At 44.6% G+C, this 288,358-nt stretch overlaps 1 protein-coding gene across 2 annotated transcripts; it reads right to left on the reverse strand.

Moving 5' to 3' along the window:
• Positions 1-15,702: 15,702 nt before the first annotated feature.
• JARID2 (jumonji and AT-rich interaction domain containing 2) lies at positions 15,703-183,317 on the reverse strand. 2 transcript variants are annotated; one of them, XM_066579388.1, is made up of 18 exons: positions 182,767-183,317; positions 110,027-110,162; positions 102,321-102,450; positions 90,502-90,671; positions 80,385-80,561; positions 72,048-72,304; positions 61,937-62,951; positions 55,581-56,077; positions 43,600-43,692; positions 39,115-39,233; positions 38,962-39,032; positions 34,542-34,656; positions 31,821-31,926; positions 29,340-29,522; positions 28,644-28,774; positions 25,040-25,253; positions 23,075-23,182; positions 15,703-16,582 (listed from the first exon to the last, which is right to left on the reverse strand). In XM_066579388.1, the coding sequence occupies exons 1-18, from the start codon at positions 182,848-182,850 to the stop codon at positions 16,406-16,408; spliced, it is 3,783 nt and encodes a 1,260-aa protein (XP_066435485.1). In that variant the 5' UTR covers positions 182,851-183,317; the 3' UTR covers positions 15,703-16,405. The 2 variants fall into 2 exon arrangements, with proteins under 2 accessions (XP_066435485.1, XP_066435486.1); XM_066579389.1 differs by having other exon boundaries at positions 25,070-25,253; positions 182,767-183,315.
• Between the last annotated feature and the right edge of the window lie 105,041 nt (positions 183,318-288,358).

The raw sequence follows: 288,358 nt of genomic DNA on the forward strand, positions 1-288,358 counted from the left end.
TGCCCCGATCGCCGCTCCACTTGTATTACCCAAGAAGCACTGCAGTGTTTTGCAGAAGGCCTAGTCTTAACACCGGTGTGCAGTAAGTGTTGGGGCACCTTCACACGGGCGTATTCGCGCATGTTTTCGCACATGCAAAATTTGCACGTACAAAGGATAGAACCCATTGATTTCAATAGGTCCGTTCCCATGACCTTTTTTTGCTCTATTTTCCGCAGTCAATTAGGGGTGTGCAAATGTGCGTGCGATACGAAATCGGATGCGCTAAATAGCCTTTTAAATCACAGTGGAGGTTGTCCTGCGCCCGTGTGAACAGGCCCTGTGTGCGCACAAAAGTGCAATAAAATGCACAAGCAAGAGTGCGAAAGCGCCTCATTCATAGCACAGATACATTGCGCTGAAGCGTGCGCATACGCCTGTGTAAAGGAGCTCTTAAAGGGGTATGCTTAGGGTAGGAAATTAACAGTCGCGCAGCGGGGTTACGAATTTGAATTAAATAAGTGATCAGATATTAAAGTCCACCAATAGATCTGAAAAAGTTATATTTACAAAAAGAAACAAAAAAAAGTATGAAAGAAATACCGTATATACTCCAGTATTAGCCGACCCGAGTATCAGCCGAGTCAATACGTTTTACCACAAAAAACTGGTAAAACTTATTGACTCAAGTATAAGCCGAGGTATACTTGAGTATATACTAGGTAAAGAAAAAATGCAATACTCACCTCCCAGCCAGCGTCTGTGTCCCTGGCACGATGGTCTCCCTGGCCGTGCGGCAAGCTGCTTGAGAATTCTCCCCGCTATCATCTCCCTGCTCGGCTTTAAATTCCCCCGCCGTCAGCGCTGTGTAAGTAAGCGCTGTGATTGGATCGAGCGCCAGCCAATCACAGCCGGCGCTCGATAAACCAATCACGGCCATTCAGTGATGTCATCCACTGAATGGCTGTAAATGATCGAGCTCTGGCTGTGATTGGCTGGTGCTCAATCTAATCACAGCGCTTACCTACACAGCGCTGATGGCAGGGGAATTCAAAGCTGAGCAGGGAGATGACAGCTGGGAGAAGTCTCAAGCAGCTTGTCGCACTGCCAAGGAGACCATCACGCCGGGGACACAGTCACAGGTGAGTATTGTGGGTTTTATTTTATTTGTATTTTTTTACCTTACTTGAGTATAAGCCGAGGGGGGCTTTTTTAGCATAAGAAAATGTGCTGAAAAACTAGGCTTATACTCGAGTATATATGGTATTTTTCCATCAAGTCAAGTAAAATGGAAAAAAAACCACATGTACTTTATTGGTATCACTGGGTCCATAACAACGGGAATGATAAAATCACATATTTTTCCCGCATAGTAGAGTATTAAAAACAACAAATAAAAAAAAAAAACATTCTAGCATTGCTGTTCATGGTCACCCTGCTAACCAAAAATCTATAAGCGGTCATATAAATGAAGCCTAAAATACTAGACTGGAAATAAGTGTCTTGTTCATCCAGCATCCTAAGAATGGAATATGAAGTGGCTGGGAGAGCTTCTGAAGGGCCACAGTGCCATCAGTGTGATGGCCCATTCATTCTCAGGATCAGTAAGGGTCCCGAGGATTGGACTCCCAGCAACCATAAAATGATATATGGCCATGATCTGCCATCACCTTATAAGATGGATTGAAGATTCTCAACAGAAGCTTATACAGAGCGCCATCCTCCCTCCGCCAGCTTTTCGTCTTCTCATTGTGCCATCTCTTGCTGCCATAAGGCTGACTTCACAACACATTTCAATCTATGTCTGTCTCTTCCATCAACCACACTATTCTCTCCACCAAAAATACTGGAAACCAATGGAAAGCTGGGTAAATGCAGACCTTATTGGTCTTTGACTAGTGAAAGTCAGATTCCAGCCAGGCTTCCTTCTGGATGCTATTTTCAGCGAATCTATGTGTAACCACTAGACGGTTGAATTCGATGGCAAACTTGCAACAAAAGCCCGATGTAACACATGCAGATTTTGTCGCTGATTCATTGCAGAGGTTTCCACGGAATCATGGCAGAATCCGTAAATTTAGCAGCTCATATACAAAAGTCATGTGATTCATGAAATCCTAGAATCTAAAAGGTTAATCAGTGATGGTATGAAAATTTGAAACCCCCTTATATACATAAAATATACACTGAACGATCACTGCATTAGGAACACCCATTGAGTAATGGGTTGGTCCTCCTTTTTTTGAACAATCATGGCTTTCAAACATTGGGAACAGATCCTACAAGATGGCGAACATCCTTCATTCTCAGCTTGACCCATGCCCGCTGCAGCAGCTCCGTCAGTTGTCGCACATTTCCTGGATAAGTGGGAACAGATCTCACAGCCCTTTCCAGCATCCCAAACCTGCTCAATGTTGTTACAGTCCAGTGATTTTGGAGTAATGTGGAGAATTCGTGTTCCTCCACTCCCTTGTGGTCTGAGCTCAATGACATGGAGCATTGTCCTGTTGAAAGATGGCACTGTGGTCGGAGAAAACTTCGTGAAGATATGGGGGCAGATCGTTAGTTAACAGTTCCCCGTAGCGTTCACCATTCAAGGACTGTGGTATGATAACCAACAGTCCTAGGCCATGTCAGGAAAATGCTCTCCAGACCATGGCGCTGTCACTACTGGCCTGTTGAACCCTAATGTCTCACCCATAGAATATAGCTTCATGCTGTTTATGCCAGATGAGGACCTGGCCATCCATCTAGTTCAGCAGGAAATGTGGAAACTTGTCACTCCGGATGACCACCTGCATATGTCCATTGACTGCTTTCCTGGGCTCATGTGAGGCATTGGCAATGAGGTAGGGTCATCAGGCACCCATATCAGTCTTCAGCTATTTAATCCCAGTCTGCCTAATGTACACCACATGGTCATTGTGAAGATTTGCTTAACTTCCCTGCTATTGTACTGCTGGGTCAGTTGCTACACTGTGGCCTGTCATTGCTGAGATACCACAGATATCCCATCCGATGCTCACCTTTAAGATCAACCACATGTGGTGATGCTGTGAGATCTTCTGTCGAATGTCTGTCCATGGTTCAACCAGCCTTGGTACTTTTGGTAACGTGGTTCAGGAAAAGGTGACAAGTGTAAGTTTTTCAGAAATACTGGCACCAGCAATCTGCGGTCAAAGTCACCACGTTTACCCACAGCTGCCAAATGTTACCTTCCACTACTTAGAGAGCAGATAGTGACGCGGCCATCACATGGTACTGTGTTACTGACCATAAGAAGTCACGAGCCAGCTGTTCCCAATGCAGCGATCTTTCAATGTATAAAATCCTCATGATTGTATGCAGAAACTATTGTACAATGACACGTCACTGTATCCATCACCAGTCGGCAATAACATTAAAGCCACCTACTTCATATTGTCCAAAACAACTCTTGATTCATTGAAGGTGTCCTACGATATCTGGCACCAAGACGAGCGAATCCTTTAAAATGTATCTCCAATGATATAGTAAAACAATGTAGGAGTGTGAATAATAGTTTTACTAAGTAACCTTCCCATGTGGTGGACTGCTCGCAGCTGTCCTGTTCTGTCTATAGGCTTCCATAACCACATGGGCGCTCCAGCGACGGAGCGGGATGCTCTATGTCCTGATATACAAATATACATCTAGAAGCAAAGTGTGCTATACAAGTTATGTAGAGAAACCTCATCCTGGTACCATCTCTATCCCAGGTAAGTGACGCCCAGGACCGTCCACATGATGTATAAGAAAATGTGACTCATCAGACCAGACCACCTTCTTCCACTGTTCTATGGTCCAGTTCTGATGCTCAGATGCTTAACCCCTTAGTGGCCAAGCCTGTTTGCACCTTGATGACCAAGCCAAATTTTGGAAATCTAACGTGGCACTTTAACATAGGATAACTCTGTAAATGTTTCGCATATCCAAGTGATTCTGACATTTGGTTTTTTGCCACATGTTGTACTTCATTTAGGTGGTAAAAATAGGCTGATTTTAGAATTTGTGTATATTAAAAGTGCCAAAATTGGGAAAATTTAGAATTTTTTTTTTCACCATTTAACTGCAATATCTCAAATATCTGCAAACATACTGTACTAATTTTTGATGAGCTATATATTTCCATCTGTTTACTTTATTCTGGAAGCACATTTGAAAAATGTTCATGTTTTGTTTGACCATTTAGGAGACGTACAAATTTAACATTGATTATTAACATTTCGAGAAACACTTTGTTTTCCTGCACCAAGCCAAGATTGCAAAGGCTCATGGGTGTCAGAATAATAGATACCCCTACAAATGACCCCATTAAAAAAAATAAACCCTTTAATGTGTTCACTAAGGGGGATCATGAGTATTTTGACCCCACAGTTTCTTTTCCGGAGTTAATGTAATTTAAAGGAGACAAAATAAAATTTCATATTTTGCAAAATTGTCATTTTAAAGAGTTGTTTTTTTTTCCTATAGTGCACATGAAAATGAGGATTTGCACCCCAAAATGGATCCCCCTGTTTGTCCTGTGTTCAGAAACATACCCATTGTGGCCCTAATCGTATGTCTCTATGCACAATGGGGCCCAAACCAAAAGGAGCAGCCGGTGGCTTTCAGAACAGACATTTTGCTTAAAGGTGATTTAGGCCCCATTGCCCACTTGTAGAGGCCTTGAGCAGCCAAAACGACAGAGAACCCCCACAAATGACCCCATTTTGAAAACTAGATCCATTAATGAATTAATCTAGGGGTCTATTGTGTATTTTGACCCCACAGTTTTTGAATGAATCTAAGCAAAGCAGAAGAAAAAAATAATTTTTGTTTTTTTGGCAATTGTGTCATTTTAAAAACAGCACACATGGGAATGAAGACTTTCACCACAAAATAATCCCCCTGTTTGTCCTGTGTTCAGAGACATACCCATTGTGGCCCTAATCTTCTGTCTGTATGCACAATGGGGCCCAAACCGAAAGGAGCATCAAACTTCAAATGTCTTAACTTTTACGTGATCGCCATTATCCATTGGATAATGGCGATCATGGGACGGGGAACCGCTCACCGCGGCCCTCAGTCACTGTTCCAGGCTACTTTTTTAGTAGCCAGGAGCCATATTTTAAATTTTCCGGGTCCTCCCTAGCTTCTGCGCTTGAATCTGCCATTCTGGCGATGGGCGCATGCGCCGAAGCTGGGGAGAGGTCCGCGGATAAGGATCCTATCAGGGAAAATCGCTGTAGGCTTTAGGTAAGTAATTTCAAATCTCATGGATCAGATCTGTGATGAAAAGCAAAATCTTACCTTTTTTTTTTTTAACTTTTACGTGATCGCCTATCCTTTGGACAGCAGCGATCACATGACCAAAGACTGAGTACCGCGGCCCCCCTTGAGATTTCCAGGCTCTCGGCTACTTTTGGTAGCCAGTACCGGGGAGATTTTAAATTACCCCGGCAATCCGCTGCTATTATGCATGTGTCCACCATCTTGGTGACAGGCGCGTGCGCAGAAGCTGGGGTAAGGTCCGCAGATAAATCTGGGGGCCTTGGGTACGTCATTTCATCTCCCCTCATGGATATGATCCATGAGGGGAGAAACTTTTTTTTACATTTATTTGTTTTTTACTTTTACATGATTGCTGTTATCCAATGGATAACAGTGATCATGTAAAAGTAAAAAAAAAAAAAAAAGCACACTGTATACAGTTTCACCTATTGGAAGGCGGCTTGTATAGAGTCTAGCTTTGGCTTGAAGGAATGCTGCCTTCTAATAGTTGGCACTGTGGAGGTATTATTCCATCTCCCTTATTTGCATACTACCCAGAGGAGCGTGAATGGTCTTTTGAGTCTACTCGCTCACAGTCTAAGAGCTCTCCCTAAGAAGAAAAGATAGCATTTCTGACCCCCATCCCAGGTCTCTCACTAGCAAAGCCAGACTCCTACTGGACACTGATGAAGGGCAAATATGCTGAAACTGCTTTCTGTGCATGGAGTCTGGCTTTGCTTTTAATTCCCAGTCATTGTTACAAGGCTTGTATAAAGAGTCTAACTTTGGCTTGAAGGAATGCTGCCTTCCAATAGGTGGCACTGTGGAGGTATTATTCCATCTCCCTTGTTTACAATTGTTGAAACCGCTGAGAATGGTATTAGAAAGGGTGTGTCATAACTCTTACAAAGTGGTTTTATTTTGTCTGGCTTTTACATTGGCTTCTTTCGGGGCACTATGATTGGGGGAATTAATTTCAGGTGGAGAGGTGGTCTTTTGGAGAAGGATGTGACTTCCTTTGAAGATCAGCTTAAAGTGTGGATTTCTTGGTCCGAGATGGACCAGTTTGGTAAAGGGCGGAAGATCGTTATTGGGCGTGTCAGCGGCATTGATGTGCCAGGGTAGTTGTTTTTCTGTTTATAGGAATCTTTTAAGGGCTGCCCGGGGTCTATTATTGTGTCATGAGGACGGTTCTTTTCTGTCCAAAATTCAGTTTACAGCGTTTTTTCGCAAGGCCTTGACAGATCCCATTTTGTTTCTCACTCCTTCCGCGTAGGGGCAGCAACGGAGGCAGCAGATGTCTTAGTCCAGAAGTGGTAAAGTGAATCGGTAGATTGGAATCTCTGTTGTATAGATCTTATCTTCGTCCGCAGTTACTACGGTGTGAAATTTTTAAAAAAAAGAGAGGTGCGTAGAAATTGGCGCTGGTGTTGATATTTTGATATGATTTTGTGGTATGTTCTTTTTTTCTCCTGCAGATATGCATCCAGCTCTAGTATGGATATTGGGCCATTCATATGTCTACTGCGGTGCTGAGAGGGCAAACATCTGCCTGAACGTTAGACAGCTGGGGTTTTCTCAGGCCGTTGCTATGGTCCACTGGGTAGGCTTGCACAGCCTGGTGCTGTGTTTTACCTGTGTTACATTGTTTGGTACATTTAGATAGGGCCTCAGACATTTTAGTACTTCACGTTGAGGAAAATGATTTGGGAAGTTGTGAGTTTACGTATGATACTCGTTATGGTATCCTGCTCCTTTGGTCTTTGTTTCCTGGGCTGCTAATTGGCTTCCTTGGAGTCAGTTCTAAAATTGGTTGGGGGAAGTCCAGGGTGAGGATGGCCCATGTCATCCCCATTACTGGAAGGAGTGTTGTGGGGTCTGGCTTTGACAGGAGGAAATCCCTTAGAGCTGGTGCATGTTTTTAATTATCCTTATAAGGGCTAGTGGTGCCTCTGAGCCTGTGGAGAGCGGCTGGAGGTAAATGAGATATTTTCCTTTAAAGTTGTGGTGCCAAATTTAGTGGTTCCAAGGACCTCCTTTCGCCCCCCCCCCCCCCCCCCCCCCATACAGTCGCTCACACGCTGTTGCATGGGACCTGGTGCTCACAGAGTAGCCAGCAGAGTGGTGGGGCAGCTGGAGGAGATTTCTCTCCTCTCGCTCCCCTTTCCATTGACTTAACATCACGGCCATTTAGTACTGAACGATCAGCGATCTGCTGATCGTTTATGGTGCATAAACAATGGACAATGAGCTGAACGATGATCGTTCAATATTGAACGGCTGCTATTTACACTGAACGGCCGCTATGTTGAGTCAATGGAGAGGGGCAGGGGAGCGAGAGGAGAGAAATCTCCAGCCGCCCCGCTATGAGCACGTTTGCTGAACTTGAGTGGAGAACCTCTTCAAAATTGGGGGCGAGAACCCGGAGCCGGCCCTCAGAAAAAAATTGTTTTGACAGAGCCGGAAGGCAGCCCTCTGAAAAAAATATTTTTACAGAGCCTTTTGGCCCTCTGAAGAATTGGCTGTTCAGTGTGCTGACATGCTGGTTTAGGAGGAGGAGGAAGATCAGAGAAGGATAGACCAAGCTTCTTCTACCCTTTTTTGGAGTGATAGAGGGTGCATGGTTCTCCAGTTCCAGCTTAACGATACTTTGTTAAGATGCTTTCCACCGCTGGAGAAAAGAAGTCTGAGGAAATCCAGGCTTTGTTAATCTTAATAAGTGTAGCGTGTCGGCGCTGTAAGTTGAGAGGCGGGTACGCTTATCTGTGATAATCCCCCAGCAGTACTAAACACCCTCTCTGATAACACGCTAGTGGCAGGGCAGGCAAGCACCTCCAAGGCGTCCAGCTTTGACACGACAATAGTGGTATGGAGCAGAGGGATCTCGGATGACGTTGGTACGGTCAGCTATGTACTCCATCACCATCTTTTTACACTGTTCCCTCCTACTCAGCCTAGACGGGGGAGTGGTGACACAGTCTGGGTGGGGTGCCATAAAACTGGCAAGGGCATTGGAGAGTGTTCCCTTTCTCTTCCCTGCTAGTTAGCTCACTGAACTACATACTCTACTGCTAGCGTTGTCTGATGGGAAGTTTAGTATCAGCTTTTCCACCAGGGCCATGTGGTATTGCATCAATCTCGTACTCCTTTCCTCTACAGGAATGAGAGTAGAAAGGTTCTCCTTCTAACGTGGGTCAAGAAGGGTGAACATACAGTAATCTGTGTTGGCCAGAATGCGTCTAATGCGAGGGTCACGGGAAAGGCAGCTTAACATGAAGTCAGCCATGTGTGCCAGAGTCCCAGTATGCAACACATCGCTGTCCTCACTAGGAGGTGGACTCTCAGTCTCCTACTCAGCCCATACATGCTGAACAGATGGGAAAGAAGTAGTATGGGTACCTGCTGTAGTCTGGGCAGCAGTCTCTTCCCCCTCCTCCTCCTCTACTACGTGCTGAGAAACAGACGTGAGGGTGGTCTGGCTATCAAGCGACATATTGTCATCCCCTATCTCCTGTTCTATCCGCAAAGGATCAGTCTTAATGCTTAGCAGTGACCTCAGCAGGCAAAGCAGCGGGATGGTTACGCTGATAATGGCCGCATCGCCGCTCACCATTTGTGTTGACTCCTCAAAGTTTGCTACCACCTGACAGATGTCAGACATCCATACCCACTGCTCTGTGAAGAAGTGCAGAGGCTGACTACCATTTCGACGGCCGTGTTGCAGCTGGTATTCAACAATGGCTCTATGCTGCTCGTAAACCCTGGCAAACATGGGCAAAGTTGAATTCCAGTGCGTAGGCATGTCGCACAACAGTTGGTGCACTGGCAGCTGGAAGCGATGTTGCAGTGTCCTGAGGGTAGCAGCATCTGTGGTGGACTTTCTGAACTGTGCGCACACGTGCTAAACCCCCAGATTGAACACGTGGGCCAGGCATGGCACATGTGTTAGTCTGCCAAGCTGCAGAGCTGCTACCAGGTTACGCCCATTGTCACATACGACCATGCCTGGTCGGAGGTTCAGCGGCGAAAGCCACAGATCTGTCTGCTCCGTCAAACCCTGTAACAGCTCTTGGAGTTTCAGCACGGCCTGTTGATGCTTCCCCATAGCAGGGCTGCAGCGCCTTGAGCTACCGACTGAAGGCGACGTGCTCACAGATGGTAATTGAGAGGTGGAGGAGGGGGGCATAATAAGCCGGAGAAGTCATGACCGAGCTAGGACCCGCAATCCTCGGTGTGGGTAGCACGTGAGCGGATCCAGGGTCAGACTCGGTCCCAGCCTCCACCGGGTTAACCCAATGTGCCGTCAGGGAGATGTAGTGTCCCTGCCCGCAAGCACTTGTCCACGTGTCGGTGGTTAAGTGGACCTTCCCAGTAACCGCATTGGTGAGGGCACTGTTGATATTCCGTGACACGTGCTGGTGTAGGGCGGGGACGGCACAGCGGGAAAAATAGTGGCGACTGGAGACCAAGTAGTAATGGCCGACTACCATGAGGTTGCGGAAAGCCTCTGTTTCTACCAGCCTATATGGCAGCATCTCCACGCTCAGCAGTTAGGAGATATGCGGGTAGGTGGCTGCATATTTGCGCTTGCGGTCTAATGTTTGTGTTCTGGACAGCTGAACGCTGCGCTGGGACACATTGGTGGAGGCAGTGGAGGACCGTGCAGATGAAGGGGTGGGTGCAGGGTGGGAGATGCTCGTGCCTGCGGCCTAGGAGGGGGATTGCATCTCAGTGCCAGCATGAGATGAGGCAGTGGTGTGACCCACAGGCAGTAAATGGCCTTGGTTCCACCTCGTCGGGTGCTTAGTGATCATATGCCTGCGCATGCTGGTGGTGATCAGGCTGGTAGTGGTGGCTCCCCTGCTGCTCTTGGTGCGGCACAGGTTGCACACCGTTTGTCAGCTCTAATTTTTAAAAAAAACAGACCATCGAACACCTAGCCCTCTGCACGGGAGCTTGCCGTGAGGAGATGCTGTGGGAAACAGTTGGGGGATATCTTGCTCTGGCCCTGCTTCTCCCTCTGGCCACCCCACTGCCTCTTCCAACCTGTTCTGGTGTTGCACTTGCCTTTCCCTCTGAAGCATTGTCTTCAGTAGGCTTACCACCCCAGGTCGGGTCATTCACCTCATTATCCACCAGCTCTTCCTCTGAATCCTCAGTCTGCTTCTCCCTCAGCCTTACTGCCTAAACAACAACCTTACTGACAGACAACTGTGTCTCCTCCTCATCATCATCAACAAATACCTCTTCAGACACTACTTGGACGTCCCCACCCTCATCATCCTGAGACTAAGAAAGGTCCAAATTTTGGGCATCGGTCACGGCAAACTCCTCAGGTGGCTCATGGACCAGTGTTTGCGACTCGGGTAAGGGACCTGAGAACAGTTTCTGTGAGTATCCCTTTTCTGAATCTCTCCTTTTCCTGGAGTGACCAGGCTGGGTGGAAGGAGGATCAGCGTGAGGATTCACAGGTCCAGTCCCTTGGCTAGCGTGAGTGGACTGCGTGCTGAATAAATTACTGGACGCGTTATCCGCTGTCCACGTCATCACCTGATTGTACTGTTGTGGTTCTAATAATGGTGTACCACGTGGACCTGCTAACTGAGATGAATCTAGGGAGCTCGGCCTCTGCCCACACCCTCATTTGGATGCCCACATCCTTGACCCTTACCCCTAGTGTTCATCATGTTCTATAATGCACTGCGTCAAAATGCTACGCAAACTACAAGGTATTTACATACGCTTTAAGCCAAAAATAGACAGTGTAAAATGTGCACAGTCTTGTTATATAGTGTGGATCCAGAGGACACACACTAAGGGCTCATGTCCACGGGCAAAATAAGAATTAAAATTCGCAGCGGATTTTAACTCTTCTCCCGCCCGCGGATCCGCACCCCATAGGGATGCATTGACCACCCGCGGGGTAGATAAATACCCGCAGATGGTCAATAAAAAGGATTTTTAAAAAAATGGAGCATGAAAAAATCTGGACCATGCTCCATTTTCATGCGGGGCTCCCGCGGGCTTCTATTGAAGCCTATGGAAGCCGTCCGGATCCGCGGGAGACAAAAATCGGGATTTACTCACACGCTCCGTTTCTTCTCTGCGCGCGGCGCCATCTTCTCTCCGTCGCGGCCGGATCTTTTTTTCTTCGGGACGGCGCATGCGCGGGGCACGTCACCGACGTCATCATGCGCATCCGCCGAGCCGAAGAAAGAAGATCCGGCCGCGACGCAGAGAAGATGACGCCGCGCGAAGAGAAGAAACGGAGCGGATGGGAGGTGAGTTTATTCTCATTTATTCCTATTTTCAGCGCTCATGTCCACGGGGCAGGAGGGACCCGCTGCAGATTCTCCATGGAGAATCCGGAGCGGGCCTGATTTTCCCCGTGGACATGAGGCCTAAGGGTATTTTACGTACGCTTTAAGCAGAAAAATAGACAGTGTAAAATGTGCAGTCTTGTTATATAGTGCGGATTGAGAGGACACAGACTAAAGCTATTTTACGTACGCTTTAAGCCAAAAATACAGTGTAAAATGAGTACAGCCTTGTTATATATTGTCGATTGCCAGCACGCACACTTGGGCCTATTATGAAAATGCTTTCAGCCAAAAACAAATTAAAAAATGAAAAATGAGGCGTTTTGTTAACACCTATATAGTCTGTGTACACAAGTAGCAGTATACTGTATAGAACCGGTAACAGTATGCAGTATAAAGCCGGGATGCTTGTGTATGCTTTGTGCGCACTACTGGTCCCAGCCAGCTAAACTGATGATGCACAAAAGTGGAGTTGTAGTCCTAAAAAGGACTGTTGGGTTCTTGGGAGATGGATCCCTGCCTAAACGCTCCTTCTAACCTACACAAATGCTCTCCCTTCTTCACAGCAGCTCTGTCCCTCAGCTAATCTAGCCTCCGTGTGAGGCGAGCATCAGGTGACCTGAGTTTTTATGATCCTAGGTCACCTGATCTGGCCAGCCAGTCACTCACTGCTATAGACGTGCACAGGGTTGGCACGTCATGGCAGGAGTTGCAAAGCCTTCCCTGCATGTTCATTGGTTAAAAAAGCCACTAAACATGTGGGGAAGACAGGGTGAAATTTTCTCGAGCACCGCGTGTGCTTGCTCGAGTAACGAGTACTTTCAAGTATCCTAATGCTCGGACGAGCATGCTCGCTCATCTCTAGTTACGATTTTTTTAAAACGGAAACAAAAACCCTTGGTCACTAAGGGGTTTAATAACTTGAAAATGAGGCATGCTATTATTCAGTTTTACCAGTGTAATCAGCAGGTTTTAATTTCACAGAAACATTTCAATGACTTTTGGTTATGAAATTTGTTTTTGATTTGTTGCACAGTGTAATCGGTCACTTTCGCTAGTTTGACAATTCATTTTCTGCAGACATAAAAACCATCGTTGGCTCATTTGCTTATCATTCAGTTTAAACAGCGCTCATTTAGTCCCTCTCTTTCGCTTGTACCGGGACTGAATGATTCTCGTTTGAACAAGCCAACAATGCATTTGCCTGATTAAAGAGCGAACGAGTTAGTGGTGATGTCACTTGCTCGGTCAAATAAGAAGTGGCTCGTCCCAAAGGACCCTTACCTATTTGAAAGCTGGAGATTGCTGAGCAGTGGGGGGTCCCAGTCTTTGGACCCCCAGCAGACACTTATTCCCTATACACTGCATGAGAGATGTGCAAAACTTGGCAAACACCTTCGAGACTTATCACCTCCAGCCCAATGCTGTCACCCCAAGCTCTGCCCTTCACATCCACCACCTCTTCTCTTACACCATAATGAAAATGCAGAAGCAAGGATATTATGAATTAAATACTAAGCTAGCTATAGATCAAAGCTATCGCTGTCCTCTACTACAGCCGAATAAGACAAACAGGTCCTTTTTATTTACCATCACCATGTCCTTGGGTTGCTCAACCATATTAGATCTTGGAACCAGCGTTTCCACCAAGTTTGAAGGAAAAAAAAAAACACACCAACACCAAACCAAAACCAGTTTAATCAAGTTTTGAAAAAAAAAAAAACTCCAAAAGGCAGGGCCAAAATGGCTGAAAACCACAGGATTCACATACATTTCTATAGACTTTATTTTTGCATTGGGACTGAAGGAGGAACAAAAAGGATTCTTCACCATTGGGTTTGTGGTAAGTGGGAATAGGTTACAATAAAATATACATTGGAGTGCCGTAAACTCAGAACAAATAAAATATACATTGAAGTGTCGTAAACGGAGAACACACAGTGTAGAAAACAAAGATCTGCCACTATATTTCATGTATGGATGTAAAATTTTTGTAACTCAACTGAAGAACAATATGGCTGTATTCAGTGGTACAGCAGGTACACAAAGCTGGATTTCACCAATTCCATACTTTGGCTCTTATTTCAATGACTTAAAACAGTTGGATTACAGAGAGGCTATGGAAGTCTTTAGTCCAGTGTATCCGTATTGTATTCAGTCCGAATGCTCAGGACTGTACTACGGATCTGTATTGTATGGATCCATATGTCTATAGCGCCTACACCCTACCTCCGTGTGCCTTTCATTTTCTATGGAAGCACAGAGATTTTATAGTTGCCATCTGAATGCATTATTGCACACTGTATTACAAAGCTATGCGCTTCCAATACTTCGTGGGGAGATAATCAACCATTTAGTGGCACATCGAGTGCAATACGGGTCTGTAAGGGTGGTTTCACAGCTGCATCGGGGGTTCAACTTCCATGCCCCATTCAAAGAGCAGGAAAGGGGGACTACTCTGGCCAAACGTCTCCGCTTTATGACGGAACCAATGGAGTCCGTTTGCTTTCCACTCATCAGCCCGGCTTTTTTTTCCCCGGTATTTCGGGCCGGATCTGCGATGGAACCTCCGACACAGATGTGAAAGCAGCCTAATACAGAAGCATGTAGATTCTGTGTGTACGAGCCCTAAGGTTTTGTGTCCCTATAAATGATTAAGTATTACAGTGAAGCCACAAAGGACCAAAAAGCACCACCTGAAGTCGGATCTTAAAAAATAATCAAAAACGCGTATCAAAAAAATTTGTCTTATTTATTAATAAACCTTGTTGTACAAACCTGAAAAGTAAACAAAACTGGCAATAAACAACATGGAGTCTTTCCGTCACAAGGAAAGAGAGCAGAGCAGTGCTAATAAATTAAATGTCAACCTGTAAGCCGTAGTCATAGAAGTTTACTGTCAAGAGGGAAAAAGCACACAGCAAGGCCATAAAACTGGACAACCACATTTGAAAAAACACTTGACTCGGTTTATGTTATTGTTAAATATTCAAAAACAGTTCAGTCTTCTGCAACAACAACCAACAAATTGTATTAAAGGACACTCTCCCAATAGTCACCACTGGCGAGTTCAGTGCAATATGGCTAGCTACGGTTTGTTTGTTTTTTCCGGATTTCTTTCAATCATGAAACAAAGAACAAATTTTTGTAAAAACAATTTCCCTTTTTTTTATATATATTTTTTTTAGTCCCACACATTAAAACAACCAGAAAAAAAAAATAAAAGAGGGGCAAAAGTTACGCCATTATTTCTTTTTAGTTGTTCAGTGATGTAAGCAGCACTTATATATGTTACAAGAATAAACCCTGTAAGCATCCAGACCATCCGATGAAGAAACTGAAATGTAAGGCTTTTTCTTCATCTTTTTTTTTTTCTCACCGTCCCCTGTCCACCCCAATCCCCAAAAGAAGGCTCAAGTATTTTTTCTTTATCAATTTACAAGCTTATGTACAAAAAAAAGTTGTGATTTCTAATTTGTTATTTTTGCAAACAGAACAAAAAAAAAAAAATAAGACAAATGAGGAAAAATTATATTTCACATTCATGACAGAAGAAAAAAACAAAAACAACAATTCAGACTCTAGTGGCTCTAGAAAGGTGATCGATAAAGCAATTCCGTCTCCGTCACAGGAACACACGACGGAGAGGGGCTGGAACATAAAACAACGTACGTACATATTAATGCTGATTGTGTGATGTGTCGAGATAGAGCAGTGGAATGAAATGGAATGTTAGAAAGATTGCACGTCTATGACATAGAAGCACTTCCGGCTTCAACCATTTATATATATATATTTATATACTTTAAATTCATTTTTTTCCTTTTCTTTTTCAAAGGATGCTATTGAAGTTTTTTTTTTTTTAACATTTTTTTTCCTTTTTTTGATAAAGTAGCCAACAGCACCAAAAATAACAGAATGGATTCCTTATGAAATCAGGCACAGTTTATATATCCCTCCCCCCCACCCCCCCACACCCAACCAACCCCCCTCCAAACGTGACTTCTGCCAGGAAGGCATTGCTTGAGTTCATTTGCTTCTTCTTCTCCTTGAACTGATGCATAGAAATGTGCTGGTAACAGAGAACCATTTCCAAGTCTCAGCGTTTTGCCTCTGGTTTTGTTTTCAGAAAAAAAAAAAAAAAAGTCCATCAGCTGCCAAACTATCCTCCGGTTTAAAAAATTTTTTGTGTGTTTTGTTGTTTTTTTTTATTTTAACCTTTTAAGTTAATTATATTTTAGACCCCAGTTTTAAAAAAATTACAAAAAATTCATCTTGCACGTGACAGAATGAGACATAGCCAAGAAAAAGCAGATATTGTTCAAGTTTCGATTTAGTTTTTTGTTTAGTTTTTTTTTCCTCTGGAAAAAAACTGCTCCCCTGACTGGATAAAAGAAATACGAAGAAGAAAAAAAAACACTTTAAAACTTATTAAAAATGTTTTTAAAAGCCTTTTTCACACACACACTGTTGTCAAGGAAGGCTTTCTGTATAGAATTCAGTCTATGGGGTCGGCAGAAAAAAAAATTTGAAAATTAAAAAACACAGACTGCCCCTCTTAGACTGCCGTAAAACAGTGACTAGACTGCAGTGTTGAAAGTCGTGACTGCAGTGTCTACATACAAAACAAATAAAATCAAACAGTTTAATGCTAAAACAAAGTTACTTCTCTAAAAACCAGAAGAAACAAAAAAAAAAAATCTTCATAGAGCTAGTGCAAAGACAGCCTGCATTCTACAGCAAGTACTCCAAACTATGGTAGAATTACAAAATAAAAATATATATTTATATATATATATATTTATATGATCAGAGAACTGAGAGGGTTGGCATCTTCAGGATGAAGCACTTTTGGACAAACTGATGGATGAAAGTCTGGAGCATGGCACATCGAGTGTGGCTCTCTTCCTTGGTCCCCTTTTTGGTGTACATTTAACCAGACAGTTCTCAATGCTGTTGTTTATACCAGTCCCTTTCCCACAGATCTGATTGACAAGATTTATTATTTGTTCCTGGAAGGAAAACGGAAATCATTAAAAACAGGCAATCGGATACATTACGCAACCAATAGTAACATCTCTGGCATTCCATATCTGCACTCCAGTTTGTAGCACGGTGGCACAAGGTTAATCGTTACACTACAGAATCCAGATCTACCCACAAAGCACTGCAGAATGGTTTTCCCCATGAGTCAATGGTTGTACATTACTTATGATATGCCCTCGTCAACACCCACGAGAACCACCAACCTTTGTGAGAAACAGCACTGCCCTCTACCAAGTGGTATGCCAATGCAGCCCCAGGCACATGAATAGGGTTCCTTTACGAGTACCTACACAGCACTGGGAGTCCCCTTAAGGACCAGGGTGTTTTGGTCCAAAAGGGCCAGACACTTTTTAGGGATTTTACAGCCCTATTTTTTTTTCTTCGGCTACCAAAATTATTTTTGCTGCGCTTTTCTCCCCCGTGACATTAAGGGCTATTTTTTTTAGATCTTTTTTCACTGATTTTCCTTTTAGTTGTATTGGGGATAAAAAGCTACAAAAAAACAAAACAAAATGTTTTAATTTATAGGTTTTTTTTTTGTTTGTTTTTTTAAATTAGTATAGTCAGTCTAAAACAAAGTACAGGAATGGGTTCCTCATTTTGTTTGACATATAATTTGTATACCTTGGGATTACAGGACGCACATGGCGATGGTTTAGGTTGGTGTCAGCAGTGGGTCATTTTCTTTTTTATATATTTTAATTTTATTCTGTATTTTATTTTATAACTATTTTTTTTTTACCTCTGGGGGTCATTCACATTGGCTTTTTGTTTTTTAATTTCACACTTTTCCACTGTAACTGGGGCTTCCATAGGAGCTGCAGTTATAGTAAAAGAAACATCCCCCTAGTCTGACAGTAGTTGCTAACACAGCTGAGCACCCAGTCGTCATTCACTACATAACACTCAATGACTGATAAGTAGAGATGAGCAATTACTCGAGCATTGCCCTTAGCGAGTACCTGCCCACTTGGAAGAAAAGGTTCGGCTGCCGGAGGTGGGGGAGAGCGGGGAGGAACGGAGGGGAGATCGCTCACTCTCCCCCCCCCCCCCCCCGCTCCCCCTGCTCCCTGCCGCAACTCACCTCTCATCCTCCGGCAGCCGAACCTTTTCTTCCGAGCGGGCAGGTACTTGCTAAGGACAAAGCTCGATCGAGCAATTGTCCTTAGCGAGTATGCTTGCTCATCTCTACTGATAAGTAGTCTGCAAGAGAGAAGGCAAAAGCGGTTAAAAACTGCTTCTGCCTTCTCCTCCAGGACCTTGGCTGTGACTAACAGCAGAGGACCTGATCTGCTACATCGCAGGAGCTTTAATCCCGTGCTGTATTTTTACTACAACTGGGATTAAAGCCCAGAACCAAGGGTCTTAAATTTATGATGCTTAGTCCTTAATGGGTCAGTGATCAGACAATTAGGGCATATCCCAGTAAAACACTGCCAATGCCTATAATGGGAAACCCTTTTAAGGCTGATTTCACACGCCGTGTTTTTATAGAAAAAAAACACAATTTTTGTGACAGTTTTGATGCAGTTTTTGAGCCAAAGCCAGAAGTGGATCCAGCAGGAAGGAGTAGTAGAAGTCCTTCCTTTATTTTTTCCATTTCCATTGAACCCATTTTTGGCTTTAGCTCAAAAACTGCATAAATAGCTTTTTTTTTTTCAAAAGAAAAAAAACAAAACACTGAAACCATCCTACAAATAATATACACCTTGAAATACATACATGATTCAATGTCCTATAAGTTTGTTAAATCTGGTCAAACGTTAAAGGGTTGTCCAGGAAATTTAAAAAAAAAAAACTGACGAAAATGCAGTTTACATAGTACTTTAAACCAATCCCGGCACCCCTTTAGACATATGTAACCACTTATTTTGGCTAAGGCACAATCACTGAGGGAAATAAAATGACTGCCGGCAGGTAAATGAACCCGTCCTACTCCTACAGGAAGGTGGGTTGTGTCAGATGAGAGAGCTGAAGAGCAATCTAAGCTCTCCTTCCTGCTATGACTGTCACTAATCATCCCGAGTTAGAAGGCTATCGTTTCTCCTTAGGCAGAGCACCTAGTAGGTGTGAGGACTTATAAGGCCATTCATGGTCCTCTGGGAAACTTATACAAATGTAAAAGATGAAACCATACATACCTCTGCAGCAGCACCTTTTTAAAAAAAAAAAAAAAAAAATTGAAATCAATGGGGAAAAACTGAATTGCTTAATTCCGCTTTTCTGCTCCAAAAACGGGCCAGAGAGATGGAAAGCCCTAACGTAGATGTGAATGAACCCCGAGCGTGGCAGCCCTGTATCTTGGAGGATCATGGACACAGCTGAGGTGTTATCCCGGCTGTGATATTCCTACATTATCCTGCCGGTTTCTCTCTCGGGCTATTACTAGTATATGGGATGATTAGTGGCAGGTAGAGATGAGCCAGTATACTCGCTAAGGTACATTACTCGAGCGAGTAGTGCCTTAGCCGAGTATCTCCCCGCTCGTCTCTAAAGATTCGGCGGCCGGCGCTGATGACAGGTGAGTTGCGGCGGGGAGAGAGATCTCCCCTCCGTTCCTCCCCACAGCTCCCCGCCCCCCGAATCTTTAGAGACGAGTGGGGAGATATTCGGCTAAGGCACTACTCGCTCGAGTAATGTGCCTTAGAGAGTATACTCGCTCATCTCTAGTGGCAGGCCAAGTAAAGGAGAGTTTCCAAAGGTCTTCAGCTCTCCGCCCCGATGCAACGTGTGTTTATTTATGCAATGGTGGACATTTTTATTCGCCAATGATTGTCCCTTAGCTAAAACAAATGGTTTGAAATGACTGAAAGTATTTAAGGATCTATTTCTATAGTATGGTTTCTACTGTGTTATGGTGCTCATACAGCAACATCACTTGCGTCCAGGTAGGTATTTCTTATACTTACCGGCTCCCTGATCCAGCGCTGTCACCCCTGAAAGTCACTGCGGACCATGCAGCTGGGCTGCAGGCTACATGCTGTGTGCGCACACTCCCATTGATTGCTATGGGAGTGCGCATGTACAGCATGCAGCCAGCAGTATGGCTGCGCGGTCCGTGCTGATTTTTGGCAGTGACAGTGATTGATCGAGGAGCTGGGTGAAAAATACTTTCTGCACTCCAGGGAACCAGCCATATGAGCACTATAGCTTAGTTTATTGTGCTTCTATCTGGTGACAGGTTCCCTTCAATTTCCTGGACAACCCCTTTAAGAGCCGGTTTACACAGACCATCCGTCAGATGCAAAAGCGCCCAACAGCTGTCCCAGCAATACTCTGTCCTGTGATTTTACACAGCAGCACCGATTGCTCAGTGAATGGAGGTGGAGTGGGGACGGGGATTGTTCACCCCGCCTGCCTCCATTCACAGTAAACAGGCAGTCGTTGATAGATGACAGACTGCCTGTTGACACGGGTCTGAGTGTCATTTGATTTTTATTTTATTTTGGGAACTTGTATTTTAGGTTTAGTGGTTCTATAAATGTTGGCTTCCATTCTAGATCTCCATCTACATCCTACCTTACTTTGCAGTTAAGTACAAAGGGAATCAAATTACTCACTTTTCACTCCGGGAAGGCAGTAAGTACCTTGTACACATTTCACTAAAAGCCCGAGTCTGGGAGTGGGGGTTAAGGTTTCTTCTTGTGGAGAGCACCACAAGGGTGTAGGGACACTTAGGCCATGCAATGCTTCCTGGGAAAAAGCTATGCAAATGAGCAATGGAATAATGCTCCACAGGGTCACCTATTCGGTTGGATATTGACTAACAGCATAGCTACCATTCTATTAACAGGCCTATGAAGGGATAGAAGCCAAACCAGAATATCCATGTACATAAAGGATTTGTGCCACCTTGTGGTCTACCCCAAAACTACAGGCAAGTATTTTTAGAACAATATCTAGACTTGGCCATACGCATTAGATCAGTCCGGCTAGGTTCACACTCACATTTTTGGGTATGGTAGATTCAATATATTTCTATGGGGCTCTGATGCTTTCAGATGTGCCTGACAGATAATTACCTCCCTCATCCTATAGCCATGTGCATGCAGGAAGACGAGATTCCAGCATTAATGTGTATGGGAGGATTTAATCCCAGATCTATCTAAGCAAAGCTAAACATAATATCAGCACTTATTATTCTTAGAGTATTTTTTTTTTCACGTAACACAAGATTTATTTAAAAGAGTTGTCTTATCAGAGATGACAACTTTCAGAATGTGGGTTTTACCAGGGAAATCTACAGCTAGCCAGGTATTTCCCTGCAGGGAAAATGTATTATTACATGGTGGATATTCACATACTTGTCAGCCCCTTTAACCCTTTCCAATCCACTGTCTGACGTCTTAAGACATTATGATTTAAGGCTGTACAGCTCCGATGTTGGAAGACGTCCGTCGGGGTTCTCTTACTGTATATTGCCAGCCTCTCTGCTGTCGGAGCCTATCCAATGTGTCACCTCATGCAGTACTGGCTTTAGCCAGCAGATAGCGCCATTGTATAACGGCAGAAAAAGAGTAAGCCCCGTAGGAAAACCAGGCTACAAATTGGATTGGAAAGGGTTAATTACAGCAAAAACAGGTTTATGTCCATGTAACAACTGATCTATGTATACACTCATTGACAAAAAGAATAGGAGTTGTTGGAATTAGATGAAACTTTCTCAGTGTGATTGTAACGCTGAAACAAGATGTGATACAGGCGTGCATGGAGGCTCTAGTACCCTGTTGTACCACCTCTAGCTTGGATACAAGATATAATACGGGCGGGCATGGAGGCTCTAGTACCCTGTTGTATCACCTCTAGCTTGGATACAAGATGTGATACAGGCAGGCATGGAGGCTCTAGTACCCTGTTGTACTCCCCCTAGCTTGGATACAAGATATAATACGGGCGGGCATGGAGGCTCTAATACCATGTTGTACCACCTCTAGCTTGGATACAAGATGTGATACAGGCAGGCATGGAGGCTCTAGTACCCTGTTGTACCACCTCTAGCTGGGGTGCAAGATGTGATACAGGTAGGCATGGAGGCTCTAGTACCCACCCTGTTTTAGCGTCTCTAGCTTGGATACAAGATGTCATACGGGCGGGCATGGAGGCTCTAGTACTCTGTTGTATTGCCTCTACCTGGGATGCAAGATGTGATACGGGCGGGCATGCAGGCTCTAGTACCCTGTTGTACCGCCTCTAGCTTGGATACACAATGAGATACAGGTCAGCCATGGAGGCTCTAGAATCCTGTTGGGCTGCCTCTAAGCTTGGATACATGATGAGATATACTCAGCCATGGAGGCATACAGGATCTGTATGTTGTCTTGTAGCACACTTGCCCACAGATGTTTCACCTGGGCCTGTAGATTATGCGCACATGAAGATAGCAAAAACTGTCCGATAAATGCTCAGCCGGCATTAAATCTGCTTACTGGGCGGGCCAAAGAAGTGTGGCAACCTGGCAGAGGCATTCCTGGGAAACTTTAGCTGTGTGCGGCTGAGCATTATCCTGACATATGAAAGTTGGAAGCTGCCATGAATGGAACACATGTGACCGCAGGATTTCCAGCATATTGCTGAGTTGTTACGTGTCCCTCGTACCACTACCAGGGGTGACCAGCTGTCATATGCAATGGCCCCCAAGACCATCACACCAGCAGGGGGCATTGTGCTGCGCCACAGCAAAGTGAGGATTCAACCGCTGACCATGAGGTCTCCAGACTCAAACAGAATCGTTGTCGGCTCCCGAAGAGAACTTGGAATTCGTTGCTAAAGATGATACAGTTTCAGTCCGTAACAGTTGCTCACGACCCCGCTGCAAATAAAGGTGACGGTGCGGTGGTGTTAATGGCAGGAAACGTAATGGGTGCTATGACACCAAATTTCCTTCTGTTAAGCACCTGGAAGTTTTCCGGGCAGAGACGGATCTGTAGTGAATGTCCACCATCCATGGATCTGCCCTGCGCTTGTTAGCGGATTAAATGATCCTCTCTACTGGCAGTCTGTCTGGGCTGCCCAAAGCCTGTTCGCTGTGTCTGTGTAACCTCATGTAACCACCACTCCCAGCACTTCCTAACCATTTGGTCAGAACAGACTACATGGCGGGCAATTCATCGAAATGGCCATCCTGCTTCTCACTCCAATGATGTGCCCCTCTCAAAGCCTGATAACTGGGCACAATGTCTTCAAGTGCGTCACAGAAGGTCTAGTAGTCAACGATCTCTCAACAAAAGGTCCACTACGCAAAAGTAGCTTCTGAGAGGCTTTCTATAGAACAACTAAGAAAGTACTTTTAGAGCCTCTGGTGACACGACGCAATATCTGATCAGACCTCAAGTGTAATCATTTATACATATCAGACAAAAATGAGTTTTGAAGCAATGTGATCTTGATGCATTATTTTTTTTGTCAACGTGTTTACAATAGATAATCCGGTTTACTAGCAATAAAGTGAATCAACTAACCTCATCGTAGCGATACATCAGCTTTAACCCTCGACACGACTTCTGCTTCTCCACGTGACGCAGCGCACACTCCAGGCAGAACACGACATTCTCATTCTCTTGTACCACCTGAAAGAACATAAAGCGGATGATCCTATTAGACGAGAACACCACTCCGCGAGTATAAAGCAGTAAATAGAGCCAGAACTGAAACAACTACATAATCTCATTGAGGTGGAGGTTAAATAGTGATTGTACGCAGTAATTATATTACATACTGGAGGATGCCCGCCAGTGCACATTGCTCTAATGGATGATACAACATGAAGAAGTGGCCTGTGTGGCAGTAACAAACCCAGTAATTTGAGTCCCTTTGTACCAACAGCAGAGTAAGGCAGGCCGTAGATGGACATCCAGAATGGAAATCAATGTTCAAAGGGCCACTAAAACCTAAAATACAAGTTGGTCTAAAATAAGAAAGTGCCTGGTAACAGTTACAAAGTATATGTAAAAGTGTCCATATCATGACACAGTGTGTAACTTTGTCAGATATTTGCAAGTTAGCGCTAAGTAGGGATGAGCGAGTATACTCGCTAAGGCACTACTCGCTCGAGTATTGTGCTTTAGCCGAGTATCTCCCTGCTCGTCACTGAAGATGCGGGGGCCGGCGCGGGGCAGGGAGCTGCGGGGGAGAGCGGGGAGGAACAGAGGGGAGATCTCTCTCTCCCGCCCACTCTCCCCTACTCCTCGCCGCGACTCACCTGTCAGCTGCGGCGGCTCCCGAATCTTCAGGGACGAGCAGGGAGATACTCGGCTAAAGCTCATTACTCGAGCAAGTAGTGCTTTAGCGAGTATACTCGCTCATCCCTAGCGCTAAGCCATTTCAGGCGGTTTAAAGTTCAGCTTAAGGCGGTTTTCTTGGGAGAACTTGAGGATGACCAAGCTTGGGAGAAAACCATCAGGATGACCAAGCTTGGGAAGAGAGGATATAAAAGTGTGACCAGTGACCACAATTAAACGATCTATAGGGAAAACGATCACATAATCCCTTAACACACAAATCCCACTGAAGATGGAGACACCTGATTATATTTCAATGGTATATAAAAAGTCTCTCATCATACCAATGAACAGGAGAATACCCCTCTCTGCTCGCTAACGTCACTACGTGGATTTGTGAAGCGTGAGGACAGCATTGTGATATGCCAACTGCCAGCAGTTACGAATTATTAAAGTGCCACCTTCATGAACGGACAAGTCAATGCTAAAAATGGATATGGTGAGACCAGCCTGTAACGCGTGGGGTATCGCTATAAAGGATTTGGTATGAACCCATACTTCATCAATTCGTCGCTTGTGAATTTGAAAGTCAGCAAGACGAAGGGTGCCGGAAATACTGATAAAAAAGGAAACTTTCAGCTTAGGCAAGAGTCAGTTCTCCAAAAGTCTGGTGAATACAACTGATGGACAAGTCATCCTCTTGGTTTTAACCCTTTGCAATCCAATTTTGGATTCAGGGTTTCCTAGGGGGCTTTCTCTTTCTGCCATTATACAATGGCACCATCTGCTGGCTAGAGCTAGTACTGCGGTATGGGACATGCTGGAGAGGCCCCTGACAACAGAGCGGCCAGCAATATACAGTAAGAATACCCTGACGAACGTCTTCCGACATCGGAGCTGTACAGCCTTTAATCAGAATGTCTTCAGACGTTAGACAGTGGATTGGAAATGGTTAAAGGCATAATTAGGAACTACAATGTATATGGAAACACGTATAACATGTATACTGGAGATCACATGCGACCAAAGAGCACAAGAAGCCCTAATATTTACAACAGCATCGTATACCAAACTGCAGTCCGCCATGTTAATTCTCACCTTGGAAGTAATGTGCCACTGTGAATATAATTATTGCATGTTCTCTATAGAGAAAGGCATTGTACTACACATTTCAGTGATGAATACATAGATAAGAGAAGTACTGACCCCGCCAATACCAAATGTACTCTTGCTCACCATGGAAAGGTAGCACAAATGCTGGCAAATCTGGCATCTTCTCTCGGACGTTTCGAACTGCAGCCACTTGCGAGGTTTTTTCTTCCCATCTAACGATGAGTTGCTGGTGTCATGGCTCCCATAGCGTGCAGAAGAATGAAGGCCGGCCTCAAAGAGTTCCTTTCTCTGCCTCAACTCTGTATCCCTGTGAAACAAAAGACCAAGTCAGAAACTGCACAGCGCATCACTCGACTCTAATTACAGTAAGCTCTTCTACAGCGCTGTAATGAGGGTTAAGTGATAAGAACCTTCTTGACCTTCATAAGGGAATTCAGTGGTCAAATGCAAAATACATGGTATACATTGTGAAAATTGTGGTTCCTTTCACAACACCCCCTTTCCTCCATCATTAAGCAGATATGGGGGTGATCTAGAGGACCCACTCTGCAGGTAAAAGTAGTGCAGCCCGGGTTTCATAGTCATGGCATAAATCGAATCATCACGGTTCCGATTATGCTTTATGAACTTCGTCTCCACGTGGAAATGCTGTTTAGATCAAAACTAGCCATTTTGATGAAACCAGTTCTCCAGAGGGACTTTCCACATATAGTATTCAACTCAAATATATAGTTACGGATAAGGATCATCAACCACCACCGCAGGAGCTACATAGTAGACAAAAGATACAGCATTAAACAATCAGGACACCAAGTCAAGGTTGTGAAGGATGGAAGGATCACTTGAGGATGGCTTTTGTGAGGTCAGTGCTGGAGTATCTACTTGGCCAGTAAAAAACTGTGCTATGTCCTTCCACATCACAGAGCATCTGTAAGACTACTCTTCAGATGTGAAGCCTTGCCAGCTTTTGGTAAAACAAAGTCCCATTCCATAGTAGATGTGAAGCTGTCCAATAACAGAGGGTGAGGATAGTCTCGACAAAGGCTGGGCGAATTGGCATAAAATTAAAAGCTTCATTTTTATTTCAATCTTTCCGCAATTTTTCATTTTAATCTCAATTAAATTCTTGTTTTTTTTGCTAACAAATAAAAGCTAAAATTACAAAGAAACCATTTTTATTTCCATAAGGGAATTGCATCCATAGCAATTTCCTAAAGTGTACCTATTTTCCTTCCCCTCTCATTTACTGCTTTTTGCATCTTCCCCATTTTTTTCTAAGGCTCTACTGCTTGCAATCCACTTTCAGGGATGGGAGTGTGGAGCAAACCTAGCATTCTGCCAGTAGTTCCCTGTCCTGACTTCTTTGCCCTTCCTTCCCATGCTACATTGTCTCTGGTACAATCAGCAGGTAGGCAGTATCTGAATGCCCACCCACACTGCTTTCCTAGGATAATCAGTAGAGTTGAGCGAACGTACTCTGCCGAGCTTGATGCTCGTTCGAGTATTAGCATACTCAATGGTGTTTGTTACTCGAGCAAGCATCAAGCAATGTTCGACCCCGGCCCAGTTTTTGGCTCCACCCCGCTGTGACGAGAGAGAGAGAGGGAGGGAGGGACGAGCAGAGGGAGAGGGAGGGAGGGGGAGAGGGAGGGAGGAGGAGAGGGAGGGGGAGAGAGGGAGAGAGAGAAAGAAGCTCGGGACATGGCATCTCACATACAAAAATGCTCGGGTCTCCCATTGTAGTCAATTTTACGAAAAACTCGACTCGAATAACGTGGACCCGAGCATTTGAGTGCTCGCTCATCTCCAATAATCAGGCATTTAGAGACATTCTGATATAGTGGATTAGTAAATAAACACGCACTGTGACAGCCACTTCAAACATGATCTACAATGGCAAAGCACCATTTTTAATGCAAGCGTATATTACAGTAATGTCACAAGCTAGTAGACGAGCATAAGGTGTCTGTAAAGTTAGTGCCCCTTTAACAAATACCGTTTATCAGAATTGAATGGGACAATATTGATACTTTGTAATAATCAAGGAATTGCTGAGTATGCAATTTCCTTATGTAAAAAAATGGGGTACAAACTTTGGTTATATACACAAAGGATGGGGTTCCACTCTCCCCTGCGACCCAGCACCCCATGTACTATCCTCACTGCCAGTCATCACAGTCTCCATATACAGAAGCTCCATATTCCCACGCCTTATCCACACAACTGTTTTCTCATGTACGGTGCAGTTCTGTACAGAAAAATAATGAGGCGGCAGAAAGTACAGGAATCAAACATAGCACTGATTGGCTGAGCCTCAACCAATCAATGCTAGCCTTGTATACGGCATGAACATAGAGCCTTGCCTTTTTAAAAAAAGCAAATAGTACTTTGTTCAAAAGTGTCTTGAACTCTGCACTGTTATCTTCGTAGCATATATACAGTATATAAATATACACACACACACACACACACTGATACATATATACACACATATGACTATGTGTGTGTGTCAAGTTATACAAAGAGTACAGAAAATCCAATACTGTGGATATGGCTGGGAATATAAGGGTATGTTTACATGTAGCGGAAATGCTGCGGAAATTCCGCAGTGTAGAATTTCGCAGCATTTCCGCATCGAAAACAGAGTCAAAATCCGCACCGTCAGGTGATGCGGAAGTGACCGGTGACGCTGCGTTCACTAGAGGCCGCCGGGTGCCCGATGACGGAAGCGCCGAGAACGTGAAGACTTCGGAGGAACGCTGCATTTTCTGAAATCAGCTGCAGATGCGCATCCGATTTCGAGTCAAAATCCGCACCATTGGTACGGATTTTGACTCTGTCTCTTTTGCGGAAATGCTACAGAATTTTCCGCTGTGGAAAATCTGCAGCATTTCTGCTACGTGTAAACACACCCGAAAGCTGGAAATAAAAAGCTAACATACACTGTTAAATAGAATTAACCAAGTTATCCCAAAATTTAACTCACCTGTGATAGTGTGCGAGTGTTAGCCCAAACCCACCCATCATTTATAGAAGTTAGCACTTCAGGTTAAAAAAAAAAAAATAGGCATCACCAATCCCTCTATATAGTGGGAAGAGAGATACCCAGCAATGGACAAGAGGAGTCCATTGGATCGTAGGCAAGCTGAACTTTAGGCTAGGTTCACCCGGGGCGGATTTGCCGCGGATTTTCAGTGTCGATCTGCTGCACAGAAAATCCATGGCATTCATAGTAGCAGCGAAGTGCATGAGATTTTGAAAATCTCAACCATAAGCTGCGGAAGCAATCCGCACAAAACCCGTGTGGAAATTGACATGCGGTGCAGAATTTCATTCCGCAGCATGTGAATTGTATCGCCGTTTCCGCTTGTGGAATTCACCTCTTCTCAAAGAGGCGGTGAATTGCGCATAAAAATAAGTGGTAAAACTCCATGTCAAAATCCGCACCAAATAGTTTGAGGCGGACTTTGCGCTGCTGATCTGCTGCAGAGTGTCCGCTGAGGACATCCCGCAGCTAATCCGCCCCGTGTGAACCCCAGCCTTACTGCTCACTAAATACAATTCAGAGAACCTCACCCTACAGCTAAGTATGAAGCTGCTGGTGAAGTTCACCTTAAACAAAGTTACTTGAATTGTACAATGTGAAACGAGTTCAAGCTGCAGACCCATCACGCAGTCCATAAGTCTTCTACATTACCTGAGCTCTCCGAGCAGTGAAGAAATGATACTCAGAGTTGGGCTGTTCTCCTTTTTAGCTTCGGCTGTTGCAATCTGATACAATAACTTCTCCATAGAGAACGGTTTTGCTATGTGACGACGTTTCATTTCCTGATGAAATAGAAAGAATTGTAAATTGAAGCAGACGTGCTAGTGCAAGTGATTAGGGCAGTTAGAAGAGCGGGGTTTGATGCGGTTCTATATGGCCGTGACCCATGTAAGGCTTAATTCAGAGAAAAGATGGTAGATATGTTGCTTGTGTATTAACGCTACTGTACCGGGCTAAGGATGGTTTCACAACTGCGTTGAGGTTCCTGCTTCGTTTGGGGAGCAGGAAAAAGGAATCTGCGCGACCAAGTGCCTCAGTCTCAGGGCGGAACCTAACAGCTCTGAACGGACCCCACTGACTATAATGGAGTCAGTTCGCTGTCCGCTCAGGTGCCCGACTTTTGGACGGAAGAAAGAGCGCTGCATGCAATGCTATTTCTGCCGGTATTTTGAGCCAGATCTACGACAGAAGCTGCGGCCGTGTTTGCAAAAATGGGTGCAATAGTATGTGGATGGTAGATGCTAATAACATGACAAGAGAGTAACAGATACACTACTAGAAACTCACAATGCATTAATGATCTTGGATAGAAAGCTGAAAAAAAAAATGGTATGCAATCCCGTATACCTTGGCAGTTTTGAAGCCCATGCTTGTCCACTGGGTGGTAGCAAAGTGCACAGTTTCAGAAACACTGTACCCGCAGCATACTTTCGACACAAAGGATCCTGGGAAGCAGACGACAAACTGTCCGCTCTGCTGTACAGTACGGTGCACCTTGATCCCCTCCTTGCACAGCATCTCTGGGGAGATCTGCAGGAGGAAAAAGACACCAGGGACATAAGACATATTGAAGAGTGTATATTCAGCCTGCAGATGCAAAGTCAGAAAAATATACTGACAGTATTCGCCAACTAGCTGTCAGACGACCTACCTACACGCCAAAGAGCTTCAATACCATACTCTGGAGTCAACTATAGTGCCATTAGTAAATGGTCACACTTCTAGTAGCTTTCCCATACAGACCTACTTGGTAAGAGCCACGAGATGTTTATACCAATCACAGGCATCGGCTGCCGTGGAAGCCAGAAGGTCACATGTGATGAATTGTCATGTTCAACCAGTCACAGGCTTCAATCGTCATGGAAAAATCGCTGCTCAAGCCTGTGATTTGCCTAACGGGCATGTGCACAATGAATGGCACGTGACCGCATGCCGGCTTCTTTCGGGTTCCAAGTGGTGGGAACTGGCACTACCGCTGCAGTAGGCGAGTCAAGTCTAGGCTCTATTCAATTTTTTGAAAATGAATACGTGAGTTGTGAGTGTTTCACATCGGGAAGATCCTTTGTAATAATCCCGTAGATATATGTCGATTGATATTACATACATTTATATAATAAGACGATTCATTTCTAATTTCTCTAATGATATCTTTCAATCCATCTGTCCATCACTGGAATACAGTGCCATATAGAGGCATCCTATAACTGCATACAATGTGTATACATCGGAGCTCTGTTCTACATAGTGTAATATACATATGTGGAACAGCCTCCAACATCAGAGCTCTCTTCTGTATAGTATAATATACATATGTAGAATAGCCTCCGACATCGGAGCTCTCTTCTGTATAGTCTAATATATATATATATATGAAGAACAGCCTCAGACATCGAAGCTCTCTTCTGTATGGTCTAATATATATATGAAGAACAGCCTCCAACATCGGAGCTCTCTTCTGTATAGTGTAATATACATATGTAGAACAGCCTCCAACATCGGAGCTCTCTTCTGTATAGTGTAATATACATATGTAGAACAGCCTCCAACATCGGAGCTCTCTTCTGTATAGTGTAATATACATATGTAGAACAGCCTCCAACATCAGAGCTCTCTTCTATATAGTGTAATATACATATGTAGAACAGCCTCCAACATCAGAGCTCTCTTCTGTATAGTGTAATATACATATGTAGAACAGCCTCCAACATCAGAGCTCTCTTCTGTATAGTGTAATATACATATGTAGAACAGCCTCCAACATCAGAGCTCTCTTCTGTATAGTGTAATATACATATGTAGAACAGCCTCCAACATCAGAGCTCTCTTCTGTATAGTGTAATATACATGTGTAGAACAGCCTCCAACATCGGAGCTCTCTTCTGTATAGTGTAATATACATGTGTAGAACAGCCTCCAACATCGGAGCTCTCTTCTGTATAGTGTAATATACATATGTAGAACAGCCTCCAACATCGGAGCTCTCTTCTATATAGTGTAATATACATATGAAGAACAGCCTCCAACATCGGAGCGCTCTTCTGTATAGTATAATATACATATGTAGAACAGCCCATGACATCGAAGCTCTCTTCTATATAGTGTAATATACATATGTGGAACAGCCTCCAACATTGAAGCTCTCTTCTATATAGTGTAATATACATATGTGGAACAGCCTCCAACATCAGAGCTCTCTTCTGTATAGTGTAATATACATATGTGGAACAGCCTCCAACATCGGAGCTCTCTTCTGTATAGTGTAATATACATATGTAGAACAGCCTCCAACATCAGAGCTCTCTTCTGTATAGTGTAATATACATATGTGGAACAGCCTCCGACATCGAAGCTCTCTTCTATATAGTGTAATATACATATGTGGAACAGCCTCCAACATCGGAGCTCTCTTCTATATAGTGTAATATACATATGTAGAACAGCCTCCAACATCGGAGCTCTCTTCTGTATAGTGTAACATACATATGTGGAACAGCCTCCGACATTAGAGCTGTCTTCTGTATAGTATAATATACATATGTGGAACAGCCTCCGACATCGCAGCTCTCTTCTGTATAGTATAATATACATATGTAGAACAGCCCATGACATCGAAGCTCTCTTTTGTACAGTGTCAGAAACAGGTGTTGGACCTTGCCCAACATAGGAGCTATGTGGGGAAATCTGAATTGTCGGACAAGGTCAAACACTGGATTGGACAGGGTTAAGTCTAAGATAACCCCTTTAATAACCAGCCACTGCCACATTAGAATGCACAGTCTTAGTCAGTCCAGAGCAGCATATGTTGACATGCGCACAGCGTGAACTTACCATGACGTTACTTTCAAGCATTTGAAGACCAGGAGTACCATTGGCTTGAAGTAGAGTGTGTACCACTTTCTCAAGTTTGCTCTCTTCCTCAGCAGGAATGCAATACCTGAATCACAACACAGCGAACAATGTTATAGCAGCGGAGTGGATTCCAACGCTGTAAGAGCCTTTATTTCTGCCTACATTTTGCTACACTCTGGCACATGCGATTTATTTAAGAAACTTCAAAACTACTAAAAAGCACAGAGTTTACAGATCGGGTAGTTTTACCGAATACATTATCTGTATTTTCAGTGTAAGGACTAGAGGATCCCGAACAATAGTAGCATCCTCATTCTCAGAACGGCACCAGAAACCACCTCATTTAGCCTTGATTCACGCACAGCGTTTGACGCGTTCGTGGTGGCGTTTCTATTTTTCAAAAACGCTGAAATTAGATCTTACTTTAAAGTCTATAGCAAAAAATGGTAAAGTTTACATACACAGCACTTTGTTTTTTGGTGTGTGTTTTCCCCCCCAACGCAGCACGTTCTAGGTATGGCATTTTTTCTGGTATTTTTCCCGAAGGCTTCTCTATAAGGACTTCAAAAATGCTAGAAAATGAAAATACAACACCAAACACGATTGTAAAAAACACCACCACTGAAAACGCCTGAAACGCATTACATTTTTTTCAGTGTTTTAAAAAGCATGCATGTGAGAAGGAGCCCTTAAAGGGGTTGTACCAAGATTGCAAGTTATCCTCTATGCATAGGATCTCAAGAACATCCCCCACCGATCTCAAGAACAGGGGTCCTGTGTCACCCCCTCCTCCTCACTGCAGGGTTAATGCATTCACCGCAGTGAGAAGGAGACTGAAGGGAGCGCAGGTTGCACAAGTGCACAAGCGCTCCATTGTGGAGATACCCAAGTGGCATCTGATCGGGCATTTCTGTCAGCCCCATTGAAGTGAATGGAGTGCGGACCACGCATGTTTGTCCAGCACTCTCTTCATGCTTACGTCACTACAGGGGGAGAAGCGATCCTCATGGTGACAAGTAGAATGGGACACGAGAGTCCCGTTCTGGAGATCAGCAGAGGTCTCAGCAGCGAGACCCCCACCAATTACCAAGTTATCACCTACCCCATGGATAAGGGATAACTTACAATCTTTGCGCAACCCCTTAAGAGTATGTGTACAGTGCACGATTGTTGTAGAAGCTACGATGTAGCAAATATGAGTCAGTTGAGGCCGGGCTCACACAACCATGTTAGTATAGTGTGTTCCATGTGGGGGTCTTGTGCATGGAATACGCTGTACCAATCTCCCATAGGCGGCCATGTTGCCGCTCACACAAATTGCGCACATACATGTAGATAAGCGGTGGGCAGCAAGTATGCAATGTTATTGAGTACTTGCTGCGTGCATGCCTCTTGCAGGTGGCACGTCCCGAATAATGGCAATCTGAGCCCGGCCAAAGAAAGTGTGATGCTGCAGTTTGTTTTCAAGCCCTGCATTCCCTATTCACTTCGATTTTATAGAGGAGTGATAAATCGTTCACACGAGTGAAAGACGACAGAATTCTCTCGTTGGCTTGTGCAGCCCGATTATACAGGCAGAGAAATTATTCACAATCGCGTCTGCAGACCGTTCAATCATTCACATTCAACGTTACAGTAAATGTAGAACGATCGCAACGAAGCGCAAACGATTTTTATGCCTGTATAAAATGGACGGACGAGAAGCGAATGAATTCTCATTCGTCGTCCAATTGTTGCCCTGTTTACTCTGAACGATTAGTGTTCAAATTTGCGCGATCCAACGATTTTTTGGAACGCTGGATTGATCAGGAAAAGAATATATTCACTAGTGAGATACACTGATTGTTTCTATTATGGAAAGTAGTAATGTATCAATATTCTGCACTTCCACAGATATCCAGAGGCACTGGATAAATAGTAGCTACTCTCGTGCTACAAGTACACGACGCCTGATCTGATTGGACGTGCCGCTGTACGCATAGGACGGGTGCCAAGGAACATAACCTGTTTCAGAGTAAATAATACAACGGCAGACCGGCTTTCTATATAAACTCTTCCTTGTATTTAGTATAACGTGTGAACATATATACATGGGGGATGGAACGTATGTGGCCATGGCTACAGTGAGAGAATAGCCACTAAAGACAGTGAAATTTAGATTTAGGACTACTGAGCGCCATTTATTAACTAATTTGTAAAAATGAAGGATTCCAATATCTACTGATCAGCAAAGTGTTAATAAATCCGAACACATAGGGACAGAAGAGACTGATATAGTTTTACACAAAAAGTACTACTAAACAGCAAACTAATAGTCCTTTTACATGAGCCGAGTGCCTAGCCAGATGTAGCGAGCGCCGATCTACACGCATGTTGATCGGCGCTTTTATCTTCTTTTACAGACAATCGGCTATATAGGGATGAAAGAACACTGCTACAATTGCTCGCCCCCACTGGCGGTCTGTAGACCTCACCGCTCACACAGAGCGAGCATTTTCATGTCCACTGAAACGGAACGATCAGCCAGTGAGCAAGTGTTTGCTCGTTCGCCGGCTGACTGATGGTCCCGATTCTTGGGCGAATGACCATTTGAAGGAATGTTCGAGCCCAATGTTGGCCTGTGTAAAAGGACCTTAACAGTGAAAGACAACCGTGATGCCGGAGATGCAATGTATGGCACATAAACCTCCCAACACTTACCAAATGCAGTCAGCACCAGTGTGTAAGTAGTCAATATAGGGAAGGTGATTTTGGTCTCGAGACCAGCATGAGGTAGAAAAAACCATGCCAATGTTAAGCCAAGGAATTGTTACTCCTGAAACAGGAAAATAAGGTAATCAGCTGACAGATTCGAGGCATAATGGTTACAATGTACTGCAAGAGATAAGGAAAAGACTATCAAGGTCAGTATGAGTAGACCATAACGCCCTATACCATGGTTTTAGTCCATCGTTCTGCAATATCAGTTTATGCAAACTTAAAAGTGACGAACATTTTTAAGGCCTTGGCATCGTTGCATTACCTAAGGTTTCATAAAACTCCTCACTAACAACCTTTACTCTATCAGAAGGCTCTATTCACATTTTCTGCCATGATTTTTGTTTCTTTTTCCTTCATAGGAACAGAAAAACAAAAACAGCAGCATGACGGATGTCAAAGGTGCCCAACAAGACCACTGACTAGAACTGGTTCCCGTAATAGTAAACCATCATCTTACTGGAAAATGTAACACTGCATGCAGCGCTATTTTTTCTGGCATTTATAACAGAACCGCGATGCCAGTTTCTTCAGAAAAGGGAATCCATGCCGCACTAGAGAGAACAAAAGTCAACGGTACAGCAGGATAGCTTTAACGGTGACGCATTTCTGTGCCGAAACAGCACCTTCTTCTGGCCATTGACAACATCAAATGCATGGAAAGATACCTAATCGTGTCACAAGATGGAGTGTCGTCACCCGGAGCGCTTTAACAGATGTCAAAAGACAGAGGAAGTACTAAGTGAGCTGATCTGTGGGGCAATTCTAGAAAGAAAGTAACTAATAAAATACATTCGGCTACTTTCACATCTGTGACGGGGTTCCGCTTTCCTACTCCGTTCAGGAAGCAAGAAAGGGGAATCCCCTGGGCAAACGGATCAGTCTTATGACAAAACCAATCAGCGCAGAATGGCCCCCATTAACTATAATGGGGTGCGTTCGGTTTCTGCAGCACTTTTGTGCCGGATCTGCGACAACCTTCCGGCCGGAGGTTCCAGCGCAGATGTGATGGCAGCCTTACATTAACAAGATATGTAAAAGCCCAGCAGCTGGAAATTAAAATGAAAACTGTAGCGCAATGTAGAAAAAGAGCGGCATGTAGCTCAAACTAATTAAAATCATCAAAGCTATAACACAATTTCATATATTAAAGAGATGCCAAAAATAGGAAATAAAACACTGGGCTCGGGTGTAAAAGCGTACAATCCAACGAAACCGCATTTTAAAGGGATAAATGGAGATTACTAAAACCCACAAAAAGAGTGAATGGAATAATTCAGTTAATACGGTCATCGTGAGGGTTATCACACGGAGTAATAAACTAGCCCCTAGGCAGTTATACAAAAAACACAACTAGTATGCTGCCATCTTTGTGGGTTCTTTCAATAGTGGCGACACACTAGGAAAAACACATTTTAATCAACTGTGTTTTCAGTAGCCTTCTTTCTAAACTGCAGTTATGTGATCCGTCTTGCTGAGGGCCCTTACAGCCTCCATTATTAGTAGGACCATACAAAAGCAGCGTGACAGTCAACAGGCTCACCTTACATAGTGTCTCATGCCATTTCATGCTAGTCCAAAAGTATGTGCACCTTCACCAATCCTGTGCCGTTAGGCAAAGGGGATATGCAAATCCTATTTGTAAGCATTAGGTATAAAGGAGTTTTACACAGGCATATCCCAGTACAGAAACCATCATCATGCCACCAGGTGTAGAGTTGGTGACATCCCACCACCATACCACCTCCAACTGTGTATGGTGGGATGTCACCTGAGCAACCAATCAGTGTAGGACACTGCAGCGCTTTTAGACCTTCCAAAGTCCATAGCTGGCAATGTTACTTGGGAATCGAGCATCTTTGGGCCAACCCAGAAAGCAGTGTCCATCAATGCACGGCCAACACACTCGTCAATCCCTGCACCATTGTCTAATCTAAGAATCGCTCCACACATCTATCAGAATTTGATTGAAAGCAGCCTAGGAGGGCTACTGCAGTCATTGAGACCAAAGGTGGCCGGACACCGTATTGAAAAATGTGAATAAAATTAAATTTCTTCACCCCTATAGGTTTCCCAATACTTTTGTTAACATAGTGTAATTCTTATGTTACATTATTACTAGCTTGCTGTATCAGGTCTCCCCAACCGTCCTTGTAGATTAGATGTACAAAATATCTACAGCGTCCAGATAGTCCCAATGAATATATTGAAACTGCCCCCTTTTCATTCGGAGATAATCAACTTTTTTTTTTTTTTTTTTTTCATTCATTTGACAGCAGCCCCTTTTTATTTACTGTTTGTTGTTTTTTATGATGGCAGCAGTAACTGTGAATGATTCCACTCATCATATTGTGATATTTAGCCTTTTACAATGCGGTCTCATCAGCTTGTATGCATTACACCAGAGCCCCAGAAGGTTTTGCCTCCCATTTTTCACATCCATTCCTTTTTAATATATGAATTTGTCTTCTAGTTTTGATGATTTTCATTAGTTTGAGCTACATGCCGCTCTTTTACTATACTGCAGTACAGTTTTGATTTTATCTTACAGCTGCTGGGCTTTTATATATCTTAATATAATGTATTGTTTTATTACTTATTGTTCCCTTCCTTCTAGAAACGCTCCACAGTTCAGCGCACTTAGCGCTTCCTCTGTATTTGGACATATAATCTGTTAATCACGTCACATGATGCAGTGACATCACCTGCAGCCATGCTGGCGGCTTTTTAAAGGTCTGTGTATTCAGTATTGTTGATGGCCAGAAAAAGGTGTCATATCAGCAAGGAAATGTGTCGCCATTAACTATATTCTCCTGCGCTGCTGACTTCTGTTCTTTCGTCGCGGCTGAAGTCAGCTTCTTCTCTCCGCATTCTCTGTCTGCACCACGGAAGCTGCTGCTGACCAGTTTGCTTATTAGTGTGTTATGCCCTGGCACGGTCTCTTGGTATTAGTATATCTTGACGCCACCTGAAGTAGAGGTGATGTCGACATCCGGGGGGTTGGGCAGTGCGGTCACGCCCACTTTTTCTGATTGGCTGCACACCATTCTGCCTTTGTTTGGCCTCACAGGTCCTGCTTCTGGTTCCACTCTGACTGTAGCAGGCTTGCCAGCAGTGCTCCAGAAGATGCCCTCTGCTGCCTTGGGGCCGCTGCCACTTTCCCTGGTGGCCCTTGCTAATGCTTACAGCCACTGTCTGCTGAGATTGCTTGTAGGGCCGCCGCTGGTACTGTCCCTGCCGGAACTCCCTCCTCCATTACAGCTCCTGCCGCCGATGTCAGCTCCACTTCCTAGTAGGAGGGGGGCTGCTGTCGGTCTCCCTGCCGTCCCTTCCTCCTGCTTACAGCTGCAGCTGTTGTGCGCGCTGCTGAGACCTCCTGCTCCTGGCCCCAGTGTAACAGTAGGCGCACTAATGTGCGCGCTGTTCAGACCTCGTACCGGTGGCCCCAGTGTAAGATTAGGCGCTCTGCTGATAACAACCTCCTGCTCCTGGCTCCGCTGTAAGGTTAGGCACCGGCGCCCTCCTCAGCGTCTACACTCACAGCGGCACAAAAAGCAGGACCTGTCTGAACGAGAACAACATTAATGCGGTGCAGCCAATCACAATGTAGGGGGCGTGAGCACAATGCCCAACCCCCTGTATCTCGACACCACCTCTACTTCAGGTGGCGTCAAGATACACCAATACCTAGTCTCTCCAAGTACTAACACTCTAATTTGTCATTCATCATATATTTAGTCTTCAGCCTCTCTACACTATGCAGCACTTATTTTTGTTTTAATTAGTTTCCTTAAAAGATTTAGTTGTTCCATCGGTGCGTGGTACAGAAAGTCTGAATGGAGACTTCTAACGGAAGTCTGAACACCGCCCAATGTGGCACGTCTGCTGCTCGCCATCATGCTAATGACAAACATATCGTACTGAGTGGAAAATCAATAGAATATGCATTGGTCTTTAGCAAGAACTTCTAAACAATCTCACAATAACAACCACAAGATCTCCGACTGGAGAAGAAACATTATAAGGTTAGGGTGGTTTCACATTTGCATTGGGGATTCCGCTTTCCTGCTCAGTTCGGGGATCAGGAAAGGGGAATCCCCACGGCTGAGCGGCTCAGTCTCTGGATGGGACCAAACAGCGCCGGACGGACTCCACTGACTATAATGGGGTCTGTCTGCTTTCCACCCAGCTGCCCGGCCGGCTTTTAGATAGAAGAAAAGGTGATGCATGCAGTGCTTTATCTTCTAGAACTTTGAGCCACATCTACGATGGAACGTCCGGACAGATGCATAAGCTATACAGGAAGTCCAATGAAAAGCTAAAAAAAAAAATCTCAATTATTATTAATTTGTCAAGAATTTACCAGGCACAGCACCAAGGTGTCGCAGGATGGATCCTGAATTATTAGGAAGGACTGTGAGATTCCATCCATGCCTATAGAAAAAAAAAGGGGGAAAACATTGACTGTCTGCACAGTTCACGGTGATAAAGGACAGGTACGTGACAATCTACTTACCTTGAGAAGGGCTCCGCTTTACCCACAGGAAATCCACTACCATGAGTCTTTGTGTCAACCTTTCCACAATGCACAGCGACGTGGCAACTCTTCTGCTCCACAATGCGCCAATACTCTTGCTGAAATAAGGAGAGCGGTGCTATTAGTTTAACACAACTTTTAAGGAAAAACACGTTTAGTTTTTAACTCCTTACTGCCACAGACCTTTTTCATTTTTGACTCCCGATTTAAACCCCCCACCCCCAACTTTTATTTTCCTATGGCGCAACAGGTCTGGCAGGCCTGGAGGAGTCTTCACAAGGAAGCCATGGTAGTGAACGGCACCTACAATCATATTTTAGGCTTCTGAATCTTGATAATCTGAGCTACAAGAATACAGGAATATATCCAAGCCTTTATATGGGAACCGCTTGCATCATTTTCCTACCATACACTCAGGGATGACTGATCATTGGCAGGACCCCAGACCAATTTCACCAATCAATGAAAACAAAGCATGTGCTAATACACTTCATGCCTGCTATTTACCATCAATGCACATGTTAAAGGCCATACAGCCAAATCACCTTGAGCCTCAAGAGTCACAAAAAATAGAGATGAGCGAGCGTACTCGGTTCGGGTGTTTTTGCACTCGAGCACCGCTTTTTCCGAGTAACTGACTACTCGGATGAAAAGATTCGGGGGGCGCCGGGGGTTGCAGAGGGGAGTGGGGAGGGGGAAAGAGAGCTCCTCCCTGTTCCCCACTGCTACCCCCCGCTCCACCACGCCGCCCCCCGAATCTTTTCGTTCGAGTAGTCAGTTACTCGGAAAAAGCGGTGCTCAAGTCCAAAAACACCCGAACCGAGTACGCTCGCTCATCTCTATCACAAATAATAAAAGAGCAAATAAAGCAAAAAGCCAAAAGACTGAGAATTCGACACATTTCTCAAACTGCATAAATATCCAGAGAGGGGTGGATAACCTAAGCCAATAAGATCACTCCTGGAGTCTTTTAGGCTGACTTCACATCTGCGGGGAGCAAGAAAGGTGAATCCCCTGGCCGAACGGGCCTGTCTTACAACAGAACAGAACATCGCCGAATGAACGCCATTGACTATAATGGGGTCCATTTGGTTTCCGCTCGGCTGCCTGGTATTTTACCGGAAGAAAAAGCGTTGCCTGCACCACTATTTCTTCCAGCATTTTCTGCCAGATCTGCGACGGAATCGGCACAGAAGTGAAGGCAGCATCAGTGCCTCGAAATCACGAATGTGAAGAGCTAAAAAGCTAGATCCCATGCAAATTTTTTCCTCTGAGCACTTTGAAAAAGCAACTTCGCTTTCAACTAACTTTTGAAATATCATAGAGAAACATAAAAAGTATTGATCAGTGGTGGTCACGCTGCTGAGACCTCCGCTGATTGCCAGGACGAAGGGGTTGCAACTAGAGATGAGCGAGTATCTCCCCGCTCGGCAGAGAAGGTTTGGGTGCCGGCGAGGGTGACAGGTGAGTTGCAGCAGTGAGCAGGAGGGAAAGGGGGGGGGGGGGGGGGAGGGAGAGAGATCTCTCCGCTCTCCTATGCCGCTCCCTGCCTGCTCGAGCAATTGTCCTTAGCGAGTATGCTCGGTCATCACTAGTTGCAACGCCTACCCGAATGCTGTGCCCCTTCACCTGGCTTCGCAGCTATTTTATCTCCTAAAGACAACCCTCATGGAGGTCTGTAGAAAGCGCTATATACCCCACTGATCAATACTTTTGATGGTACTGCTTTATGACATGTCACAAGTTAGTTGAGAATGCAGTTGCCCTTTAACTTGTAAAGTAGACCTACATGTCGCACACCTCACCGGGAGGACAGTTTCATATTATATATATATATATATGCTTCTGGCAAATCACTTCCCCTATTTAAGCAACGTTACTGTCATCAGAAGTCTACTACTCTATTGTCTAAAACTAATTTTTCAGAATTGAATGGGTAAACCAGACGGCGCTGCTATCACTAACACCGAGCACATATGATACAACTTGGAAACCCTAAACGCTCCAGTCTTTATTATTGCTCATTGTGTATATTTTCCAGGAATAGAGCGAAGATCAAGCATTATTCCTATATAATTCTATGGCAATTTCATCAAATCCCAGCTCAATCCTTCCCCAGCTGCGAGGAGCTGCGATGCAATGAATGGCGCCGGGCGCTCCGCACTCTGCAGTTCTGCCTCTGGGATTAGGTTTCCTAATATATATTCCAGTGTAGCTCAAAATCATCACTTGTTATTTATACTCAGACATATTAAACCCTTCAATCTGTCACTAGTGCGCTGGGACACAATGGCAGGAGCGTAATAATATGCAACTTGTTCTGAGCAATGTCCCGCAGTGACCTCCAACATAATCCGGTGGTGTTGGGGCTTCTTCGCATTTCACAATCCCATTCCAGAGAACTAGATTTATTTAGTTTGTAAGACTTTAAACAGACCAACAAGACCATAAATATCATGTACACCGCAGATTATTGCTAGCAGCCGCTCTCCGTTCCCCGAGAAACAGAGTGGTATTATACAGGTCTGACAACATGAATACTCCATATGGGCTGTCAGTAAATACCTCTGGGAAATCAGCAGGACTCCAACATAGCTTCATTTGTGTTTTTGAGAATGTGTGTGTATTATGTATTATATTACACACTTACACATACTGTATATATACACACACATCTCAAAGAAATTCAAGCACCTAGAAGAAGTTGTCGGATGGAGTGAAACTTTCTCTCTGATTTAAGGAAGTACAATATAGGATCATTTATTGTGGAGAACAGACACTAGTGGAGGCATCTAGCGGTCAACAAGCTCTACACAAGCGGAGGAAGAGGTCACTACACACAAGGAGCCTCCGAGAGCCTCTTATAGGACAAGGGGGAACCACTTTTAGGTCCTCAGGTGACAAGACCTTTCATCTAATCACACCACAAGTCTATTCATCCACGAAATGTGGTTCCCTTAGCAGAACATGGTCTGCTTAGGACTTTTAGCAAGTCTGTTCCCTTCTGGGGGAAAGTATGGGATTTTGCTGTGTGGAATCGGCTCCGGAAGGCGCTATAAGATGGGTGCATACAGCGCACCGGGTGGTGGGCTGAAATATTACTCCTCTTTGGAAAAGAAGCTACCATGTAAGGTATATTTGCCCATCCTACATTGAGGTCTTGCTGGGTGGTTGGTAGAAGCAACCTGTACAGTCAAGGTGACAAGTGATTATTTAGAACTAGGTAAGTTTGATCTTCTTGTCTGTATGAGCCTGATTGTAAAGGACTACTCTTCCCTGAGTTTTGGCTGACAACAATGAAGCCCTCCATGACTTGTATCCTGGTGTCATTGTCTCCAACCCCAATGTGCCTGCCGCACCGAGCTAGATGCCCCATTGTCTATATAGTTTTTCCAAAAAGTCCATTCTTAGATATTTTGCGCCATATGATACAGTACGCACCCCTTTGCATCTGTTTATATGTCTGCAAGACAATATTTACTGTATTCCCATAAAGGAGGTTATAGTGCTGTTAGGGGACATGACAGAGTTAGCTGATGTATTTTTTTTAATACTCACCCGCTCCTGCGATCCAGCGATGTCACCCAGTGAAGGTGGCGGGGTGAACGAAAATCTGACTCTTTTCAGATTGCCGTGCTTTCCTATACAAGTCTATGTGAGAGCACGTTCATGATGGCTGAAAAGACTCAGACTTTTGTGTGCCTTGCGAACATCAATGAGCGCCACCGCTGGATTGAAGACGAGTATAAAAAAAAATACATCACTCAGTTTTCGGTCACGTTTCCTAACAGCACCAGGACTTTTATGGTGCTATGGGAACATGACCGGTTCCCTTTAAATTTAGCCTTACAGACATATGCAAAAGCAAAGGGATTCTTATGGTATCATAAGGCACATTATCTTTAAAGATGGAATTGACTGATTTTGGAAAAAATGTTCCTCATATATATTCATTATATATATCTGGTTGCTTTGAGCTGACAGGAGACCAAGGAGGATGTTTTCCTAGTGTAGTGCTACTTAATTCTAGAGACAGGCAATGGTGACAACGGACTCTGACTTAGCTAGGGAGAGGTCAATGATGTGGGTCGGGAGGGGTACTATCTCCTTAAGGAGAGCAAGCCAAGATCCTACTGCACACTGATGAGGGGCAAAATCCCCAAAACGGCTGTCTGTGTATGGATTCTGGCTTGGTTTTTAATTCCTAATCATTGTTCTGAAGACCTGCATAAAGAATGCTGCCATCCCCAATAGGTGGCGCTGCAGAGGTATTGTTCCATATTCCTTATTTGCATATATTTCCCAGAGCAGCATGCATGGCCTTATAAGTCTCCTCACACACCTTCTAGGTGCTCTCCTTATGGACAGATGATACCCCTCCCGATCTGAATATATATATACTCAATAGCTTCTTTATGGTCAGCACCATTATCTTACTAGATACCAAGAATGTTATTTGCTCACCTCAACCTCTGCTACTGTTGGCTCTTTGTTGAAGCACATGTTCATGACGTTCCTCGCTGTCCGGAAGAATGTGGTGAGTGACATGGACCTTCCCTGTGAACAGCAAAAACTGAATGAGAATCACACATGAGGTAGGAAGGAAAAAAACATCTACTGCTGTTTTTTGTGCAAATGTCATAGTTGAATGCAAGAACACTAAAAGTAGAAAATGCAGCAATGCCAGTTTAACAGAAAATACTACAGCGAAGGTCAATGCACTACGTTGTTTTGTATTTCTAAAAATATATATATGGTCGCCATGATTAATAAACTAGTACTCTCTAGTAAAAAAAAACAAAATAACAATTGCAACAAAATTGTGGTACAAGTTTAATATAGGTATTAGTGTATCTTGACGCCACCGGAAGCTAGGGGTTTGACAGGGGTAACGCCCCTCTCACATCCCCAGCTCCCGATAGGGCCAAGGATGGCAGGTCCTGGTAGCAGAGTGTCCCAACATTTCTCTGCAGCTTAACGCTGATGCTAAAAAGTGTGCTTAGTCTTACATTATACACTTTATATGCTGCGGTGTTAGCGGTGTAACATGTCAGCATTAACATGCCATAATGTAAGGCTAAAAAACAAACTTACCTTCGCCCTAAGGTCCCCCGCTGACAGGTGCCGTCCTTACCGCTACTGGTCCACTGCCTGCAGTCTCAGCTCAGTATCGTCCGCTACCCGACTCACTGCTACTGCCCTTAGCGGTTGCGCTCCGCCCCTGGGACTGTGAGATTCTTTGTGGCCGCTCTATCGGTGACAGCTGCGGTGATGAGCGCTTTTTCTCCGTTGCTGAGAAAGGCCCAGCAGGTGGTGGTGGAACGCGACCTGTGTGTGCTCCTCCACTGAGCGGCCGACGCATACCACTGCTTTGGCCGCAGATCGTCTCGCCTCCCTGCAGCCGCAGCTATGTAAAAGTGACATTGGGTGGGGGTTACGTCTTCTGAAGCGCTGACGGTGCCACTGGACCCATCAGTTCTCCACTCTTTTGCCGCAGTATTAGTGCAGTAAGACGGGTAGCGGCTTCTGCCTTGCTGGACAGGCAGTGCGTTGGCACCATGGGCCGCTTGAAGTATTAATTTGTAGTGCCCTTCCAGGACCTATTTGGTAGCCTGATTTGCAGCCAGTCAGGTTCGGGGGCGTCATCCCCCCTGTCAATCTTGACTCCACCAAGAGTTCCTGGTGGCGTCAAGATACACTAATACAGTTTATAAATTTGGAGTATTTTAGACCTCCAATTTTCTTAACGCTTTTCAAAAGTGTGTAAAACACATTACAAATCTGGCGCTCGCCCCGTAGTTAAACTTTTTGGGGGCAATTTGCTTCAGAATTCTACCACCCCTGCCATACTGAATTCACCCTAATGTTTTCAATGTCAACAAGATCCAACCCCAAAAAACAGAACGCAGTGAAAATTATAAAATGACCATGTTACTTAAAAGGACACTAACTTTTCAGACAACTTATGCTCATACTCCTGTGTGTTCCTAAATCAATTTTGTAATATACTTACATTATTTTTTGTTGCATATCAAGGCTGAAGTGCAGCCCTTCTACAATCCACTGCTTGTTATTAGGTATTCAGCTTTTCTAGCAACTAGGACTGAAGATCTATGTAAAGCTCTATAAATGCAGTGACTATGCAAACACACAAGACCTAGTAAAGCAGCTAATAAAGTTAGGTCCAATAAGAATTATGCAGCTTTGCCCACAGCAAATTGGATACATATATAATGCCTACACCATAGAGATAGCTGCAGAGAGCAGGGTAATCAAATTAAAGATCAGGAGAGGCAGAGACTGTGTACACACTGACTGCAGATCTGAGAGCTGTGCAGGGAAGCTGAGCCTGTGAAGACAGCCCATTCCCCAAAGCTAAGAAACGCTTTAGTTGCTAGAGAAGCTCAATTCCTAACAGCAGGCAGTGGATTGCAGAGGGGCTGCATTTCTAACTTTTTTTTAGTGTTAAAAGATGTTTAAATAAAAATATACTACAAGTTTGATGAGACACACAGGCTATTAAATGAGCATAAGTTGTCTGAAAAGTTAGTGTCCCTTTAACAATGATTTACAACTTTTTTTTTATAGATTTATTTAAAAAAATATTTAGGTTTTGTAAATATTCCATTTCAAAAATATACAGGCAGGAAAAAAAAGTTATAGAGATGGTTAGTCTCGAGTTTTCATTGATTTGTGGATCCCAAATAAAATATTAAGTATTACTATTTTTAGTAGACTATCTGCCTTATTTCCTCTATTTTTTCAGTATGGGTTCCGAACAATTAGTATATAAGTGAGGAGTACATGGAATTTTACTATTGCCATAATTCAATGTAAGAAATAAAGAAAAACAGGATATAAAATCGCCACACCTTAAACGAACATAAACTTGGCAAAAGAACACAATAAGAAACAAAGATTCAGAATCAGTGTCTTCACATCGCTACAGTATTCATTAAAAATAAACTACCACAACTCCAAGGGTCATTGCTTCCCTATAAAGTGCTGCAGTTGAGACCCCATCGCCTGCTGGTTTAGCTCTGTCCCCCCTGCACAGGCACACTCCAGGGGGCTGCAACGACCTCCACTTTAGGCCTCATGTCCACGGGGAAAATCAGGCCCGCTACGGATTCTCCATGGAGAATTCGCAGCGGGTCCCTCCTGCCCCGCGGACATGAGGGCTGAAAATAAGAATAAACTTATCCGCAGCGGACCGGGCAGATCTTCTCTTCTTCACAGCCGGATGTGCTCGCCACGCTGGCGGCGTGCCGCGCTCATGCGCCGGGCCGAAGAAAGAAGATCCGGACGCGAAGAAGAGAAGATCTGCCCGGTCCGCTGCGGGTAAGTTTATTCTTATTTTAGGTCTCCCGCGGATTTGGACGGCTTCCATAGGCTTCAATAGAAGCCTTCGGGAGCCGTCCCCGCGGGAGACCCGCACCTAAATGGAGCATGTCCATTTTTTTTCATGCTCCATATTTTTTTAAATTCACTTTTATTGACCATCCGCGGGTATTTATCTACCCGCGGGTGGTCAATGCATCCCTATGGGGTGCGCATCCGCGTGCGGGAGAAGAGTTAAAATTCGTGGACATGAGGCCTTAGTAAATTGGGCCATGCTGCTCTCCCTGCACAGCTAGTGGCACACAACTGAACAAGGTCAACTTGTAGCACTAAACCTGCACGGCAGCTCCCTTATTCTCAGCATCAATCAGGGTCCCAGAAGATGGACCCCCGCTGAACATTTTGCCTGGGAATAACCAAAAGCAACAAAGGATTTTGGTTATTTTATAAGGAACTTGATTTTTGTTTCCTTTTAATTCTGTCCTCGTTATTTTGATAACATATATAACACATTCACGGAGGTCAGAGCGCCAAACCCTTTGAACAGACAGTGCTAAATGGTAGAAGTCCAGCTGGCCGCAGCCACCACTAGAGACAGTTTAGCAGCAGGGATCCAGACTGAAAATATTACCTAGTAGACACGGACCTCCAAGATAAAAACTTTAGGAGACAAAATAATTTATTTGTTGCAACATCAATATATTAATTTTGTTATAATAAAGACTTGCTGCACTATAAATGACATACAGACATGCAGAGGGCACCCCGAGTATAATCTAAATAGATCTCTAACTCTCCCCCAGTAATTATCTACACATCCAGAGTGAGGTACCCCACAGTGCATGCCCTTGTATACAAATTCAGTGTCCTCTCCAAATATAAAAAAAAAAAAAAAAAATCGCATCCAGACCTCGCCCCCACAGTAGAACTATAAAACCCTGAAACCCCTCCCCTGCAGTGTAATAATCACCCAGAGCCCCCCAGTATAATAATCACATCCAGAGCCTTCACCCACAGTACAATCATATCCAGACCTCTCCTCCGCAGTATAATCATCACATCCAGAGCCTTCACCCACAGTATAAAAATATCCACAGAGCTCTAGCCAGCAGTATAATCATCACATCCAGTGTCCCCTCCAAATAAAATCACATCCAGACCTCGCCCCCACAGTATAATAAACACAGAGACCCCTCCCTGTAATATAATAATCACCCAGAGCCCCCCCATTATAATAATCATATCTGGAGCCTTCACCCACAGTACAATCATATCCAGTATAATCATCACATCTAGAGTGTGCCCTCCCAATAAAATCACATCCAGAGCTCGTCCCTACACTAATAACCACCTAAACACCCCTCCCCTGCAGTATAATAGCCACCCAGAGACCCCTCCCCTGCAGTATAATAACCACCCAGAGACCCCTCCCCTGCAGTATAATAGCCACCCAGAGACCCCTCCCCTGCAGTATAATAGCCACCCAGAGCTCCCTCCCCTGCAGTATAATAACCACCCAGAGCTCCCTCCCCTGCAGTATAATAACCACCCAGAGCTCCCTCCCCTGCAGTATAATAACCACCCAGAGCTCCCTCCCCTGCAGTATAATAACCACCCAGAGCTCCCTCCCCTGCAGTATAATAACCACCCAGAGCTCCCTCCCCTGCAGTATAATAACCACCCAGAGCTCCCTCCCCTGCAGTATAATAACCACCCAGAGACCCCTCCCCTGCAGTATAATAGCCACCCAGAGACCCCTCCCCTGCAGTATAATAGCCACCCAGAGCTCCCTCCCCTGCAGTATAATAACCACCCAGAGCTCCCTCCCCTGCAGTATAATAACCACCCAGAGCTCCCTCCCCTGCAGTATAATAACCACCCAGAGCTCCCTCCCCTGCAGTATAATAACCACCCAGAGCTCCCTCCCCTGCAGTATAATAACCACCCAGAGCTCCCTCCCCTGCAGTATAATAACCACCCAGAGCTCCCTCCCCTGCAGTATAATAACCACCCAGAGCTCCCTCCCCTGCAGTATAATAACCACCCAGAGCTCCCTCCCCTGCAGTATAATAACCACCCAGAGCTCCCTCCCCTGCAGTATAATAACCACCCAGAGCTCCCTCCCCTGCAGTATAATAACCACCCAGAGCTCCCTACCCTGCAGGATAATAATCATACCCAGAGGTCTCTCCTCATAATACAATAATCACATCCAGAATGTCCCCCTCCCAATAAAATCACATCCAGAGCCCTCCACCACACCTGGAAACCGCTTCCATGCAGGATAATAATACAATTCAGGGCCCGCCCTCCCCTTGCTAAACCCGCATTTCTTCAATAAATGTAGTGAGGGCAGTGGAAAATTCCAGAAAGTAGTAAACTTTTGTGGTGCAAAGAGCACTTAAGAAAAAACCTGCTCCATTATTTTCATTAGAATTCTGGCATAACGCTCTTATTAGTTCCTCCAGTGACTTTAAAAAAAAATGTAGATATGACACATTTATATTTTCCACACATAAGAACCTTTCCATATCAGACACACATTTGCCAACACATAAATGGCATTTCCCTGCCTACGTAAACAGCTCTGCATCTGCTGCAAATAACAGAAATAGGAAGAGCCTTATAATCCTATCATCACACACTAGATCTACAGAATTATATAAGCTAATAGCAAAATACACTCTAGTCTATTAAAAGGGTCATGTTCCTTTAAATCTCCAGTTACTTCTGTCACCATGGTAACAGCATTCCTGAACAGCCAATAGGATTGTTGAGCTTGATTTTGAAGGGGAAAAGAAGGTTATTGTGAGACAAAAAAAACCTGCAAGGACTTCAACATTTCATGTATGATACAGCAATGGGAGATAAGCTGCGCTGATGTATCATCACACATTCACGGTTGGGGGGGGGGGGGGGGGGAATTGCCCGATGTGGGTACAAAACGCGCTGTCCGTGGTTGGCTGTGTCCTGTCAAAGTTCAATGCAGTTTTAGACTCGCCATATCAGACAGTGCTTGTATCACAAGACACACATTGGATTGACTTCACAGATATAAAGGCACAGGCCTAATGTATTCTGTACTTCAGACAGCAGTGGAGAGTCCACATACAGACACAACCACGTTCCCCAAGAAGATTTGTGCACCCCCAATATATGCATGTTCAGCCAAACGGATGACCAATTGTATTAACAATCAACGGCCATGTGAAGAGCAGAGAACGAGCGCCGATCGGCATGCTTTGTTGATCATGCTTGTTACAGTGGAGAGATTTTCAGCTTGTGTAAATGAGCCTTAAAGGGGTTTGCAAGGAAAATACTACATCAGGATAGATCATCAATAGTTGACTGGCTGGGGGTCCGTCGTTTGGGACCCTGACCGGTCAGCTGAGCTGGTGCATGCTGTCAGCGCCGCAAATACACAGAGGTCAGAGCGGAAGTCTTTGCGACGACCTCTGTGTAGTGGCCGGCACTTGTAACTACAGGCATGGCTTTCAATATTCTGAAGATAGGTCATCAATAGTATTCTCTCTGGAAAACCCCTTTAAGTCTCCGTTTATCAAGATTTTTTTTCAATAGCATCCAGGATGTGAATGCTGATGCCCGGAGAAGGGATGGTGATGCTGTGTATAGACTTCGATGGAGAGACCATCAATGTTTTATTGGTTAAGGGTCCAACCTCCAGACCCCCTGCCAATAGGGCTGTTTTAATACTCTACTGCAGCCACTGCACCGCACGGTCGCCCTTCTGCTTTCACAGTGAAACCCCCCCCCCATCCCGGTCCTTGAACATCGTCCTACAATGCTTACACAGGCCCGTACATAGAAGTGTAACTGTGCCTTGTACATGTCTGATGGAGCGATTTTACCGACCAGCCAATGTGCTGGGGTAAATAATGAACATGGCTCATGCTCCTTTATTGCAGGTCTATGCTAAGGACAGACATAGACACAGGAATGACTATCGCTGGGACGGCCTGTAGGGCGGCTGTAATTCTAAAGAAAAGTGCTTAAAAGGGGTTGTCTGAGGTAAATTAAACAAAAAGAAAAGTTACCAACTAGAGATGAGCGAGCATACTCGCTAAGGACAATTACTCGATCGAGCATTGCCCTTAGCGAGTACCTGCCCACTTGGAAGAAAAGGTTCGGCTGCTGGCGGCGGGCAGGAAGCGGCGGGGGAGAGCAGGGAGGAATGGAGGGGAGATCTCTCTCTCCCTCCCTCTCTTCCCCCCCTGCTCCCTGCTGCAACTCACCTGTCACCCGCGCCGGCAGCCGAACCTTTTCTTCCGAGCGGGCAGGTACTTGCTAAGGGCAATGCTCGATCGAGTAATTGTCCTTAGCGAGTATGCTCACTCATCACTATTACCAACACTAAAACGCAGTAAACAAGCTTCTATTCACCTCTCCCGGGTCCACAAATCTTCCACAGCTACAGTTTTGCGTTACCCTTGATGGGAGGATTACAAGCTGCAGCAGCCTGTTTACCAGACATCACAGTTTTCTTCCTCCATATACAGTGCTGTGGAAAAGTATTTGCCCCTCATTCCATGTCTTATACTTTTGCTAATTTGTCACATTAATGTTTCAGATCATCCAACTAATTTTTATAAGATGAAGACACACGACTAATCATAAGATGCAGCTTTTAAATGATCATTCCATAAAAACTTACTCAAAACCTGTATCACCCATGTGAAAAAGTAATTGCACCCCTAAACCTAATTACTGGTTGTGTCACCCTCAGCAGTAACAACTGCAATCAACATTTCCAATAACTTGTGAGAAAGTCTTTCCAGTTGCTCTTGAAGAATTTCAGCCCATGCTTTTCAGAATTGTTTTAATTCGGTTAAAAGGATTTTTGACTCCGAAACCTTAACCCTTTCCAATCCAGTTTGTATCCCAGTTTTCCTAGGGGGCTTACTCTTTTTCTGCCGTTACACAATGGTGCTATCTGCTGGCTAAAGCCAGTACTGCATGAGGTGACACGTTGGATAGGCTCCGACAGCACAGAGGCTGGCAATATACAGTAAGAGAACCCCGACGGACGTCTTTCAACATCAGAGCTGTACAGCCTTAAATCATAATGTCTTCAGACGTCAGACAGTGGATTGGAAAGGGTTAAAGGGGTTTTCCGAGACTTAAAAAAAAATCATTGGCTCAGAAATGTATAAAATAGAGAATATTCACCTGCTCCAGCAGCTCCCTGTCTAGCGCTGGAGTCTCTGCGTCCACCACTTGGAAGAAGCCGGTAGGCAGTCATGTGCTGTACATTGTGCATGAACCACTCAGCTAATCACAGGCTTCAGTGCTGATTCTTTCATGTCCACTGAAGACTATGATTGGCTGAAGGATGACAAGCACAATGCACAAGTGACAGCCAGCCTGCTTCTTCGTGGTTATGAGACATGGGCACTGGAGCTCCAGGACGGGGCTGGAAGCTACCAATGAAGAAGATTATGGTTTTTTTTTCTTTTATACATTTTGTGGCAGTAAAATTATTTTTAAGTCCTGAAAATTCCCTTTTAATCGTATTTCTTTTGAGCCATTCAGAGGTAGACGTCCTTTTGCGCTTTGGATCACAGTCCTTTCTGCATAATCCAACTGATTAAGGTCACAAACTGCCAGGCAGACATTCTCCTTCAGGATCTTCATGGTTCCATCAATTATGACAAGTCGCCCATGTCCTGTCAAAGCAAAGTAGCCCTAGATCATCACACTGCTTCCTTGTTTGACTGTTAGTATGATGTTCTGATTGTGAAATGCGGTGTTGGCCTGCAGCCAGATGTAATTGAACCCATGTATTCCAAAAAGTTCCACCTTGAACTCATCAGTCTACAAATTGTCCAAAAATCAAGACGAGCCTTTGTGTTCTTTTTGGTCAGCAATGGTTTGCTCCTTGCAACTGTCCCACAGATGCCATTTTTGCCCAGTATCTTCCTTATTGTTGAATAATTGACATTACCGTGTCCATCTGTGTTTTTTGGGACCTCCTGGATGAGTTGTTGATGTGCACTTGCCGACCACTCCTGAAAAGGTTGACCACTTTGCCAAGTTTTCTCCTAATTGTAGAAAATGGGCTGTCACTGTGGATTGCTGAAGTCCAAGAGTCCGTAGCAATGGCTTTGTAACCCTTCCCTGACTGGTAGATTTCAATGGCCTTGCATTGCATCTGTATTTGAATCTCCTAAGTACTGCTTTTTGAGACTTTCTAGCCGCTTCTCATTGCTAGAGAGGTTCAATTTAAGTAATGCTTACTTTTGACAGGTTTGGCAGTAAGGCTGCTATTACATGAGCACAGTTAACACTCATGTAATAGCGGTAATTGTGGGGGCAGCACCTGTGTTTTTTCCCGTTCAGCCCGGTAATTGTTGGGAAACCTACGAGCTCTAGTGGCAGCCATTAGCGCTTGTGTAATAGCAGCCTAACTATGCCTGGGTGCGACTAGCGAAACTGAACCCAATTGTAGTCGAATTTGGTTAACTGGTTGATTTAGCAGCTAAGGGAACAATTTCTTTTTCACATAGGGCCAGGGAGAGCTGAACAGTATTTTTCCTTCAATAAATTATATCGGCCTTTAAAAACAGTATTTTGCGTTTACTTGGGTTTTCTTTGTCTAATATTAAAAGTAGTTTCATGATCTGGGCTCCCCTTTCGTCAATTTTGTGTCTTTATCTGGCACTAATTGCCAAATTGCTCTTTTTCATCAAAGTCAATAAAGGTTATATTTTAATCCTATTCTGTGAAGACATTTTTGAGGTAATTAGTATTTTTTCTGGATTCTGTGATTCCTTAGTTTCATGATATAAAACATTCCAGTGTGACAAATATGCAAAGATAGAAGAAATTGTTAAATACTTTTTCAAAATACCATATCAACGGACCCAAGAGGACAGGAAAAAAAGGGGGGTAACGGATTCTTCAATATGCATGTCCACATAATCGGATTTATGGAACATCTAATAGTATTATTTGTAATCGCCTAAATTAGTTTTCATACGAAATTTTAGGGCCGAGTTACAAATTTGGAGCACTGCATGTCTGAAAATGTAGCCAACATGAAAGCTTTAATCCCTTAATGAGTTGTAGCGGATGTATCCATCATGGGCAGATGCTAGTTCTCGAACTATGACAGATACAGCCATCATAGCCTTCAACGGTCACAGTACGTAAACATTGGGCAACCGCTGTCATAGACGACTATCTCAACAAGCCATCGAAGTAATCCCCATTGGGTGATGGTACATAGTTATATGTACTGGCAAACATGATTGGAACTTTTCTCCTTTATGTGTTGAAATGGTCTCTCCACTTTTTTGTTTGACATCACAAGTATGCTTTAGACTCCTTAACACAGAATCACTAGTGTAAGGCCCAATGTTCACAGGTAAATAGGATTCCGTGCGGTAAATCCCGCACGGAATCCAGCCATGCCCACGGCCAGTGAGCTCTGCGTACCTGTATTATTCCGGCGGCAGCATCCACGCAGACCTCTCCACTTCCAGGTTCGCTGTACTGCGCATGGTCCTCACAGCTCGCCGTTGGACATGCGCAGTACAGTTCTTTTTTCCTTTTCAATCTCCTGCTTTTTCGCGGGATCCGCAGCACATCTGCAGTGTCAGCTGCGGGTGTGCTGTGGATCGGACGGCTTTCGTTCACTTCAAATGAAGCTGTCCATGCGGGAACTGCACAAAAATGGAGCATGTTGCGATTTGTTTTCCGGTCCGCAAAACAAGTCTGCATCCATTTGTGGACGCCCGTGATCCCTATGGGTGGCTTGATTTGCGGATCTCCTGCACAGGTGCCCTGCGCGGATTCCGCAAATCAAATTCACCCGAGGACATTTGACCTAATACTGTTTTATCTACAGATGAAGGTGCTGTGTAAGACATCCATACATCTAAAAAATATATTTTATGAACACACAATAGGTAAATCCCATTAGATGTTGAGATGAGAACTTTGTGGTCCACAGGGCTGCTAAACTAAAAAAAAAAAAAAAAAAAAAAGACACTTTTAATCACTTAATTTGCATTAATTTCTGAAAAAAGTGATAAGAATACTCACTACACTCCTAGCTGTAGGTGTTCAGCGGTCTGCATAGCTCCCATTTGGGCGAGGTCCGACGCGTTTCCAACACTTTATTCAGAAGAGCGCTCTTGACATCTGAGCTCTCTTTTAAATAGTGTTGGAAACGCGTCAGCCGGGTGTTGAACGAGGTCCGACGCTGGATTGGAAAGGGTTGATAAATAACACACAAATCAGATCAGCCTACTTTTACCACCTAAATAAAGTATAATACATACCGAAAAGCAGTGTTGGAATTACTTGGATGTGCAAAACATTACCAGAGCTTTTCTCTGCAAGGACTCATTTCACATGGCAGAATCGGGGCTGAAATTTGTGACCAAATTCACATCAATTTAGCATTCTAAAGAACGTTATGAAAATATGCACAATAGGTCATGTGGCATGGATTTTTCCACATGTGGGTTCTGCGGCACACAGATTTCCCTCATTGACAGGCGCTAAATCCACACACAGAATCGCATCAAAATCAGCAACTGTAATCTGCGAATCAGCCTCCGTGTTAACAGTCAGATCCACATCTGGAAAATCTGATGTGGATCTGACAGTTGACAGCCTGTGTGATTGGGACCTTAAAGTCAGATACCAGATTTTCAAACTCTAGCTTGGCCATTAAGGTCCATACAGGCTTGGCTGTTAAGGGGTTAGAGTTGTTGGCTGACTGAAAACAAAAGAGGAGCAGCAAGTGTTCTAAAACAAAAATATCCCCTCCCAACTTCAATCCCTGCTGATCAAAGGTAGATGCTCTGGCGGTTCCTCTGCCCAATCACTGGCCTCAGTGGCCATACTTCACACTACTGTCATCACTGGCTGACTGTGGACAAAGACCAGCAGGGGACTGTCAAAGCATCGGTGCTGGGTTGAAGAGGTGAATGCTAGGTTGTTGTTTTTTTTCATTATTTTAGAACGTTTGCATCCATCTTTTTTGCATATATTTTCATACAATAACCTTTGTCTAAATCAAAGATTGGTATGATCTGTGGCAGCAAAGCAATGTATAACATTTTCGTTTGACTTACTTTATAAATGCACTTGTGTAGGTCACCAAATAAACTTTTGTCTTGCGGTTCCTCTTCTGTGCACTCTTTTTCCTGAGCAAACAGCCTTCGTCTTCCATTTTTCAGAGGAACGTCCATTTCTTTCAGCTTCCCACGCAAGCCATTTCGGTGCACCACTCCATTAATTAATCCATTTTTGGGCTCATACCTTGGGAGCAAATGTAATCTGTATGCATTCTCAGAATGCCCCTCTAGTGGACCTTTCTTCTTCTCCAAGTTCTCTTTCTCCTGCAGAACTTCTTTCTCCAGTTTCTTGTGCTCCTCGGGCGAAAGGGAGTCGTAGGAGAGAAGGTATTGACAGTAGGCCTCCTGCAGCTTTGCCAGGCGATCCTGCGCAGTTTTAGGGATGCGGAGCATGTCAGCTAATTTGTTCCACTTCTTGAGGTCCGTCACTTGTTGCATACCTCCCATTTCATTGATGAGTTGGAAAAACCTAGCTAAATCCAACTCACAGCCTCCTATGCGAAGGTTGTGGGGGGGGAACAAGAAAAGATAGTTACACACTAAGATTGGTGTCCGTGTTAAATACATTATTAAGTTCTTGCGGGAGGAACAAGACTTCAAAAGGAATGAGCAACACTTAGCACTTTAATTTGCTGGACATCTGGCAGTTATTGAAGCAGTGTATGGAACATATATTTGGACTCTTGCCCGAAGTCCAAGACTTCATATTAGTAGACAAACATGGCTACAGTTGTCAATCTCAATTTCGTCTATTTTCTGGACAACGTATTAAACAATCATGGACAGCTAAGATGGTGTTCACAGTTGTGTTAGAGCATTCGGACTCCATTTTTGGAGAGAAGAAATGGAATTAGACATTTCCGTTTGAATCCATTGGGTTTTCAAGCACAACAGCTTCCCATTTGCTTCCGTTCTGTTATGCTTATTTTATTATTATGATGTCTATAATGGAAACATAAAAGAATGGAAGTAAACTGCAGCTTTCTGGTTTTTGTTTTATTTTTAGACCCATCGAAATCAATGGTGAAAAAAAAAATATATCAAAACAATTAACTCCAAAAATGGAATAAAAAGACAGAAAGCCCTACGGCAGGTGTGAAAACAGCTTAACATCTTTTTATGGAAAAATTAGAAAAACAAAAAAATGAATGATAAAGTATATTTAGAGCTCAATATAATGATACAATTTAATTTCCAGCGTTTACTGTGAGCTGTAGAATGAGAAGTCCAATCATAATGACCGGGCCAAGAACTAGTGCCCACAAAAAAAAAAAATATGGAGGCAGCAATATTTTTTTCATGGACAATGAAAAATGGATAAAAAAAAACCAAACAAACAAAAAAAAAAACAACTGACTGTCAAAGAATTTCTGGACAGTTGACAACTCTAATCATCAGCAGTTCAATATACACCGCCGGATGTCTAACAAGTTATAACACAACTTAACGCTGTATGCATTCTGCTTGATTTTGGCAAAAAAACATTAAATCCATATCCTACACTGACCCTTTTAGAACTATTAGTACTTCTTCCAAAACTAAAACCTTTAATAAAGCACCAAAAGCAATATTGCATTCTGAGTAGATGGAAAGTTAGCCGATGCCAATCAAAGACCATAACTGATCAGGTTCCTCAATCCTATTCTCAGCCTTGACCACTTGCTAAAGAGTGCCTGCAACAATAAGCATCCACTAGAACCAACACTATTTCTATCACTACTGAGTACATCAGGAGCTACAGCAAATACAGGACTGGCTACCAACGTGAGGCAATGCTCTTGGTAATAAGTCAGCAGAAGAAAGTTGGAAACACAAAAAGGGAAAAAACAAAAATTTACATCTTATGTCTACAACGCACATAGAAAAGCAACTGGAGAGAAAAAAAAAGGATTGGCTTACGTTTTCTTCCCAGTGGTTTTGGCTTAAAATATTTCAACTTACCAACTTACCACTTCCGCAAAGGTCTTGACTAACATTAGAAGTGACAGGTACCTTGACCACGGGCCTACTTTCAAAGGTGGTTGCTGGTAATTTCAGCAGAACTTAAGATACGCTACTTAGGACACTCTCTTGAGATTATAACGATCAATGCTTCACTTCAAGAAGATCAGCAAGATAAAGGTTGTAATACAGAACCCCCATTCTGTCTGTGCATCAGCATGGTGGTTATGTATTAATGATTCCATTTACAATCTAAATACTAGAGAGGAGTCCAAAAAGTAGGGGGGGTTCATTGGGGCTTCAGTGGCATGGTCTTCGGTCAGGACAGAGCGCTGTGCAAGGTTCTTGAATGCCTGCTAAGCATATTGCCACAAAGAAACAGAGAGAGATCAGTTTAATAGTCCACAAATGGTACATAGAGTTGTCACAAGTGGGGGCAAAGCCACAGAAAAACCATCTCTGGGCCTAGTCATTTAACGAAAGCATTCGAGCTGCCGAATCTGGACCTAGTGTTGAATTCTTGTATTACATCACATAAATCAGAAACCCAACTTAAAAACTTGTGACAACTCTGAATATATACGTATATCTCTTGGATATATGCATGGTAGTGTCAGCATCGAGAAAGTCAGCGTTACAGAACTTATGGAATTTTGCTATGAAATTCTAAGTGCCGTTTCGGCAAATAGGAAGTCAAATAGCAAATTTGTTTTTCTTCCACTATAGATCTTGAATTGATGGAAACATTCGGAGTAATTAGACTGCTGCCTCTTTAAGTTCTTTCCTGCATATGATGAGCAATGATTGAAGATAGTTCAGCAGAAACTCCAGTTAAGTTATTTAGCAGGAAAGATGGGGGGAAAATCGAGAAACTTAGTGTCTGTGCTGACACCCACGTGCATTTGGGAGAGAAAAGGAGTCCATCGTGGTGCCTTCACTGAAGCACTTAGATAAGGACCTATTTTCTCAACCATCCGTAGGAAAGCAGATCCCATATCACAAGATATTCTGCATACAAAAGGTTTCACTGAACATGCAACTTCCGAGGGCAAAAAGTTGCCAGACTAGGGATACAAAGTCAGGCCATAAAAAAAAAAGGCCGAATTTGCCCATGTAGTCAAGCAACAGGAAATAGGAAACATCAACCGCTTGACTTGACTGTCGGTCAAATGTAAGTGCCTACTAAGGCACCAACATTGATTATGGATTGAAACATTCAATAAAACATTAACATTCAATAAAACGTAAGTTAACGAGGGGGCAGTGTACTAAAATAGAGCAAAAGGCCACAGAAAATACAGCAGCTACATTTTAATTTATGGTTTTATCCACTATTGAATAGGAAGGTGGGGGGGGGGGGGCTGAGGAGTTGAAAGGACAAGAAACCATTCCATGGATCAATAATGCTGGATAGAAAGGATAAACAGGCAAATAATTGAGAGAGGTGCTCCACATATGGTTATATGAATATTTAAAGGTGAACGCGCCAACAGGTAGCACTCTCTATGCATCCATATAATTGGTCTTTAGGGAATTGCCAGCTCAGTCCTTTCCAGGATTCACGCCTTTGTGTTGGCTTCCAATGCATATTTCCAACAAGTATGCAGACCTTGTTCTAGGCGCCGATCCTGTGCATAAAGACCATCGTGGAATGAAATTAGCCAAGTATAAGACCAAGAGTTTGTTTAAAAAGAATAAATAAAAATTACTTTAAAAAAAAAGGTCCATAAAAACATTGTTTCTTGTTCGGGCCAAGCACTTCCTCCTCAAAATGTAAATAAAATGTGCTTTTGGCCGCCTGCAGACGAGCGGGTCGGATCTGGCAGCGAGAATTCTCGCCGCGAGACCCGACCCGAGAGCCTGCAGGGATGAGCGCGTGCTCACCCGCGCCTGGCGGCCCCGGCTCTTTCATGTGTCGGCTGCCGCGCAGCCGATGCATGCGCAGACCGGAGCCGGCGGCCGGGTGAGTGCGTGCCCCGCACAAAAATAGGACATGCCGCGGTTTGTTTGCCGCGCGAGATTTCGCACGGCCAAACTGCGGCCGTCTGCATAGGACTGCGTATTGTAATGCACTCCTATGCAAACTTTCAGTGGCGGAAATCCCGCGGGAAATCCCGCGGCAGGATTTCCGCCCGTGTGCAGGCGGCCTTAAAACAATAAGGCCTCATGTCCACGGGGAAAATCAGATCCGCTGCAGATTCTACATGTAGAATCTGCAGCGGGTCCCTCCTGCCCCGCGGACATGAGCGCTGAAAAGCAGAATTTAAAAGAATTTACCTATCCGGAGCGGACCGGGAAGGTCTGCTGTTCCTCACGGCCGGATCTTCTTTTTCGGCCGGCGGATGAATTCGTCACGCCGGCGGCACGTCGACGTGCCGCGCGCATGTGCCGGGCACATCCGCCGAGCCGAAGCAAGAAAGATCCGGCCGTGAGGAATAGAAGACCTTCCCGGTCCGCTCCGGATGGGTAAATACTTTTAAATTCCTATTTTAGGTCTCCCGCGGATCCGGACGGCTTCCATAGGCTTCAATAGAAGCCCGCGGGAGCCGTCCCCGCGGGAGACCCGCACGAAAATGGAGCATGGTCCAGATTTTTTCATGCTCCATTTTTTTTAAAATCCCTTTTATTGACCATCCGCGGGTATTTATCTACCCACGGGTGGTCAATGCATCCCTATGGGATGCGGATCCGCATGCGGGAGATCCGCTGCGGATCCTAAATCATATTTTGCCCGTGGACATGAGCCCTTAATCCTTGGTTTTAAACCCAAAGTGCAACCAGTGATGTTCTTTATGCACAGGACCTTGAACAAGGCCTGTATAGCTTGTTCATTGGAAGAATACAATGCTGGAAAGAAGTGTGCATACAGGACCCTCTTTTATCAATATCTATAGGGCCTTTGTAGAAAAGGAGCCCAATTGTGGTAAGTACTGTCCCCTTTGCTACCGGGTAGGTAGACCGGAGCAGGACTCCATGGAGAAATTGCATTTGTCAGCAAACAAGGAGGTGAGGAACTGACCCAAGGACTGTGGAAAGGTTGTGGCGGAGAAAACGAACACCATCTCTTATGCTCCTAGTGGCAAAACCAATGATTGGGACAGTTTTGATCTTTCACATAGGGTCCACTCTGCTCTATGGACCTCCTCCATTTGGCATGTTCAAGGGCATATTACGAAATAGACGTTTAAAGTTACTATCAATATAGAGGAGATACAGCATACATATAAATCATCTTAGTACACTGCCCTCTCTTTCAATCAACTTAGTTCGGACATCTGTAAGGAAAAGGAGTAGATACATGGGTGAATGCCTGGACAACGAAAAGAATAGGTCCACGAGTTCCCCCAAGTCGTAAGAGAAATCCACGGGCACACCTCTTTTGTAGTCCAAGCTAGTGCGCCGACACAGGAATACACCGACACATTGAAACATATTTGTAGCTCCTCTGTAATTTTCTCAGCTCTTAAAATTCTAAATGCTTGTTGAAAATGTTTCAACTCGCCAGAGTAAGGAATGTCAAAGAAAAATCAGAAAGCGGTCAATGGCTTTATTTGTAGGTGCGCGTTATGAATGGAGTGAAAGCGAATTAAAACGGGAACATTTTTTATGCAAGCGAGAAAGCACGGCATGCGATTGATGAAGCCTTATGAATAATTTGGGGGTATAGCACAGTTTTACTAATAGATCAGTCATACAATGGGTTAAAAAAAAAAAGGTAATGCAGGCAACTCAGAACAGTGACAAGGTAAAACGTACAGCCAACAGCCCAAAGAGGTGAGCGATAAACTGGGCACCTTCCAAGATGGCCGTTTTTTACTTGTGAGATATGGAATGACACACCGCAAGCACAAAGCATCTTAAGACACACACTAAAAATAATCTTACGACATATGAATTCTGAAACGCTTACAAAAGAAATCCCTGATGGAGCATAAAGTGGAGCGATGAGTAATGAGAGAAGCAACAAGGGCAATGTCTAGATTTTACTGACATTCCTTCAGGACTCAGAATTTATCACATGAAATTTCTTGGGCTTGCTGCTTCATTGAAGAAGTTAATTAAAGATCATGTAGATAACCACGGAAAAAAAAAAAATCAGCACATGATGTGCGCTCATTTCAGAAGCTTAGGTTTCCGAAATAGAACGTATAGACATTTCTTGACTTCTACAGAGGAACTACACCAGAAAGCTAATGTAGAGAGAAGAAACAGAAGTGCAGGAAATTCCCTAAAATTATAGGGGACACCAAAGCCTATAAGGTTCCTATAGAGAACAAAAGAAGGACATTAGCAGAAACAGAAGTTTGGGACACATCCAATCTGCTTCCCCGATGCTTCTGCTTTTGGAGAGAAACCCAGTATGTGAAGCAGCACGGACACAATGTCCCAGGCAGCTTTAGTTATACCCTCACCTATTAGAGGAAGCTCTTCCATGATGATGCCCTGAGATTTGAGGTGCTTTTTAATGCAGGCTAACCGCTGCACATTGGGACCCCAGCGTCGACCCAGCTTGTGGATGTGTTGGTTTTGCGTCACAAAGCGCATTTCTTCATTCAGCTTGCACTCCGGTCTCCAGTCCGCTGGGGGGATCACCGTGCACATCCCATATTTCTCCACTCTGGCTCGGATGGACTCAATATAGATCAATGGGTCATGAAACTCCTTGGCAGAGGGTCGAAGGACAGGAATCTCACACATGTCTACGCACCTGGCCCTCTCCGCAATTTTTTCAGGTTTTATGGAGTCCACAGATTTGTGCAAGGAATCAGTCTGCGAGGTAGAACGATTTTCACAGCCAGCATCTTCCGTCTTACTGCGGGTTTGTGTAGTTAGTGTGCTCTTGGCTGCAGAGGCCCGCTTTGGCCTGTTTCTCTCCAGCACCTTCTCTGGCACATCTTTCTTGACATGTCCATTAAGCACCTGTTTCTCCACAGCAAGCCTCTTGCTTCTAACCTCTGGCAAGCTGGTTGAAACTTTCATTTTTTTTACCAAAGGCTGTGTCTTGTTGGGGTGGTTTGCCTCCTCCAGACGTCTTTTTGAGTTACGCAGTCCCTCCCTTAGCTGCCGCCCCTCTTCCCTAACGCAAGTCTTTTTGTTCAACTTGCCATTCACCTTGACACAGCTAATACCAGTGGCACAGTTGGGCTTGGATGTGGTAAGAGATAGCACCTGTTTACGAGTTTTTGCATTGCTGCTTTCTGTGGTCCCTGAGTTTGTGTGGTGAATAGATGAACTGGTTTTGTTGTGATTCAGTTTGGTTGCCTTATCCAGTTCTTTCTTGGCTTTGGTGTATATGACAGTTCCCTTGGTCACCGTTGCAGTATACTTCACAGTTTTGGACGGTGAAGGTCTTGTTTCTCTCGTCTTTTTGGCACCGACTGCATTAGAACTCGATGATAACCGAGTTATTCCATTCACCTTGGAAACCTGGAAAATTGTGAGAATTGAAATGCCATGAATTACAATATTAAACCAGTAACAAATGAAGTAAAACACGAACCAAGAAAACGTCATACGTTTGTTCATGGATATGGCCTCCCACAGTCTGAGACCTTTGACCCTTCATACTTAGCCAAACTGTAATGCCGTCATTTGTATTTACCATGAATTTCTGGATATACAGATCAGGTAGTAACACGCTTCTCTACAGGAACAGCAAGTGCTACACTGGCAGTTTCTTTCGATTGTGTACACCAGTGTTTCCCAACTCCAGTCTTCATGATCCCCAACAGATCGGGTTTTCAGAATTTCCTTGGTGTTGCACAGGTGATGTAATTATTGTCAGTGCCTCAGACATTGGCAAAGGTGTTCTCTCTATAGGATATCCTGAAAACACGACCTGTTGGGGTCCGTGAGGACTGGAGTTTGGGAGACACTGCTGTACAACTATAGCCCCCTGAACAGTGACTTCTTCGTTTTTAGTTAGACTCTTTCCTATGCAAATTGGAAAAATGGAAGGAGAATGATTGGCCTTCTAAGGCTGCCTGTCCACAGGCGATGATCCTCGGGCGATAAATGGTCGGCGGATCACACTGTGTGAAGCTTTCCATAGGGTTGCTATTAGAGATGAGCGAACGTACTCGGATAAGCACTACTCGTCCGAGTAATGTGCCTTATCCGAGTACCGCTGTACTCGTGCTGAAAGATTCGGGACGCGCTGCGGAGCGGGGAGCTGCAGGGGAGAGCGGGGAGGAACGGAGGGGAGATCTTTCTCTCCTTCTCTCCCGCCCGCTCTGCCCCGCTCCCCGCTGCGACTCACCTGTCAGCAGCGGAGCATCCCGAATCTTTCAGCACGAGTACAGCGGTACTCGGATAAGGCACATTACTCGGACGAGTAGTGCTTATCCGAGTACGTTCGCTCATCTCTAGTTGCTATGGAAAGCACAGTGGCGGCATCCATGAGCAGATAATGATAGCGATTCGATAGCTCGCGGGGTTTAACTTTCGGCATGCTGCGATTGCCACGATTCTTCGCGGTGAGCCTATATATCAGATAGGCCCATCTCGAAGACCTGTCAGGGCCTCCCACTCCTTCCCCGATAGCGATATTCTGCCTCGGCCGTGGACAGGGGGCCTTACTCTTCTCTCACCTTCTCAGGGTTTCCTCACACTTCTAGGTGCTTTCCTTAAGAACAGATACCTTACCTGTGCAAAGACTTTGTCCTAGGCATGGGAATCTTGGCATGGGTTTAGTTTTCCAAGCAGACGTTACAAAGTTTTATATATAATCCGAGCAGGGGAGCTATACTATACAACTTAGTATAATAATATACTACTAGGCATCTGGAACAAGTAGTAAATACACTAATGAACTATTTAATAGTTTATTCAGCACTAGACGGTGAAGTTTTGAGCATGAATTCTGTAATTTGATTACAGTTTTTGCCTAGAAAAATGTGATCTGTAAAGTTCATCTTTAGCCAAAGGCGATTGAAGAGGAGATACAAAATAGTAAAGGCACCCCTATTTTGTTTTAGACCTGGCAGCAAGGAGACATTTCCAACAGTCTGACAACTTATAATTAAGTGTGTCTGTCTCCACTACTAATACATGCCAGACTGTCTCACTATTAGCCGGGAAGCATGCTGACATTTATTACTATGTAACTTTAAAGATCTTAACAAAATTGCTGTAAGTCTGTCGAGCCTACACAAACGGTGGACCAGTCAAGGGTTTGTCTGACGAGCCTACACGCACGGTGGACCAGTCAAGGGTTTGTCTGACTAGCCTACATGCACGGTGGACCAGTCAATTGTCTGACGAGCCTACACGCACGGTGGACCAGTCAAGGGTTTGTCTGACTAGCCTACATGCACGGTGGACCAGTCAAGGGTTTGTCTGACGAGCCTACACGCACGGTGGACCAGTCAAGGGTTTGTCTGACGAGCCTACACGCACGGTGGACCAGTCAAGGGTTTGTCTGACGAGCCTACACGCACGGTGGACCAGTCAAGGGTTTGTCTGACGAGCCTACACGCACGGTGGACCAGTCAAGGGTTTGTCTGACGAGCCTACATGCATGGTGGACCAGTCAAGGGTTTGGACACACCACCTCATGCTTTTTCTACCTTTTTTATTTTCTACATTGTAGATTCATATTGAAGACATAAACTATGAACACACATGGAATTAGATAGTAAACAAAAACACAAGAATATGTTTTATATTTTAGATTCTGTAAACCAACCCCCTATTGCTGTGATGACAGCCTTGTGCACTCTTGGCATTCTCTCAACCAGCTTCATGGGGTCGTCACCTCGAATGGTTTTCAATTGACAGGTATGCCTTGTCAAGAGTTAATTTGTGTGATTTCTTGGCATCTTAGGGTACGTCCACATGTATCGCAAATGCTGCCGAGTTTCCACAGCAGAAAATTCCATGGCAAAATTGGCATAATTTCCACATCAAAAATATTGGTATGGATTTTGTCTCGAAATCAGCTGCAAATCCACAGCGGATATTGGCCTGCTGCTCCTGTCTCCTCGCGATCAGCAGCCCCCATTTGACAGCTGTTACTAAGCGCTGCAGCTGCCAATCCGGTGATGTGGAAGTGGGTGCATCGGCTGACTGGTGGTCGCAAGCCCTTGGTAGCCATTGCTGGGTGAGGGATGTGACGGTTGCTTCGTATGCTGCATTGGGGGGCTGCTGACCATGAGGGGTGAGGGGTGGCAAGCAGAAATCAGATGAGGATCCGTTTTTGATGTAGAAATGCTCTGCAGCATGTCCACCGTGTGTTAACATAGCCTTAACGTGTTTAAGGCCATCAGCTGTGTCGTGCAGAAGACGTAGGGTTGGTACACGGTCCCATAAAGTGTTTAGCCCTTTTCAACTACTGTTATAATCCACATTATGGCAAGAACCACTCAACTAAGTAAAGAAAAACAATAGTCCATCATTTATTTAATACATGAAGGTCAGTCAATCCAGAAAGTTTCAAGAACTTTGAAGGCATCCTCAAGTTTAGGACTCCTGCAGACAGCCGGGGCGGATCCTGCTGTGAGAATTTTCGCAGCAGAATGCGACCCGTGCCCCTGCAGAGACCCAGCGCTCACCTTCTCCCGCTGTCTCGCTCTGCTCTGTGCCGGCTGTCGCACAGCTGCGCATGTGCAGAACAGAGCCGGTGCGTCACCAGTGACGTTTCTGTGTGAGCTTCTGTGAGCGGCATGCCATCACATCTGGTTTGCGCTTAGTGGGCCCATCGTTTATTTTTCAACAGAACAATGACCCTCAAGCACACCTCCGGGCTATGTAAGCTAAGGAGGAGAGTGATGGAGTGCTGTGTTACATGACATGGCCTCCACAACAACCCAACTAAAGCTCAAATGAGATTTGGGGCGAGTTGGACTACATAGTGAAGGAAAAGCAGCTAACAAGTACTCAGCATCTCTGGAAACCATTCCAGGTGACGACCTCACGAAGCTCATTGAGAGAATGCAAGAGTGCGCAAATTTGTCATTAAAGCAAAAGGGGGCTTCAATGATAGAAGAATCTAAAATATAAAAAACATTCTGTTTTAACTTTTTTTTTGTTTACCACTTTATTCCATGTGTGTTCCTTCACAGTTTTCATTTCTTCAATATGAATCTACAATGCAAAGAAAATATTATATCTGTATGCATACATAGTGCGCTTACAAATCTGGTTTCCATGTACAGAGTTTCAGACCAAGTTAAGCAAATGAACCGATCACATGTGCTACTTTCTTCAGTTCTATATGGTCTCAGATAACCTCAGAGGGACATTTTGGCCAAAAAATTAATTAATAAATTCCAACCTTCTCTCTGGGGATAAAAAGAAACCAAAAAAGTCAAAAGTTTCAAACTGAAAAGAAAAAAAATGTAAGAAGCACCTCAACAAATGAATGAGAGCGTGTTAGTAATTAACGAGGATGTTTAAGTGAGACACAAGCTATGTAAGCAGGTAGTGAGGCCATGTAGGAGCTTTATCCTCAATCCTCTCACTTCCTTCCCAGGAAAACACTGAAACTGGTCTTCAACTTTTCCAGCAAGGAAAAGGTTACAGCTGTTGGAAGCAGAGTCCCCGCTGAGATCTGGGTAGACATTTCTGATGTCCATATAATTAAAGATGAATTAACGGGAAGGAGGGTAAATGACACAATGTATATTCATAGAGTTTCTATTCAAATGACCAATAAATATAAATTACTGTATATACTGGAGTATTAGCTGACCCGAGTATAAGCCGAGTCAATAAGTTTTACCACAAAAACTTATTGACTCGAGTGTAAGCCGAGCTAGACTCGACTATATACTAGGTAAAAAAAACCCCGCAATACTCACCTCCCAGCCGGCGTCTGTGTCCCCGACGCGATGGCCCCCTCGGGGGCTGCGGCAAGCTGCTTCAGACCTACCCCGCTCTCATCTCTCTGCTCGGTTTTTAATTCCCCCACCGTCAGCGCTGTGTAAGTAAGCGCTGTGATTGGATCGAGCGCCAACCAATCACAGCCGGCGCTCGATAATCCAATCACAACCATTCAGTGAGGTCATTCACTGAATGGCTGTGAATGATCGAGCACCAGCTGTGATTGGCTGGCGCTCGATCCAATCACAGCGCTTACCTACACAGCGCTGACGGCAGAAGAATTCAAACTGAGCAGGAAGATGACAGCGGGGAGAATTCTCAAGCAGCTTGCCGCACTGCCGGGGAGACAATCGTGCCAGGGACACAGACACAGGCTGGAAGGTGAGTATTTTGGGGCTTTTTTTGTTGTTTTTTTTCTGTTTTTACCTCACTCAAGTATAAGCCGAGGGTGGCTTTTTTAGCATAAAAAATGTGCTAAAAAACTAGGCTTATACTCGAGTATATATGGTATTAATGTGATTAATGCCATAAACAATGTATATAAAGCATCTTAGGGCTCTCTCACACATGCGTTTTTATCGCAGATTACACACATGTAATACGCAGTAAACACACTTTACATTACATACAGCATGTAAAATGCGTGCGCAAAGAAAGACCCAACATGCTAAGATAGGCCGCCTGCAGAAGGCCGGGTCGGATCTCGCAGCAGGATGCAGTCCCATGCCCCTGCAGAGGCTGCGGCTTACCCGCTCCCGGCGTCTTCATTCTCTGCTATGTGCTGGCTGCCGGGCAGCCAGCGCATGCGCAGAGGAGCCGGCCGGTCCCCACTGACAATTCTGCGTGTGTTTTCATGCGGGCAAATCACGGCCGTCTGCCTAGGGTTGTGTTATCTGATGCAATCCTGTGCAGGCGGGCACAAATTCTGCGGGAAATCCCGCCACGGAATTTCCACCCGTGTGCAGGGGGCCATAGCGTAGGGCGATCTTTCGGCACACAGCAATACGTAGATTATTGTGTACTGCTGTGCGCTCCCCGTGCGGGTGATACATGCACAGTAAGCCCTGGTAAACGTGTGAGCGAGACCTTCAGACCATTTTACATAGACTAGTAAGTAAACACTGCGTAGCTTGCCAGGCTGTGTTAGCTTGTATGGCTGCGTTTACAGATCACATTTTTGATTTGGGTTTAAAACCGCATAAAGAAGAGAAAAAAAAAAAAGTGCATGCAGTTTTTTGATGCGCTATTTAGGCCAGATTCACACAAGGGTATGTATATTTGCGTTGTGCTTCTACGCATGCTACTGCAGTTTTTATTGTTATTTTTGTGCGAATCTGCATACGCAAAAAATCTCGCAACCACAGTTCCGAACATTGAAACACCCAATTAGCCCAATTAGTTTTATATGCTCTATTTTCCTGCGCAAATATGCAGGATAATAGAACACGCTGCTTTTTTTTGTGCAACGGAATTGCGCACGTGCATGTGAACAAACCCATTAAAATCTGTGTGAATCTGTCCTTAACCCCTTCAGTAGCAGGTTTATTATTACCATGTCATGCCTCACAGGGCAGGTTTTTAACAAGCAACAATGCAATTTAATCTCACAAGTATTTGAAAGTACTGTACTACTTTGACAGTAGGTATAATGGCAGGAAAATCTCCGGGGTTTACTGCGCTGAGTGAGTATGCAGTAAAAATCCCGGAAGATTTCAGATGACAGCTCAGTGCTCTGCACATTTCAGCACTAGAGCTGTCCACAGAAATCTTTCAGGGTTTAATTGCATGGTCAGTGCAGCAAGGCCCAGAGATTTTCCGGGCGTGCCACTGAAGGTTTTAATAACAGAAAAACTGCAAGAAAAAAATCATGTGTGAATGCAGCCTTTAGTAATATGGTAGACGCCAACAGCGAGTTCAGATGCTCCAGACTTGCACTCCACATCAGCAGTGAATTGCAGTATAGTTGAGTACATATGGATACGGTTTTTAAAACCCCATTCACACGGACAGGAATAATCTGCAAATGGAGCATGCTATGAACCCGGAGCATGCCACTTAGGCCTTGTTCCCATGACTTTAACATTTGGTCACGCATAAGTTCACTACATTACTTTCCCTCATTACCATACCTTACCTTTAATTACTACGGGCAATCCATTAAGAATGAAAGCATGCTCCTTCTTGGCATTGACAATCCAGTAACTAGTTATGCTAACAGCACTGAGACTGACGGGTATTAGGATGTGTGTGCAGTGCAGATCGGGTTGCCAACTGATGCCAACAAGCATACCCTGCATAGCATGTAAGAGCAAGGGTCGTATTAATGAATCAAGAAAAGTAGAGCAACTATTTGATTTAAGGGCAGCCTAGAAAAAAAGCAAGTAATCAACCACAATCATCTTACCGGGCCGCTAACATGCAATTGTAATAATGGCTCACAAGTTTAAAAAAAAAAAAAAAAGAAGGGCAGCACCCAACTTCAAAATCACACATTTTTTTCCACCCAAACACCCTTCTGGTTTCCATCAGACCTTCTTCCAAGCTTTGACGATGAATGTTGCCCCCTTTATTTTTTTTTTACTTCTACATGGGATTGAGGATCAGGTTGTTTCAGGTATATGCCAAAATATAGTATTTTTTTCGCTAAGCTGCTATTATTTTCTCTCTCAGTTGTCATTAGAAGTCACCTTATATGTTATTTTTGGCTAAGTAACTATCACTCAGCCATCTGTACACTCCTAACCTAATGGCATAGCATGTTTTCTATCATCTTATAAGATCTTAAAGGAATTGTCCTGTTACAAACTCAGGTTTTAAAATGAGTAAAAAGGATAAAAAGGACCGCTACTTATCAGTCCTCAGCACCAGTGATCCAGCGCTGTGGCCCCGTCATTCTCCCGGGCTCTATTAGCAGTGCAAGTCACGTGACTGCAGCCTACTAATCAGAAGCTGTAGCATCACTGTCCCAAACTCCTGGCATCATGGCACCCCGCTTGTGAGCACTGATGTCAGGAGAATGGGTATGGACGCTGTGGCCTCTGATTGGCAGTCAGTGGTCACCTGACTACTATTGTCAACGGAGAGCAAGATATTTGCGGGGCTGCAGCCCTGCAGGTCGGCTAAATAGAGTTTTTATTCATTTGGTTCTAATTTTATAAACTGAATATTTAACCAGACAGCCCCTTTAACAAAATTGGTCCCCCTGTTTGAGATTCAGTCATTCACAAACTGACAGTCTAATAGCCAGTGACTTATTCACTGGCTATTAGACTGGCGATTGGGTTTGTTAGCTTTGAGATTTGATTTTGACTAGTTTTAGAAAATGTTGGACAAATCCATTCTGCCTCTGTATTCTATGAATCAGGGATGCTGTGACCTAAGAAGGCCATTAACACGTGTGTTATAAGGCGGCTGCGCTTTAGGATACATCAGAGATTTCAATGACTAGAAAGGTGCATTCATGTTTGGAAGTGGTAAAAACCATGTTAAAAAACCCATGTGCATTTTACCGCATCCAAACTGCCCCCGTGTGAATGTACCCCAGACCTGCAGCCGGGAGGTGGATGAAGAGTGGGAAGACTGAGAGGGTCTGATGTGTGCAGCGAGGGGAGAGTGCAGAATGCTCTGCGGCACGCCACGCAGCTGTAGACAGATTAAGCCAGTAGAACAGACTCTGTGGATAGGTTGATGATCTCTATTTGTCCTACTACGTTGCTTTTTTTAGGAATCTGCCTTTAGAGTGCAGAATTTCCCTAACTGGCAATACTCACAAGAACCCGGGAGCCAGGCTTAGAATATCACTGGTAACAAATACTCCCCAGGATTTCCACATACGTTACCATGGCCTGAGGTGCCACCAAGTCTGGAGCTCTAGACGATTTGTCCTGTATCAGTAGAGTGGAGACTTCTTCCCAGGTACAAAATATATTTTGTCAATTACAAGATACAAGTATAACCCCCTCCTCCCCCCCCCCCCCCCACACAAAAAAAATAAAAATTAAAGGGCCACTCATTTTTTTTTCCATTCATTTATTCATAATGTAGCTACTTCCCAGTATACATAAGTGGGGCTAGTATTATCGTGGTTAGTTATTCCTATCTATTTGAGTCTCCATCCTGGCCTCTGTCTCCTCAGATGGTCATGTGATCTCTGTTCTGACCAGCTCGGATCTACTTGGCGTAATGCTGTCTGGAACTAGTCAGGTTTTTAGTATGTGTGCTGCTATTGCATGGACCTACCACATAAACTGCTTAGAGGGGGACACAGACATTCCTGTCCCAGTTACCAATGATGGTCACACAGGTATAATAGAGAAGTTCACAGCTTATCCTCCTCATTATATACTTATGGCCTGTAGCTTGTTCAGGTGAATATAGAAAGTTATGATAATGAGACTGTCCCCCCAGCAGGCAGAAATAGTATAGCGCCTGGCTAACGCTATGCCGATGCATCGTGGGATAGATTTGAAAGTGAAAGTAAAAGAATCTCACTTTCAACATGATGCCTGATAAGTATCAGTCAGGGGGCTGTACTACATGGAAGTGGCTGTCATACACAGAGGAAACTTCCAGAGTGTGACAGCAATAAATTGAGGTGGGGGCAAGGATGGAAAAATGTGTTTTCGCCAGAGTGACCCTTTAATTCTTTGTAAGATGTAGTAGAGGTTATTATTTCTTTAAGCAGTTGGGCATAAGGTTTACCTGTTTCCTTAAATCCTGAGCCGATCTAAGATGACTGTGGTGGTTGTTAGCAGCGAGCCCTTTGGCATGTGAGCCCGTGATAGAAGCAGGTTGGTGATTAGCAGCGGCAGACTCTCTCCGGATCTCAGCTTTGTGATAGCTTTTCTTCTCTTTCCTCTCTTTCCTCTCTTTCCTCTCTTTCCTTGGTGTGACCCATTTGCTTTTGTGTCTGTGAGAATTTTCTTTGTACTTCGATGATTTGCAAGACCCATTAAAAACTACAAAGTAACAACATTTAAAGATAAACGTTAATATATAACACACAACTGCAGATTTATGTTATTTTGCGCTGGTTCTCTGCATTCCATCACAGCGATTGTAATATACAATATGCATTCATAGGTTATACGTGTCTTAAAGTGATCACATATATCACATTTGACAACTGCTTCAGGATCTGTAGACATGAATCCAAGACCACATTCACACCTGCGACGGAGGCTCCCGCAGAGATCTGCCACCGGATCTCTGATGACATAGCGCAGCATGCCACACTATTGGGGAACATTTTGAGTCATTGGAGGCTATCTACCATTGCTCGAGTCAACTATGTGCCAGATCCGGCACTATAAAGGTTATAGTTTATTTTTAAAATTAGTATAGTTATGCTAAATAAAAGTACAAAAATGGATTTCTTATTTAGATATATAAAATTGTATAGTCTCGGCTTACATGGCTCATATGGCGAAAGTTTAGATTGACGCTGGTGCTGAATGGTTTTCTTTTTTATATCTTTATTTTAATCTGTAATTTTTTAACTTATTTTTGTAACTTTTTTTTCTTGACATCTATGTCCCCCAGGATGTTATATAAGACCTCCAAGAGTCAGTCACATTATATTTTTCTATTTTGTTTTTTTTTTTCCACACTTTTCCCCTGTAACTGGCGCATCCATAGGAGCAGCATCCAGAGGAGCCCCAGTTACAGGGGACAACATCCTGCTGTAGTGTCAGTAGTTACTGTATAGTAGAGTAGAGCTGATCTGGGTCTGCTAGGACCCTCCAGCTCAGCTCCCCAGATCCCCATCCACTCAACTTTGCGCCCCATAATGTAGTTTATGTAGTGATGACAGAGGCCCTTTAAGGAATGATGTTGGCAGCCCTTCTTGCCAGCTGAGTAGTAACAATGCGTGTATGTAGTTTACTAACTATAAAGTGCTGATGCTATTATTCACTGTGTGCTTTTATAGCTAAATTGCAGACTCCTGGCACACAAACAGCACAGATTATCCATCCGGTCCTTGTTAAGTCCTTCTTAAAAGAGACAAACAGATAGCCCTATGTGACAAAAAAGAAACTGCTGCAAAAATTATTTTGGCAGGCCACAAAAATAAAAAGTAAAGTAAAATCTCTAAAAAAGGGTCTTAACCCTGTGGTTTTTAAGGGGTTAAAAAATAAGAGTGACTATTCAAATATTTCTGTGAAATGTAATTAAATTGTACAGTTAGCCCCACTGTTCTGAGCAAAATGTCTTCTTTTCGAAGACCTCCTTGGAGAAAAGAGTAACTTTCAGGGCAGTACGAATAATATAAGGCTACATTCACACTTTGTTTGGATGCTAATTTACGCTTCCCATCCAACGGCTCCACCTGACATGCTGAAAAACGGCACTCCGAAGGAACTCTGGACAGCTCCACGGGCTGTTATTTGAAGCCATATTACTTATTTTTTACTATTTTCATCCTGACTAGATTGATGTGATTATAACGTGTGCGAGCAGAAGGAATAGTTTGCAGAAAAACGGAGCATACCAATAGTTTAAGAGAATAAAACCAACCCAGCTTCTATATGCCACCATACAAATAGGGCAGCGCCTCTATTCCTACAACAACTATCAAGTGGGAGGCTGGGGAGAGCTCAAGCGAGGTCACAGCGAGAGGAGGAATGAAGCCTTCAGCATAGTTTAAACAGGCAGGAGATCAGCTGAACAGCATGCAGCCAAAGCGTGGAATCATTTCAAGACACTAATGAGATTTTATACATACAGGCTGTGCCAAAGTAGATCCGGATAGAAAAAATATGGATATTAAGATAGCGAGCGATGCACATACAGCTGTACAAATACATCTCCATCACTGTCAGAGAACCATCATTAGGTCATCTAATTAGTTCTGGGACAGGAGAAGGAGAAGCCAAACATGCAGAAACCCCAGACATCTCCGCAGCTGGCAGTACGCTGCCCAACACAAGCAGGCGCGCCACACTCAGCCCTGCGCCCCACAATGCCTACTGGGATCACATTCTGGGCAAATGTTTACAATACAAAAGGTATTTTATTCCTTGGGAGATATATAAAAAAATAAAATTAAAAAAACTATAGATATATATATATATATATACACACACACACACACACACACACACACACACACACACACACACACACACACACACACACACACACACACACACACACACACTATATATATACGCATACACACACAAATACATTCTAAATATATATTATATATTTTTTTGGTATATTGAGATGGTTTTACACATTGAGAAGAGTACATCTGAGATCAGCAATATCAGCATAAGCGGACATATGCATGAGGAAGCACTGACTCTCTGGCCAAGGTCTCCATCTGCCAGCCTTGTACATGACATTTAATAACCAACCAACGGAGTAGTAGTCCGAAAGGAACGCGAATAAGTACAAAACAAAGACTGAGGTCATGTTCTGTTATGCATAGAAAAAAAGTGGATGATTGCCCTGAAAGTATACACCCCAACGACTCGTTAGTCATGCCAGCTGCTGACTGTAGCGCGACTATTTGGGTTAGTACATACAGTTAAGGGCAGGATGATGCCATATTATTCTGCACATTTTTTCTATAACTAACAAGAAGTATGCAGCCTAGAGGAAGTCTCCGTGTCTGTATACTTCTATACTATGGTGAGCCAACAGGAAGGCGCTCTAGACACACAGACCGCGTTGAGTGACCACATAATAAACTTTTGAGATTCCCACAAAGTAACCCCCGCCCCTCTCACACAGGTCTCTGCACCCCTTGTTCACGAGGGGAGGGGCCATTATATGGCGCTCTGTGGTTGCCCATAAGTCTAGTGAGTATGGAGAGATCCATTGATGTAGGTCATACAGCATCCTACGAGTGCTTGTTTTACGGCTTGATTTTTTTTCAGCTTCCAAAATAGTTTTTTTTTTATTATTATGATTTCTTTTTTCACTGAATGTTTTATCTGTTTTACAGTTTTATTAGGGAAAAAAAAAAAAGTATTGAAAAAAAAAATGTAGTTTTTAAAATTTGTATATTTATGCTGAAATAAAGTACATAAATGGGTTTCTCATTTTGTTTTGGATATTTTAAATCTATAATTTGTACAGTCTCTGATTACATGGCACATATGGCGACGGTTTAGATTGACGTTGGCGCTGGATGGTTTTCTTTATATTCCTATTTTAGGCTTTATTCACACGGGTGTATATCAGCTGCTGCTTTCACAGCCGGCCAATATACGCTACCATCTGATGCAGTGGATTCCAATGCATCAGATCAGACGGGCGATTTTGCGCCAGTCAGGAAAGATAGTTCAGGAACTATCTTTCCCGGCCGGAATATGGCCGCTGCCATGGACTCTTATGGGAGCCTATGACATCTGCCAGAGAAGGGAGGTGATAGGGAGTTTAGCGGCATGTCCACTAAACTCCCACCCCTTGCCGGCTGTTTGCAATGGGTGGGGATGGGGTGGGAGCCAGTTGCAACCCCCATTGCTGGCAGCCGAAAAAAGGCGGAAAGGGGGCGGGAAATTAGCACATTAACTCCCGCTCTGCCCCCTTCCCTTCCCAAGAGCCGGTGAGGGGGCGAAAAGGGGGTAGGCAATTTAGCAGAGCTAAACTGTTGTCCCCCACCCGACAGCAATCCAGGCTCGGCATATATGCGCCAGGCCATCTACATGGGTGCACAAACGGCAGATTTGTGCGCCCGTTCACGCATTTTTACAGCACCGGGGGCGCACATAAAAACGCCAACGCTTGTGTGAGTAAGCCTTTACTCTGTAATTTTTTTGTAACATCTTTGTCCCCCAGGATCTTATATAAGACCTCCAAGAGCCATTCACATTCTTTTTTTTTTTAAATTTCACACTTTTTCCCTGTAACTGGGGCATTCATCGGAGGCGCATCCATAGGAGCCCCAGTTACAGGGGACGACATCCCGCTGTAGTGTCAGTAGTTACTGTCAGAGCTGATCTGGGTCTGCTAGGACCCTCCAGCTCAGCTCCCCAGACCCCCCCATCCCCTCAACCTTGAGCCCCATAATGTAGTTTATGTAGTGATGACAGAGGCCCTTTAAGGAATGATGTTGGCAGCCCTTCTTGCCAGCTGAGTAGTAACAATGCGTGTATGTAGTTTACTAACTATAAAGTGCTGACGCTATTATTCACTGTGCTTTTATAGCTAAATTACAGACTCCTGGCACACAAACAGCACAGATTATCCATCAGGTCCTTGTTAAGTCCTTCTGCAACTAAGATGCCAAGGACCTTTACACTGGAGCAGATATTTCCATAAATATAGCATTTCATGTCATCACTACTATGGAGTTATTAGGGCCCCCAAGATTGCCCAACATCTACAGCTGAATCTATGCAGTATTTGTAAAAAGATGTTTCTGTGTTGGCGTTCTGTCACTAGAGATGAAACCTGAAGATAGCAGTGATAATTCACAGCTTTCTGTCTATCTTGTCTTGTGGCAATGACAGAACTCCAACAGTTAAACCACAAAGCACTATCAACTAGATGCAGGCGTTTAACACGAAAGCTACCATGACGCATACATACAACACACTCTCATAAGTACTTAAGTGGGGAATCTCTTAAGCCCCATTTACATGCAACGATTATCGCTCAAAATTTGTTCAAACGATGTCTTTTGAGCGATAATCGTTGCACATAAATGCTACCATCGTTTGCTTTTCTGCTGAACGATGATCTTTAGTTCAGCATAAAAACCATGGTTCAGTGGGGCAGTTGATAACAGGTACTGCACGCTGTGATTATCCATGGGAGCGCTGATAACATTGTATTCAGCTGCTGTCCGGCAGCAGAACAGTGAAGGGAGGCTCATTTGCATGCAAATGTAAAATAGTTGATGCAAAATGATCGCTCAAACTGTCATTCAAGCTATCGTTTGAACGAATTTTGAGCAATCATCTTTGCATGCAAATGGGGCTTAAAATGCTGCTTTAGACACAAATTTACAGGTAGGGGGAAACTTTAGGAGGTCAATTATGCTTTAGGACTTCTTCACACAGTGCAATTTAGATGCGGTTTTGTTTTGTTTTTTAAAAACCAGAGTATCAATAAGTTTTTTTCCCCAAGTCTCATGCCTTTGGCAAAGACTTGGGGAGAAAAGTGGAACAAGAAGTCCCCATGCAGTCACAGATATCCTAGAAACACTACTATTAAGGAAAAATAATACCATAATATGCATGTGACGGAGCATGACAACTTTCTTTCTTAAGATTTAGAGAAGCGATTCCCAACCAGGCGCCACTGCTCCCAGACTTTTCGCTGTTAATCTGTCCACTGCAGACATTCTACAGCATATCAGCTCCATGTGGACCCAGCCTTAGGACTTATTCAGTTGTGTATATATCAGAGGGGTTTTCACGCGCGGGCGATATACGCTGTCCCTTTCTTCTGGAGGAGTAGGTGGGACGGGAGCAGTGCACTGAGCTCCCGCCCCCTCTCCACCCCACCCCAAATATTTTTTTTTTAACTTATAGTTTATTTAAACATAAATATACTAATTTTAGGAATCAAGCACAGGAATGAGTTCCTCATTTTGTTTGGGACATCTTGATATATAGTTCGTATAGTTTGGGATTACGGAGGGCATATTTTATATATATATATATATATATATATATATATATATATATATATATATATATATATATATATATATATATATAATGTTTTCGTTTAACTTATTTTTGTAACATACATGTCCCCTATGATGTCATACAAGACCTCTGGGTGGACAGTACACTTTTGCACTATAATCAGGGCATGCATAAGAGCATGACGCAGTGCCATCATTCACTTGCAGAGCTTATCTGGGTCTGCTAGGATCCTGCAGCTCTGCTGCGGCAGGGTACACCCAGCAGACACATGATTGCTGAGTCGCATAGTAGAAGTGACACTTCCGCTTTCTCGCTTCAGTGTATAGCATTTTAAGTCCTATGTAGTGAAAAGAGAAATCTTCTGCCTTCTCCTCCGGGGCTTCAATTGTGACCAACAGCCAAGGACTCAACCTGCTCCTGACTACATTGCAGGAGCTTTACTCCCGGCATCTTTTTTTTTTTTGACCATTGGTTGGGATTAAAGCCCAGGACGAAGCTCCATAAATTTACTATGCTTTGTCCTTAACGGCTTAAATGGACAACAGATCAGAATAAGTCAGTAACATAAAAGGAGTCATTTGGTGCACAACAAATGATGTGCTACATCCCAACTGTGCAAGCGTACAGCATTTTACCATTTCAAAAGAGTTCTTCAATTTATACCTAGCATCCGTCGACATCTTTTTACATGTACTATACAGATAATTATAAATATGATACACGTGTAAAAACATTCAAATGTCCCCCTATTTGTCTGTATCTACACATAAACACACCATCCTCATCAGAGGAGATCGCATAAGTGTCTAACTGGATTTAACGTGGGTTGATCAAAACCATCTGGGGCTAAATGGCCATTCACAGTATATTCGGAAACCCATCTACTGATCACAGAATAAATAGCGTGTCGCTGTTAAAGTACTATATGAATCAATAGCAGGGAGTGGGGGTATTCCAGTACATTTTAGTTAATCTTTTGCAATATGAGGGGCTCCTATAAGTCTTTGGCTTTGTGTTCTTTTTTTTGTTTCTATGGTAACACATGTTACATCACATGAAAGCCTTATGTGTCTAATAGATGTTTTCAAAATTTTGTGTTTGTAGCTTATGGCAACAGCGATCTAGGCACGCGGGAAAACAAAAATGGTGGAAGCTAAGGCGATATTCACCGAAAATGAGAGCAGAGGAGTGATAAAATTCTTGTTTCTGCAAGGAAAGTCACCGAAGGATATTCATGGTGATACGTCGCAGAAATTGGGGGATCAATGCCCTTCATATTCTAGTTAGGAACTGGGTTGCCAAATTTAAAACGGGCCACTTCAGCACCAATGATGCGGAACATTTGAACATGAAGAAGCTTTCTGCAAAGCGGGTCCCCAAATGTTTGACAACAGATCAGAAAAGCATGTGAGGGAAAACTTTCTGGTTCGTTTGTCAGCGTTTCCGGACTGATAGGAACTTTCTGGATTGACCGGTCACTATGGATGAGACCTGGATTTATTTGTATGACCCTGAAACCAAGGAGCAGTCAAAAGAGTGGAGGCACAGTGGTTCTCCTCACCCAAAGAACTTTAGGGTGCAAGAATAAGCCACTAAGGTGATGGCGTCTGTGTTCTGGGATAAGGAGGGCAGGCTGCTAGTGGACTACCTGCAAAATGGTTCCACCATCAATGTAAGGTATTGCATTGAACTTTTGGACCAATTGAAGGCAGCTCTGAAAGCCAAAAGGCGCGGCAAGCTGTCCAAAGGAATCTTGTTCCTGCAGGACAATGCCTCCGCTCACACTGCACAAGCGACCACGGCAAAACTGGTGGAGCTAGGCTTCCAGCTGGTTGACCACCCACCTTATTCACCAGATCTAGCTCCCTCTGACTATCATCTGTTTCCAAACCTGAACAAACACCTCAAGGGTACCAAATGTCAAACCATTTCTGATTCCATGGCTGCTACAGATGACTGGTTTGAGGCACAACCGAAATTCTTCTTTTTGCAAGGCTTACAGAACTTGGAATCCCGATGTAAGAAGTGTGTTGGCATCAGTGGAGAGTATGTGGAATAAATGTAAAGTTTCATCTTCCTATCTCATTTCTTTCTGGGTAAAGCCAAAGACTTATCAGCAGCCCCTTGTACATATGCACCTAGCAGCAGGAAAAGAAAATGCAGATCCATATTATGACTGAAGGCAATGGAGGACCCCACTGTCTAGATTAGTGTCTATTTGGCTCCCATTATGTCCTCTGGCATTGCCATGTACTAAATAGTGCAGCATGCTGCGGCATTTCAGCCAAGATTTTGGGGCCAGTTTGTGAAGCCGCCTCCGACTCAGATGTGATCAGAGTCTAATACTGTAATTGTAAAGTAGTTTCAATTAAGTAATTGAATCTGAAAAACAGAAGGACAAACACCAAGGTGCCACTTATATACTAACCATGTCCATTGGTAATATGCTTCCGCGTTTTGCCCTTCCGAGGTGTAGAGTGGCATGAGGATGAAGTGTTAGTGGTGGTCGATTTTGTCACCTCAAATTCTAGATCATCATCTTCAATATCTTCTTCATCATGAGAGCTTCCAAAGTACGCCATGCTAGTTGGTAATGCAGGAGAACCTAAACATGAGACAAAAGTAACAACTATTTGTATACGTGCCACATGCTGCCTGTTAACATATCATAAGCATTTCTCCAAATGGCTTTTAACCCTTTCCAATCCACTGTCTGATGACTAAAGACATTCTGATTGAAGGCTGTACAGCTCTGATGTTGGAAGACGTCCGGCAGGGTATTCTTACTGTATATTACTGGCCACTCTGTTGTCGGGGGGCCTCTCCAACATGTCACATATCGCAGTACTGGCTCTAGCCAGCAGATGGTGCCATTGTATAATGGCAGAAAGAGAAATCCCCCTAGGAAACCCTGAATCCAAAATTGGATTGCAAAGGGTTAAAACTAACTGGATTATAAGTGTAACACGCTAATACAATTCAGTTGATTTTATAGACTGATGATAGCTGACTCGGTAATAAACCAATATATTCCATCTACATGCCTGGCTTTTGATGCCTCCTTTTAATTATCTGTATGCAAGTAAATAGTTTTATGTGGTGTCAAAATACGACATTACTACATATAGCTAAATACATACAGATACCAAACTACTTTTGAAAAAGCACTTTGCATGAAAACAGCGAATAATAAAAGATTGATAAAAAATGGTTAAAAATACCAATAAACAGACTCCTATAGCACGTACATGCCATCCATGTAACAGCGAGGATAAAGGGACTATTATCACTGTCTTTATGGATAGGTAGGAATTAAAACAACAGACATTCAATTACCCCTGAAATATATCAAGGACAGCAGCTCTTCAGCACAGAAAGCAAATTATGGTTTGAAATTGGGTGCAAACTACTCCTACTGGTGTCTCAACGTTTGTAGATTACTTTCAAACCCTCTGATTCTATTTAACCAGTGTTGGAACAGACTGCATTACAACAACCTCTACTCTAGGATTTGGACAGTTTTGCTCTTAAGGATAGGATCACATTGTTATCATAATGGCAAGAAAAAAGGCAATTAACCAAAGACAACAGATAGACAATTATAACCCTTAGAAATGTAGGTCTGTTTTACAGAGAAGTTGCTAAGAAAAGCCATGGTGACAGTCAATGCAGTTTCCTATACCATCAAAAGGCACTTGAAACTGGAGGAAGCTGACAGGAAGAGGTCTAGCAGACCAAAGGTCACTACAAATTAGGTGACAAGTTTTTGAAAGTCAACAGTTTGCATGATCGGCGCCTCCCAGCACAAACCCTTTAAGCAGCGATTAATGCAGCAAAATATAAACAAGTTTCCATTTCAACTGTGAAGAGAAGACTTCTATCTGCAGGTATGACAGGTAGAGTCTATGTAAGAAAGCCACTGCTAAGACTGCAAAATAAGAAAAAGACTTGGCTGAGCCAAGTAGTACCTCCAGTGGTCTACTCAAGAGTGGAAGATGGTCTTATGGACCGATTAATCCAAATTTGACATCCTTGGTACATCAGGCAGGGTTTTTGTATGCTGTTGAATAGGTGAAAGGATAATTCCCTAGTGTGGGACACCAATTGTCAAAGTGTGATGGTCTGGGCCTCTTTTGATCCAGAATTGGCAACTTGCACAGTGTGATTTGCACACTGGACAAAAAGGGCTACCACAGCATTTTGATACATCATGCAATTCCCTCTGGTGTCCGCCTAGTTGAATAGGAGTTCATATGATCCAAAACATACTTCTCAGTTATGTCAGAACAACTTAAGAAAGAAAGAAGCAGGTAGGCTTCACAGTATGGAATGGCCTGCACAGTCTCCAGAATTAAACCCTATTGAGCTGGTCTGGGATGAACTGGACAGAAGGGGGAAAGCAAGCTACAAGTGCAGCACATTTGTGGGAACTTCTGCAACAATGTTGGAAATTTCTGAATATCTGAATGCAATTGTAGCTGTTATATCTGCTAGAGGTGGCTACTTTGAATAGTCATAAATCTAAATTTAGTTTAGTGAAACAAGGTTAATCCATTATTTTTATTCCTCTTAAACTTATTTGTTCTATGCTTTCATTTTAAAGTACATTTGAGACTTTAAACTGTAAATAATCAATAAAAACTGGAAAAATTAAAGCGTTCTAAAACTTTTGACCGGTAGTGTAGGTTTGCCTGAAAAGTTGCTTGCCTTTAGGACGCATATAGTACAAGCTGTACCAATGTTTATATGGGAAGACCGAAATGGACAGTTATGGCTTACCACCTACCAAAATATGTTGTCTCACACTTCATAGGGTTCCTCACAAAGTCATCATTCATATTAACCTCCATAGAAAAAGCACCCAAGTTATTTACGGTTGTTCGCATTTCTCTGTATTAGTTTTCTGAAGTCTTATCTAGTATGTTTGTAGCAAACACTGATGGTTCTAACATAAGAAAACTACTATACAAGACACTTAATTAAATACCATTAAAAATACACTGACCCACAAAAAAAAATTAAATTAAAAAATGAGTTTGTACTACCATGAAAAAAATATGTATACGAACCCTAGATATATAATATATTATATTAAACAACCTAGAAAGGTAGGGATACAGATGTAAACAACCATCATCCTAATAAAGCTTAACATAATGAACAGATATTATTATAGATAGCTATCAAAAGGATAACAGTGCAGCATAATATCTAGTCCAAGTGAGACTAGAGCCAAACGTATGATACTCATGAACCACCCAAAATACAGGAAGGCTGTATCGTCATCTACCAGACTTCTTTTTACCAGTTGTATAGTCATCTAACAAGTTCCTTTTCATCCATATTAAACATAAACAGTAGATTGATCAGATAAGCACGCGGGCACTTACCCTATGGATGACCCTATAATGCCCCCAACAGCAGGGTGATCGCCCTTAGAAGGGTGCACCCACGATCTTGAAGACTGGTCCCTATTATCACCCTATTAATACCTTGCCCACAAATTAGTATCAAATACATATATGGATCTACTTCAAAGTAACCCTACATGTTACACCAATGGAGAGAATAGGGATTATCAGGGGGTATTCTATAATACACAAATAGCCGCACTACCGCACTCTGATGAAACAGCCCAACCATGTGCACAGCAGCATCTCTAGATGATGGATGGGTGCCAGGACAATAAACCCCCAATTTAACTCAATCAACTCGCCTACCTGTTACTACATAGGCCAATAGAGGTACTACCTGTAGATACGTCCAAGCCATGCTTCAAGCTCAAGCAATATAGAGAGGCATAACAATAACCAAGCCTTCTCTGCTAGATTTGTGGTGTCATTTATGCCGGAATAAAGGTGCACTATTTTTACAACATATTTACAAAATATTTGTGCCATAAGGAAAGAAAAAATTAAGAATTTTATCTGCCTTTTTTTTTTTTTTATTTACAAATGCGGGAGTGGCGTCCGTGTTGGATGCTTTTGGCACACTTATGAGGCTGAAGGTCAGAAAACCAAGTAAAACATGATCTAAATAGCATAGGTAATGGGGTTGCACATTTATAGGGCTCGCTATGTATCTGCCGAATTTATGGTAGTTTTATTGCGCAATTTCTCAGCCTCGGAGGTAAATTTTGAGTGCAGTCAGAAAAGCCATTTCATTTTGGCACATCTGTGTGGTTATTGGCACAGCCAAGCCTTCTTGTTGGTGCATTTTGATGCTTGCATTGCTCTTGTTTTAATAAACTCTTCAAACATTTTAATGGGATAAAATTCTTTATATGGCTGTGAATCCAGACGCTCCAGCAACTCCGTGTGCTCACAGGCACATTTGGAGCAAAGTCAAACAAGTTCCCATTTTGGATTATCTACGTGAATTTTGCAAATAAAGAAGATGGGACAATTCCTCTGCAGTGCCATCTATTGGAAGGCAGCATTCCTGCAAATCAATGTCAGACTCTTTATAGAAATGTATATATATATATATATATATATACATATATATATATATATATATATATATATATATTATACTGTGTGCAATACATTTCCCTTAACATGCTCATTTTTATTTTTGTTAACGGATCATGATGAACAAATCTGCAGCTGCTGCTGATGCATCTGATAAGCCTGTTAATGTGCGTGGTCAGGTAGGCCGTATCGCTGTCTGTATGGGGTTTGTCCATCCCATGATCCACGGCCACGCAGTGACTGATAGAACTGCTGTTCCTCTATCACAGCTACAAGCACTCCTCGTTCCAGACTAGTTTCAGGACATTTAAAGCTCTGATGAAATGACTCCAATCTTGGAGCGGCTGCTGGATTAACTGCAAGCACTGAAAATGACTGCCGGTTGCCAAAAGAGGGTTTCATTATTTTCCCCAGTGTTGGCTGCGTTTCAGCAATGTTTACATTAGTAAGAACCATATGTTATTATCTGGACACTCTTTACAGTGAAGCACGCACTGGCCCTTGTGGCTTGTGAGCCAAAGCTGCTTAATATCGTATTCAGTTTGCTTAGATTAATAAACTTAATATGACATTTGCAAATAGTTGGTGCTATCAAATAATTGTATTGGTGAGCTGACTGAATGAATGCTGTCCCAAAACATAATCCTTGAAATGCTGAATAGAAAGGACAAGAGGAAAAGGGATAAAAAGAGAGGAGAAGGGGAGCGCGGAGAATGGAAAGGGAGAAGAGAGGGGGAGCGCGGAGAATGGAAAGGGAGAAGAGAGGGGGAGCGCGGAGAATGGAAAGGGAGAAGAGAGGGGGAGCGCGGAGAATGGAAAGGGAGAAGAGAGGGGGAGCGCGGAGAATGGAAAGGGAGAAGAGAGGGGGAGCGCGGAGAATGGAAAGGGAGAAGAGAGGGGGAGCGCGGAGAATGGAAAGGGAGAAGAGAGGGGGAGCGCGGAGAATGGAAAGGGAGAAGAGAGGGGGAGCGCGGAGAATGGAAAGGGAGAAGAGAGGGGGAGCGCGGAGAATGGAAAGGGAGAAGAGAGGAGGAGTGCGGAGAATAGAAAGGGAGAAGAGAGGGGGAGCGCGGAGAATGGAAAGGGAGAAGAGAGGGGGAGCGCGGAGAATGGAAAGGGAGAAGAGAGGGGGAGCGCGGAGAATGGACAGGGAGAAGAGAGGGGGAGCGCGGAGAATGGAAAGGGAGAAAAGAGGGGGGGCGCAGAGAATGGAAAGGGAGAAGAGAGGGGGGGGTCGCAGAGAATGGAAAGGGAGAAGAGAGGGGGAGTGTGGAGAATGGAAAGGGAGAAGAGAGGGGGAGTGTGGAGAATGGAAAAGGAGAAGAGAGGGGGAGTGTGGAGAATGGAAAGGGGGAAGAGAGGGGGAGCGCGGAGAATGGAAAGGGGGAAGAGAGGGGGAGCGCAGAGAATGGAAAGGGGGAAGAGAGGGGGAGCGCAGAGAATGGAAAGGGGGAAGAGAGGGGGAGCGCGGAGAATGGAAAGGGGGAAGAGAGGGGGGAGCGCGGAGAATGGAAAGGGGGAAGAGGGGGAGCGCGGAGAATGGAAAGGGGGAAGAGGGGGAGCGCGGAGAATGGAAAGGGGGAAGAGAGGGGGAGCGCGGAGAATGGAAAGGGGGAAGAGAGGGGGAGCGCGGAGAATGGAAAGGGGGAAGAGAGGGGGAGCGCGGAGAATGGAAAGGGAGAAGAGAGGGGGAGCGCGGAGAATGGAAAGGGAGAAGAGAGGGGGAGCGCGGAGAATAGAAAGGGAGAAGAGAGGGGGAGCGCGGAGAATGGAAAGGGAGAAGAGAGGGGGAGCGCGGAGAATGGAAAGGGAGAAGAGAGGGGGAGCGCGGAGAATGGAAAGGGAGAAGAGAGGGGGAGAGCGGAGAATGGAAAGGGAGAAGAGGGGGGGCGCGGAGAATAGAAAGGGAGAAGAGGGGGGGCGCAGAGAATAGAAAGGGAGAAGAGAGGGGGATCACAAAAGAAAGGTAAGGGAGAAGAGAGGGGGATCACGAAGAATGGAAAGGGAGAAGAGAGGGGAAGTGTGGAGAATAAAAAAGGGAGGAGAGAGGGGAGCTCGGAGAATGGAAAGGGAGAAGAGAGGGGGATCACAAAAGAAAGGAAAGGGATCACGGAGAATGGAAAGGGAGAAGAGAGGAAGTGTGGAGAATAAAAAAGGGAGGAGAGAGGGCGAACGTGGAGAATGAAAAGGGAGAAGAGAGGAATGGAAAAGGAGAAAATAGGGGGAGCGCGAGAAATGGAAAAGGGAGAAGAGAGGGAAAGAACGGGGAATGAAAAGAGGAGAAGAGAGAGGAATGGAAAGGGAGGAAAGAGAAGATAGGAATGGAAATGGAGAAAAGAAGAGAGGGGGATGGAAAGGGAATAAAGAGAAGAGAGGAGAAAATGGAAAGGAGAAGGGAATGGATGAATCTGCAAAAATGCATTGTGGCTTGCTGCTTGACCAGCATTTAAAGACTATTATGATATGCAACTTTTTACAAAGTCACAAATTCTCTGAAGTAGCTGGGTGGCGCACAAAGTGACCTCACATCTCTAGACGTATTTAAAGACATGTCAAATGTATCAACATCGTGTGACATTTGATAAATTTCTCACATCTTTACATTGGAGAAGGGAAAAAAAGGCTGCCAGAAAAGTGGTGTCAAAAACTCCCCTTTGTTGTGTTTATATGGTAAGCAGCTCTATACAGCCCTGCAATGAATCAACTAAACCAATTATTTGCTCCATATAGGAGAAAAAGGGGAAACATGATAACGACAACATGTGGGGCTGATGGAATGAGAACACATGTATTGAGGAACTGCTAATTTACAAGAGCGCATGGACATAAAAATGCAATCGTATGTGAAGGTCAGAACAAGAGCCTGCATATTTCCCTGAGTATAAGCTACAACATGCAAACATTCTGCAAAGTGTCACTTGTCATCCAACACTGAGGTCTGTATATTTCACATTTGTCACTCCTTTTAAATCAGAGGAATGGAAAGCTTCCAGACATGTCAGATGTGTCCAGCCGCACTCATACGTTCATGCCTTTCATTTCAGAAAGGTATCAATCATCTTTTCACTACGTATGAAAAGCAGCCTTGTCCGATGAACGGTACAGAACGGCATATAACTGTATAACCCACAAACAGGAATTGTATCACATATTTAAACGGGTTGTCTCGCGAAATCAAGTGGGGTTATACACTTCTGTATGGCCATATTAATGCACTTTGTAATGTACATTGTGCATTAATTATGAGCCATACAGAAGTTATCAGAAATTTTTCACTTACCTGTTCTGTTGCTAGCGTCCTCGTTTCCATGGAGCCGTCTAATTTTCAGCGTCTAATCGCCAGATTAGACGCGCTTGCGCAGTCCGGGTCTTCTTCTTTTCTCAATGGGGCCGCTCGTGCCGGAGACCGGCTCCTGGTAGCTCCGCCGTGTCACGTGCCGATTCCAGCCAATCAGGAGGCTGGAATCAGCAGTGGACCGCACAGAAGCCCTGCGGTCCACCGAGGGAGAAGATCCCGGCGGCCATCTTCAGCAGGTAAGTAAGAAGTCACCGGAGCGCGGGGATTCAGGTAAGCGCTGTGCGGTGTTCTTGTTTAACCCCTGCATCGGGGTTGTCTCGCGCCGAACGGGGGGGCTGTTGAAAAAAAAAAAACCCGTTTCGGCGCGGGACAACCCCTTTAATGCACTTTGTAATATACATCGTGCATTAAATATGAGCCATACAGAAGTTATTCACTTACCTGCTCCGTTGCTAGCGTTCCCGTCGCCATGGTTCCGTCTAATTTCGGTGTCTTCTTGCTTTTTTAGACGCGCTTGCGCAGATCCGTCTTCTCCCTTCGGCTCCGCTCGGCAGCATCGGCGTTTTGGCTCCGCCCCCTTGTACACGTCATCGCGCAGCTCCGCCCCCGTCACGTGCCGATTCCAGCCAATCAGGAGGCTGGAACTGGCACACGTCATGGGGCGGAGCTACGCGATGACGCGTACAAAGGGGAGGAGCCAAAACGCCGATGCTGCCGAGCGGAGCCGAAGGGAGAAGACGGATCTGCGCAAGCGCGTCTAAAAAAGCAAGAAGACACCAAAATTAGACGGAACCATGGCGACGGGGACGCTAGCAACGGAGCAGGTAAGTGAATAACGTCTGCATGGCTCATATTTAATGCACGATGTATATTACAAAGTGCATTAATATGGCCATACAGAAGTGTATAACCCCACTTGATTTCGCGAGACAACCCCTTTAACATTGTATCCCCTCATTCACACTTGCATATTTGTAAACTGTATCTTTTTATGTGGGATAAACCCCAAATACAGAGTCAGTGCTATTTTATGGAATTACTAATTAGTTTTTCTGCACAAATTCCTTATTTTTAAGTACTCAGCATCCATGAGAAGCCTTGGACCCACAGAAGTCCATGGAGCCTAAAAACAACGTCTCTGAATGACACCTATGATGCAAAATCTGTATTTGTATAATCGAGTATGGGAGAAAATACAGATGGAAATACACTGCGCACAATACACGGGGCCGAGGGCAGAGAACATCATCAGTATTCTTTATCGGCATTTAGTAGTGCATTTCAATAGCCAATGTGGAAGGAGCCTCAGACCGTATTCACATGGACGAGTAGGATTTTGGTCAGTGAAAAAGTAACTGGTTTTCCATGGTATTTTCATGCTTTTTGCAAAAACAGGCACATGTAAATGGGCCTTCAGAAGCATTGTGTACGGGAAGTCAATTACTAATAACTCAATATTACAGTAATCCAGCTGTTGATAACTTATGTCAAACAGGTTATTCATGCCTTATCATTATGTGAATACATTAGGACAAAATCTGTAGTGACTCAAGTCAAATATATCACACACAGGTGGAAGTGAAGAGGCTATTCCCCATAGTCCCTAAAAGGACCATCGACAACATAGAGGCCAGAGATAGATCAGATCTGATTTCTAGGAATACCGACAGGAACATTACTATGTCCATCAGATATTGACACGCTCTGGTTGTTCCTTCCACCCAATACTGGCTGTACGGTGGCTCAGTGGTTAGCACGGTTGCCTCGCAGTGCTGGCGTTCTGGGTTCACGACTGAAGAAGGACAACATCTGCATGGAATCTGTATGTTCTCCTTGCGTGGGTTTATTCTGGTTTGCTCCAACAATTCAAACACATACTAATAGATTGTGCACCCCAATGGGGGAAAAAAGACCTTCACCTTCCGTACAACGCTGTGGAATATGTATGCGCTATATAAATGAGTAAAACAAAGAGTATGGAGTATTACAATTACTAAATTGATTAATAACTTCAAAAGGGTTGGTGATCCGGGGATTACTCCGATTGCAAGGTTGGAGTCAGGAAAGAATTTCTTTCCCCTTAAATTAGGAAACCTGGCTTTTACCTCATTTGAAGTTTTTTCTCCTTTTTCTGGATCAACATTGGGGGTAATAGTCTGAACTGGATGGACATATGTCTTTTTTCGGCCTTACATACTATGTTAAATTTCTTGCAAATATATCTGTTCTGCTTAAGAGATAAAGCATTAAAAAGTATTCTTCATGGGGTTTTGCAACGATATCAACAAATCGGGAGTCACATAATTTAATCAGGGGTCTTCCAGTATTATTTTGACTTTCACCATGGATATTGGGAAGGTAATCCGACTGCAGAGAGGGGCAGACTCTGGAATAACTTGAGAGAAGCCTTCTAGATGTGTACGTTGGACACTTAATAACCCAAGCGCTTGAATCCTAATTCCGATCTGATACATTTATACTCAGTCAGTGAATCTATGACATTGTATATCATGTGCAATCATCATGACATACTTCCTATTGGCACACTGGCTGAAATATGTCGGGTTAAGGGATTGGATTGGACCTGTGCGGCTGGAAGGTGTGCCTAGAAAGTGGATTGGCACGGTGTTGATGCTCCGACCAATAACTCTCAATACACCTCAAAACAAAAGTTTTAAAGTTTTTTAACCACTTGCCGACAAGCATAGATGATATATCGTACCTGAAGCACAATAAAAATGACTTCACTCCAAAAACGATGAAGATGATCTTACCTCGAAGACACAAAAATGTGAGGAAATCCTCCGTCTTGGGCTTGCGTTTGGAAAGGTCAGATATTTGAGTTACTGGAGGGGGTAGCAATGGCTCCACAATTTTAATGGGGGTTGTGCTCGGACTGTTTGGCTGGGATTGGGCAAATTTTCTTTGTGCTTGCAGCCTTGGCCTAAAGAACAAGAAAAGAGACATCAGATCAGTATTGGGGGACAATGAACATGCAGTACTAATATACTAGTAGTATGTAGAAATGTAGTAGTGAAAACAGAATATCACTAAGCCGGGGAGCAGCATGGCAGCGAATGGGACGTCATCTATTACTTCTGCCCCGCAGTGATATATTTGAAAGGCCTGAACAGAAAATACAGTTTCTTTCATTTTACTTGGTTTCAGTTTAAAAAAAAATTACAATTTTTCAGCTGGAAGTTTTCCGTATACTTCATTATTAACCCCTTGTGCTCAGCTGGTCAGATAGAGATGGCAGATCCTTCAGCATCACAGAAACATTGGTTATAAACTCTTTGCCCCCTTACACTTCAGTCCACATATGCAATAAGTTTAGGTTAACATGTAGCGGATTAGTTGCAGAATTTGCACCGAAAATCTGCACCTAAAGTTGCATCTGTTTGAGTTTTAACAATAACCCAATAGACCTACTAAAGACAATCTGCATGGAATTGAAGGCATAATGTACAACGATGCAGCAGGGCTCTTCTATTGCTCATCCCCCCCCCCCCCCAGATTTGCTGTTATTCTCACAAATTGCTAGGCACTTGTCACCCTATATTTTGTATGCACGACCGGCTACTGAGAACACGCTGCCGACATGCTTGTTGCACCCATAAGAGCCTTACACTATACAAGGACATGCTGCACACACGGCCGAACCCCACTGTGAAGAACATGGAGTCCCGGGAGACGGAGCAGACAGGCTGGAAGCTTCTCCTGCTGTGATACTAGGAGATCTGCCATCTCAATATACTGAGCGCACATACATAATGGAGAGGACCGCAGCAAATGGCCGGTCTGCAGGCGCACAGCAGGAGAACCAGAGGCTGCAGTTATAGATTACAGGGCTGCGTCCCTCGTACTATCCACATCATCATTTATGGTGATGGCTCTTTAAGGCTGGACTCACGTAACGCAGAGCCGCAGATTTTAAAAGCCTTTTAGTCTCTGTTACTTTATAGGGAGATTTAGGAGACCGGGGGGCCCCGCTAGCTTTTTCTGAAGGTCCACTTCCTTGGGTCTGCCATCGGTGGAGGTCTTGTAGGTAATGATGGATAAAACAAAGCACATAAATTATAAAATTTGTAATACTGCTCCCATCTCCATTAACTCATCCATCATGCAGTCCCATGTAAACACTGCACTCTTCCTACCATTATTATCTCCTACATTACCATGTAAAAATAAATAAATAAAACACTCCCTCAGCCTTCAGCCCCTCAACATACCCCTCAGGCATACAGTCCCATGTAAAACATCTCTCCTCTCTAATATACAGCCCCATGTAAAATATCTGTCTTATGCTTTCTGTCCCATCCAACATACAGTCCCATGTAAAAATCCTTCCCCCTCCCCTCCTCTGCTTTCACCACTACACATATAGATCAGCTCTGTGCCCGGAGAGCAATGAAGCAGAGTTCAACGTCAGGTCCTGTCAATGCGATTATGTTGAAAGGAGTTAGTGGAGGGTTGAAGTGGAAATTGGCAGTGGATCCTTATCCTGGTCTGGACAGCTGGTGGTCCGCCTATAGAATACCCCTGATCTAAAACAAAAATGGGCACAGTTGCCCATAGCAACAAAAACAGTTTTCCTTTTAGAGTTTCATAAAACTAAGGCGGGCTCACACGAGCGTAATTCTAGTCAATGGGGCCCACGCGACGCTGTTCGGTTCCATCATGAGATGGATCTGTCCGGCCGCGGGGATTCTCCCTTTCATGCTCCCCGAATGGAGCAGGAAATCGGAAGCCACGATTGCAGATTTGAATGCCGCCTTTAGGCACTTTAAAATGCAAAGAAAATCTTTCAAAGGACTGAAAGATTTAGCAATGTATTTGCATAAAGTGTTAATGGCCATGAACACGTAATCATCTTCATTTGATTGTAAAAGGGCCTACAGGAGCTGTTTGCAGAGCCCAGCTTGTGTTTAAACCCACTCCCAGCTGTGCAAACAGCTGCTGACACATTCCATTGTTCTCCTCCTGGCTAGTATAAACATGCCTGGGGGAGAACATCCTGCAGTCTTTTGAAAGATAAGCGAAATACATTCAAATGGAATGTATCTGCTGAGTCTTTCAGTGGCTGAACAATGGATTTTAAGTTTAACTAAAATCCATTGTTCAAAGTAAAAGTGCACATGTAACGACTATCGGCCATTCGGATGAATTTTGAGCGATAATAGTTGTGTGTAAAAGGGCATTTTAAATCAAAGCTATATGATGTATTTATCAATGACTAAGGACACGCTTGTTTTGTTAACACTCAGGAATCCCCATTTTGCCTGCACCTTGCCCTATAGATACGTTTATGATGGAAGGTCCCCCTTGTTGAACAAGATGATGATTATTATCCTTAGGTCAACCCAACTAGATTTTATCAGTATGGTCCAACAACAGCCATCGCTGTCGGTCAGCCGCTTCCCCTTCACAGTGTACAAAGATACAGAACCATACAACTATGCCTGGTACTGCAACACAGTCCCATTTAAAGAAGTGTTGCTATGGAGAGCGCTTCCCCCCTGTCCACATGCTGTGATTTGCCGCGATTCTACGCGGTCAGCCTATCTGTCAGATAGGCTGACCAGCGGAGATCCGTCTATCGGCTCCTGCTCCCGGGCGGCAGCTCAGGTTACCGCAACGCCCGCGGACAGGCAGCTCAACTCATAGGTGGTGGCACAGCTCTTATATCCAAAGCCAACCTCCAAGGTAAAAGGTGGACGTATATTAGCCTTTTACTCCCCACTTCTACACGAGCCAACCTAAACAACCAATCACCATGAATCAGGCAACTCAAACCAATCCCCGTGAATCAGGCAACACAAATAACCAATCACCGGGAACGAGTAAGTTTAAACAACCAGTCAGGTTGCGAATGATGTGGATTTGAGGCGTAATATAGATATATGCGAGGTGGATGGGGAGAAACGCCACCATAGTGCTTAGAGCCATGTTAAAGGAGTAGATACATTTAGGGTTCATTCACGAGCGCATGCAGTGTCGGTTCGGGAAATACACTGTTTTCAGACTGAAACTGTGTATACAACTGTGTATTTGGACTTTCTTACAGTTTTCTTTTTTTTTATGTTTGCTTAATGACTGCATTTTTCACGTACGTTACAAAAAAAAACAAAAAAACAAGAGGGTCCCATAGATTTAGTCTGCCTTTATGCATAAATACACAGTGAATATATATGTACCATTCATATTAAATGCATATTTACCTAATCCCCATGGGCAATTTTGGCCCGTAATACAGACAAAAATAGGACACGCTGCGATTTTTTTTGCCCACACGCGTGTAAAACGCATACCTGAATACCCCACTGCAATTAAGTCCCACCGCACACGGCCAGGTTGGATCCCGCAGCAGAATCAGACTCTGTGGCAGCCGGTGACCCCCTGCATACCTGTCCGGATTGGTTCCCTTTAACATCAATATTATGGGGGCAGGAAAACCAAATCCGCTAGCTGAATGGATTGATGGAGCCAAATGGTGCTGAATGGACCACACTGACAATGATGGGGTCTGATCAGTTTCCATCGAGCTGTCAGAAATTTTCACAGATGAAGGAGCGCAGCAAGCCGCACTATTTCATCCAAGATTTTTGCGGAAATCAGCAACAGAGCCTCCGAATAGAACCTCCAACGGTGATGTGAACACAGCCTTGATTGGTCAACAGAATTTGGGTTACCGTTTACAGCAGTCTGTATTCAGTTTACAGGACAGACATACCGATAGGCATCTACAAGCCATCCTGTGGCTGCTTACACGTAAGTAACAGGAGAATTGTGTTGTATATAATACTGCATAAACAAACCAACCTTCCTATTACACCTAAGTAAGAGGGAGGTTGTGTTGTTTAAGTAGTATTATACTGCAAGCTAATTAGAAGTCCACACTTATGTTTAAAAGAAAAATCATATTTTACTAAAAACAAATCGACGCCTGTTTCCCATCTGACAATAAGCTTCAGTGCGTTACATAGCGGCAGCTGTGCTGCAGATCAGTGCTTGTACACTTCAAACACAGTGAAATGAACTTTACAATGAATAGGACTATATATGACGTTGAGGAGTATGAAGACACAGTATCAAATATCTCATATTAAATGGTTTTTACAAAATCGGGCCTGAATCAGTCTTCGCTTCTGAAGACACCATTATGACTTTCTTAAGAGAACAGAGTTATTTTCAGGCCGGCCTGCCACTTTAAAAGCAGTATTTAAAGCGCTAGCTGCTGATACCTGGAGACTTTCATGAATTTTTAGCGACTGACAGATTGCCGGCAAACTCTTTAGACTTCAGCAGTTGTGACCTAACACTGAACAGGCCCTTAAGGCTGTCCCGATGACAAGGTGTTCATACGGCTTGACACTTACAAGAAACAGACCTCCTTTTCTGGGTACTTGGTTTACATAAAGCAATCAAGGAAAAAAGTGAGAGAAGCTCATGAGATCACATGATAATAAATAAGAAAAGTTATTACTATGCTGCTCACAAAAAGAGAAAAAGTATCGCCTTACTAATGGTAAACCGACAACAGACTCTGCCTGTTGTGCTTGGAGGCTGGACGGGCAGCAAGTCCTGAATGTTGGCGAGAGGTCCGATCCGTAAATGGGCACTAAGTGTCTGAGAAACACAGCTTTGTAAGCCAAAACTCATGGGATAGGGCAATATAGCATCCATAATCCTCTGAGATTTACAGATGTTCTAAGGCCCTTTTACATAGGCTGATGATTAGGCACATGTTCACCCCATCATCGCCTGTGTGAATATGTCTGGAATTGGCCAACAAAGAAGCAAAACACTCGTTTGTCTGTTGATTGTACTATAATTCAGGCATAAAACCTCTTACTCCCCAGCAGCACATCTCCCAGTATATAGGAAATATGAATGCCACTGATGCCATCTGTATGGGCTGAACGGTCATAGTAAAGATTGCTCATCCCATACTTGTCATCCTCCGCTGCATGTAAATGGCTAGAACGAGTGGCAATCAACACGCTATAATTGTCAATCGGTGCTCATTAAGTGGGCAGAGAATTGGTTTGTCTAAAAGAACAGAACGGGTGGAAGACTATAAAGTAGTTCCTCAATCCACAAAAAAATGTAAAAAATGTGCACAGCATGCTGTATGTGTGTATGTGTATAATATATAAAATATTGCATATGTATGATCTCCACGCCCACACATATATACATTCCTTGTAAAAAAAAAATCAAAACAAAGCACCTGGTAGGGGTTGTCATTTTGTTGCAAAACGCCCCCCCCTTGGCCTATAAAAGGCTCTCGGAGGCTCCTTGTGTGCAGTGACCTCGTCTTCCGCTTGTGTAGAGCTTGTTGACCGCTAGACGCAGAGAAGAGATTTCACCCCGTTACCAGAGTCTGAGAGGGGCGCATTATTGGGATGTGAGGAGCTGGATGGTCGTATTGATGAATTGTCTCCCACCGGGCTGTTCTGACCAGACTGTTAGGAGGTGTTGGGACCAGTGGAAGCATAAGGGCACACAAGGTGTCCGGGCTCAGGACCCCTTACAGACCACCAGTAGAGAGGAGCGTCTGACCAGACTGTTAGGAGGTGTTGGGACCAGTGGATGCGTGAGGGCACACAAGGCGACCAGGCTCAAGATGCCCTCAGGAGATCCCATCTAACCATCCAACAAGCCCTTGCAGCTCCAACTGCTTCGTTGTCTATCATCCAGATAGGGGGCGCCATCGTTACACCCCCTGCGTCTGTCTGAACCATTTCTAGACACTTGGCTAAAAGACATTTTGTCTCACGTTGTGTGCCCATTAATGTAATAACACTCACAGTCGTCTCCATTCACAGTGGTGTCATGAGTGATGAAACTGGACCGCTACAGAGTGGAACCGGGATGTCTTCAAGGACAAACCCATGTCTGGGCCCCCTATATATTATGAAATCTCAGGCAGTTACCTCAACATCCATCATCACCAATGGAGAGAGCTATATGCATTGTCACCTCTCTGGAGTGCTGATTGTAAGGAAGGTGACCCCCATTCTAATAGGTGGGAGTCCTTCAAGTGGAACTTACTTCTATTTACTATGGCATATACTTAGGATATCCCATTAGGCCGCTTCCACACAGGCAATTTTCTTGCACGGCTGTTGCCATGCAACAAATCGCATGTATGTAGAGCCCATGCTTTCCTGTGGGTTCTGTCACACAAGGGATGTTTTGTAGCCTGCGACATTGTGAGACTACAAAATCGTGGCATGCTCTATACAGCCGCGATTTGCTATGTTTTGTAGTACATGTTTTCCTATGCAGCCGGCTTGTTTATTGCATCACATTGCACAAACTTGCGATTTTTGTGTGATGCAATTTTTTTTAACATGAGAAAGTCCTATTAACTTTCTCGCTACAAAATTGCGTGTGAAAATGGCAGGTAGCAGAGATGTGACGCTACATTCCCCCCCCCCCCCCCCCCAAAAAAAAGCACCACTGATGCTACAAAATTGCGTGTCCATAACTGTGATATAGCAATGATTTTGTAGCAGCGATATCGCTGTCGCCCGTGCGGAAGTGGCCTGCGGAGGGCGGAGCACTGACAGGTCTCCGTGATAAGCCTATAGGCTCACCGCAGAGAATCAGAATGCCGCGATTTGAATCCCGCGAGAGGAGAATCAATACGATTCTCCACTCATGGACGCGGGTTGTACTTTCCATAGTTAAGCCTATGGAGAGCGTGTAATGCGAGGTGCGTGGATCTCGCAATGACAACTCGCTTGTGGACAGGGGGCCTAGATGTCTCAGATTGGACTAGCTTTGCGGCCCTTGGAAATGGTTCAGTATGGCAATGTGGCCCTCAGACCAGGAAACGTTGCGCACATTGTATATATTTTCTACACACGGTGTCTCAAAAACGTATCCACACTTCAACATGAAAAAGATCTACATAAAAGCTTTATTACTAGATTTATACAGATATCAGAAATCATGTTGGACTTCTGCAATCACACCAGTTGCTCAAAGTGGACACCATTAAAATCTGGCCAACTACTGCACGGACAACATTGTTCGGCCCCAGTGATGACTTAAGCAAATATGCGACTACGGATATCTTTAGAGACAAGATAGTATTACAAATAGCTGCCAGAAGTCAATGTGGATTTTACAAAGGGGTGTAGATACCGACTACTCGGGGCAGATCTGCAGTTCAAGCCACCCATAGGGAAGCTTGGGGCGTCCGCGCTTCAATTAACACATGCGGATTCGGTTTGCGGATGCCACGTGCGGAAAAGAAATCGCAGCTGCTCCATTTTACCACGGATTCCACGCAGAGGGGCTCCATTAATCTCTATGGAAGTGAGCAATCCGCAATGTATCCTCAATTGCGGATTTGTAGTCAGATACCTCTACGGCTGCTTGGAGACCAAGCAGGGACCTGGGGAGGAGGGGGAAAGGCAATCACTTTGGGATGGCGACTTTTTTTTCCGCACGGAAACAAATTGCATCCGCGATAGCCGGCAAGCATTTATTAATCATTTCCACACTAACTCGCAGCTATTCCGCTGCGGGAATCCGCACGTGCCGTGGACATGAGGCCTTACACACTGTAATAACCCATTGAAATCATTACGCAGAAAATACGCTCAATGAGATTTGGTACGTTTTTTTTTTTACGCCTGTAAAATACTGCTGATTGGCAGAAAACTGCAAGGCAACAGCATATGTGGGCCCAGAAATACACTGCGAATTTAGACCTAAATACGAATACACCCGTGTGACTGCAGCCTTAGTTAGGCAACAACTGGGCCTCTGTTTGTTGGCCACCACGTGCCGTAAAGTGCATTAGCGGTAGTCAAGCTTTATTGCAGTTAGGCCTGCTGCTATATCTATTAGACATCCAGCCGATAGTAAAATGAAACAAAGTTATGTTATTTCCAGAAGGAACCCTCGGCATATTCGCCTTCCCCTTGTGGAGTGTAGACGGCTATTTTTTTTTCGACAACCTTAACCCTTATTAGCTTTGGCAGAGGCTGTGAGGGCGCAAGCATGGCACTCTTCCCGAGCAGCTAGGGGTCCCCAGACAGACTTCAGGCCAGGAATGAATATTAGCTTTTCACTAGCCATTTAGGTTTGAACCAACTGAAAAAGCTATTTCCGAGCCAGCGTCTGCACGCAGATTTCCACCATGGCATCAATTACACCATTTAAATGGAGACAGCGATGAGAAGTCAGTCAACAATGCTTTTCACACATTCCACGGCACTTAAAGGCCGAATTCTTTGAGCGAGGCGAGCTACACAATTGTCTAATGAAATTATATCTGTCTGGTTCCGGGCCGCTGCAGTAGGTCTATATGCAGAAAGTCATGGCCGTCCGGTAGAAAGGCGGCATTCCGTAATATAGCGTATCCCCTCAAAATCTAGTTTAAGGCCCAAGTCCGCCTTCAAAGACAATCCAATCTCAGGGGCTCTTAAAATTAGAATTTTACGGTTCTGGCTGAGGCCCTGAACATGGGATTTAGACAGAGTCACACGCTATCATTAGTCAAACACAAACCAATTAAATCTCCACTGGAGGAGGTTTCTGTTCCTTTTCGGCATTTGCACCAGACAGAATGGCGTAGTCAACTGTTCTATTCTGTCTGGCACAAGTGCCAGGAAGGAAGGGCTACCTGCTCAACCGGAGTCGATGGTTCAGTTTGAATCCTGCTTTTTGGGACCTGAGCAGAACCCTAGGGCGCAGCATTAAATGCAGTTTGAAGATGCCCTACAACCATACATAACTTGCACCCTCCTCTGGCCCACCTACCCCTCAATAACTTGCTGCTTCAATGGAGTTTCTAAATGCACAGCTCAAGATATTTTACTGACAGTTAGGCTTCTATCACATGAGCGCATATCGGCCGGCCGTTATCACAGCCGGCCAATAGACGCTACGTTGGGGGTGAAAAATCTGGTGAACGGGCGAACAAATCAAACATTTGTGCACCAATTCATATGGCCTAGTGAGGACGGCACAAATGCGGCGAGCTCACCAGGCCATCGCCCATTTCCCCTCCCTCCCCATTGCAGGGTCACCTCTCGTTCCTTCCCACTTGTTCTATGCAGTGTGAGGGGGCGGGGTGGGGGCGGAGCTAAGTGCCAGTCCGCCCCGCGCTCCTCCCATTGATGGCTATGGACAAGGGGCAGAGAGAGGGTGGGTGCTTAGCTCTACCTCCGCCACTTGTCCATAGCCATCAATGAGAGGAAGCGAGGCGGACCGGTGCTTAGCTATGCCCCCATGGCACCTCCTCTCATTGCACAGAACGAGCAGGGAGGAACGAGAGGTGAGCCTGCATGCGGAAGGGGGAGGGGAGGGGGAGCGGGGGTTGCAGAGGGAGGGAGTTTAGCAGCCACACTGCTAAACTTCCTCCCACCTACGGCCGCTGCCATGGGAGCCCATGCAGCAGCCGACGTATTCCAGACCAAAAGATAGTTCCAGGACTATCTTTTAGGCCCGATGTAAAAACACCCGGCACTATATTGGCTGGCTGGGCATTTTTACGTCTCAGGAATATGGCCATGTGATTTGATGTATTGGAATCCAGTGCATCAGATCACAGCGCATATCAGCCGGCCATGTGAAAGAAGCCTTAATTATAGAAAAGGGCTTTACTCAGATGAATTGGGCTTTAACCCCTTAAGGACATGGCCTATTTTGGTCTTAAGGATGTGACGATTTTTGGGGGGATTTTCATCTCTACTTTTCAAAAGTCAAAACTTTTTCTTATTTTTAGGTCAACATGGCCATACGAGTCTTGTTTTTTAGCGTGGTGAGCTGTAGTTTTTATTGCTACCATTTTTTGAGTACATAGAATGGATTGTATAACTTCTATTACTTTTTTTTGGAGGGCGGGGAAAATAAAATACATAAATTCTGCCATTGTTTTCGGGGTCTCTTTTTGTACGGCGTTACTCACGCTGAATAAAGGACACAATACATTTTTTCTGCAGACTGGTGCGATTACAATACCAAAGTTAAGGGTTTTTTTTTAGATTTTTCCACTTTTGCACATTTTTTGCATCACTGCATTCAAAGTCCCATGACTGCACATGGGAAGGCATCTGGCCGCGGATTCTGCAGCAGGCATCTGGCCGCGGATTCCGCAGCAATGTCTGTCCATAGCAGGCAGTGTAAAATGATTCATCCACAAACACGAGCGATAATCACTTGCGATTTCCGCTTGCGGAGGAAGAATCGCAGCATGCTGTATTTTCGTGCGGGATTCGCACAGACGGCTTCCACTGCAGTCATTAGAAGCCGTCCGACCCGCAGCTATTCCGAAATGTCAAAACTGGCTGGCACATCCGCAGCAGAGAGAGGAAAAATCCGGAGAAGTACGCGGGGGTCACTGGTCAGCACAGGGTCCGATTCCACTGCGGAATGTGCATTCAGCCTAATGGATGGAGTTCTGTGAGGGCTTGTTTTGTATGTGACAAGCTGTAGTTTTTATTGGTAACATTTTGGGGTACATAGTTTTTCTGGGAGCCTAAATGAAAAGAGCAATCTTTCTGGCTCTGTTTTTTTAGGGGTTTCTATGTTTACTCTTTTTTGCCATGCAGGGTAAATAGTGTCTTAAATTTATCGTACCGGTCGGTACGGATGCGATGATATAAAACATGTGGGCTATTCAGATTTGTTTTTATAAATGAAGAGAAAGTGTGCAAAAAGTTTTTGTTTTCATATTTTTTTAAACTTTTTTTAAACTTTTGTGTATTTATTTTACAAATTCTATGTCCCTGTAGTGGACTTGAACTCTTGAAGCCCTTCTGTACTGCAATGTATTGCTTTATTCGCAATAATAGGACATGGCAGACCTGGATGCGATTACATCGCGGTGGGCCAATGACGTCACAGAGGAAGAGCTCTCCCTCTGTGAGTCCTTTACGTGCTGTCTAAAAAAAAGTTAGACAGCACTCCTAAGGACTGAATAGTATAGAACAAACTCACCTGGTGTAGGGAGATCGCCACAGAAGACAGAGGACGGCCACTACACCCCACAGACTTGTATTATAAAACCTCAAATGAGGAAGGAGGCCCTCCCCATCCCTACAGGACATCCAGGTCCAGAGAGCACCAATCACAGGCCTGACTACCAAGATCCAGGGCATGAGCATAGATTAGGAAAGAAAAAAAGATGATCAAGTCTCATGGTTGATTAATGGGGGGGGTTCTTGATATGTTCCCCCTGAAACGCGTCGCAGAGCTGTACTTATTTTATCCTTTGGCAATAAACTCTCCTTTAACGAGACATCTCAACTGATGAGACATCTTCACTACCAGCGTGTATACCCGTTCTCTGGCTCTACCAGTCCTTGTGGATACAGGGGGTTGTGGTGACTTGGTAAGGTCTCTCACATCACCCTGGTTTAGTGAGTGGCAATATTTTTGGTTGGAGGTCACTCTCTGAGCACGATCCATCTTTTTTCTCTCCTGATCTATGCTGAACGGGGTTGTCTCATAACAAACCCCTTAAATTGTGCATAATATGATGAGAACACCAACACCGAGCTATTCTACACCACAGTAAAAAAAATACATGTAGTGTTATAACCATTAGTATCTAAACTAGACCTACCTTTTCCTGACAGGTCCATCTTCGGAATCTGAAGAAGTTACACTATTAGCAAGTGAAGAGCCTTGAGATGTGTCATCCTTCTCATTTTCTGAGGACTGCCCCGATGTAGACTGTCCATTGAGAAGAAGACCTGCAAGAGGAACAAACAAGCATATATAGACCTTTACAACGTGGCAGTGTGCAGTTTCCATCCATATGCTAGAGAGCCCACAAACAATTACAACTATCACGATTTTACAGACAATAAGGGGGCAGTCACGGATGCTGGCAGCGTCTTACTACACGTAACAATGAGAGGTTGAGAACCTTCTGGACGTTGTTCTGGTACATCTATCTAGAAAAAAAATTAATGAATGACCATTAAGATAATAGGTGACCAGTCTTGGCATCCTGCTACTTCGGGGCAAGAATGGGGGCGGGGCAGAGAGACCCTTGGGCTGGCTCCTCCACCACTGTGGTGTCTGAAGAGTCCCGTACGGTATTCTACCATAGTTGCGTTTACACAGAACGATTATCGTTCAGATTCCCATGATCCAGCGAGAATCTGAATGATTATGGTCTGATGTAAATGCATGCACCGACTGAACAAAGAACGTGAAGTCTCTCGCTTCTGCATGCAGAAAACTGAACGACGTATCGCTCCGTGTAAACAGGCAGTATTACTTATGAACGACGGCCTGTTTACTGCGAATGTAGGCGGGCCGGAACGATCCCCAACCTGCTCTGCATCCATTCAGTCAGCCATGCTCGTTCCTGTGATTATCACTGGGACGGCCTGTTGCCCGACAGATGGTCCCGTGTAAAAACATCCTTGGGCTCTGCTCATAAGTTTTCTTATGGAACCGAATCAAAACAGCTTGGCTGTCAGATTTGTCAAAATAATGGAAACTGGGGAGCCCAACAGTATCCGTTCTCTATAATGGGTTCCATTCAGGGGATTCATCATGTTATATGACAAAAAAAAAAATAGAGGGAGGCATTAATGGCGAAACTGGATGAAAAGAGTAGACATGAGTGTGAACTGCATTCACTTCTAATACACATGTATATATAGGATGGAACATCCTCCATGTAAGATGAACTACTGAAACTCAATGTCAAAGAAATAACATACTAAAACTGGAAATTGTATCTCTGAACATTTTTGAGCACCCAGAAGGGGCGCTATTCCCAGTCATTGTTTTACAGACTTGCTAAAAAGTCCTACATTGATTTGAAGGAATGCTGCCATCCAATAGGTGGCGCTGCAGAGATATTGTTCCACCTTCCTTATTTGCAGGTCTGAAGGAGAAATAGCACACAGGCCTGGTGACCCCCTAACACCAATTTAGAGATCATAAAACGGTCACATTCCTTACTAGGGGACTAATTAAGTATTTACTCATCTTGTCTGGTATTGTTTTTAAGTGCAAATTAGTATCACTATGTCGGTGCCTTTACATGTGTGTACATTTGTATATACTCGTATATATGCTCCATCCAGATCTGATTCATTATACCTGATGAGGGATCCTGAGAGGTTGGAAAGCTCGCTAGAACATCATGTATTTTTGTTAGCCAGTAAAAGCTATCGTATCTACAAGATGACTTGGTTTCTCTTACTGAGATCAATCACGTTACAAGCTTATGTAATAATATTTTGTTATGTAATGATATTTTATTTGTCCATAACAAATAGTAGCAAACCAATGTTGATATAGTTTACATTATTTAGATCACTATAGTTATCCGATATCTAAGCCTAGATTATTCGATGTAACTGGTGCCAATAAACGCCCCACGTCTAACGGGCTTTTTACGTTGCTCATAGAAAGAGGGAAGCCCGTCTCATAATAAAACCCATTTCTAACAGCTTCTCACTGTAACCCGATAGGCGTATGAAGAAGAGATAATTCCTTTAGTCATGGCTGGTTCTCTTTGTTACGCCATCTAATGATATTTATGTAACACAAATATTAGAGGTTGGTGAACGCAACACAAACATTATTGAAAGGGCCATTTGGCAGAGCTTCTAATTTTAACTGCTGTCATTGAGTATACACAAATACATTTAGTATTCACAGAAGAGCAGTTAGGTCCTTTATTACCTGCCGTATTTTATAAGACGGCGGCGGCACATCACAGCATTAACCAAAGGCTCGTCCTTTCAGAGCCCAGAGCTCCGACATCTCTTATTAAAATACGACATTTACGCGCAAAGGAAATAATAAAAAAACACAGACGGGCAGGAAAGAACCAGTAAAACGCCGAGCAGCGATACATACTGTGTTCAGCTCCATTACGTGCCGGAATGTGAAGAATCAAGGAAATGGTTCGCTAATGGAGAACAACCGGACCGTCACACAAGGACACCGGCAGAAACAATTGTTTTATTAACATGTGGAGTCCGTGGAGGACATCGGTCTGCATCTCAGACCAGCATAATGAACAGAGATGAGCGAGTATACTCGCTAAGGCACATTATTCGAGCGAGTAGTGCCTTAGCCGAGTATCTCCCCACTCGTCTCTAAAAATTCGGGGGCCGGTGCCGGTGACAGATCTCCCCTCCGTTCCTCCCCGCCGCTCCCCGAATCTTTAGAGACGAGCGGGGAGATACTCGGCTAAGGCACTACTCGCTCGAGGAATGTGCCTTAGCGAGTATACTCGCTCATCTCTAATAATGAACTAAAAGGTACCTCGGAGCGCAGAAGCACCGGACGGCTGTCCTGCTAACTATCGCTACTGTGCTTTCACATAGAAGCAATAGTCGCTCCGGGAATGGAGCGCAGCGCACTGCAGATCTCTTCTGGTCACCCGCCTCCATTTGCAGTAAACAGGTAGTTGTTCACTCATGTAGGACTGCCTGTTTACAGGGGCCGATCGTCGCTTGGTTTTTAGCTGAGCTAAAACAGTACGTATGACTTTTAGATTGCTTTTTTATTGCATTTTTGAGAGGCGAACAAAAGGGGGGAAAAAGGCAATTCTAGCGTTGGTTTTTCAAATTATTTTTAAGGCCTTCCCCCTGTGCGCAAAATAATTTATTTCCAGTTCTTGGGTCTTTATGAACAAGGTAATACCATATTTTAAACCCTTCAAAAACTTTTCTTTGGTATTTTATCCATTTAAAAAGGCTTTTAATTAAACTTTATTGAACTTTTTTATGCTATTTTTTTAGACCCTCAAGGGGACTTGAGGATAATAAAATCCTAGAATGGTAAAGTTGGAAGGGACCTCCAGGGTCATCTGGTCCAACCCCCTGCTCAGTGCAGGATTTATGCACTGTGCAGGATGCAATAGTTCGATCGCTAGGATAGTACACTGCATTACTTATGCAGTGCATTGTACTAGGCCTATGACAGCAAGCCTTTGTCAGGCTTTCAGCTGCCATGGGAACCCATTGGTACCTAGCAATCACACTGCAGGGCGCCGATGGATGACAGAAGGATCCCCTTCCCCTTGTCATCTGCTTACATGCTGCAGTTGCTATTGATTGTGGTATGTAAGGGGTTAAACTGCCAGGCTCTGAGGTTTCTCTGTCTTTATCTGTTACAGCAGGAGCCTGGCTGTCGTTCAGCTAAGCCACCGCTTTTGAAAAGATGTCTGTGCAAATTTAAAAGCTCATTAGTGGGGTCAGTAAAAATGGCGTACTGGTGATCACTTAGGCTGCTTTCCCGTAGCATTTTTTTTTATGCACCCCATCATTACAATGGATGATAACGACCATTAAACGCACTAAAATAGAGCAGACAGCGTTCACAAATCGCGACGTTACAAACGCCGCGTTTGAGGGCTCGTCTGAGAAGCCCCACTGAAAATAATGCAGGCATTTTACAGCGTTTCAATCGCTGTAAAAAAAACGGTCTGTGTATGTGAGAATGACCTAAGGGGTTAAAATGTGACCGGAACAATCGCATCCAGTACTTTCTTCAAGGTGGCACCACTTGTCACCTGAACATGGAGAACAGTCTCACCCTGGTGTATCGGAGAAGAGCAGTCTCTTGCCCGTCATGCCTGCTAGTGCCGGGTCATGAACACTAAGGTCTCATGTCCACGGGGAAAATCAGGCCCGCCGCGGATTCTTCATGTAGAATCCGCAGCGGGTCCTTCATGTAGAATCCATAGCGGGTCCTTCATGTAGAATCCATAGCGGGTCCCTCCTGCCCCGCGGACATGAGGCCTAAAAATCTGAATAAACTCACCTGCTCCGGACGATGCGGATCTTCCTTCCTTCGCGGCCGGATCTTCTTTCTTCGGCCCGGCGGATGTGCTCGGCACGCCGGCAGCGTGCCGCGCGCATGCGCCGGGCACATCCGCCGAGCCGAAGAAAGAAGATCCGGCCGCGAAGAAAGGAAGAACTGCATTGTCCGGAGCAGGTGAGTTTAATTCTGGTACGGGTCTCCCGCGGATCCGGACGGCTTCCATAGTCTTCAATAGAAGCCTGCGGGAGCCGTCCCCGCGGGAGACCCGCACGAAAATGGAGCATGGTCCATTTTTTTTCCCGCACGCGGATCCGCGCCTGACGGGAAAAATGACATTCACAGGTATTTAACTACCTGCGGGTGTCAAATGCATCCCTATGGGGCGCAGATCCGCGCGTGGGAAAAACGCTGCGGATTTTAAGCCCGCGGACATGAGGCCTAAGTATCAGCATACTTCTATAAGTTTTGATTTCAGAGCGAATACGTTTTCATTTCTGACTCCATCTTTCTACAGACTGAATAAATAGAAGATCTGACTCTTACATGGTTAAGGTCTTCTGGCCTACAGCACGTTGCTTAGTAAGTTTTCTCAAGGCTTCACAAGGCGACTGGTTTGCAGACACAGGCGGACCTACTTGCAGAGGTTTATATAGTGACATTGCATGTCGGAAGAATGCTAGATAGAAGTCTAGGGACAAAAACACATCAATCGGGTCGTCTGCTTTCGGACAGACATGGTCCCTTTTATTATGTTAGCTGCTGCAAACTTGGGAAGCAGACAACGGTGTCTGCACTTTGTTATAGTAACCAAGGGGATCATCTGTGGCTCCACTTTGTAATGCTATTTTGCTGACAAGAGCTCCATAAATCTTTGTATGTAAATACTAGCCCAGTTCCTGAAATAATGCATACATTCCAGTGTGCTTAAATGGTAATAGGTGTTGGCAGAAGCCAAGCATTGATTTATGACTTGAAGGCTTGGTTATTTATATAGAACCAGGAGAGGAGGACAAATAACTAGTCCCAGAGTACTCATCTCCCTGCTAGCAGTCTCCAAGGGCAATTCAGGTCAGCAGTAGGTCTAAAGTGAGCGAGGAGAACCAAAGCAGAGGCTTCAAAACACAAACTTTATTTAATGAGATCTTAAAGAGGATCTGCTGACATGTCTTAGTAAATACTGGGTCGGGAGGGGTAACATCACTGCTTAGGGAGAGCACCAAGACTGACTGAGGAGACTTATAAGGCCATCCATGCTCCTCTGGGTAATATGCAGATAAGGAAGAAGGAGCAATACCTCTGCAGTGTCAATTGTCAACTCATGGGGAATACAAGTATTTACTAAATAAGGGAGATGGAACAATACCTCTGCAGCGCCACCTATTGGATGGCAGGAGCAATACGTCTGCAGCACCATCTATTGGATGGCAGCGTTCCTTCAAATCAATGCTTGACTCTTTATACAGGTCTGTAGAGCAATGATTGGGAACGGAGTAGCAGGAAGTCTGTGTGCAGCAACGGTTTTGGCCCGCAGTATGTTCCATACAGACCGAATTGGTAAATACTTAACGACATTGCAGATATTTGCACCCCATAGATCTTGCACATACACTATATGGACAGAAGTATTTGGACTCTGCATGTTTTTCAGAAAGAGTGCTTTATTCTTGTATTTAGTAACGTGTCGCCCTCCTCTTGCTTGTATTGCAGCGGCATCACATCGAGGCATACTTTCCACAAGTTCTCTGGAAGTCTGGGGTCGCCATTGAAGAGATTGTTGTGAAGATGGGCGTGGGTGGCAGTGTTGTACCCGTCACTCCAGTTCCTCCCACAAGCGCTCGATCGGATGATTGAATAGTTATTATACAATGAGCAGCTTTTTATTTTACCCATGCCCTTCCCAGCATACAGTTTGGCAAACTCAGTATTTGCATATTTTCTGCAGTGTCCAAATCCCTTTGTCCATATAGTGTATGTAGTACATGTCCAATGAACCACAGTCCCTTGCTTGGACTAAGTGTGCCGCATCCCTCCCACCGTCTCCCTTCTTATTAAAGGGGTTTTCAGCTTTGCACGATTGAAGGCACTGTGATACTAACCTGGGCCGCAGCAGGGTATACAGATCTGTCAGTTTCCAGCTCCATATACTGATAGCGAACAGCTGACCGGCGCAGATCCTTAGTGGTGGACCTCTGCCAATCAAGTGCTGTAGACCTAACCCAAGGATGGGTCATTAACATTTCAGAGTTGAACAACGCCTTAAAAGTGACCCTCCGGGCCTGGACAAACAAAGATGGCAACAGCAGCTTCTCTGACTATGCACTCTGTTGAAATCAAAGCTCACATAAGTGTGCTCATAAAGTGTTCATGCTCATTAGTCTCAGACACTACACCTACGCTGACAGACCCAATGGACTATAATGGGGTCCACCCTCTCACCACCCAGAAGAAAAAGCACTGCATACACCACTTTTTCTTCTGGCATTTTCAGGCGGATGATCGACGGAACCTCCGGATGAAGGTTCCAATGCGGACGTGAAACCGGCCTTATACCGAGGGGTCTTGAGACACTGTATCTGTTTGCAGATTTAGATTGGGATATTATAAGCAGATGTTCATATAGCTAATGTCCTTTTTACACGGCTAACCAACTGCACGAGTGCTGATGTCACCGCTAAGGCCGTTAGCGCTCGTGCAGACTGTTAAGACTGACATTCCTCACCGCTGGATCGTGGACTTTTTTGCATTCACACTAAACAATTATAGCTCAATTTCGTTTGTTTGAACCCGCTCTACACTTTCCTGTAAAGATGTCACTCAGTTGAAAGTCTGACAATAGACTACGCTATTGTATCCCCCAAAACAAGGTGTAAAGAAACAAAAACAAGACCAATCAGTCCAAAGTTTGCACCTTTGCATTCGGTTTGCCTCATTAAAGTAAATGGAATATAGGTTTTCGGTATTCAAACAGAACAACCGCACTAAAAGCTCAACATTGATCTTTAACTCCACCTACCTTAGTGAAGGCAACCTCTGAAAATGAGGTTTCGCTTCTGTAATCAGCTTTTATAGCAAGAAGAAGCTATACATCTGGCTATAGACTTTGAGCAGTTGCAGGGATATTGTAGCCTTACATACCCATAAATGCCCCTATAGAATGGCACTCCTGCCTCATAGCAAGATGAACCAACCCCTTCAAAAGGGGATTTCCTACCACGGACATTTATATAGTCAAATTAGGCTTTAAAAATCTTAGGGTCTCAAATAAGGATGTCCCACCAATCAGGGGAAGGGCTCTCCTGATCTATATTTTATGAAGTGGGGCAGCCACCACCTCCATGGAGTGATTGGATGGAGAATTGAACACATACTTGTTTAGCTGCCTCCATCCAGGTCAATGAGAGTTACAAAAACAGCCAAGTCTGCTAGAAGTGAATCATTTACGAGATAAACTTAATTAACTAAAATGGGTTTTAACAATATCAACTGTGACATTTAGAGATGATGATGGGGATATCCTATACGACTCACCTTTTGGGGGTTTTAAGCTCCCATTAATACAGTCATCACTTTGTCTCTTCTGGGCAGTCTTGAACTCCTTGAGAGACAGATATAGCACCTTCCGTACCACCCTTTCTTCCGACCAGGGAATACCATCACTGTCATCCTAGAAGAGACCAACAAAATATATCTTCGTTACATTCAGGTACGTTACAAGATAATAGGTTTGTAAAGTATATTAGATTTACATATTCACTCAAGAACAGCAATTGCTTTAGAGGACTCTAAAGCCCCATTTACAGTGACAGACTATCGCTCAAATGACAGTCTGAGTGACAGTTTTGAGCGATCATCTTTGCATAAACTCTTAAGTAGCTAATTAGCTACTTGAGAGTTAAATGAAGGCGGAGTGGGACACTGTTGACAGCTCCGAGAACAGCTGCTTGTATATGGAAACAGCTGCTTTGTTCTTGTAGCTTTCAGCTGGTATCCTGCTTAGAAGACCAAGCGGGATACCAGCTGAAAGAATGCTACCAGCTGGTATCCCGCTGATAAGAGTCATCGCTGACTCGTAGCTTGATAAAAGTCAGCGATGAACGAATAGTGCATAGAAAATGCACGACGGCCGTGTGTTTAGACGCAACGGTTATCACTCAAAAGAAGGCTTTTGAGTGAATTCTGAGCGTTAATCGTTGTGTCTAAATGGGCCTTTCGATTTCCAAATAATTGCCTTTTGTCTTTTATTATGGACCAATCCCTGAATTTCGGAAATATTCAACTACAAATGCATTTGCGTCACTTGATACTATGCAAGATAAATAATGTAACAGGTCTGCATTGGCCAACAACATGCTCATTGTTATCACTTAACCTTGGGATCTAACCTCAATTCCCGATTCTGGCTGGAAACCAAACCCTTGTTACGTCCTCGCTCTTCAAGTGGCTCCTGACATTAAAGCGCTCCCAATTAGCAGACGAAAGTTGGCTAAATAATTGTATAACCAGCACACTGAGGACTAGCTGGAAAGGATCCTAAGGCCCCCGTAATATGAGTGTATGCGCATTTGTACACGCCAGAGCGCTGCGCATTTGTGCAATGAACGATGCTCTTTTGCGCGCGCATAAGCTGCTCCGATTAAAATGGCTAATTAGTCTAATGAGTTCCAGGTGTGCAAGAAATGTGCGGGGAAAGACTACATCTTGAACTGCTAATCAGCCATTTCAAAGGAGCATTGGTTCTTTTTTTACGTGCGCAATTGCGTACGACTTTTGCGCTGATGCGCAAAAACTCGGTGCAAATGCGCATAAATGAAGCCATAAAGCCTGTACAAAAATACAGAGCTCTAGCTTTACGGACATGTGCAGCCTAAAAGTGACAATACACCTTCAACAACTGTCAGCCATTTCCCCTATGCACAGACGTTCAGCTCAGCGCATATGCGTTTGGGGAGGTAAGTCATAGCCATCTAAGGAGGTAAGCTCTGTGGTCAGCCTATCTCTAGGGGAAAAAAAAAGATCAGGCGTCGATCATCATCCTCAATATTTGTCAGGAGCAAAGTAGAGTGTCCTACATACACAAGAAGGGTCCGTTTACACCAAACTCTTTATTGTTTGAGCGAACGATGCCAGAGTTCTGGCAGCCGGTTTATACAGCAGATACATCGTTGGCTCGTTGAATCGAGAAGTCATTTAGTTGCTCACATTCGCCGTATAAGTGACTGGGAACGACTGAACGATCGCAATTTAAACCAAACGACTGATGAACGAGCCAACCATGATTTTTATGCCTGCAGAAAACAGACGAACGAGAAGCGAACGATTATTGCTCATTTTTTTGAATAGAATCGTTTCATGTAAAAGGGCCTTTCGAGAGTCGTCCGGCCCCTGCCGTTCTCACTAGACACTTTGTATCTCTCATGAACCAAGTATGCCCACAAACCGGTCTGGACATCCCATACTGCAACATAAAATTATACAAATTTCCACAATAGATGATCCGGAAATGATGTCAGATGCATTTAGCTTTATTGGAAGAGGCGAAGGAGATGAGCTGCAAGAGCTAGAATGAGCAGACAAAAGGACCGCGAGCCCATTTATCATCAGAGGTGAGAAGCGGCTTTAACTCTGCACTTAAAATTGGATTAAGAGTGGCTGCAGGAAAACAATTTTGGCACGGCACAAGTGTGGCGAGTCCTGAGCGCACTGACCACCAGCTGAGCCGGCTTAAAAAATACCTTGGTAGGCTGCCAAGTCGTCTTCGCCGAGTCTAAGCCTGTCAGACATCTTAGGCAACCGTCAGCCACATGTACAGCGACATTGTTAGCCGCTTTTATCTTATAACGAGGAGAGGGAGAGAAATAACAAGCCGACTACTAGATAAAGGCTAATTCAGGTTTTACACCAGGAGTACCTGGAGGTGAGAAATGTAACAAGATACTGGGAGCAAAGAACAAAGTAGCAAAAAAGGCAGTTCATGGCCGTAAATGTTAACCCTTTACTTAACCTGTAAACCCATAGGACAGCTACTTGGGTATACTTTATAAAGTGGAGCCGCCTCTGCTGCAGACATTTTCTAGCTGCGAGCGTTTCCACCGTACATCTGCAATGCTAATTGTATACGGGCTGCGGATCACTCACATCTATTGAGGCCGCCGGTACGGAATCTGCTCTGAAACAGCATGCCGTGATTTTTCTACCGCTCGTGGAATATGCAATTTGTACCCACAAGTGTGAAGGAAAATTCAACAATACATGCCCTTCAATGCCTGCAGTGTACAACGGCTTTTCCGTGTGGACGGCGATCGCAGAATCTGTAATTCAAATCCATTTGTGTGAGCCTAGCCTATAATGTGATATGTGTGTATCTGTGCAGTAGTTTTGGAGAAACTTGCTATGGTCTGATGATACCAAGATTGAACTTTTTGGCCATAATTCCAAAAGGTATGTTTGGCGCAAAGTCAACACTAGAAGACCCCCGTACTTGCAGTAAAGATGGTGAAGACGGTATAATTCTTTTGGGATGTTTTTCTGCTGCTGGAACTGGGGCTTTAGTCAGGGTGGAGAGAATTATAAACAGTTCCAAATAACAGTCCATTTTGGCACAAAACCTTCAAGCTTTGGCTAAAAAGCTGAAGAGGAACTTCACCTTTCAGCACGACAACAACCCAAAGCAGACCGCCAAATCTGGAAAAGAATGGCTTCCACCATAATTTGTGACTTTTGTATTGCAGAAGTCTGGCGTACCAGTTCGAATACATGTGACCCATTGTTTACAACCGTGACATTGCCATTTTCTCTCCCTACTACAATGGTTGGGGTGGACCTACATTTCTGCACAGGGCGCTATCTAACCAGCCCTGAGTGTGACCGTCACTACATTATGCCACCCTCAGAGAGGGGGTGACAGGGTCCCTTTAAATGTGCGATGTGCCTTCTGAGCAAAAGCAGCTTTTAAACAAACCCTGGCAATATTACCGGCAGTTCTGCTGATTATTTGCCTTTTGTTAATGAATCTCTACTGATCCATTATTTATTAGCGGCACAATGTAAAAGTCATTACCTGCTGTGCTGGAATTCCTGTCTGCTGCAGTCACTGACAGCTCTCACTTCTGGAGCTCCAGCCGCTCCGAAATCAGCTTATGGAAACAAATGCCAAATTAACTTAAGTGCTCATTAGGATTTTTTACTTTAACGGGTTTTGAAATTTTGGGGCCGACTGTTACAGACCAAGCAGCCGCCCGGGACTCCAACGCACAAGTATATGCACCCCATCAGGATTCTGCGCTGTAGTACAAATGTGTTCCGACGGAAGTGAGTTCTGCTCATTTTCTGCACCACTTGGTGCAGATTTTGATGCACAGATTTTGGTGCGGATTCGGCGCCGATTTCACCTCCTTCGATTGAAAAGAATGCCGATTTGCCGCTGATTTTTTCAGCTACCCTGTATGCCAACAGAAGCTGCTCACTACTTTATTTCTAGCAAACTCCATCCCAAACCCCGCTGCTGTTTACACAGAGTTTTAAAATAGGTGTAAGAACTTTTTTGGATTTAATTCCACACTGACCGCAGCAGGAAGTGTGGTTTTACAAAGCTGCAAACCGTATGTTTCTTGGCGCTTGCGTGCGTTCTGTCTACAATAAACCCCAGTCATGTGCTATATTGTGCTAGAGAGGGAGGCAGAAATCAGCTATTCAGGAGCTCACTGCATGGAGTATACAGTGTGTGCATATACCCTAGGGTGCTAGACCAAGGCCAACCAGACAGTGAGACCTTATATAGAGGCATCCATAGGGGACCCATATGTGAATATTGCAGCTTCTAGGGTGCATTTCACTGGTGCCGTTATAATGGCATAAGATGCACATGGTGGTTTGCAAAAAGGTAAAAACAACAGCGACTGCCTCGAAAGTTGGGCTGGCTCCACACGAACGGATTCCTACTGCGGACGCACGGAGGATCCGCAGACAATTGCACGCATTGAAAGGTAAGTACTTTCACGTTTTCCTTTCCAAGCACGGAAACAAATTGCGTATTCCGCGAGCAGAGGAAAAGTCACAGCATGCTCTATTTTGCTGCGGACTCCGCACGGACGACCTCCATTGAAGTCAATGGAAGCTGCCCGACCCGCAGACCATCGACAATAAACATCGCGGATAGGCCGCGTGTACCTAAGTCATCGCCTAGCGACGGCGCAGGAAGTATAAATATTTAGAAAAAAAAAATAATACTGCACATGACCCACGGCGAGCGTCCGCAGTAATAAGCAATACAGATTTTGCAGGTAGGCAGGGTCGCCGGCCGAGGTCACAGCAGGATTCTGCAGGTTCCCGCATGCATAATCCGGCTCTCCTGTGTGCAGCCGGCCTTAATTGCATGCAGGGTCTTTGTGTCTGTATGGACCCTTAGGCCATATTCACAGGGACGTATTTGCATGTGCAATACATAGAATAGAACCCATTGATTTTAATGGGTTTGTTCACAAATGCGCATTTTTCCTGTGCAAAAAAAAAACAAAAAAACTTCACGCTCCATTTTCCTGCACATTTGCGCACCACAAATTCCCATAGAAGTCAATGGGGATACGCAATTGCGTGAGTAATACTCAAGGAGATGAGTGAAACACTGCGTAATTGTGCAGGGGAAGAAAAAAAACATACACCTGGAACACATTAAACGAATTAGCCATTTTAAATTAGTGCGCCCGTTTTCCGTATGCAAATGCGCGTAAAAAGTACAGTAGTATACGCCAATGTGCTCGCAGAAAAGAGTTATGTATTTGCAGATACGCAGCCGTGTGCAAATACATATACGCCCGTGTGAAGCTGGCCTTACTCACAAAGAACCTTTCACACGCGTCAGAATTAGTCCGCGCGGATATTTATGAGTTACAATGTTATTCCTATTGAGCTTGAATTGCGCACCTTTTAAAATCCGTGCGTCTTTACTTTAAAACCGCAAGATTAAATTCTGCTGCAGAATTAAAAAATGTCTTGCGGAATTGTCATTGCAAATTTCTAACATACAGGTGATGTAATTCCACACGTCTGCCGGAGGAGAAAAAAAACGGAATGCGTTTCGCAGTTAAAGACACAACATCCGCACTGACAAAATTTGCGCTGTGTCCTGCGAACAACTCGGTCCCACGTAAAAGGTCCCAGAGGCTTCCTGAACAGGGGCGTTTGACTTCAAAAGGTTGTGTAAGCGAAATGATCATCTTCCGCGTATTTAAAACCGTCAGAATTACCTTCCAAAGGGGTGCGTGCTAATGGCTCATGTAATAAGTGATGCAAGAGCTCCAGGCTTCCCATTGCTCAGCATAATAAAAGGGCCGGTACATTACATTACAGCAGCCGGGATGCAGATTCTTTTCTGCGTGAGTCACAGTATAATCATGTGCGACTGCCTGAATTTACAAGTCAGCAATCTCTATTGTAAACAGCACCCCTCCTCCCCTGCGGCGGATTTAAAGGTCCAAGTCTGCTGATGGAAGCAATAAAGGGGAGGCGGGCTCCCACCTTCGCTTCATTCTGCTATAGGTGAAGCCAGCTAACAAAAAGCTCCATATCAGCCTGGATATTACATTGCAGATTTGGGCTGCACACTCCTTCCCGTGTATGGGCGGTCACATGCGGAGGGGATTAGGCTGGATCATAAAAGCTTTATTATACACAGTGCATTCGGGTGCCCCAACCCAACACGGGCGCAGCCGTGTAGCATACTTCTAGAGGTGCTCCTTGCATCAGCACAGCGCTTCAACAAAAGGAGAGAGAAAAAGCTGAAAACCACATGGTTCTACTTAAAAAAAAAAAAAAAAATCCCATGAATGCCTTCATTGCTCTCCAGAAACATCTAGAGGGCAACTGACTGCGAGGCTGCAATGTACAAGGTCAGAGCCGGCTGGAAGAAGGCTCCAGAGGGGGAGGAAGGCGACGGACCCCCCATCACAGAATACACCCAGACAGAATGCAGCTCATCTGTTAGGCGCTGTCACACGGACGAGAAAACCGTGCGACGTTTGTGTGTTGCGAGACGCACGAATATGAACCCGATCCTTTTGGGGGGGTCGCATACATGAGCGGTTTTTTTAACACATCTGGAACTCCGACTAAATTAACGGTTTCAATTGCTGCTTCTTTGTTTGCCGCACACAAATGAACATGTCTTGCGGGCGGCAGAAGTACAGTAAAATACGCCGATGCGAGTGTAAAAAAAAAAAGGGACGGTGTAAAAATGTGTTGCGCCGAGGCGTGCGCAAATGCGCATACGCTGATGTCATATGCTCATTCGCTGCACTCACAGTTCATCCATTCGTCTTCCATCGCACTGCTGTAACATGGGATGAGCCGGTCAACCGATGATGAACAACCCATCCACCGTCCTACAGAACACCAAAAACAAAACTCATGGCCACTACTTACGGCGCCAGGATCGGGCCAACGCAATAATCCAAACCGACGGATAATAAAGTCCGTAGCAAATTATTGAGAACTCTACACTCAGCGGGTTTGTGGCGCTTTAGTGGGAATTTTAGGGGTTTTGCTGGAATAATTTACTAGAACTGTAAGTAGGACCGGTTTCTACTCAAAGCCACCGTCACACCAAACCCACAATAAAATATATAAATAGTAAAGTACATATAAATGAACCCTGAATACCGGATGCAGATGGCTGTAATGTAATACATATTGTGGTGATCACGTTGGATCCAGTGGAGCCCCAGATCTGGATGTTGGGGACACTAGTGAATAATTACCCCAACTAATCTCATTAACGGCTGTAATGTTAGGCCGCTATGGGTGCTTTTACAGGGGACGGCCTGTTGGGGGCAGATGCCGGACAGGTTGTCGTAGTGATGAGAGTTCCTGTGCTGGATGAATGGAGGTATAGCGGGTCGGAATCATTGTGGCCCGCCCGTCTCCATTCACAGTGAACAGGCAGTCATGGTTTATAAGTGATACTGCCTGATACAGAAGCCGATCACTTCTTCAAGAAACTGAACGACAAACAAGAAGCAAAATGAATTCTCGTTTGGGGCGCAGTTACACGGCGCACCAATGGCTGGATGCCGGGATCTGGGCGATTTATCGGCCCGTGTGAAAAGCCCCTACTACATGGGCACTGGCGCCCGTGTCTTCCTGATAATTACCAGGCTGTCAGGAAGACGCCATGCTAGCGGTAGCCACTCGCGCAATACCACCCTAACGCTGGGTTCACACAGGGCGGATTTGCCACGCGGAATTACGCTGCGGTAAATCCGCCCGCGGCCGCTAATCTCGGGGTTAGCCAGCCATGTGGACGAGATTTCTCAGAAATCTTGTCCACACGAGATGGCCAATCCGCTGCGGTAAGTCTGGCTGAAACCGCGGTTGCGGCGTCCGCAGCCGCGGTTTCAGAATATGCAGCATGTCCATTCTTTTTTTCATTCCGCTGCGGCCGCGCTCTCCTCTATGGGAGCGCCGGCCGCAGCGAAAGAGCGAGCGGCCGCGGCAGTTCTCCCGGTGGAAATCTTGCGGTTTTTGCTGCGGCCAAACCGCGAGATTTCCGACGGGAATCCGCCCCGTGTGAACCCAGCCTTACAAAACAGCAGTGGGGCAAATTTTATAGTTCACTGCCGCACAGAAAACTACCGCACCACCATGACAACCAAACCGCAATACGCAAGGAATGTGTGTATTTCAGTTGCCTGTCCGTTTGCTTTAAACCCCAATGAAATCAACTGGGAAAACGCATTTATTTATTTATTTTTTTTACCAGTTTCTCTCATCCAAAAAATGGAGCGGAGAGACAGAGACCCCGAACTGACCCCAACGCGGAGAGACAGAGACCCCGAACTGACCCCAACACCGGGGTGAAGGCTGCCCGACTTTGGAGGTAAGAGAAAGAAGCAGATGCCTGGCAAGATTTCTCAGAAATCTCGTCCACACGGGACGGCAAATCCGCCGCGGCAAAGCTGGCAGAAGAGAGCGCTGCGGCGCGGATTCGTCGGCCGCAGCATGGTAATTTTTTTTTCTTCTTCCGCTGCGGCTGTGCTTTCCTCTAAGGGAGCGAGCGGCCGGGCCGCTTCAAAACCCGCAGCTAAGTGCCGCGTGTTTTGAAGCAGAGCTTCTTCCAGTGGAAATCTCGCGGTTTTTCGCTGCGGCCAAACCGCGAGATTTCCGCCGGCAATCCGCCCCATGTGGACCCAGCCTTAGGCCGCTGATACAATTTATCAGGAACTAGGGGATATACCTGCGCCTCGCACGCCGCTATAAGCGCTGGGATTGGTTGTGGAAAATTGGGCTTTCAAAAAGATTTTAGGAATAGCAGTCCTAGAATATACAAGTGGGCCACAAAGATGAGCCGAGCACTGCAGTGTTATGGAAGCTGCCCAAAAGAAAAGCTGTGCTGCCCCTAGCAACCAATCACAGTGGAGCTTACATTGTACCTCAGAAATATAATATATAACAGCCAATCACAGCGCAGCTTACATTGTACCTCAGAAGTATAATATATAACAGCCAATCACAGCGCAGCTTACATTTTACCTCAGCGGTAAAAGAAATAGCAGGCCATCACGGCGCAGCTTTAATTTTACCTCAGCGGTATAACGAATAGTAACCAATCACAGCGCAGCTTGTATTTTACCTCAGCAGTATAAGAAACAGTAACCAACCACAGCGCAGTTTTCATTTTACCTCAGCGGTGAAAGAAATAGCAGCCAATCACAGCGTAGCTTTCAATTTACCTCAGCGGTAAAAGAAATAGCAGCCAATCACAATGCAGCTTTCATTTTACCTCAGCAGTAAAAGAAATAGCAACCAATCACGGTGCAGCTTTCATTTTACCTCAGCAGTAAAAGAAATAGCAACCAATCACGGCGCAGCTTTCATTTAACCTCAGCCGTATAAGAAATTAAAGCAGCGCTGTGATTGGTTGCTATTGGCAACACAAATTAAAGGGGAAGTCGCTGAGTTTTCGATTTCTAATCCCGCCAGTATCCGTCGCCGGTGCTGAAGAACGCTCGTGCAGAATGTCACTCCAATCGCACCGGAACTGTGGATGTGTCTGCCTCACAAACAAGCAGATTCAGTGTTTATATATATATATATATATATATATATATATATATATATATATATATATATATATATATATATATATATATGACACAGGGGCTGTGTGAGACAAAAACATCCTAAAGTCACAGAGGGTTTACAAATAAAAACAGAGAAGCGGCGGTGGCGTGCGGACGTCTGTCCGCGGCACCCAGAACTCGGACATGCTTTATAATGAAAAAAAAAAAAAAGCATGGCTTTTGCAAACAAGCATGAAATAAAGCAGCGCCAATTACTGCCAAATGGGAGAAATGAAACGTTAGTCACGTAATCAACATGTGGAGCGGTTAGAGGAGGCACAGAATGAAACAAAAGTGAGAGCGGCGAGGGAGGGGCGCAGCATCTGTGGCAATTACCAGCCAGCGATGGAAGGGGAGACGGGCAGAGTCTTTGTGTCAGGTCCGGCGCAGGCCTCGCAGTGGGAAGGGAGGCCTTTCACACCATCGTGTATACAGGTGCAGGCACACCAACAATGAGGCAAAATAAAGGAAACCATGAAAGCACGTTAATCTGCTCCACAAGCCGGGAACTTAATCGCTGCCCTAATTAGAGCGGGCATCTCGCTACGCCAAAAGAATAAGAGGGAACACAAGCGGGATCAACAAAACAGGGGACTCATGATTTAATGACCCCGACTGTACGAGCACATGGCCACGGCTAATCAGCAGGGGCAATCTAGGGGGCTTCTGGACTGGCCGACCACTAGAACACTGCCTCCAATTCCCCTCTGGTCGTACGGCGTAAGAACTAGCCGCAACGACCGAAGGAGGGAAAAAAATGAGGCATCATAGTTTGGACGCATCCATTAAAAAAAACACAGCTGACCGTATAAAGTGCTTCGGTTTAGGACACAAATGTTGGCCTTCTCTGCTGTCCCTTTGATCTTACAGTCCCCCCCCCCGTCCCATTTCTGACCATTCAAGATGGCCGACACAATCTTCAGACTACCTAATCCCCACAGTGTAAAGGGCCGCAGAACAATTAGGTCAGATTCACACGCACAAAAATTTGGCACACGCAATACGCAGAGAATAGAACTCACAGATTTTGCCGAGTTTGTTCACATGCGCACATTTGGGGCGTGCCAAGAGAAATTACACAGAGAGTTCTATTTCTTAAAAAAAGGTAGTTGCCCGCGCGAATACGTAACACCCATTTAACAAAAACGGGCATAAATATGCACACGCTTGTGTGAACCCGGACGTCGCGTTCAGTTTCTTGCTGGATCGTGTGAAACGGATCCTGCAGGGAGACAACCGAAATCGCAACTTATCTCGCCGGACACGATACGGTCTTCTTAGGAAACTATGGATTTGGCTCCACCGGTATTTTTGTATTACGGCGGAGGAATTCATGGCGGATATACGAGAAGGTGGCCTCAAATCAAGAGCACTGGAGGCACGAGGAAGCGTCACTGTAACAATTGTGGAGGGGCTACCGTAGAGTGTGTGTGTGGGGGGAGGCATAAATGCTACATGGCTACTCCGGTGACCAGGACAGGAATTCTCACCTACATTTACCAGATCTTTGTTTTCGGATTGAAAACCAGGGGTGTCCAACCCGCGGGCCAGGATGGCCATGAATGTGGTGGAGGCAGAGTACCTGGCAGCGGCAGGCTTCCGCTCACAGACCATCTCATGCAGATGACGAGGCACTGGGCGGCACTTGCAGCTCTGTGACTGTTGCTTCGGCTCCAGCTGGCGGCGGGGATTCTCCTTCCTGTCCTCCCGAGTCCTGACCAATCCTATCCAGTATCGAGGCGAGGACAAGAGACAAGCCGCTGCTGTGTGTCCCTCCACTTATGGCAGAAACGGGACCATGGCCACGAACTGCATGTGAGCTTGGACAGCTTTCTGTGCCCAGGAGTGCGTGCAGAAGCAGGCACTAGTTGGCTACAAAGTTGGTTGCAATACTTTACAGTAATCATGCCAAGCTAAGCACCTCAAAGAAACCCAATTCTTAAAATCTGCAAACCGCTGCCCACTGTTGGTTTGATAGCGCTGCCCACTGTTGGTTTGATAGCGGTGCCCGCTGTTGGTTTGATAGCGGTGCCCACTGTTGGTTTGATAGCGGTGCCCACTGTTGGTTTGATAGCGGTGCCCACTGTTGGTTTGATAGCGGTGCCCACTGTTGGTTTGATAGCGGTGCCCACTGTTGGTTTGATAGCGGTGCCCGCTGTTGGTTTGATAGCGGTGCCCGCTGTTGGTTTGATAGCGGTGCCCACTGTTGGTGTGGTCGATAAGATTTTGCCGATGATGGAAAGTTTAATGACGTGTTCAAGCAAGGATGTAATCTGATAAGGTTAGGGTAGTTGGTGAAATAAGGGTCCTTTTACACGGAGCGATAAGTCATTCGCACGAGCAGCCCGTTTATACAGGCAGGTAGAACGTTCACAGTTTCGTTTGCACATCATTTAGTCATTCACTGGAACAGAGAATGTGAAGGACTAAATGACTGCTGTTCACACTCGCCAGTCACCTTGACAGAACAAGATGTCAGACGTGTGTTTACGGAGAACTCAACCTTTTTAGGGCCGGCATGAGGGTCTGTACACCCCAAACAATTTATGATCAGAACAAGCAAATGACATCAGCATTCGCTCATTCAACCTGTTTAGACAGGCAGATACATCGTTGGCTCGTTCAAACGTAAAATCGTTCAGTCGTTCATTCGCTGCGTAAGAACAATTAGTGAACGAGCCGACAAGGATTTTCATGTCTACATAAAATGAACAATGAACGTTTCTCGTTCGGTCATTGGTTTGCGTTTAGACCAAACGATGCCTCGTGTGACGCAATGTGTAAGCGCTCGCTCACGACCTGAAGGTTGCGGGTTCAATCCCCGCTTGGTTCAGGTTGTCAGCTCAAGGTCAACTCATCCTTCTGAGGTCGGTAAAATGAGTACTCAGCTTGGTGGGGGGGTAATAAATAAAAAATTACATGAAAGCGCTGCGGAATAAGTTGGCGCTATACAAATAAGAATTATTTTATTATCGTTCACTTTTGCTCATTGGAACGATTATTATTATTATTTTTTTTTAAATCATTCTGTCTAAAAGCCCCTTAGAATGGCTGTTTAGTTTATTTCTGGAACCAAAAGCAATGGAGCGTAGTGATCACAGGGTGATTTCTGCTCCTCTGCCATCGCTATTATTTGCATTGTGCGTTTTCGCAGATCCGCTGGTAAGAGGAGCGCTTCCTCTTTTTTTTTCAAGCAGAAGACAATGAAAGCAGAAAGCCAAGAGACACGTGATCTCGGCAGCAGCAATGTGGAGACAGCATGTCTAGAAACATGAGTGGAGCCAACGTAATCTGCCCTAATCGCATGAAAGGGGCACATACAAGTACACCTCACATATCCGTGACTTCATAGACTATACCTCCGAGTGGCAGGAATTGTGCTAGTGTATGAGGAGGCACCATGGTCCTCCCCTCCCATACAGGAAAGATCAGCGTACGTGCGGGGTGTGCTGCTCCGTGCAGCCCGACATGGCAGCAGGAAAGAAAATGTATTCAGTGTAGCAAAGTTGGGACAAGGAGCTCCTGTTAAGCAAAATTGTAACAAACCAGTTGAAATCTGGAGTGAGGGTAGAACAGTCCTTACATTTCCTCCTTCCAAGGCCACTTACCAGCACAAGTAGCAGTGCAAATTGCATCACAATGAGTTACATACCGGTAGGCTTAAAAAAGACAAATGTCCATCTAGTTCAGCCCGTTTCCACCCCCCCCCCCCCCATGTTGATCCAGTGAAAGGTCAAGAAAAACCCAACGAGGTAGAAGCCAATTGACCCCATTTTAGAGGGAAAAAATTCCTTCCCGACTCCATAATAGAATAATCCCTGGATCAACACTCTTCAGAGAAGGTTCCTTCCTAACTCAAAGTCCGGCGGTAAAAAAATTCCCTGATCAACAACCTTCTGACTATTTAATGTGTGCACCCTGTAATGTTTTGGAAGCCAAACCTGTTTGGCAAACTTGTTCCCGACTTCTATTTTTGCCTCCATTATTATTTCACAAGGCCCGATGATGCCATTCTGAATTCCTTCGAGTGATATTAACTTGCAATGAGTGTTGCCCTTTAAGAAAAAGTAGCAACCGCTCAATTCAACTTTCTTTTTTTTTTATAGATGTATACTGTAGAGCGCCAACTTATTCCGCAGCGATAAGGGCCAAATATATGAAAGGAGTCACAGATGTGACCATGGCTCAGGAAAGGTATAGTTTCTCCTTATGGAGAGCACCTAGTAGGTGAGAAGAGACTTCTAGGCCCTTGCATAGTCCTCTGGGAAATGTATTATGCAAATGGTTTAGGATACAATACCTCTACAGCGCCACCTGTTAGAAGGTAACATTCTTACAAGTCAATGTCTGACCTTGTGTAACAATGACTGGGAATATAAGGTAAAGACAAAGTCTTCTTCAGAAGGAAAAGATAACCATGTAGAGACGGACTAATGAGGGGTAAGTAGTTTCTGGCTGGCTGGGTACAATAGCTAAAATATGCTCTTTATTAAAGGGGGCTGTCTGGTGAAAGGTATACTTACTGTATTTTGTCTTTTAAAGGGAAGCAGTCACCTCAAAACAGCACAATAAACTAAGTAACGATCCTGTTCTGGGAGGAGACAGGGAGTTGGGGCGTGGAAATTTTTTTTGTTTGTCTTTTTTTATTGGTTCCCGCGGTGTCCACCCATGAAGATCGTGCATGCTCTGAAAATCTGACTCTTCAGACTGTAAAGCGCGTGCACTCCCATTAGATATGGAGCCATTTCACCATTCAAGAGGGGCCTTGACGCCTATCTTGAGTGTTACAATATTACATGTTATGGTCATTAATAACTTCAGAGGGGTCGGTGATCCAGGGATTATTCTGATTGTCAGATTGGAGTCAGGAAAGAGTTCGGGGGGAAATTGGCTTCTACCTCATTTGGTTTTTTGCCTTCCTCTGGATCAACATTGGGGGGGAAATGGGCTGAACTGGATGGCGTATTGTTATTATGCGTTACTATTGGGCTTCTCAAGCTTGTGGTTTTTTTTCGCACACTAGCATAACTAAAAAAAAAAAAAACACGGCATGTCCTATCCTGGCACATATTATGCACGTATACATGGCAACAGTGTACGGGGATTGGCGTCACGAAGCAGACACGCATGTCATTGCGTACTTGTTGCTTGTACACAGCTACTTACGGTCATGTGAGCTGGCCTGTACATACTGTACATAGATGCTATGTCATCACAAGCAGGTTCACCGGAAGGTTTCAGTCACATACACCTCCATTGAGGTACAGGGGCATTTGCGACACAACTTTAAACATTTGCCATATTACAAATTTCCTTAGTAGAGTATAATAATAGCGAGACGCAAGAGAATATGTAGACAATTCCTTATTTCTGTCCATAGTATTAGTAAATAAGCCCCATTTGTTCTGTCAGTACTAACAAGACTAGGTGAATGATAAATCTGTGGAATCTTAACCCTTTCCAATCCACTGTCTGACGTCTGAAGACATTCTGATTGAAGGCTGTACACAGCTCCGATGTTGAAAGACATCCAGCAGGGTATTCTTACTGCATATTACTGGCCGCTCTGTTGTAGGGGGCCTCTCTAGCATGTCCCAGACCCCAGTACTGGCTCTAGCCAGCAGATGGTGCCATTGTATTATGGCAGAAAGAGAAAGCCCCCTAGAAATCCCTGAATTCAAAATAGGACTGCAAAGGGTTAAGACTGTCTAGTTAGACCACTTTTAAGTTGGCTAAGGGTCTAACAAACTGTGCGAAAACTTTGGCCCAATTTTTGATGCAATTAGGACCCTGAAGGCACGCCCCTTTGTCAGACACAGCAAAGAAAAAAAAGTGTCAGAAAACATCCTAAAGTAAGTGAAGTTTCTGTGTAAACACGCCTGTGTGTGCACTGCACCGTAACATTTAGGAGGTCACATTGCCCATAAGCTGCTTTGTGGTCTATACAATGTTTTTAACCACATGTCAGCAGTCAAGGGATCATCTTCAAGGGTGACGGCTGTTAGAAGATTATCGGTGAAGGAGTGATAATGAGCCTTATGATGCCAACATGTCACTAGGTGGTAAGCCCTTCAATATCTGGGCTCCATGCTCAGCTGCTTATACTGTATAAGAGCTAGGTCACTAACCTAAAGGATCAAGGGTCTCATCTTACTGAGCTCCAGGTCTCATGCCCTAGCCCGCCTTCACACGGACGCATTTGCGCGCACAATACGCAGAGAAGAGAACCCTTTGATTTGTACTGGTTCAAACACATTTCCGTATTTTGTGCGCTGTGCAAAAAAAATAAATAGAATAGGCTTTATTTTTCTGTGTATTTACGCAGCAAAGGTCCCCATAGAAGTTAATGGAGGGGTGCGCAATTCTGCTTGAAAAAGAACACATCTGGAACTTATTAGATAAATTAGCCACGGTGTGTCTGTGTCCCGTGCGCAAATGGACGCCCCCTGTGGGCAGAATAAGTACAGTACAATATGTAGATACGCAAGAAAAAAAGTACTGTTCATAGTGCAAAATCCATTGCGCTAAGGCGTGGGCGATTACGCATACATCCGTGTGAAGTTGGACTTACACTCACATGAGCATAAAGAGGCTGCGAATTACGAAGTGCGTAGAGCCCATTGATTTATATGGTTTCGTTCACAACTGCAATCGTTTTCACACAACTTTTGGTCGCGTCCTACCTTGGTGCGTTCTACGCACCGTAATACCCTGTACGAATATGCAGGAAACCCACTACGCTGAAACACGCAAGGCATCAGCGAACTTCAGCTGGAGAATACGCAGCATATTCACGTATCGAACTACGCATACGGCCGTGTGATTGCCCCCTCGGTGTATGGCCCATACTGGGAGTGATGATAGACAGAGTGACTGCGTTTGTTGCAGTCAGAAACATTTACTACTTGCTAATTGATTTGTTATCCCTGACAACCTGCTTTGGCCAACAAGCGGGCACAGCGTGCCAAGATCAATGTGCACTGGTCTGCATCATCTGGAGGATCTGACACATGCGCTGCCAAGGAGAATGTGTGCGAGAGATAAAGTGGCACATGAGGGCTGTCCGCCCTGTTCTGCGACAGCCACATATTTGCGAGTGCACCATGACAGATTTCATTTCCATTCACGAGTATTTATTTATCCCGCTTGTAATCAGCAGCCGTATTTAGACAACATTGCGCTGAGTGATTTGCATTCTGCGCCGTGTTTGTGTTTGGTTCAGATGAACGATTGCCAAACCATTTTGTAGCGACGGATTGAATTATGATCATATGTCCTATTGGCAAAATGTCCTGCGTGACACATCAGTAGTTAACGTGCAAGAACCGAGGAGGGGGTCAGTAGAAAGCGTGCACCCATCTATTCTACACACACTATATAGAACCTCCTATTAAGATATAGGCCGTCTCAGCGGGAAGATCTGGGCAGCCGGACGGTGGATTTCCAACCTACAGGTACATTCACAGGGAATATTTGTCATTTACCGCAAATGCTGCTAAACACGTTTTTTAACCCTTTCCAATCCAATTGGTATCCTGGATTTCCTAGGGGGGCTTACTCTTTTTCTGCTGTTATACAACAGCGCTATATGCTGGCTAAAGCCAGTACTGCATGAGGTGACACGTTGGATAGGCTCCGACAGCAGAGAGGCTGGCAATATACAGTAAGAGAACCCCGACGGACGTCTTCCAACATCGGAGCTGTACAGCCTTAAATCATAATGTCTTTAGACGTCAGACAGTGGATTGAAAAGGGTTAATGTCCACTTTTTACTGTAATCAACCCTCCCCAAAGTGAACGCACCGTATTAGTTAGGAGTGGTTCGTATTAGGACTTTACTGTCCGTCATGCGTGCACGTTTTAGTACAAAAAAACTATTAAAAAGTATACAAAAAAAGTATTAAAATGCATTAAACGTGGACTAAAATCGGTGAAAAGTAGATCAAAAATGCATATTTTTGACTACGTTTGACCTCTATTACATTTGTGTATTTTTTTGGCAGGACAGAAAACCACTTATATGTATACTTTTTTTTTTTTTTTTTACATTGTATTCAATGGAAAACAGATGGAAATCTAGGCTGTTCATTCCCATGTGTTTAATGTATACTTTTTGTATCAAATGCCTTAAAGAAAAAAAAAGTCAACTACAAAACTTTCACAAAAAAAAAAAAAAGTTTTACAGTGAAAAATATATTAAGCTTGATGTAAAAAAAAGTTATGTATCTATCCAGGCATGCTTAAAATGTATATGGTTACATGTACGAACAGTCCTACTGACCGCAGGCTTGTTAACCCTTTAAGGCTTATCAGCACTTTAGAGTACTTTTCAAAACAATCAAATGAACACTCACATCCAAACCAGGTCATACAAGCCATCAGCACAGCCCGGGCTCCATGCGGAAAACTGCTTATTTATACCCAGGCCAACGTATACAGTGCACTACAGAGAACAACATTCATTCCCGCACACAATCTAGTATGGCTCCACCAACAGGTCGGTCTTTGAAACTACAGGGCATTGGAAGAATCCGTTTAAATCTGTTTTACCTAATGTATGTACTGTATATAGTCAGCATTGAAGCGACTCCACATTCTGCATTCGAGACCATCCGTATGAGGACCCTGCCTTAGTACAGCTCAGGCGGCGTTCGTCCGTGGAGGCAGGCCGCCATCTTTCCGCGGTCATGCACCTTACTGATCATTACTGTAGAGAGGGACGCTGCAGAGCTGACAGCACAGAGCATTTCATACATTTGTGGGCGGTTCTGATAGTTACCGGAGCCGAAGGTTACGTTATAAATAGACCACCAAATACCAACGCTCAAGGGATTGGCACGAAGAAAGCTTTCTGTGATTAACCCCCTTCTCAGCACCAGATACATTGTGGGTCGGTGTTCGCCATCTAGCAAACATTACATGCTAAATCTGGTATTCCGGAACATGTCAGGTTTGGGCAGAAAAGGTCCAGTATACAAGTATCATTCTGCATCTGCAGAACAAACCTGACGAGCTCTTAATTACATTCATTTACTAAGGCCAGGCCCACACAAGCCCGTCGGACTCTGCATGTTAGAGGCCTGCAGCAGATTCCAGCAGTGAGCCCGGCCGGTGACCCTGCGTACGGCGCTTAACTATATTGCATATGACCGCGTAGGCTCGCAGGCGGTCATGCACAGTATAGGTTTTCTTTTTTCTAAGCGATGGTGCGGATACCCGCAGCCCATACGTAATGTTAATTGCATATAGGCTGTGGGTCGCACGCCTCCCTTGACATGAATGGAGGCCATCTGCACAGATGCTTGGCTTTTTCTTCTGCTTCCGGAATCTTCAATTTTTACTCACGAGTGTGAAGGAAAACTCAAAAATGCTCGCGTTTTAAGTATAGAACGACTGTGGGCTCCAAGAATTTTTATGGTAAGGCTAAAATACCCATCTGAGATTGGTCCCATGCACACAGGGATGTGGCAGTCTAAAGGATCTTTCACACGGGACGGAATAAGGGTCCATTAACACAGAATGATGATCGCTCAAACGACAGTTTGAGTGACAATTTTGGGCGGTCATCTTTGCATAACTCTAAGTAGCTAATTAGCTACTTAAGAGTTAATGCAGGCGGAGTGGGATACCACTGCAATAGATCCGAGAACAAAACAGCTGGTGTCCCTCTGAGAACTGCCAGCAGGATAGCAGCTGAAAGAATACCATCAGCGCTACCCACTGAGTAAATCAGCATGCAGCGCTGATAACAGTCATCTGTGATTTCTAGCTTGCTATAAATTACCAATGCAAGAACAGTGCACGATGGCCGCGGGTTTAGACGCAACAATTATTGCTCAAAGGATGGCTTTTGAGCGAATTTTGAGCGATAATCCTTGTGTCTAAATGGGTTTTTAGTCCGTGCGGACATTTTTGCCTCACAGTGTTATCCCTTTGGGGCTTGAATTCCACATCTGTTAAAATAGAGTCAGTCTGCAGCTAAAAAGCTTTCTGCTGCGGAATTATTGTTGCGGATTTCGAACTGGCAGGAGAAGAAATTCTGCAATTAAAAGTCTACGGAAAAAAACACAAGAAATTCTGCAAGATGTTCCAGAGAATTCCGCAGCTAAAAACCCAACAAAATCCACAGTAATTTACAAAATCCGCATCTGGCGATAATTTAGCCCCGTTGGAAAGGTCTCTAATGCATCATCACAGCAATTTAGAAGTAACACATCAGCTAAATACCGCGTCGCTCGATCCGACCTAGGAAAAATGACTTTTTACTACAACTAGCAGAAATAACCTTTTTGTAGCGCAGCCAACAGCAGAACATACCGAGTAACTAGAGACTACTAAAATCAGTACCTTCTACCTTTCACACCTCCACAGAAATAAATCAGCGTCTACCTAGACACAACTTGCAACCACAGAACAAACATATGGCGGGGAAATCTTTGTGTTACTGTAAGCTTCTACGTACATCAGCCCCAGACATCGGTAATATTCGGAGAGCTCTGAGACAGAAGAGGCAGCGGTCATGCGCTGTAAGTGGATTTCCCCTATACTTGCTTTATGGGAGCTTCTAGTGCAGGTCAATATGAATGACCGATCCAGCGCTTCTAGAACACAGGCTGCAGCGCCATTGCCTTCCCTCAGGAAGAACTCCGTAAGGAGCTTTTGCAAAATGTTTCGAAATCCATTTAGTGTGTCTTCATCATAAATATACGTCATTTTATATGGCCCTCGACGAGGTCTGAACTCAGAAGAACCGGCTCTTTGCTTTTTCACTGCATTTTTCACAGTGCAGGCAGGATGGAGGCGCTCACCCTGAGGTTTCCAGACACGAATATGGCCCCCATCAGTACCCAAACTAAACCTGGATTTGTCGCTGAAGACAACCTGGTTCCACTCCATGACAGAACTGTAAACGGAGATGACGATGGGTGGGTGTCAATGGTAGTACACTTAATGGGCACCATGAGACCAAATGTCCTTCAGCCAAGTACCTGGAAATGGTTCAGACAGGCACAGGGGTGTAATGATGGTGCCACCCGTCTCTGGATGGCAGACAACAAAACCGATGGAGCTGCTGGTGCTTATGAAACAATCAGACAATTCTCTCTACTGGTGGCCTGTTGAGGGCATCCTGAGCCCGGTCACCTTCTGTGCCCTCACACACCCAATGGTCCCAACACCTAACGGTCTGGTCAGATGGTGGTCAATTCATCGATACGACCATCCAGCTTTTCCCATCCCAATAATGCGCCCCTCTCAGACTCTGGTAACGGGGTGAAATCTCTTCTCTGCGTTGTAGAGGCATCTAGTGGTCAACAAGCTCTACACAAGCGGAAGAGGCCACCACACACAAAGAGTCAAGGGTGCAACCATTTTTATGGCCTGAGATGAGAAGACTGTTCATCTAATCACCCCACAACTCTAATCAATAGCCTAATGAAGATGGTGAGCACTAAAGAACAAGAATACCCCTACTGATGAACTATCATCGATCAATCCAATGGCAGCTGTGCCTGTAGTACCAAACCGGACCGCTGCCAGCACAGATAGTGCTATCAGCTTCCAGTGCGAACCCTACTGACAGTGGGCCCAAGAGTCAGCTGATCGGCATGGATCCCAAATACTGGACCCCCACCGATAAACTATTAATGACTTATACTGACGATAGTCCCAAAAAGTCTCAGATGACCCCTTTAATACTTCATTCCCTGCCAACTTTATGGTCACATTAGTAAACCTTGTTGGTTAGCTTTCGTAGATCATATTCTTGATTTCATTTAGTACATGGAAACATTTACAAAAGCACAAAAGCAATTGAAATGGAGCAAAATACCACAAAATTTCATAGTAATTTACTTGTTTACTTCTCTAATCCAACGTCTTCTGATTCCAGTTGTGGTTTAACTTCCAGCATAGAGGCGCGCGGATCCCTCAGTGCGGAGTGTATTTTAAGAACTGATCTTTATAAAATCGGACAAAATCTACATTTTCAAAGCATCTTTAAATAAAGCCAGTTTCCTTAAACAAGAGTAATCGCACTTAAAGCAAATATTTGGCTGCTTGTGGGCTTTTTGTAAACAAAAAGTTTCCTTCTTGCGGTGATTTAATAGCGGGATGCCTGTCAAGAGGTTTCTCTCTCTTGGTAGCCCACCCAGCCTCTGTCATCAAGCCAGTGAAGAACAAGGGGCTGGGGTAGATTGATGTGAAAGGGATAGCTCTTTATTTGCTGACCTAGAAGTAGTCAATATGGGCATGGGGACAGGCTGACGGGAAGTGTTGAAAAAAATGCCTGCGCCCTTATCACTACTTTATCTCCACTTCTGGAGCCTTCTAGAAACTTTAGTAAGCCATGCCTGCGCACAGCATTGTCTGCTCTTATTATAACCTCTGCTTTTACAAGCTGTGAAAAACTCATAAAAAGGGAAACTTATGCATTATACGCTGTTGGTATATGTGCTATATAACCACTTTGATCAAAAACTGGATTCAGTATTGGCTTTGGCTCCAACAGCAGCTGCACATTTCTCCTGCAGCAGCCACTAGAGGCGAAATATAGAATTACACATTGGCAAGTACCCATTAATGCAGGAGAAGCTATTTGCAGCAAACGACTTCACCCCTCTACGACATTCATCGGATCTAACCAAGTTTATACTAACAAGTAGTTTTCACATAGAAAACCCCTTTAAGTAAGAGCCCTTTTACTCAGGCCGATTCTCTACCTGCTATAACCGATGCCGATCAACAAATCAGTGCTTGTTACTGCTTGATAGAGTGGGGTTGAACGATCACGAACGATCGTTCAACCGCATGCAGATAGTATTCGTTGACAGCACATCCCCATGGAGGGGTGCCGCCGCCGATGGGCCAGCACAAAGATATAGAAGCCAACAAACAAGTGCTTGCCTGTTGATCGGCATGTTCACATGAGCCAATGATTTGACAACTGACCGTTTATATGGACATTTATGCCCGATGTGTAAATGGACCTTAAAAAAGGTGTATCAGAAAACACTGTTGAGACTCCACCAATCCCAAGAATGGAGGTCCGATGTCCCTTTCTTCTGTTACTTGTGGCACTTGGCATCAACTCACAGTGGCGTCAGATTAAATGGAGCGTCAGCCGCTCCATTCATTTTAACGGGGCTTACCAATAACCAAGCATCTTCACTCCCTTCTAAATGAATGGAGCAGCACTGCTCATGCGCGACTGCTATGCCATTTAATCGCCTCCTCACTGTGCAGTAAGCCTGCAGTGGAGTAAGAGGAGATACATGGGACCCCTGTTATCAGGTTTGGCGCGGGTCTCAGCAGTGAGACCCCCACCGATCATACTTTTTTTTAACCGTTTTCAGGTACAACTCCTTTAAAGATGGAAGCTTATCCACTACAGGTAAAAGTACTGCATGGCGATAGACCCTTTAAACATCTGGTTCTCACATGAGGTCAATATGCAAGTACACCACGGAACCTCCACCACAAACCCCGGAGCTACAAATGACTTCTAATGGTGACTAAACATGACTGCATCCTTTATAAAATGGCATCTAAAAATCATTTTGGCGTGTTTATACGTATAATAAAAGCAGCAACACACAAGCTCTATTTCAGGATTTGCCTAGTAAAAGCTCCGGCCACACAAGTGGATGACACAAGCCTGGCTGAAAGGCTGCAGGATATGGACAAGGTGGTAGGAACGAGGAAGGAGACTCGCTATAAAATCAGCCCAAGGCCACACAAGATGAAGGCGACTAAAAACAAATGAAATCTTGATGGGGTTTCAACGTTCGGATTCCGCCTGACAAATGACATAACGAGGTATCAATCAACCGACTCGGCATCCAGTTGGGTGTATGAGGGCAATTCTTGCACGCAGAAACAGTAGCTCTCATTCACGTGCCTCCATCGGGTCCACAAACCTACCTGACCACATAATCCCACATTACACAAACCTTACCGCAGATCAACGACTGCTCGGTTAACGACCACTCGAGAGTAACGCCCAGTTTTCGTTCGCCGACACGGAGCAGCTGAGCCGATAGAAGTTAAAGGGCATAGTTTATAAGAAGCAGCCCTGTGCAAAAATGTAAAAAAAAATTGCACGGTCAGCAAATCTACCGACGATAAAACTTGAGGCTTTCCACAGCCGGCAGACTGCATGTAAATCAAGGCCATTGAGAAGTAAAACCAGCAGACTGTTATTTCTAGCAGAGCTGCAGCTGTTTGTAGGTGTGACTGATGCTCATAATAGCCAGCTGACTGCGCTGCCGATTAAACATCTCCTTGCTCATAATGGCTTTTGTTCCCCCAGATCTGTATACAGTTGCAAGGGAAGGCAAGTGAACCAGGGTTGCAAAGCGTCCTGAAATTGCGGGACAGTCTGTAAGAGCAGGGCACTTTTTTCAGGTGGATCTGAAAATAAAAAAAAATTTAAAAAATTAAAAAACATGCATCCGTGAATTTTTGGAAGCTGGCGGGTCTTGAGCAGGTTGTTTTGTCTAATTATATTACAGCTCACAGTAAATGCTGGTAATGAATTCATACCAGTATGTGACCTATAGACATGTAACACTTATCTTTTATCATTCGGTATGGTTTTCTAATAAGTGATACATGTCTACAGGTCAAATATGGATATGAACTCATTACCGGTATTTACTGTTTGCTGTAAAATACCTACAGACAAAACAACCTGCTCAAGTCCCGCCAGCATCCAAAAACTCACAGATCCATCATTTTTTTGTTTATTTTTTTTTTTTAAGGCCGTCTCAATTTTTTTTTTTTGTCAAAAAAAAAGAAAAAGGAAAGATTCAAATTAGCAGCCGTGCTTTGCACAAACCTGAATGACTACATTGATAAACTTGTGGTCTCATTGTTATCCCGGTCACAATTAGGCCAGCTTCACACGGGCGGATTCCGATTGCAGTATTTGCGATTGGAATCTGCACGGCAGGACCGCAGCAAAAATGCCTGCATTGCAAAACGTGCAAATTTCGCTCACACTTGCAGATACGAATTGCGTATTATGCAAGTGGAGTATCAAAAAAAAAAAAAAATCACAACACGCACTATATTTTTGCGGTCAGCCTCCATTGAAGTCAATCGTACCGTTTTAACCGTCTTTCAGTCGCTCATGCGTCGGTATAATGGGATGAATAGGAAAAAATTAGCCAACAAGACTTCTTGTAACCCAGTAATATAATTAAAACACACACAAAAAAAGGTTAAAAACTGTTTTTTCTTGATTTTATAGCAACTAGAATGTGCCAGGGCCCATTACACCAAGCCAATGCCTTCCTTACTGCCTACAGTTCCTTAAATGCCTTTAATATATAGTTACAGCATGGCTATTAAAACTCAGCTGGCTGGAAAAAAAAAAAAACAACATTAAGATATGATAAATGTATTTCATGGCTCAAACCGTTCATTCGGCTCCGCTGGCCGACATTGCAGGATTGGCGCGGCCTTCTTTCTATATCACCAGCTGAGACATGAATATTTAATACGCTGGAAGCAGACTGTCAGATGGGAGGTGGATTCTTATTTTTCTAATTCTCTATACAGCAGCATTACGATTCTGTCCTCGGAGATGGCGCTAATATCAGCGGAGAGCGTAAAGGGAAGGATCAGAAGAACGCCATGTAAAATGGTTAAAAGCACTTCATGTACAACCGGGTCTAATGACTTTCAGGGTAGGAGGAAAGAAGCGAAGTACATTAACTACTGCACAGCAAAACCACCAGATTACCTTGGTACAATAGCCCTAAACCGCCCACAATGAGCTGCCGCCATACTCTCAGGTTCTCTGTCCATCTCGTCCCTTTGTGAATGGCCTTGTAGTGCAGTCTACAGGAGCCGAGGTCCTGAAGAAGCCCGACTGGACGCCAGCACCGTAGGATGTACAGATTTCAGGAGGTTAGTATTGTATATTAACCCCTTAAGGACATGGCCTATTTTGGGCTTAAGGACGCAACGATTTTTGGCGGATTTTCATCTTCATTTTTCAAAAGCCATAACTTTTTATACTTTTCCGTTGATGCGGCCGTATGAGGGCTTGTTTTTAGCGTGGCGAACTGTAGTTTTTGTTGGTGCCATTTTTGGATACATAGACTATATTGTAAAACTTTTTTTTTTTTTTTGTGATAGCAGGGAGAGAAAACGCATCAATTCTGCCATAGATTTTTGGCTTTTTTTTTTTTTTTTTTACAGCGTTAATCATGCAGCATAAATGATACAATACATTTTTTCTGCGGGTCAGTACAGTTACAACGATACCTAAATTCTTATATTTTTTTACGTTTTTCCATTTTTCTGCAATAAAACCCTTTTTTTTTATCTTTTTTTTTCTAAATCACTGCATTCAAAGTCTTATAACTTTTTTATTTTTCTATGTACGGAGCAAATTTTTGCTAGACGAGCTGTAGTTTTTATTGGTACCATTTTGGTACGGCTTTTTTGATCACTTTTATTGCATTTCTTGGGAGTTAAAATGCTAAAAATTGACATTTTGCCTAAGTTTTTTAGCGTTTTTTTCCCCGTGCAGAATAAAAAGCGCGTTCAACGTATTGGAGACGTCATTACGGACACGTCAATACAAAATATGTGCTATTTTAATTTTTTTTTTTTTACCTTTTTTATGCTAATATGAGAAAAGGCACATTTTTTTTTTTACACTATTTGTGTCCCTGCAGGGGACTTAAAGCACAGTACTGATGATTGCTGTGATAAGGCATGGCAGGACTTCTGTCCTGCCATGCCTTATCGCTTATACAGCGATCCCAGGCACTGACAACACAGGACGCCGGTATCTGGCCGGGCTCTCTGCGCTCCCTCTATGAGCTCTTCCCATGCCGCGATCAACATAGATCGCGGCAGGGAAGGGGTTAGCAGCGGGGGGGGGGGGGGGGCGCATCTCCGATGCACCCCTCTGTTGCAGTGTGAGGCCGGCTATGACTGACATCCGGCTCCCGCTGCGGGATAGCGCGAGAGCTGTCATGATCTCATGCTATCCCCATGACGTAAGGGTACGTAATTTTGCGGGAGGTATCCCGCTCCCATGATGTACCCTTATGTCATGGGAAAGGAAGGGGTTAATATTACATTTCTTAAGCATAACTCCAGTTTTAGGCTTAAATTCTGTCCCAGGGAGATGTTCTTTCTGTAGCCCCTCTGATTCGCTGTTTTTGTGTCGCAGTTTTGGCTGGCCAAGATGGATGCAGCAATTTTTTAGCTACTTAAATGAACACTGTGCAATGCTCTCTGATTGGCCAGTGCTGATCACATGAGCACCTCTGAGCCAATTAGAGAGCAGGTATAGTGCATTAGTAACCTAACACTATCGGGAATTAGGTAGTCTGACGATTGTGTTAACCATCTTGGACAGCAGAAAACAGGATCTAGATTCCAGCAGAGCCAGGTAATACACCCCATTCTCGTCTGGAACTGGGGGCAGCATTTTGTATGAAAATTGGAGGGTTGCTTTAATAAAAACAGACAAGTCAAAACAAAAAGTAATCCAAAGTTTCATAAATTGCTATAGTTATTAAAAATAAAAAAATATATATATTTCAGGTTTAAAGTACGGGGCCTCTTCATTGATTTTTTATCCTTTTAATCAGCCTCTATTGGATTATTCTAACAGCCACCAATCATTACCTTTCACAACTCCCCATAACATCCTGTCACTGCCAGCAATAGGATCATGTGGGAGATGGAGCCACCTGGTGCGGCTGCCTGCACACAAATGGCGTCTAATCTAATTTAGAACTCTTTCCATTCCCATTGTGAAGAGGATGAATCCATGCAGTCGGATACTGACAGTGGAAATGGTCAGATCCGGAGGTTAATTTACTCATACATTTACAGAATGTAGAAGAGGAAATGCGCAACGGTGAGTTCTAAGAAAAGATGCTCAAGTGTGCTTTCAGGCACAAGTATTTACTAAAACAGACTAGTCAGGAGAGCCAACAGACCCGTATTAGGGTTTCCGTTCCTGACTGTCTGACCAGTACTCTACTGTCATGCAACATCTGTAGATGGCCTTTGCACACCAACTATCTGACCACTGGAGGGTTGCCATACAGTGGTCGCAGGTACTGGTGTACCTTGACACCACCGGAAGTGGTGGGTGTACACCAGGATTAAGCTACTTGATACCAAAGTGACGCCCCCACTTCCAGATTGGCTGTTTGCAAAACGGACCGCCAGATTGACAGCGGGGGACGGAGAGCAGCGGACAAACAGCGGAGGCTCCTGCAGCTCCGGGGACATTCAGCCGAGATTGACAGCAGAGGAGATGCCACAGCAGCGGCCACAGTTACAGCTGCCGCCCAGCAACACAGCACCGGGGTCAGCATCGGTAGCACATGGTCACATACACTTGTCTCTTATTGAAAAAAGGCTCAGGAAGGGTATCATTTCTCCTTAGGGAGAGTACCTAGAAGGTGTGAGAAAACCTATAAGATCATCCATGCTTCTCTGGGAAATATGTAAATGGGAGGATAGAGTAATACCTCTACAGCACCACCTATTGGAAGGCAGTATTGCTGCAAATCAATGTCAGACCTTTTTAACAAGCCTTGTAACAATGACTGGGACTTGTTAGCCAAAGCATGAATCACCATGCACAGACAGCCGTTTTGGGGCCATTTCCTCACACCTGCTCTCTCTAGGGAGAATGATACCCTTCCCAAATCACGTCTACAGGCCTCTCACTAGCCGAGCCCGGAACCATCTACCCATTGTGTGACTAGGTGAGTCTGTCTTCCATGTCTTTATTGTGGTAACTGATGGAGTGGTTTGCATATTTAAAAAGGCATGGCAGGGGTGCGGCAAAAAACAAAATTCACCACCTCCACCATAGCCTCTCCCCTGGGCCACATGTAACAGTGCGGCCCTACCACAGAGTACATGGAGACAGTTATCCTAGAACAACTTACAGTTTTGACACTTTTTGAATGATATGCGGTTCAAGAGCTGTCCAAATATAGATCTCAAATAATGGTTTGCTTTAATGACAGCTAGGAGCGGCCTTACTGTACACAATCTGGCCTTTGATGTGGGATTTCCTCATTGAGAAACTCTGTGCCCACTCCAGAGGATACTGGGCAGTAACCCAGCGCTCCTTAACCTGCATATCTTGCTTTGCAGACTAAAGAGTGTTAAATTGCTGTCCCAAAGCCAGCGACAAACCTGTCAGCTATCTGTGACCTAAGCACAACCTTTGACAAAGGATAACCAACTAACCATGTGTCATTCGCTCATCACATTACCAGCAGACAGTCAAGCGGCATAAGTGCCCGACAGTCGCCCCAAGACTTATCATTCCCGCGTGTGAGCAGTCATTCATTGAATGGAGGCGGAGTGCACCGGAGATCTCTTCCAGTCACCCAACTCCATTTACTGTGAACAGGCAGTGGTTCAAAGAGGAGTGACTGCCTGTTCACACTGAGCGAAAACTCGCTCACTAGTCACTTTGTTTCAGGGAGCTGAAACAAAACAATTACAGGAGCGATTCCTCCCTCAGTACCCCGTTGGGTCCCGTCATTTGAGAGATATTTCGTCCGACAGTTGTCCCGTGTACAGGCGCCCTAGGATGATGCAGGAGATCTAAAGTTTAGAAAATGAAAGCTATACTCAAATTTGTTGCCAAGACCAATAGGCCTTTTTTAAGATCTCCCCTGTAGGGCTTTATTGATCAATGTGCTTGGGCTTATATGATGACCTGTGTGATAATTAGCAAAAATGCCATGTACCTGACCTAAAAATGACATTTTTTGTGCTAAAAAAAAAAAAATCCCTCTCAAGTGCTGTCTCTCTTCCCTCTACCTTGCTGTTCTCTGTCTGCTAGCTCTTGGTTGACAAGGGGATGCAAGGACAGCAAAGCAAGGGATGAGTCATCCTGCTCATTGAACTGTGTGCAGAGAGGAGGGGGAGGGAGAGACACTCACTGCGAGAGCTAAAACTAGAGCTAATGGGGAAATCTGCTGTTTATACACATGTACAATTATAATAATATTACATGTGGTATTTAATTATTAGGAAACAGAATGAGGGAGTTGATAAGGAGGTACGGGCACATAAGATGTTTACAACAGGCAAAGTGGAAAGTGTGGGGAGCCATAGGGAGGAGCAGGGGGCATGTTGTGGGGGGTGGGGGATTGGATCAGGAGATTTGGTATGCCTCCCTGAAGAGGTGCGTTTTTAATGCATGTCCGAAGTTCCGTTCGTCGGGGATTGTCCAGAGGTTTTAGGGTAGTGCGTTCCAGAGGACCGATGCTGCTCTAGAGAGGTTTCTGGAGGCAAGCATGTAAGGATTGAATTAGAGGGGTGTTTAATCTCAATGTGTTGGCTGATCGGAGTGTGCGGGGGAGGCGATGTAGGGTGGAGCGGCACCGTGGAGAGATTTGTGGGTGAGGGTGATGAGTTTGAATTTAGTTCTGTAGTGCATGGCAGCCAGTGCAGCGACTGAGAAGCGCCTGGATAGGAAAATTAGTCTAGCTGCTGCATTTAGTACGGATTGGAGAGGGGAGAGCTTGGTGTGGGGAAGGCCAATGGACAGCGAGTCACAGTAATTGAGTCAGGAATTAAATGAGGGCACCGTGTCTTTAGCGTGTCCGTGGTGAGAAATGACTGGAATTTAGCAATATAGCTGAGGTGCAGGTCGAATGTAGCAAATCTTTCTGTACACTTCTGCCTGAAGAGGCTATGTCTGTGTGTGTGTAATAGGCATTTAGAAAGCAAGATCTCCGCAGTGCTCTATGTACAGTGTATAGAACACAACAAAGCAGCTGCTCCTCCCATCAGTTCTGAGAGAATAGAGAATTAGATTTATAGCCTGAACAGGCAAAAATGGGGGGAAAAACAGGATAGGAGTCATATAATGGCCAGAAAGTGTTATTCCTCATGCAAATGGGAAGATTGCATATTTCCCAGAGGAGCATGGATGACCTTCTAAGTCTCCTCACACGCCTCCCAGGTGCTCTCCTTAAGAAAAAACAATACTGTTCCTGTTCCTCCTGCACACACAAGCCAACTTATTCTGAAAAGCTATCTGAAAACTCAGGTACTCTAAAGGAAGTATGTCAGCACATTACACACTCATAAACCAGTCACACCCTTAGATACGCACCAAGACAAATGCTAGCATACCTTTCCATCTACAATCCCGGGAAATCAGTTTTCTGCATCTATGCCAAGTGGTAAGGGGATAGTTGGTCAGGGACTTGAGGCGCAGGTGGGGCAAGGGGGGTTAGATCTGGAGTAATATGATATAAGTACATTGCATTTGTTGCTTACACACATGGACACTTGGTCAAATGAGGGTGATGCTCTATATTTTATGAAAATTGGGGGGGGGGGGGGGGGTTTCAAAAACAAAAAAGCACCTTATGCCATGTAATCGGAAGAGAGCCCTCCGTCAATAATCGAGCTGAGCTCCGAGTCACAAGGTGGGCCGCGGACCGTGCCAACCTCTCCCTGCCCGCAGCATGAAGACTGACAGCTTTCCTGCTATAAACAAGCAGGGAGCGAACTGTCAGACTTCATGCTGTGAGTGAGGAGAGGCCAACGCGGCCCGCTCTGAGTCAAACCTCAAATTACATTTTTTCTGAAACGCTCCAGTGTTCGAGAATAAGCCATACATGGGGGCAATAGGCATCCCTGTCCCGGATTCCTGCTGCCCTCACAACTCACATTTAACGACACTTTGTTTTCGTTGATATCCAATTTACATAACGAAATTTTAATTTAGCAAAACTGTCTACCATAAGACGGTCCTTGTTGCCCATAGCAACCAATCACAGCGCAGGTTTCACTTCTCAAACTGCTGAGGTAAAATAAAAGCGGCGCTGTGATTGGTTGCTATGAACAACGAGGATGGTCTTATGGTAGAGAGTTTTGCTAAATGAGGCTCAAATTTTATTTTATGTTGCAAGGGGAAAAGAAGTCAAAATGGCTGTCATCAAATACAGGAGGTCCTTGATTTTCACATCTACCAGTCTGCTAGGAGTGTGTAAAGTCATTTCCTCGTGTGGTGCAGTGTGTTAAGGCAGCAGAATTGCAGTCCTAAGCTCTCACTCACGACCTGAAGGTTGAGAGTTCAATCCACTCATGGTTCAGGTAGCAGCTCAAGGTTTACTCATCCTTCCGAGGTCGGTAAAATGAGTACGCAGCTTGGTGGGTACTTGCCAGACGACAAAGCACAGTAACGTTGTTTCTGCGTGAGTATGCAAACTAATGGAAAGCGATGGTTTCATGGAATCTTTAGTGCGGAAGCCACCTTCCACCTTTTGGGCTCAGTTACCAAACGTAACGTCAGAATCTGGTGGGAGGGAAATCCCATCTGTCTACATGGAGCGTATGCGTGACTCCCCAAAGGTGAACGTGTTTTGCGCTTTAAGGCCTCATGCCCACGAGGAAAAAAAATCAGGCCCGCCGCGGATTCTTCGTGCAGAATCCCGCAGCGGGTCCTTCCTTTCCCGCGGACATGAGGCCTACAAAGAAGAATTACTTATCTGTCCGGACGCTGCAGATCTGCACTCTGCCACGGCCGGATCTTCTTTCTACGGCCGGACGTATGTGCTCGGCGCACCGGCAGCGTGCCGCGCAAATGCGCCGTGAACTCAAATTTTTTTTAACTCCTGCTCTCCCGCGCTGGAGAGCAGGAATTCAGCTGATCCGGACGGCTTCCATAGGCTTTAATAGAGGCCTGCGGGAGACCCGCACTAAAACAGAGCATGCTGCGGGTGTTTTCCCGCACACGCAATCCGCGCCTCAAGGGAAAATGACATCCAGGTGTCCAATGCCTCCCTATGGGGCGCGGATCACCCGCTGCGGATCTGTCCCCGTGGACATGAGCCCTAACCTGTAGGAAAGTGTACAGACCCTTCTTTTTCCATAAGAAAACAATCCCGGGGATTTTGTACCTGGACGCTACAGACATGGCTTCTGCCACAACCAGAACAGGAAATCCCAGGTTTCATCTTCCAGATTGAAGTGAGCTCAATAGGCAACTACCAAACGAATAAGATTGGCCATGTTGGTTGTGATGATAGTGAACTTCTTCCTTGGCCTCCACATTCCCGGAACCTTACGCCTTGTGAAGTTTTCCTCTGGTGAAGTATTAAAGGGGTTGTCCCGCGATGACAAGTTAAGTTATACACTTCTGTATGGCCATATACATGCACTTTGTAATGTACATCGTGCATGAAATATGTGCCATACAGAAGTTATATACTCACCTTCCCTGCGCTGGCGTCCCCGTCTCCATGGTGCCGTCTAATTTCAGCGTCTAATCGCCCGATTAGATGCGCTTGCGCAGAAGGGTCTTCTCTCTTCTGGTCGGTCCGGGCATGAGCGGCGTTCTGGCTCCGCCCCCTTCTACGCGTCATCGCGTAGCTCCGCCCGGTCACGTGTGCCGATTCCAGCCAATCAGGAGGCTGGAATCGGCAATGAACCGCACAGAGCCCACGGTGCACCATGGGAGAAGACCCGCGGTGCATCGTGGGTGAAGATCCCGGCGGCCATCTTGGAGGAAAAGAAGGAAGAAGTTGCAGAGAGGGGATTCAGGTAAGTAAAACTTTTTTTTTTAAATTTCAACACATCCCTTGGGTTTGTCCTGCGCTGAACGGGGGGCCTATGCAAAAAAAAACAACGTTTCGGCGCGGGACAACCCCTTTAAAGATAGTCTACATGACCACCCACCATGTATGATCGGCGATTACACATCCTAGAAGCCATTGCATCATCTGTCATGATACTCTACAACATGTATGGCAGGAACTTGACTACCGGCTCAATGTGTATCGAGTGCCAAAGGGGGAGTCACACGGATCACCTCTGATGTAGAACACATTTTTGATGTTGCACAAAATTTTAAGTTTCTGTTTCCACTGATATCAAATTTATATCCAAGCGTTTCATTAAAAGCGAGTTTTCAAATTGGGAAGATTTGTAATAACCCTGTATATATAGTCTCCCACTACATTGGGGTGTCAAGAATTACTCGCTACAGGGATAAAAATGAAGTTTAATTGAATAATGTGGCACTGGGTTACGTTCCGGCAGCGTATACAAATACAACCAGTTCTATAGAGCCGGGGAGGACATTTCTTTTAATTTCCATATTCAAAAGGAAGTGATAATTGCTTTTAGGACTGTTCCACAGAGTGATGATCACTCATATCCATAGTACAGGATGATGTAAGTGTTACTTCCATCTGCATTTCATAAAATGCAGGATGTAGAATGCACTAAAGGATGTGCGGCTTTCTCTAAATTAACAGGCTCGCTTTCCTGCTCTTCAAAGAGGATTTACAGATCACCAGTACAGGAAATCTAGTAATAGATCAGTGTGACCCGTTCTTCATTCAGGTAAGGGACAGTAGTCAGACAATAGATCCACAGGGACTGGAGACCATTCTCCATAAATGACACTCGGAAGACTGGGGAGCACTTTGAAGCCAGAGAAATGATCTTTGCCGTCTGTGTACAATTTTAATGGAAGTCTATGTAATGTTTGTAGAGCGGCAGCAGGGGGTCCGGGATAGCAAATTTCTTATCCACTAATGATTATCAGGCCTGTAAAGGAAGTCTGTCTGGACGATTTCCTTTCACCCTCCTTAAAGGGAGCCGCAGGCAAGGAAACTAGAAATGGGGATAAATGAGGGTCTCTGTGAAGCCGCCTTCTATATGCACTTGGCCGAAGCAGTGACAATCTGTGGCAGATCAAAAGAGTGACTAGTTTACTACATCCTGTACTAGAAAGCATAGTTTAGTTGTAGCTAATCCCCACAAGTTGCCAGGAGAAACACCAGGCCATGAGGAGCCAATATATACCCTGCTGCACCGTTACTTTGTATCTTTCCCCAATGCTACAGCCAGGCACTGAATAGCTACTAAGTGGCTTTATGTCGATATCTGGCAATCCGTTTTGCTCTGAATATTGAGTACAGAGCACTAATGACTTCACAGTAAGTGGTTCGCACTGTAGCCTTGCAAAGCTGCGGTCCTGGGTTCAAATCCCACCATATATTCTATATTCTCCCCATGCCTGTGTGGGTTTTCTCCTATACTCCAAAAATCACACAGACCGGTGTATATATAGATTGTGAGCAGCCCCAAAAGGGGACAAAACTATTACCGAAAGTGACGTAAAGTCAATGCAACGTGGATGCCCTACACAAATAAAGGGGATTATAAAACATCACCCCCCTGCCTCATTCCTGGCTGGAAATGCAGATTTCCAAGTTTGCAGTAACTATAGGTTTGATGGGAAGTTCAGAAGTCTAAGGGCAAGTTTACACCGGCTCTATTGGTTCAGTTTTCCTGCTCTTGTGGGAAAATGGAATTAACTGCCTCAATGGAATAGTCATATGACTGAATGGTGCCGACCGTTCCCCATTGACTATAACGAGATCAGTTCGGTTTCCGCCTGTCTGGCAGTTTACATGACAAGATGAGGCTGCATGCAAAACTGTTTAATGGCATTCAGCGGGGTAGGTTCTAAACAATGTCCAAGGCTGATGTGAGCCAACCCCAAGAGTGGAGCTTAAATACGGATTTACATGAGTGACGGACTATATAGCCTATACCAGGAGCTGCATTTTACAGCATATTGGATCCGCTTTTAGTAGAATAGATGAAATACTAGCTGACCGGGTAGGTACTCTGAGGACACTGATGCAAATTTTTTGCCTGCGCCATCATCAGAATGACGCATTATCCCAAAATAGAGACAGGAACCACAATTACTTTTTGAACTTTTTGTTAGGTCTTCCAAGTTTTTTTCACATGTGATCATGTCACCTCTTGCAGGGTGACAAGAGCATATTAGTGTGAGGCCTACGAGCCAACAGCACTGGTTAAACACCGTATAAGACCGTATATCAGGGGTGTCAAACTCCTTTTCATTGAGGGTCACATCAGTCTTATGGTTGCCTTCAAAGTGCTGATTGTAATTGTATAGTAAGGGCTCGTTCACATGTGTATTTGTGCAGCGTGTTCCGTTCCGACACCAGTGTATCCCTGGTAGTTTAAGCAGCACTCGTTCAGCCCCTCATACAGCGAATGTGAAGGATTGAACGATCCTCATTGGAACGAGCCAACGATCCATCTCCTGCATGAACAAGCTGCACGAGAGCCAACGAGCTAGCGGTGACGTCACTCACCTAATCAAATGATAATCGTCTCCTATAGAAGGACCCCAATTATCATATCATGTTTTATCTCCTGCAGCAATTAGTTTGGGGGTATTCACAAGCTCCATATGCCCCCCGCAGATTGACAGCCTTTTGCCCTATACTGGCTTCCTATACAGTGTATAGATGTGATATTAAACACTACTGTATGAAAAAAGGACAAAGGCATTATAGACAAAAGCATTATAGACCTTTATTGGCTAACCAGAAAAATTATAGTTGCAAGCTTTCGAAACACAGGGACTCCATCATAAGGAAAATTAACATATGAAAAACAGATACATGCACAACCATTACATCATTAAGATAACTGTGGCACAACAAGCTCTCGACGACTGCTGGTGATGGAAGGGTAACGTAGACGGAGCTTATAAATATCATGGCCTACACAGCGAGAGCAGGAGTACCAATAGGAGGACTACTTACTGTACTCACACTGCAGAAGATAAAGGAGGAATTTTTGGAGTACAGTACATAGAACTCAAGTAACCAGTACTGGGATAATAGATATGGGGACAGATTCCCTTTAGAGGGCTATTCTGTGGAAACTACCCCCTACCCCCACCCCCCTCCACCCCCATGGTGCAATTGTGATAGAGAACATATTAGAGCAGTTGAGACATTTACTGATTGCTACAGTGCTGAGATGTCCGCCATGCTTCCTCATTGCCAGATGTGACCTCCACTACGACTAGCAGTATGTTCCAGCATCATATGTGGCCCGGAAGGGACTTCTCTTTATTCATTCCTATTACAGTTACAGCAAGACTCTCGCTGGAAGGAATAGAGAAAAGTCCCTACTGGGACACAGAAATTGGCGATGCATAAAGCTAGTCTCAGTGGAGGTCACATGCTACGCAGGGGAATTGGAGTGGTATTGGGCTCAACAATGTAGAATTGTTTAGTATCTCAACAACCCTATAAGCCCTGCATGGTAATTGCAGCATACAGAACTATAGTTGCTGCCGAGCGGCACTTTTAAAGGTATTTTCTAGGTTTTTGATATTGACGACCTTTCTCGGATTGGTGGGGCCCAACTCCCCCACCACTGCATCTTCTTTATTGCTTACCTAGAAGAGCGCCACACATTTTTTAACACCTGGGCCTGGTACTGCAGTCAATATAATGAGCGGCAATACCAGGTCCTTCAGTTAGAGGGAATCCCAAAAGTCAAACCACTTGGATATTGATAGTCAAGGGTCTTCTACACGGGTCAGTTTTGTTGCAATTAAAAACGGCACCAGCAGAACCACATGAATTGTTGCTGCAGGTTTGTGGTAAAATGTCAAAACCAAGACAAAAAAAAGAAAAGCACTTTTTCCTGCCCATTATTTGACTATGTAAATATACAGCACTTAGTCCTGGACTTTCATCCCAGCCGATAGAAAACGTACAGTGCAGGATTAAAAAGTTTCTGCAATCTAGTAGGAGCAGGTCGGGTTCTCAGCTGTCAGACACAGCCGAGGACCCGGAGGAGAAGAAAGAAGCAGATCTTAAAACAGCTTCTATTTCTTCCTTTAAAGGCTACATAATGCTCAATGACCGCTAAGGGTGCGTAGAACATGGTGATCCCATACGACCCCCTGGCATGTCAGAGCTGCAGAGACTTAGCAGACCCCTGGACCAGCTCTGACAGTGACTACTGTCACATTAGGGGGATGTTTTTTCCTGTAATTGGGGCTCCTATGGATGCTCCAGTAACAGTGGAAAAGTGTCAAAATATAATGTTATATTTACGTTAAAATAAAGAACTATTAGAAAACTTTATTTAAAAAGTTATGTTTTGCTTTTTGTACACATTACCCCTAATAAAATAAAAAAAAGTACTAAAATATAGCCCTTATTGTGAAGGAAAAAACAAATGCAGCAAATATTTTAGCAGGCCAGGACAATTAAAAAAAAAAATTGGGCCATAAAACCATCATATGGGTCAATCGCTAAAAAGGTGTCTGATCCTTTAGGACCAAAAAACAGAAACTAGGACTCAGATGTGAATGGAGCCTAAACGCTATTGTATGTCGTGTACAAGAGAAAGAACTACATGACGGCACTAAAACGGTTAAAGTAGGTCTATCTGGAAAGCCGGTTTCGTAATGCGGAGAGAATGTGATGGTAATTTTATTCCATTTATCAACACAGAAAATAAATTCAATGAGTTTTTTCCCCTCCCAACAAGGTCAGAAATGCTCATTGACAGCATTCCTATACGTGACACTATGGTGACTCACATAATAAACGTACATAACAGGGATTCCCCGCTAGAAGCTGGAGACCACCTATATCCACAGCAGAGTGCCCGTTTCTACCCTTACCGGAGGTCTGAGGCGAGCCTCTAAGCTGCACCAAATATTATGCCATGCTGGAAAATCCCATTTACACGACGGGCTGAGAAATGTACGCTTGTCGACTGCAGGAAGTGATCGAATCATTGTTTTGTGGAACACATGACACAATAAGCATCACTCGTTCCGTTCCATTATGACTACACCGATGTGGGTGAGAAAATGAACTGCTTGATAAATCACCTTAGTTCCTGGCAATACTTCAGTACTCTAGTTTACCATTTACCAGTATAGAATCTTAGTGCTCCCTTTTTAATGTCATTTCGTTACAGCTAACCCCAAAGTGATTCCTAAAATAAGGTCAGGTATAATGAAATTTCGATTTATGCCTCTGATCACTTGACCAGTGTGCGATAGCCCATATTCAGAGTGCAGAAATGGCTGCATCTCTTAAAATATTACACTCGGCTTAAATGGACACTAACTTTTCACACAAGGTATACTCAACTAACATTCTTTGTGTCCGTCACCAATGTTGTAATACACTTGGATCACAAGTTTTTGTTTTACCACTGAAAAGAACCTTTGCACCACCCTTCCAATCCACTGCCTGTCGTTAGGCATATGACTTCTCTAGTAACAGGAGCGTGGAGACTCTGCTAGCTCTTGATTGACAAGGGGATGCTAGGACCACAGAGCAGGTGAGGGGTCATGTTAATTGAATTGCATGCAGACAGCAGGGAGGAGGGAACAGAAAAGCCATTTAGGGAGAGCTGCAAGTAGAGATAACCGTGAGATAGTCTGCGGTTTATACAAATGTACACTGCTAAATCTTTCTATACGCTCCTGCCTGATGAGGTAGTACGTGTAATTTGTATTTAGAAAGCAAGATCTCTGTATTACAGTCTATATAACACTGCACAGCAGCTTCTCCCAGAAGTTCTGAGAGGATGGAGAGTAGATATAGACCCTGCAGGAGAAAAACGGGGAAAATGCAGGTTATGAGTCATAAAAGAGCCAGAAAGTGTTATTCCTAAAGTACACATAAGGCAGCGTATTCTGAAAAGTTATCTGAAAACTCAGGTGCACTTTAAAAACATCTCAAACAACCCTTTTAAGTAAAGCCAGTCAGCACAGACTCTTACATACTGTACGTACCCTATGATAACTGTGCAGAAATGAATCACAATATCTTGCTGGATGAATTTAAAAAAACCTTTATTATCTGATGATCAACATATTCCAAGAAATCCATTGAGAAATGAAATCCACCTCCCACTGCCTCGGTAGGATAGAGGAAGTGGTTCTATTCCCGGAAGGATTAAGGACTAGACAATTGGCCTGTTGATGAGGCGACTGATCATCGGACCACGGATGACAATAAAACATATGCTAATAATGCAGACGCCAGACCGTAGACCATGTGATAATCAATATTAAAAGCTTTATACACGCACAAAAGACCAGGGGAGGAACCCTAAAACACCATATATGTGGGACATTCTACACATTTTAGGACTAATTTGATAATCTGGGACCTATGGATGCCAGATTGCACACTTTTTTAGGATATATGTCCATTTTAAGGCTGCTGTAAATTAATTTGAGTAATGTAACCCAAGAGCCGCGCTACAACTGGGGCACTTGTCACTTTTCTGAAGTCCTTTTGGTTGGTCAGATAACAAAAATATACCTCAGTAATTGGAGCTCAAAGTTCCCCCGCACCATATGTAAATGAGGCAGAGCGGTCCAATGGGCGTGCCGGACCATCTCTGCTAGCCAGCAGCCTGTTCGCACCCCCTTAGACACACGTAGCACTGCCAAGTCTCGTGCCGTCATGAGCCGGCGAATGAGCAGATGAGCAACGCAAATCTGCCCACAAGGGAGACGGTTCAACAGCTCCGTTCTAAAACAGTGACGCAACAGCAAGTCACAAAGTAGTCACTTTTTTGGGGGTTGCGCAACTTTTCCTAGACTTGATATCACGCAGCCAAAGTCAGTGTGTAGCCTTCGCCTAAAAGAGCCCATTACAATTATGGATGCAAAATACTGCTGTGTGGAAATGGCCTAACGGGAGCGGTTGTCCATTTACAACCCTTTAGGGCTATTTTGTGGACATACTGCAAGTTTACTCACTTGCGCACGATCTTCTGATCATTGGCAAAAATCACATGTGGACGTTTGGAATGGTCAGAAATACCCAGCAACCTTACTTCCCATTAGGACAAATTGGGGCATCTCATGAGCAACCAAATGTTACGCAGCCCCAGCCTCAAGTAGCTGCGACCCACAAGTTGCCAGAACCCAGAAAACAATTTCTTGTCCCAATTTCTTGACTCTTCAAGTCCCAGCTACTTGCAAGCAACAATGGGACTACATTGATTTCTATGAGATCGTGGGTCTACACCGTGATCTCTGGCCATGCGACCTCTGCCGTGCTCAAGGTCATTGTATAGCCCTGGCCTAAGAGATGGAGAATGGCTTGGTTTAATTAAACTATTTGAGGGACATCCTGCTGTTGAAATAACAGTAGTCGACTGCGGTGTATCCTTAGCAACTATGTCAGACGTTACTCAGCTGTCGGGTTTTACTGGCGCTGTGCAGAGATGGAAGTAGCAGTGAAGGAATGCTGTTAATTATCTAAAGTCCCGTTATTAGGAAGAGTTTATTGCAAAAAAAAAAAATATATATATAACAATATTAAATATAGAACATTAGGGAAGTTCCTCTGTAAATCAGCCCTAGTGGAGAAGATTTTAGGGGCAGATGTGAGGATATGCAGAATCGTACGTGTCAGCTCTTGGCCCAAATATGGAGTTCACTGCATCTCTAAAGCCAGCAACTGTGCCGTAGCTCCAAGCCCCGATGACAGGCTCAAGTCTAAAACACATGGGAAACGTAAGAGAAGTGATAAAAAGCCAAAACTAAGAATGAATAGCTAGGGAACGAATATACGAAATTCTTCTAATTAAATTCTTATCTTGCTGCCAAAACCACAACGGGATTGAGTTCCAGCCACTGTTGCAGCGCTATGGAACGTATCTACAGGATGTACGTGTCATAGGCATAAACCTCCCACAAAGTCAAGAGAACAGCAAGAAACACATGGCAAGTACACGTCATATTTGCCAGTAGAATCAGAAGGCAACATGCAGATTACTTTCCACGGAACCGTATATAAAAAGTGTCATATTAATTAACCACCGCCATCATGTAGTCATAATAGTTCTATAAGAGAAGGAGTTTAATATAAAAGGCCAAAACATGACAAGACATAAATTAGAACTAAAACTCAATACAACATACTAAAACATTCTACAACATTGACACACAAGGTCTTTTTCACACTACAGCAGTGATGTGCAGCGCTGTAACCAGCAAGAATCTGAACGACTGTCCATGCATTTACACTGAATGATAAACGAGATGGGATCCATTGGGTCATAAGATAGGGGAATCTCCTGGCCGAACGGCTCTCTTGCTCCCTGACCAGAGCAGGCGATCAGAACCCCCGACGCAGATGTGACCAAAAATTTTCAATAATGGCGCTTATTGACTTAGCGACTTCAATTATAGCAATCATGGAAGAGATTCCATCATGCTGAAGAGTGATCTTAATTTACAAAAAGGAACGATACAATTGGAGAAAGAAAGAAAAATGGCCAAACATCTAACCAACGTTCCAATGAAAATCGGAGTGGGGCAACAATAGTTAGAAAGCGTATAACAGAACGATTAGTTACAAGGCAAATGAAGAGCCCAGCAATCACAAAACCCAGCTACTGTCAGCGACTGGATACAAATTAAAACAAAGTCTCTGCATACCACGAATCACCTCTCTAAGCAAGGCATGCTGTACATTGTCACTAGTGCTTGAGGTTGTCAAGGATCTCCAGCCTTGGAGATAGAAGAGCGTTTGACCTAGGCAGGGCCAAGAGTACATAATCAAGTGGCTGGAGATCCTTCTGCAGTCACAAGTGGTTCGTAACGGACAATGAGAACAAGATTGATTATTTTAAACAGCATGGGCTAAACAATTGAACTCAGGCAACTACTTCCCAAAATAACCATTTGACTGCTAGAACCCTTACAATCGCTTACCTGAATGGAGGAGGGGGCAATCTTGCTGGACACATCAAAGAGGAGAGGCGAGAACAAGCCTACAGAGTTGGCTGTATGGGTACAAGTCACTTGGGACCCTAAGCCTCGTGATCACAAAGTTGGCAGCAGTCAGACCCCACTGTGTGTAATATATAATATAGATATATATCTATATTATATATCTATATTACACACACTATATAAGTCTATCTCTGCGGGTCCCTAAATTCCAACAACTCTGCTGTGTGCACGAGGCTTAACAAAAAGGTATTTGTGACACATGGATAGGACATGCAATAGCATACAGTTTTAGTCCCCACCTGGCTGTTCAAAGCAGCTAGAAGAAGAGAAACAGATGAGTATGGCTGGGCTACACTGCTTCTGTAACACAGCTCCCATAGAAGTCAAAGGGAGTTACATATACCGCATAGCACAAGGACTATGCTGTTTCCGTACCTCCCGAGTTATAGAAACAGTGTAGCTTGCCGTGTTATTTTGTTTGTGTAACTCTCATTGACTTCTATGGGAGCTGTGAAAATTGTGTAGCCCAGCCACGCTTGGCCATTTCCATCTTCCCAGCCACCTTGTACAGAGCAGTGTTTCCACTGCGGACAAGTTTGGAAGAGATGGGAACACCCCTTTACGTTTGAGGAGCAAAACTATATTCCTGCTCACCTAGTATCGGGATGCACAGGGGTACCGGGAGCAGCAATATGGTCCGCCATCTAATCTGTATGATGCTGTTCTTGGTCTGAGGAACAACCAACCCAGCTCTAACCCAGCAGGTTGACCAGCCAGCATGACTTCTCTGGGAAGCGGTTCCAGCTCGGACTCTAAACAGGCATGGGAATATAGACTTCAAAAAGTTTTCTTCATGTTGTAACAATTTCCAGCAGATGAAGCACGATTGGTAACGTGGTACTGTTCTGGATAACAGATTGGTGCCCGTTTGAGGGTCTAATTCCTGATGGAAAGTTCTTTTTAAGCTGACTGTGCAAATCATAGATTCCCAACACTGAGAAATGGCATTTAAAGAACTCCCATGTGGCATTGTGCCCAGAAGAGTTACTCACATGGACAGAGGCAGGGAAACCAAATCAAAAGTAAAGTAACTAATCTCTAGCGATGTTAAAATAAAAGGACGGATGAGTCAGCTAATAGTATATGACTTATTACTTTGGCTCTGTGCTAGATCAGAGGCGGCGATTAATAGACACACAAACATATCCCTCCCAATAGTTGGATAACACGATGACAGCATCAAGTAATTGCTATTCTCAGTCAACCAGTATTTCCAAGGTTATATAATACAACGTCTACTACAACTCTTCAAAGAAGTCAGTAGGAGGGTAGGTTGTGGTAAACTACATGCGACCAAACCCCCACCCACCCGACAAGGCCAACGAGCCGGAAGTTTTGCCCTTTTATCAGCAGCAATCTTCTGCCTTTTAGCCCTGGTTAGATGGGGTTTGGTTGTATGCGGTTTACTGCAGCATGGGGCTCTAATTTACCCCATCAGTCAGTGATATGATGAATTATGGCAGATTGTGCTCAACTGCACCTTTTCCCCACCAGGCTAAGGATGGGCTCCGGCAGGCTTCCATGAAGTCCTGAAAGCCAATGGAGCATCTCTTGTTGGTAACGGAGCTTGAATACCGCGCCGCCAGCAAGCGATTGCTCCGATTGGTTCTTCGAACGCCGGCTTTGATTGGCTGAGGCAGTGCTCCTGAACCAACCACAGCCATTCAATGAATGGCTGCGATTGGATCACTGACTACCGGCTCCAATTGGCTCAGGTGGCGTTCGTGAACCAATCAGAGCAATCGCAAACTAGAGCGGGGTATTCAAACCCCGTAACCAACAATAGATGCTCCGTCGGCATTGAGAACTGCATGGAAGCCTGCAGGAGCGTCACAGCCCAGCAGGAGGGACTCGAACAGCAACTGCTAATTATTTTTTTTCTTCATGTAGTGTAGCTAGAGCTTATTTTTGGGGTTGTGATTATATTTCCCCCTCCAAAAATCAGGGAAGGGCTTATTATCGTGGTAGGTCTTATTTTAGGGGAAGCACAGTAGTCCATTTGGGTTCATTTGACGCTGCTCAGTTCAAATCATAAGACTGATCCAGTTCGGCTAGGGGATTTCCCTTTCCTGTTCCCCGAATGGAGCAGGAAAACGGAATCCCTGCCTTAGATATGAAAGCAGGCTTGACACAACTCGGTCTGAAAAACCAAGTCAAAACTGCTAAATTTGGTATTGCTATGAAAGAATATGAACATTTTTGTCAATTTTTATTGGCTGATCACTAGCCATTCAAGTCGATGGGGCTGCACTGCAATACCCAACACGACCCATGGGCAGAAATGGAGTAGATTCCGAGACCTGCTAAGGGCACATTCACTTGTGGCAAATAGTGACTACCCCACTCATCTCCACTGCACATGCTGGAAAAACAATCCCATTCAGAAATATACAACGAGTCTGCCGTGAACATACCCAAACTGTAAAAAAGGATGGGGTAGACTATGAATATAGAATATATAACGTTCTATTGCGCTTTGTACTTTTATTCCATGCAGGTCCTCAAGAAGGCTGGACATTCCTATTGTTACATTACTGGGGCAGTCTTCATCAGTCTCAACTATTTTAGTGGACAGAAGTGTAAAATGCTCCTTCAACCTATAAGCCAACATAAGGCAGCCTTTACTTGGATGTAGAATGGCTGCAGTGAGTGAAGTTCCGTTCGCTGGCTTCCTCCCGTTACCCCCGGTCATGTTCTAATGCTAACGAGAGGATGGCGTGGAGACAGGTTTGTCCTTTTTGCCCTGTCCTGAATGAAGGGTCACAAAATTTATGTACGGCAAAGAACTGGAGGCCAAAGCTCATCGGAGTATAGGACAGAAATCGATAGTTCTGACAATGTGCTTTTAGAGTAATGGCTGCAGACAGGTAGTAATCATGGCCGAGGTACATTAGGCGACGTACACACGTGGCAGATTTCTGGCTGAAATTTCGGTGATGCCCCATTCATCTGAATGCATGAAGCCGATTTATGAAAAAAAACAAAAAAGTCACAAGAAAAAAAAAACAAAAAAAAAATATTGTATGCTATGTTCTATTAGATTTATTATATTCTATATTCTATAATCTTCTGCATGTGCGTTCACCTTCAGGCGACTCCCTGCACCGCACATGCTCTTTAGCATTTGGAATTACTGATTAAATTCGGCTCCAATCCCTCAAGAGTCTCAAAACAGAAACCATTATCAGTAGGAACATGTCTCATCGTGGCCTTTACGAAGTTGGCACGCAGGCGGCTGACTTTGTTAACATTCCCACAGCATTAGAGAGGTGTGGCGATATTTGATTTGATTAATTCTGTTATTTAAACACCCACATGGGTCTCTCGGTGACGCCCCGGGCTACAGCTGTGTATACGTGAGAAGTGCTTCTCCTCTACACATGGTCACACAAAACCTCTGTAGATACTCAACAAAAGCCGGCATTAAAGTGGAGTCGGAATAAGGATCTGCAACATCACGTATATTAGTGCGGAGGTGTATTGGGAGGCCAATTGAGGGCCAGTGCACTACGTGGGGGGCCTTTAAGGACTATGGTAGGTCATTTACTTCTGCCGTAGCGGAGCGCAGAAGATCTCTGCAGAATGCCCGATTAGCGCTAGAGTGCCGCCTTTCAGAGGTGGAGGCTACACGGCAAGCCCCTCTCCGGACAATGCTTGCCGTGTAGTATATATGCTTGGAGTATAGGTTGCTGCTGGTTGAATACACTAAGCAAAAGAGGATAAAAATGGTCATCGGCTTACATCGCTGGCCGGGAAAGATGGCACATTGCCCAAATAGTAGTGATTAGTGATGAGAGAGCATACTCGCTAAGGGCAATTGCTTTATTTGCATCGTTTCTGACGCCATATTTTGGCATTCTGTACGTGGTCCGGTATCTTTTTTTTTCTTATCCTTCACGCACTAATCAATATTCCTTAAAAGAAAAAAAAAAGACCTGCATTATTCTTTTTTATTTATATTCCAGCCCTGGGCACTGACTACCATCCGTTTCTGCCAGCCTCACCCAGATGACAGTAAATCTGTGGCGTGCGAATATACTCTAATACTCGTCATTTCATAAGTAGTCCATTAAACTGTTAATACGTTTTTGAGCAGGAAGAAGAAATCCTAGCGCATGGATGAAGCTCTGCCAGCAGCGGCTCCTTATTACTGCATTGTGGATCTAGTTTTATTGCTGGTTTACAGAGCCGTGTTTTCCACCAAATCTTCCTGTTAACCCCTTCAGACTGTTAATGAATTTGTTGCTTCTGCAGTATGTTGGAGGGTCTAAGCATAGATTCTGGATCAGGCCCATAATGCGGCACCCATAGACATAGTAGGAGGCCCAATTCATTGCTTCTAGGGGAGATTTTGGTGCTGCGGAGTGACATTATACTGAGGCACACGGAGCACCTTTCCGCTCTGTGATAAGGACGCCGTGTGTCACCATATAGTTTCCATACATTGCGTGGCTGTATGTAGATTTATTATACTGATTGCATTGATAAATCGATCTTCGGATGCCTTCTCACATGGTGGGGTTGCTTCGGGCATTCTGCCGTGGCCAAATCAGTCCCTCATATTCCACCTTGGGCCGTGGACAGGTGGCCTAACGCTAGCGATATTCCGCCGCAGGGGACGAGGGGAGCACCGATCGGCTCACCGCTGAGAATCGCGGCAATCGCAGCATACCACGATTTAAATCCCGTGAGCAGAGAATCACTATGATTCCCCACTCGTGGACGCCGGCGCTGCGCTTTCCATAATAATCCTACGGAAAGCTTTACAGAGCGTGATCCGCAGGCGATTTATCGTGCAGATTTGGCCACATTGTCACTTGCGGAATAGCTGCAGTATCCAGCCCTGGGGATTAGTTGCAGAATATATATGCAGCATGTGAACGCTATTTTTTAGATCCCCTCCACATTGCTTGTATTGTAAATGCTGTGGAATTTGCGCAGCGATTTCGCAGTCTTTCCAGCATTTGAGAAGGCGGTCCTACGGATAGAACATCTTTAAGGGTGGTTTCATATACATATTTTTCGGAAACCGCTGTTAACGCTGGCTTCACATCAGCATACTAGTATTCACATGTGGGCTGTGTTATGGCGGGACAAACGCTGAATTGAGTGCACAGCGGCATTATTTTACTGTACTTTTTGCGCACACAGGGCACGTGCCAAAAAAATAAAAATAACACTGATGCTCCATTGAAGTGGCCAATTAGTCTAATGAGTTTTTCCAGTACAATTACATAGGGGACTTTTGGTGTGCAAATGCTCAGGGACAACAAAAAAAAAAAAAAGCATGCTGTGTTTATTTTTTTTGCATGACCGCAAATTAATGCGTTCTATTCTCTGCATATAGTACGCCTTAGGCCTCATGCCCACGGCCAGTTCGGATTCCAACTGCGAAATTCCACAGAGACCCAATACTCACCTCTCCGAATTCACCATGAGCGCCTCGGCCGGTGAAAATACAAAAATACACTAATTCCCCTATTTTAAGTGTGCGAATGAAATCTGAAACGAGCTCATGTCTGCCGGCTTTTTTCTTCTACCACGTTTTATTATATGGACTATTCAGATTAGAAATATCAGATCATTCCAAACATTTTAGAGGATATGTACTTTTACATTGCCATCCCTTCCAGTATTACGGTAACTTCGAATACAAGGTATAAGCCCCTCCCATAAATAGTGATACATAAAAGAACCATTCAGAGCAAATACTGAAGGTCGACAAAGTATATAATAACGGCTACCCCAACAGCTGCACAAAGAGAAAGAACAGACCCCAACAGGAAATCATGGGATTGGGGGCAGGAGGGCGTCTCTTAATTATCATTGTGAAACACTATCTCCAGTAGTTCCACTCGGCTAGCTCCACCAACTCTTCCATCTCCGGGATGCAAGAGACACATTCATAACCCAGTAACGTTGGCCTTTGAAGCTTGGAGTCCTTGCAGAAGATCCCATGAGAACAGAAGGGATGCAAATAGTTAGCACTGTATGGCTCATTCGTTTCAGCTATGGGACGGAAGAGGAAGACAGGATGCCATAAGCCTGTTTTGGAAGCTTTTGGACTTTAACCTCTTTGTACTGAAGCTGGTTTGCACCTTAATGACCAACTAATTTCAGCTTTCTTTATAGTCTGCATTCCAGGAGACATAACTTTAATTTTTCCACTGGCCTGGCCATATGAGAGCTTTTTTTGTGGCACAGGTTATTTTTAAAATGGCATGATTTTTGGGTACGTATATATAAAATTTTTTTTTTGGACGATTTCTCCAGACGTTTCTCCAATCCCCAATGTTAGAGCAAGCGTTTTTACACGGACCGGAAAAAAAAAAAGTTACAGCGTCTCCAATTTTGATCCGCTTCACGGATGATAAGATTAGTACAAGCACATGTGCACGGTCCTGTACATCGGACAGCGCACACAAGCGGGAGGAGGAGGGAGGCACTCGGCTCTCCAAATAATTTTTTTTTTCTCCAGACGAGTAGTCTTAGTAAGAAAACGTAATAAAGTTATTTTACGTTCGATGCAAGTTGTGCCAGAGAATCTTGGGCGCAATCGCACTTGGCTGTCTAAACGAGACCGAACAAAACAAATGAGGTCATGACGACTTGCACATATTTAAAAGCAGCGTCTACATAGGATAGATTATCTACAGTGGAAAACCCGTAGCAAAAGTCTGCAGGTGTTACATGCGCATTCACCACTGATTTCACCCCCTCACTTCAAAGGGCGCATACATTTACGTGGCAGATATTTTAGACAGCGTGTGGATGAAAAACTTATTGAAATCTTATTTACATTGCTTGTAAAGTAATATGCTGCATATTTTCTGCCCACAAATCCATGATGAAACATATGTAACATATATGCTACATGTGGACTTACCATAAAAGGGTCTGTTCAGAATTACCGTATATTTTCAAAACATCCATCCACATGTATCAGGGAAAAGAAAAACCGTAAATTTTATTGCCGTTTACCCTCAGCATCAAAAATGCTAGCGCATGCCTTCCTCTTCTCCAGTTCCCTTCCAATTCCTTTGTGTCCCCCAGTCAATCCTCAACTCAGCTGCCCAGTATATCCATCTCTCTCACCATTACTCTCCTGCCTCTCCCCTCTACCAATCTCTTCACTAGTTGCCTATCACCCGGAGAATCCAGTGCAAGGTATAATGGACAAAATACAAGTCCATAGTCAACAGGTTCCCTACATACATCTGACTCAATCTCCAGATACCTCCTCCGATCCGCTTGTAAGATCTCCTCTTCTGCTCTACCTTAGTGAGCTCCTCACTCAACCATCTCCAGGATTTCTCCTGTGCCTCACCTATACTCTAGAACTTGCTACCTCAACGCATCAGACTCTCCACCACCACCTGGACAAGCTTCAAAGGAACCGGACAACCTACCTCTTCAGACAAGCCTACAGTAACCCTACTGCCACCACAACAGGAGCACCTTCTACCCTCACCTATGGTCTCCTTCCCCTATACACGAGAAGCCCTAAAGGTCAGGGACCTCTCTCGCTTGGTATCAATTTGTCAGTCATTTAGTGGAGGACTACAATTCCTGTTTGTATTATATATGTAATGTGGATACATATGTAGGAATACACCTAGTTTAATCCCATATTCTTCATTTGTAGAGCACCCTGGAATGAATGGCGCTTTAACCTAACAGAGCATGTGCCTACACCATACCGTCATAGCGCGTATAACCTAGCCATCAATGCTACTTCATTTCACAGATGCCAGCAAAGTTGTGCAATTTAATAAGTGTCGTAATACTATAGAAAAGTGGATACTGGTATGAAAAAGAAAAATTAGCGGATACTCTAGTGTTCAGACTAAAAGCACAAAGGCTGGGTGAACGCACATCTCCTCCACGTATAAAGCAGTGTAACCATTTCAGTTATGGTAACCATTACATGAGCAAGAAATCAAAATGATTATTGTAAGACTCTGCTGGGTGGCGTTCCTCGAGTACATATAACTATAGTGCTTTCAGATAGATTGAGCGGCACACTGTGTTAAAGGTTTGGAAACAAGCCCCTTTAGTTTACTGAAATGTGCTTCTGCAGCCACCCACCAAGCAGTACTTGGCAAGACCTTCACGCTAGTTACATAAAACATACCTCCAGTATGAGACTTTAGTAAGAAGTGGAAAATCCACAAGGTCTTGTCTACAGTTTCCAAAAGGCCTTCGAACAGCAGTCAAGGTTTAGGTGGCTTGTGGCCACCACCGTAGTCGGGCTCCATGTGAAGCAGAACCCCTATATGTTGGTAATGCATTCTTGGCATACACATTCCACTCATGTCTACGTATCCGGCACGTTTTTCAATCAGCCAATGACCTACAACGCCCATCCCAAGTCACAACAGTTCAAACTGACCAGGTCACCAATATTGTATCTGCACTCCACCCAATCCTCAACTAGCCACCCTTTTGCACATCACTGTGTACTCCAAGTTAGGCTCTATTTACGCAACCAAGTGCAAGTAGCATCCAAGATTTTTGGGTGCAACTCGGAGTCGTACAGCACACTCTGCCATGAGCAGTCCGATGTGCGGGGCAAAGCACATTACAGATCCTAATTCTAACGTGAGACTCGCACAATAGGACATGCAGCAAAAAAAAAACTTGTGTGCATGAGCCCAATCAAATGGATGGGTTATTTTCCAAAGTTTTGTCTATATCGGACCATAATAGCAGTCAGCTGCCCCTCCCACCATTTTTTACTATAATAACAGCTAGGCGACCCTTCTCCATCCTCACAGACAGGAACCGCTGCTAGGGCAGCTCATATGACTTGCATGGTAAGAGGCATGTAAGGGATACACAGGTGAGGAATAGCAAAATGATCACCTCTCCAATTGGATCAGGGCAGCGTCTTCTACCAGACATCCCTAGCACGTGGCACACTATTAGATGAAAAGGTTTTTCACTTCAGCTGAGCTGCACTGTATGTAGCAAGCCCGGTCACAAATGGCGACAAGACAGAAAAATCTTGTTGCCGTTTGCAGAATCTTGAGCACATTGGTGACTTGGAGCCCTGTAAATAACGGATAGATGACAAATTCATACAACTTTCATAATATTTCCATTGCCAACACAAATGGCTAAATCCCTGAACAAAAGCTCTAGATACCGATTGTGTCACATGTCCCATTCAGTTTGGATAGTATACTCTTATGGGCAATTAACTCAGTTTATCTTCCCATACTGTTTGTGACTTCCCCATCTGCAAAACGTGCTATACTATTTTATGATTGCTACAAGTTATCTTATGCTAAAAAGGTGTTCACATATACCCTATAGTGGTGACTGCAGGGTTCCACATAGGAAAGACTTTTCCCCCCAATGCTAGACTATAATCACTTTCATGTGGCAAACAAGTAAAAAGGTGGCAAACATCAGCGTAGGACATAGTACTTTCTACCAGTTTGTAGAGCCAGGGCAGAAGAAGCCGGATCAATAGACCTGATCCTGTTACTAGACAGTGAAGAGGTGATAAAGGAAGGAAGTCGCTCAGACTCCCGACAACAGGAAAGAAACAGACCCATTAACCTTCACAGAGGAAACTGCTTTCTGCAGCATTACCTCATCTAGTCAGACCGGAAGTCAGGGCTCATTCACATGGGCAGATGCAATGTGGCTCCATGAAAAAACAAACTATTTCACTGCATGTGTCTCATATGTTTTTTTTTTTACATCTGTGTGGCATTAATGTGTCAGTTTTTCACACACACAAGGGGAAACAAAAAAAAAAAAAAACACCACACAGTGGCCCAAATGATGTCACTTTTTTGTGGTCACCGACTCCTGGCAACAAGCCTATAAACCGCATATAACATTTGTGTTCGCTGCATTTTTTACACTCCTATAGAGTTTCATGGATTTTTTTCTTCATGTGAGATATCACTAGAAGCAGTGTGGGGGGATTGTGATGGGGGCATGATAAATAGATGAGCTGGGAGGAGGTCTTAAACTCCCAGCTTCAAGTAGATTTGATGTTTGTACCTCACAGAGCGGAATCCTGCCAGAAATCTTGAGGATTGGCCACAGCGAAAAACCGTGGGACTTCCGCTGGGAAAGCGCTGCTTCAAAACCCGCTGCACTTAGCCGCGGGTTTTGGAGCAGCCTGGCCACACGCCTTTCCGTTGCGGCCGACGCTTCAATAGAGGAGAGCGCAACTGCAAGAGGAGGAAAAAAAGATATTTGTCATGCTGCAGCCGGGAAATCTGTGCCACTTCTGCCGGCTTTGCCATGACGGATTGGCCATCCCTTGTGGACTAGATATTTGAGAAATCTCAGCCACGTGGCTGGCTAATCCCGGAATTAGTGGCCACAGCGAAATTTCGGACGGAATTTCTGCGGCAAACCCACCCTGTGTGCACCCAGCCTTACATGTGATGTGAATGCACAGCAATTCCTTCTGTACTGATCAGAATTGTCCCATATTGCTCTGGTAATCAGTATATATTTGGGAACTGCATATAGTTATCTTATGGGATTTATTTTTTTCATTTGCAAAACTAAGATAAAAAAATAAATAAAAATTGAGGAAGATTGATAAAAAAAAAAAAATTGAAAATTTCTTTACACCATTTTGCCCAGTCCTAACTGAAAGGCTGTCGAAGGAACAAAGCCTACATGACAAGTAGTAGACAGTCGGTAAATTCTGATAACCATTCCACTAACTGCAGGTAATAAACCCACTAATTAAATATGCTACAAATTTTTTCATCGCAGACCTGTGCTATCAATCCATTTAGGGCACATGTGTCAAACACAAGGCCCGCGAGCCGAATCCGGCCCGCCGCCGCCGCTCACCACTGTAGTGATTACCAGCTGGGGTGTCGCAGCACCCCACTGGTAATCACACTGACAGCGCTGATCCCGGCGCACACTCTGATATCAGTGTGCATCCGGAATCCTTCCCCCCCCCCCCCCCCCCCAATGGCTTCTATTCACTGCATATTATGTACGCAAATACGCTGGTGTGAACGAACCATCACTATACTGTCTTACAATCGGCCCTTTGAAGTTCACCAAAAACCTGATGTGGCCCTCGGTGAAAATGAGTTTGACACCCCTGGTTTAGGGTATGGCTTCCGCATCACGCACGTGAACCTGCGACTATTCACTTTAAAACCCTCATTAATCTATTTATTGCAAGTAGTCTCTTCCTTGCGGCCTCTGCACAGTGTCAGGAGGTGTGCGAGAAAGCTGCATAATAAACCACGCAAAACACAAGGGCGGACGACTGCGGCATCCAATAGCCCTGCATCAAACTGCTCCACGCTGTCCTAGGAGGCGGATCGCACGGCAAGAGGAGAAAAACACTAAAATGCAAAAATTAGTTCTTTTATAAAGGCGAAAGAACAACTACTGGTACTGTTGGAATGTAAACTATAAACTAGATGTTATTTGCATAACCGTACCGCATTACTCTACAGCCAAACTCAACGAAATGGGGACAATTATGGAGGAATGAGGAAAAAAAATAGTAACTTTATCAAATACTGTTTGGGTTCATTTTTAAAGGGCTACTCCAGCAAAAACACATTGCTCCATCACTCTACCCCTCACCTATGGTTGTCACACTCTGGATGTCTGTTGTGTATATTGCACTCGAGTCCATGCAATGCAGCCTCCTGTCTAATACTCATAAGACACAGTCTTGATTTTTAGATTTCCCCCTGCCTTCTCTTCTACTGGGTCATCAATGCCATGATACATCAGCACAGCATTACATGACTAGCTAGAGCCAGTACCATCTCTGCCTACTAGGAGGGCAGTGTGCTCATCATTTCCCTCTAGATTCACCTGAATAGAATCTTCCAAAAAAGAAAACCATAAAACAGTAGCTTCTGATCATAGGCTTTTCACAAACTCCTACGTAGAACAGTCCATGCAGTTTCTTCATACAGGATATTGTGGTGACTGAAAAAGTGACATCTTGAGAGGGCTCAAAGCGACGTTATTTCCGGATGGTCAGAATAAGATCACATGGCCTAACTGAAGAGAAGGACTCCATGAATTTTCAGATAGGAAAGGAATAACTAAACAAGGTATCACTAGCTGACATCTATACTGGGGGATTAGTTACGTAGCGAAGGGGGGAGGGGCATTATATATATTATTAATTCCAGAGTGGCTTTTTAAAGGATATACAATGACTTCTGCACGGTTGTAATTGGGCAACATTACACAACCACCAGAGTCCCCATGGTTCTATTAAACCGACCCTAGATCACCATGGTAGACTATGCACCAAAAGTTGGCCATAGAGACTTCACAATAAGCAGGCACACTCAACTTGGCCAATTGGGCATATTTACTTCAATATTGATAGGGGATTAACCCCTTCTAGCAGCAGCTTATCTTCCATGGGAGCAAAAGTTTCAACAAGCCCGAGTTGTTTTGAGGCCACCATACCCATTGGATAGTGAAGCTTGCAACTGTCAGTAGGTTCAGCCATTTTCTAGTATGCATCGGCTTTTCCGGCTCCCCAAACTGAGCAAGGGAACGACATCCCGTAACGCTTATGTGAACGAGCCCCAAGTTTACTTTCAAGGAGATTAGAGTCTAGTAAGTTAAGGCCCATTTAGACGCAAAGATAATCACTCAAAAGACAGATTTTGAGCGATTGTTTTGCATAAACTGCTAATGGACACAAATGTTCATTGGCAACTTATCACCTTCATTTGCATGTAAATGAGCCTCCCGGGACCTGTATGCAGAGAACAGGTGGTCTGTTCTCTGAATTCAGCTCCTTTGTTCTGCCGTGGGGTATCTTCTGAATACAATGTAATCCGCAGCTCCTGTGGAGAATACAGCACCATGGACAGCAAACCGCATGGAGGTCTGTGGTATCTTCTCTCTAGCTTAACTATGGATTTTATTTTCATCTAAAAATCATTGTTCAGCCAAAGAGTGAGGGATGGGAGCATTTACACACATCGATTATCGCTCAAACGATGGCTTTTGAGTGAAGTTTGAGCGATAATAGTTGCGTGCAAATGGGCCTTTACGTGTAAGTGGCGCGTTATCCGGAACAGAATAATTTGCATCCAACTTTGTCACATGGTATAACTTGAATTCTATTCCTCTACAACTGTGACAGTCACACAGCAGTAGAAACAGGATAGCACTCATCTCTACACCAAAGAGGTCAAGAATACAAGCTTCCCAGTCAAATAGGGCTAATTACATATTCAATCACTTAGTGAGCATGCCAACATCATAAAACTTAAAAAATAGTAAACAAAACCATAGAAGAGGGGGGGGGGACTAATTGTGTAGTATGTAAGGGGTCATTCACACAGTTGTATTACAGCTTGTACACAGAGCTATATAATAGGGCTGCCATCGAAGTCCAATAACTTTGTATACCTACAATGTCATGCATTTTCTGCTGTACTCCATATGAATAAGACAGGGGAAAAAAGCAGTGCGTGTTCCATTGGTTGCCCTATGGAAAGATTTGTTCTAGGAGAACATTTTCATACGTATAGGAGATGTTATCTGTTCAGCTCCATTCAAAGGATCCATAAGGTTTGTGTGCACAGGGCTCTTCCAAGTGTATAAGCCCTTTGAAGAACACTCACTTGAGCCAAATCAATCTATAGATCAAACTTACCGAGTCAGGGAAACTGAAAATCCCCAATGCTTACCTTCAAAAACAGACAGAAAACATGAAAACTACAAAGAATATGAAGAAGAGAACTTAACAGGTCGGAATAGTCCCGCAGCTTAAGCGATCTCACATCTGCGCCTGGAGGTTCCGTTACAAACCCGCTCAAAATACCGGAAGAAAAAGCATTGCACGCAACGCTTTATCTTCCATCTGAAAGCTGGATAGCTGAGTGGAAACCAAACAGACCCCATTATACTCAATGGAGTCCATCCTGCGCTGGTCGGATCCATCCAGAGACGGCCGATTTCCAGTTCTCAGAACAGAGCAGGACCCCAAGCGCAGGTGTGAAACCACCCCAATGGGAGCGATTATTATTACTAAAGCCTATATATTTTTTTCTATACTAAGATATATTAGTTGTGCAATCAAGATCTGCTTTCCTACTATGCCAAGAGAAATCGAGTCAGGGCCCAAGAAGAGACAAAGAAGCCATAAAAACCACACAAATGATGTTGGCAATTATGTTTCCATTTTCTGTGCAGCACGGTGGCATAGGTTCCTAAACCTGGCCCCATCACATGCGTCACTGATGAACACACACTGACAGCCTTTTTGCATTTCTAAAGGCCTTCCAGCAGCTGGGGCGATCCCACCATGGAGCAATGAATTAAGCCTGCAGCCCAGCTGGACCTTTGCAGGGAACCGTTCTTCACAATATCCTAAGACTATCATTGTCAACCGCAGGACCCGCACCCTCCCCCGTCAAATATCCTGCATTGCATTAATGGCCATTTCTTTAGAAAGCCTTTAAAAGTTGCCCCTAATGAGCATTTCAGAAACTTGTGAAACTACACAGAAGTAACACCCACTTACACTTAAGACGAGATGTCAGGTGGCCAAGGCTCTTAAAGGAGGAGAGGCAACACACAGACATAGTAACATTTTAGCAATTTATGTATATTGATTACACCTCGACATTGAACAAAACATCCAAACCGGTTCTTCACAACGGAGGATACTTGATCCACGGCGAAAATGTAATGAAGCAGATGTTATGTTTGGAATAAACAAAGAAAAAGACAAAAACAACCAACTGCCAAGAATACTAAACACCCGTCTAAAACATTTAAAGGGCTAGGCTCACACGGGGCGGATTTCCAGCGGAATTCCTGCAGTTTGACCATACTGAAAAAACATGAGAATTCCCCTGGAATAGCGAAGCTTCAAAACCCGCAGCAGAGCGGTTTGGCTGCTGGCAGAAAAAATAAAAAAATTTGACATGTTGCATCTTTGAAAGCCGCGTCGCAACACCGGTTCCACCTGGCTTTGTCGCGACGAATTGGCTGCCCCATATGGACGAAATTTTTTCAAAATCTCATCCCCATGGCTGGCTAAACCCGGGATTAGCGGTTGTAGGCGGATTTGCCGCAGCAAAATTTCGCAGTAAATCCACCCTATTTGAACCTAGCTTTAAGGTCAGGCTCACAGGGTCGTAATTCACTGCATGCAAGTCCACTCATGAACGGACCGGTAGTGAATGCGCACAGCTGCTACATTCACTTCCATGGGCCTGATGGAGATTGCCAGGTTTCGCTGCTCCATTTATGCGGGGGCATCTCCGGGACCCTCATTCTAAGGCTCGACAAGGGCCTCGATGGTCGAATCTGTCGAACAGAAAGTGGATAACCTTACAATCATAGTACAAGGTCTTTAAAAATATTGCACTCCACTTCCTCGTTCGATCACCATGGCTGAGCTGGATGGACGGGTCACTCTTCAGCTATATAAGCTATGAAGATACATATACCCCCAAATTAAAAACAAAAACCACACACCATGTTAAAGTCACAGGCAACCACAATAGTTACACACTGTTCTGCATTCTAAGCTGACCATGAATAGTAAAGACCGAGTTATGTCAGGAAATCGAAAAAGAATGCTTTATCATGAAGTAGCAGACAGTTCTGCATGTGAATGCCTTCATTCACGTGTGATAACAGCCATACTGGAAAGCTACTCTGGCAAATAAAATCAAAACAACTTTTTGTGCCAAAGTGTATCTTGACAGAGGTTACGAGCAGTCACCGTGGAAAACGTCAGAAGAGAAAGGCACCGCAACCAAGATGGCAACATAGAGGCAGACAAGAAACACTTTATTTACAATTTCATGGAAGTTACGTTTTCTGTAGTGCTGATCAAAACCCAATCACAAGAATCCCAGGAGACACAAGTAACATAAGTAATTCCCAAAAAAAGAGGTACAACAATAAGACTCTATTCATACCAGGTTCGTAAAAGTTTGGCATTTGCGCTGGTAAAACTTCATACAAAAGCATTAACATATAGCACGGTGGCTCAGTGGTTAGTACCGTAGTACTGCCTTGCAGTGCTGGCAGTCCTGGGTTTAAATCCCATCAGGGACAACCTCTACATGGAGTTTGTACATGTGCTCCACCCCATACTCCAAAAACATACAGATAGGTAAATATAGATTGTGAGCCCCAACGGGGACAGAACTGAATACCGAGTGATGCGGTATAATAATTATGGCACAATCCCCCCCAGTGTGCACCATAACCTACCTCATGGTAGAAAAGAAGAGGGTGAATCAAAAAGTAACTCCTCCACGTTTAACTTTTTATTTATTAGAGTGTTCTCCACATGGCTAGAAATGATGTTATGTAGGTAGCTTTACTCTTTGGGCTCACATGGGTGAGTCAGATTCCGCATGCGGGAGGCCCACGGCGGATTCCGTCTGTGAGCCTGGTCGGTGACCCTGCGTCTTGCTAACTGCATTGTGTATGACCACGGAGGCTCGCAGGCGGTCATGTGCAGAACAGTTTGTATTTCCCGTGCCATCAGAGATGATGCTGGTACCCACAGCCCATATACAATGTTAGTTTTTTGCGTATGGGCAGTGGGTTGGGCGACCTCCGTTGACATCAATGTGGACCATCTGTTGGGATTCTGCGGTAAAATAGAGCATGCTGCGATTTTTCTTCTCGTGGAATACGCAATTCAAATCTGGTCGTGTGAGCCCGGCCTTATACAAGGTTTTTCTTTTTTTCGGGCTGAGTTATTAGAACCATGGATCTAAGGCTAAAACAAAGGGCAGTCATTGAATTTCTGGCGCAAGAGGGGTATGCACCTAAGGAAATCCATCATCGGCTGAAGAAGGTTTATAGGAACACTGTTTTAATCCAATTTTTGCTAAGTGGGTTCTCAAGCCGTCGACAATTGGAGGCGGCGGATGGAAATCTGTCAAGAGCTCCAGGATGCTGTTGAAGCTGAGGAACACGACGTCTTCAAAAATGTGGTCACTGGGACGAGATGTGGGCTGGGACGAGATGTGGACATACCTGTATGACTCAAAGGCTCAGTCCTAGGAATGGTGCCATAGTGGTTCTCCACATCCCAAAAAATTCAAGTCTGTTGGATCAACGCAGAAGCAAACTTAAGATTTACTTAGGTTCAACGATGGCGCACTGCATGTAGATGGTGATTATTTCGAACAGTGATTTAGCGTATAAGAGCCCTCAGGCTATACTCTATCACTTTTGTTTTGATCTGTTAATAAAGTCGTGGTGACAGTGGAGGCATTACTTTTTGCTTCAGCCCCGAATTCTAGTAGACCATGTGGCTCCAGCCAAATGAACGCAGTAAGAAGAAGAAAAAAAAAAAAATTACACCATTTGGTATATATATTTTCTTAAACAAGGGGAACCACTATGTGCTTATACAGCTGCACATTCCAATCTGCTCGTGCCTGCTCGGAATGATGCTTGCCTTCAGAAACTGACCGCGTCGCACAGACCACTTACTTCATAGGACGGTAGAGTCTGACCTCCGCCATAAAGTCTCATACGATTTAAGGTCATGGTTTGGGGTTGCCCATGTTAGTGGGGTTAAGAGTTTGTAGTTTGACTCCTGGCTCCACCAAGAGTCGTGCAGCAAAACAACAGTCAATGTGCACAGAAACCTAAAATCCCAGCTAATCTAGCGTCGAGACCCAATAGTTCACTTTAGCTACAAAAGAAAAAAAAAAAACTGTTCAGTTATAGCATCAAGACTAACTTCCATGGAGGTTAGTACAAGGGAATGTCCAGAGTTGGAAAAAAAATGGCTGCTTTCTTCCAGAAACAGTGCCACTCCGGTCCATGGGTTGTGTCTGATACTGCAGCTAAAAAAGGGTTGCATCTAAATAGCCTTACCAACTAATCATAGGATAGGTGACAGGAGTCTGATATGTGGGGTTCTCCTGCCACACTCAAGAATACCCCCTTTCAACTTCTCACTACCCCTTCCCCCAAACAGTGAGGAGGAAATTGAATGGAGTGTTAAGGTCTATTTACACGCAAAGACAATCTTTCAAATAATTCGTAAGATTGACAGTTTTAGCAACAGTTTAGCATAAAGTGTTAATGAACACTAATTTCCATTAACACTTTATCAGCTTCATTTGTGTGTAAAAGGGCCTCCGGATTCTGTTTGCAGAGCACAGCAGGTGGTCTGAGCTCTACACACAGCTCCATTGTTCTTGCACGGGCTGTCGGGAGAATACAATGTAATCTTCAACTCCCATGCAGAACACAGCGTGCAGTCCCAGTTATCCCTCTCCGGCCGAATGATGGATTTTAAGCTCATCTTAAAATCATCGTTGAGCAATGGCAGAATGAGGTTTTCAGGATATCCTATGGTAAGAGCCCCTGTGGCAATGCCTGAGGCACCAACAATAATTATATCACCTGTGCAATACTGAGGAAATCCTGAAAACATGACCCGTTGAGGTCCCTGAGGACTGGAGTTGAGAAACATTAACCTAACATATGGCTAGGTGATAATAGTGTAGTCTGATACAACCACTTGAACTTCACTAATTAGAGGGGTTTTCCGGTTGTCCCAGCTGGAATGCACCAGGGTCGGATTGGAAGCCACTTCTCCAACCCCTGTGTAGTGGCCGGAGCAGCTCTCACTGAAATAAATGTGAGCAGTGCCTGCAATTACGAGTGCCGGCCACTGCACATGGTTGGAGCAGCTGCTTCCACTCCGACCCCGATGTATTCCAGCTGTGACAGCAGGCACTGCCAGGAACACCCCTTTGAGTGGGGATGAGCATTAATGCCACACGTAATCTGTGGACCAGGGTGGCAGCAGTATATTTCTAACCTCCGTTAGGTCGATCAGCTTGTTTGACGTTCTTTCTTTGAGAGGCCTACTTTGATGCTCGTGTCTAGACTAATGGCTTCAGGCATTGTAGTGTACAACCTCTGCTGCATATACTTTACATACATCTCTGTTCAAAACATAGAGGTGTGAATCATGAATTTAGGGAATGGCGCCCCAGCAAGCGGCGTAGCATGATGCGACAAGAGCTGCAGGTGACATTTCCATCTTATTCTTAAAGAACCACTCCAGTTGTTTTACATTCATTATATAACTAGTCCGCCACTATATACAAGTTGGCTAGTAGATTCCTTTCTTGTACAGAACTCCTGGAGTCCTTCTCAGATGGTCATGTAAGCTCATTGTGACCAGCTCAGATTTACTTGGCTTTATGTATTCTCAAACTAGTCAGCTCTGCAGTGAGCACAATCCCAGTGATGGACCATATCAAGCATGCCCTTTAGAGGGGGGCCACAGACCCTTCCATCAGAGTTACAATAATGATCATACAGCTCCTGTCACACAGAACGGGTGCATTCACATGGGCGAGTTTTGTGCAGTGAGACGCACGAAAATACACCCCCCCCCCCCCCCCCCGGCAAATAATGGATTGTATTTAAACGGACGACTTTTCTTTTGCAGCCCTGCTGTGAGACAAAAAAAAAGTCTCAGCAAGTTCTATTTTCATGCGAGACTTGCATGAGGATAGAACATGCAGATGTGCGGCCTCCTGCACAGCAGACAAGGGTCTTTGTGCTCTGCGGGAACGTTGGGCACGACTCTTGCACCCTTATAATGGAGATTCCTCCTGGACATATGCATATGCTTTATAATCTTATTTCGAAGATTATAAAAGGCATTGATCAACTGTCCTCGCAGCAGGCAGAGATGGTATGGCCTCTAGCTGATCAGCTGTGCTGATTCATCATGACATTAAAAAAACAGCATGAAGATGGTGTCAGATACACATCAAGCAGGAGACGTCCCGAGTTGACAGGCAATCAGGAGAGGGGTGCAGATGTAAAAATATGTTTCAGCCGAAATGGCCCTTTAATAGTACGAGCACATTTTTCCAATGTACTTCCACTAACAGCAGGCATAACTTGATTGGCAAATATCCCCCTAGCTCTAAAATTAAAACCATATTGGGGGCCTTCAGACACAGGTTACTTTAGAGTTAAACACATACAGTATTTGTGGCAGTTTGAGTCAGAGCCAAAAGTGAATTCAAAAGGAATGCCAAATATAAAGGAAGGTCTTATACTTCTTCCTGCTTCATTCACTTCTGGCTTTGGCTCAAAAAACCTTAAGGCCAATTCACATGACCCCATTATAGCCTATGAGGCTAGTCACATGCACAGTTTTTCACACAGGACAGATGAACCATGTGAAAAAGAGAGAAAAATCGCTGTATGTTAGACTCTTGCTGTGAGGAGGTCGAAAAGCACCGGAGAGTTGTCCATGTGCTGTCCGCTGCGAGCTGAACTCCGCAACTTAGATATGGCAAGGACAATCTGGCCTTGGGATTGTTTTACATCGGGAGGGATTTAGGAGGGCAAACCTGGCATAAAAAAGCCACATGTTTTTGATGAAGGCACGCTTATGCTACTTTGTGAATACATGACAAACTTTTTATTTTTTAATTTTTTTTAAAAAAAAGTTGTCGTGGCCTCTCGGAAAGGAACATGGCCAGGCTAGCTTGACATAGGCAAAATTGACACCAGAGAATAGCATAACCGCACTCCAGCCGGTGACGGATGTGGATTTCTTATTAGGCACATAGAGGACGTTAGATGCATGTAATGTATAGAGAGGCATGCACCTCTTCATGCATTAGTCGCATGGAGCACCAACAGGGATTAGATTAAGACCTGCATTTGAAATGGCGGTCTTAGTTCGCGCCCATAGTCTTTTTCTTGGCATCTTTAGGTTGTGGCATTTTGTTCCAGCAGAAAAATCCTTTGTAGGATATTTCACATTTTTATGGATCCACAGCATATATTTGTACAAATCGTGAGATAAATTGGCAAAAGTAAATCTAACAGTTTTTTTCCACAAACTGCACCAAAAAAAATAAATAAATAAAATATTGCCTAGTTTGCACCACATCCATCATGCGTTTATACCCAGGACTGCGCCGGGTAATGAGAGGGCATCTGCTACATCTAGAAGAAAGCAGGTTTCATCATCAACACAGAAGAGGGTTCTTTACTGTAAGAGCAGTGAGACTGTGGAACTCTCTGCCTGAGGACGTGGTGATGGCAAAAATCGATAGGAGAGTTTAAGAGGGGACTAGATATCTTTCTAGAGCGCTATGATATTACAGGATGTAGACATGTAATAACCAGCAGGGATGTTGATCCGGGTCTTGCAGTCAGGTAGCAACTCAAACATTTATTCAGCGATTATTCTGACTGCCATATGGAGTCAGGAAGGATTTCTTTTTCCTCCAAAGTGAGCTCAAGAGCTTTTGAGCGATTTTTGAGTGATAATCGTGTCATTTACAGCGCAAGGCGATTGCTCAAATGTTGAGTGATCACCTTGCACTCCGAGCGGGGGATGCAGAAGACAAGTGGGGTATCCCTGCTTGTCTTCTGCATCCAGCTGTTCTCTGCTCGGAGCGCCCGGCTGTTATACAGCTGAGCACTCCAAGTGGGAGATGAAGAACGCAGCTGGACCGCTCTGTTCTTCATACCCCGCCTGTCTTCAGGGAGTAGGATACAGCTGAAACAATAGTATCAGCTGTATCCCGCTGTGAATTCCTGATAAGGCGATGGCTTAACAAAAACTGCACAATGTCCATGCAGTTACACAACTATCGCTCAAAAGATGGCTTTGAGCGAAAATAGTTTTTCCTAAAAGCCTTAAGCCAATAAATATATAATAAAAATATGGTATAAACGCTAGACTAGACCATCTAAAGATACACCAAGTTTATCATTCAGCAGATTAACATAGAGGGGAAAAACAATCCAACCTTCAGAGGTTTTCTGTAAGCCAGCAAATAGAACCGAAGCAGCTGAAAAATCTATTACTGAAGCAAACAGATGAAGCAGCAAATCACAATGAGCCATTGTGGGGGACTTGATCCGGAAATAAATTGGGAAACTGGAACCTGACGGTCTCAGAAAAGAAATTAGCTTGTCAATAATTAAAGATAAAATTACCATTCCCAACTTGTGCAGGAGCCAACTACAGGGACGGCCATTTTGAACCTAAGCCCGATAGTGTTTTTTTGTGCCCAAATTCTCACCTGATGCAGATATCAGGAGGTGGAGCACGGACGACCCAGGTGCGACTAATATATTAGATTTGCCTCAGTCGAGTGAATGGAGCGCCATGGGTAGACCTGACATTTACGCCCGGAGCTTTCCTGTTCTATACAGTGTGAATTCAGCTTTACCCGTGAGCCCTACCAAGATGTGCGATAAGAATGTGACAGCTTGGACCCATATGTGAACAACAGACCACATTCTGACACAGACACAAATGATAAGATTTACTCCTTTATGCCGATTCCAATAAACTCGTATTCGCATCTTCACATTTTCATTAGGGGGCTTGGGGGGAAAAAAAAATTTCATGCCCGATCCAAAATCTAAACACTCTACTATAAGGACACCGGGCAAGAACTACTTACATGACATTTTAATAGTATTTAACCACAAGGCAATTTAATGTCATTTATGAGTTATCTAGTTCTTAAAAGGATGAGGGGGAATTCCTAGGACTAAACTTCATGAGCAATCCTCCGTATAGCTCACCAATATTTGATCGCAAGGTCTGCCGCTCGTGAACATCGCTGATCAGCTGATTGAAGAGGCCAGAGCACTCGGGCGAGCACTGTGGTCTCTTCTCAGGCATGTTCATACCTGAAGACAAGCTCAGGCCCATTCAAGTGAGTGCGTTTGGGCTGCAATACTAGGCCCGGCCACTATACAATGCATAGTGCTGTGCCTGGTATGGACTGACGTGACAGCGGTGCTTACCCAAGCACTGCCATCACGTCAATCAGGTAGAGGATCGGCAGGGATTCCAAGCAGAAGACCCTCACTGAGCAATATATGGTCCAAGAAAGCCCCTTTAAAGTGAAGTTCAGGACTATTTCATATTTAGCAAAATTGACCTATTTGGGTCCCGCACATGCAAATTTCCAAGGTGTTCTGTACACCCTAGCTCCTTCGTATTACAGGGAAAATTATGGTTGTATGTTACCAGACTACTGGCAAAGATGCCAAACAAGACCTTCTTGTCTGACATCACTTCCTGCTTTGCAGCTATTGGCTAAGGCTGCACCCCACAGACTTCCTGCTTTGCAGCTATTGGCTAAAGCTACACCTCACAGACTCCCTGCTCTACCCACCCCATGGAGTACTTTGCACATAATACTGGTACTCAGAGGACTTTGTTCCATATTAAGCAGCTTCATTCTGCATTTGGACTGGTAAGCATAAGCAGGGGGAATTATCTGAAAGGGAGAAGAAAGCCTTCAGTATTATGAGCAGACAGCGTAGCAGAAAGTCTGAAGTGCATCAGCCAACACCTGAGGAGAGCAGTGTAATGTCTCCACTTCAGCCCAGTAACAGGCAGCCATACTGTCGTCTCCTGTGGTGTTGAGGACCTATAGTGTACATAGCACCTTGGAAACTTCCATTTGTGGGACCAGCGTTAAACGAATAAAAAGTGTAAGCAAACTTTTGAAAGAGTTCTGGCATATCGGAAGTTTTGATTTGTAGGGGTCTGGGTGCTGAGACCCCCCCTGGTATAGAACGGTGTACATACAGGCTCAAAAAAAAAAAAGTTTACTTGCGCCTTAACAGTCCAAGTATGTAAAACTCGCCCAGAAAAATTGCGCTCACACTTGGCATTTTTGTTGCATTTTTCCCCACAAGCAAACAAAAAAAACCCCAAAAACTTGTATTTAAAGTTTTTTGACCACTTTTTTTTTTATTTTATTTTTTTAAGTGCAGAACAATTAAAAACCACATAAAAAACGCCATGTGTGAACGCAGCCCAAGTCCATATTCCTATATACCTGAAGTTTCACTTTTAGCTACAAAGCTATAATTCTTTTGGTTCCTTAGAGTGGAAGTAAGTAAGAAGATGCAGCCACTGATGTAAGTGAGAAGAGCGCTGCTGGGTAGAGAAGCCAAAGCGGTAGCGATCAGCGCATAGCGGGATCGGGGTCTGTTTAATAAGGGGGGTCTTCATCAGACAATTCCTTTAGTGTAAATACTGTGTATAACTAAGTAAATATGAAAACTATTGCTACATAGCAGTCACTATCCATGGGGATGGAAGGGGAGGGGGGGGGGGGGGGTCGGTTCATTAAAAAAAAAAAAAATGGTACCGTAAACCAACACAAAAAATTAGGGATCCAGAGGTTTCTGGCAAAATCTACACCAAAGTGCAGGACGTCTGGCACAGCAAGAAACAGGTGCAAGTGCGAGCAGCCTAGGAGAGCGAGCGGGGGATGGGAGCAGCAACATGAATAATGGAACAGCTGGAAGAATTAGCCGATGGTTGCCATGCTTCTTTCTTCCTGCACAAAATGAACACACTTGAAGAAAGTGACCGGGCTGCACAAAAGCAAAACAATGTAAAATAGGGAAGAAACAATACAAATCAGGATAGAAGAGCCGAGCAACAAGGTAACGAGTCACAAATGGAAGGAGAAGCCGCTTCCAACACGATCTCACAAGGACTGCGAGATATTAGAGCAGGTAGCACATGGGAAGGTCAACGGTTGCATCAGAGCTTAAGTGCATGGGGCCTACCAGGCTTGTTCTGCAGAATTGTATTAACCCTTTCCAATCCAATTTCCTTCCCACCCCCACACACCCCAGCTCTTATTCATTTCGTGTGGGAAAGCACATAGATTCCTTGGAATTACTCAACAGAAACACATAAAAATGACCCATCATGATTATTTTATTAGCAATTTCCAATCTAGTGTCAGCCCTCATCGGACATTAAAACTTCTCTGCATAGCTCCAATTTCAAACAAGGGCCGACAGAGGTTTCTAACACTGCAGGACAGAGCTCCAATGTTGGAGGTTGTTCTGCATATGTATGCTACATTATGGAGGACAGAGCTCCTTATTTTAACAGATATGCAGAACAACCTTCAACATAGGAGCGCTGTCCTGCATAGTAGGACATGCATATGAAGAACAGCCTCTGACATGGGAGCACTGTCCTGTATACTGTAACTTACATATAAAGAAGAGCTACCAACATGGGAGTGCTGTCCTGTATACTGTAATATACATATGAAGAACAGCTTCCAACATGGGAGCGCTGCCCTGTATACTGTAATATATATATGAACAGTCTCAGATACGGGAGAGCTGTCCTGCAGAGTGTCACATACGTAGGAAGAACAGCCTCCAACATAAGAGCACTGTCCTGCAAAGTGTAACATACATAGGAAGAACAGCCTCCGACATGGGAGAGCTGTCCTGTATACTGTAATATACATATGAAGAATAGCTTCCAACATGAGTGCTGTCCTGCATAGTGTAATATACATATGAAGAACAGCCTCCGACATGGGAGCACTGTCCTGTATACTGTAATATACATATGAAAAACTGCATCTGACATGAGCGCGCTGTCCTGCATAGTGTTAGAAACCTGTATTAGCCCTCTTTCGACATTGGAGCTAGGCAGGGAAATCTTAATGTCAGATGAGGCCAGACACGGAATTGTAAAAGGGGTAATTTAAATCCATACAATTTAGAGGAATCAGCTGCACTGGTTTACTGGTTCAAGAAAATATTCACAATAAATTCTCCAGTAGCTGAAACTAGGTCAGGGGTGCCCAACCTCCGAGTCTCTGGCCACATTGTAAGAACCACCTTATCAGAATCCGATCTGCACAAACTTTTTTTCCCCATGGATTTGCCCGACTTCTGCACAGGGCAGCCAGACCCGCACCCACTTTCTGAAGAGTGCACCTCTTAATTTATGCAAATAAGGAAGGTGGAACAATACCTCTGCAGCGCTGCCTATTGGATGGCAGCATTTACTGCAAATCAATGTTAGATCCTATATAGCAATGAGTGAGAATGGACCAAAAACCAGGAAAACCCATACAGACAACAGTTTTGGGGTTTTGCCCTTCATCAGTGTGCAATAGGTTTCTGGCAACACCTCTAGGTGCTCTCCTTAAATGAATGGGTTCTATTCACTGCGTATTATGCGCGCCCATACGATAATTTGAGGTACCACTGTCCTAAGCCCAATAAGCAGCAAATACTTTGATCTGAATAGAAATGCTCAGTCTTCCAAAGAACAAGAAGTTGTTATAAGCTACAGCAAACTTGTGACCCTAAACCCGCTCACACGGGTGTACGGTCATTGAGCGTCACACATGGCACCCAATGCCAATAGCCCATTGATTTATATGGGGTCGCTCACCAAGATAGTGCCTGGGGACGAGCGACACGCGTGTCATTGTGTACCTGCTGCATCCTCATGCGCTGGCCTAAGCCCACCCTCACCGCCTTTTATAGCGTTTCACATGCCGCATTAAACACTGTACGACGCCTCCATTAATTTCAATGAGGCTTTGCAGACTAACATTTGAACGCATGGTTTCTAATCCAGTTCTTTGCATACTTCAGCAGTGTACGGTGTGCGCCATTTTTTTTTTTGAGTGATCTTGCAAAAGTAGTTCAACTTCACTAACCAGACACAAGGTTAGAAACTTACAGCCAGAGACTTCGACCTTAGAAAAGGAGACGAAAACGAAGGCTTCTGTCCAGTAGCACAAGAAACAAGAGAACCATCGCCTCCAAGTATGTATGCAACACCGATTCACGACCGTCCGATACCAAATGTTTTACGGTATTTTCTTCCCTAAATTTTTAGGACAGCCATATTTTAGGAATCTAACATTCCGGGCTTCAAAAACATCAAACACTTCATAAAGCAACAAAAAAGGGATTTTTAGAAAATTTTTGAAGGCAAGTCTAACACTAGACAATAGGGACCTAAAGACTTTCACATATACGGTATTACTCCCCGATAGAGATGAGCGAGTATACTGGCTAAGGCACATTACTCGAGCGAGTAGTGCCTTAGCCGAGTATCTCCCCGCTCGTCTCTAAAGATTCGAGGGCCGCCGGGGAGGAACGGAGGGGAGATCTCTCTCTCCCCGCCGCAACTCACCTGTCACCCGCGCCGGCCCTCGAATCTTTAGAGACGAGCGGGGAGATACTCGGCTAAGGCACTACTCCCTCGAGTAATGTGCCTTAGCGAGTATACATGCTCATCTCTACTCCCCGGGCCTCATCAGGCCTATATGAACAAAAAGTTCTAGTATTCTCTAACTCCTTCAGAACTCCTTTGATAATTCGATAACCTGGTGCCTCATGAAAGTAGATTGATAGAGGACTTCTATTGGGACTCCCGACATACCAGAAAATCTAGTGATCGGGCGCCAACCGGCAGCACATTAGCATTCTGATAGACATGTCTATCTGTGGCCGGGTGAAGGCAGCATTCAGTTCTCCGGTGTTGAGCAGCGCACATTTGGTATGGTGAACATCTGGCCAATAGAACCACACATTATTACACAATGGTTAATAAACCACAGTCCTGCAGTAAATTCAGTCCTCTATCCTGGCACCCTACCAGTACAAAGCCTCGAAACTCTTGGATGGCCAACAAACGATGCCTGTGAATGCAAGGCTTATCCTATTAGATGTATTTATAGCAAGCGCTAGCGAACGCGGAGACCCGATGCGGCACGAAACATGGAATAATATGGATTGCCATTATTTACTTTTATAAAGAAAAAAAAATGGTGAAGTTTAGACTAGGTGGTCAACGAAGAACATCTCCCACTACTTCCACAGGCGATTGGTGAGGGACATCTCACTATGTTCAGATGCCTCGCTGTGATGGTAATGAAGTAACACATTCTACATCTACCCTACGGGAAGAGAGAGGGATTGCCCAACATACTGGAGAATCATGGATTTCTGATCACCACATGCACTTACTGATCATGGCACTAGGGTATCCAAGTGCCGTAGAGCCGGCGGCACACAAGAACATGGCATAATGGACAATAGACGGTGTATACTCCAGCCCCTTGTAGACTCAACAGGACAACAACTTGCTCCAGACAGGACAATTCCATAAACTATAGTTGGGATGATGGCCAACAGTCCTTAAAAAGCTGTGGGGGCATAAGGCATTGGGCAAAAGATAGTTACCAAGATCTATCAAGATGGAGGAACGTGTTGGCATTTATGCCCAGGAGTGGGTACACTCAGGAACAGCTGGTCTGGTTAGCACCATGGAGATGAATATCATAACACTGAGTTATGTGAACGCTCTTTTGGTTTATAAGCTCTTCACAATATATAGGAGACCAGACATGGATGGCTACACAGTGAACCCTTAGTACTTGTCCTAATATGTAGGGGACCCAGACATGGCTACACAGTGCACCCTTAGTACTTGTCCTAATATGTAGGGGACCCAGACATGACTACACAGCGTACCCTTAGTACTTGTCCTAATATATAGGGACCCAGACATGACTACACAGCGTACCCTTAGTACTTGTCCTAATATATAGGGACCCAGACATGAATACACAGTGAACCCTTAGTACTTGTCCTAATATATAGGGGACCCAGACATGGCTACACAGTGCACCCTTAGTACTTGTCCTAATATATAGGGGACCCAGACATGGCTACACAGTGCACCCTTAGTACTTGTCCTAATATATAGGGGACCCAGACATGGCTACACAGTGCACCCTTAGTACTTGTCCTAATATATAGGGGACCCAGACATGGCTACACAGTGCACCCTTAGTACTTGTCCTAATATATAGGGGACCCAGACATGGCTACACAGTGCACCCTTAGTACTTGTCCTAATATATAGGGGACCCAGACATGGCTACACAGTGCACCCTTAGTACTTGTCCTAATATATAGGGGACCCAGACATGGCTACACAGTGCACCCTTAGTACTTGTCCTAATATATAGGGGACCCAGACATGGCTACACAGTGCACCCTTAGTACTTGTCCTAATATATAGGGGACCCAGACATGGCTACACAGTGCACCCTTAGTACTTGTCCTAATATATAGGGGACCCAGACATGGCTACACAGTGCACCCTTAGTACTTGTCCTAATATATAGGGGACCCAGACATGGCTACACAGTGCACCCTTAGTACTTGTCCTAATATATAGGGGACCCAGACATGGCTACACAGTGCACCCTTAGTACTTGTCCTAATATATAGGGGACACAGACATGGCTACACAGGGCACCCTTAGTACTTGTCCTTATATATAGGGGACCAGACATGGCTACACAGGGCACCCTTAGTACTTGTCCTAATATATATGGGGACCCAGACATGGCTACGCTACACAGCGCACTTAGTACTTGTCTGTTCTCATTGCCCTGCTACGTGCTGCTCCTCTTCACCCCGACATGGACACTACATTGTGAGCATCCGCATGTCCAGATGCTTGGGGTGGCACAGAGCAGCATTGTGGTCGTCATATCATACCACCCCCCCTCCCTGCTCTACAGTCTTCCCATCTCCCTCAGTGTTATATAATCTCCATTCCAGGCCTTCCTGGAGCCGCCATCACCGTCTAGCCTTCTCCCTTAGGTAATACCCATCATCATCACCTCACAAAGCAGCCATTACAGGTCGTGTGACGCCAGCACAGTCCCCAGAGGGCACCGGCAGGCCACCCCGCCTCTTATTAGGACGTGCCATCACCCCCTGTCCCCCTTCCAACAACTAGTGACGTCAGAACGGCACGACCACCAACAGAGCTGGTCAAGGCATTGTGACGTCAGAGCGCCCCTTGGCACAGTCAGGCTGCCCGTCCGGCAGAACCTGTTGCTGCTTCTCTCTCCAGGCTGCAGATGGAAGAAGAAGGAAGGAGGAGACGTAGCGAGAGAGGGGGAAGGCCAGGCGAGCAGACAGCAGCCATGCTTCTGGCTGCAAGTGGGAGGGAAAGGGGGCTGATTTATGGGCCACGGTCTGCTCGGCACATGCAGTATATACTCTATATACCCTTCCCTGCAACCCCTTTCCAAACAAAAACACCTCCCCCTAACCCCCTCCATTTTTTTTTCGAGGGGGGGGGGGGGGGGAGTTGAGATGTTGCCAGGCAGAATCTCTGCGACACGACTCCTTGTAGGGTGGCATGAGTTCCTCCAAATACAGAGAGGAGGAGGAGGAGGAGAAGAAGAAGGAAGGGGGGGGGGGGGGGGGGGAGGCTTGTGCAAGTTTTCTATTTATTCTCGCCCATCGCCACGTTCTGCTCACCCTACATACTGAACAAAAGGCAGCTTCCATCTCGGTGGTGCCCCCTCTGCAATGCGGGCTTCTGTGCCACCACAATAGGGGGCAAATCTTAAAAAAAAAAAAAAGAGGGGGGGGGGGGGGGGGGAGATGGGGGTGGGGGCTCACACAAAGGATCGAACTTAAAAAAAAAAAGCCATTATTAGAATCCCAAAGATTGTGTCATCTGAGGTCACAGCAGACATGGCAAGGGTTAAAATAAAAATGCAATTGCAAAAAAAAAAAAAATTTGCAAAAACATAAACAGAGAGGGCAGAGTCAGCAGCCCTGGCATTTAAAGGTCCTCCTGGAGGGGTGCCCCCACAACAATGCCCGCCGCTACTTACATATTTCTTCTGGATGATGTTCCTCTTGGGCCTTTCCTTGCTCATTCTGCTCATCCAGATCGGCTCCGACAACGACTGCCGCATGAATTAAAGCCCCGACCGAGCCGAGCGAGCGCTGCACCGCCGAGGGGGGCACGAGTAATCCGACCCTCCGCGCCTTGTGCCCGGGCTTGCCGCTAGATCCTTTGTGCATACACGGGCTGACTCCTAGCAAAAGAGCCGCCGCGGTGCAGACATCGCCGGAGAAGCGAACAGACAAGACTAACGCCGCCCTGCGCTCCTTTGTGGCTCTTCACAGTCTCCAGTGCCAGTGGAACATGGTTGTCGTCCCCGCCGGCTCAGCAGCTACATGTTGCTCCGTAATGTCACCTGGAGGAGGGGAGGAGGGGGCTACAAAGCAGCGCGAGGGGGGGCATAAATAACGGGGGAGAAGAGGCAAAAACAAAAAAAAGTTTACAAAAAAAAAAGCCGAATTGCTGTAAGTCACGTTTGCGCTGCACCAGAGTGAACTCCAGCAGCAGTGAGGTCTGCACTGTGTTCTCTGCTCGGCCTCCGCCAGCCAATAGCAGCGGCTGCAGGGTGGGGTCTCTCGTTCCCATGCAGAGAAAGACTCCCTGACGTCACCGTGGCGTCAGCGGGTCACGTGGGGCCGGAGGGGGCGGGGCTTGTAATGCTTGGATACCCAACAAGCTGGGATGGAGGGGAAGAGGAGAAGGCAGTGTAGTGTTACTGAGGGGGCAGACATGGCAGGAGGCTCCAGTGCAGCGCAGTGTGCCCTATGTATTCAGGAGGCAAAATACGCTAAATCAGATTTCAGCCTCCCAAATACAGCCCACCAAGAGCGCCACCTAGGGTAAATGGCGCCACTACCTCCGCATCACATGACCAGCGGCGGCGCTCCGTTGCACGGGCTGAAATCGGAACCATAGGCAAAAGCCGTACCGATTGGGCAGAATTTAACGAAGCTTTTAACCTGAAAATGCTGCGAATTCTGCCACGGCGAATCGGCGGTATTTCCGCTACGTGTGAACAATACCCTACGGCAGATGTCATACGGCCAAGAAAACGGTGCAGGATTTGTGCGTTGCAAGACACAAATATGAACCCCAATTTTTGCAGTGGGGTCATATAAAGGGGCGGCTTCTTTCCCGTATCACAAAGTTGGGGGGGGAAAAAAAAAAATCGGAACGCCTGGCTCATGGTTGTCAATGGGGCCGGAGAAGACATCGTGCGATGCGACGGTGGGAAACACTCGTCGATCCTCTGATGTGGTTGAACGCCGCGCCGGAGGATCACAACCGTGCAGAAGTGATGGGAGGCGTATTTGACAAAACCGCTTCGCATCTGCGGGGACATTACACGTACATGAGTGCGACATCAGGCGTTGTTGGACCGCAAAACTCCAATCAGCCCCGTTAGTTTCATCTGTTCTGTTTCCCGCTACAAATGCGCAGCAAAATAGAAACTATTTTTTAGTGTGACGCAATTGCGCACGCACAACACGTACCAGGGAGACCAGTGGGTTTTATTCGCTTTGTATCGCCGTGCGTATAGTTGTGTGAATCCGGCCCAGGGCCGCGTTCGCACAGGCAGTTAATAACCAGTCCTGAACGGCACAATCAGGATTTTCGTGCTTGCATGAAATGAACAATAAGCGAACAAGATATCGGTCAGTCGTCGGCCGCGTTCGCACCGCGCAACTGTCGGCCGCGTTCGCATTTGACACAAAAAACACCTCACATCCGAAGGGAAATAGGACGTTGGCGAGCACGATATCGGGCCGAGGTTCACGGTCCGGTCTTGCACTCGCCCATGTGCAAGTAGCCTCAGTGTTACATTGGTGCAGGCCGTGGGAACCACCTACACGGACGCCACCCAAATAAGGGAATTGGCTCACATGAACGGTCACACCAAAACAAACGTACATGCCAACACCAGGTGCCAAGTACTTGCCAATAAACCAATACACAGGAGCACTTCCGCAATGGTCGTTGTGGAAAGGTTGTGGTTTCAGTGTCAGCGCCTAGTGATGGCATGGGGGGGGGGGGAAAAAGCACACTTGAAAAAAATTCGTTCTGCGCAAGTCCGACAACAAGCCGCTGGATCCATCCGAAGTAGAGATTATCCATCCTCCATATAGGCACGCGCAGACGCCAGCCGGGCACAATATCAGACTGCTCTGCTGGCTCCCACATACGGAATCCAACAAGTTCGTGTGCATGTGGCCTCAGCCATACACTGACCAGGTCCTTGGTCAGTGTAGCCCCCCACTTCAACACTACACTGACCAGGCCTCTGTTCACACCTGGAGTAGCACCCCACTTCACCCATACACTGACCAGCTCCTTGTTCACACCTGGCATAGTCCCCCACTTCAGCCATGCACTGACCAGGTCCTTGTTCACACCTAGCGTAGCCCCCCACTTCAGCCACACACTGACCAGGTCCTTGTTCACAACTGGCGTAGCCCCCCCCCCCTCCCTCTCACACTTCAGCCATACGCTGACCAGGTCCTTGTTCACACCTGGCATAGCCCCCCCCCCCTCCCTCTCACACTTCAGCCATACGCTGACCAGGTCCTTGTTCACACCTGGCATAGCCCCCCCACTTTAGCCATACACTGACCAGGTCCTTGGTGACACCTGGCATAGCCCCCCACTTTAGCCATACACTGACCAGGTCCTTGTTCACACCTGGCATAGCCCCCCCACTTTAGCCATACACTAACCAGGTCCTTGTTCACACCTGGCATAGCCCCCCCCACTTAAGCCATACACTGACCAGGCCCATGTTCACACCTGGCATAGCCCCCCCCCCCCCCCCTCACACTTCAGCCATACGCTGACCAGGTCCTTGTTCACACCAGGCATAGCCCCCCCACTTTAGCCATACACTGACCAGGTCCTTGGTGACACCTGGCATAGCCCCCCACTTTAGCCATACACTGATCAGGTCCTTGTTCACACCTGGCATAGCCCCCCACTTTAGCCATACACTGACCAGGTCCTTGTTCACACCTGGCATAGCACCCACTTTAGCCATACACTGACCAGGTCCTTGTTAACACCTGGCATAGCCCCCCACTTTAGCCATACACTAACCAGGCCCTTGTTCACACCTGGCATAGCCCCCCCCCCCACTTTAGCCATACACTGACCAGGTCCTTGTTCACACCTGGCATAGCCCCCCACTTTAGCCATACACTGACCAGGTCCTTGTTAACACCTGGCATAGCCCCCCCCCCCCTCACACTTCAGCCATACGCTGACCAGGTCCTTGTTCACACCAGGCATAGCCCCCCCACTTTAGCCATACACTGACCAGGTCCTTGGTGACACCTGGCATAGCATCCCACTTTAGCCATACACTGATCAGGTCCTTGTTCACACCTGGCATAGCCCCCCACTTTAGCCATACACTGACCAGGCCCTTGTTAACACCTGGCATAGCCCCCCACTTTAGCCATACACTGACCAGGTCTGTGTTCACACCTGGCGTAGCCCCCCACCCCTTTTCCCAATTAAGCCATACACTGACCAGGTCCTTGTTGACACCTGGCGTAGCCCCCCACTTCAGCCATACACTGACCAGGTCCTTGTTCACACCAGGCATAGCCCCCCACTTTAGCCATACACTGACCAGGTCCTTGTTCACACCTGGCATAGCCCCCCACTTTAGCCATACACTGACCAGGCCCTTGTTCACACCTGGCATAGCCCCCCCACTTTAGCCATACACTGACCAGGTCCTTGTTCACACCTGGCATAGCCCCCCACTTTAGCCATACACTGACCAAGTCCTTGTTCACACCTGGCATAGCCCCCCACTTTAGCCATACACTGACCAGGCCCTTGTTCACACCTGGCATAGCCCCCCACTTTAGCCATACACTGACCAGGTCCTTGTTAACACCTGGCATAGCCCCCCCCCCCCCCTCACACTTCAGCCATACGCTGACCAGGTCCTTGTTCACACCAGGCATAGCCCCCCCACTTTAGCCATACACTGACCAGGTCCTTGGTGACACCTGGCATAGCCCCCCACTTTAGCCATACACTGACCAGGTCCTTGTTCACACCTGGCATAGCCCCCCACTTTAGCCATACACTGACCAGGTCCTTGTTCACACCTGGCATAGCCCCCCACTTTAGCCATACACTGACCAGGTCCTTGTTAACACCTGGCATAGCCCCCCACTTTAGCCATACACTGACCAGGTCCTTGTTGACACCTGGCGTAGCCCCCACTTTAGCCATACACTGACGAGGTCCTTGTTCACACCTGGAATAGCCCCCCACTTCAGCCATAGACTGACCAGGTTCTTGTTCACACCTGGCATAGCCCCCCCCTTTAGCCATACACTGACCAGGTCCTTGTTCACACCTGGCATAGTCCCCCACTTTAGCCATACACTGACCAGGCCCTTGTTTACACCTGGCATAGCCCCCCACTTTAGCCATACACTGACCAGGCCCTTGTTCACACCTGGCGTAGCCCCCCACTTTAGCCATACACTGACCAGGCCCTTGTTCACACCTGGCATAGCCCCCCACTTTAGCCATACACTGACCAGGCCCTTGTTCACACCTGGCATAGCCCCCCACTTCAGCCATACACTGACCAGGCCCTTGTTCATACCTGGCATAGCCCCCCACTTTAGCCATACACTGACCAGGCCCTTGTTCACACCTGGCATAGCCCCCCACTTCAGCCATACACTGACCAGGTCCTTGTTCACACCTGGCATAGCCCCCCACTTTAGCCATACACTGACCAGGCCCTTGTTCACACCTGGCATAGCCCCCCACATTAGCCATACACTGACCAGGTCCTTGTTCACACCTGGCGTAGCCCCCCACTTTAGCCATACACTGACCAGGTCCTTGTTCACACCTGGCGTAGCCCCCCACTTTAGCCATACACTGACCAGGCCCTTGTTCACACCTGGCGTAGCCCCCCACTTTAGCCATACACTGACAAGGTCCTTGTTCACACCTGGCGTAGCCCCCCACTTTAGCCATACACTGACCAGGTCTGTGTTCACACCTGGCGTAGCCCCCCACCCCTTTTCCCAATTTAGCCATACACTGACCAGGTCCTTGTTGACACCTGGCGTAGCCCCCCACTTTAGCCATACACTGACCAGGTCCTTGTTCACACCTGGCATAGCCCCCCACTTTAGCCATACACTGACCAGGTCCTTGTTCACACCTGGCATAGCCCCCCACTTTAGCCATACACTGACCAGGCCCTTGTTCACACCTGGCATAGCCCCCCACTTTAGCCATACACTGACCAGGTCCTTGTTAACACCTGGCATAGCCCCCCCCCCCCCCCTCACACTTCAGCCATACGCTGACCAGGTCCTTGTTCACACCAGGCATAGCCCCCCCACTTTAGCCATACACTGACCAGGTCCTTGGTGACACCTGGCATAGCCCCCCACTTTAGCCATACACTGACCAGGTCCTTGTTCACACCTGGCATAGCCCCCCACTTTAGCCATACACTGACCAGGCCCTTGTTCACACCTGGCATAGCCCCCCCACTTTAGCCATACACTGACCAGGTCCTTGTTCACACCTGGCATAGCCCCCCACTTTAGCCATACACTGACCAAGTCCTTGTTCACACCTGGCATAGCCCCCCACTTTAGCCATACACTGACCAGGCCCTTGTTCACACCTGGCATAGCCCCCCACTTTAGCCATACACTGACCAGGTCCTTGTTAACACCTGGCATAGCCCCCCCCCCCCCTCACACTTCAGCCATACGCTGACCAGGTCCTTGTTCACACCAGGCATAGCCCCCCCACTTTAGCCATACACTGACCAGGTCCTTGGTGACACCTGGCATAGCCCCCCACTTTAGCCATACAGTGATCAGGTCCTTGTTCACACCTGGCATAGCCCCCCACTTTAGCCATACACTGACCAGGTCCTTGTTCACACCTGGCATAGCCCCCCACTTTAGCCATACACTGACCAGGTCCTTGTTAACACCTGGCATAGCCCCCCACTTTAGCCATACACTGACCAGGTCCTTGTTGACACCTGGCGTAGCCCCCACTTTAGCCATACACTGACGAGGTCCTTGTTCACACCTGGAATAGCCCCCCACTTCAGCCATAGACTGACCAGGTTCTTGTTCACACCTGGCATAGCCCCCCCTTTAGCCATACACTGACCAGGTCCTTGTTCACACCTGGCATAGTCCCCCACTTTAGCCATACACTGACCAGGCCCTTGTTTACACCTGGCATAGCCCCCCACTTTAGCCATACACTGACCAGGCCCTTGTTCACACCTGGCGTAGCCCCCCACTTTAGCCATACACTGACCAGGCCCTTGTTCACACCTGGCATAGCCCCCCACTTTAGCCATACACTGACCAGGCCCTTGTTCACACCTGGCATAGCCCCCCACTTCAGCCATACACTGACCAGGCCCTTGTTCATACCTGGCATAGCCCCCCACTTTAGCCATACACTGACCAGGCCCTTGTTCACACCTGGCATAGCCCCCCACTTCAGCCATACACTGACCAGGTCCTTGTTCACACCTGGCATAGCCCCCCACTTTAGCCATACACTGACCAGGCCCTTGTTCACACCTGGCATAGCCCCCCACTTTAGCCATACACTGACCAGGTCCTTGTTGACACCTGGCGTAGCCCCCCACTTTAGCCATACACTGACCAGGCCCTTGTTCACACCTGGCGTAGCCCCCCACTTTAGCCATACACTGACAAGGTCCTTGTTCACACCTGGCGTAGCCCCCCACTTTAGCCATACACTGACCAGGTCTGTGTTCACACCTGGCGTAGCCCCCCACCCCTTTTCCCAATTTAGCCATACACTGACCAGGTCCTTGTTGACACCTGGCGCAGCCCCCCACTTTAGCCATACACTGACCAGGTCCTTGTTCACACCTGGCATAGCCCCCCACTTTAGCCATACACTGACCAGGTCCTTGTTCACACCTGGCATAGCCCCCCACTTTAGCCATACACTGACCAGGCCCTTGTTCACACCTGGCATAGCCCCCCCCCCCACTTTAGCCATACACTGACCAGGTCCTTGTTCACACCTGGCATAGCCCCCCACTTTAGCCATACACTGACCAGGTCCTTGTTAACACCTGGCATAGCCCCCCCCCCCCCTCACACTTCAGCCATACGCTGACCAGGTCCTTGTTCACACCAGGCATAGCCCCCCCACTTTAGCCATACACTGACCAGGTCCTTGGTGACACCTGGCATAGCCCCCCACTTTAGCCATACACTGATCAGGTCCTTGTTCACACCTGGCATAGCCCCCCACTTTAGCCATACACTGATCAGGTCCTTGTTCACACCTGGCATAGCCCCCCACTTTAGCCATACACTGACCAGGTCCTTGTTCACACCTGGCATAGCCCCCCACTTTAGCCATACACTGACCAGGTCCTTGTTAACACCTGGCATAGCCCCCCACTTTAGCCATACACTGACCAGGTCCTTGTTCACACCTGGCATAGCCCCCCACTTTAGCCATACACTGACCAGGTCCTTGTTCACACCTGGCATAGCCCCCCACTTTAGCCATACACTGACCAGGCCCTTGTTCACACCTGGCATAGCCCCCCCACTTTAGCCATACAGTGACCAGGTCCTTGTTCACACCTGGCATAGCCCCCCACTTTAGCCATACACTGACCAAGTCCTTGTTCACACCTGGCATAGCCCCCCACTTTAGCCATACACTGACCAGGCCCTTGTTCACACCTGGCATAGCCCCCCACTTTAGCCATACACTGACCAGGTCCTTGTTAACACCTGGCATAGCCCCCCCCCCCCCCCTCACACTTCAGCCATACGCTGACCAGGTCCTTGTTCACACCAGGCATAGCCCCCCCACTTTAGCCATACACTGACCAGGTCATTGGTGACACCTGGCATAGCCCCCCACTTTAGCCATACACTGATCAGGTCCTTGTTCACACCTGGCATAGCCCCCCCACTTTAGCCATACACTGACCAGGTCCTTGTTCACACCTGGCATAGCCCCCCACTTTAGCCATACACTGACCAGGTCCTTGTTAACACCTGGCATAGCCCCCCACTTTAGCCATACACTGACCAGGTCCTTGTTGACACCTGGCGTAGCCCCCACTTTAGCCATACACTGACGAGGTCCTTGTTCACACCTGGCATAGCCCCCCACTTTAGCCATACACTGACCAGGTCCTTGTTCACACCTGGCATAGCCCCCCACTTTAGCCATACACTGATCAGGTCCTTGTTCACACCTGGCATAGCCCCCCACTTTAGCCATACACTGACCAGGCCCTTGTTCACACCTGGCATAGCCCCCCACTTTAGCCATACACTGACCAGGTCCTTGTTAACACCTGGCATAGCCCCCCCCCCCCCCTCACACTTCAGCCATACGCTGACCAGGTCCTTGTTCACACCAGGCATAGCCCCCCCACTTTAGCCATACACTGACCAGGTCATTGGTGACACCTGGCATAGCCCCCCACTTTAGCCATACACTGATCAGGTCCTTGTTCACCTGGAAGCCCCCACTCATAGCCCCCCATTACCACTGGACCAGGTCCTTGTTCACACCTGGCATAGCCCCCCACTTTAGCCATACACTGACCAGGTCCTTGTTAACACCTGGCATACCCCCCACTTTAGCCATACACTGACCAGGTCCTTGTTGACACCTGGCGTAGCCCCCACTTTAGCCATACACTGACGAGGTCCTTGTTCACACCTGGCATAGCCCCCCACTTTAGCCATACACTGACCAGGTCCTTGTTCACACCTGGCATAGCCCCCCACTTTAGCCATACACTGATCAGGTCCTTGTTCACACCTGGCATAGCCCCCCACTTTAGCCATACACTGACCAGGTCCTTGTTCACACCTGGCATAGCCCCCCACTTTAGCCATACACTGACCAGGTCCTTGTTAACACCTGGCATAGCCCCCCACTTTAGCCATACACTGACCAGGTCCTTGTTCATACCTGCATAGCCCCCCACTTTAGCCATACACTGACCAGGTCCTTGTTCACACCTGGCATAGCCCCCCACTTTAGCCATACACTGACCAGGCCCTTGTTCACACCTGGCATAGCCCCCCCACTTTAGCCATACAGTGACCAGGTCCTTGTTCACACCTGGCATAGCCCCCCACTTTAGCCATACACTGACCAAGTCCTTGTTCACACCTGGCATAGCCCCCCACTTTAGCCATACACTGACCAGGCCCTTGTTCACACCTGGCATAGCCCCCCACTTTAGCCATACACTGACCAGGTCCTTGTTAACACCTGGCATAGCCCCCCCCCCCCCTCACACTTCAGCCATACGCTGACCAGGTCCTTGTTCACACCAGGCATAGCCCCCCCACTTTAGCCATACACTGACCAGGTCATTGGTGACACCTGGCATAGCCCCCCACTTTAGCCATACACTGATCAGGTCCTTGTTCACACCTGGCATAGCCCCCCACTTTAGCCATACACTGACCAGGTCCTTGTTCACACCTGGCATAGCCCCCCACTTTAGCCATACACTGACCAGGTCCTTGTTAACACCTGGCATAGCCCCCCACTTTAGCCATACACTGACCAGGTCCTTGTTGACACCTGGCGTAGCCCCCCACTTTAGCCATACACTGACGAGGTCCTTGTTCACACCTGGAATAGCCCCCCACTTCAGCCATAGACTGACCAGGTTCTTGTTCACACCTGGCATAGCCCCCCCCTTTAGCCATACACTGACCAGGTCCTTGTTCACACCTGGCATAGTCCCCCACTTTAGCCATACACTGACCAGGCCCTTGTTTACACCTGGCATAGCCCCCCACTTTAGCCATACACTGACCAGGCCCTTGTTCACACCTGGCGTAGCCCCCCCACTTTAGCCATACACTGACCAGGCCCTTGTTCACACCTGGCATAGCCCCCCACTTTAGCCATACACTGACCAGGCCCTTGTTCACACCTGGCATAGCCCCCCACTTCAGCCATACACTGACCAGGCCCTTGTTCATACCTGGCATAGCCCCCCACTTTAGCCATACACTGACCAGGCCCTTGTTCACACCTGGCATAGCCCCCCACTTCAGCCATACACTGACCAGGTCCTTGTTCACACCTGGCATAGCCCCCCACTTTAGCCATACACTGACCAGGCCCTTGTTCACACCTGGCATAGCCCCCCACTTTAGCCATACACTGACCAGGTCCTTGTTCACACCTGGCGTAGCCCCCCACTTTAGCCATACACTGACCAGGTCCTTGTTCACACCTGGCGTAGCCCCCCACTTTAGCCATACACTGACCAGGCCCTTGTTCACACCTGGCGTAGCCCCCCACTTTAGCCATACACTGACAAGGTCCTTGTTCACACCTGGCGTAGCCCCCCACTTTAGCCATACACTGACCAGGCCCTTGTTCACACCTGGCGTAGCCCCCCACTTTAGCCATACACTGACAAGGTCCTTGTTCACACCTGGCGTAGCCCCCCACTTTAGCCATACACTGACCAGGTCTGTGTTCACACCTGGCGTAGCCCCCCACCCCTTTTCCCAATTTAGCCATACACTGACCAGGTCCTTGTTGACACCTGGCGTAGCCCCCCACTTTAGCCATACAACAGGTCCTTGTTCACACCTGGCATAGCCCCCCACTTTAGCCATACACTGACCAGGTCCTTGTTCACACCTGGCATAGCCCCCCACTTTAGCCATACACTGACCAGGCCCTTGTTCACACCTGGCATAGCCCCCCCCACTTTAGCCATACACTGACCAGGTCCTTGTTCACACCTGGCATAGCCCCCCACTTTAGCCATACACTGACCAGGTCCTTGTTAACACCTGGCATAGCCCCCCCCCCTCACACTTCAGCCATACGCTGACCAGGTCCTTGTTCACACCAGGCATAGCCCCCCCACTTTAGCCATACACTGACCAGGTCCTTGGTGACACCTGGCATAGCCCCCCACTTTAGCCATACACTGATCAGGTCCTTGTTCACACCTGGCATAGCCCCCCACTTTAGCCATACACTGATCAGGTCCTTGTTCACACCTGGCATAGCCCCCCACTTTAGCCATACACTGACCAGGTCCTTGTTCACACCTGGCATAGCCCCCCACTTTAGCCATACACTGACCAGGTCCTTGTTGACACCTGGCGTAGCCCCCACTTTAGCCATACACTGACCAGGTCCTTGTTCACACCTGGCATAGCCCCCCACTTTAGCCATACACTGACCAGGTCCTTGTTCACACCTGGCATAGCCCCCCACTTTAGCCATACACTGACCAGGCCCTTGTTCACACCTGGCATAGCCCCCCCACTTTAGCCATACACTGACCAGGTCCTTGTTCACACCTGGCATAGCCCCCCACTTTAGCCATACACTGACCAAGTCCTTGTTCACACCTGGCATAGCCCCCCACTTTAGCCATACACTGACCAGGCCCTTGTTCACACCTGGCATAGCCCCCCACTTTAGCCATACACTGACCAGGTCCTTGTTAACACCTGGCATAGCTCCCCCCCCCCCTCACACTTCAGCCATACGCTGACCAGGTCCTTGTTCACACCAGGCATAGCCCCCCCACTTTAGCCATACACTGACCAGGTCCTTGGTGACACCTGGCATAGCCCCCCACTTTAGCCATACAGTGATCAGGTCCTTGTTCACACCTGGCATAGCCCCCCACTTTAGCCATACACTGACCAGGTCCTTGTTCACACCTGGCATAGCCCCCCACTTTAGCCATACACTGACCAGGTCCTTGTTAACACCTGGCATAGCCCCCCACTTTAGCCATACACTGACCAGGTCCTTGTTGACACCTGGCGTAGCCCCCACTTTAGCCATACACTGACGAGGTCCTTGTTCACACCTGGAATAGCCCCCCACTTCAGCCATAGACTGACCAGGTTCTTGTTCACACCTGGCATAGCCCCCCCTTTAGCCATACACTGACCAGGTCCTTGTTCACACCTGGCATAGTCCCCCACTTTAGCCATACACTGACCAGGCCCTTGTTTACACCTGGCATAGCCCCCCACTTTAGCCATACACTGACCAGGCCCTTGTTCACACCTGGCGTAGCCCCCCACTTTAGCCATACACTGACCAGGCCCTTGTTCACACCTGGCATAGCCCCCCACTTTAGCCATACACTGACCAGGCCCTTGTTCACACCTGGCATAGCCCCCCACTTCAGCCATACACTGACCAGGCCCTTGTTCATACCTGGCATAGCCCCCCACTTTAGCCATACACTGACCAGGCCCTTGTTCACACCTGGCATAGCCCCCCACTTCAGCCATACACTGACCAGGTCCTTGTTCACACCTGGCATAGCCCCCCACTTTAGCCATACACTGACCAGGCCCTTGTTCACACCTGGCATAGCCCCCCACTTTAGCCATACACTGACCAGGTCCTTGTTGACACCTGGCGTAGCCCCCCACTTTAGCCATACACTGACCAGGCCCTTGTTCACACCTGGCGTAGCCCCCCACTTTAGCCATACACTGACCAGGTCCTTGTTCACACCTGGCGTAGCCCCCCACTTTAGCCATACACTGACCAGGTCTGTGTTCACACCTGGCGTAGCCCCCCACCCCTTTTCCCAATTTAGCCATACACTGACCAGGTCCTTGTTGACACCTGGCGCAGCCCCCCACTTTAGCCATACACTGACCAGGTCCTTGTTCACACCTGGCATAGCCCCCCACTTTAGCCATACACTGACCAGGTCCTTGTTCACACCTGGCATAGCCCCCCACTTTAGCCATACACTGACCAGGCCCTTGTTCACACCTGGCATAGCCCCCCCCCCCCACTTTAGCCATACACTGACCAGGTCCTTGTTCACACCTGGCATAGCCCCCCACTTTAGCCATACACTGACCAGGTCCTTGTTCACACCTGGCATAGCCCCCCCCCCCCCTCACACTTCCGCCATACGCTGACCAGGTCCTTGTTCACACCAGGCATAGCCCCCCCACTTTAGCCATACACTGACCAGGTCCTTGGTGACACCTGGCATAGCCCCCCACTTTAGCCATACACTGATCAGGTCCTTGTTCACACCTGGCATAGCCCCCCACTTTAGCCATACACTGATCAGGTCCTTGTTCACACCTGGCATAGCCCCCCACTTTAGCCATACACTGACCAGGTCCTTGTTCACACCTGGCATAGCCCCCCACTTTAGCCATACACTGACCAGGTCCTTGTTAACACCTGGCATAGCCCCCCACTTTAGCCATACACTGACCAGGTCCTTGTTCACACCTGGCATAGCCCCCCACTTTAGCCATACACTGACCAGGTCCTTGTTCACACCTGGCATAGCCCCCCACTTTAGCCATACACTGACCAGGCCCTTGTTCACACCTGGCATAGCCCCCCCACTTTAGCCATACAGTGACCAGGTCCTTGTTCACACCTGGCATAGCCCCCCACTTTAGCCATACACTGACCAAGTCCTTGTTCACACCTGGCATAGCCCCCCACTTTAGCCATACACTGACCAGGCCCTTGTTCACACCTGGCATAGCCCCCCACTTTAGCCATACACTGACCAGGTCCTTGTTAACACCTGGCATAGCCCCCCCCCCCTCACACTTCAGCCATACGCTGACCAGGTCCTTGTTCACACCAGGCATAGCCCCCCCACTTTAGCCATACACTGACCAGGTCATTGGTGACACCTGGCATAGCCCCCCACTTTAGCCATACACTGATCAGGTCCTTGTTCACACCTGGCATAGCCCCCCACTTTAGCCATACACTGACCAGGTCCTTGTTCACACCTGGCATAGCCCCCCACTTTAGCCATACACTGACCAGGTCCTTGTTAACACCTGGCATAGCCCCCCACTTTAGCCATACACTGACCAGGTCCTTGTTGACACCTGGCGTAGCCCCCACTTTAGCCATACACTGACGAGGTCCTTGTTCACACCTGGAATAGCCCCCCACTTCAGCCATAGACTGACCAGGTTCTTGTTCACACCTGGCATAGCCCCCCCCTTTAGCCATACACTGACCAGGTCCTTGTTCACACCTGGCATAGTCCCCCACTTTAGCCATACACTGACCAGGCCCTTGTTTACACCTGGCATAGCCCCCCACTTTAGCCATACACTGACCAGGCCCTTGTTCACACCTGGCGTAGCCCCCCACTTTAGCCATACACTGACCAGGCCCTTGTTCACACCTGGCATAGCCCCCCACTTTAGCCATACACTGACCAGGCCCTTGTTCACACCTGGCATAGCCCCCCACTTCAGCCATACACTGACCAGGCCCTTGTTCATACCTGGCATAGCCCCCCACTTTAGCCATACACTGACCAGGCCCTTGTTCACACCTGGCATAGCCCCCCACTTTAGCCATACACTGACCAGGCCCTTGTTCACACCTGGCATAGCCCCCCACTTCAGCCATACACTGACCAGGTCCTTGTTCACACCTGGCATAGCCCCCCACTTTAGCCATACACTGACCAGGCCCTTGTTCACACCTGGCATAGCCCCCCACTTTAGCCATACACTGACCAGGTCCTTGTTCACACCTGGCGTAGCCCCCCACTTTAGCCATACACTGACCAGGTCCTTGTTCACACCTGGCGTAGCCCCCCACTTTAGCCATACACTGACCAGGCCCTTGTTCACACCTGGCGTAGCCCCCCACTTTAGCCATACACTGACAAGGTCCTTGTTCACACCTGGCGTAGCCCCCCACTTTAGCCATACACTGACCAGGTCTGTGTTCACACCTGGCGTAGCCCCCCACCCCTTTTCCCAATTTAGCCATACACTGACCAGGTCCTTGTTGACACCTGGCGTAGCCCCCCACTTTAGCCATACACTGAACAGGTCCTTGTTCACACCTGGCATAGCCCCCCACTTTAGCCATACACTGACCAGGTCCTTGTTCACACCTGGCATAGCCCCCCACTTTAGCCATACACTGACCAGGCCCTTGTTCACACCTGGCATAGCCCCCCCCACTTTAGCCATACACTGACCAGGTCCTTGTTCACACCTGGCATAGCCCCCCACTTTAGCCATACACTGACCAGGTCCTTGTTAACACCTGGCATAGCCCCCCCCCCCTCACACTTCAGCCATACGCTGACCAGGTCCTTGTTCACACCAGGCATAGCCCCCCCACTTTAGCCATACACTGACCAGGTCCTTGGTGACACCTGGCATAGCCCCCCACTTTAGCCATACACTGATCAGGTCCTTGTTCACACCTGGCATAGCCCCCCACTTTAGCCATACACTGATCAGGTCCTTGTTCACACCTGGCATAGCCCCCCACTTTAGCCATACACTGACCAGGTCCTTGTTCACACCTGGCATAGCCCCCCACTTTAGCCATACACTGACCAGGTCCTTGTTAACACCTGGCATAGCCCCCCACTTTAGCCATACACTGACCAGGTCCTTGTTAACACCTGGCATAGCCCCCCACTTTAGCCATACACTGACCAGGTCCTTGTTGACACCTGGCGTAGCCCCCCACTTTAGCCATACACTGACGAGGTCCTTGTTCACACCTGGAATAGCCCCCCCATTTAGCCATACACTGACCAGGTCCTTGTTCACACCTGGCATAGTCCCCCACTTTAGCCATACACTGACCAGGCCCTTGTTTACACCTGGCATAGCCCCCCACTTTAGCCATACACTGACCAGGCCCTTGTTCACACCTGGCGTAGCCCCCCACTTTAGCCATACACTGACCAGGCCCTTGTTCACACCTGGCATAGCCCCCCACTTTAGCCATACACTGACCAGGCCCTTGTTCACACCTGGCATAGCCCCCCACTTCAGCCATACACTGACCAGGCCCTTGTTCATACCTGGCATAGCCCCCCACTTTAGCCATACACTGACCAGGCCCTTGTTCACACCTGGCATAGCCCCCCACTTCAGCCATACACTGACCAGGTCCTTGTTCACACCTGGCATAGCCCCCCACTTTAGCCATACACTGACCAGGCCCTTGTTCACACCTGGCATAGCCCCCCACTTTAGCCATACACTGACCAGGTCCTTGTTGACACCTGGCGTAGCCCCCCACTTTAGCCATACACTGACCAGGCCCTTGTTCACACCTGGCGTAGCCCCCCACTTTAGCCATACACTGACAAGGTCCTTGTTCACACCTGGCGTAGCCCCCCACTTTAGCCATACACTGACCAGGTCTGTGTTCACACCTGGCGTAGCCCCCCACCCCTTTTCCCAATTTAGCCATACACTGACCAGGTCCTTGTTGACACCTGGCGCAGCCCCCCACTTTAGCCATACACTGACCAGGTCCTTGTTCACACCTGGCATAGCCCCCCACTTTAGCCATACACTGACCAGGTCCTTGTTCACACCTGGCATAGCCCCCCACTTTAGCCATACACTGACCAGGCCCTTGTTCACACCTGGCATAGCCCCCCCCCCTCCACTTTAGCCATACACTGACCAGGTCCTTGTTCACACCTGGCATAGCCCCCCACTTTAGCCATACACTGACCAGGTCCTTGTTCACACCTGGCATAGCCCCCCCCCCCCTCACACTTCAGCCATACGCTGACCAGGTCCTTGTTCACACCAGGCATAGCCCCCCCACTTTAGCCATACACTGACCAGGTCCTTGGTGACACCTGGCATAGCCCCCCACTTTAGCCATACACTGATCAGGTCCTTGTTCACACCTGGCATAGCCCCCCACTTTAGCCATACACTGATCAGGTCCTTGTTCACACCTGGCATAGCCCCCCACTTTAGCCATACACTGACCAGGTCCTTGTTCACACCTGGCATAGCCCCCCACTTTAGCCATACACTGACCAGGTCCTTGTTAACACCTGGCATAGCCCCCCACTTTAGCCATACACTGACCAGGTCCTTGTTCACACCTGGCATAGCCCCCCACTTTAGCCATACACTGACCAGGTCCTTGTTCACACCTGGCATAGCCCCCCACTTTAGCCATACACTGACCAGGCCCTTGTTCACACCTGGCATAGCCCCCCCACTTTAGCCATACAGTGACCAGGTCCTTGTTCACACCTGGCATAGCCCCCCACTTTAGCCATACACTGACCAAGTCCTTGTTCACACCTGGCATAGCCCCCCACTTTAGCCATACACTGACCAGGCCCTTGTTCACACCTGGCATAGCCCCCCACTTTAGCCATACACTGACCAGGTCCTTGTTAACACCTGGCATAGCCCCCCCCCCCCTCACACTTCAGCCATACGCTGACCAGGTCCTTGTTCACACCAGGCATAGCCCCCCCACTTTAGCCATACACTGACCAGGTCATTGGTGACACCTGGCATAGCCCCCCACTTTAGCCATACACTGATCAGGTCCTTGTTCACACCTGGCATAGCCCCCCACTTTAGCCATACACTGACCAGGTCCTTGTTCACACCTGGCATAGCCCCCCACTTTAGCCATACACTGACCAGGTCCTTGTTAACACCTGGCATAGCCCCCCACTTTAGTTATACACTGACCAGGTCCTTGTTGACACCTGGCGTAGCCCCCACTTTAGCCATACACTGACGAGGTCCTTGTTCACACCTGGAATAGCCCCCCACTTCAGCCATAGACTGACCAGGTTCTTGTTCACACCTGGCATAGCCCCCCCCTTTAGCCATACACTGACCAGGTCCTTGTTCACACCTGGCATAGTCCCCCACTTTAGCCATACACTGACCAGGCCCTTGTTTACACCTGGCATAGCCCCCCACTTTAGCCATACACTGACCAGGCCCTTGTTCACACCTGGCGTAGCCCCCCACTTTAGCCATACACTGACCAGGCCCTTGTTCACACCTGGCATAGCCCCCCACTTTAGCCATACACTGACCAGGCCCTTGTTCACACCTGGCATAGCCCCCCACTTCAGCCATACACTGACCAGGCCCTTGTTCATACCTGGCATAGCCCCCCACTTTAGCCATACACTGACCAGGCCCTTGTTCACACCTGGCATAGCCCCCCACTTTAGCCATACACTGACCAGGCCCTTGTTCACACCTGGCATAGCCCCCCACTTCAGCCATACACTGACCAGGTCCTTGTTCACACCTGGCATAGCCCCCCACTTTAGCCATACACTGACCAGGCCCTTGTTCACACCTGGCATAGCCCCCCACTTTAGCCATACACTGACCAGGTCCTTGTTCACACCTGGCGTAGCCCCCCACTTTAGCCATACACTGACCAGGTCCTTGTTCACACCTGGCGTAGCCCCCCACTTTAGCCATACACTGACCAGGCCCTTGTTCACACCTGGCGTAGCCCCCCACTTTAGCCATACACTGACAAGGTCCTTGTTCACACCTGGCGTAGCCCCCCACTTTAGCCATACACTGACCAGGTCTGTGTTCACACCTGGCGTAGCCCCCCACCCCTTTTCCCAATTTAGCCATACACTGACCAGGTCCTTGTTGACACCTGGCGTAGCCCCCCACTTTAGCCATACACTGACCAGGTCCTTGTTCACACCTGGCATAGCCCCCCACTTTAGCCATACACTGACCAGGTCCTTGTTCACACCTGGCATAGCCCCCCACTTTAGCCATACACTGACCAGGCCCTTGTTCACACCTGGCATAGCCCCCCCCACTTTAGCCATACACTGACCAGGTCCTTGTTCACACCTGGCATAGCCCCCCACTTTAGCCATACACTGACCAGGTCCTTGTTAACACCTGGCATAGCCCCCCCCCCCTCACACTTCAGCCATACGCTGACCAGGTCCTTGTTCACACCAGGCATAGCCCCCCCACTTTAGCCATACACTGACCAGGTCCTTGGTGACACCTGGCATAGCCCCCCACTTTAGCCATACACTGATCAGGTCCTTGTTCACACCTGGCATAGCCCCCCACTTTAGCCATACACTGATCAGGTCCTTGTTCACACCTGGCATAGCCCCCCACTTTAGCCATACACTGACCAGGTCCTTGTTCACACCTGGCATAGCCCCCCACTTTAGCCATACACTGACCAGGTCCTTGTTAACACCTGGCATAGCCCCCCACTTTAGCCATACACTGACCAGGTCCTTGTTAACACCTGGCATAGCCCCCCACTTTAGCCATACACTGACCAGGTCCTTGTTGACACCTGGCGTAGCCCCCCACTTTAGCCATACACTGACGAGGTCCTTGTTCACACCTGGAATAGCCCCCCCATTTAGCCATACACTGACCAGGTCCTTGTTCACACCTGGCATAGTCCCCCACTTTAGCCATACACTGACCAGGCCCTTGTTTACACCTGGCATAGCCCCCCACTTTAGCCATACACTGACCAGGCCCTTGTTCACACCTGGCGTAGCCCCCCACTTTAGCCATACACTGACCAGGCCCTTGTTCACACCTGGCATAGCCCCCCACTTTAGCCATACACTGACCAGGCCCTTGTTCACACCTGGCATAGCCCCCCACTTCAGCCATACACTGACCAGGCCCTTGTTCATACCTGGCATAGCCCCCCACTTTAGCCATACACTGACCAGGCCCTTGTTGACACCTGGCATTGCCCCCCACTTCAGCCTTACACTGACCAGGTCCTTGTTCACACCTGGCATAGCCCCCCACTTTAGCCATACACTGACCAGGTCCTTGTTCACACCTGGCGTAGCCCCCCACTTAAGCCATACACTGACCAGATCCTTGTTCACACCTGGCGTAGCCCCCCACTTTAGCCATACACTGACCAGGCCCTTCTTCACACCTGGCGTAGCCCCCCACTTTAGCCATACACTGACCAGGCCCTTCTTCACACCTGGCGTAGCCCCCCACTTTAGCCATACACTGACCAGGCCCTTATTCACACCTGGCATAGCCCCCCACTTTAGCCATACACTAACCAGGCCCTTGTTCACACCTGGCATAGCCCCCCACTTCAGCCATACACTGACCAGGTCCTTGTTCACACCTGGCGTAGCCCCCACTTTAGCCATACACTGACAAGGTCCTTGTTCACACCTGGCGTAGCCCCCACTTTAGCCATACAGTGACCAGGTCCTTGTTCACACCTGGCATAGCCCCCCACTTTAGCCATACACTGATCAGGTCCTTGTTCACACCTGGCATAGCCCTCCCCCACTTTAGCCATACACTGACCAGGTCCTTGTTCACACCTGGCATAGCCCCCCACTTTAGCCATACACTGACCAGGTCCTTGTTAACACCTGGCATAGCCCCCCACTTTAGCCATACACTGACCAGGTCCTTGTTAACACCTGGCATAGCCCCCCACTTTAGCCATACACTGACCAGGTCCTTGTTGACACCTGGCGTAGCCCCCCACTTTAGCCATACACTGACGAGGTCCTTGTTCACACCTGGAATAGCCCCCCCATTTAGCCATACACTGACCAGGTCCTTGTTCACACCTGGCATAGTCCCCCACTTTAGCCATACACTGACCAGGCCCTTGTTTACACCTGGCATAGCCCCCCACTTTAGCCATACACTGACCAGGCCCTTGTTCACACCTGGCGTAGCCCCCCACTTTAGCCATACACTGACCAGGCCCTTGTTCACACCTGGCATAGCCCCCCACTTTAGCCATACACTGACCAGGCCCTTGTTCACACCTGGCATAGCCCCCCACTTTAGCCATACACTGACCAGGTCCTTGTTCACACCTGGCGTAGCCCCCCACTTTAGCCATACACTGAGCAGGTCCTTGTTCACACCTGGCATAACCCCCACCCCCACCCCCCTTCAGCCATACACTGACCAGGTCCTTGTTCACACCAAGTATAGCCCCCCTACTTCAGCCACACGCTGACTAGGACCTTGTTTACACCTAGCATAGCCCCCCACTTCAGCCACACGCTGACCAGGTCCTTGTTCTCATCAGACAGAAGGATACCCCACTCAGAACTTCATGCCTGCATAGATTAAACAGAGTTAGTTGAAGTGTCCACACAGCAAGAAAGGGACAAGAGCGTCAGACACCAAACTGATCTAACAGGAACATATCAGTCATCACCCACCTGACAACATACAGGACATGTGATGCCAGAGGCCACACTTGATAAAAGGGAAGGGGCAGCAGAACATGTAGATGGGGACATCAAGTGTCCAGACCATCTTCAGGGAAGGTGGGGCAACACCGCAGACTAGCAGCATGCATAACACAGAATGCGTAATGGCAAAATGACCAGCACCCTCTGGTAAGAGGGGCTGGTATTTATGTGCACAGACCAGTGGTGATTGGCTGGAGAACTCCACACCATCAGCCAGCTAAATCCAACACACCTGGAGCAGTGTGCTCCTGGGAACCCACAGAACTGCAGGAGCACAACCTAAGGGTGAAGTCACACGAACGTATATCGGCTCGGTTTTTACGCCGAGCCAATATACGTTGCCCTCGTGTGCAGGGGGGGAGGATGGAAGAGCCAGGAGCAGGAACTGAGCTCCTGCCCCCTCTCTGCCTCCTCTCCGCCCCTCTGCACTATTTGCAATGGGAAGAGGCGGGACAGGGCGGGGCTAATTTGGCCCATTTAGCCCCGCCCCTGTCCCACCTCCTTTCATTGCAAACAGTGCAGAGGGGTGGAGAGGAGGCAGAGAGGCAGCGGGAGCTCAGTTCCTGCTCCTGGCTCTTCCATCCTCCCCCCCCCCCTGCAGATGAGGACGACGTCATGATTTTATAACGCTGTCTGCTCTGTGCAATGGGAGGGGTGGGACGGGGGTGCAGCTAAGTGTCGGGACTTAGCTCCGTCCCTGTCTCACCCCCTCCTATTGCAAATAGTGGCAAGGGGCGGAGTGGAGGCGGGAGCTCAGTTCCTGCTCCTGGCTCTTCAATCCTCTCCCCCCCCCGGTGAAAACCGAGCGGATATACGGTCCTCTAAATAACCCCTTAGGCTGGAATCACACAGGACGAATTTGCTGCGGAATTTCCATGCGGATTGTCCGCATGGAAATTCCACACGCAGCTCCTAATCGCGGGATTAGCCAGGAAAGTGGACAAGATTTAGCAAAAATCTCATCCATATGCTGCAGCCAATCCGTTGCGGCCAAACCGTACGGAAACAGCCATGCGGCGCAGAAATTAAAGACGCAGCATGTCAATTCTTTTCTTTTTTCCGCAGCAGCCTCTCTCCTCTCTATGGGGAGAGATGTCCGCAGCAGAAATGCAGGCAGCAAAGCTGCTCCAAAATCCACAGCTGCCGTTTTCCAGTGTAAATTTGGCAATCCGGCGAGAATTCCGCTGGAAATCCGTCCCGTGTGAACCCAGCCTTAGGCCACTCATACATCCGCTTTGTACTGTGATTATCGCAGCGTTTTGAATCCCACGTTAATCGTGGCACAAGGCTCCCATTTATATTAATGGGGTCTCATAGATCTGCACCTGGTCGCAAGTTTTCTAACGCCGCGATTTTTGAGCGCTGTCTGCTCTAATTTGCCATTATTAACGCACCTCATCACCAATTAAAATGCTGGTGTGCATTAAAACCCACTGCTGGAGGCCGTAATCTGCGTCTGAAAATATCTGTAAAATTGCGGCAAAATGCCACCATGAAAACCGCTGTGTTTTGCCGACACTATCTGTGAGGGTAGCCTTAGATTTTACCCTTGTGTCAGGAGCAAACAGATGCTTCCATCCCGTGGTACAGATTATTCTATATCCGCTATAACCAGGGGTGTAGCTAAAGGCTTATGAACCCTGTAGGAAAACTTTAGCATGGGCAGCCGGCCATGGTCTGTATGGAACATTCTCCTGCACCGCTTTGGCCCATCGATGCAGCAGTAGTAGTCAGGGAATGTTGCTAGGGTGTTAAAAAATTAGGGGTGCAAGCTACAAGACATATATTTTGCCATCCCCCCATGACACCCCCATGATTAGAATAGTATGCATTTACCTTTTCTTCTCTCTCTTGCCCAGACCACCATGAAGACAGCTATGATTCGTCACTGCATACTCTCTACATCGTGCCACTATTCACGGCTCTCCATAGTATCAGTATCGCCTTTTGTGGTCCACAAACTAATAATGCCGACTTCGTTTACCTAAAAAAATCCTGCGTCCCCAAAGTAATAGTGTGCCCACAAGCTTTGATCCCTCTGTAACCTCATAAACTAATGGTGGCCCCTCTTTGTTTCCCACATTCTTATAGTGGCTTTTCAGTGTCCCAACATTTTAATAGTGGCCCCTGTATATTCCAATATATTAACCCCTTCACTGCCCAGAATTTATATTTACATCATGGGGGTGCAGTGTTTGTATAGAGAGGGATAGGGGAGGTGATCCCACTCCATACACAGTGAGTGCTGGCTGTCTTTGACGGCTACTACCCACCTGCAACAGCTATGATCAGCGTGAACACTGATCAGTTATGAGTGACAGCTGTTATTGTCGCGCTGGCGGGTAATAAAGAGTGATGGGGCACATGAATCGTTAGGGAATAGATCGTAAGCCCGGTATAGAGCCTTGCACTGTACAAGGGCTAATAAATGAGCGTCCCGTGTGTCTATGTGCAGTTCGAGGTGCCATGTCAGGACAGGAGACCTCAGGTCACACAGTAACCCGAGCAGACACATTGCACATTCATTGCTGGCGAGCATCACCTCCTGACCCGGGATCTCATGACAGTGAGGGATCGCTGCTCAGGGCACGCTACACATACTGCTCATACGGAGTGAAAGGAGCCATTGTTAGACAGGCAAATAAGTCAAACAGCATTTATTGACACAACTTATTTACTTTGTCACATTGGGCCCGTTTACACTGATCGTTCAGATTACCGATCGCCGGATCGAGCAAAACCGAATAGTAATAGTTCAAGGTAAATGCTGCCAATGACGGAATGAGTACCGATAATTAGTTCGCTAATCGCTCATTGTTCGATTTAGGCAGGCATAGAAATCAGATGACGATCGGCCGTGTGAACAGGCAGTCATTCATTTATGGCCACTGCCTGTTCACTGTGAATGGAGGCGGGTGGCCGTTGGTGATCTCCGTCCTGTCCGTCTCCATTCACTGAATGGTTATTATCACTGCTGTGCTGAATGGACCCTATTGACTACAATGTGGTCCGTTCGGTTCGGTTTCATCATTTCATCAGATGAAAAAGTCCTGCAGGCAGGACTTCTTCTTCTAGCATTTTTTGCAGGATCTGCGCCTGAGCTTCCAACACAGATGTGCACACAGCTTTACTACATTAATACTACAAACTGGGTGCAGGGAAGCAGATTTAAAGGGATTGTCTTGGTGTGGACAATTATAATTAAACATGGACGCAAATGTGTTAAAACAATGAACCCTGTCATGTCATGTGCTGTTCCTCTGGCATCAAGGCTATCAGCATCTGAGTTGTAACGCTAGGAGAACAGCAAGTGACGTCTGATTGGCTGCTGCAGTCAGGTGATAGCCGTCATAAACAATGGCCAGGAGGACTGCAGGAGCTGCAGCGCTGGATTGCCACTGGAACGAACGCATGAGTACTGCTTTTATTGTTTCTATTAAAGATGAGCGAGCGTACTCGGTAAAGACAGATACTCGAGCGAGTATCGTCCTTTTCGAGTACCTCCCTGCTCGCCCGCAAAGATTCGGGTGCCAGCGGGGGTGAGCGCTGTGTTGCAGGAGTGAGTAGGAGGGAGCGGAGGGGGGTGGGGGGAGGGGGTAGAGAGATCTCCCCCACCCTGCCGGCACCTGAATCTTTGCGGGCGAGCAGGCAAGTACTCGAAAAGGACGATACTCGCTCGAGTATCTGTCTTTACCGAGTACGCTCGCTCATCTCTAGTTTCTATACATTTGCACCGTGCTTAAAAAATCATCTACATCTGGACACCCCCTTTAACCCCTTCAGTGGCAGGGTTATTATTACTACCATGTCATGCCTCACAGGGCAGGTTTTTTAAATGAGTCAACAGTGCAATTTAATCTCGCAAGTATTTATTAAGGAATGCAACAATCACATTGCAACATTTTTTTGTAATGAAAGAATACATTATGACAATTTTAATGTATGGTCAGTGCAGCAAGCCCCGGAGATTTTCCGGGCGTGCCACTAAAGGGGTTGTCCAAGTTTAAAAAATGTTTTAACCAGGTGGCCATGCATCATAATAACAAAAGATGCTAACCTCACCTCTGATTGGCTGCAGCAGTCACCTGACGTACAATGTCGACAGAGACCGAGATTATTGCGGAAGTCGGTATACTTCTTTCCCAGGGGAGAAGAGAAGTGACTGTAGAATCTTTTGTCATTTTGACATATGGCCAGCTGGTTAATTTTTTTTCTTTTGAACTTGGACACCCCATTTAAGTCCTGACTACCATTAAAGGGGGTTTCCAGCAATCAAATCCCCCCAAATACTGCTAGTTAGGGGTTGTGCCACAAGAAGAATTTATTCCATATCCACTAGATAGGGAAAAGGTATTGGATTGATAAACGTTTAACTGCTGAGGCCCCCATCAATCACAGTCCAAAGTATCCCCAAATGAATGGAGTCATGGTCACATGTGCACTCTTCCACTCCATTCATTTCTATGGGACTACTGCAGATAGTTAAGCACTTGCACTTGGTGCCCAGAACTGTCCCCAATATTCCATGTGTGGTCTGACCAGTGACTTGTAAAGAGGAAGAACAATGTTCTCATCATGCATCCCTATCCTATACCTGTTCGCTTTGACAGCTGCTGCCTGACACTGGTTGCCCGTGTTGAGCTTACAGTTAAAGGGATATTCCGGTCAATGGATGAAATTACAAGTTGTCACCTATCCACCGGTTGGGTGAAAATTGATTCACGGTGTGACATAACTGACACAATATGTTTATAGTCTGCGTCATTACGAACGTAACAATACTTAAAGGGGTTGTCCCCGAAACAAAGTGGGGGTATACACTTCTGTATGGCCATATTAATGCACTTTGTAATGTACATTGTGCATTAATTATGAGCCATACAGAAGTTATTAGAAGTTATTCACTTACCTGTTCCGTTGCCAGCATCCTCGTCTCCATGGTGCCATCTAATTTTCAGCGTCTAATCGCCGGATTAGACGCGCTTGCGCAGTCCGGTCTTCTTCTTTTCTGAATGGGGCCGCTCGTGCCGGAGAGCGACTCCTCGTAGCTCCGCCCCGTCACGTGCCGATTCCAGCCAATAAGGAGGCTGGAATCGGCAATGGACCGCACAGAAGACCTGCGGTCCACCGAGGGTGAAGATCCAGGCGACCATCTTCACCAGGTAAGTAAGAAGTCACCGGAGCGCGGGGATTCAGGTAAGCACTGTGCGGTTTTCTTTTTTAACCCCTGCATCGGGTTTGTCTCGCGCCGAACGGGGGGGCTATTGAAAAAAAAAAAAAAAGGTTTCGGCGCGGGACAACCCCTTTAATTCTTTGATTTCATCAATAAGAAGGGTGTTCTTGTAGGGAAGGACGTGTAGTTGTTTTTTCATTTCCTTTTTTCTAAGCGTTATTTTTTTTGCCTCTCAAGGGTCTCATTGCCTAAACCAACGACATGTGGGAGAGTAGTAAAGGGTGCTGATTTCTTACACCGACTAGGCGCTCAGTTAGGGTAAGTTCCCATGGGATAGATCTGCTGCGGAAAAGCCACAAATCCATAGGGATTCCGCAGCAGCAAATCCACGTCCCTTTGGTACATATTTGCCTTTAGATTTGCCAATGTGGAACAGTTTAAATAAAAAGAAAACAACATTTATTTACTTTCTCTCTGATCGCCTGCAGCATCTTACCTGTTCTGCCGGTTTCCTGGCCTCCAGCACTGACGTCTCAACCAGGGCTGGGAGACTTGGCCCAAAATTAAAATCTTGATTCTTTCAGTCTCTTCTTGGTTTTTGATTATCTTGATTTTTTTTTTCTTTTTTTAGTATTGCTAAGGAAGCTGAAACTACTAAAACTTTTTTTTTTTTTTTTTACAAAAGGGAACGGCATGCACAGCCATTCCTTAGTATATACCGATTATCATCATTGAATGGGACATTCGGGTGAAACATGTTGCTTTTTTCATTTTAGGCCATCTCTTAAGAGACTAATAGGGTCTCAAGTACAGGGTTATTGTAAGGCCACCTTTATTAACTCCTTAGTGACCAAGCTTTTTTTCATTTTTCCATTTTTGTTTTTTCCTCTCCCCTTTTAAAAAAATCATAGCTTTTATTTATCCATCGACGTCACTGTATGATTGCGGGACGAGTTGTGTTTTTCAATGGTACTATTTATTGTACTGAAAAAAAAATAAAAAATTCTAAGTGCAGAGAAATGGGAAAAAAATTAAATTCTGCCATCTTTCGGTGCGTCTTGTTTTTATGGCGCACAAAATGCAACAAAAATGACGCTATAAAACTTTATTCTATGGGTCAGTACGATTACTATGAAACTAAACTTAGGGCTTATTTAGACGACCGTATATCGGCCGGGTATTCACACCGGCCGATATACGGCATCTCTCTCTGCAGGGGGAGGAGGCTGGAAGAGCCAGGAGTAGTGCTCTGAGCTCCCGCCCCCTCTCTGCTTCCTCCCAACCCCGTCTCCGCCCCTCTGCACTATTTGCAATAAGAGGAGGTGGGACAGGGGCGGGGCTAATTTCTGGGAATTATCCCCACCTCCATCCCGCCTCCCCTCATTGCAAATAGTGCTGAGCGGGGGAGAGGGGGCGGGAGCTCAGAGCACTGCTCTTTTGGAATACATACGACTTTTTGGTTGCTTTTTATTGCATTTTTTTCTTAGAAACAGGGTGACCACAAAAGTGCATTTCTGGGGTTATTTATTTTTTGCACATGACGTGCGGGGTAAATAATGCATTATTGTAATAGATTGGACTTTTACAGACGCAGCAATACCAAATATGTTTTTTTGTTTTATCATTTTGATTCTTTTATTATAAATATGGCAAAAGGGTTTTTTCTTAAACTTTCATTCTTTTTTTTTTTTTTAATAATTTGTAAAACTTTGTTGATCTTACTTTTACTTTTTTTAGTCCCCCTAGAGGACAACAACTTGTGATGCTTTGATTGCTCCTGCAGTATGATGTAATGCCATAGCAGGCATTAAGGGGTTAGGGCGAATGTGCTGCCTTGTTTCATATAAGGTGTGCTGGGCGTCAGGGACTAATAGGGGCAGTTAACTTTGATCTGTCAAATTTTGGCCTTTAGATGTGTAGCAATTCAGGAAATGGGGCTAATAAAGATTTCACAATTGTGACAAAAATTCAAATCATGCTTCAGCAAAATAGTGATTAATTAAAGCAAGGCCACACTCACACATCCTTTTTTTTCGTTTGAGCACGGCGGTCTCCAGCGCCGCGATTTCCAAACACTGTCTGCTCTACTTTTTTAGCGTTTAGCAGACCTCATCACCCATCACAATGATGGAGTGCGCTAAAGCTTTCTGACGGCCGCAGGAACCTGCAGTCGAAAACTAAAGTGAAATCACTGCGATTTAACGAGCGCCTGTGTAAGAGAGGGGACTAAGGCCGGTTTCACGTATGTCACACTTTTTCTTCTGCTCAAAAGCCAGGCAGCTGGACTGAGAGTGGACAGACCCCATTATAGTCAACAGGACCTCCGGCGCTATTCGGTTTTCCCCGCAGACGGAGAAAAAGTGTAATCCAATTAATTAGTCTCAACCCACGTGACCTCTACAGCCTGTGATTGGCTGCATCAGTCATGTATCTACATAACACCTCATCACTGGAAGTGACGATGCAGAAACCGTCAGGGCAGCAGGCAAGCTTGGACTCTGCATGGAGCATGGAAAAGGTGAGTACATTTTTAAAAAAGATATAATTCTGAAATGGCAAGAGGGTCAGAAGCAAGTCAATATCTAATAAAGTGAAGTTGTCCTTTCCAGAAAAAAGTTGGGAAGAGCTAACCCTCCCAAAAGCTTACAGTGGTGCAGACTAGTTAATTTGAGCTTATGCAGTGATGGCCCCCAGAAAAAAGGAGTTATAATGGAGTTTAGCCGGTGGTAAAAGGACTGGGGGTCCAAATTAGAAACATGTTCCAGGACATAAAGAAATTTGGCATAATGATCATTTTTATCCGATTGGTATGGCCTGCTACATTAAAGGGTAAACCTTTCTATATTGTGAAATTTATTTGGGTGTATTCCAGCAATGCAGTGACATTTCGCTCATGGGCTAATTGGGGATCCTTAGTAATAATAATGCCTAAACACTTAAATTCTGACACCACTTGTAAGCCATACAACAATGAAAGATCAGACCATAGCTTTGGGCATAGGGGGAGCACTGTGTCGGGTGTAGACGTAACGAAAATGTGGTCTCCTACATATAATCGTAAACCAACTTTGTCAGTGAAGGGACGTAATCTAATACCGTGATATAATGGAGAACGTCGAATTCTAAGGGCAAGGGCTTATATGAAAATATCAAAAAGGAGGATGGATAGTGGAAACCCTTATTCGGTACCTTGATGTAAAGGAAATGCAGGGGAAGAACACCCATTAAGTATTATATTTGCCATGGGAAATTTGTAGACAGCGGTAATCCACCACAAGAATCCTTCTCCAAAACCAGATCTTCTTAAGGGTAGTAATAACAAGGGCCATTCTACGGAATCGAAGGCCTTGGATGCGTCTAACTAGGTCATGGCCCAATCTCTATCAAGCATATACCCCAGCTGTGAAACTACTTGGAGGTGAGCCACTATTATGATTGCTTCAGGGAGAGAGAGGATACTGATGAAGTCAATATAATCATACCATCTATAGAGGAAGACATTCCCGTCTTTCATAGATGTGTGTAATTTTGTATAATCTGTCAAACTCTGGGGCATTTTTAGGGCGGCATACCATTCAAGTGGGAAAATCTCAACAAGACTTTATTTTGTTTTTGAAAGGATGGTTAGAACAGGCCGGATGCACCAGTAAGAGCGAATAGTCAGGTTTTTTTTTGTTTTTTTTTAACGAGCCCCATGTAAAGTGTAAGTCCTAAAGTTTATTTTCATCCGAGCATGTGTTAGCGCCAATATAACATAGTAACATAGTATGTTAGGCTGAATGAAGACAATGTCCATCTATTTCAGCCTGTTTCGACCCCTAGTTGATCCAGAGGAAGGCAAAAACCCCTAGAGGGCCAATTAGCCCATTTGGGGGAAAATTCCTTCCCGACTCCGTTATGGCAATCAGAATAATCCCTGAATCAACCTCTGATAGTTCCTACCTAAATATAAGACCCGAAACTACAAACACGCTGGTCACCTAAAGTCTATATCCTGTAATATCCTTCCGCTCGAGAAAGGCATCTAGTCCCCTCTTAAGCTCCTCAATAGATTTTGCCACGTCCTCAGGCAGAGAGTTCCACAGTCTCACTGCTCTTACAGTAAAGAACAGCCTCTATGTTGGTGATGAAACTTGCTTTCTTCTAGACGTAGCGGATGCCCTCTTGTTACTGACGCAGTCCTGGGTATAAACAGATCATGGGAGAGATCCTTGTATCATCCCCTCATGTATTTATACATAGTTATTTGATCGCCCCTTTGTTGTCTTTTTTCCAGTGTGAATAATCCCAATTTTGATAGCCTCTCTGGGTATTCAATGTCTTTCCTGAGCCCCAGTGTCCAGAACTGTACACAGTATTCCATGTGAGGCCTGACAAGTGCCTTATATAGTGGAAGAATAATGTTCGCGTCCTTCGCCCCTATACCTCTTTTAATGCATCCCAAGACTCAATTAGCTTTTGCAGCAGCTGACTGGCATTGGTTGCTCCAGTTAAATCTACAAGTACCACCAGGTCGTTTTCCATCTCCATTTAGTGTATATGTTTTGTCTGGCATAATAGGATGTGCAGTGTATAAATTTGTCCGTAGGGTGATGTGTTCTAATAAATTTGACATGAACAGGCTAAAGAAATTGACAGGTACAGAATCTTCCACCTTCACATTTATACCTGGGATTGCATTAAGGTCAGTGTTGAATGGGGTGGCAGAATTTCGCATTTTGGAAATGCTACTATACATCACATGGCATATCCAATCTAGACTGCAGTGTGCCCCTTTGCTTCTAGGGATCTCTGCCTTCCCCATACTGGTCTTTGGCATATTTGAGGATTGGCTTGAATGACAGCTACTTTCCTAGCTGTCACTTTCACTGAGCGCAAAATCCTTAAAATTGTCATCACCATCTGACATAACAGTCTCTTCACTGTCAAATAGACAACAAATGGGAAAGAAGAAGACTGCATTCAAAGAAGACGTCACCTGTGGTCACTGGAGGTAGCTGTACTATAATCCCTGTGACTGTGCTATATAGAGCTAAACTACCAGACACAGAGCCGAGCCGCTGTATTTAATATGCTGCCTCCATTATCATATACCTTAGATAAACATGAATGTATTTGGTTTTTGGATGGACAAACATATCCTGGCATTCGTGCCACTAGTAAATTAGGATGGAATGAAATCTAAAACCCTCTGCAAACTATAATACTTAAAGGGGTTTTCCAGTCAAATACTATTGATGACCTATCATCAGGATAGGTCATAAATAGTTGATCGGCCGGGGTCTGCCGCTTGGGAGCCCGACCGATCAGCTGAGCAGGCGCATGCCGTCAGCGCCACAATAAAGCAGAGATGGGAGCCGTGCCTGCAGTTACAAGCGCCAACCACTACATGGGAGGTCAGAGTGGAGACTTCCGCTAAAAATACACCGAGGTCGGAGTGGAAGCCTCCGCACCAACCTCCTTATAGTGGCCGGCGCTTGTAACTGCAGGCACAGCTCCCATTGATTTCAATGAGAGCCGTGCCTGCAGTTACAAGTGCCGGCCACTACATGGAGGTCGGCGCAGGGGCTTCTGCTCTGACCTCTACGTTATTACGGCACTGACACATCCGGCCACTCAGCTGATCGGTCAGGGTCCTGAGCAATGGACCCCATTTAAAACCATTGATAACCTATTCGTTTATAGGTCATCAATAGCATTTCACTGGAAACCCCTTTAACAATTTCCCTGTTATCACATGATCATGTAATCATACCAAAATTAAAGGGATTGTCTGACTTTTTGTTTTTAATATATGTTTGAGTCCCTTCCCCCAAACTATATTTTAGCAATATACTTACCTTGGTGCTTGATCATGGGATCCATGACATCACTGGGTCTTTTAACCCAGTGATTTCCCACAAGTAGGTCACATGGGCCTCTAATGCAGAAGCCCTAGGCAGGTTACATGCCGTCACTGATGACATCCTGCGTCAAGACCTTCTATTAGCTGCAGCGGTCACGTAGATAAACAACCACATCGGTGATAGGCGGGTATTACTATTATTTTTTATATATATATATATATATTTCATCTCCCACTGCCACCAAATTACTTACCGTATTTTCCGGACTATAAGGCGCACATAAAATGCTGAGAATTTCTCAGAAATAGAAAGTGCGCCTTATAATCCGGTGCGCCTTATATATGAACCCGACAGTCCAGGTGCTCCCCGACTTGCGAACAGGTTCCGTTCCGGGAGCCCGTTCGCAAGTCAAACAAGTAGTAGTATGGAGCGGGATCGCGGGTGGATCCTGCTCCATACAACGTCGGGTGCCGGCTGTTCTTACAGCGGGCACCCGGCGGCAGCAGTTCCGACGAGCCGCGCCGCTTGTCAGAACTGTTAACACTTTAAATACCACTCTGACAGCGGTATTTAATGTGTTAACAGTCCTAACGAGCGGCGCGGCTCATCAGAACTGCTGCCGCCGGGTGCCCGCTGTAAGCACAGCCGGCAACCGATGTTCAGGGGGCCCGTACAGCGTCCCACGATGAGATCGCGGGACGCTGTGTGGTTGCTAGGCAGCCGGGGACCTCCTGAAAGGCCCCAGGGCTGTCTATGCAGAGTGCCCATCTAGCGCACGACTTGCTAGGCGCTCTGCATAGACAGCCCTAGGGCCTTTCAGAAGGCCCCTGGCTGCCTAGCAACCGCGATCTGACCGGACAGGCTTCTATCAGGCTTGATAGAAGCCTCTCCGGCCCCTGCACAGCACTAATGTGCTGCGCCTTATAATCCAGTGCGCCTTATATATGAAGCAAGATTGCTTATAATGCGCTCATAGAAGGTGCGCCTTATAATCCGGTGCGCCTTATAGTCCGGAAAATACGGTATATATTGGAAAACCCCTTTAATGTGATTCCCTATAGTAATGTGATTCCCTATAGTAATGTGATTCCTTATAGTAGCTAAGCAGGACAGCAATACCATCTTGTAAAGATTGCATAATATTTTATTGCGTTGAGCACATGGTTGACATCTTGTGTGTCAAGAGAAATGCCTTACTCTATTACTCAGGAATAACCAAGACCCTCAAATTCCTCTTCCCACGTCCTCTGATATCCCAGGTAATCCGAGTGTTCATGAGCAAAGAGAATAGTTTATATTGTGGAAGGCAAGAGAGTCGGTGGGAAATATTGCAGCAGTAGAGTCAAACGGGATGAAGAACCTTGCATCTTGTATAGCTTGGGTAGGGCAGAAGAAGTCCACATATGAGTATAATGGCAAATACTGTATGTGAATCATGAAAGACACCCTACCCCAGGTGAGTCTCCTTGAGAGATGTAACAAACAGTAGACTTAAAGTTTCCATAGGAGAAGAAATATTTAAGCTACGTCTGCCCCACAGGTTTAAAAATGAGAAGTTAACATGGAAGCAGAATGTGAAGGACATAGCTTACACCTGTTCACCCATGGTAATGAGGTAAATGCTATGAACAGTGTAAAACAAAAGGTCACTTGTAGGAAAGAGACCACATGCAGAAAGGGGAAGGAGAGAATGAAGAGGGAGACAGTGGAGGAAGTGAGAAATAAAGTGGGAATAGTTTAAGTCCCTATGGTGATAAAGAACATCTTCGAGCATAGAGAAGTTAAGACAAGCGAGTGGCGGAGGAATCTCCCGAAGGAAAGTTTCATCAATCAATATAATTAATTCAAAATGCTATGGTAAATGTGAGATGATTGAAAAAGAGACCAGTGAAACCAGGTTTTGTTAAAACGATTGATTTCCTCTGAGTTTTGAGCAATTAATTCCTCCATGTGTTGCGTCTGGGCAATTTCATTATACCATCCTTCTAAAGTAGCGGGGTCTGTAGTCTACCAGTGACATGGAATAATGGTTTTCGCTGCTTGTAAAAGGTTGCGTATAAGAGATTTCTTATATGTAATTTGGGACATATTAAGCATAAAGAGGAGTGTAGCCTCAGGTTTGTTAGGGATTGCAATATCCATTTCTTCATGACATTCTTGAAGGACAGTATTATAAAAATTTTTAAGGATGAACAGCTCCACCAAATGTGTGACATCAGCACAGCGTCAACAAATGTCCGGGACAGAAGAATACCATTTATTTAGGACAACCAGTGCATTGTACGAATGGGCAAAATTGTATAAGTTGTTTCCAGGGTCTTGGTGGCAATAACCAACTTATTATATAAATAAAAACATTAAACTCATTGGTCACTGGTGAATGTTTGGTTCAATTCAGTTTCCAAGGCTTTACAGAATGAGAGTTATTTGGAAAAATGACTAGGTATTATACAGATGAGATTGTGTGCGAGGAGAGGAACATCTGTTCAAACTGTGTCAAGGTCCAATGGAGAGTGGCATTTCGGTTGGTTGTAGACTAAAAATGTTGGAATCGGGCTACTCAAAAGAATTATGAGGTGTGGATATACAATCTTGGCAGATGGAGAAGAGTGAAAGTAACCTGGCCAAATCAAAGAGGATATTTCTTTGAGATGCCCAAAAAAAGAGTTGGACAAGAGGCTAGGTAGGAACAATTGATTGTCCATTATTGGAAGAGGTGGGCCTATACGGTCAATGAGAGAGTATTGGCCCCAGGCATATGAAAACTGGCTAGGGTGTTCCGGGTGCTTTAGGTCATGAAAATCATATCAGGATTTGAGAGGGACCACATCCATGAAAGTGTAGACAAAGATCGGGGGGACAGGTCTTGTGCAATGAATACCTAAAGTTTAATTTAAACATTATGAAACGTAGAGGTATAAATATTTCAATTTGAAACGATAAATTACATAAGAAAGAAAAAAAAGACCAGCTTATAAACCTGGAGAGAGAGATTTCTTCAAAAGAATAGCCACGTCTCAGAAATTTTAAGCCTTCAGCAAGCTAAAGTCTCTAGTCCTTGGTTTCCATTTACTTTGATTAACCACTAGAGATGAGCGAGCGTACTCGATAAGGCAAACTACTCGAGCGAGTAGTGCCTTATTCAAGTACCTGCCCGCTCGTCTCTAAAGATTCGGCTGCCGGCACGGGTGAGAGGTGAGTTGTGGTGGTGAGCAGGGAGGAGCAGGCGGGAGCGGGGGGAGAGAGTGAGAGAGAGATCTCCCCTCTGTTCCTCCCCGCCGCTCCCCGCCGGCACCCGAATCTTTAGAGACGAGCGGGCAGGTACTCGAATAAGGCACTACTCGCTCTAGTAGTTTGCCTTAGCGAGTATGCTCGCTCATCTCTATTAACCACCACTGAGGAAAATTGTATTCCTACACAGTGCTCATATTGTACTTAGATATTTAACCTGTAAATGGACTTGGCTATATTTGGGGGTTGAATTGACTTCCAGTGTGCAATAATTGAGCTATGAGCAGTATCAAATATTCAAACTGCAACCCGCTGTCCTTCCCTGGGAATCTGCTCCATCCCTAAATATAATAAAGCAATCTCCAGTTTGGGTGTGGCATAACATTGGCCCAACTTGGAAATAAAGAAAAAAGATTCCTACTAAAATTAGATAATTTTTTACATTTCCATAGAGTATGGAACAAATCCAAAGTTTTGGGAATTGAGGGTTAAATCTGGTGATTTTCACAAGAGTGGGATATAAATGCAGATGCAGTAGTGATGTGTTTCAAACCAATTGAATTCTGATTATTTCCAGGAGGTGGCCTTGTCTCATTCCTGTCTTGAGAATTCCTGCCGAAGGTCTTTTTTCCATTTGATCATATATTCAAATCTATTGCTTAGATGGCTTTGCATTAACTCTTTAAAGAAAATCCATCTTTATTATGGTATGGCAACATCGATTAGTTTGACATTTTGTAAACAGATTCCACCAAACTCTTTAAGGAAAACCATAATTACTATACTGTTCAGTCTGTACATTAAAGGGGTTGTCCCACGCCGAAACGGGTTTTTTTTTTTTACCCCCCCCCCCCGTTCCGCGCGAGACAACCCCGATGCAGGGGTTAAAAAAACAAACCGCTCAGCGCTTACCTGAATCCCGGTGGTCCGGCGTCTTCATACTTACCTGCTGAAGATGGCCGCCGGGGTCTGCTTCCTCCGTGGACCGCAGCTCTTCTGTGCGGTCCATTGCCGATTCCAGCCTCCTGATTGGCTGGAATCGGCACGTGACGGGGCGGAGCTACACGGAGCCGGCATTCTGCACGAGCGGCTCCATTGAAGAGAGCAGAAGACCCGGACTGCGCAAGCGCTGCTAATTTGGCCATCGGAGGGCGAAAATTAGTCGGCTCCATGGGAACGAGGACGCTAGCAACGGAGCAGGTAAGTAAAAAACTTTTTATAACTTCTGTATGGCTCATAATTAATGCACAATGTACATTACAAAGTGCATTATTATGGCCATACAGAAGTGTATAGACCCACTTGCTGCCGCGGGACAACCCCTTTAATAAAAATCCACTGACTCCTTTCAAAGTATTCAGGACACAGGACACATTATTCAGTGTCTTATTCCCACTATCCTCCCAATGCTTAATAGGCCAGTTTAAAGTTTAACCACTACCAAAACCACATTAGGGCAAACTGGAGACTGGCCGCAATGTTCTTTTTTTGGACAGCAGTGGCTTCCTTCAAGGTTTCCTTCCATGAACATCATTCTTGTTCAGTACTTTTCGGATAGTGGACACGTGAATAGAGGTCTTTGCAGCTTGTAGAGTCTTCTGTAGGTCTTTTGCTCTTACCCTTTGGTCCTTCCTTTCTCACCTCATTCAGGATTGCACTTTGTGCTTTTGGAGTAAACTTAACAGGGTGCCCACTCCTAGCGAGAGTAGCAACAGTCCTAAATTTTCTTAATGTGTAGATACTTTGTCTGCCCATGGGTTGACATACTACTGCCTCACTACCAGTACAAATGAAGATACGACTTCCAAACACTACCACGATCCTGACTGCACTTTATGCATCTGAAACACGGAATGTGATCGTACATATCAAATGGTGACGTAATGTTTTCCAAAAGCAATGCCTTCATCACCTGCTCAATGTCACTTACCATGATAGGGTTACAAAGGAAGAAATTTACCACCGCTCTGGCATGCGGGCACTCCACTCCCGAGTCATCAAATGATGACTTTGTTTTGCTGGGCATATTCCATGCCTCTCTGAGACAAGACTAGCAAGAATTGCTATCTCATGGAATCCAAAACATGGGAAGCATTGGCAGGGAAGGCAAAAGATCACCAATGCTGTACATTTATAGAGGACTTGGACAATTTCAAATTTCATTGCATAATGCTGAAACTGTTGCCTTTAATCATCAACGATGGCATTCGGATGCATTGAAAGATGTGGGAAGACCTAAGTCTAAAAAGTTAATAAGATCTTTAGCAGTACTTTTGTAGCCTTTTCGAGCTACATGTGTCTGAAAGTTGATTATATCAAAGCATGATTAACACGAACCAATAATGTTATTGAGAAGAACAGATTTGTCAGTAGCTAGGCTTTGTGTGCCTTTATTTAATGAGCAAAGCACCTGTGAAACTTACACTTTCAATCTCCTCTCCTTGAGTGCCAATTAGCTCTTGTTGAAGTCATTAACTTGGATGTTTTCTCAATGTACTCAATAAAACACATGAATGATACAACTATTTGTGTATCAGTACTTTATTTAAATTGTGATTGTCTATAATTAGATAACAATCAGACCACATTTTTTGCTATCAATACAGAAATCCAGGTAATTACAAAGCGTTCACTTAGTTTTTCTTGCAACTGTGGCTGATGAATTCACACAACAAAAATTATTATAAGTGATTAATAATTTTCCTGCGCCAAAGACCATGAAGGCTGGCCTGGCAAACAGCTGCTTGAGTAGGGTCCCAGATGGCATACCCCCATCAATCAGCTATGGTTGACCTATCCTGTGGATAGGTCATCATTTCTTAAAATCTGGAAAACCCTTTTCATATTTATATATGTAGGTAAGTAGGATAGGTGATTGTGCATTATAGGATTAATTAACTTATTCATTTTTATTAGAAAATTAAAGAGAACTCGTCAAATCTCATGACATGTATGACTTAGAAAATACTTGTATTACCCATTAAATAATTTTGAAGTGTTTTTCCTCATGACTGTGTATTGTGCCATTCGTCTGTTATTTTTCCTGAATATTTATGAATTGACAAGAGGGTGTCATCAATCCCTTTTATGAAACTGATATGCCTTTACACATTGTGGTGCTGTAAGAACTGACTGGATAGTGTCAGTGTGTAGGGCCGATGGCTAAGCATGGTACTGCAAAGACGGCTCCTATTGAATAAAATTGGAGCTGTGCATGCAATACCACACTGGGCCACTGCACAGTGTATGGAGCTATCTACTTCCTGCTCTATACACCATCACAGCTGGCCCAACAAACAGCTGATTGGCCAGGGTGACAGGTAGCAATCAGCTATTGATGAGCTATCCTGTGGATAGATCATTAAATTTAAAAACTGGAGAGCCCGTTTAATTAACTGTGGATAATTCAGTATGGACGAAAACCGATGGTGATGTTTCATGAATAGCAACAGTCTTTTCTTTCCTTTGATCTCATACTAACAAAAAACAGGAGGAGAAAGAAGGTTTTATAGCACTCAAACTCCAGAAACGTTTGCTACCACAACATACTTTCCCTGTGATTACTCTGATTGGTTAGCATAGCGAACACATGATCGAGACATGAACCAGTCAGGTCTTAGTGAACCTGGACTAAAGGCTGATATCAAGAGCCCATTCCCGATGCTGAACATACACAGAGCCCAGAAAGTATCCTTTAATACGACGACTACTTTTCTGGAAACAATGAGACTTAGCAATTGAGTATAAAGCCTCAGGTCATCAAATGAATTTTTTTTGCACTGGTTGAAGATGACCAGATGACTTTTGCAGATGCTACAAGATAAAAGACGTTACATGTTTCTGCATTTTGACTGGCCATGAAAATGTGGCAAGAAATAGTCAAGAGAATTCAACAGTGAAGCGTCATTCTAATCATTTCTGGTCAGTTCGTTAATTGTGTACTGTGCACAAAACAAAATTAAGAATCTCACTCTGAAAGGAATATTGGACCATGCTGGTGGTTGATTTTCCTCCACAACTTTAGGTCCTTCTGTTTATATAATAGACACATAGTTGAAATGAAATGAGTATTTGGGACAATCACTACAATAGAGCGGGGTCAGAAAACCTCACAACAATGAAGGCATCTACAGTCTTGACAACATGTCTGACTATATCACTAGAGGTACGTATCTTTACATGGGACGACTGTTGGGCACATAAGCTTCTGAAGGCCATATCAACCACTCTCGCTTCTGTGTTTTCACATGGGAGCGATAGTCTGTAATATAATGGAGACCGAGCAGCTGGAAATCTCCTCCATTCACAGTAAACAGGAGTTGTTCAAAAGATTGAGTGACTCGTGTTTACACAAAGCAAGAAGACGCTCAGTAGTCCTTCCATTACAGTGGGCTGAAACTGAATGACTAGTGAGAACTGAGTGAATTCATGGACTGAATTCACCTGCTATTGCTTGTTTGACCGATTATTTGGATGACTATTGGCCCTAGTAAAAGCTGGACCATAAGGAAGGCTGAGCGAAGGAAAATAGACGCTTTTGAACTGTGGTGTTAGAGGAAAATGCTGAGAGTGCCTTGGACGAAGATCAAACCAGTCCATACTCCAGGAAATAAGGCCAGACTGCTCACTGGAGGGAAGGATATTAAAGGCAAAACTGAAGTACTTTGGCCACATAATGAGAAGACAGGATACCTTGGAGAAGATGCGATGTTAGAGAAAGTGGAAGGCAAAAAGAAGAGGGGCCGACCAAGGGTAAGATGGATGGATGATATCCTTCAGGTGACAAGATGAACCTTGGTGGAGTTGGGGGTGGCGACAGGCGACTGGAAGCTCTGGCGTGGGCTGGTCCACGAGGTCACGAAGAGTCGGAAGCGACTGAACGAATAAACAACACAACAACATTGGCCCTAGTAAAGGTACCTTAAATTTTGTGTTTTTGAAAGATTTTTTTTGGCTGGTATAAAAGATGAGCAGATTCACAATTTCTACTGATTTGTACATACGCTTGGATTCTGCAAACTCCACTATGTAAACTAAAACAGAATTGTATTCTATTGAATTGTATCGAATGGTTTCAAATCCTTTCAAGAATGTAATAATAGCCAATAAAATTACTGTTTGATTTTTAATTACTGTGTATGTAATGCATGAAAAGCCACCTACCTCTTCGGCATCTCTTTTTTTTCTTTCCTCCCGAATGCTATTTGCACACAAGTAGCTCCATCCAGTCTTTCTGAAGTCCTCCATGACCTGCCATTTGTGAGTTATCGCAAAGCAAAAACAAATGAAGGAGGCAAGTTTCAAGAACAAAGAAATATTTGTTAACTCTTAATGACCACTTTGTCTACTTTTTATGTATTGCGATTAGACTAGAAAAGATACTGTATGCACAGATAAGTTTATAAGTAGGCCTAGGTCTGATTAAACCTAAGCAATGAAATATTCTTGAGCAGTTTGTAATAACTGGTATAATCCATATGCCCATATGGACTGAATGATTTTAAATCTATTGTACTTCATAAATATCGTCAGTGTAAGTAGTTTCATAATGTGCTTCCTAAAATCATAAAGGTGTTTTCTGGGATTAACCCTTTCCAATCCACTGTCTGACGTCTAAAGACATTATGATTTAAGGCTGTACAGCTCGGATGTTGGAAGACGTCCGTCGGGGTTCTGTTACTGTATATTACCAGCCTCTCTGCTGTCAGAGCCTATCCAACGTGTCACCTCATGCAGTACTGGCTTTAGCTAGCAGATAGCGCTGTCGTATAACGGCAGAAAGAGAGTAAGCCCCCTAGGAAAACCAGGATACAAATTGGATTGGAAAGGGTTTAACTATTGATAAATATCCTTATAATGGGCCATCAATAGTTGATTGGTAGGCGTCTGCTGCTTGGGATCCCCATGGATCAGCTGACTGAAGCCACATGTTTCAACAAAAGAAAATTAAAAAAGGGAAGGGAAGGTGGTGAAGAACTAAGGAATGTGTATTCAGTATGTAAGAAAATATTCATTGCAGGCTAGAGAGCCATGCGGGTAAGGAGTCCAAATCTTTAGACAAAATGAATGGGGTCCATATTTAAGGAATTGAGCTTTTTTGTCCTGGTCGTAGGCCAGATCATAAAAAGTATCCAGCCATTCCCTCAGTGAATGTGTTTGAATACATTTTCTATGGTGTGCTATGGTATTGTTAAGCAAGATGTTTGGAAAAAGAATCTCAGGAGACTCTTCTTTGCAGAAGAAGAGGAGCATAGAAAGTGAGCTATCACTGGGAACCAGGACAGATTAGTAGAGAGTACTTGATTATATCAATTATTTATGGCCACCCAGAAAAGAACAATTTTTTTCATAGCTCCACCAAACATGTAAAAGAGTACCTTTCACTTTCTTACATCTCTAAGATATGTGAGAGCATTGGGGTACAATTTATGAAGAACAGTTGGATTTCCATACCACACTTTGAACACTTTAAGGTTTTTCCCCTGTACCTTACAAAAAATGGGATATATATGGCTTAGAACAAATGTCTTCTTCCATTTCTCAAGCAGAGATGTATGGGGCAGGGAGGGAGGAGTAGTCCATAGAGCAACAACACTAAGTGAAAAGTAGTGAATGTTTGTGTTTGGCATAATGGAGCCAAGCCCCACTAGACCGAGCACCCAAGAAAGCTCATAGGATATAAAGTACCAAATTGAGTAAAGTGCTTAGTCTGGGGTGTCTCCAAAGAGGGGTGCTTTCAAGGTTGCGAGTGATTGAGCATCTGTGGCAAAATTCATTTTCAAAGAAAAAATTTCTCCCTAATCATGAGAGTGGTAGTTTATTCCATGATGAAAAATAGTTATTTTTTATTTGTACCAGCTAAGGGGCGAAGTTTCGAGAGACATACAGAGACATGATATAGCTCTGGGAGCCATTTCCAAGATGAAGTAGCTTTGTAACCATATTGCCAGAGCTGAGGACATGCTGAAAGTGTATAGGGAAAACTGATCTCTAGGTTGGAGGTGTAAATTAGGAGATCATCCACAAAGATGGACAATTTGTAAGCCAAGTTGCCCACTGTCACTCTTCTAGTTGAGTTGTTAGTTTCTAGTGCCCTGCCCACGCATTCCATCATGAGTATGTAGAGTAGACATAAAGGTTAGTAGGCGTACCTTGTTCCATTTTTAATTACAAAACTGGAGAGGATAAGCAACCGCGCACTCTGACTTGTGCTAGAGCGGACAAGTAGAGTATCATAATCCAGACGATTGGGGCTGGTTCATCACTGGCAGGTTCTAATTGCCATTGCAAAAGTCCCACTATACCCAATCAAATGCTATTTGAAGCATCAACTGAAATTAGGCATAGTTAGACTCCTCTGCTCTTGGCATACGAAATCATCCCTAGCATTCCACTTAGGAACAAATCTGACTCAGTAAAGTATGTAAGGTTAGAGGTCCTTAGCGATTGTTTTAAAGTAAAAGTTTACATGAATATTGATGAGAGAAATCTGTCCACAGTTCCCACAGAGCTGGGTTTATGCATGATGATACATTCATGTTTAATGACACTCAGATACATACATTTGGTATAATTGCAAAAAGAAACTCAAAAATGTTAATTTAGCAAAACTGTCTAACAATAAACCATCCTTGTTGACCTGTATGAGCATTTAGGTATTGTGGAGAGAAATGTGCTCTTATGAAATGGGGGTTCGTTAAAGAGTGAGAAAACATCTTGTAAAACCAGGAAATATGTGTTAGGGCTGGTAGGGGACAGATGGCCAGGGGGGTTCCCTACAACAGCCCACTCCCGTATCCCTACCTACTTGCCCCCCTGGGCTAATTCCCAGGGCGACAACTGGGCAGTGGTTCCTGCTCAGACCTAGTGACAGGGATCCCAAGGAAGTAGGACAGGAGGCGGATGGTAAAAACCAGCCGGGTAGAAACCTACCGAGAGCAAAAGAATCGAGGGTAAAATAGAGAGTAGTCAGGTCAAACTGGGGAGGACCGAGTGCAGTACAAAAGGACTAGGACAGGACCGGAGTTAAAGGCAAAAATGGGTCAAAGAACAAAACAGTCGGGAACAGTATATGTTGGTGCTAGCAGAGCTAAGTCTAACCAAACACTGGCAACCTCTGCTAGTACTCAGCAGCCTGATATGTGAAAGTCCCCGCCCAGGCAGGGCGGTGAAAAGGGACACGCTGATAGGGGAGATGATAAGACCACCTCTCCCCTGGGCCGTGTACTATACAGAGAGCCGCCCGCCCGACCCAAGGGAGCGCGTCCCCCAGGTGCGGTGGGGCACGCGTCGCCGGCGGGAGCGGACAACCACCAACATGGGGGAACCCTGACAGGAGCTGCCCGCACTGACATCTACGGCGTCAAGAGGAGCCGAGCACAACTGCTGGCCACCAGCGCCCCATGCGGTAACCCTATACCTAACAATATGGCTGTCCAGACTTGAACATTTACCTTATCATAGCGATCAGAGCTGGTATGGTGTAAGTCCCTCAGAGGAATACAAATGGTGTAAAAAAAAAAAAAAGATCAAAATAATGTACAAAAAATAAAAATGGAAAAAGAAAATGGAAAAAAAAACTGGAAAAAAAACCTTTTTTGGGCTTTTTCTCATATTAGCATTAAAAAAATCCCACATATTTGGTATCGTCGTGTCTGTAACGACACGTAAAATAAGTTGCACATGCTTTTTATCCTGCACGGCGAAAATCGTAAAAAAGAACGCTAAAAAAACTGAGGCAAAATGCTAATTTTTAGCATTTTGCCTCCCAAAAAAGGCAATAAAAGTGATAAAAACCGTATGTACCCCAAAATGCTACCAATAAAATCTACAGCTTGTCTCGTGAAAAATAAGCCCTCACAGAGCTATATCCATGGAAAAATAAAAAAAATTATAGGAATTGGAATGCAGTGATTTCGAAAAAAAAAGATTTCCAAAAAAAGGGTTTTTATTGCATAAAAGTGGAAAAACCTAAAAAAATATAAGAATTTTGCTATCCTTATAATCGTACCAACCTGCAGAAAAATGGATTGTGTCATGTATGCTGCATAATTAACGCTTAAAAAAAAAATCTATGGCAGAATTGATGCTTTTTCTCTCCTTGCAATCGTAAAAAAAAAAAATGTTTTACAATAAAGTCTATGTATCCAAAAGTGGCACCAATAAAAAATACATTAAAAATCAATGAGAGCTGTGCTTGCTATTACCAGCACCAGCCATTAAAGAGGGGTCCAGCTTTCTGCTTTCACTTCTTACCCTATGTTTCAGCACTGACAGCAGACGCCCGAATAGCTGATTGGCCGGAGTCTCAAGCAGCAGATCCTACCCATATCCTACAATATAAAATATACATTTTTTTTATTTTTCGTATATGTGGACAATATTTTTTAGAAAACTAAAATTCTAACAAACTTTTTTTTTTCTTGAGATACGTTTTGTAGGTATGGCAAATGATATACTTCTACTTGTCCTATGTCTTAGGGACCTTTTACTAGGGCCAGAGGTTGGCCACAGAATGCACTGCAACTGTCGCTGTGGAAATCAACATAGCTACATGAGGCTTTGGATGTGTAATTGACGGCAGAATTAAGCCATTTTCAATTCCACATCAAAATCTGCAAGGAGCTGTGTGGATTTTCTGTAATTACAGAACCAAAGCCAGAAGTGCATCCAGTAGGAATGAGAATTCTTAGTCCTTCCTTTGTATTTCTCATATCCTTTTGAATTTACTTCTGGCTTTTGCTCATACAGCTGTATGAAAAAACTGCCAAAATGTTAAATACAGACCCAGTTTAATACCCATAACCCTTTCAATGTTCGGGCTAAGTGGGAGGGGCACATTAGTCCCAAAAAAGGAGGACATTGGAATGAAGTGTTACACATCTAATATAAAGAAGCCTACAGGCTTTTTCTTGCACCACACTTTGACCCCTCTACGTGACCTTTGGTGGATGGTTTTGGTGTGATTAGATTTGTTACATCCTCACCACCGCCGTAAAATCATACAATTTGAGTTTGATACATTAAGAGACCTGTCAAGCAGGTCAAAGTTCCTATGTTAAGTCTAGCAGCGCTGTTGTGCTTCAGCCAACAGCGCCGCTAAGGAGAGTCAAGCACTGCTAAGTGACGTTCATATCAAGTGCTTACCCGTTTGACTGTCGCCATGTACCCAAACCGTGGAAGACCAAGCCATGGATGGCGAGCAATTCATGCCAAATTATCAGTTTGACAGTTCTTAAAACATTTACAACCATTTTTCCAAACATTGAGTCAATCTAGTAATTCATGAACTATCTGTGAGTGAGTCACACTGACCATCTCAGATCTAATTGATTTATGGAAGGCATCATACAGCATTTTTATCTGAGATTGGGATGAAGATTCATCACTGTGTTTGCGGTGCAAGAGTCGAGTTGCTAGATTATTGCAAAGATGTGGCAATGCCCGAAAGGACTGGCATTGATATAACATTGAGATATTGGCACTACATTCTCACTATAATCAATATTGTATATGCAGTGACTTTGGACACTACCCCTAGTTTGTATCCTAGGTTATGTGTCTGATCTACCTGCGGAGGAAGCGGAACAAATAGCAATAGTTAGACTGTACTGTGTAGTGTGTAAGCTGATTGCGCAACACTGGCCTGATGAGTACACTCTGATACCCAGAGAGTTTTTAAATAACGTAATTGACTGCTGACATTGGTAAGGACCAAGTGCAGTAAATTTACGATGCTTGGTCCTGGGCTTTATTTTCGGCTTAAAGCAAAAGTACAGCGCGATATTGAAGCTCCTATTCCTGCAATGCAGCAGAAGTAGGTCGGGTCATTGGCTGCTAGTCACACCCGAGGACCCCGGAGGTGAAGGCAGAAGCAATTTTTAACTTTACAGGCTCTAAAGATTCGGGTGCCAGCAGGGGGTGGGGAGCGGCGGGGGAGAGCGGGGAAGAACGGAGGGGAAATCTCTCTCTCCCTCTCCCCCCCCCCGCTACCCCCTGCTCACCGCTGCAACTCACCTGTCACCCGCGCCGGCAGCAGAATCTTTAGAGACGAGCGGGCAGGTACTCGAATAAGGCACTACTCGATCGAGTATGCTTGCTCATCTCTAATCCAAACCTATACAAATTATGTATCAAAATGTCCGAAACAAAAGGAGGAACCCATTCCTGTACTTAATTTTAGCGTAAAAATGCTAATTTAAAAAAAAAAAAAACCAACTATAAATAAAAGGGAAAAAGTGGGTTTTTTTAGCATTTTACCCTGAATAAACCAAAAAAGTCAGTGAAAAAAAAAAATAGTCTAATATGTCGCAGAAAAAAAACGCAAAAAAATCCCTTAAAAGTGTCTGGTCCTTTAGAACAAAAACACCCACGTACCTAAAGGGTTAAAAGAAAGGTAGAGCATAAGCATGAAAAAATATGGGCAAAGTGGCTGACCACTCCAGGTCTGGCTTCTTTGCATTCCTTCTGAAATCCCCTCCTGCCTCAACTTCCTGTAGCTATATAATTCTCGATTATGAAACAGTAAGTTTGGAATTCTTAATGTTATGTTAACATATATGGACACTGGCGTTACTGTAAAATACTAATATCATGAACAAAAACTTTAATAAGATATGTAACATAGTATGCTGGGCTGAAAAAAGACAATGTCCAATCAGTTCAGCCTGTTTCCACCCTCCATGTTGTTCCAGAGAAAGGCAAAAAACCCCAATGAGGCAGAAGCCAATTTAGCCCATTTTGGGTGAAAACATTCCTTCCTGACTCCATCATGGAAGTCAGAACAATCCCTGAATCAAGGTTTGAAAAGTTCCTTTTTGACTCCAAGTCCATCAGTCGGAAGATCCATAGATCCACAACCCTTCTGGTTATCTAAGGTCTATATCCTGTAATGTCGCAGTCTAGCCCCCTCTTAAACTGATCTATCAGTTTATGGCAGAGATCCTTGTATTGTCCCCTAATGTATTTAGACATAGTTATTTGATCGCCCCCTTAGCCGTCTTTTTTCCAGGGTAAATAATCCTAATTTTGATAACCTCTCTGGGTATTCCAGTCCTCTCATTCTGTTTATTAATTCACTTGCCCTTCTTTGAACCCCCTCAAGCACTGCAATGTCTTTCCTGAGCACCGGTGTCCAGAACTGTACACAGTATTCCATGTGAGGCCTGACAAGTGCCTTATATAGTGGAAGAATAATGTTCCCAGCCCTCACCCCTATAGATCTTTTAATGCACCCCAAAATTGTATTAACTTTTGCAGCAGCTGACTGGCATTGACTGCTCCAGTTAAATCTACAATCCACTAGTACTCCCAGGTCTTTTTCCATATCACTTTTCCCTAACAGTGCCCCATTTAGTGTATATTGGTGACATCTGTTTCTCCTGCCCATGTGCATAACCTTACATTTATCAGTATTGAACCTCATTTGCCATTTTCCTGCCCAAGCCCCCAGCTTATCTAGGTCCTTTTGCAGCCGTACATTGTCCTCCTTTATATTAATTATCTTTCGTATCATCTGCAAATATTGATATTTTGATGTGATATGTAATTGTTTGGTGTTTGTGTCTTCTACTATCTTTTATGGTCTCATTTTCATTGTTGGACTATTCCGGACTTGATGAGGAGGTATACAGGATCCAAAAAAAAAAAACGACTATGGTTGCCATATTTGGAATTTATTGATATAAGTTATGAAGAACTGCACTGATTTCTATGGAGATTAGGTATCAGGAGCGATTAAAAAGGAGATTGGAAGGAGAGGGGGGGGGGGGGGGTTAGGATGGGGATTTCATTTGTTTAATGTAAAACATTTCATTTTTGAAAAAATATTTAAAAAAATATTCAAGCGAAAAAAAAAAATCTATAGCATTTTTTAAAAAAATCTTTGTGAAACTGCTCTAAAGCTTGTTTATCATAAATGACTCATTGTGTGACATTAAGCATAAGCTTACAAATTCACCCGGACTATTATAATATAACGTTGTGTGACACATTAATTGCAGGTTTGGGGGGATAAAATACTGTTCTCTCGCATGGCTTTCTGGAGGATCAAGATCATTCCAGGAACTGCTTTGCAATGTGGCGTTCAATTGTGATGACAAAACCATTACTCATGAGGGAAACACAATTGAAAACCGAGACAAAATGTAGTGTTGCTATATGGGTCTGGCAAATTTCTTTTAAAGTGGTTTTCTTTGAAAGTGGAAATCATTTCATCCATAGCCTCTGGTTATAATGTTTGATCTATACATGCAGGCAAGTTAAGATTTAAGTCCACAAAGAATTAGTCTACTTCACCCTGTCTTGCTTATATCTTGTGATCCCAACACAGAAGTCTTTGATTTTCAATTCTTCCCTAATTACTCTTTTTACATCATTGTGGCCAAAGAGAAGAATCAGTAGCTGTGAAAGCCGAGCTCAATTCCCATTGCATATTTATTGTACTTGCTAAGACTCCTTTTCAGAGTTGGCAACCTAAATCTTTCTTTTTTTTCTGGACATCTTATCCGAAAATCTCAGACGGGCAACATTTTTTACCTACACATTGGAAAATGATAATGATGGATAAAGATTATAAGTGACATGTTTGTAGGTCAATATATTGATATGAGCTCATTACCAGCATTTAAAGTTATCTGTAAAATGACAATAATTGCCATCTTCCGGCTCAAGTAACAACAGCATAAAAAAAAAAAATCACAGATACATTTTTTTTTTCATGAACATAAAAAATTGCCTTATTTTTATGCACCGTCCAGGATTTCCTGATCAGATGGCAACTTTTTTCTTCTTACATATGAAAATATATTGAACTCTCATTGACGATTAGAGATGAGCGAGTAATGCCTTAGCCGAGTATCTCCCCGCTCGTCTCTAAAGATTCGGGGGCCGGCACGGGTGACAGGTGAGTTGCGGCAGGGAGCGGGGGGGGGGGGGGGGAGAGGGAGAGAGATCTCCCCTCCGTTCCTCCCCGCTCTCCCCCGCCACCGGCCCCTGAATCTTTAGAGACGAGCGGGGAGATACTTGGCTAAGTCACTACTCGCTCCAGTAATGTGCCTTAGCGAGTATACTCACTCATCTCTATTGACGATGAAACAAGTTCTAATGTTTAAAAGATATGTGTTTACATATAACAAAAATCATATTTTTGGGAAGAGTTGTGGTTACTTTCAGATTACTTATCTTTCTTTTCTCCTGTCTCCTATGTTAATGACTACCAGATTGAAGAGATATAATGACGAGAAATGCAGATGAATCAGAACTGTGTCAAGATAGTTACACAAGAGCATTGTCAGGACTTGAACCAGGAACTTCTTGTGCTGCAAGCACTGACCCTTCTTGTTGAGCTATTCAGCTTTGAACACTTTTTTCCTTGCATATGTTTTAGCCTTGTTGTCTCATCTCAGTTATCTAGCTCCTGCTTCCTGTTCCTGACCTCAACTCTTGCCCTGATTGCATCTCCTACATAAGCTTGGCTTTGCCACTACGTCTATACATGATTATTGTGTTCCACCACTTTCATCAAGCTCCTGTTCCTCCTGCTCCTCTACTGCATATTGATACTTCCTGCTGCTGACCTTCGGCTTACATTGCCTACGCTTCCGTCTCTACCGTGACTTCCTGAGAACGCCTCCCGGCTATTCTGACTACTCTCCAGCGACCCGCTTAGCTACTACACAGCGGCTCCAATCCAGCATTAGTAAGACGTGACAAGCGGACACAAGGCAGTTGCAAGAGCATCTGGATAAGTTGGGGGCTTGAGCAGAAAAGTGGCAAATAAGGTTTAATACTGATAAATGTAAAGGTCTGCACATGGGCAGAGGAAATACATGTCACCATTACACACTAAATGGGAAACTACTGGGGAACACTGACATGGAAAAGGACTTGGGGATTTTAGTTAACTATAAGCATAACTGGAGCAGCCAGTGTCAGGAAGCTGCTGCCAAGGCAAATAGGACCATGGGGTACATCAAAAGAGGTCTAGGGACACATGATGAGAACATTGTTCTTCCTCTTTATGAGTCATTGGTCAGACCACACATGGAATATTGTGGACAGTTTTGGACACCGGTACTCTAGAACTACATATCAGAGCTTAAAGGGGTACAAAGACGGGCAACTAAAGTAATAAATGGAATGGGCAGACTACAATACCCAGAGAGGTTATCAAAATTGGGATTATTTCGTTTAGAAAGAAGACAGCTGAGGGGCGACAAAATATGTATAATATATCGGGTCAATACAGAGATCTCTCCCATCATCTATTTATACTCAGGACTGTGTCTGTAACAAGGGGGCGCCCTCTGCGTCTACTGTAAGAGCAGTGAGACTATGGAACTCTCCCCCTTAGGACGTGGTGATGGCAAATTCGTTAAAGGATTTCAAGAGGCTCCAGGATGCCTTTCTTCAGCGATACGATATTGCATGTTATAATCATTAATAACTTCAGAAGGGTCAGTGACTCGGGGATTATTTTAATTGTCAGATTGGAGTCACAAAGGAACTATTTACCTTACGGCCCCCTGCACACGAGCGGGATTTCCCTGGAGAATTTCCTCCCGTAGAAGCTGCCATAGGATTGCATTAGAAAACGCAATCCTAGGCAGACAGCCGCGATTTGTCCACGTGAAATCAGAAATGTCACTCCCCAACCGCTGGCTCCGCTCTGCGCATGCACCGGCTGGCCGGCAGCCAGCACATCACAGAGCCGGAGCCGCAGGAGAGGTGAGTGCTGCGCTGGTCCCTGCAGGGGCACGGCTCGGGTCTCGCAGCAGGATCCAACCTGGCCGTCTGCAGGCGGCCTACATGGGAATAATTGGCTTAAACCTCAATGGTTTTTTTTTGCCTTTTTCCGGATCAACATTGGGGGTAATAGGCGGAACTGGATGGACATGTGTCTTTTTTTGGCCTTACATACTATGTGACTAAATAATAATTTTTAGGTCATCATAAGAGATTTGATCAATGACAAATAAGAAAATTAATTCTTCAATTTATTAAAGTATCACAAATTATCAGTATCAATTGTCATTTTTGCCTTAGAATTTAAAGTCACCTTACTATATTGCTAGATTAGAATATATTTCAAGGAAATTCCCTGGCAAAGTGATTGTTTTCCCTAAATTAAAGTTGATCACTTATTATTTAAAGCATTACTTAGGCTAAATGTGAAAATCTCATAACATCCTTGTCCCTGCTTCCTATACCACGTGTTCAGGGCTTACATGGACTGGTTAAAGGAACTTCTCAGTTATGTTTAAAGAAATCTTGTGGGTCCAGTAATATCTAATAGTGGGATTTTTTTTAGTACCTTGTTCACAACTAAATGTAAAATAACCAAGATTCTAAATTTGAAATAAATGTTTTTATATTTATTTGGATGGATACAAGTATTTCTTGAATTCACTACCCAATTTTTAGTAAAAAAAAATACTTGCTCACTTTAACAATTTGTTACTCTCCTCACTCGGGTCCAGTGCTGAGCTCCATCGGCAGTCACGGCTCCAGCCAGTAGCCTTGTCCGGTTCCCAGGTCACTGGATTCTCTCTCCAATTCTTCGGTGGATTCTGGTATTCTTCACGGCCTTGTTGGTTTGTACTATGGCTTTGCTCCTCTGAATACACAGTGGAGTCACGTTGCTGAGACAACTGGTGCATGAAGAGGATGCTAGGCCTGGTGACTTATTCAAAGGGCAATTGTCCAATCATTCTGTGCCTGGTGTTTGAGTTTCATATTTGATCCTTACCCTGGTCTCAGCCTTGTTCCTAATTCTGACCATGCTCCTGGCCTCTCCTTTGGTTCATCTGCTTGGTACCTGTTGTCCAACTCCTGACCTGACTTCCTCCTGACTATGTTCCTGGTCTAGCCTGTTGCCTTTTCTGATGAACCATGGCTTTATTCCTGACCACATCACTTTTCCATCAGCTACTGCTGCCAATCCATGGGACCATAACCTGGAAATCATCACGCGGCAAAGTCCTTATTGCAGGGATTAAGGGAGAAAACCAGGAGATTCGGCATCTCAGACTAGTCAGCATCAGATGAATTTATGCAAAGATAATCTACTTTCCATTATGTGACCATAAGGATGCATTCATATGAGCAAAAGCGAGTCATGCCCTACATTCTCGTGCGTGACTCGCTTTGCACATGGACAGACCATTCATGTGCTATGCGCTGTGCGGCAGACCGCACATCTGCATGTTCTATCCTCGTGCGAGACCTGCACATAAGTGGAATATACTGCAAGAGAAAATCCGTTCATGTAAATTCACCCGTTACAAATAATGGGTTGACTTTTTGTGCGCGTTTTCTGCATCTTACAACACACAAAGTTTGCAGGATTTTCTCGTCCGTGTGAATGCACCCTCACACAGATCTGTGTTCATGCAGTATTCCAGATAGAATACCAAAACAGTGCAACTCTGGAAATAATTTTCAGGCTTTGTAATGTTTAAACCCTGTCCACCTTTGAGCAATGTTCATCATTATAATCAGCATTAAAGCTGAGTAATTGTGTAACTGCATTATATTGTATTTTCCACATCCTATGTTACAGCTTGTTTATACCCCAGAGCTGCATTCATGTCTGTTGATTGTCATATTAAACTATCAAACTTACCAACAGGCCCTCCCCTTATAGCTTACATGATGATCTAAAGTATCGTTAAACAGTTTTTCCTACATCTGATAGTATCTGCTGTAAAGACCTCATTTCAGAACGCAAATGACAAGAACAAACAGTGCAGATATTGAACCAGCAAGTTGTATTGCGAATGCAGCTCTGGAGTATATAACTGGTTGTAACCCAGGATAATCTACTTTCCATTATGTGGTCATAAGGGTGCATGTCATGCCCTTCATTCTCGCTTCGCACAGTACATGGACAGTAGAAAAGTAATACAATAGATTTGTAAGGTTATTGACTTTTTTGGCAGATTACCGTATATACTCGAGTATTAGCCGACCCGAGTATAAGCCGAGTCAACAAGTTTTACCACAAAAAACTGGGAAAACTTATTGACTCGAGTATATACTGGGTAAAAAAAACCCTCCATACTCACTTTCCAGCCGGCGTCTGTGTCTGCGCGGCAAGCTGTTTGAATTCTCCCCACTGTCATCTCCCTGCTCGACTTTCAAATCCCCCGCCATCAGTGCTGTGTAAGTAAGCGCTGTGATTGGATTGAGCGCCAGCCAATCACAGCTGGGCCTCGATCATTCACAGCCAATCAGTGAATGTCATTCATTGATTGGTTGTGAATGATTGAGTGCCGGCTGTGATGGGTGGTGCTCGATCCAATCACAGTGGATGACAGAGCCGAGCAGAGAGAATGCTGGGGAATGACAGCGGGGAGAATTTAAGCAGCTTGCCGCATCGCCGCTGGAAACACAGGAATTCAAGCAGCTTGCCGCACCAACGCCGGGAACACAGATGCCGGCTGGGAGGTGAGTATAAAGTTTTTTTTGTTTTTTTTTAACCCTTCCCTGACTTGAGTATAAGCCGAGGGGGGCTTTTTCAGCACAAAAAAATGTGCTGAAAAGCTAGGCTTATACTCGAGTATATATGGTAATTCTATATTCTATGTAAACTGTAAAACCTGTGCTCCAAGGTGGCCATATACTTCAAACCAGTGCCAATAACACTATGCAGTGCCCAGTAACAATGTATGAAAGTAAAATGTATCACTGCAGAAACATGCAAAGTTTGATGTATGAGACCCTTTAAATATTGATATTAACCCTTTGCAATCCAATTTTGAATTCACGGTTTCCTAGGGGGCTTTCTCTTTCTGCCATCATACAATGGCTCCACCTGCTGGCTAGAGCCAGTACTGCAGTATGGGACATGTTGGAGAGGCCCCCAACAACAGAGTGGCCAGTAATATACAGTAAGAATACCCCGCCGGACGTCTTCCGACATCGGAGCTGTACAGCCTTCAATCAGAATGTCTTCAGACGTCAGACAGTGGATTGGAAAGGGTTAAAAGTAAACAATGAATGCATTGGGTGAATTTATTCTACAGTACAGGTTTTTAAAAACAGATTTGCTTGTTAGATGAAGCCCTGGAGAAAGAAAGAAAGTTTATCCGGGTCGAGCGCTTGGCTTTCTGTTAAGGAAGAAAAATAAGTAATCTTTGGTTGATAGTAGCGTTAGGTGTTTTTTCTGAAAGGCGTCTTTATCCCTTGTCGGGAGCTGTCAAAGTAGTTTTCTCTTGTGTAAAACTGTTACAGAGACATGGATTCAGGAGAGAATATCTACAAAGGCTGCTAATTTGTTTATCTGTCAACAATAATAAACATAATTTATTGATATATAAAGAGAGGTGGAAACAAATCAAAAGCGTATTTGATGTCTACATTAATCTCTTCGCTACTCTAGGCCATGAGTAATATTTCCATTAAGCTGCTTTCACATTTACGTCGGAACCTCCAGTCAGAAGGTCCGTCCAAGATCTGGCTCGAAATGCTAGAAGAAGAAGCCCTGCATGTAGTGGTTTCGACAGAAAAGACGGGCAGTTGAGCGGAAACAGCTGGGGGGCGTTGTTCGGTTCCGTCTAGAGATGGAGCGGCTCAACCACAGGGATTCCCCTGCTCCCCGAATGGAGTAGAAGTGGAACCCCAAGCATAGGGTTTAACTGTCCTAGACTACAAGGAATGTATTTGTTAACACCTTTACTGCCATAGACCACATGGGATGTTTCTGGTTGAAAAAATAAAATTCCCCCACTTACTTGCAGTCTAACATGATAAACCAGCCTTTGTATATTAATTCCTCACTTTAGATAAATGCTGGTACTAGAATGATTACTAAAGTAGAAGTGTTTAAATCCGAGGATAACATTCAAAAACTTTTATTCAAACCTGTGACAGGACCCCACCACTCAGCGGAACTAGTGGGTCAAAGAAACAACGGAGAATACGATTGGTCCCATGATTTTACATTTTCACTAGAGATGAGCGAGCGTACTCGGTTCGGGTGTTTTTGCACTCGAGCACCGCTTTTTCCGAGTAACTGACTACTCAGATGAAAAGATTCGGGGGGCACCGGGGGTGAGCGAGGGGTTGCAGAGGGGAGGGGGGGGGAGAGCTCCCCCCTGTTCCCCACTGCTACCCTCCGCTCCACCACGCCGCCCCCCGAATCTTTTCGTCTGAGTAGTCAGTTACTCGGAAAAAGCGGTGCTCGAGTGCAAAAACACCCGAACCGAGTACGCTCGCTCATCTCTAATTTTCACAGGTCATAGTCTTGCATCCATTTGTTAACAAAGTGCATTATTTTTGCTGTGATTTTGGCAGTGTTACAAAAAACAGCAGTCTTTCACAAATCGTAGCAAACCAAAAGCTAGGATTGGTGCAAGACCTTTACTTACAGCATGGTCATACAATCAAGGTACTGCGCCCAAATACTATACCATAGAATGGTTAATACTGGTGAGAGAGCGTATATAGTATGCGCGTGTAGTCTATGTAGATGTGTGGTTTTTATGTGTAACAGGGCTGGACTGGCCATCTGGCAGTGGGACTGGAGTTGACAACCCACACAATTATACCTGCTGAATACCACAATATCGGTTGCTGTGTTGCCCGTGGACACACATGGCCAGGTGCTTACAATAAAATCCAATGTTTAACATTTGCAATCAAATTCAGCTCCTTGCTGCTGCGTCCTCATCACCCCTGTGTGTCGCGGCACTAGATCCTGATGCCGTCCAGCACTGCACACAAGGGGGGTGATTTGTAAAACTCATGCCTTAGATTTTGGTCTATAATGCAACTTTTTACAGTCTAAGTGATGTGCCGGATTTATGAGCCTATTTTTTATGCCTGGTCACATCACTTTACTTTTAGTCTACATTTGTGGGCATGATTTAGGTAGGGCATTGGTTTAGACCTGATTTATGATATGCAACTTTTTTTAAAAAAAAAGTTGCATTAAATGTTGCACATCTACTCTAGTGCTGAGGAGATCGATTTCCAGCCACTGGCGTAACTATTGGGGATGCGGTTGCACCCAGGCCCCGGAGCCTTAGGGGGCCCATAAGGCCTCTCTTCTCCATATAGGGAGTCCAGTACTATGAATAAAGCATTATAGTTGGGGGCCCTGTTACAGGTTTTGTCTTGGGGCCCAGGAGCTTCAAATTACGCCTCTGCTTCCAGCTCCAACTTTCACGCCACAGAGAAAGATATTTGCTCCTAATTTAACATACAGAGTACAACACCTTGATTAATATGCCTCATAATAGATCAGTAGTAGAGATGAGCGAGTATACTCGCTAAGGCACATTACTCGAGCGAGTAGTGCCTTAGCCGAGTATCTCCCCGCTCGTCTCTAAAGATTCGGGGGCCGGCGGGGGGCAGGGAGCGGCGGGGGAGAGCGGGGAGGAACAGAGGGGAGATCTCTTTCCCCCTCTCTCCCCCCCGCTCCCCGCCGCAATTCACCTGTCACCCGCGCTGGCCCCCGAATCTTTAGAGATGAGCAGGGAGATACTCGGCTAAGGCACTACTCGCTCGAGTCATGTGCCTTAGCGAGTATACTCGCTCATCTCTAATCAGTAGTTAGACTAAAAGTTGCACATAAAGGTCATATATGATAAATCTCCCCCCAAGATCATACTAGATGGCGTCAGAAGAACCTAGTATGGTGGTGCCTGGAAATGAAGAGGGCTCAGCGCATGGTGTGATGTAATATTTCACTATGTGCAAAAAAACATTACTAGTTTTTAGGCGTACTATGATTTTTAACTTCTACCATGAGTTTATGGGATATTATAACCAAATCCTCCGTGTGTAATGTTAAAGAACAGAATACAAAAGCATATGATATCAACGAATTACATGCAGAAATGTAGCCAATACGTTATGCTTGCATACTAATTTCCCCGTCTGTCTGGAAGAAGGGAAGTAATAAGATCTCCTCCGTTTTTTTTTGTAATTTAGCAGTTTATGATTTATTACATTTTGAAGGTTTTTTTCATCACATGCTCAGTGGAAGAAAGTCCTGGACATGATTCCAGCAGACACGGTCTTTGTCTTTCATGTGCCTCTGTGTCTGTGTAGTGATGTACGCTTGTATTACAGAGCATTGCTAATTGATTTTATACACATAAAACTGCATTATGCAGAATTTCAGCAGATGTAGGGTTTAATGATTAGTAAAGGGGATTCAACGTTTCTAGATGCTTTTTGCGATTTATATTAAAACAAATTCCAATATTGTCAGTATCTCTTAGGGTACATTCACCCCACAGCGGATTTGGATGGGTATTATGTGCCCAAGTCCACAGTGAAATCTGCAAAGTTTTGGCATTCTATTGAATGCTATGCAAATCCGCACTGTAATTCATAAACTCTGGATTCTTCCACACATGGAAAAAAAACTATTGACATGTCAATTCTTGGAGCAGAATCCGTGTCGAAACCGTGCCATTAACCGGGGCTAGATCAGAAAGAAAATCCACAGTAGAACTCCAAGACTCAGCTTTGGAGTTCTGCCACAGATTAGTGCCAGGTTCACGTCAGAAAACTCCAACGTAGATCTGACAGGTGCAAAGGGCAAGTGCACGGGCGCTGGAATGTTTATCACTAAGTTGATTGTTTGAGTGAAGTTGGTAGATATATTACATTATATATAACTGTTATTGTCTCTTGTGGATGAAAAGGGCCTTTTACACACCTGATCATTGGGGAAGAACATTCGAACAAACGGTCTTTGGCCCAATCATCAGGCCATGTAAATATCAGCTAGCGAACCATTCATAGGCCGCCTGCACACAACTGGGTCGGATTGTGCATGCAACAGAATTCGACCCAGTGCCCGAACCGTGACCCCCCCGTACCTGTCTGGCGTCTTCTTTTCTGTGCTGCGGATGCGCCAGCCGTCACGCTGGCACACATGCACAATATAGATAATGCCGCGCCGTCACTAGGTGATAACGCTGATCCCATTGATTGCGGAATGGCAACGGGTCTGATGACTTCCATTGACTTCAATGGCAGCTGTCCGTGTGGACTCCGCATAGAATCGCAACATGCTGCGATTTCCCCTCTGCAAGCAGAAAATTGCAATTGATGATATCGCGTTTTTACATAGCATTCTATGGGCGGGTTTTGCTGCGGAATCCAGAGGCGGACATCCGCTCCAGATTACACAATACAAATTCACTAGAGATGAGTGAGTATACTCGCTGAAGGCAATTGTTCGAGCGAGCATTGCCTTTAGCGAGTACCTGTCCGCTCGAGACAGAAGGTTTGGGTGCCGGCGGCGGGCAGGGAGCTGCGGGGGACAGCAGGGCGGAATGGAGAGGAGATCTCTCTCTCCCTCTCTCCCCCCCGCTCCCTCCTGCTGACTGCCGCTACTCACCGCTCCCCCGCGCCGGCACCCAAACCTTCTGTCTCGAGCGGGCAGGTACTCACTAAAGGCAATGCTCGCTCGAACAATTGCCTTCAGCGAGTATACTCACTCATCTCTAAAATTCACCCATATACAGGCGGCCATAGGCTGATCTTGGCTTACGGGGCTCAAAGGGGATGACAGGTTTCCTTTAAATTTCGTGTGTGGCACGTGAAAATTCTAACTTGCTTGAACATCCTAGAGACCGACCGCCCTGCACAGACATTGGTTTGTTTTAGTTAATATATTCAGACAGTAGCACAACTACTACTATAACATCTGTTTTAATTAGCACTGCTCTCATAGCGATCAGGGTACTCAAGTAATCAAAGAGGGAGCGAGAGCGTGGAAGGTATTATCTTACTGTAGAATGGCTGCATAGATTTCAGGAACAGAGAAAAGTGTAACTGAAGCCATGTACAGGATTCGATGTACATGGGATAATTCTGCATTCAATATGCCAGCCATTAAGGGAACCTACTCTTTACATCTGTCTTTCATTTGCATACTGTACTTTCTCTTTGAAGTAAGCCAGTGATTTCCTGCTGGGTCATACTGTTGCTCGATGGCATATTTTACATTTCGAGTTCCTTAATGAATGTCCAAAACACCACATTAATGTAGCGTCCGGGTCCTTTTAAATGCAGCCAAAAGTTTTTCTAACTTTTCAAAGTTGTACATACATTCTTTTCCTTTGTGTTCACTAAATATTAACATTATCCTATTTAAAACATACATGCAGGAAAAAGAACAGGATTTCCATTCATTAAATGCTTCTCCTTTCTTAGCTTGTTGGAACTAAGAGCATGCCTTAGTTGATGTGCATCCCTACCAAGTAAGGAAACTCCTGTACCAGTATCCACTAAGGAAGAACTCCCATATATCAGCTGCCTATCCTTTACCCCTAAAGTGGTTATCCCATCTGTGTATTCTCTATAAGGTATATGGATATCATAGAAGCTGAGCCCGCATGATTACCCGCTGAAACATGGCTGTGATTGCCAGCTGCCATCCGGCAATCATGTCCAGGGTCATGGAAAACTCCGACCCCAGCTGTTTAAATCCTTCTGCACCGCGTTCAATGCAGATGTAGTACTGACGAAGAAGGCTGCTTACTTTGTCACTGTACCACCAACTTCAGCATTGCGATCACTGGGAGAGATAGTTCTAAGGCTCATTCACACGAGCGTAGATACGCTGCATATTTCAACCGCGGGAAGATAGCTGCCACCCGATATTTCCTCCACGCACTATACAATACGTGCGGGAAAGATAGGACATTTCTTATCTTTTCTCAGCTGTACAATTAATAGTCCAGAATCCCGATAGTAAAAACAAAACCACTGAAATCCATAAATATCAGTGGTTTTGTCAGAATCCGCCTTTGTACTGTAAGCCTCGGGCCTAAAAAGGTCCCCATAGCTGCTCATTATAAACCCCCAGCATACCATTTTATAAGCACAGGTAGTGAAGTAGTGTCATATAGGCATAAAAACTTTGTTGAAAAGAAAGCAAAAAAACATTTTTACCAATTTTGGACACAAAATGGGTTAATACAGTCAGGGAACTATAGTTGCGATGCATAAATGATGTAAAAGTTTTCTTATTTTACAAATGATTGCATTAGTGATGATTATTTTTTCATATGTGAATATACAAAATCCCAGGTGTGAGAGAGCAGCCCCAAGGGAGATACCTGATTGCTGTGTGTGCACCAACATTCTGCATGCAACCGTTACATCACCTGAATACTGCAAATACGTTTCTTCCAGGCACGACTGTTGATGAGCTGTTTGAGGCAATGTCCCATTGTCCCAGTTATAGAATTTACCTTTCTAAAATAATCCTAATAATGTGAAAGTACTCCTTTGTCTTTTGAGCTGCCTTCAATATTGAACAGCTTTTTACCTCATTTTTGTGTGCGGGTCATTTCTATATTTGTACAAATTGATCACGTTCCCCTTTAAACATCTATTCTCAAAACTAATAAACTAGTAACATAGTATGTTACTCTGAAATAAGACATGTGGCCATCCAGTTCAGCCCATTCCCCCCCTTCCGCAATGTTGATCCAGAGGAAGGCAAAAAAACCCAATGAGGTAGAAACCAATTTTTAGGGAAAATTTTTTTTCCCAACTCCAATCTGGCAATCGGAATTATCACCGGATCAACAACCCTTCTGAAGGAATTAGTGATTATAAAGGCCAAACAGATGGCAGATATAGAGATGTCACTTGTCACGGTGGCTCTATCATCTTCTCCCCCGTAAGGGCTTAATGAGATCCATCAAGGCCACTGCTTAGGGGGAGACCTCAGAAATACAATGAACCGAGCTGCAGTTCATAACTTACAGTTCGATGTCACGTGACGCCACCGTTCCTTCCTCTGTGGTGAAGCTGGTTGATGAAACGAGAGTTCACACATACAGAGTCTAGTTGAAAACAGAGTCAGGAACGGTTGGCAATATTGCTTTACTGAAATGCCAACACTAAACAGTTTCAAAGCACCGATGCAGGCAAAGTTGGCAGTGTGATAGGGAGACAAAACTCAGGAATAAACTCGGGCCCACAGTCCCAGTTATCTGTGAAGCTCCGCTCCTGGAAAACATACTCCTTCGTTCTCTCAACCCATCAACACTCACATTTCAAGACGACTCTCAGCACTGCTTGGCGATCTCCTTTCGTCGGCTTAGTGGGAAGAACTCCTGGGGGTAGTAATCCCAGGGCAACTCTTGGGAAATCGCTTGGCCTCTTCCATTATCCACGCACAGACCAATCAGTGTCTGTGGGAGTCCAAAAGCATCTCTCTCTTGCAGACTCTTGCTAACTGTTCACTCTTGCTAGACTAGCCTAGAGCAAACTCTCTTGACAAGACTCCATCAGACTGCATGACTGACTGACCCTCTCTCTTGCAAAACACATATAAGAAGCATGATCACATGACTGCAAGCTCCCAACATAAAATGATACATTTCCAGACACAGACAACACATTTGCAGATGTTAACCCTTACAGTCCTGCAAACATTAGTATATTTAGCTGATTCATTCCACATTAAAGATGCTATACCAGACAAAGTACAAGAGAATATAATCTACATATAACATTCATTCTGGAGGGGCCCCAGTGACTTTGGGCCACTATATATTGTCCAAGAAACGCGTCCAGGCACCTCTTGCACTCTTTTATCAAGTTTACTATCACCACATCCTCAGGCATAGAGTTCCATTGTCTTACTGCTCTTACAGTAAAGAACCTCCTTCTATGTCGATGTAGAAACCTTCTTTCCTATAGACGTAGAGAGCGCCCCCTTTTTTATAGTCACAGTCCTGGGTATATATAGATGGATAGGAGAGATTTCTGTATTGTTCCTGGTATATTTATACATAGTTATTAAATTGCCCCTCAGACGTCTTTTTTCTAAACTAAATAACCTCAATTTTGATAACATCTCTGGGTATTGTAGTCCATCCATTCTAATTGTTACTGTAATTGCGCACTGTAGAACCTGATCATCAATATCTGTTTGGTGGGAGTCCACTGCCCAGGAGCGCTGCCAATCAGCTATTTGAAAAGGCCACAATACTTAGAAAAGTGCCACGGGCTCTTCACTGCATACCAGGCACAGCGCCATACATTTCTTAGCAGTGGCGCCTGGTATAGCAGCTCAATCCCGTTCTCTTAGGCCATGTGATGAATGAATGTCAATGAATGAACTGTTTTATTTTGAGTATCAATGTTATATTTCATGCTATTACTATATATTTTAATTTTTCCGTCCTCCACTTTTAGGTGATACTCAAGGGGTATCGAAGCCTCATCAGTCAGCTAGGCCTACTTCGTTGGTGCACCGTAGAAGAATACAACATGGAACAGACATGTGGCGTTTCAAGATTCGCTTCCTTCTCTGAAGCTGTTTATTAAGTAAAAAGTATATATAGAAAAACACAGTGTAGCACAAGCTGATCATGAGCACATACCGGCCGGCTGTCATCCAATCATCGTATGACAGAGAGGTTGGGTTTTCCCAGCTCAGCAATAACCATCAACTAAAAGTTACAATTAACATGGCAGTTACATTATCTCAAATTTACATGTGAACCTATGAAATTGCCACATGCTAGCTAGCCGTTACATTATCTAAAGGCCCATTTACACGCAACGATTGTTGTTTGAATGAACGAATGACTCAACAACTTTTTCTTTCAAATGACGAGTGTTTACGTCTAAGGATAATCATTTGAGAGGCTTGAGGGCAGCCTGCGGCCGCAACCACACGACATCTTTCTTCTGTTTTGTGACAGAAACTTTGGCTCTGGGACACTACTGGTGTTTATGAGAATCGAATATCACAGATGTACAGTACATCAGGTATTTAGTGAACTTTGGGTAATCTTTTAAGTCTCCTGACTCACTCATCATCTAGGTGATCTCCTGAAGGAGAAAAGATAGCGGTTCTGATCCACATCACAGGTCTCTCTCTAGCAAAGCCAGAATCCTGCTGCACACTGATGAGGGGCACGCATCCCGAAACACCTGTCTGTGCATGAAGTCTGACTTTGCTTTCAATTCTCGGTCATTGTTACAATCAAGTAAGTAAAGAGTCTGACATTGACTTGAAGGAATGCTGCCTTCCAATAGTTGGCACTGTGGAGGTATTCTTCCATCTCCCTTATTTGCATATTACCCAGAACAGCATGAATGGTCTTTTAAGTCTCCTCACTCATCGTCTAGGCGTTCTCCCTAAGGCCTCATGTCCACGGGGAAAATCGGGCCCGCTACGGATTCTACATGTAGAATCTGCAGCGGGTCCCTCCTGCCCCGCGGACATGAGCGCTGAAAATAAGAATAAATGACAATAAACTCACCTCCCATCCGCTCCGTTTCTTCTCTTCGCGGCGGCGTCATCTTCTCTCGTCGCGGCCGGATCTTCATTCTTCGGCTCGGCGGATGTGCACGATGACGTCGGTGACGTGCCCCGCGCATGCGCCGGGCCGAAGCAAAATGATCCGGCCGCGGCTGAGAGAGGATGGCGTGGCGCCGAAGAGAAGAACCGGAGCGGGTAAGTAAAATGTGATTTTTGTCTCCCGCGGATCCGGACGGCTTCCATAGGCTTCAATAGAAGCCCGCGGGAGCCGTCCCCGCGGGAGACCCGCATGAAAATGGAGCATGGTCCAGATTTTTTCATGCTCCATTTTTTTTAAAATCACTTTTATTGACGATCCGCGGGTATTTATCTACCCGCGGGTGGTCAATGCATCCCTATGGGGTGCGGATCCGCGCGCGGGAGAAGAGTTAAAATCCGCTGCGGATTTTAATTCTTCTTTTCCCCGTGGACATGAGCCCTAAGGAGTAAAGATAGTGTTTCTGACCTTAGTGAGCGTTGTCATGGCTGGGCCTTTTTGTTTTTGCTTTTTTCTTCATTTTAAATGTCTGTCGATCTGTGTATAATTGATGTCCTCACAGGCCCTTCAACGCTTGCAGTACAGGACCTGTGATGATGTCACCATCATGCGATCAGTTAAAATTTTTTGAAATTACAACTTTTTAACTACAGTATTAGATCAAAAGGTGGCAATGTCCGAAGTTGTCCTTTTTGCAGTAATTTCATATACACTAAATGTTCGAAAGGAGCACAGATGTCTCTTTTCTGAAGTGTGGTGTAAAGTATCAATGGCAGAATGTCAAAAGTCTTACTGGGCAAGGAAGGCAATTGGATGAAAAAAATTAGATGAAATGTCCTAGTGAAAAAGCCAGTCTACGTTGGCAGTATGTGCATTGTCTTTTGAATGAGCTCTTTAGTTTAGCTGGCACAACAATCACCCCTCCCCTTGAGCTGTTTGAAGGACTGAACCACTGAACAACTGCTGTTTAAACCTAAGGACAGGCGAACAAACTGGCGACTATTTCTATGCAGGCTGAAACTCAGCGACCAACGACAAGTAAACGAATAGTGCGCGATGACTTCGCGTTTACACGTAACGATTACCGCTCACCTTCGCTCGTTTGAACGAACTTTGAGCAACAATCGTTGCATGTACATGGGCGATCAGGCTCACTGTAAACATATATAAATGCTAAATGCTCAAATTGGCAATTATCTTATCACAGTGAACACATTCTACTAGAGCCTCACCCACTGCTGATGCCTGTTTTTGACTGCTTTTACAAGTCCTAGCAACGAACCATGAAATATAATAATGTGTAAACACCATTACAGATTACTCTTACAATTTTAACATAATGCAAATATTAGACCAAGCCAATAAAATGATCAAATACGTAGATTAATTCTATAATAAATAACCACCCACGCGTTTTTGGCCTTGGATTTTAGAGTGTGTTTTTGGGGATATTAATATGCAATGGAGACACGCAGTAATTATTACAAAGACTACCTTTGTAATCCTGCTGGAAAGCTACGGCTGAGGGCAATTTGCTGAATGCATTTGTTTGGAGCCATGCTGTGTTAATATGTGGTTACTGACCTCTAGCAATTACGGGACTTTTATCATTTATTTATTAAGCAGCAGCATATTCTTCGGGCGGTTTTTATTTAGGACCGTAAGACTCCCTTTTGTCACAGCTAAGACAGTATGGTGTCGCAGTATTATGTAATTACTAATAGCATCTTGGTGAAACTGGCACAGGTTGCAGGTATGCTGTTAATATAGGACAAGATAAGCGTTTTGTTCACTCAGTTTATTTTCTATCACATTCAACTTATCTTACTGACCTCATATGTGGAGAAAAATCCAGCTCCTGGCGCACGGCTCACTGGCTATCCAGGTTAATCCTCTATCTCCATCTGCCATAACAACAATAACACCAAATGAGGCCTCTGTACAAGTTACGTTAACCCATTAGGTTCTACTCCAATAGGATTTATTTCTATATAATTTTGAAGATGTAGGATAGCACATTTGTGAATAATAGGACAAGCTTCAAAATAAAAATATGAGCTGACAAAATATAGGTAATTAATGTAATTTCCTCTATACTTATATAAAGTATATAAAGATATGTAGGATGTTATAAAAAAAACACATTGACATTCTCATAATTTTTTTTAAATAAACAAAAACTGATGTCATTGAATGACTGTGATTGGTTAACCCAGCGCCGGCTTTCATTGGCTGATGCAGCACTGAGTTGATGAATCAGAGCATTAGTTTGCTGGAGGCAGGGCATTTAAACCCCGGATCTAGAAAGCAATGCTCTGTCGGCGTGGAGGAGGGAGCGACAGCCTGCAGCAGCGCCGCAGGTCATCTCAGAATGCCTGCGGGAGGTGAGTATCGATTTTTTTTTTCTCTACTTGTAGTTAGTATTCCCATTGAAATGCATTGGAACGCATTAATGGCTTTTCAATGGGGAAAAGTGCTTTGACATACAAGTTTTTTGTCTTACGAGCTCCGTCTTGGAACGGATTAAACTCGTATGTCAAGGCACCACTGTACTTCCTCCCAAAACTAGGTCAAAACCTCACAGCTCCAGAAAATGCGGAATGTGGAGCCTGGGTAACTGCAATTTTTCCAGCATAACTTGCTCAGACCAGAGAAACATTCAGCGATTTTGACAGGATTAAAGTACCATCTAGTTAGGAGCTTGTAGTGAACCTCTATAAGAGAGGAGCTAAGGGAAGATTTATTAATACACTCCAATGCTAAAAACCATTGGCTTAAAGAAAATTCAGTAGATACATCTTTTTCCCAATTTAGAAAATGAGCTTTTTTGGATTCGTCCATGTCTCCTGACAACATACTGTATATCTGACATACAAATTAGTGACTCCCTAAAGAGTTTTTGGATATTGGACAATGTAGTTTTGAAGGAATGATAACTCTAAACATGTTAAGCATTTTTAAAAGGGAGGAAATCTGGAAGAATTTTAAAAGATCCCTACTGGAAATTCAAAATTCTAACCCGATCTCAGAAAAAGTGTTATGTTTTTTGTTATAAAACAAGATCTGATTTAGAAGTGACTCCTTTCCAAACCCAACTGGAGACTCTAAAGTCAGGTACAAAGTACTCAAGAGTTTCTAGAGGAATTTTTACAGCAATCCCTTCCATGCTCCGAATCCGTCACCCAAGACAGAAATTCGTAGCCTGAATAGTTGCTAAAAGAGGGGGGAATTTCTCCGGAGAAGGGAGAGTACAAGCCTTTACATTTGAGGAGGTCATCGCCTGTGCAAATAGAAGTGGTTTCAATGGCTTATTATATCATTGAAGTACAATTCTACAGAAGGTCAACTGGAGTCTGAGGAACAGGAGTCCCAGTTTTTGAGTTGGTTAAGAGCTGAAGCATAATAGGGGAACATGGCTTTGGACTCCCAGCCTCCCCTATTTGTGGTGAAGGTAAATAATGGAGCAACCCTCGTTTTTTTATTATTTCATATAAAATTTGAGAGTTGTATTTGGAATTTTCTAATTATGGAATAGGGAATAGGGACGTGATTATGCGGAAATAATTGATAATTTTGGGAAGAATTAGCATTTTCTACAGTACAACACGACCTAACCAAGAGAATTTGTGGCTTGAGAGATGATTTAATTCTATTTGAATAGAAGACAATAGAGGCAGGAAGTTTATAGAAACAAGATTTGCTAGAGGAAAGCATAGCTTAATCCCCAAGTATGGGATATTACTCTGTTGCCAAAGGAAGGGAAATTCAAGCTGAATACATTTTTTAAGTTCTTCTGTAATATTAATGCCAAAAATTAATGATTTACTAATATTAAGTTCATAATAGGAGATTTGGCTAAAGTGAAACAGTGAGTTATGTGCTTCTCTTAAAGAGAGAAGAGGATCTGAAAGAATCGGTATTACATCATCCACAAACAGACTTATTTTATGCTGCCAAAGACCAGCCACAATTCCTTTAATGTTGGAGCCTGACCTGATCATTTCTGCAAGAGGTTGTAAGAAGAATAATAGAAGAGACAGGAGGCATCCTTGCCACGTACCATTAGTGAATTGAAAGGATTTGGAGAAAGCCTCATCTACTAGCACGCTGGCCAATGGGACACCATATAGGGCTTGGATAGCCTTAAAAATGTTGCCATGAAAGCCAAATTTATGAAGAGTAGCAAAAGCTAAGCCCTAATGGATTCTGTCGAATGCCTTCTCCGTGTCCAAGGCCAGAAGCAGGGAAGGCAAGTAAGAGGGTCCAGCTCCTGAAATTAAATTTATCAGTCTCCTGGTGGTGTCTGGGGCTTGCCTCCTCTTTATAAAACCCACCTGGCCATTATAAATTAAATCTGGAAGTACCACTAGAAGTCTTTGTGCTAACAGTTTAGAATATATTTTAGTATCACTGTTGAGAAGGGATATTGGTCAGAAGTTAGCTCAGTAGTCTAATGGTTTACCCGGTTTGGGAATTGTAACTATGGTTGCATGGAGTATTTCATCCAGCAGACCACCACAAAAACTGCTCTATTAAGAGTTTTGGATAGATGTAGGGAAGTAATGGGATCAAATAATTTGTAGTACTCGTTAGCAAATCCATCTGGTCCTGGGATTTTGTGGTATCTCAAACATTTGATTATTTTTGAAACTTCTGAGGTGGGAATGGGAGCATTCAGCTGTGTAAGGTGATCTGGGGGAGTAATAGGGAGTTTGATTTTTTGGAGGAATTTGTTAATCAGGGAATGTGTAGGTTGAGGATTAGAAAGGTCTTCTTTCAGATTATACAGTTTAGAGTAGAAGTCATTGAGTTCATCCACAATATGTTGGGGATGAGTAATCTTAGTGATGGAACGCCTGATTTATAAAGATATGAAATTTTTGCTGTAGGTTGCCTACATTTGACTACAGTCACCATTAATGTTGAGGGTTTATTATAACAGAAATAATATGAGGCCCGAAAGAATTTTAAATCTTTTCTGTAGTCTTCTAAAGGCAACTTTCTAAGTTCTACATAGCGTAAGAAGTTAATTATGACCAGAATTGGAGAGAAGGACCTGCAATTCTAGTTCGATTTTGTCAGTTTGCAGAAGGAGGTCACTAAGGGCTCTTACCCATTGGTGATACAACTTCCCTGCATTGCGAAAATGGGTGAAAATGCATGATAATGGAACCAATGATTTTCAATGGTTTCATTCTCATGAGCAATGTTTTCACTCTAACCTCGCATTGCAAAGAAGAATGTGCGATATCACCTATTGTTTTCAATGGGGCCAGCAACAGCAGTGCTGGCCCCATTGAAATCAATAGGAGAAGATTGTGAAGCAGGCTAGGAATCCACCCCAGAGAGGAAAGAAGGAGGGGGGGAGAGCTACAGGGAATCTCTGACATCCATATTTGGAGATATAGGGGGCGGGCCTAGTGGGTTTCCCCGAGAGTATGGGTGGGGTGGGGCGCTTGGGAGGGGCAGGGCTAGAGGGGTTATTATAGTAATCTTTCTAGCCAAGTGAGGGGCCGGGGCTAGTGAGTGGTACCCGCTAGCCCTGTCCCCTTATTTGGCTAGAGAGGGATCACTATGATAACCCCTCTAGCTCTGCCCACTCTCAAGCCCCACCCCTGCTCTTCAGGAAACCCACTAGCCCTGCCCCTATATTTCCAAGTATGGGGAGATATGTTAGAGATCCCCTGTAGCTCCACCCCCCTCTCTCTCCTTTCTTGGGAGGGATTCCTAGCCTGCTTTGCGTTCTTCTCCCATTAATTTCACTGGGGCCAGCGCTGCTTCGGCCCCATTGAAAACAATGGGCGATATTGTGCATTCTTCTTTGTGATGCGAGGTTAGAGTGAACACATTGCTAATGAGAATAAACCATAGACTTGTTTTAGTTTCTTATGTGGTGAGCTAATTTTGCTAAAATGCCATGTATGAAAGTTTTGAGTGCATTACAAATTGGAAAAAAGTCAGTCTCGGGCAGGTCATTAAATGGAAAATATTCTTTAAGTTTTATCAATTTAATATAATGGGGAATTTTCTTAAGGAGTTCATTATTTCTCTAAGACCTAGCATTATTTAGTGAAGTGTCTAAAGATATGGTTAATGAAATAAGGGGAATGATCAGACCAGGTAGAGTTGTCAATTGAGGAGAAGGTGATCAAGAGAAGTGTGTCTCTGTCAGCCAGGAATATGGCTATTCACAAAAAAGAAATGTGGCTGGTGGAATAAAACATATATTCTCTAGAAGAGGCATTTAGGCAGGAAAAGGTATCATATAGGGCCTCTTTATGGAGCCAAGGATACAGAAAAGAAGACGTCCTAACTATAGATGAGCGAGTATACTCGCTAAGGCACATTACTCGAGCGAGTAGTGCCTTAGCCGAGTATCTCCCCGCTCGTCTCAAAAGATTCAGGGACCGGCGCAGGTGACAGGTGAGTTGCGTCGGGGAGCGGGGGGAGAGAGGGAGAGAGAGCTCTCCCCTCCGTTCCTCCCCGCTCTCCCCCGCCGCTGCCCGCCGCCCCCCGAATCTTTAGAGACGAGCGGGGAGATACTCGGCTAAGGCACTACTCGCTCGAGTAATGTGCCCTAGCGAGTATACTCGCTCATCTCTAGTCCTAACTCTTTGACCTGTTGAGTCTAAATCTCTGTCAGGTACAATGTTGCAATCTCCGCATAAAATAATAAGTTTGCCTGAGTGGGGATTACGGATCTTTTTGATTAGTTTGTTTAAAAAAAGGATCTGAGAAGAATTAGGGGTATAAATGTTAGCAATAGTGAAAAGGACTTTAGTTCTATTTTCAAACAAATTTGTCACCGTGACAGAAAGGAAAACCCTGTGTGTCAACAAGCCTATCACCGAGGGAATCACTAAAATATAACTTTTATTAGGTAAAGATAAAAATAAAAATGTATAAAAGGCGTGGACTCTTATTCCAGTTACACTCCTACTGGACAAGTAGATATTCTAACAGTAGTAAGTCCATATAAGTATATACCAGATGATGCGCTAGGTTCTAACTCCACAACCACAATGACCCCATCTATATTGTTGGTGCATGGGTCGAGATATATATTATGGTTGTGTACAGCTCCACGTGTATAAATGGCCACAAGGGCTAACAAAGCACAAAATAGGTTATATTTTCTGTATTTATACGTTGGGGCCGATAAATGGGTAAAGGCCAGAATAATAAATGTAACCCCCGTCTGGCAGAGTATTGAGGCATATATTAATGCCCAGGAAATATAGCATCAATCAGGTATATACTATGTGGTATATCCCCTATTATGGTGGATTATACCCTGATGCGATAACCAGCTATAGTAAACACGGTCACTAATTTCATCTATATAGTGACTCGCTTGACTGACGTCATTTAGCGTGTTTATCTAGTTTATATAAAAGCTGGCAAATAGACTGCAGCGCTGAGTGGTCTGTAACTAGGAGTTACATGGTGCAAGGACATATTACAGCACCAAACGTTCCTTTTATTTTACCACATTCCCATTAGGGACAGACACAGCGGAGAGTCTTAGACCAGGGTCATTATCTCATAAGACCCTGTCACATGGACTGAACACTGCTGAGTGCAGCTAATAAAAACAGCTGATCACTGCTTCACTAGAGATGAATGCCGCTGTTTGTGAGATTTTATAATCACCAGCAGCTACAAGCAGCTAAACTGAAGAGGGTTCAATAAGATATATAATAAACCCTCTTTGTCAGTAACTGCTGCATTCACTATCACCATTTAAGCATAGATAGCCCGATATACAATGATGTGGACATCTGTGGCATGTCAAGCACAACAATAAGGCTATCTTAGGCTGGCTAACACCATCAAACTGGAATAAGAGTCCACGCCTTTTATACATTTTTATTTTTATCTTTACCTAATAAAAGTTATATTTTAGTGATTCCCTCGGTGATAGGCATATTTTCAAACAAAAGAATAAATCTTCCTTTGGGATCAATCGCCGATTCGGTAAGATTGAAATCAACACTCATGAAAAGCGATCAGAACTCTTGTTTTCGTTTTAAAGATTTTTGGATATTCTTTGTGTTAGATTTAAGAGTGGCTAGTGAGTAAACGCAGAGGATATCAGTCTTGCTGCGTATAGCCTCCTTCCATACAAGAAATCTTTTATATTAAAGGGGTTGTCCCGCGCCGAAACGGGTTTTTTTTTTTTCAACCCCCCCCCGTTCGGCGCGAGACAACCCCGATGCAGGGACTTAAAAAAAAACTGCACAGCGCTTACCTGAATCCCCGCGCTCCGGTGACTTCTTACTTACCTGATGAAGATGGCCGCGGGGATCTTCTCACTCGGTGGACCGCAGGGCTTCTGTGCGGTCCATTGCCGATTCCAGCCTCCTGATTGGCTGGAATCGGCACGTGACGGGGCGGAGCTACACGGAGCCGGCATCCAGCACGAGCAGCCCCATTGAAAAAAGAAGAAGACCGGGACTGCGCAAGCGCGGCTAATTTGGCCATTAGACGGCGAAAATTAGTCGGCTCCATGGAAACGAGGACGCTAGCAATGGAGCAGGTAAGTGAAAAACTTTTTATAACTTCTGTATGGCTCATAATTAATGCACAATGTACATTACAAAGTGCATTAATATGGCCATACAGAAGTGTATAGACCCACTTGCTGCCGCGGGACAACCCCTTTAAGTGAGAAAATTCTAAGTGACATAGAACATAAATTAAAAAGCATATGAGAACCCTCATAAGCAAATAAGTTATAAGGCATAAATGAACCAATAAAAATGGACATAAGAAAACATTTTGTTACAAATTCAGGACACGCTAACTCAAGCATCATATATAAGATTCAGAGCAACTACAATAAATAGGAACAGAGAAACACAAAATATAGCAGGGAAACAAAGCTGGTATAGAACCCTCCAGTCTAGGTCTCTTCTTTTCAGGTCTATTACCATGTGAGGCCTGTGCCATATGCTTGGGCGCCATCTAAGCCAACATTGTAGGGCTGCAAGAAGAGGGAGAGGCCCTTTTTTTACTCACCAGGTCTGATGAAGCTGGAGGGCTGCATTGTCAAGCAGGCTTTGAAGGAGAGCCTGGTGAGCTTTGTCGTGAATTACAATGAATTTCTTTGCCATCTCACAAAACGCCAGGCAAGGAAAAGCTGCCGGCCTCAGCTTTGGAGTTTCGACAAGAACTGTGAGTTGTAAAAATTTGGTGAGGTTCTTAGGTTGTGCATTCGAGATGTCTTGCAGTGGGTCATCTCAAAGTTTCCCAGGCAAATGCTATACTTTAGGAGAATGAAATGCCTGCGGGTCAGCTGAAATGTCTAACTGTGGATTCTGGTGTAGAATTTACTGCAGCTTGCGATGTGTCCTGTGTCCCAATTCCGGCCCATGTGAAAGGTCACCAAGGGTGTTTTCACATTCTTTGCAGAAAAATCTGTGATTGAAAATCTATTCACACATCTGAATGGTGTTTTAGAGGTAAGCACATGGGTTTCTGCAACCAATCTGCCATGTTTTAATATGATTTAATAATTATTTATCCCTCTTTACAGCAGTGCTAAACAGAGAGTATTACCATTTCTACCAGTCCCTGTCTCTGATGGGGCTCACCATCTAGTTTTCAATTCACAGACACACATGCTAGGGCACTAGGACAAATTTTATAGAAAATCAACCCACCAGTATATATTTTTTTCCTTCCTTAGTCTTTCTATTGCATGTGGTTATTTCTTGACCGACTAAGCCCTACAGTATTTCTCCACCATAGGAAGGAGTATTCACTTACTATTTTAATCATACGGGTTTTCCTCTATATTTGTAATACTTATCTTGGCTTATAGATTAAGGTTAATGATCTGCTACTACATTGTATACATTGGGGTTATGTACTGATAGTGCCATTCGCACAATGCAACGGTTGCAGCTTAAATGCGTAGGTAGCGTACATAATAGGTCCTACAGTTAAACCAATTGTCAGAACTGCTTCTGGAATTCCAGCACTATACTTTCTGATCTACGTAGGGAATTCTCGAAAAGACTTTCAACATATTGATATAGGAGTTCATTATTTCTGCTCTCCTTTGTATAAATTGTTAAGCTCTGTTCAGATCTGTATAGAGACTCTGTTGGCAGTCTGTCACCTTTGATGGCAAAAATGGTACAATTTTTCTATAATCAAATCAATGGACACCGCAGTGGAATCCTGGTGGACTTTATTGTAAGTCTGTTGGGCATGGTTGGATGCAGCACTGCGTCGTAGTTTTCGTTATAAATGGAAGCCATGACATAGATGTGAACAGAACCCTAAATGTATTTATTTACATGTTGCCTGTGTACATTGGCAACTTTAGCTATACCGTTTCCTCTACCATCCTTATATCTTCTTCTTGCAACATATGCAGGGACAAATCAATATTCCTACTGCTATCCTCTGAAACATTTCTATCCCTCCTGTCAGCATCATGAATTACTAAATCCTCAATGTATTTTGATTTCAACATAAAGCCTTAAGGACAAAGCTGGGTAAAGTTTGCACAGAAAACTCTTCTTGATGCTTTTATTTGATTCTTGCCTAGTGGCAAAAACAGACAAACCTTTGAAGTTTCACTAAACTTCAACAAGTTCTATATGTACAAATATATATAATATCTAGTGTTGTAAAATAAGGAAAATGCAGTTGAGAATCAAGTCAAGTAAACAACAGTTCGTCCCCGAAGCCGAGTTGGACAAGTGATGTTCCTTCCATTAACCCTTTCCAATCCACTGTCTGACCTCTGAAGACATTATGATTTAAGGCTGTACAGCTCTGATGTTGGAAGACGTCCGTCGGGGTTCTCTTACTGTATATTGCCAGCCTCTCTGCTGTCAGAGCCTATCCAATGTGTCACCTCATGCAGTACCGGCTTTAGCCAGCATATAACGCTGTTGTATAACAGCAGAAAAAGAGTAAGCTCCCTAGGAAAACCAGGATACAAATTGGATTGGAAAGGGTTAAAAGTTAAGATATAGTCATTCATTTTGTAATATGAGTGGAATGAGAGGTAAGGTGTGAATGATAAAAGTTTGCTTACGAGTGGAATAGGAGTTGGTGGAAAACCCCTAAATGCCCGCTTGCTTTATCTAGTTCCATACGTTCTTACTACTTGATGCTTTTACATTAATCATTATTTAGCTGTGACACTAATTTTCTGCTTTGTTGCACATTTACAACTGGAGTACATGGTGGTAAAATAGAAGTTTGGTTCTACATGAACGGTCAAGTGTTTTTAGGTATTTTTTCTGTTTAGCATTTTGGAGGAGAAACAGAATTGTTCTGTATTATAGATTATTCCGAGTTAACAAATTCAGGTCTTATTCACACGAACGAGAAACATGCAGGAGTTTTGTGCAAATATGAAATCCATTCTTTTGAATGGATTTGTTCACATGAGCAATTTTTTTCCCCCTCGCAGCATGTTCTATTTCTGGGCATTGCCGCGGGAGGAATCGCCCTTTATTTCCAATGGGGGCTTGAAAACAAAAGTCACATGGCACTTGCATGTGCATACGAGTGCGATTTTTCCCATCAAAGTCTATGAGAAACACCTGCTGTCCTTTCATATCAGTGAAAACCGTACGTGAAGATTGCAATTTCAAGTGATGAAATTTTTAATTAAAAACATATCACATCCCTGTGAAAATGGCATGTTGGCAAGCACGCTATCGGAGCGAGAAATAACACTCTCACTCATGTGAATGTAGTCTAAAGCAACAAAAAGATAAGCAGCAGGAGATAACACAGCATGCTTCTCCTGAACAATGGATTTTAAGATAACCATTGTGGGTAAATGGGACTTTAGTGACACTGGGAGATGGACACAGATCTTTCTTAGAATATTATTTCAAGTAGGGATCCTTCTGGGAACATTCTTACAAAGAAAGATTTTTCTAGGAATATTTTTAAACATGTCCGACTTCTTTCCAAAGAAAATCTAATAATACTATCAAATTATTATACCTATGCTTGTAAACACTCCCACTTTTTGACATCACAGACTTACCAGTTCATCTAGCAACTTATGTGTGCATCATTAATCTTGTATTATACATGCATTAAACATTTTTTTACCACTGAAAATCAGGTTTGAAGTGCCTTCCACTAAGGTTTTACCTTCCAACATCTTTGCTATCCACTGCCTGTTGTTAGGCATTTGGATTCCCTAGTAACAAGGAGATGAAGACACAGCTAGTTACTACATGCAACAGAGGTGGACATTCAGATGCTGCCTTGCAGCTGATAGGAGCAGGGCAGCATAGGAAGTTTAGGAGAGGAAGTACCAACCAGGACAGTAGTGCCACAATGGTTGGTTTAGGGCACTATCCCTCTGCCCCCCCCCCTTCCACACACAGACACACACACACACACACACCTGTAAGTGGATTGCAAATGGCAGGGCAACAAAAACAAGGCAAATCTACATAGAACTCAAACTGGGTTCAAAGCAGCAGCCGAGGAGGATCTGGGATGCTTTTGAAAATGTTTTGAGAACCCAGGTATGCTCTAAAGTAAAACATACTTCACACAAAGAACAAGAATTTATAGTCACGGATGCATGCACATACTCTCAACTAACCTTGGCCCTAATGTAGTTCCTCCATATTTGGTCAATCTGCCTTTGTAGCCCCTCTAAAGAGGTAACATTAACCCTTTCACTTAGGAGCCATTTATTCTTGTCATTTTTTTCATTGAAAACCTATAACTTTTTTTTATTTTCCATTAACAAAGACTTGTGACGGTTAGTTTTTTTGCAGGACAATCTTTGCACTGGTACAGTTTAATGTACAGTTTAATGTACTGTGCGGGAAAACGTAAAGTTTATGAAGTTGAGTGAAATGAAAAAATACAATTATCCCATTGTTCTTTGGTATTTATTTTCACAGTGCTCATAATGCAATAAAAGGGACTTGTTAATTTGATGCTGCAGGTCAGTGCGCTTACGGCGCTACTAAATTTATATAGCATTTTATATGTTTTACTACATATAAAAATAAATAAATATAGATATAAAAAATATAAATATATATGCATAAACCAAATACCGTAAAAATAACCCCTCTCTACCCCCTTTTTTTATAAAAACAAAATTACATTTTGTCAGCACATTCCAAATGCATAACTTTTTTTGTGGGGTGAACTGTAGTTTGCATGCAAGTTTTCCATCGCTTTTTATACAATTTTTTTTTTTTAAAGCCAAAAAATACCTCAATTCTGATAGCGTAAATTTTTTTTTTATGACATTCAACATCTAGATAGATGATGCAATATTTTAATAGGACTATTTCTGAGATGGTGATGCCAAAGACACATGGAGTAATGATGTGGGTTGCAAGCTTTCGTATTTTGGCCAAAATATTAACCAGTGCCTTGTATTCATCGGCATTTAATGTTATTTTAGCAGATGGCCTCTAAAACATTGGGAAAGTCCAGGGTGCCAGTACTACTGTGGCTCACTTGTGAGATGCAGAACAGCCCTCCAGAACTATTAGTAGAGTGTCATTAATAGGTTGTAAGCCTGCATGGTACACTACACATATTAGTGGGTCAGGCACCCTTTCTACGACTTATCTATGTGCAATTATAATACACCCCCCCACCCCATGCACACATTTTGCAATACGTAGTAGGTGTGCAGCGCAAGCTACTCCATATAGCATCTCGTCCGTCCTGCATGCTGCTGGGCAGTGGTCTTTAACAGCCCTCGTATTTTTATGTTAGTATACCAGTAAGTATGGCCGCCTTCTGTGATTTTTGAATGTATTTGCCCCGTTTCTGGGATTTGTACTATACATATAACAAGAATTCAAAGAGACAATTTACAGTATGTCAAGGTCAATACATAGCCACAGCCTGACAACTAGAGCATGTAATGAAAACTGGTCAATTAGGCTTGCTATAAATTTCTACATCATTAAACAGTTAAGAAGATCTCTTGCAATCAGTAGGAAAGCTGGAAATAGTATTAGATCCCCTCCGCATTCCTGATGCAAAAGTCACTGTACAAATTATAACAGTAGTTGCCACGAAGGGCGGGCAATGGCTTTAGAACTGTTCATTAAAGAAACATTAATTAATGGTAAGACAAGCCCCATGTAAACACAAACATGTATAACGAGTAACTAAAAATACCGCGTTAGCATGTATATAAAAGTATATGAAAAAATGTAACAAATTTATGCAAATTTATGCATACATTTATGTTTTGTTAGCATTTATGCTAAAGAGCTTGTACAACAATTAACTTTGATTACCTATCCATTTTGATCAGTGGAGGTCTTACTGATGAGACCCCACCAATCCCGAGGATGGGTGTCCACTTCTTCTCATCACTGTAGGCTCGCTGCACCCACCCGCAGTTACACTGAGATTGAATGGGGCAGCAATCACACTTGCCTCAATGGTTCACGAACCGTAGTGACCTGGCCAGGGCCAACTGACAGGTTAGGAGGGCAAAAGGGGGAGGTAGGGATGATCAAGGGTTCGGGAGGGTTCCTCTTTCACAGGGCAGCAACCCAGGATGGAGCAAAAAGGAGCCCCAAGGCTATTCCTCAGGCATTGTTTTTATAAAGAAGTTGTTGAAGTACCGACTTCCAATGTAGGAAGGGCAGAATCCATCCATGGGGTCCAAATACTCAAAAATCTGTCATATTTGTCCTGTAATATAGATGTCAATTGTTCATCGATCTGTTCATTCGGCGCATAACCTCAAAAAAGTTTAAGGAGGCTTTCCGCCAGGAACAAGTTGTAAAGACTTTCTTTTAAATAAAGTTTTGTAGTTTTTTCATAGCAAAAATGTCTAAGGGCGTGGAAACAGTTTTATGTTTCCATGTGTTTTCTGTTAACTGTAATATAAGAAAGAAAAGGTGTACATCGAGTAAACTTCTTTTATGCATGCTATGCTTTCCTATCCCCCCCAAAATGTACATAAACGTAGCAGGTCAAGCATAGTCAAATGTATGCACTTTGGAGCCACCTTTGACCAATCGTAGTCTATGAGTACGTCACAAAATGTGTTTTAATACTTTTGTGGGTATTAAACTGTATACATTTGATGGATACCTAAAATGTGATGTGAGCAGTCCCTTAGGCTAACTTGACATGGGTGAGCGTTATATGGGGCCGTGAATTCTGTCCCATATCGCGCTTGCCTTCCATGTGAAAGCCCCAGAGATGCGAGGCGTTTTCATGTGGAAACAGCCGCGCATCACTTCGGAAATGCAGGGATCTTCCGGTGCCGTTGTCACAGCTGTGGTAGAGGATCGCGGAGTTCCCTCATTGCTTTCAATGGAGCCGATGCTGCTGCTGGCCCCATTAGAGCAATGGGGCTGCGATACAAGATCAACCAGCTAGACAGAACATGGCGCGATTTTTTTTTCCCCCCGCAAAGAATCGCATCGCAGTGTCATGCGGGAAATAATTGCTATTGTATATGAACCCATTCAAATGAATAAATGGATTTTTGTGGGTTTGCACCATTTGATTTATACAGCCTGTTTGCCACTTGTAAATATTTTTCTACCGTGACACAAACCATAATTAAAAATATAGGAATTTCAGACAACATAACAAAAGTATAAAAAATAGAAATTGAACCTAAAACATATACATTGAATAGTATTATCACAACCAGGTCACAAGACCTTGTAATCAAAGAGAGAAGCAGCATAAAAAAATGAATGATGGAATTGGACCAATCAGTGATGAAATGCTACTGCCGATTACCTAAAACTCATTGCACAGAGTTTATAAAAAAGTGAAACAGAAAACAGAAAAAACAGGAGAAATACCCGTAAATAGATAAACAATAGGTTGGTCCAGGTGATAGGGTCTCTGATCTGAAAGGATACTGTTGGCTTGTGTTAGATACAGTCATGACAGAAACTATGTGCACCATCTTTGAATTCTATAGTTTTATGTATGAGGACATAATAAAAAACATCTGGTCCTTAGAAAGTCTTAAAATTAGGTAAACACAACCTCAGAAGAAAAAAAACACGGCAAGTTACTAGGCCAAATTGCAGAAGCAGTGCTTGAAAAGTTTAGTACACCCTAGGGTAAGTAGCAGCTAGGTGCTGCTAATCTGTAATGACTGTGGATGTGGAACCACTGTGTCAACCTACCGGGTAGGTGATGACCCAATCCAGCATGGCTGACACCCGACCCCGGCGTTGGAGGTAAGATACCTGATGTACAAGCCCTGTACAAAGATGAGAGCTGGGGAAAGTATATTGCCCCGAGTTCGTGACAGGGAGAGGGAAGACCCTGCCTATAACAGGGCTGGCGTCCTGATAAGAACCACCCCGCGGTCTACTTCTAGGCCAGTTTTTCCCAACTCCAGTCCTCATGCAGCCCCAACTGGTCATGTTTTCAGGATATCCTATAATAAGAACACCGGTGATAATTTCTGAGGCACCGACAATAACTACATCACCTATGCAATACTGAAGAAGTACAGAAAACATGACCTGTTCGGGCTCCAGCACTCTAGGCACTGACTGACCCTGACAGGACAGAACACCTATAAAACAAAAGACAGATCAATCCTGGGGAGTACGGAAACAAAGGTGGAACAAGCTGACAAGGATAAACAGAGAAGCAGACTCACAAGGATGACAGACAGCAGGATACATGAACAGAGGAACAAAGAAACACAGAACATGGGAAGCTACCAAATAACTGCAGGAGCAGCAGCTAAACATGAAGCGTTGGGGCAAATCTCACAACAACACTGAAGCACTGTTTGGAAGGTCCAGGATAGCTGTATAGGGCAGTGATCGGAAAAGGTGCAACAGCTGAGCAGGAGACCAAGAAGCAATTAACCATAGGAGTGCTGGAAGAGAATAAGTATTAGCTCCGGGAACAGGGAGAGCAGGACGACGCCCGTGTATGCCAGATGCAGAGCAGAGGATTGAGTCTAAACAGTGCACCTAACATAATCAAGTGCTACTGATTAAATGACCATCTGCATTTATGACCCCCCTCTAAAAAAGCAGAAGTTTTGTTAGTTTGTTTATCTGGAGCATTCAAGTGTGTGTTAACACAATGCCAAGGAAGAAAGACAGTAGCAATGATTTTAGAGAAGCAAATATTGCTGCCTATCAATCTGCGATGGGCTGTAAGGCAATTTCTGAACAATTTGAAGTCCGTCATTCTACAGTGAGAAAGATTATTCACAAGTGAAAAACACTCAAGACAGTTGACAGTCTTCTCAGGAGTGGCCATCTCGGCAAATTCACTCCAAGGTCAGACTCTGTAATGCTTAGAGAAATTGAAAAACCAAGCGCTACATCTCAGAACCTAAGGACCTCAGTTGGCATGTTAAATGTTCAGGTTCATGACCGTATAGATAGAAAAAGACTGAAGAAGTAGGGTTTATTTGGAAGGTTTGCAAGGAGAAAGCCACTTCTTTCTAAAAAGAACATGACAGCACTGCTAAAGTTTGCAAGGTTGTAACTGAACAAACCACAGGACTTCGAGAACAATGTCCTTTGGACAGACCAGATCATAGTGGAGATGTTTAGCTGTAGTGCCCAGCACCACATTTGGTGAAAACCAAACACATCATGGACACCTCATAGCAACTGTCAAGCATGGGGGTGGAGGGGTGATGATTTGGGCTTGTTTTGCAATGACAGGACCTGAGCACCTTGTAGTCATTGAGTCAACCATGAATTCCTCTTTATACCAAAGTATTCTAGAGTCAAACGTGAGGCCATCTATCCAAAAGCTAAAGCTTGGCCAAAACAGGCTCATGTAAGAGGGTAATGATCCCAAGCAAACCAGCAAAACTGCATCAGAATGGCTGATAAAGAAAAGAATCAAAGTGTTTCAATGACCCAAAGTCCAGACTTCAACCCAACTGAAATGCTGTGGTTCTACAAGCTGTTGATTCATGGGGTGTACTTAATATTTTCAACATGGTGTAATTTGTCATGTGGTGTTATTCAGCTGGGGTTGTATTTACCGAATTTTAAGACCTACGTAAAACTATAGAATTCAATGATGGTGGACTTAGTTCTTCTCATGACTATAGGTGTTATGGTTCAGAATGCCCAGTTCATCCCTTTGTTGGCACTTTTTATGATGATTTTTGTTTGCGTTGTTAGAAAGAGCCTTTAGTGCCCATTTTTAGCTCCATATTAGATTATTACCAGGAATCTGTAGTGAATTTATGGAACTAAATTCGAATCTATTAGGCCTCATGTCCATGGGGAAAATCAGGCCCGCCGCGGATTTTTCATGCAGAATCCCGCAGTGGGTCCCTCCTTTCCCGCGGACAGGAGGCCTAAAAACAAGATTTACTTACCTGTCCGGACACTGCGGATCTTCCCTCCGTCATGGCCGGATCTTCTTTCTGCGGCCAATCGGATGTGCTCGGCGCGCCAGCAGCGTGCCGCGCACTCAACTTTTTTTTAACTCCTGCTCTCCCGTGCCGGAGAGCAGGAATTCAGCTGCGGGTGTGCCGCGGATCCAGATGGCTTCCATGGGCTTCAATAGAAGCCTGCGGGAGACCCACACTAAAATGGAGCATGCTGCGGGTGATTTCAAGCACATGCAATCCGCACCTCAGAGGAAAATGACATCCGCAGGTATTTACTTACCTGCGGGTGTCCAATGCATCCCTATGGGGCGCGGATCACGCGTGCAGGTGATCCGCTCCGGATTCTAAATGTTATTTTAACTGTGGACATGAGGCCTTAGAGATTTAAATTTTAGGATATGGCGGCCTTTATGCAGTTTGGGAAAAATGTAAATTTCAATCGCAAATTCGCAGTTCTGAGGGCAGAGCCACTATTGTCACGCCTGGATAATGCTGGATTAACAATCTTACTGACCGTGGGTAATAGTGTTGTGCTTTTGCTGCATTTGTGAATGGAGAAATATGTCAGTTTTCTTATATACAAATTAAAGGGAATGTATTGCCTACATTTTTTTTTACTAATTAAAACCTGAAAGTGGAACATATTCCATTCTTCTAATCTATTATTTTTCGATTTTGCAGATTTTTTAAAAAATTCTATTTTCTGCACATGACTAAGGTACAGCCAACTTGTCTGAGGGGCAGTTAGCAGTATTTAGAAATATGCTTACAGCAGCCTCATGGGCCACAGACTTGATGGAAAGGAGGAGACTCATTTCTATGACAGAAGGTTCCAGGCACTTTCTGTTATCTCTGCAGAGGTCATTGTTTAGGCAGGGGAAGAGGTGTGCTGTGACCATCACCTACTTAGAATTATGTGCTTCAGTGTTATCTATATATAGGTGTTTACATTGTACTGTAATTCTGTTTGTGATGATAATGAGATCACTACTGAAAAGAGTTCTCTATAGAATAGGAATTCAACGCCTTAATGGTCCTTGTTAAAACTGCAAGATTTTAGAATTTTTTAAAAATATCAATCTTGACATAGAACTTTTTTTTTTAATTACCAAAAATTCTTTAAAATATGTTTAACATAAAAAACTTGATTTATGTAATAGGTCACTTCTAATGACACATTCCCTTTAAGGTAAAAAAACGGAATTCACTATTCTTCGTTTGGCAGACAGAAAGGCCCTTTTTTTAAAGACTTATTTCAGAGTCAGTGAGCATGTGACTGGGAAGGTTAATATCCTCACTGTTTGACTTTGCTTTGTTTGGGACTTGTACACTCTTCTTCTATTTGGTTTTTCTCTCATGCGATCTGTAGCTGTTGGTGTTGGAGCTACAAGGACCTCTAAAAAAGAATCCGATCTAAATTGTGTGAAGTAGTTGCTGAAGTAGTCGTGGAAGGTAGAGGGAGGCACTGGGAAAGTAAAGGTTTTTGGGGTTGGGCCTCATAAAGGGGTGTTATAGACTAATGGATGACTGGAAGGAGAAGATGATGTAACTGATAGGTCATCCTTAGTCATACCACTGATTTGGCAGGAGGTGCAAAGTAGTTTATGGGAAAACAGTGCTAAAAAGAGTAGGTGGTAAGGAGAGATAGGTTAGTTTCCTAGCATTGCCTAATTCTAAATGTACTGCACTATTCGGCTATAGATGGTCATCCACTATTAGAACATGAGAGTGAGCAGCAGCAAGAGCATGGCTGATACACAAGGCTGGGCTCCTGCTGCAACTATCAGGATTGGAAATAACCCTGATTTTTGTAGTTTAATCCTTTATATGCCATGATCAATAATGACCATGACATCATAGTGGTTGACAGAGGGAGGGGGACTTGCTCTGTCCCTCTATACACTCCCTGCAAAACAGTTGCAAGATACTGAAGGGCTGCAGCGGAAGTCCTGGGATAGCCTCTGGGTTTACCATCTACAGATTTTTAGGTGCTACTAGAGGCCCGATCTAATAGGTTGTCTGTAAGTGTAAAACTGGCTGTACTGAAGGTACTGTATAATATACTGCACTAGCAATCACATTGCATGGTCAGCTCACCTAGTGGGACTTAAAAAATGTGAGAAAAGCTTAATAAAGCATTAAACTATATAAAGCAAAAAAAGAAACATTTGTCTTTGAATCTATCTATCTATCATCTATCTAATATCTATCTATCATCTATCTAATATCTATCTATCTATCTATTTATCATATCTATCTATCTAATATCTATCTATCATCTATATAATATCTATCTATCTAATATCTATCTATCATCTATATAATATCTATCTATCTATCTAATATCTATCTATCTATCTATCTATCTATCTCATATCTATCTATCTATCTATCTATCTATCTATCTATCTATCTATCTATCTATCTATCATCTATATAATATCTATCTATCTAATATCTATCTATCTATCTATCATCTATATAATATCTATCTGTCTATCTATCTAATATCTATCTATCTATCATCTATATAATATCTATCTATCTATCATCTATCTAATATCTATCTATCTATTATCTATCTCTCTCATATCTGCCTATAGAGAGAGAAAGAGTATATCTACAAGAGAACGTTCATAACACGGTGCGTTTTAAATACAGCAGCTCAGTTCTAGCATCCTCTATATAATGCAGTCACCATATTATAGTCAGATGGCAGTACTATGCAGTGACAGACAGTGATTATATTGCAGTTACCTCCAGTGATTACAAGCGATATCTTCTTTGACTGGTGTTGTCCACTTTCTCATTTTCTTCTCCCTCCAGCTTAGACTGCCATGAAGAATTCTTAAAGCTATGACTCATCTCTCCATGCTCCCCCCCATCCTACTGCTTCCCCCAATGCTTCCTGCAGTGTCTCCCATAGTAAAAGTGCCCTCTCTTGTGCCCTATAAAGTAACACTGCTCACACACAATAATAATTCCTCTGTAGTGACCAGTACAATAGTGCCTCCTTTGTGCCCCCACACTGTAATAACATCCCTTCATTCTCCACATCTCTTCTGTGCCCCAACAAAGTAATAATGCCTACTTTGTGCTCCAGAAAAGTAATTCTACCCTTCTATGCTCACAAAGTAATAGTGGTCTCTTTGTGCCCCTTAAAGCGTTTGTCTGAATTATTTTTTTTTTATTTCACGCTACCTATGTATAAAAATAACAAACAATCGTATTCTCTCTCCTGACTTCCCGCAGCTCTAGCACCGCAGTTCTGTTCTTGGTGTCAGGTTTGTGTTGGCAGCCTTCAGTCAGCCTGTTTATGGGATGTCACAGGTTGCTGCAGCCAATCACAGATGTCAGTGCTTGAACACGGAGGTCAAGGATTGGCCACAGTAGCCTGTGATGTCCTATACACAGACTGCTGCAGGCTGTCAATACAGCATCATAGCAGGGACCGGAGAATGTGGTGCTGGGGCTCTGGTGGAGCCAAGGGAAAGTACATGATTGTTTAATATTTCTATAAGAAGGGAACGTGATTTTTTTTATTTTACTTGAAGAACCCCTTTAACCCCTTGAGTGGCAGGTTTCCTACCACCCTGTCGTGGCCACCAGGGCAGGTTTTTTAAAATGGTCTAATCATTGAATTTCAACTAGTTTTGCAGTTGCGTCTCAAGAGCCATAACTTTTTCATTTTTCCATTGACATGGCCATATGAGGGCTTGTTTTTTGCGGGACAAGTTGTGATTTTTTAAACAGGGGGGAAGAAAAAAAGAAATGGGGAAAAAAGAAAAAAAGGGGCCATGTAATTAAGGGGTTAAATAATGTATCAACTTCCTTCTCTGGGTCATTACGACGCACACAGATACCACATGTGTGATTGTATTTTTGATTTTTTACAAAGTAAAGGGAGACAAGTGTTTTTTAAATTTTTTTAATAATTGTTTTCCTTTTTTTTAAAAATTTTTTTTAAATTTTTTATTTTTTATTTTTTGTCCCTTTAGGGGACTTCCACAGGGACCCATCAGGACCCCCTGATCACATTCCGGGGGTCCGATGGTGACAGCCCTTTACATGCTACAGTGACAGCCCTTTACATGCTGCAGTCACATAGACTGCAGCATGTAAAGGGTTAACACAGCAGAGATCGGAGGTTTTCTCTGATCTCTGCTGTAAGAGCTGGTACCTAGCAGTCCTCTGACAGCTAACAACCAGCTCTCCCTGCCACAGAGACCATCGGCTTGCTTCTGACAAGCCGATGGTCTCTATGGCAACTTGTAAACAAAGCAGGACATTGCCGACATGTCGGCAATATCTTCTGCTGGTTTTTCAAAGCCCTTGCTTTGTTCTCTGTGGGTCTGTGCAGGCAGAGCACACTGTCACAGCTTGTGGCATTGTGCTCTGCAGCTCCCATAGTGATACATAGCCCGGAAATCTTCCGGGCTATGTTGCTATGAGCAGTGGAGCTCGTCCCCGGAAATTTTCCGGGCGTGCCACTCAAGGGGTTAAAGTAATACAAGTGTGTGCCCTTATGAAGTAATGTGAGTCCTATGTACCCCAAAAATGTAATGCAAGCCCTTCTGTGCCCCTATAAAGTACTATGGTCCCCCTATGCCCATATAAAGTAATAAAGTTTACACTGACATACTTCCCTCTGGGGTTTCTTGCTCAGCGCTTCACCTGCTACGTGAAGCGCTGAGTGGTAGCGTTTACATAGAATGACAGGCCTGTGATCCAGCAATGGTTTTTATGCTGACTGAAAGTCAGCAATAAGAACCTGTGAATGAATAGTAGTGAGCAATTTTTTTTTCATTTACACTGCACAATTATCACTCAAATTTGCTCGTTGGAACGAATTTTGAGCGAATGGTCCCGTGTAAATGGCCCATAGGGTACACAATTTTCATGACTTCTGACCAACTCCAGATGTTTCATAGATAACACTTTGTTGTTCAAAGCTCCATTCAATAGGTTAGCAGTCTGCACACTTCTTCCATTTAGTTTTATATTCATATGTAAATAACACGGAAAAATCCCCAGTGTGCACATGGAGTAAATTGTGGATTTTGGATATTGGACTTCATCATAGACTTCATGGCACTGAAATCTGGAATACGAATCTGTAGCAAATATGCCACAAAATGTTACTGCTCTCAGTAGGAGGCACAAAATAATCTTGTAGATATGATACAATTTTAATAGCTAACAAAGAGAAAGCATGCTATAAGCAAGCTTTAAAGACTACTTAGGTCTCTTCATTAGGCATGAAGACACGGGGTCCTAAGTAGTCTCTAAAGCTTGCTGTTAACGTCATTTCTTTTTGTTAGCCAGTAAAAGGCATCATATCCACATGATTATGCTGTTTCTCTTACTGAGAATAATAACAATACTTTTCTACTAGTAAACTTGGAAGCAGAATTTAAGTGCAAGTTTGTGCTATATTTTATGCAGCTTGTGAATGCAGCCTTTGTCATCACCTAGTAGCAGTATGAAATAAATGGGCTGGTGCAAATTTGCTGTGACTGCAGTGCAAAGGCAAACGAACACTCAGATGCAGCAAGCATGTTATAATTGTATTACTACTATATTTACTATTCTTAAACATTTGTTGTTCTTAGCACATATTTTAATTAAATTGTGTAAGCCTACTTGCTATAACAAGGGAATGTCACTCAGATGGGTCCCTATACTCAACAGTGTACTTGTACACCAGGAGACTATCTATCTCTCTCTCTTGGGCCTAGTCTTACAAAATAAACTCACACTAGTAGCTAATCAAAACAGCCTTATGCCCCATTTATATGTGATGAGCTGTCTGGAAAATAGCACATCCCAGCGATGCTTGCTTATGTGCCCTTACACAGGAGCGAGTATTGCTGGCATCACTGAAAGCACTGCTGGCATAGAGACGGAGCAGGCTGGGGAGCGCTCTCCCCCCACCCGTCTCCATTCACTTTAAGCATTCAGCTGTTTAGAACTGAACGACTGCTGTTTACACTAAACAGCTCATCATTCAGTTTTTAGCATGCAGAAACTGAACGACTGAACAACTCTTGCTCAGTCGTTCACTCACTGCATGCACTCCCATGGGAATTTGAACAACTTGAATTTGAACGATAATTGTCTCGTGTAAATGGACCTTTAGAAACACTGCCTTTCTTATCAATGGTCAATGTGTTGTAAACCAGCTCTTCTATATTTCATTGAATAAGTCCAAGCTGCAATACCCGACACAACCCAATAAAGTGACATAGTTTCATTTCCTTCCTTCCCTTTCTCTCCCTTACCTATGTCCTTGTGCAGTTACATATATAGTATGTTCTCCCTATTGCTGTAAGTTTTACACAATACATTTAACTTTATTAATTAATCTTATTTAAACTTTTTTTAGTCTCCAAAGAGGACTTGAACTTGTGATCATCTGATCTCATGTACAATAAACTGCAGTACTTTTATATTGCAGTGTATAGTACTTTTACAGGCATCCTAATAAGCCCTGATGAGACACACAGAGTATTATGTGAGCATAAGTTGTCTGAAAAGTTAGATACACTTTAAATCCAGCCTATAATAATAAAAATTTCTTTTTTGTATTTACACTTATTAAAAATTGTTCACATTCCCAGATATTCCAGGACTAACGTTAGAAAAGCGCCACCTGCTGTTTGTATTCTGTGTCCGCCTCAGAAATTGTTCCTCGGTGGTCACACATGCTCAGGTTTTCTTCTCTCGCTGCTCCACTAGGTATGTGGAGGGATCCCTGATGTGGTGGGTGGCTGCTTCTAAAGCTGCACCGTCTTTCCTGATTATTGGAGAAAATGCTGAGCAAGAGATGAGAGTGAGAGAGCGCTACTGCAATTGATACTGGAAATTCAGAAGTATCCGCTCTCCACACCTAGGATCCCTCTGCATACTCAGTGGAAAAGAGAAAGAAGGGAGAATGAGGAGGTGACCAGGCGCAGAAAAGCTATTCAATAGAACCAACAGATGGCGCTATTCCAACATTAGCCCTAAAAAATCTGGAGATATAGGCATTTTCTTAAAATTGTTAATTAAAAAAAAAAGGTTGTTATGAGCTGGATTTAAACACGAACAACATTTTTTGCCTGACAACTCTTTAATGTGGATTTGATTCCTCTGTTATAGAGACCTAACCCATAATACTCATAATGTAATCAATGTCAATTTTCGAGGCCTAGGCAAAAATTTTTGCCAAGGGATCTGGATCAAAAGAAAATCCTAACCATAATTACCAGCAGATCAGCAAGATACAGAAAACTGTACTAAGCCACACAGATAACTGTACTAGTCCTTGCCACATCTACTAACAATTGTAGCAATGTCTATATATATTAATTAATCACATGTATCTAATTAAAAAAAATTGCAGTTCTATAGTTTTATTTACTTGGTGTAATTTTTCAGGAAAGGGGAATTCCTTGGCCGAACAGTTCCTACTTATGAAGAGCACCAGACATACTCCATTGACTGTGAGACAGGGCTTTATAGGCAACATAAAAAATCACTATACACTGCAATACTGCAGTATATAATACAAACAATTAAATACCGTAATTGCAAGTTTAAGGGCTTATTTACACGAGCGTATATCGGCCGGCGTTTTCACGGCCGGCTGATATATGCCTCCATCTGAGCAGTCTCCCCTTTCCCTCCCCCTCACCGTATCTCTGGCTCTTTCCTCCAATCCGGGGTTTGCAATAGGAAGGGGTGGGGCAGGGGCGGAGCTAAGCCGGGAAAGGAGTCTGGTGAGTGCCGCCATGACAAGCCATCACTTTACCCTCCCAACTCCCCACGTATGTCAGGTGTTCGGGGTCTCCCTATGGGACGCTGGACTAGAATGGTTAAATAGGTATGTTTTTAGTTTCAAACATTTTATTGAAAGTTTTATTCAACACCAAATAGAGTAGGTAGCCAACATACCCCTTGCAGGGGGTACTAAATATACAAAGATCAACCAATAACAGGGGATGACCACAATACCAAATATAATATTGTTAAAGAAAGAAAAAAGAGAGAAGCTATTGGAAATAGATTTAAAAAAAAAATAAGACTCATGAGAGATGACATGAAAACTTTCTCCTGGAACCCCTAACTCACACAGTTACATCAAGTAAGTAATAGTCTGTGAAGGCCTGAAATTTGTAGAAAAGTAGACGGAGGTTGCCAGGTCTTCAGAAATAGATCCATGTTATCATCTTTTATGGCCGACACTTTTTCATAAAGCATCATCCTGGAGACATGAGCTTTGACAACAGTAATCGAAAGATTGGCCGACAGCCATTGGGAAGCAACATGGATTCTGGCAGCCATGCAGAATATTTGCACTGACTTATGTTGTTGGTTGTTGAGCCTTGCAGTTTATCAGCTAATAGAATAACTGAAGAGCGGCTTAGAAGTTACTCTGGAAATCAGATTGGCCACCTGTCTCAGAATGATCTCACCCTAGGACATGTCCACTAAACAGGAAATCTGGAACCCGAGCAGAACTACTTCTGAAGCAGATGGGAAAAATAGCTGGGGCAAATCTATAAATTCTTGTGGGGACTAAGTATACCCCAGGTAGAATTTTTATAGATGATTCAGCCAAAGTAAACTGGTGACTGTTTTTGGAAAAAAAGGTGCAACAGTGATGTTATCTGGGAAGTGAGAGGGAGATATCAAGATCTTACTCCCATCTTTGCATACTTGTAGGGTAGCTTCACATCTAAAAGGGGCTAATTTGTGCAACCATATAACAAAGAAATGACCCCCAATTATAGGGGTGAGAAGTCTAAGTAAGGGCAAGTAATGAGAAAGTAGTTAGCCCTCTGTTCTGCTACCAACTAAACTCGGCTGGAGAGAAGCTCACAGTAAAAGCTTAGTTGGAAATAGTGGGTAGTAGGAAAGGAGGGCATAGATGAATATTTGAATCTGGACTGTCTCCAGATTAAGAAAAGGTGGTAGGTGAATGAAGGAACTGAGCGGATGGAGGAGAGCCGGAAGCTTTTGTTCCAGAAAACAGAGTTCAAATCCTTGGGAACTAAAAGAGAGGATTACAATTTTACCCAACTTGGAACAGTTGCCCCTGCCGAAATGAGTGGGATATGGGACAGCTGTGCCACTATAAAATATTCATTTAATTTGGGGAATGATAATCTCCCCCACCCTCTTATGGTAATACATTATTTAATACTTAATGCAGCATCTTCAGGGTAAACATACTGGGGTTACAAGCAAGGGACCCATGAAAAGACAACTTTTTTATTTCAGAAGGAAGTAAGGGTCCATTTAGACCTGCCAATTTCTTGTTTGAATTATACAGGCAGATACATCATTGGCTTGTTCAAACGAGAAATCGTCCAGTCATTCACATTCACTGTATAAGTGAGAATGACTAAACGATTAGTGAACGAGTCAACAACTGTTATATTATTTTTCACTTCTACCCCCAACAATTTCCAGACTTCAATGTCCTATTCTGCCTGTCACTGCGAGGGTTGCTTCTTCCCCAACAGTGACATCAGCATGAGGGGAGTGCTGGCTGGGTATCTCTGCCATCCCATTGAAAATGAATGGAGCACTGGTGCGCTCATTCTCACTGCAGGGGGTGCAGTGACCCCACATTAAAGACGATGGGGAATGGATGGGGGACCCCCACTGATCAGCAAGTTATGCTCTATCCTATGGATATGGAACAAGATGTAATTTTGGTACAGCCCCTTTACTTATAAATTTAACTGGAGCAACCAGTGTCCGGCAGCTGCTACCAAGGCACATTTGGTCATCATTAGGGGTGCATCAAAAGAAGTCTAGGGGCGTGTGATGAGAACATTGTTCTTCCTCTTTACAAATCGCTGGTCAGACCACACATGGAGTATTGGGGACAGTTTTGGGCACCGGTACTCAAGAAGGACATATCAGATCTTGAGCGGATACAAAGGTGGGCAACTAAAGTCATAAATGAAATGGGCAAACTACAATACCCAGAGAGTTTAACAAAATTAAGATTAATTTGCTAAAGACGACTGAGGGGCGACCTAATAGCTATGTATAAATATATCAGGGGACAATACAGAGATATCTCCCATCATCTATTTATACCCAGACTGTGTCTGTGACAAGAGGGCGCCCTCTATGTCTAGAGGAAGGAAGGGTTCTACAGCGACACAGAAGGGGGTTCTTTGCTGTAAGAGGAGTGAGACTATGGAACTCTCTGCCTGAGGACGTGGTGATGAAGAACTCACTAAAAGAGTATAAGAGGGGTCCGAATGCCTTTTTTTGGGCGTTACAATATTATGTGTTACAGTCACTAATTACTTCAGATGGGTCGGTGATCTGGGGATTACACTGATTGCCAGATTGGAGTCGGGAAAGGTTTTTTCCCCCTAAAATTAGGAAAATTAGCTTCTACCTCATTGAGGTTTTTTTGCCTTCCTCTGGATCAACAGGTTGAACTATGTTATTATGTTATGTACTACCAATACAATTATTTAACCTGGAGTCCAAGACATGAAAGAGAATGTTCTGAAAAGTTCCGTAGAGTTTCTGTGTAGAAATATATTCTGCAAAGCCGGTATGTATGGATTGGGTAAACTAGTATCTGTAGGAATGAAGAATTAATTTACTCTGCGGGAAGTTGGCAGAAAAGGGACTTCCTGCAATAGTTTTGGGCAATGTGGGAACCCTGCTGGAATAAAGAGTATAGTATGTCAGGGTTGTAATAGCCGATGGAGTGTCTGCTGTAACTGTATCAAGGGGAGGTGTGAGCATGTTGTAGTGTTGGCCCATCAGTTAAAACATGGACTGGAAGAGAAGCTGATCATTTCAGTAGGGTTTAGGTGCATGTCCTTACTTCCAACTTATGTAACGTTTTACATGTATAAGCCTGAAGATCTTTTGTGCAGATCAATCATATTGTTTTACCATTTCAATCTTTCTGCCTCTAGGGTAACATTGTATTTTGTGTTCTTCATATATTTGCTGGTTTGCTCCCTTGTTGTCCACTCGTCTTTTTGCCCATACAGGAGAATTTCCTTTTGAAATGAGTAACATTTTCCCTCTGTTGTACTTTGTCCACTTTCATCATTCTTTGTTCTTCTGATGTGTCTTATGTATGTAAGTTTTTGCCAAGTTTTTACAAGTTCCTTATGTTTAATGGACTTCAAGAAAAGTCTCTGACTGATGTCCCTAATGAGATTCTGCTGCAGACTTACAAGTTACTGGTGGTGGTTTCCAGAGGTAACTTCACCTTTTACTAAAGCAGACTAAAACGCTACATCTGGTTTTTAACAAACTTTACTTGATTTTACTAAACAGTGTGATTTTATATGAGCTATAATTATTCATGACCATTTTCAAAATAAGCAACCGCTATGTTGACGTATTTACTAATCTGCAGTGCAGGCTCAGAGGAACGCCGTATTAAAGGAGTTTACCCAATATAAGATTTTATTAGCTATAATAAAATAAGTTATAAAACATTCATCTGTGGGAGTCCAGCTGCTGAAAGCCCATTGATTTTGAGATTGGGACACTTTTAGTCCATTTACCAGGGAAGAGGACATGTGTAGTCGTTCCCATTGACATGGCCAAAAATGACAGACAATGTAAAGTGGTCGGAACCCTATGGAGTAACCTATAATAATATATACACCCATGCAGAATAAAAAATGGGTTGGCTGTGGCAAAGGCGGAAAACCAGCTAGGCCATTTCACCAAAATGACGGCCATTTTGAATGCACCATCTTGGATTAAACTTTATTTGCTCCATTTACTTTATTTGTACTCATGTTAACACAGTGATTTCCTTCATTACAGGCAATGTGAATGATGGCGTTACGTAAATCGCTATGTCACCCATTCTGCTAATTCTGCCTGACAATATTCCCCCAATATTCTAATGAAATGGTTTGCATATAGTGCAATCCACCAGAAGGCAGCAGTAACATACAAGTCTATAAAATACGTTTTTCAGAAAGCTGGATAGGTATGTGTAAACACTTTTTTCACCTCTACCTGCCATAACATAGAACACCCAGTATTCTGATTTAGCACAGAAAGTGTGTCACATTGCACCATCTAGGAAAAAACATTTTACAGTATATATCAGGTATATTGCTAGCCGTCTGACTATATTTCAGAGTGCAAAATATCATCCAAGTATAACACGGGGTGCATGATGCGCCATTTTAAACGTGTTCACTGACAGAAGAATGACAACCAAGACAGATAAATGATGCCCTTATTCTTCAGTACTATCATACATATGTTTACAATCAACATTTTCTTATCACTTTTTCAGTGTCTCCTCTATTTTTATAATTGACCTTTTTATTGTTTTAGCCCCAAATTAGCACATTAAAAGCACAATTTTTAGTACCAAACTTGATGGGATAAGGACCCGAATTCCTCTTTCTATGCTGCCAGTTTCCCCAGGGTAGGGCATGTCCTTTCAAATATGCGTTGCTTTATTGTCTCTCACCCATGATGAAAGTAATGCAAAAAGAAATGTTATTGTTCGTAATCCAATGCTTTGTAAACTCTTAACCATAAACTGTCATCCCAGAAGCTTATTGTATGAATCATGAGTTTCGGCAAAAAAACAAGTTGCTACGAAGTGCAAAAATAAGGTAGAGTGGGCAGTCCTGCTAACAGCGCTGACACATTGCTATGAGCTAGAGGCTATTTATACTTCTTGCCAAGAGTTTAACGAAGGCATAGAATTCGTTGCTGGTAACTACACAAAACAAACACAGTAGTGTAGGATATGACACATGTGGGCAAAGCTTAAATGGACACTAACTTTTCATATAACTTCATACTTTTTGTAATATACTTGCATCGCATATTTTTGCTTTACCACAGAAAATCAAATTTGAAGTGGCTGCCACTAGGGGTCTCCCTTCCTGCACCTTTGCAATCCACTGCCTGTTGTTAGCCATTTGGTTTCTCTAGTAACAGGGGACATTGCTAGTTTCTACATGCAACATAAAGGCAGGCATTCATATGCTGTCTTGCAGCTGATTGGAGTAGGGCTATGCAAAGCAGCATGGGACGTGTGGGAGAGGAAGTCCTGACCAGTACAGTACTGGCAGAAAGGCTGTTTTGAGACTGGCCCCCAGTCTGAAAGTGGATTGCAAACAGCAGGGCAGCAGGAAGACAGGAAAATCTATATGGAAAACTGAATTGATAGAGCTCCAAGTGGTTACAAACAGCAGCAAAACATCAGCCAGTGAAGATCTGGGCTGGTTTTGAATCACAAGGCAAAGTGCCAGCTTCCGCCTCTGCTCCGACCACTGCTGGATGGCAAGTACTGCACAAGTGACGTGTCGCCCACTGATTGGCCTGGCCGCATCTAACGCCTGCCGTCCTCTGGAGAGTCGACAGCGAGTGCGCATCCGTCCTCCTTCTTGGCGCACTTGCCGTCAACTCTCCATGGATGGCAGAGGTTAGACACGGCTAGGACGGCGGGAGCTCGCAGGAGCCGCTGAAGATGACCCTGCACGTGGCACCTAAGCAACGGAGGGACCTAGAACAACGGGATTAGGTGAGTATGCTTTGTTTTTTTTAACTTTTCTGTTTCCACAGGTTAGACTGTAAAGTGATGCAGGTGAGTATTTATTTTGCTGACAGAACCCCCTTTTTAAGGCTGTTTTCTCCTAGAAGTATTTTGCACAGTATTTTATATCCGTATTTGTAATCTAAAACCGGAGTGGAACATAAAGAGAAAAAAACTAGAGAGGAAAGGTTAGTATCTTTTTGGTGTTTTCAACTAAATCTTGGTTATGGATTGGCAATACTGAGGCAAAGTACTGATAAAAATACTGCATGCGTGCAGCGGCCTAATAGCTTTTATAAACACTCTCCGATATATTTCGACTAGTGGGAGTTAAAGCAGCGCAATTTATTATCAGTTTATTTAATCCCATTTCTTTTTCTTGAAATCATGTTTTTACGGTTCTACAAACTTGTACACAGTTAAATGCGAGCAGCGAAACATAAACAAAAGCGTAATATTGGCTCAGGCGTAGATTAAAAAGCAATGAAACGGAAAAATGACATCTTAACAATTACAGTCTCCTACTATACTTGCATTGCAAAGGGGAGAAACTCACTTTGATATATGATCTCTACGAGATCTTCCACATGCGACGGATTTACACCGCAGGACGCAGCTAAATCCGCAGCTGTGGAATCCCACACCAATATCTGCAGGTCTAACTGCGCATTTTGATGCAGAATCGCAGGCAGGTTTTAAGCCATTTTTAATTATACATGAAAATATGCAGGGAGCCGGTGGGTTTTGGTGCAGAATTGACAGCGGTTTACGGTGCGTTGTGCGGTCTATTCCATCCCGTGTGAAAGGTCCCTAATGAAGAGATCAAAAGTCATGAGATAATACAGGCTAAGGCCTCCTGAATGAAGAATTGCCGCGATCAAGTCCCGATTTTAATTAGCGTATTTCATGCCATTCACACGGGCGGCTGCAGCATTTCAGCAAAAGAGCACGCTAAAGCGATGAAAACAATTGATCACTGTAAAATCCTCAGAATGACTAATAATGGTTAAATCGGGAAAATGTCTTCTTTACCCAGCATGGAAACTCCCTCCCCCTCTCTTTCTTCTATGTCATTTTTTATTAAATACCAAACTACTGTTTAAGGGCGCATTCAGGCGACCGTATATTGGCCGGGTTTTCACGCCCAGCCGATATACGTCGTCCCTCTCTGCAGGGGGGAGGAGGCTGGAAGAGCCGGGAGCAGTGCTCTGAGCTCCCGCCCCCTCTCTGCCTCCTCTCCACCCCCTTCTCTGCCCCTCTGCACTATTTGCAATGAGAGGAGGTGGGACAGGGGCGGGGCTAAGTTATGGGAATCAGCTCCACCCCTGTCCCGCCTCCCCTCATTGCAAATAGTGCAGAGGGGCGGAGAGGAGGCGGAGAGGGGCGGCAGCTCAGTGCACTGCTCCCGGGTCTTCCAGCCTCCTCCCCCTGCAGAGAGGGATGCCATATATCGGCCGGCATGAATACGTCGTCTGAATAAGCCCTAACGAAGAAGCAACCATGGATTCATACCAACAATTTGGAATAATTTCTGATAATGAAGTGATTTTGTTGGTGTTCTAGTATTTAGCGATTTCAGACTTGGGCACTAGTAAAACAATTATAAATTTTTGAAAAATGGGAAAATTTTTTGTATAAACACAGGAGCACTTAAAATAATTGGAAATCCGCAGATATAAGAAACCCTACATATTCTTTCCCCATAAGCCTGGAATCACATGGACATATTTGCGCAATGTGCACAAAGTGGAACCCATTGATTTCAATGGCTTTGATCACCACTGCTTATTCTGCGTGCACAATTGCATCGCGCCTAAAAAAAAAAAGCAAAAAAAAAACGCAGCATGCTCTATTTTCCTACGCAGGAAAAGAGCACATCTGGCACTCATTAAGGAATTTCATTGGCTGGAAGCATCAGTACATATTTTGTGCTTGCAAATACTACAATAAAATAAGGCAAATCGTGCAAGTAAATACGCAATTTTTATTGCACCCTAATACACGTATGCTTGTGTGAAGCCGGCCTAATGCCGAGATTAATGCGCAGTTCCACCAAATAGGGTATAACGTTCCCATCTGCACATCTCCAACACTAATCTGGAGTCTCATGAAAGATGGATCATTTGGATGGCATTAAGCACCAACGATATAATAAATTCCTGCCGAGTTCTAAGTGATTTGCACATTTTAATATTGATTTAGTAGCTGAGTATGCAAAGTGCCATCCTAGTCCTGGAAAGGGTTCATTACAGCCATACTCCCATTTGGATGGGAACCCCGTAACAGTTTATAACCATAGGAGATTCTTCCTTTAGCATTTAGATCAGATGAAATCCATTTTTGTAAGACGGGCGCAGGAAACTCAATGCCGCCTCACCGGTAGAGATTCGTAAAAATCGTGTGTCTTAAGTAAATCTCTCTTTGATAATTCCTCATGAGAAATAATGTGGTCATCCAGCCATAGATCTAACGGCAAGGTTAAAGTCATGTTCTAGCCGTACTTGCAGGCTGTGAATGTTTTACAGATTATGATGTTTTTGACCCAACTAGTAGGCTGTATCTCTCTTTTTCGAGTATTTTTCATATGGGATTGTAGCAACTGGCAAACATCTCAGTATAATGTATAGCACATGTCCATGTTTTCACTCCTAGAACACTCTGCTGCCCTTTTGACTGATTTTTTCTGTATTTTCAAGCTTTCAACTAGCAGTGTGTCGAGGCATTGATTCGCTCACTTGCACCTGGCGGCTTAATTGGTCACCTAGCAAAATATCGGATCCATCTTCAGTTCAGCTTTTGTGATTTTTCTCACCTCATCTATCATCTATTTTACACTAGCAGAACTGCCACTTTCATCTCAGGTAAAGAAAAAAAAACAGAGTCCAGATCTAGCACTTAATGTACAGTTGTAAGAAAAGGTAAGCGCGCCCATTGATTATGAATAAAATGTGGTCTGATTGCTATAAAAGTCACAACTACAGGCAAACACAATCTAACTAAATGCATAACACACAAACCATTATTCTGTTAGTGACCTTTATTGAACAAATTACACAAACATCTACAGTTCATGATGGAAAAGTAAATGAACCCTTGAGCTTAATAATCTGTAGATCCCACTTTAGCAGTAATCACCCCCACCGAACGTTTCCTGCAGCTTCAAAGTAGATTTGTAGAATGTTATAGAATGTTGGATCATTCCTACCTGCAAATGTGTTTGAGTTCATTATTATTTCTGGGGTGCCTTTCTTACACATTCCTATTTAAGTGATACCATAGCATCCTAATTGGGGTGAGGTCAGGACTCTGAGTTGGCCATTTGAAAATACAAATCTTTTTCAACCATTCTTTTCTTGATTCACTTATGTGCTTTGGATTATTGTCTTGTTGCATCACCCAACTTCTGTCAGTGTAAGCACAAATTTGGCCGCTCCAGCGCAACATCTTTGCCCGGTGATTGGTTTTATTCATTTTACACATGTAACTGCGTATATTTCTCTCCTGTTTACTTCACAATAGCTGCACTTTTGCGTTCTCATAAAATCCCGCTAGCAATACGTCATGCTGTCATCATTGACCCAGCCCCCTGTAATCACCCATAAATATTCAACATTTGCGGCGAGATGCTACCCAGCGGTGTTTTTGGTACTTTCTGGCTTTGGAAGAGAGTAGCTGATTTTGGAGACATGTCTTCTGATGACAAGGATGCTCTTTTGCCTTGGTAGCTTTGGCGCAGATGTTGGCAGGCATGTGAGATGGTGGAGGTTGTTCCGAAAATCAGGAGGAGTTCTGGGTTCATTCTTTGGGGGTTCCAGAGTGCCGGTCCGTGATCTACGAAATTTATGAGCAACTTCATCTCCTCTCGATGGAAGATACTTCCAAAAGGCAAAAGTGCTCCTAAGTACTCTCCAAACTGTCTGCTGTGTCTTGCTACAATTACCTGCAAACTTTATAGCCCCTTGACTGGTGGTTGTGTAAAAATGACATTTCCGATGCATGTCCGTTCACAGTTAGTGCACATTTCCACTCCCCATAGACTCCTACGGGGCAATTCCGCACAAAAATAAAACATGTTGCGTATTTTCTTCCCCAATGCGATCAATGGGAGGAAACCCATTCAACTCAATGGATTCTATTCTATGCGGTTTCTGCCACCATATTTCTGCTCCCCCTCGTGAAGGAGCCCTAAAGGGCCTTTCTTGCTTCTCATTCCCAATGCTAATGGGGGCCTTGCTGAAGATATACATTATCCCCCATCATGTCTAATAAAGTGTTTTCACTCTGTGTACTCATTACGGAGAGTACGGAGCTTGAGATAATACAGTCTTAAGATTGAAATAAAATGTGTAGTTTTTGCTGAATAAATTGGTGTTTTTTTTCTTCTTCCCTACATAAAAATGCAAGGCTGTTCTTCCGATTTCCTGCAAATATTTCCAGCTGTGAAGTCGAGCAAAATCCTGGGCATCTACTTGTCTGCCTGCCATTACAAACATCATATGTCAAAAATGGATATCAGACATTGAGACTTTGCAGGCATCTAAATTGTTTTGCAAGTTGTAAAACGCAGCTTCGATATGTAGCCTATATATGAAATTCTAGTTTATGGAGGCCTCACTTCCAAAAAAAAAACCCCTCCATGCATAGTAAACGGGAGAGCAGATTTGCAGTCAACACACAAGTCAGCTGCGCTGCGAAAGAATTTAGTTTAAGCTTCTTCCCGTGAAGCAGACCAGCAATTGAGCTCTCCAGGCATCCATTCATCATGCTACGTTCTAACACAGCAACATAACACAGATGAAGCTACGTCTCCCTCAAGCATTAATTTTCCAGATCATTTTTTGTTTCCCCGTGTATGGTGAAGGATCTTTTCACATTTCCTTTTAATGTGGAAAATTCGGTATGCAAAAACTCTAAAGAAAATGTTCTATAGGATTTAGTCCCAAATTTTAAATCCTCAGTATAATCTAGTCCTGGCGCCGGGACAATATTGCAACAATGTGTTTTTCTTGATATCAAAAGATGAACTTTGCAAGCTCAAATCCATCATATAATTGCTTCTGTTGCAACAGCCTTTTCCCATTTCCACCCCCCCACCCCCCGACTCGCTCATCAGGCCACTCCTGTCCCACTGAGTCAATTTCAGGTCATCTTTCATTTGTTGAGAATATACCCTTATTGGCAAGATGTTTCTGCGTTCCTTCGGAAACAGGCATATTGTTTTACTTACAGCTGTGTTGTGTTTTATGCTCTCACATAAATGTTATGCGGAGATTATAAGCCGGGCTATATGATACCATTTATTTGAAGAAAGAGGGGAATATAGACAGTGTTATAGCAGGTTGGTTTAATTTAGCTTTAAATATGTCTCTGCTCTGTATCTGCTAAAGATTTGGCCTGTCCTCAATCCACTTTCGTAAAAAAAAGGTAAAATGCGAAGTTCATTTATACTCACTTTTAAAATGAAGAATTCCGTAGTTGGTTCTGCGTATGAAGCGCTACAGAATATTCTACTTCACTGGAGATGTCATAAAAAGTTGCAATTTAGAGGAGGCATTGTGGAAATCATAGTCTTATAGTGTAGTAAGGGCTACTTCATACGAGCGTATGCACATCTGCGCACGCCTGAGCACTTTAGTGGATTGAATGATGCTTTTTTGCACATGCATCGGCGTATTTTACTGTATGTTTTCTGCCCGCAGGACTTGTTCATTTGCATGGGCCAAACAACACACCGCTTGGAAGGGCTAATTATCTCTCCAGTGGAATTATGCAGCGTATTACGTATCTCCTTGCGTATTACGCACATATTTGCACCCTCCTTCCCTATTGACCTTTATGGGTACCTTTGGAGCGCAAATGCACAGGAAAATAGAGCACATTGTGTTTGTCTTTTGCACAACCGAAATGCACAGCATAAATATACGCATGGGAACGAAGTCAATGGGTTGTATTATCTGCGTATTGCATGTGTAAAATTTGTGCACCCGTGTGAAGGAGCCCTAAAGATGTGCAAAACCTTTTTAATACCTAATTACTATTAGGCCGGCTTCACATGAGTGTATGAACAATTGTGTACGCCTTAGTGCAACTTTTTGTGCTATGTTTGCGCACATATCAGTGTATCTTACAGTACTTTGTCTGCCCACAAGGCATGTTCACTTGCACACAGGAAACAAATGCACAGCAGGATTATAAGATCCCCGGGACATTCACATGTTCCACATCCGATCCTGTGCAGTGAATGTCCTGTTGGGGGCTTGATATCGGAGAAACAGGATAAAAACTGAGAGCCAGGATGAGATCTCATCGCCACTCAATTAGAGAGGGAAAGATGGAATTACCTGTGGCAAAACATTTTTGTGGTCATGGACACAACATAGAGCAAATGAGAGTTATTATACTGAAGGGCAACTCCAAGTCGCAGCGTCACAGAAGAATTTGGGAGTATAAATTTATGACCATTTCTGATACCCTCAAGAATGGAATGAACCTTGGAGCAGGGTTCTTGAATCAGTGGAGAATATGAAAGGTCTAAAGGAGGTCAACAGGGAAGTCCTTGACGAGGGCATCCGGGGGGTGTGGAGACACTTGGGGGGTTGGGTGGGTCACAGGACGGCATCATCTCCCCCCAGGGGGGAACACCCTAGGAGGAGTGCTTTTCCCAATCATTGTTTTAAAGATTTGGCAAGAAGTCATACCTTGATTTGAAGGAATGCTGATATCCAATAGCTGGTGCTCTAGAGGTATTGTTTCATCTTTCTTATGTGGCGGTCTGAAGGAGAGATAACACACAGGCCTGGCGACCCCCTAACACCAATGTAGAGACCATGCAACTGTCACATTCCTTATCAGTGGACTAATTAAGTATTTACTTCTGTGCTCATGTTGTCTGGTATTGTTTTAAGTACAAATTAGTCTCCGATTTCTGTCCCTTTTCATGTGTGAACATTTGTATTTATATATACCCCATCCAGATTTGTTTCATTATGCCTGAGGAAGGATCCTGAGAGGTCCGAAAGCTTGCAATAAGGTCATGTATTTTGGTTAGCCATTAAAAGGTATCATCTCTACAGGATTACGTGGTTTCCCTTACTGAGAATAATCACACAATGCACAAATTGAAATGGATAATTAGTTCCAGACGTGTTCTTCTTCCAGTGGAATTGCACAGTGTTTCATGCGTCTTCTTGAGTATTGTGCGTGCATTTGTGCACACCTCATAGACATCTATGGGGACCTTTGGTGAGCATATACACAGAAAGATAGAACATGTTCAATCTATGTTTTTGTGTGACTAAAGTGCGCACACCAAAATACGGAAATGTGAGTAAACCTATTGACATCAATGGGTTCTATTCTCTGCACGCACAAAAATATCCATGTTAAGCCACCCTAATGAGTGGGAGAAGTAATAGGGTGAATACCTGAAGCTGTACTACTGCAAGGTTCTCATAATCTCAACATTGGAGTTCAACTTGTCATCCAATCTAATCAGTGGCGGACCGGTTGCCTAGGGCCCACCAGTAAAATTACTTCTGGGGGCCCACTGTACAGGTACAATACATGCAAACATTATCTGATTCACTGCCCTGACTTCAGCGACATATATGGAGAATGTGCTGGATGGGAATTGGTGGACTCCTGTTCTCTCTCCAATTTATTACATGGATACAATAGTATAGGCTATCTGTGATGCTGTGTGCATCTGTATATATTGCAGGTAATGTACTCTGTCATATGCCGTACATGGGGAGCTGGGGGACCACTCCTAACCAGGGCCCACCGGGCGGATCCACCTGTTCCCCTGTGGGTCATTCTGAGCCTGACACAATATCCACATCCTAAATGGCTAGGATAGTGGTGAATGTATGTGACTATGCAAGGGTATTGCAGTGGATAGTGATTTGGAGCAACACAATGAGATAGCAATGAAGTTAAAGTCTTTGTCCTAAGAGGGCAAACCCCTTTAACAAAGCAGCTCGCCACTGCAGATTGCTTTGGGTCTGGCTGTTGAAAAGCCTGGTGATCAGGGGATATCACCAGGGGAATTGGAGGCTGCTATTTATTTACCTTCTCTATGATGTGCATATGCCCTAATCAAGCGTATGGGCTAGGAATGTCCAGGTGGTGCAGAATAGGAAGTATTATGATGCTAGCAGCACAGCAGAGCAGCCATAGGCTCCAATCCAGTTACTCATACACTTACAAATTCAGCATTGAAGTAATACATGTTTTTACCTTGATGATGTAAAGCAGGCTTGGACTTTACTGAAATAACAAATCTGTCCCTGGAGCCTCCTGCTACAATGGCGCAAAGACACTAAGTGACTGCAAGGGGCAAGGTACCGACATCTTGCAACTTGGTTGCATCACCCACAGAGCGGCAGTGCCCACCTTCACCCTCATGGGCAAAATATCCTCAATGTACCTGTGGCCCCACGCTGCATTTTCCGGGAGAGAAAGCTGCAGTGTATCTCAGCCGCCACATCCTGGACCTGAGCGTGGCAGCGGGACCAACAGAGAGTGTATGTGCCCTCTACTCCCAGCAGCAAAGGAACGTCATAGCTGGAACGTCAAAAGATGGCTCACGCTACAATGACACACTTCTCAGCTTCTTGGCATTCTTGATAAAGCCAACCCTAGGTCCCCAAGTCTAACCCTGATGTACAGTATGTCTATTCTGATAGATTTCTTATGACTCTAGTCAAAATCTTAACATGCAGGTGTGACCGCAGTGAGCCCACCATATCACACATCACTTGTATTGGTCTAAGAAGCTCAAATATACAGTATGGGGATGTCATTTGCTAGAACTTCACACTGGAGAAGACTAGCAAAAATAACATATATGTTATATATATTTTTGAAAACCACTTGTTTTTACTATTGCAAAGTTCCTCAAAACTATACCCCATATGGCAGCTTCCAGGACTTTGGAGCATATGGGGGGAGTTTTAGAATGTGTTTTGATAAGACAGAATTTAGACATAATTGGTCATGTTACAGAGGCATAGCTAAAAACTCATGGGCCCAGATGCAAAGGTTCAGCATGGGGCGCATCCAAAACTTTCCTCTGGATTGTTGGATCTCTTATAAAACCCATCAATACAATACTAGCAGGTGGGGCCTAGCGAGAATCTTAAAAGATCAGAGGCAAAATATAGAGGGCCCCAATGCAAAACATCCCTATGCCATTTATAATACTGGTACTTTTTCATATGATAAAGGGACCTTTGAGTCCTCTAGGTCTCCAAGGCCCGGTAGCAACTGCTACCTCTGCATCCTCTATAGCTATGCCTCTAGTCATGTAGAATTGATGCTTGTAACTTATGCTATTTGTGAAATGTAAAGCTGATTTTTACATCTATGAAGGAAAAAGCAAGTTCCCATCGGTCCATTCAATCTGTGGCATTCCATTTGATCAATCAATTAAATATACAGGACTTTAAAGTTAATTGAATGAAGATCTTTGCTGTCGAAAACACATATGATGACATTCTAGATCTTCATCAGCAGTTTTGCTACAACCAGGGAGAGCGCAAGACAATTTTGGTAAAACTAGAAATCCCAGAATGTCATGGCCTTCTACCATTCATGGTACGGGGAGACTTCTAGTTTCACAACAGCAAAGAAAACCAATGATAAGACAGAGAGAGCTGTGCTAACTGTACAGTAACCGTAATGAGCCGTGAACCAGCGTGATCAGCACATGAACGGGACTGATTGTCATCTCCTACAAGTAAACATTAAGAGGGACCATAAAGATCTCCGAAATCATGAGGAAAGCGAAGAAAATAGTAGAAAATTATACAACATTTCAGTATGCAATTAAAAATATTATTGCTTACCTTCTTAATTAGCAGACGCTTTGGCTCACCATATTCACAGAGATAAAGAATGTACATGGTATACGGAAAAGGATCACTAACATCCAGGACTTTCGGAATTGGCACTACAAGGGCAGCATGTTCTCTCAAGATCCCAATTCTTATCTTTTAGGGTGCATTCACAAGAACATGTGCACACATAGGTGTGCACAGAACCACGCACCCA

The sequence above is a fragment of the Eleutherodactylus coqui genome, chromosome 9 (assembly GCF_035609145.1).
Source record: "Eleutherodactylus coqui strain aEleCoq1 chromosome 9, aEleCoq1.hap1, whole genome shotgun sequence".
In the NCBI taxonomy this organism is placed as follows: Eukaryota; Metazoa; Chordata; class Amphibia; order Anura; family Eleutherodactylidae; genus Eleutherodactylus; species Eleutherodactylus coqui.

What these genes read in the sequence shown, in the direction of transcription:
- JARID2 (XM_066579388.1), bottom strand. Translation starts at nt 182,850, where the DNA reads ATGCGGCAGTCGTTGTCGGAGCCGATCTGGATGAGCAGAATGAGCAAG. An exon ending in AAAGCGGAGCCCTTCTCAAG is followed by an intron (nt 39,033 to 39,114) that starts GTAAGTAGATTG and finishes TTTTTTCTATAG; the next exon opens with GCATGGATGGAATCTCACAG. An exon ending in TGATGTATCGCTACGATGAG is followed by an intron (nt 16,583 to 23,074) that starts GTTAGTTGATTC and finishes TTTTCCTTCCAG; the next exon opens with GAACAAATAATAAATCTTGT.